The following is a 227,568-nucleotide window of genomic DNA, read 5'->3' as shown; positions in this document are numbered from 1 at the left end:
CCATTTAGGGTCTCAAAGGTAAGAGATAGCACTTTGAACAGAGCCTGGAAACAGATGGGTAGCCAGTGCAGTCCTTTCAGCAGGTTAGTGATATAATCTCTGTATCAATGCAAGATAATAGCCTGGCTGTTACTTTTTGGACCAACTGAAGTTTCTGGACTGTTTTCACATATAGCACATTCATGTGCCTTTGTTTTTTCCAATAGTTTGCTGCCTCTGTTAATGATAAGGAATTACTGCAAACACTCCCTCCCTCTCCATTTTACCCTATATTCTCAATTACTGTTGTTTTCTCAACTTCTTAAACTAGCTTTATTATTGCAAGAAGTTTCCAAGTACCTAAGGGGTTTCTTATGCATTAAAATCATAAGTTAGAAAAGTCATAATATTAAAGTCATAAGTTAGAAAAGAACATTTCAGTAGTTTAATTAAATATTTCGAAGTACTGCATATATGGGCTGTATGCTGCTAAATATCAAGACATTTCTACATTAAATAATTTTTTTATCTTGAAGTCTTTTATTCATAAATAATGTGGTCACTCGTCTCCTTGGAATATTTATATTCTGTTTTAGTGCCTGATAAATACCAGAAATTTTCTGTTTATGAGGATGGAATACAGGTTTACTTTTGTCTTTTAGATATAGTAACATAATCTTCAACGTGTAACATCCCTGATTTCCTTTGGAGAGTTTTTGCTCTCGTATTCCAGGGGTCTCTTGGTAAACTGGATTAGAGGGTATAGTTTATCCAGCTTTACCATTGGGCTTGAAATCACTTCTAAAAATTTGTAGCTGCCATCACCTATTGGGTTAAAGGAACAGTAGGGCTCCTATATATCTGACCATTTTTCAGTTTCTTTATTAACCAACTTGGCCATAAAATTAGCCAGAATTTAATTTGATGAGGATACAGGTAGGTTTACTTAGCTATGACATTGGATATATTTATGCCAACATTAGAAAACTGCACTTCTGGAAACAATCCAGTTTGTTTTAGCTGATCCAGTCACCAGGTAGGTTTTAGATGGCTGTAAAAATTAAATATGTAGCAGGTTGAATTTTAAAAAACCTCCATCTCTTTTTTTCCCATCCCCTTCATAGAAGATACAGTGGGGAATCCAGGGCAACAGCTTCTGCTGACTCTAGGCTGAAGTCTCAGAAAAAGACTTGGCAATATACTAAAAAACAGACTGCAAAATTGACAGAAGGCGGTGTCTTGGCTGAGCCGTGGTTTCACTGGGTATAATGAGGACAAATCTGGGCTTGTCCTAGTCAACACATATTCAAAGTATACAGCGTTTCTTCTTAAAAGTGGAATCAAGTTAGGCTGTTCAAATACAGAGTTCTGTGCAACTCCCTTAATTTTACATTATAGCTAATGAACTATGTGTGATATTTTTATTTTACTGTTCTTTGGGGATTTTAGAAGAAGAGGTCTTTTTGCCTAAAACAATTGGTGTTTTAGCTAGCTTAATTTCAAGTTTAAATTACCAGGGTTTATGGGTAGAAGAGCTCTGTACTACCTAGCCAACCTCAGTCAAATCACCTGATCTGCTCTATAGTTTATATGCAACTTCTGCTGTAAAACCAGTTTTCTTTCTCTAACAAAATAATCTCTACAGCATAATCTGCTGCATACTGCTGTTGTACAACTGAACTTCATTGCAGAAGGATTTTGGCAAGACTCACTCTGTGTAATCCGGCTTAAGTCCCAGTGAGGAAGGTGGTCTGTAAATAACGCAAATAAATATGTTCCTAGCAAAAGTTGTCCCTTTCCATTCACCAAGAGGCAGATTGCAAACACACAACAGTGTGGTAATTACAGTCAACAAAATGAATAAGAGCTACATTTGTCAAAATGGCTAAAATTCCATACACACATTCTGAAAACCTGGTCAAGGACAGCCAGAGAATAGCTTGGATGCATGTTTCTGTAATGTGAGACTGGCCATCTTTGATGGTGTAAATCTGGCAAGCGATTTATTTGATTTCTAGTCTGCCCTTCCTGCAAACTGGCTCAGGGTGGGTTACAAGACAACCATAAAACAATAAGATATTAGTTATATATTACAAAATTAATTAAAAATTAAGTATTAAAAATGTTTTAAACTATCCCAATGTAAAACTACAGTAAAAATGGCATCCAGAAATTAATTACATTATATTCCAAGTGATCCAGTAAGTCATAAATTGTCCCAATAAATTGTCTTTAGCTCTTAAGGGATCAAGTCTGCATAAAGAATACGCATTTCAAGAATATGCTTTTTCTGAGAAGTAACCATATGACAGAAGGGGCCTGATAGATAAAGGACACTCGCTACCTCTTTCAAAAGTCCTCATTCACAGAGGAAGAGCTCATCAGAATGAGGGATTATCTAGAATCCTCGTGTGGATTAGGACTGCATATTGGATTTCTTATGGACTTGATGGATTCCATTTGAGAACTGATTGTGAATTTATAACAGACTTTGTGAATTAATTTCTTTTTTTCCTGGGAATTGATGCACTCTGCTTGTTGCTTTAATGCTCCATGTTAAGTGGTGTTAATACTGTGCAATATAATAAGATTCTGCTATCATTAATGAAAATTGCTCTTTATATTCTTGTGTGCTATTACAGCTAACAGTGTGTTGGATCATTTTGGCCATTCAGGAGCCCAGCAGAAGAGCTCTGTCCTGCAGGGCCCTGATGTCTAGGGGGAGACTCACTGATGGGTTGTTGGGACATCGTTGGTATGGTGCTGGTGACATAATGGTAGTTGTTATGGGAGAATGGAGAAGAGGGGAACAACATTATGAGCTGCATTGAGTTCTGATGGGACAAAGGTGGGGTATAAATAAATAGAAGCATAGTCAAAAATAAATATGCATGAAGGTCAACCATGCATCAGGTCAACCAATGACTTTTGGTTCCGTGGCCAGGCCTAAAACCAAATTAGAAAGGATCCAAGCAATCTGTTTCATCCAGGAATCTTTCAAATAAACATATTACTGGGTAAACATAACATGGCACTTGAAAGTTAGTAGATCAGGAAGCAGGTGGGCCATTGTGGGCATTCCTTAACAGGTGTGCCACCCAGGAAAGTCCCTATTTCTGATTGCAACCCATTTCAGAAAGACATGAGAATGCACAAAGCAGGCTTCTGATCAGAATCTATTTGATACCATTTTCATACCAAATACATGGCCTTACATGTTATTAAATGCACATCAAATTTTATTCAGTAGCAATAGGTCACATTCTATTTCAGTGGTCGCATGAATTGTTCTCAGAGGGTATACTACCCCATATTAAGCTGCCAGGGAATACAGATAAATCTGTAGTAGCGCCCTAGAGTTGGAAGCACACTTCAGAAGGGCACTTACAGCCAGGGATTATGCCTCTGAGGAATGGGAAAGCCTGAATAGTTCACAGGGCTCAGAAGATCCTGGGTATCTGATGATAGTGTCCTACAAACAGCACATTAATATTATGAAACTGAAATCTGAGTCCAGACTATGACCATATGACCTTCCTATTCAAAATGTGGAAGGAAGCCCCTTGCAAATTGTAGCCTGGTTCTTTGCTTAACAGTCAAAGATGTTTCTTTAAAAGTTAATGAACTCTGTGAGGAATGAGTCTGAAGATGGAGATAAAATAACAACAAAGTGTTTTTAATTAACTTAACTGGCATCATTTTTACTTCCTATGGCCGCTCTGCATCCTCTCCCCAGCACTGAACATAAGAACATAAGAGAAGCCATGTTAGATCAGGCCAATGGCCCATCCAGTCCAACATTCTGTGTCACACAGCGGCCAAATATATATATATATATATATATATACACACACACATACACACACACACACACACACACACACTGTGGCTAATAGCCACTGATGGACCTCTGCTCCATATTTTTATCTAACCCCTTCTTGAAGGTGGCTATGCTTGTGGACGCCACCACCTCCTGTGGCAGTGAATTCCACATGTTAATCACCCTTTGGGTGAAGAAGTACTTCCTTTTATCCGTTTTAACCTGTCTGCTCAGCAATTTCATCGAATGCCCACGAGTTCTTGTATTGTGAGAAAGGGAGAAAAGTACTTCTTTCTCTACTTTCTCCATCCCATGCATTATCTTGTAAACTTCTATCATGTCACCCCTCAGTCGACGTTTCTCCAAGCTAAAGAGCCCTAAGCGTTTCAACCTTTCTTCATAGGGAAGGTGTTCCAGCCCTTTAATCATTTTAGTTGCCCTTTTCTGAACTTTCTCCAATGCTATAATATCCTTTTTGAGGTGCGGCGACCAGAACTGCACACAGTACTCCAAATGAGACCGCACCATCGATTTATACAGAGGCATTATGATACTGGCTGATTTGTTTTCAATTCCCTTCCTAATAATTCCCAGCATGGCGTTGGCCTTTTTTATTGCAAACGCACACTGTCTTGACATTTTCAGTGAATTATCTACCATGATCCCAAGATCTCTCTCTTGGTCTGTCTCTGCCAGTTCACACCCCATCAACTTGTATTTGTAGCTGGGATTCTTGGCCCCAATGTGCATTACTTTGCACTTGGCCACATTGAACCGCATCTGCCACGTTGACGCCCACTCACCCAGCCTCAACAGATCCCTTTGGAGTTCCTCACAATCCTCTCTGGTTCTCACCACCCTGAACAATTTAGTGTCATCCGCAAATTTGGCCACTTCACTGCTCACTCCCAACTCTAAATCATTTATGAACAAGTTAAAGAGGATGGGACCCAGTACCGAGCCCTGCGGCACCCCACTGCTTACCGTCCTCCACTGCGAAGACTGCCCATTTATACTCACTCTCTGCTTCCTATTACTCAGCCAGTTTTTGATCCACAAGGGGACCTGTCCTTTTACTCCATGACTCTCAAGCTTTCTAAGGAGCCTTTGATGAGGAACTTTATCAAAAGCTTTCTGGAAGTCAAGGTAAACAACATCTATCGGGTCTCCTTTGTCCACATGTTTGTTCACCCCCTCAAAGAAATGTAACAGGTTAGTGAGGCAAGATCTTCCCTTGCAGAACCCATGCTGAGTCTTCCTCAATAACCCGTGTTCATCAATGTGCCTACTCATTCTGTCCTTGATAATGGTTTCTACCAACTTTCCCGGTATTGAAGTCAGACTGACTGGCCTGTAATTTCCCGGATCTCCTCTGGAACCCTTTTTAAAGATGGGGGTGACATTTGACACACTGAAACCTTTGTGATGAGATGGAAGAACTGGGTCATTTGGCTGAGGTGTGGGAGTATTGTTCTAGGCCAGGCTGCTGGTTGACTTTTAAGTGCACGTCTTGCCATCTTCATTGGCTGGCTGGGACAAGCAAGGAAAGCAAAAACAGACTTCCAAGCCAGGTCCAAGAAAAGTGTGAACATTAAATTTATGTTGACATCAGTGCAGCTCAGCTTACCAGTCTGCAGCCCTTCCCTATAGAGAAGTGATCATTTTTTCAGAGAAGAAAGAGATTGGCTGCAAAGCACTGGTTGCTTGTTTTGTACAATTGTGACAAGGGAAGGTAGTACCCTGCTTCCATTGCTGGGCCATGAGGTCTGAAAATTATAACATTCTTGCCAGGAAAAACTGTTTTACCAGAGTCAAAAGTAATATTGTCAGTTTTGTCCATCCCCCAGACAGTCTCCTATGCTTTAAGAACTGCATGATACCAAGAAGCTCAGTAGCAGACTCGCTCCCTAGCATTCTTTCAAGTGTGATAGTACTGTAGTGAGGGAAAACCTGTAAACTGGATGCGGAATGGGTAAAACCACGTTTTTTGAAGGGAAAAAAAAAACAATTTAAAAGTTTGAAAAGACAGGGCATTGTTAAGGGAAGGCTGAATCTTACACCCATTATATTGGCACTAATGTGCTAAAGGAGGTGAGTTCTGAACCTTTTCCAAGCTAAACAAAATGTTCTTTTAAAAACTATTTTCCAACTCCCAGGTTATGGAGGGATGGTGGTTTGTGGTGGTTCTTGGGTGGGAAGCAGAAGGTTTCCAATTTTAGCAGATACCTCCAGAGATGATGTGAAAAGAAGCTACCATTATTATTCAATTATAGTTATTCTTTAGCCTTAAAAATTGTGTGATCCCTAAAAAGGGCTGCTAAAGTGATTTCCAGACTTACTAATGGTGACCTTAGAGGGTGGACTGGATTCTATAGCATTACATCACTGCTGAGATTCCTCCCCTCTCCAAATGCCACCCTCACCAGGCTCTGGCTCCAGATTACCAGGAATTTCCCAGAGAGACCACAAAAGTATGTGCTTGCTAACTTTATTTTGGCTGCTTTGTGAGAGTGTGTGTATTCACTTTCATTTAGTGGAAGTGTAGCTGCTTGAGGGCAAGGAAATGAAGACTATTCAGGAAAACTGCACGGCTATATTTTTATTTATTTTAGAGAATAGGAAAGTCGTCTGGTTCCACCCCCAAAGTTTCCCAGCTCCACCCCAAAGTCCCCAGATAGGGTTGCCAGGCCCTACCTGGCTCTCAGTGGGGGAATCTTCCTCTCACACACTTTGCGTGTGTGGAACTATGATGACATCATTGTGCTAGGCATGTTGCCAGTGTGGGGGGTGGGTGGAAATGTGTTATCACTTGGGGGGAAACACTATGATAAATAGCTTTTGCTTTATACCTGAAGTGCCTAGTGCGGCAGTGCTCATTGGGGGTTGCCTCCCCCACTGGCCAGTTTCATGGCAGCAGGTTGGGACTCCCAGTGAGGCTGGGAACCCTATCCCCAAGTGTCTTCTGAGCTGGTAGCGGTTAAGTGCGTGTACTCTTATTTGGGAGGACTAGGTTTGAGTCCCCACTTTTTCACATGCACATGCTGATGTGTCCTTGAGTCAGTCACAAGTTCTCATGGAGCTGTTCCACTCGAGCAGTTTCTGTCAGAGCTCTCTCACTCCACCTGCCTTACAGGGCTCTCTCACTCCACCTGCCTTGGAAAGAAGCTGAGGAACTGACAATTAATCATTGGAGGGATAAAATGAATAATATAATAATATTGGAGTATCTAACAATGAAGATATGAAGAATGAACGGATTAAAGGTTAGGGATCAGGAGGAGGGTTGGTTTAGAAAGATGGTGAGGTATTTGGAAAAGTTTAAACAATTTAAGACGATTGGTTGGTTAATAAGAAAATGAATGGATAAGATGTTTAAATAGAGTGATGGAGTTGTATTTGGATGAAATGTTAATAGTTATAAATATATGGAATATTATAATGTATCTATGGCCTGGGACTCTCACAGAGGTGGAGTGGTGTTGGAATAACAATAAAACATTTTTTAAAAAAAAACTCCACCTGCCTTACAGGGTGTCTGTTGTGGGGAAGGGAAGGGAAAGGACTGAGACTCCTTCAAGTAGTGAAGGGCGAACCTCTTCTTTATATTCAGTTATGTTGCACATTTTAATGATTCTGCAACTTGCCCTGAGCCAGCTTGCAGGGAAGGGCAGGCTTAAAATTAAATAATAAATAACCAAATTTTAGCTTGTCAAGCAATACATTTCTAAAAGCTTTCAAGAAAATCATCTTTTTGTTTGTGTCAAACATAACACTGTGAAACCAGACTCTCGACATTCTGTCACGATTCTCTTGGGATATAAAAAGATAATAACACTGTATTAATAAATGCTTTTATCTTTCTCCACCAAATTTTCAAGTGGGAGAAAAGTCCCTTCTATTCATTTGAGCCTCTTAAGTAAAAAAAAAGTCTCTACGGTCTGCTTAAAAGAGAATGCTATTTTTAAAACAGGTGGTCTTTTATTCTTCTGAAAGCAGTACTGCCCTTGATACTGTCTGACAGTAAAAGTCTTTAAACATGCAGGCATTATTATGATACCATTAGCTATATAGATTTTTAGAATAGCACAGGACCTTTTCAAAGTGACATGATGCACTTGGGGAAATAGTGTGATTTTTGCCTAAAGGTGTATTGGTGTAATCTTTAATAGCTTTTGCTTTATGCCTGTCAGCAGTCACGTGGCTGTGTGCCATTACGATCATTTTGCATATGAACCTGGGTAGATAGAAATCAGTGAAACTGCTGCTTAATCTGTACCTCCAGAACAAAACACCATAACATGAACCACTGTGCAAATAAAATCGTATATTCCTTTTTTCTCCCTCCCTCTTTTCTAACCCATGACTGCTGGTAGCCTAATGCAATAGCCTACATTAAGTCAATTAGAGAAATGAAAGACGAGAGAGGCTGATTGCATGGTTTGTCCCTGGAAAAAAATCTCCACTTTCACACCTGTACAATTTTTCCTGCTCTTTCCGTTAAACCTTGCTGCTTGTGGTGAAAATGAACAGGTTTACAATCCAGTCCCAAGCAGAGTAACATATTTCAAAATAGTTGCAATATGATCGTAACTGGCTAACTAGTCAAAATGTGAAGTCAGTGGGCGTAGAAGGGTGTAACTCTCCTTAGAATTGCACTGTTGGTCAGGTCTAAAGTATCAGCATAACCCTCCACTCCAGTGGTGTGATAATATATCATCATAAAACCCTATGCGTTTCCTAAATATTTTCAGACTATGTTCTCAGCATGCTACCCAAGTGGGCAGGTGCTGTGCTTAATTTCCTTTTTCAAAAGCAAAGTGCTGAGCTTTGCATGGAAGCCATTTGCCTGATCTAAAAGCAAGCCCTGCTCTTTAATTGATGTGTTTGTTTACTATTACATTTTTACCCAACATTTCTCTTCTTAAGAAAGCCCAAGGTATCTTACAAATGGAAAATATCCAGCTACTTCTGGGTACGCTCATGCAATGACCAAACAAATCAGAACAGTAAGAAAAATGCTTAAGGCAAAGAACAAAATCAGGCCCGACTCCTAGAAGACTTTGAACGGCTGGAAGAAAAAAGAAGTGGGCTCTTTTTTGATGCTTTCCGAAAGACCATTGCCAGGAATGTGGTGTAAGATGAAAGGCAGATATAAAATTGTGAGAAAGGACACATTTGCCCCACAGATTCATACAGCTGAGTAGGGGACGGGCTCCCGTAGGTACGTAGATCCCAGACACTGAAGTCTTGTAAAAGTAAAAGGAGCTCTTTAACTGAACCTGAAAATGTGCAAGCAACCAATGTACATTTCAAAACTACTGTGGTATGATCATACCAGCTACCAGAGAGCCAGTTTGGTGTAGTGGTTAAGTGTGCGGACTCTTATCTGGGAGAACCGGGTTTGATTCCCCACTCCTCCACTTGCACCTGCTGGCATGGCCTTGGGTCAGCCATAGCTTTGACAGAGGTTGTCCTTGAAAGGGCAGCTGCTGGGAGAGCCCTCTCCAGCCCCACCCACCTCACAGGGTATCTGTTGTGGGGGAGGAAGGTAAAGGAGATTGTGAGCCGCTCTGAGACTCTTCGGAGTGGAGGGCGGGATATGAATCCAATATCTTCTATCTTCTTCTTCTTCTACCTAGTCAAAACTTGACCTGCTATGTTTTGTATCAATTGAAGTATCTAAGGTTGTCTTCAAGGGAAGCTTCACGTAGAGATCATTGTAACAGGATAGCCTTCATGGTACAGTGGTATGGTCAGGTCATCAGAGTTCCAAAAGGGAGAAAATTTCCGTGTCAAATTAACTTGCAAAAAGGCATCTCTAGCATTCATACCAGTACTAGTAGTTTTTTTCTAATAACGCTTATTCTTTCCAAAGGGAGGGCGTAATTTTACTGTCCAGTACCACCTCTTTTTTGCCTGTATTGCTTTTGTTCCTCTTCAGTGACTTGGCCACGGCATTCAGGTAGTGTGCAACAATGGAGACAGTTGTTTCCAAAGCTTTTTCAAAGGCATATTGAGCTGATGAAACACACAGCTCTAAAGCTTCCAGTGATCTCATTAAAAGGCCTGTGATAATATTTTTTTTTTAAATGTGTTAATGTCACTGCATCTGTTTCTCCAGCTCTCCATATCTGGACCCCGCCAATCTAGCCAGCCATGCTGCTGTAACCTCGCAGTTGGATTACTGCAACATGTACTATGCTAGGCTGCTGAGTTCAATTCAAGATGCTGGTTATGACCTTTAAAGCCCTTCACAACCTGGGACCAGTGTTCCCTCTAGGCTGAGTTAGTGTGAGCTAGCTCACAATTTTTTACTCTCTGGCTCACACATTTTTGTCTCAGCTCAGGAAAAATGTTCCTAGAGCAAGTTAATATATGCAGTAGCTCACAACTTTTATGCCAGTAGCTCACAACTTTAATGCCAATAGCTCACAAAGTAGAATTTTTTGCTCACAAGACTCCACAGCTTAGAGGAAACATTGCCTGGGACCCACATATTTGAAGGACCCTCCCATTTTGGTGTAGTGGTTAAGTGTGTGGACTCTTATCTGGGAGAACCGGGTTTGATTCCCCACTCCTCCAGTTGTACCTGCTGGAATGGCCTTGGGTAAGCCATAGCTCTGGCAGAGGTGTCCTTGAAAGGGCAGCTGCTGTGAGAGCCCTCTCCAGCCCCACCCACCTCACAGGGTGTCTGTTGTGGGGGAGGAAGGTAAAGGAGATTGTGAGCCGCTCTGAGACTCTTCGGAGTGGAGGGCAGGATATAAATCCAATATCTTCTTCTTCTTCTTTCCTTATGTCCTCATATATTCCTACACCACCCTGGCTTTTGTTCTGTGGCTGAGGGCTGAACAGTTGCAAACAACCTGTCTTTGGAGAACACATGTCAGGTAGTAGCAAGTCAGCCAGTGATTGCTGCATGGCCTCAGTCCTCCCTCAAAGGCCAAAATAGACCCCCACCTTTTATTGACAGAAGCCAAGGCTTGGAGGCTGGCGTTATTGCTATGGCTGCCTAGCAAGAGACACTGAGGACATCCATTTCTTAAAAGCTACAGGTGCTGCTTCTATTATTGGGAGAGGGTTAACCTCTCAATATTTTTGCTTTTAGGTTTCAGGTTTTTCTGCAAACCTGGGACATTTTTCAGGTTGGTTGGATGAACTGTCTTGTCGTTTCATAACTCCAGTGTCTGGATTTAAGTAACCACAGATCAGTCCATGCTGAGAATTAAATATGTGGAGATACTTATTTATATTTATTATTTTGTTTACAAAATTTGCACGGTGCCTTTCTGTTCTTACAAGGGCTGCCAAAGTGGCTAAAAATTGAAAACGTACATAATGAAGTCACATTCTAAAGCCATTAAAATAAACCCCCAACAGATATTAAAACAAAAGGAGCGTTAACATGCATACAAAACAAAAAGAACTAAAACATTGGTTAGGAAGGGGAGAGCACTGAGAGAATGCTAAACAAAGCAAAAAAAAAGTCTTCGCCTGCTGCCAGAAGATGGCAACAGAAGGGGACTGTCTGATGAACAGTCCCTGCAGAATGATGTCCAGAGCTTTGGAACTATGACCAAGAACGCTGTCTCCTGGGTTGCCACCTGCTTAATCTCAGAAAGTAGGAGCACTTGAAACAGGACTTCCAAAGATTACCATAGTGGTCAGGCAGGTTCAAAAAGGAGTAGGGGGTTCTTCAGGGATGTTTGTCCTAAACCATATATGGCTTTGCATGTCAGGATCAGCATCTTGAATTGCGCCTGGAAACATATTTGGAGCCAGTGTCCATGGGGCTAAGACTGGACTGATGATGGTCCCTATGACCCACTTCAGCACCATTCTGACTGCAGCGTTCTGTGTCAACTAAAGTTTTCAAACTTCCTGGCTGGAGACAATGAAACTGTCACTTCACACCTTTATCTGGGAATCTGACACTTAGAAAGGATGCAGGGGTTTGGAGGTGCTAGGGCAGTGATGGCAAACTTTTTAGAGACCGAGTGCCAAAACTGCAATCCCAAACCTACTTATTTATCACAAAGTGCCAACACGGCAATGTAGCCTGAATACTGAGGTTTTAGTTTAGAAAAAACAACTCATAGTGAAATCAACAAACTGAAAGAACATTTGGTCTGGATAGCATTTGCTTAGGAAACCAACAAAATAGTAATATGTCCGAATGGGAGAATGATGGTGAGAGTGTCATAAGGCAATAAATGGAGGCTGTTCATTGCTTTGTTGCTTGAGGTCTGGGTTAAACTGAGAACATGCCTTTCCCTGGGTTAAACTGAGAACATGTTTTCCTGTCCACCTAATTTACTTTTGAACATGTAACATACACTATAAACATCGTTCTAGTTTGCCATTAGGAAAAAAGAATACATTGAAATATAGTGTGTTTAGCAGAAGCTGCTTGTTAGGGTATCCAAATCAGATCTGGGAGGTCCTGATTCATATGCCCACTCTGTCCTGGCAGCTTGCTGGGAAACCTTGGACCAGAAATATACTCTGAGTTAACCCGCTTCATAAGTTCGTTGTGAGGATAAAGAAGAAGGGGGAGAGTGTGTCAAACCACTTCAGTGTCCTTTTGGGAAGGAAGGCAGGGGATACATGATGTTAATGAATTACGTTGATGAAAGGATTCAACTGATTTATATGGCTAAATCTGAGTCCAGCAGCACCTTAGAGAACAAGATTTTTGAGAGTCAAAGCTCCTTTTATCTAATTGAGGGAGCTCTAATGCTGGAAAACTTATGCTCCCTCTCCCAAATCTTGTTGGTCTTTAAGGTGCTCCTGGGCTTGAATCTAGTTGTTCTGCTATGGACCAGCATGGCTACCCTTGGAAACTTCAGGGATAGTCTGAATTGTATTAATGATTTGAATTGTATTAATGATTTTAAATGATTTGGATGAAGGAATAGAGGGAATGTTTATTAAATTTGCAGATGATACTAAATTGGGAGGGGTTGCAAACACAGAAGAAGACAGAAACAAGATACAGGATGACCCTGACAGGCTGGAAAACTGGACTAAAATCAATAAAATTAATTTTAACAGGAATCAATGTAAAGTTCTGCATTTAGGTAGGAAAAATCCAATGCATGGTTATAGGATGGGGGAGACTTGTCTTAGCAGTAGTATGTGTGAAAAGGATCTTGGCGTCTTAGTGGATAATACACTGAACATGAGTCAACAGTGTGATGCGGTGGCTAAAAAGGCAAATGCAGTTTTGGACTACATCAACAGAAGTATAGTGTCCAGATCACGTGATGTGATGGTATCACTTTATTCTGCTCTGGTAAGACCTCACCTGGAGTATTGTGTTCAGTTTTGGGCACCACATTTTAAGAAGGATATAGACAAGCTGGAATGGGTCCAGAGGAGGGCAACAAAGATGGTGAGGGGTCTGGAGACCAAGTCCTATGAGGAAAGTTTGAAGAAGCTGGGGATGTTTAGCCTGGAGAGGAGGCGGCTGAGAGGTGATATGATCACCATCTTCAAGTACTTGAAGGGCTGTCATATAGAAGATCGTGTGGAATTGTTTTCTGTGGCCCCAGAAAGTAGGACCAGAACGGGTTGAAATTAAATGAAAAGAGTTTCCGGCTCAACATTAAGAAGAACTTCCTGACCGTTAGAGCAATTCCCCAGTGCAGCAGGTGGGCTCTCCTTCCTTGGAGGTTTTTAAAAAGAGGCTAGATGGCCATTTGGCAGCAATGAAGATTCTGTGAATTTAGGGGGAGGTGTTTGTGAGTTTCCTGCACTGTGCAGCAGGTTGGATTAGATGACCCTGGAGGTCCCTTCCAACTCTATGATTCTGTGATTGACTAGAAAGTCTGATGGGAGAAAGGAGGGCCAGTTTGATGTAGAGGTTAAGTGTGTGGACTCTTATCTGGGAGAACTGGGTTTGATTCCCTACTCCTTCACTTTCAGCTGCTGGAATGGCTTTGGTTCAGCCATGGCTATCACAGATCTGTCCTTGAAAGGGCAGCTTCTGGGAAAGCTTCTCTCAGCCCCAACTACCTCACAAGGTGTCTGTTGTGGGGGAGGAAGATAAAGGCGATTGTGAGCTGCTCTGAGACCCTGAGATTCAGAGTGAAGGGCGGGATATAAATCCAGTATCATCTTCTTTCTTTAAACTAAAATGGCAATCCTGTGCATATGTAGAGAGTAGGTGCCACAGTGCTCACTGTAGATTACTTCCGAGAAACCATGGAAAGCAAGCCCAATGAGAAAAGGCTAAGGGACTTGGGGATATTCAGTCTGGAGACGAGGAGGTTGAGAGGAGAGACATTATTGCTCTTTTGAAGTATTAGAAGGGCTGCCACTTAAAGGACGGCAGGGAGCTTTTCCTGCTGGCAGCAGAGGAGAGGTCTGGCATAGGAAAAACTTTTTAACAGTAAGAGTTGTTAAACAGTGCTATTGACCCCCTCACTGGCAGTCGTTAAACAGCGGCTGGACAAACACTTGTCAGGGGTGCTCTGGCAAACCAGAACAGCAGTACAACAGTTCAAAAACAGCTTATCAACAATTTGCCTTATGGTCCCTGTAGCCTGAAAGAGCTCTGCTCAGATACTGCTATCAGAAGCATCGTATTTGAAAGCAAGGAAGCCTGCAGTTCCTCCCTTTCCACTCCTAAACCAGAAGCGATCCTGGCTGCTGTTTCTGCCGGATTATTGAGATCCAACATTTCCTGTAATAAACCCACATCCCTTCAAAAAAACGTGCTTGATTCAGGGTCCTGATCTCTTCTCTCCCCTCCCCCATCCCCACACACCCATGCTCTCTTCTTCCCTTCAGCTTGGACCGTGCCACAACAGTTTTGAAATATGAAACACGACCAGGTCTTGGCCACATGAAAATGTGAAGCTGCCTTATATCCATCTCTAGTGCAGAGGTGGCCAAACTGTGGCTTGGGAGCCACATGTGGCTCTTTCACACACATCGTGTAGCTCTTGAAGCCCCTACCAGAGAAGGCATTTGTCTCTTTAAACCACTTCTTCAAGCCAAGGCCAGCCAGTGGCCTGGAGAATGCATTTAAAGTTCAAGTTGCTTTCTTTCCACCTCTCTCTCCCCCTCCCCACCTATTTTCCTTCCTTCCTTCTCTCAGACATCTGACGTTCATATCTGGTAGCTCTCACACATCTGACATGTATACTATGTGGCTCTTATGTTAAGCAAGTTTGGCCATCTAACCCCCTTCCTAACACTGCAGGAATACCTGCAAGGAATTTTCCTCTGTGTGTTGTGCTTGGGGGCTGAATTGTGGTTGCACCCACACCCCCACATCAGAATTCCAAAGGTGCCCATGAGCTCAAAAAGTTTGGAGTGCCCAGTTAGGGTTGCCAGGGTTGGGTTGGGAATACCAGGTTTGGGAAGATTTGGGGAAAGGAGCCTGAATTTCGGGAGAGGAGGAGCTTCAATGAGATATGACTCCAGAGCCTTGTGCGCGGCCGGGGTGGGTGGGTGAGGGAGTGCGGGTGCCCACAGAGAGGGCTCCGAGTGCTGCCTCTGGCACCCATGCCATACGTTCGCCACCACTGTGTTAGGGGCTAGAATATGTTATTTGACCCACAAGGAGGGTGACAAAATAGAGGAAATGAAATCCCTTGGCATGAAGAAAGAGTGGTTCATTTTGCATGCCCATCTTTACTAATTACATCTGGAAGGAGTGACACTGGAGCTTACTATTGATGTCTACCATTGCCATGTGAAGCAGACTAAGGGTGGACTGGCTAGACAAAGATTTCAAAGCAATGGGAGGCTTTCAGAATTCTGTAATTTCTAAGTTAAAGAACCTGACTTAGAATAAGATCAGTTAGGGCTGGAGTGGCCAACGGTAGCTCTCCAGATGTTTTTTGCCTACAACTCCCATCAGCCCCAGCCATTGGCCATGCTGGCTGGGGCTGATGGGAGTTGTAGGCAAAAAACATCTGGAGAGCTACCGTTGGCCACCCCTGAGTTAGGGCATGTATAGAGTGAGGAGCAGGGGGGATGTCATGTTTACACTTTTCATTTGTATTCCTTGCTCAGTCTGCTGCTCTTCTGAGGGTAAGAATGAATTCTTTTATTATTTCAAGTGCTGGCAGTTGCTCTCCACACAACACAGAACTCCACGGTTTGAACATGGCATTTAAAACAACTGCACAAGGAAGGGAGGCAGTCAGCTGGTAAACTGCTATTTTCATGGAGGTATACAAGTTCAGTAAGCTGTCCCCATGGTAACAAGTTGCTGGGTAGGAAGAGACGCGGGGACTAGGCAGAGCCTTACAATGGCAATTCAGGAAAGGAAGTGGGAAGCACTAGCCCTCTTGGCAGGTAATTCCTAAAAGGACCAGTTGATGGCAGCATTACTGAATGTGAAAAAGAAAACTACTCTGGAGGGTTGTGCAGGCCAGGAGAGCAGTGTGTTGCCAGGTGGAGACGTAGGCAGCCGTTGGTTGAATGGAGCAGCTCTCACAGGACATACTGATGGGGCCTTCAGAACATTGGGAGAGAAAGGAGATTTTTTTTTTTGCAGGTGATTCCTAACTTACTTCTCATCCAACATTCATCAGATGGACATCTTTAGCAATATGTTCTCAGCTGAAGTGTTGTTATTCAGATAGTGGTGCTCATTCCATCCCTGTGAGCTGACAATTTGGTAAATTTAGGGCCGAACTATACAATACAGCCTACAAGAAGTAGGTTACAGGTGCACAACCAGAACTTTGCACTCCTGGAAGGCTCGCTCCCTCCCACTCCTGCTGGCTGGGTAAGTACACCTGGAAACCAATACTCCCTCTAAGCTGTGAAGTCTTGTGAGCAAAAATGCTACTTTGTGAGCTACTGGCATTCAAGTTGTGAGTGCACAATTTGGCTATTGCATAAATCAGTTTGCTCTGGGGCCAGTCTTCCTGAGCTAAAACAAAAATGTGTGAGCTGGAGGCCAAAGAACTGTGAGCTAGCTCACACTAACTCAGCTTAGAGGGAACACTGCTGGCAACCCTATTTGGAGACATTTCTGAGACACTAATCTACAGCATACCTCTTTCAAGAAAAAAATACCAAAACTTTTAAAACATGATCATAACATCTTACATGCTGGAAATCTGTTGGGGAAAGGGTATTGTTCTGAAGGTTGGTAACTGGAGCAGCTCTAATTAAAAGGGAATTGACTCGTGTCCCTTCCTTTTACATCACTATTATCTGTGATGGACTGACCCTCCCCCCCAAGTGTTCAAAATAACAAAGCTCAGCCTTTTCTGCGAGTGTTATTCTGCTGGAAGATTGCATCAGTATATCTAATAGTGAACTGTCTGGCATCCATGTGGATGACAAAAGCAGCAAAACCAGGCCACCTACGAAGGAGGAGAGACTGCATCCATGGGGAACTCTCCAGACGTACAGAAATATGTGACTTGTAAATTAACCAAGAAATCAAACGACTCTCAGAATACTGATGAAGGCAGAAAGTGCTTAAGAAGAAGCTGTTAGTAAAGAGGGTGATGCACCAAAAAAAAAAAAAATTACTTGCTTAAGCCTCTGACAATTAGAAAATTCTAGAGAAGGTTATGTAGAAAAAATGGGACAGCATGGGACCTCCAAATTGCTCCTCTTGAGATCCCTCATAAGCCTCAACTTATTTGGCAAATAATCATTTTTTTTTTCAACCCTTATTTTGCATGTTCAAGACATTGGTTTATTCTTCAATATTGCATCTACAGAAAATACAGCTTTCTAAAAGGAGTAGTAGCAGAAATAAAAACAAAAAGGGTATACAGTGTCTGAACAATTTATTCTAGCTGCTGCTACCCAGAACTGATCTAATCAAAGAGGGACAGCTTCCCTCCCCATCCTTGGCTAGCCTTCAAATAATTTGCGTTGACTATACCATTGCTCTTTGTACAGTCTTTTCCCCACTCTTTCCCACATAAACTTGCTGCAAATTATGTAGTCAGGCAAGGGCAGTGTATCCACACAATGGCTGTGATCACACAAGCTCGATAATGTGCTTTCAATCCACTTTCAGTGCATGTTCCAATTGGATTTTGCCAGTTCACACAGTAAAATCCAGCTGGAAAGTGCATTGAAAGTCCATTATTTAGTGTGTGTGATTGTCACCGCCAATGTTTCTCTGTCAAGCTCCATGCACTTCTCCCTAAGGATAAGGAGTTAGGAAGGAAAATGTCCCATAAGCTTCCACACATCTCAAATTGGGCTGTGTAGAATGAATACCAAAGCCCCTTACTCTGCCATTGTGGTAGCCTTGCACTGGAAGGAGCTTCTACTGTGCCATCTACTGTGCCATCATTACCAGAGAGTAGTACAGCAACCACTAGCTCAGCAGAGGTCACAGGTAGCCCCAGGGGTGGTATTCTAGCAGGAGCTTGTTTGCATATTGGGCCACACACCCCTGATGTAGCCAATCCTCCAAGAGCTTAGAGGGCTCTTAGTACATGGTCTACTGTAAGCTCCAGGAAGACTGGCTACATCAGGGTGTGTGGCCTAATATGCGAAGGAACTCCTGCTAGAATTCCACCCCTGGACAGCCCCATAGTCAGGGTTTTTTTTAGTTGGGGCATTTAAATTCCTTAGGGGCCACCGGCTAATTAAATTAAATTATCTTATATCCGAGTTAATTAACTTAGCTTTCTGCCTCTGCCAGATTTGACTGCCTTTTCTTTCCCCCAGCAACCAGGCAGCCTATCCGGGGAGTGCCCCCTGCCCACCAGTCCCTGTCCAAGATTTGTCCTACTGCTGGATCTTGCCCATCTCATAGCTTTGGCTGGGCAGGTCCCCCACTGAGCATCAAGGGCTGTCTGGCTCTGTGGCTGACCTCTCACCCAGACAGTACAGCTGTGCAGGAAGCCCCTTCCCTGCTCTTGCCACTGCATCCTCTTCCACCTTCTGTTGCTGGCTGGGAAATTGGGGGAGCCTTGGCAGTAAGTTGGGGGCAGGGGGGAGGCACTGAGAGGCCCCACTGTAGCTACAGGCCTGGTCATAGGTCATACATGGGTCTGAGCCAGTTCTATATGACTGCCCTTGGCTCATGTCTTGTTCCGTTTTAACTCAGACAAGAGCTGCTTTTTTCCATATGGGAATGAATCGGAAACCATCGAGCCTCTGTTTTCTCAGCTATTTATGTCACTCTCCATTAATGTACTACATGGGTAAGATGTGTTAAAAATGTATCATGAAGCCCTGGGTATGATGAGCATATGGGGCGTGAGGAATATCTCCTACACAGTTTTTCTCCCATGCAGCATGATCATTCTTCCTCCTGAAAAAGAAAATCCTTTGACAACACTGGGTAGGCAGAATGAGCAATAGTTACTTCCCTCTCATTGGAACACCGTACCCATCAATTGTTGGCGGTACCTAATGTCAGGTGAAAACAAGGTGTCCTAGGGAAAAAGAGGGAAACCAGAAATGAGCATCAAAAGATTTTTTTCTCATTCCAGGCTGAAGGATCCATGTTGCAGTAATGGTTTTTTTTAGACAGCATATGGAGAGGGCTTGGAATTATACTTTTGGCCTCCCTCTATCTCAATCTTCATATGTTCACCAGATCTTCTGAAGTGAAGATAACCCACCCGGGAATATTATAATTCTGGTTTAAAGTATCTCCTTCAAACAAATCTGAAATGGATTTCATGCCTTCCAAAAGTGCAGTTAGGTACAAAGAGACTCCACCAAAAAAAAAAAAAGAGGGCATTTTGATTGACATTAGCTTCAAGTAAAGTACAATATATCATGCTAAAGTTTAGTAATGCTGCCTAAGCATGAATAATCAGCATGGCAACTACCTCACCCAGTAGCAATCACATCCTATGACGCCTGTTAGATCCCCTTTTGGTCCGCTAAAATATTAATATAAACTGAATTAAAACACAAGCATTTCAAGTTTGCCTTTCATTGAATGTGTAACAGAAGCCAAGTACCCAAGTGAGTGGGGATGATGTTTCTAGCTACAGAAAGCAGGATCCCTTTGCAGCACCTGCAGAAAATATGTTTTTCTTATGACTCGTAACTGTAGAATTGGATGCACATTTATGCACCCCTCACTGTTACTGCATTTACAGTATAAATCAGACCGACAACAGACATAATCTGTATCATTGCACTTCTTATCTCACAGAAGAGCCATTAAAAGTCAATTGTGCTTAAACCCAATACAAATCAACTGAAATTTAGTTGGACCAATGTATTTTGTTAGCAGTATTATTATGAATGTTTTACCAGAAGAAGAGTTGGTTTTTATACCCTGCTTTTCTCTACCCTAAGGAGTCTCAGAGCAGCTTACAATCTCCTTCCCTTCCTCTCCCCACAACAGTCATTTTGTGAGGCAGGAGGCGTTAAAAGAATTCTGAGAGAACTGTGACTGGCCAAAGGTCACCCAACATGCTTCATTTGGAAGAGGAGTGGGGAATCAAACCTAGTTCTCCAGGTTAGATTCCTCCATTCTAAGCCTCTAAATCATGCTGGCTCTCAAAAAAATTATTTATTAGATATTTATATATAGCTCGGTCTAGCCTGGGAACTTAGAGCAGATAGTAAAAAGTGCGTTCTTCAAAAATATGAATGCCAAATTTGAAACAAGCATTTATATATGGTCTAGATCCAAAAAACCACAAGACTACTGCATACCCATGGAGAGCTATCTGTATCCCACTAAACCCATTGAAATCAATGGGCTTAAAAGGGGGTAACTCTGTATAGGACTGCTGTGCTAGGTTTGGTTTTCAAGGCAAATTGCTTTTGAAACCTCTAGATTTAAAAAGAAATTTTAAGGTTTAGCCAAGTCATACTCTGTTAGGTATGAATACTAATCTGATGTTACAAGTTAGTCATATGAAGTCAGTCAGAGGTTTTATATGGAATATAAATCTTGTAAATAAATAAGAGAAATATGGATTTTACCAATACATAATAATATACACTAATGTATTTAAAATGTACAGCAATGCTAGTGATGAATATTAGTGATGGTCTTATATTTGACACCAAACCAACAGAGGAAACCGTGCTACTGGAAACTGAATACAAGCACAAAAGCTCACAGTCACAAAGGCTGAAAATGTAAAAATTCTATTTCTAAGTATAAACTTTGGGTTACAATGAAACCTCCATGTACAAATTCGTTGCAGACTCGGCAAATTGCATCAAAGCACCAGTGTCCTTTAAACAAACTTTTTCCTGATTAAGGGAACTCCTGTTCCTTTCTCCAACGATGGAATAAAGATGCTGGAATGAAGCCTTTCAATGATCCCTGCACGCTAGATTGCCACAACGGAAGAGCTAGCAAACCAAGCTGTTTCCCAGATGGCTTCTTCAGGCATGCACGCTTTTGAGATACAAACGCTCAGGCAATTTGCATGACTCAAAGTGATTGTAATTGGAAGAAATGTCACAGGGTGTCAGGCTGAGGTCTTTCATATCACCAGCTACCTGATCCTTTTACGTGGAGATGCCAGGGATTGAACCTGGGACCTTCTGTGTGTGAAGTGGGAGCTCTACCATAGATCCCAAGGCCTTTCCTCAGGTACATACTGGCTCAGAAATGAAGCAGGCCCACCCAGAATCACAGTGTTATCAGCTTTTCTTCCCAGGATGCCCCCACTTAAAAAGCAACTAAATGTTTAAAAAAATTAACCCCCATGGCTGTTTGTTAACCTAATGTTATTATTGTGATTTTAGAAACATAGCTTTGTTTTATAATGCTATATTTTGACAAAACATTTTAAAATTATTTATAGCCCTCAAGAAGAGTGATTCAGCAATTTTAAAATGTGTATAATAAAAAATAAAAACAAGTCTATTCAAATGTTCTCAAGATACTCATAAAAATATATATATTCTTTCTTAATGACTTCTGCTGTCTTATTTATTTCCCCTGATCTGCCCATGATTGTTTTTCATGGAGGAAGCTCTGACTATTGATAAATATGCTAATTATCATTAGAGTCAAGTCCAGTCACACCATAGAGCCCAACGAGATTTGGGGGATAAAAGTTTGACCACTGAAAGTTTAAATACCCAGAATCTTGTTGGTATGTCAGTTGCTACTGGACTGAAATCCAGCTATTCTAATTCAGACCAGCCCTGACCTGATTGACCCAGGCTAGGCTGATCTCATCAGATCTCAGAAGCTAAGCAGGGGTGGACCCTAGTTAGTTTTTGGATGGGAGAGCACCAAGGAAGTCCAGTGTCATTATGCAGAGACAGGCAACGGGAAAGCACCTCTGAATGTCTCTTGCCTTGAAATACCTAAGGAATTGCTATAAGTTGGCTGTGACTTGACGGCATTTCCCACCACCAACTGCAGACCAACTCAGCTACCCTCTGAAACGATCCTTTCACTGCAGGCATCAACATTCTTCACATTATAACCCTGCCAGCATCAAGTTATACACAGGACTTTTTTTTTGTAGAAAAAGCCCAGCAGGAACTTATTTGCATATTTTATTTATTTTATTTATTTATATTTTGATTTATATCCCACCCTTCCCACTGAGGTGGCTCAGGGCGGCTTACAACATATCAAACTTACATAGGTTTGGCTTAAAAACAATTACATGGCAACAGTTAAAACAATAAATTAATAAAACATAGGACATAAAAACCAGCGGTCTGTCAGAATGCACTCTAGCTCCATCCAAAAATTCTCAGTGTCAATTAGTTATAGGCCAGCCGGAAGAGGACTGTCTTGCAGGCCCTGCGGAACTGCCCTAGGTTCCGCAGGGCCCTCACCTCTTCCGGCAGTTGGTTCCACCAGTAAGGCGCCATTACCGAGAAGGCCCGATCCCTGGTGGATTTAGGCCCGATCCCTGGTGGATTTCAGACGGGCCTCCTTTGGCCCGGGGATTACTAGCAGGTTTTGCGAACCCGATCTCAGTACTCTCTGGGGAACGTGTGGGGAGAGATGGTCCCTAAGGTAGGCAGGTCCTAGGCCATATAAGGCTTTAAAGGTAATGACCAGCACCTTGTACCGGACTCGGAATATTATTGGCAGCCAGTGCAGATCCCAAAGCCTCGGCCAAATGTGCTCCCATATTGGGAGCCCTAATAACAGCCGGGCAGCGGCATTCTGCACTAACTGCAATTTCCGGGTTCGGCACAAGGGCAGCCCCATGTAGAGGGCTTTACAGTAGTCCAACCTCGAGGTGACCGTAGCATGAATCACCGTTGCTAGGTCGTTGTGCTCCAGGAAAGGCCACCCCCACCTCACCACTGTTTCACACAGGGCTTTTTTTGTAGAAAAAGCCCAGCATGAACTTATTTGCATAATAGGCCACACTTCCTGACACCACCACTGTTTCACACAGGGCTTTTTTTGTAGGAAAAGCCCAGCAGGAACTCATTTGCATATTAGGCCACACCCCTGACATCACTACTGTTTCTTTTTTCTACAAAAAGTCCAGCAGGAACTCACACCCCCTGACACCACTGTTTCACATAGGGCTTTTTTTGTAGGAAAAGCCTAGCAGGTACTCATTTGCATATTAAGCCACACCCTCTGACCCCAAGCCAGCTGGAACTGCATTCCTGTGTGTTCCTACTCCTGGTTACACACATCAACAATTGGCAGTACAGCTGTTATGCAAACCTGGTTACACACATCACTACAATCTAGCAGTACAGCTCTTATGCAAACCCTTGAACTAGCTTTTCAAGCTCAAGTCCTTGAAAGTAAGTAAGATGATAAAAGCTTTTCAGGTGTGAATCCTTGATTAGGACTTATTATTTATTATGTATTTGATTAGCTTAATTGCCCCATCCTGGCCTTAGGTCAGCCTCTGGGCGATGCACATCAAGTAAAATACAAGTTAAAACACAATGAATACACAATTAAAGCAGCATACCAATACAAGTTAAGCAATGAAGAGAATTCCCTCATGCTGGAAAAGTATGTGGGCAATTATGCTAAAATGTGAAGTATGCGGGCAATTATGTATAAAATATGACTATAAAATAACTCACAGTGGCTATTACTCACAGTGACACCACATCAGAATCAAGTCTGAGTCCAGTAGCACTTTTAAGATATTGTTTTATTCAGTGTTACACTTTTGTATGTAAGCACACTTCATAAGATATATTGGAAAAAAGTGACACCACATGATCTTGAACTAGTAACAATTTAGTTGAACTGACTTAGTTACAAATATCTTAATAACTGCATGATTAGAAATTACTCCGACAAAAAAAAATCAGTAACAAAACTGCATGACAACTTGGAATAGAGTGGGCCTGCTCAAATTTATCTTAGAAATGTGTGCTACCATAACATCTTTAGTCATTCCCTTTACATAATCTGGAACTTGTTTGTAAACTACTCTAATACACTTATTGGATTCGAGGACATATCTTATGAAATCTCCTCCCTGCTCAACTACTTTGATTCCACAATTAATTTTTTTTTTGTTCTTTCATGTTCCATGTCAGGGAACAAATTTACACATAGCATCAACAGATCACACTAAATCCTCTGTTTTTGTTGCATTGTTTTCTACTAATTCAATACCATTTTAATTAAATTGGGTAAGAATTAAATGGAGAGATGGCAGCATGGTATATAGCCCCATCTCATCAGATCTTAGAAGCTAAGCAGGGTCCATAGCTGGACGAAAGACCACCAAGGAAGACTGCAGAGGAAAGTGATGGCAAACCACTCCCGTTTCACACTTGTCTTGAAAGCCTCTTGCTGGAGCCAGTGTAAATCGGCTGAGACTTGATGGCACTTTACGCATATCAATTAAATGAATATTTTTCCTGCTTTACGTCTGCACCCTGGATCAAGTCTATTATGCTATATTCAGATTCCTGTAAACCTAGTCTTAGCATATTGCTTTCTAGATATCACATCATATTGCTTGAACGGATTTCCACTGTGCAATTTGCTCAGAAAGGCAGACTACATAGAAAATATCCAGAGATTTGATGCAAATGCACCCTAACAAATCTCTCTGCCCCTATTCCACAGGTTCCACAAATACCTCTTCATGTCAAACAAATACTCCAATAATGCACAAAAAGTTCTCCAATGATAACAGAGTTTTACTTCTCAGTGTGCCCAAGCACACATGTATTACTTTGAAACAAAATTCCAATTTGCACATTTATAATATTCCACCAAAGGTAGTAATATAAATTCCAAGTGACATCCAAAAATATAAATGAATGTGCAAATTGGAATTTTATTGTTTTGAAGTAATACCTGTGTGCTTGGGCACACTGTGAGAAGTAAAACTCTATTATCATATTGGAGAACTTTTTGTGCGTTATTGGAGTATCTGTTCGACATTGTGAAGAGGTATTTGTACACAGAGCCTTCGTGTTTTTGTTTCCAATCCCACTTTCTGTGTGACTCTTGGTTGCCCCATTCCACAGGTGGCAACTCAGGTATTAAAATAGGATGTTGCCATTCCACCGCCTCCTTCTCCTCCAATTTCGCAGGGCAGCCTTGGCGAAGCCCCAACCGACCAACTGACTAACTTGACTCCTACCAGCCGCCGGCTGTGCTACATCTCGCGGTAGCGCCGCCTTCTGATTCTTACGCGCAAGCGCCGAAGCTGACCCCGCCCCCTTCCGTTTCATTGGCGGCGACGCGGAAGCGCCTGCTCTCCTCGGCTGCAGACTCTGCGCAGCTCAGCTGACTCGGAGAGACCTTCTGCTGCGGCTGCACCGGGGGAGGAGGAGGGGGCCAAGTACGCGGCGCAATAAGCAGAGGCGCCAACCGCTTCTCCCCCCCCCCCACCCTTTCTCCGCCGGCGCGGCCGCGCACGCGCAGCTTCCAGGCGTCGCCAAACCCCCAGCTGCCGCACACGCGCAGAGCCGCACACGGGCGCGCGTCGGCTCCCCACAGCCCCCTTTTCTCGTTCTCGGGCGCGCGCGTGCGTGCTCGGGTCGGTTCTCACAGCCGAGTCGCCGCCTCCTCCGCCCCCCCCCCCGCTCTCTTCCTCCGCCGCCAGTGTTTGCCCCTCTTCTCGCGCTGTCACTCCGGCTCTGGAGAAGGAGCAGGGGAGGCCGCTCGTGTAAACACCCCTCAGTGTTGATACTTCCTCCTTCCCTCCCTCCCTTCAGCTCGCCGTTCATTTCCGACAGCCGACGAGGAGAAGGAAGAGGAGGCCGGCATGTCCGGGCAGCAACAGCCGCCACAACTCCCGGCGACGGCTCCTCAAGCGCCGGGCAACCCCCCGCCACCCGCCTCAGCCGCGCTTCTCCTTCACCCGCCGCCACCGCCGCCTCCTCCGCCGCCGCCACCGGCCACCTCGGCCCCGCCGCCTCCCCCTCCGCCGCCACCGCCCGCCATCGTCGCCACAACAGCCCCCGCCGCCGCCTCTTCCTCAGCGGGGCCCATGTCTGGCGGCGGCGGCAGCGCCCCGGCCCCGTTCCCTCACTGTGGCGACCCGGCCCTCAACGAGCAAGAGAAGGAGCTCAAGCGGCGCCTCAGGCGGCTCTACCCGGCCGTGGACGAGCAGGAAACGCCGCTGCCCCGCTCCTGGAGCCCGAAGGACAAATTCAGTTACATCGGCCTCTCGCAGAACAACCTGCGCGTCCACTACAAAGGTGAGAAGTGGGGCTGAGGGGACCCAGCCCACGGCCCCACCGCCGGGCAGGCGGACAAACTCCCGCGGTTGGGCCGGAGTGGTCAGCTCAGCACCCGGGCTTGGATCTAGGTGGATCGACCCCCTCAATCCAATAATCTCCCGACCCCGATTCACTAGTAAATCCGCCCTTCTTCTCAGGCTGGAAGAGAGTCGCCCTTGCTGTAACCCTTCCCTTCGCCCCATCATTTATTTCCCCGCTGCTCCTGTCCCCTACTCGCTTGCAAACCTGCAAATGGCACCTGCAGAACCAGCAACCCCCCTCCCCTAGTTGATTCCTCCCTCTCCCCTTTCGTTCACCTTTCCGAATCAGAATAGGGACAATCGGGCCTGTTCCTTTTGGAAACTAGGCCTTGGTTTTCTCTTTAGTATGAAACTATGTTCCTTAATCCTTGTGGTTTTGGGGTGGGGAGCATGCATACGTGAAAGGGAAACATTCGTTACGTTACCATCTTTTTCTCTCCCCCCTTCTGCCCTCCCCCTCCCCGAAATATCCCTTGTTTTGTAGGGAGCAGTAGCATCTTGAGAGAGAACCCGTATCGGGGAGGGGGAGTGCAGAAAATAGAACAACAGGAAATAACTCTCATTGGGTCTTCTGAGGAGTTTAGGCAGCAAAGTGAAGGCGATCTGTTTATATCCCTCCCTCTGCTCCTCCCAAATCTGTAAGGAAACTTGAATTCTCTTGCTGTCTGGGAGGGCTGTGTGTGTGAAGAAGGGTCTACTGGCTGGCAGGTTTCTTCAGCTGATCACTTCTCTTGTTGAATAACAGCTTGGGGTCAGGGGAGGAGAAAAGCAAGTCAGTCAGTGTGACGTGTCCAATTAAAAATAACCAGTTAGGGCAAGAAATGTCTGTTTGTTTTAGAAGGAGAGCAAAGGTCAGTAGAAGCTGGGAAAACAACTGGTGTAAAACTATTAAAGATGCATATCAATGGCGTGGTGGGGGGAGGAGGCAGGTTAGAAAGCCATTGTTTATTTTTAAATATAGAGCATGTATGTATAAACAAATCCATAATATAATTAATATGTGACATGCCAGATGGGAGAGTAATAATAGCTGGATATGATTAATTAGTTTAAATAAAACTTAATGTGCTGAGGTTTTTGGAACAGTTTTCTCCTACAGTTTTATCTGGAAATGACATAAAAATAAAAGTATGATTAAGCAAAGCATAATAGTAGGGGAGAGAGTTGGTTAATGCCTCTTGTAGAACCATGCTATTAAAACTAAAAGCATATGAGTTCATGCTGACCTGGAAAAAAGACATCTGTTGTTTTAGCCTCATCTGTTCTGGATTGGTTACAAAGGGCAGGCTTTGGTTAAAATTGTCATAGGAAGAAAAAAAGAGCCTGCTGTGGCTAGCCTTTCCCAGAGTATACATTAAGGAAATTCAAGTGGAATTTTGATAAGCATGTTAACATTGGTTCAATGAGATGAAAGTGGTAGAGCAAATGGGTGACAATATTTGTCTTCTGCAGAAGGTTGAATATAAAGTACTCAAGTTAATTACATTAATGTAAACTGATGATCTGGTAAATGGTGTCTTAATGGACTAGAAAATTTATTTAATATTCCTAAGCTCTAGCAACAAGAAAACCATTTAATTTCCAGAGACTGGGACTGACATAATTTACATCTACATGCCAGTATGAGAATTTAGGTGATCAGGAGTCTAAGATTCCATACTGTTGCTCTTGTGATTTTTAAAAACTGAATATGATTATATGTGTTGTGTGGAGACTTTGTACACTATAGAAGAAAGTGTCCTAGGCATTAAATAGAACTTTCAATATGGGTGGAATTATGGGTTGCTATACCCATAACAGCTTAAACTTATCTTTTTTGCTTGCTTAAATATGCCAGTTTTATGAGTTCTTATACTTTTGAGTGTAACTTACGGTTGATACATAACTGTTTCCACTGAGTTCGCTTGTATTTTGTGTTCCTATTTGGATGCTGTTAATGTGAAAATATAGTCTTGGTTTGGTAGTGCAGCTGCAGTATTGTCATAAGCATAGTTACACCCTTTCAAATCCACTGAAGTCAGTGGGTTTAGATGAGTGTAGCTCTACTTAGGGTTGGACTGTTACTGGACTTTTTTCCAGTGCTGAAAAATAATGTGTTTCTTCAGGCAACTTGCAGTGAGCTGTGACCACACCTGTGGAGAAGAGGAAAAAGCTGCATAATTTATTACGAATGGCAAGTGTGCAGTATTTGGTAATTACTCTCCTTGCAGGGGGAACCTTTTAGTTTCTGGGGTATGAAAGGAAAAGGCTGAAGGCTTGACTGGGCAGGTATCACTTGGAGCAAAACTAATCCAATGAAAAGTTTGTCTGGTGGGGTAGTAGTAAAATAGGGGAAGCTTAGGTTAGAGTTAAATAAAGGCATGAGGTTCTCTTTCTGCAGTGAGGAATGATAATATTCCCCATAGGAAGAGACTGCTTTGTGAAGGCTACTGCCTGACTGATTCTGCAGTCCTATGCACATTTATTTGGGAATAAATGCCATTAATTTGCCAAGAAAACTTGTACCAGTTACTGTTTACAGCACGCAGATCTTATTAGTGCCAGGCATGAAAAAAACCCAAATGATAAAAGTTAATTAGAATAATAGGGTTGGACTCATTGGAAAAGCTAGCAGAAGGAGTTGGTGGAGCAGATCTTTACCTGCCTTCCCTTTCTCCAAACAGCATGCTGCTTGTCCCACTGGTTCAGTGAGGGTTGGGAGATCTTTAAAAAAAATGCACCACAATTTAGTGTGCTGCAGCAAAAAGGGGAATTAGATAAAATTACCTTGATAGAGGTCTGCAGATGCTCTATTTCTAAAAATTCATTGTTCCATAAAATTGCAATGAATGGGTGCTGTTGCCAGTACAACAGTACACAAGCTTGACAGCTTCACAGTTGCCATGAATGTTTTTCAGTTGATTACCCCTAGGAATCATGAAAGTGCCGGTCCTCAGCAGAATTGCACCCTTCTTAATCTGCTGAAATCAGTGAGTATAGATGGGTGTCACTTTGTTTCGGATTGCACTGTACAAGCTAAAATTCTTTGTTTATGTCTCTTCTCACCTGATGGAAAGGATATTATAATCATCAATCTGATATGAACACAGCAGTGGAACTGAGATACCCCAGTGACCCCTCTGGAAGAAAGTTAAAATTATTTTGAAACACATGGGTCTGAGGTGCATAAAGCGTGTTTCTCTGAACTGTGTAGAGCATTTTGAATGTGCTTGTAATTTCTGTGTCAGCAGTTCTCAGTGCTGTATTTTTCTTCTTAAAATGTCAGGAAAGTATTTGCTTATTTGCCTTTACTTTTTTACAGGTGGTAAATCAATAACAATAATTTCCACCTAAAACTTTGAATTTGTTTGGAATACATTTAACCACACTTGATCTTCCTCCTAATCAAATTTTGGTGCATAAAACCAACATGTGATACTTAAAATTTGTCTTTGCTAAATAAAAGTCAAAGTGAATATGCTGAGTCACATCACACTTTATTTAGAGCCCTGGGAAATCTGTATTGGTGGTCTCCTCTTCCTCCATTCATGCAAACAGGTAGCAAGAGGTGATTTTCCCTTATTCCCTCTCGTGTTCTGATGTGTTTTGTTGGTAAGGCTCCATTGATGCTTAAGAATAGGCTGCTTGGAACCAGGAAAAGTGTAGAAAGATCCACTTTGCAAACTGGCCATTGGACCTGGACCATTATGTGTGCAATGAATAGACAGGAAAATAAGCTATTTTCAAACATATTTACTTTTACACACAATGAGATTCCAGATAATTTCAGAATTCAGCTTGTTACTTTAATGTTATCCTTATCAACATAAAAAACACAATTAACTAACCATGATTCTAGGTAGTATTAAAACAAAGTTTTAAAGTGGGAAACACACCAGAAGTTCATAGAAAGTTTGGTAAAGGAGAAGCAGAGTGGAGTTTTGTTTCCCTCAAAATATTTTAATATATTTTGCACAGATTTTGTTAGCATAGGCTCTAGGAATGTAAAAGGTCGGTGATGTGAAGGAACAGTGCAGGAATTAGTCAAGATATATTCACAGGTATAAGTTATGAGACATTTGCCCCCCCCCTTTAAAAGATAGCACGCCAACACAGTTTCCAATTGTGCCTGCCTGGATTGCTAGGTGTTTAGTGTGAACTCTTTGTGGGTTGTCTGCATGTTAAAACCACTCTAACTCAGCACTGACTTTTAATGAACTAGCTAGTGCTACAGATAAGCCTCAGGCTGTTTTAGAAATGATATATAGGTCCATAAATCATATGGCCACGCTAATTTGTTTAGAATATTCATGTTATTTAAAACAGTTTCAATTTTTTAATATTGCTTTCATTTTCAGAGGTGATACATCTTGGAAAGCCGTTTTAAAAATGTCAATCACTTTTGAAAAATGTCCTTGTTCACTCTTTTAAAAAATAGCAATGATCTGACTGCATCCTTCTGTTCTCTGCCTTATCTCTTGCCAGTATTGACTTGGTCCAGATATAACAGCAAACCATATATCTGATGTTAGGTGAAGAAACCTTAACCATGCATGTCTGCTTGCATTAATGCACTAATAGTCAGTTAGTGACTACTGATTTCCCCCCAAAATCAGGACTCCAAGCCACAGTATTGATTTGAAGGACAAGTGCTAGCCGAAGTTTGACAGTTTGGCTGTAGCAACAAGCTATCACTAATTAACTGGAGAGGAAGGATTCAGAGTTTGATTATATAGCACAAATGGCTCAAGACTGCATCTGAACTACCTAGTTTTTCCTCTTTTATTTATTTATTTCCCTTAAATTTCTATCCTGCCCTCTCCGCAAACGGACTCAGGGCGGCTAACAGTCAGTTCTGACATTTACACTTTCAGTTTAAAAACCAATAAAATACAATTACAATTAAAACAGTTTCCCAGCTAGACTGTAAGCTAGGATGTGCACAGGCTTTACTTCTCCTTTCTCCCTCCCCCCCCTTTTTTTTTGCACAGAGAATTGTGGTTAGAGTCTGATTCTGGTCATGTATCATAGGTAAGTGCAGGTATGAGGGTTAAACAGAGTTAACTGTTCATTTGCTTGTCCTTTGCCCCAAGAAATGGGATACTAAATCTGGATTAATGGGGTTTAGAATCCCAGAGGGTTGGGGTTAAATATGTACTCTCTTAATCTTACATGCCTGCATTTGAATGTCACAGGTTACTAGAGTTAGTTTCTAACCAGGGTTTTACATGCCAGAAAGGAGGCGGAAGGAAGGAGGTGCACTTGTGAACACTGCAACAATCTGGTTTTATGTACCGTATTTTTCGGACCATAAGACGCACCCCCCCCCAAAAAAAGTGGGGGGAAAAGTGTGTGCGTCTTATGGTCCGAAGGTATGTACCTTCGGGGGGGGGGATCTGCTGCCTCTTCCTCTGATCCGGCGCTTCCCCCGCGCCTGCCTGCCCTGCTCCATCTTCTTCAGGCAAGCTCTGGGATCACTCCACGTGGCCCCACCGCAAACCCAGCGCTTCGCAAGCGCCGGCTGCGGAGGGGGCAGTGTGCTTCCTCCTTGCCTGTGTGCCTGACTTCAGCTGTGATGTTTAAAGCAAGCGCTGGGATTGGAGGACAGAGGGAGCGATCCCAGTACTTGCTTTAAACATCACAGCTGAAGCCAGGCACACAGGCAAGGAGGAAGCACGCTGCCCCCTCCGCAGCTGGCGCTTGCGAAGCGCTGGGTTTGCGGTGGGGCCACGTGGAGCGATCCCAGCGCTTGCCTGAAGAAGATGGAGCCAGGCAGGCAGGTGCGGGGGAAGCGCCAGATCGGAGGCAGAGGCAGCGGATCGCCCCCCAGGAGGAAGGTGCGTCCTATCCTCCAAAACGCCTTATGGTGCGAAAAATACGGTACATCACAATGTCCACTTCAAGTGTTGTCTGCATGCAGCTAAAAGTCTCGTTCCATTTTAAAAACACATTTATAAATTTACATAGAGCAGGAGTGGCCAAACTGTGGCTCAGGAGCCACTTGTGGCTCTTTCACACATATTGTGTTGTTATTGAAGTCCCCAACACTCCATTGGCCAGTTTAGAGAAGGCACTTGTTGCTTTAAATCACTTCAGCAAGCCAGCTAGCGGCTTGGAGAATGCATTTAAAACTAAATGCGGCTTTCTTTCCACCCCTCCTCCATCTATTTGCTTTCTTTCGTCTCTCCTTCCAACATTTGATGTTCATGTCTTGGCTGATGTTTATTCTATGTGGCTCTTACGATAAGCAAGTTTGGCCACCCCTGACATACAGTATAGCAGCTGATTTCAGCCTTTTCAGACCTGGGACTTGCTGAGCTGCAAAAAACTGATAGGAAGTTACATAACATCAGGAGTACGAGGAAGAGTTATGACTTCGCTGATGTCAAGGTTAGGTCTGTGGGTAGTGGTCTAAGAGAGGAGAGGACAGGAACACAAGCCAAATACAAGGAGGTACACTACAGCAAAACTCAAGCCTGGGATCAAAGCTGTGGATCCTCTCTTACTACCATAATTTCACTTCAGCACGCTCCTGCTCCTGTAAGTGTGCATACAAAGAGGGGCCTAGTACTATTGATTATACAATGGTACTAGCACAAAGTCCTTCCAGAGGGGAACAGAGAATGGTTGTAGATGCTTGCAATTCAGTAGGCTGAGCTCCACAACCCAATTGAGTATCCACTCCCATGTGCTGTAGTCCACTGGATTATGGCATAAAATGTGTAATTAGCAAGCATGTACTCCCTCTTTTTTTATTCTAGGATGGGGGAAGTTTAATTTTAAAAGAAAAAAGCTAAGCTACTTGTGATTCAAAAAGCATGGCAACTAAATTATGCCATTGCTTCTTTGTTCATATCCACATTAAGTAAACTGTACTGTCTTCATATTACATTTGCATTTGCTGCATACATACCTAATGAATTACTGCCTAACTCATCCCTATACAGCACTGAAGTAACTAATCATACTTTTACATTCACAAGGAATACACACTTTATTTATCCCATTTTATAGGTGGGGATCACTGATGATCAAAAAGGTGATTTGCCTGAGGACAGGAAGGACAGGATTCTTAACAATAAAAGACAGTTTGTTACTGTTAGCCTTTGGCACCAGGCTGTGGTGTTTCTATACAATTTTATCTTGACCAGTTAGGAATCCAGGAGGTATTCTGATTATATTGTCTGGGGGTTTATTACAGTTGCTGCTGTGGTTAGGAAAGCACTGTATCTTTTCTTAGCAAAGTTCATTAGGCGTTCATTTGTTAAGCCATGGCTTAACTTATTTCTATACTTTTTGGAACATGGGTTAATTTTGTAAGTGGCTTAACTCTTCTTTTAAAACCAGAGGGTATTTTGATCCTGGAATAAATACAGTATATGTGACCTGCTGTGTCGTTTATAATGCTTGACCTCAAAAATCAAGTATTTCTCCCTTTCAGTCTTTTTGCAATTGAAAAAGATCATGATTCAGTTAAAGTGCAAATAGCTTCTTTGAAAAGCAGGTTGATTTTATGGAACACACAACTGAAACTTTTTTTACATTGACTTTTTCAAATTTTAAAGTTTTTTTTTAAAATATACTGGTTTCATTTAGTCTCATTACAGAGCACATATTAAAACATCTGTTCTTTTTATAGGGCAGATTTTTAGGATCAAGGTGACAGCTGGCTTATTGCAAGAATATTTCCTTTAGGGGATATGCAGTTCTTGGAAAATATAAGAATGCCTCTCAACAGCTCCTACAATGAAAATTTTTACACACACTGTCATGTACAAAAATGTAATTCTGTTATATTATGGCTGTAATGAATCCTCTATAGATTATACAATAAAACACTTAAGAATATATATTTTGAACTAGGGTCCATCCTCTCCCTCTTTTTTGGCATTAGCCTTTCATGCTTGTCACAGGCTAATTAAAAACTAGTATAGGGTCTCATCTGCCATTGTAAGCAGAGTTATACCCTTCTAAGGCCATGAAATCAGTAGGCGTCTTAGAAGGTGCAATTGTGCTTAGAATGGCATTTTAAGTACTTCGTATATCTCAGTTCCCCCCCAGTTTTGTTTTCCCGCTGTGTGACATCAAAATTTCTGGAAATCTTATATCTGTCATTATACTTCCACAAGATTTTCCTCTAAATCATCCCAAAATATTCACTTAAGGACTGTAGAGTAAAAGCTTCAGTTTATAATAATAAACCAAAACGGTAGTCCACTTACTTGGTGTAGTGGTTATGTACGCAGACTCTTATCTGGGAGAACCAGGTTTGATTCCCCACTCCTCCACTTGCAGCTGCTGGAATGGCCTTGGGTTAGTCATAGCTCTTGCAAGAGTTGTCTTTGAAAGGGCAGCTTCTTTGAGAGCTCTCTCAGCCCCACCTACCTCAAAAGGTGTCTGTTGTGGGGGAAGAAGATAAAGGACATAGGACTAGGGGAGGGCCGGTGGCTCAGTGGTAGAGCATCTGCTTGGGAAGCTGAAGGTCCCAGTTTCAATCCCTGGCATCTCCAAAAAAGGGTCCAGGCAAATAAGTGTGAAAAACCTCAGCTTGAGACCCTGGAGAGCCGCTGCCAGTCTGAGAAGACAATACCGTACTGACTTTGATGGACCAAAGGTCTGATTCAGTATAAGGCAACTTCATATGTTCATATGTTGACATTGTAAGCCGCTCTGAGACTCTGATTTAGAGAGAAAGGCGGGGTATAAATCTGTGGTCTTCTCCCTCCTCCACATGCATCTGCTGATGTGACTTTGAGTCAGGCAGAAGTTCTTGCAGAGCTGTTCCTCCCAAGAGCAGTTTCTGTCAGAGCTCTCTCAGCTCTACCTACCTCATAGGGTGTCTGTTGTGGGGAGGGGAAGGCAAAGGAGGTTGCAAGCTGCTCTGAGATTCGTTCAGGCAGTGAAGGGTGGGGTATAAATCCAGTCTTTTCTTCAATTATTGCATGCTTGAACTTTTAAAAATGAAGTTTAATTTATCCTTCATTATGAAACAAGAGTTGCTACATTGATTGGTTGGCTTTTAAACTTCTTGTTTTAGACAAAATTTGATTGTAGATTTTAATCCACTGCTACTATCTAGTTAATTCAGCATTATCATCAGATGCCCCTCAACCAACAGGATTTTTAAGAAGACATACAAACTACATTACAGATTGGGCAGCTTAACCTGTGTAGGTACAGTTATGACATATGCATACAATACATGGAACCAAATATTCAGTGTCATCATGTGCCAGCTCTTTAATGTTGGATTTGATTCCTGTTTCGTTGTGTCACTTTTTTTAAAGTTTGAGGAAGAAATCCTCAAGACAGAGATAAGCAAGTATAAACAGAGCTTCTCCACCTGCCATTGGAAACCATTAAAAGTGGGGAGAAGAAGCTGACAAAAGTCAGTTTTACACCTACCGTTTTACTTCCACAAGATTTGACGACCTCCCCCTCCCTTTCCAATTCTAAGCACCTCATAAGGTTTGCAGATACAGCAGAAAAGGGCTGCATGGCTTCTGTGAAGAATTGCTGTTTTCACCATTAACTTGATGATAATCTTCATGATGATTGAATTATATAAGGGCAGAGTTTTATGAAGTTTTAAAAGTTTCAAAGCAGCTTACAATCATTTTCCCCTTCCTTTCCCCACAAAAGACACCTTGTTGAAGATAGGTGGAGCTGAGAGAGTTCTAAGAGAATTATGACTAGCCCAAGGTCACACATCAGGCTTCATGTGAAGCAACGGGAATAAAACCCAGTTATCTAGATTAGAGTCCACTGCTCTTAACCAGTACTCCACGCTGGCTCTCAGAATCTCATACCCCCAAAATCTTGTCTCTAAGGTGCTACTGGATGGGAATCTAACGTTCTGCTTCAGACCGACATGGCTACCTGTGCAGTGTGTTTTATGTGGCCATGCACCTGCCAAAATAACTCCTACATCTGCAAGTACTTTGGACCCAATCCAGTTAATTTACTAGTTTTGGAAATATAATTATTAACTTTAATGTATAGCAACAGCAGTTTTCTCCCTCTTAAATGGTTTAGATGGTTGTTTTCTGGCATTATAGTAATGTGATCTCAAGTCAATATAGTATAATATTAAAGTACTCGAGCTGCAATTCTGTGATAATTTTAGATGGCCTAAATGCCCTTCAAATTGGTGAGATTTCAGCTTCCTGATTCTGTGGAACATTGTTGCTTCGATTAAGCAAAACATGTCAAATGTGAAGAGATTTGCCAGGATACCTAATAAATAGCCTTATTGACGTGATACCTGACAGAGTATAATGCATTGTCTGTGGCACAAAATGTAGACCATTAAAGAACTGGTATGTGGGTTAGTTGGCAATAACTAAGTACTTAGAGTATTTTCTTTATACTGGTAATTTAAGTGTATGTAATAAGTTAAACTTGGTTATTAAATGCCTCACTTGAGTAGCCAAATAACATGTGATGTGAAATTTTGTCATATGTTAGCAATAAATTAAATTTTGATTTCTAATTGGCTTGTATGTTAGGTTAACACAGTCTTTTGAGCTTCATGTTTGCTAGCTGTTTCATATAAAATTTCACTGCCTTGTTCATTTTACTACGCATTAAATGCTGAACTTCATTTCGATGTCCTTTGCAGGCCATGGTAAAACGCCAAAAGATGCTGCTTCTGTTCGAGCTACCCATCCCATACCTGCTGCTTGTGGAATATACTACTTTGAAGTTAAAATTGTTAGCAAAGGAAGAGATGGGTAAGATTTTAGTGCTTCAGTTTTTCAAGTGTTGCTAATTAATACCATCTGGTGATTTCTGCTGAAAAAATGACTTCATTATTAAATAATTTTTTCATATTTTAATAGGACACCATTGAGCTATATAATTTGTTTTAGTTCACATTGCTTTTAGTTGCTTGTAAAGATATTTTATTTAGTATTCTCTGTTGTAGATCACTCAGAGCCCAGCACCTGCCAGGATGGGGCAATTCATCAAATTGAAATTATGATGATAGAAATTTAGAGCCTCAGACAGCAGCAAGTCAAAGCATATTTACAGGGGTTTTAAACATTTTTGTGTGTATTTGTGCGTGCTTGGAAGTCAGAGTGGCTTCTGGTGACCCCTAGTGGGGCTAGGATATTTCAGAGAGGTGCATTGATATTGCCTGCCTCTGTGTTCTGGCCCTGGTATTCCTTGGAGGTCTCCCAAGTACTTACCAGGATTGGCCCTGCTTAGCTTCCGAGATCTAATGAGATCAGGCTTGCCTGACATGTTGTTTGGCATGCTGGGCTTGTGTTCTACCCAAGCAGTGAAGTCCCTGAGCTACTAGCATCATGGGAGAAAATGTTGGGCATGACTTATGCCCATTATTGCCTTATGGAACTGTACATTCATTATCTGGCTCTGAGGCAAGCTTCTGGGACTTGGCTTGTTTCCTGTGTTACTCCCTAAGTAAAACCCTCATAAATCTTCCTATTTTGGTTTGCAGGTGCTTTGTCTCATAGGTAGATATGTTTTCTCTGGCCAAAGAAGTTACCTTCCTTGATCTAGAATGTCATGTATATATGCTTAATGTTCTACTTATAACAATATGTGTGTTATATGCTGTTAAGTTGCTTCCAACTTACGGCAACCCTATGAATTAATGACCTCCAAAATGTCCTCTCATTAACAGTTTTGCTCAGGTCTTGCAAATTGAAGGCTGTGGCTTCCTTCATTTCTCATGCTGGGTCTTCTTTTACTACTGCCTTCAGCTCTTCCTAGCATTGCCTTTTTAGTGAATCTTGTCTTCCGTTGATGAGACCAAGGTACCATAATTTCAGTTTAGTCATTTTAACTTCTAGAGTGAATTCAGGCTTGATTTGATCTAGAACCTACTTGTCTGCTTCGGCGGGGAGGGCAGGATATAAATCATATCAATAAATAAAAGCCTGAATACTCTTGGAAACTTAAGTTACTTAAGTGAGGCTATTATGCTTTGAACAATGGGGGAAGTTTAATGATGTAACCATGTTGTGGTTAAAAGTTTGACCTAAGTAATTGGGTTGAATACTTTTAGAATTACAGACTGACATTGTAGCTTCACTTTTAGATAGAGGACTTCTTAGGGCTATCTGATCAGTATCCTTTAAAATGATCATATTGCAAATGCATTTTTTGTGGAAAATTATTTTCTAAGTGAAGAATGGGAATCCTGCATTCTATGAACCTTTCATTTGTAAGTTGTACATGTACAATGGGACTGCATGCATTCTGTGCAAATCTTTGCAAACAGGCATAATAGATGAACTAAGTGACCATGTGTTCAATAAATGGAATTTCTTTCTCTTTGATATTACTCTAGTAAAAGTTTGCCACATTCCAGCATTCAAAACATTAATACATTGACAGCTTTCTACCAACAGCTAAGTATGTGAAGTGGAGGATATAATACATGGTGCAACGCAGCCTGCACACATGAAATTTGTGAGAGCTCAATTAATATCCATATTGGGTGGCTAGAATCAAGTTCATATGTCCCCCGTTTTCTTTCTTTAAAATGTGAACCTGCTTCAAAAGTAGCCATGAGGATAAATAAGGATTGCAAAATATATAAATGAATAATGCTTTGTTACAATTTGTGTTGTGCATGGTGTAGGTGGCCAAACTCGCTTAATATAAGAGCCACATAGAATAAATGTCAGATGCGCAAGATATGAACAAACATTATACATGTTTTTTTTTAAACGTAATACTTTCATTGCACAGAAAGATAAAATACACATCTATGCGCTATACAACACGACCAGTGCTCCCCTTAAGGTGTGGAGTCTTGTGAGCAAAAATTGGACTTGTGAACTACTGGCATTGAAGTTGAGAGTGAGCAATTTGGCTGCTGCATAAATTAGTTTGCTCTGGGACCATCCTTCCTCAGCTAAGAAAAAAATGTGTGGAGCCGAAAGCTAAAAACTGTGAGCTAGCTCACACTAACTCAGAGGGAACACTGAACATGACCGTGCTAGATGGAGACTTAAAAAACCAAAAATCTGGGAATAACAGTCGCCATAAGACCTGCATAGAGAAAGGTTAGGGAAGAAGTTCGTGCAGGCTTACTCTCAAGTAATTGTGCATGGCATTGGGAACTCAGTCATCCTCTCAGCACTGACCCATAGGTAGGCAACTGTTTCTACCATGTGTGACGTGCGGAAGGAGGAGGAAATAGGCAGGTTTGCAAGCTCTTCACCACCATGGAGGTAATTCACAGCACAATCCTAAGAAGAGTTACTCCAGTCTAAGCCCATTGTAATGAATGGGCTTAGACTGGAGTAACTCTTCTTAGGATTGTACTGTTAGAGACCTAGAGCAAGGAAAGAAGAGGGCAAGAGCCAAGGGAGAAAAGCGAGCATGTGGCTCCTGTGCCTCAGTTTGGCCACCCCTGACCTAAGTAGTAGTGTTGACATGGAAGACAACACAGTAATGTTTTAAGAGTTCAGCCTTAGAAGCTATGTTTGCCTAGCTTGGGATTCACTAGATAGTCTTGAACCATTTGCTTATCTCCCAGCCTCAGCATGCCAGTTGAAATAACTGACTCATATCAAAATATTATTGGGAGGGTAAACAAAGCAAGGGTATAAAGTACTTTTGAATTGTGTAATTGTGGCAATGAATAATATTTTGGGAGAAAGTGAATAGTTTGCCAGTCTGATTTTTTTTTTTTTGTACGTCTGCCCTGGCAGTAGGCTTGGATGGCAGGGCTTGATCTGTATGGATGTGTGCCAGTTTTCCATAATCGTACTTGGGTCAGAGATAGTAGATTAGGATCTGGTGACAGCTGTCTTAACCAGAGTCCCTGCTTTTTCAACATACCGCATACAAATCTTTCCATCATTATGCTGAGATACTGTAAAAAAGTAGTTTACTGTTGGCTCTTAGTTTTTTCTTTTCATCGGAATTTGAACAGGAATTGGTTTGCCTTTATATTGGAATATGTTACTTAGGGAGAATCTCTCCTTCCATGTATTTTTGCATGCAATAGTTTGTTAATGGCTTGCTTAGCTTAGACTGCTTTCATGAAGAGTTTCATAGATGTACACTTATTTTTGATTCCTGAACTTTCAGGCTTTCTAGACTGAGGAAAATGCAGTATAGGTGGATAACAGATATTGGGGAATTGTATGTACTCCTCTTCAGGCTGCTCTTCTCTTCTTCCAAATTTCATGTTACGTTATAAATTTTGAAATACTAAACCATCAGGTGCGTTTATATAATGCATATATAATATATTGCATTTGGGCTAGTCCCACTTCTTGTGAGCTGCTAACGTTTGTGGAATTATTTCTGAGGCTGCTCTAGAAAATCTTTTAAAATCAACCTTGTTTCAGCTTTCTAGGCATTCAGAAGATTCTACCCAGATTCACCAAGTTTTGTCACAGGCACTGAGGTTTTACGAATAAAATTTAGCCAATTCAGGAGTCCAACAGAATTGATTTTATGTGATGGATTACAACAAACTGAAGATGACATCAGTAACCTTTTCAAAAGTAATTAAGTTATGACTTGTGCTGTCAGTAAATGATTGCAAATTAACTGGGGAGACTGTTAACCAGGGTCCCTCTTTGCAGGTGTGTGCTGTCTGTTGTGGCTAAGTTTACTTTGGCATCCATTTTAGGAGCTAGCAATGCCATGCTTTGTAGAAGGTTAGGTCAAGGCTCTCTTTAGGCTATGGCAATGAGTGGGCAAACCTTGGGTGGGAGATTGATTCACTGATGCAGTATCTGGATGCCTATCCATTGCCATGGGGGCTTGAAAAGCCAGGCACCTACATATATATATATATATATATATATATATATATATATATATATATATATTGTAAAATGTAATTACTATCAAATAGCTTGGTGGGCTGGTTTTTTTTTACTGATCTTTTCTGAATGTCTTTTGCTGATTGTGTCTGAATGTCTCCTGCCACAGACAGGGGTGAAGTCTGTACCCTGCCAGCCCTTGCTTACTCTGTTTGGATGTAATCAGCTTTTGTTACCTTACTGAGAAGGTCCCTCCCCCAACTCAATCAAAATCAGGAAGCCCACAGATTTACATCCTGGATTCAGTGCGAAATCCTGGACTTTACAATTATTTCTTTGATATTCTTTTATGATGGCTCCTATAACTATCTCCATTCTGCCAGCCAAAATTGTGCAGTCTCACAGTCACTCCTCTGCCGGCTCAGTGGCTGCCCCCTCCACCTTTCTCTTTTTGGAATCAGCAAACCTTCCTGCCATTTCCTTTGGACCTTTGGAAGTTCTGCCTAAAGGTCCCCCACACTAAATCCCTGGATCATCTAAATCAAGGGTGTCACTCATTGTTATGAGGGCCATATCGGACATAGATGAGAGACCTTGTTGGGCCAGGCCATGTGTAATAAAATGTAACGTCAGGTGGCAGAGAGATAAACTTTATAAAGGACACAGACAAACACAAAGTTTTTTTAAAAATAAAACATGTTTAAAACATTAGCACTTGTTGGTCTTAAAGGTGCTTTCTTTGTATCTCTTCCGTGTGATCCAGGGAACTGGGCAAAGGAAGCTCTGGCTCTTTCCTTCATTCCCCAGGGGACCAGGAGGAGTAGGAGCAAACATGTCTCTCTGGTTTGTCATGGTTGCCAGCAACGTGTCCTCTGTGGATGAAGCACAGCACAGGAGGAAGTGCCATGACTTGATTTTGGCACCAGATAACTTGCTTTGCCCTTGCTAGGAGCAACAGCCATCTTGAAACCCCCATTTTGGTACAAACGACTCCAGTCAGTGCCATAGTTCCAACTCCTCTCAGGAGAGCCAGTTTGGTGTAGTGGTTAAGTGTGCGGACTCTTATCTGGGAGAACCGGGTTTGATTCCCCACTCCTCCACTTGCACCTGCTGGCATGGCCTTGGGTCAGCCATAGCTCTGGCAGAGGTTGTCCTTGAAAGGGCAGCTGCTGTGAGAGCCCTCTCCAGCCCCACCCACCTCACAGGGTGTTTGTTGTGGGGGAGGAAGGTAAAGGAGATTGTGAGCTGCTCTGAGACTCTTTGGAGTGGAGGGCGGGATATATAGCCAATATATCCAAGATGGCCATGGATCTGTCCAAGACAACTGCAATAAGAAGACTGATCTGGCTCTCAAGGGAGCCCATGAGCCCCTTGCCATGGCTATTAAGGCGTCTTCCACAAACTCAATAGTTTCTAGGGTAGCTATTGTCTGGATCAGGAGACTCATCCAGCTGTTTCCTGATGCCAGCAAAAGACTCTTAGAAGGTACCAATAGACTCATGAAAACCAGAGTTTTCCACAGATGCTTCACTGGATGCGCTCATCTTTTTCTCACATTCATTGTCCTCTGCTGCCGTGGCTAGAAGGGGGATCTGGCTTCGTGCATGGCAGGCAAATCTCTTTTCCAAACACATAATGACATCCTACTGACTCCAGAGAGAGAAGTTATTTGGTGAAGCGCTGGAGAAGATTCTGGTAGAGACTAGAGACAAGGAAAAGGTGATGCACAAGACACTTCGTTGCTATGACAAAAGTTTCAGCAACCATCCCTTTCATACCTCCAGCATGCTGGCCAGATCCAGACAAGACACCAGGAGACCATTGTGGAATCAGACTAGACAGCCCTACAGGGAAAGAGCCCAACTTCAAGTTCTCTGGACAGAACCCTGACAGATTGGACAAGCAGGACCATGAGGCAAAGCCCAACAAGGCATGACTTAGCATTCCAGTGGGGAGACACCTGCTACATTTTCAAACAGCATGGGAAGAGTCCCAAGCAGACTCCTGGACCTTGGAAATTGTATCAAGAGGCTATGTAGTAGAGCTCAAAAAGACTCCTCCAAAACACTTCATGGTATCACCCTTGTGGAAGAATCCTGTCAATAGAAATATCACCTCCAAGGCCATTAGCCACCTGCTTGAGATTCGCACAAGAGAGCCATTTCCTCCTACTCAAAAAGGACAAGGAATTTACTTAATATTTTTCATAGTCCTCAAGAAAAATGGGGACTGGCAAGCAATACTGGAAGTGAAATTTCTAAACAGATTAATAAAACTTTGTCACTTCCATATGGAAACTCTCAAATCTAACACAGAAGCACTGGAAGTACTTGGCATCGTTGGATCTTACCAAAGCCCACCTTTGTATCCCAATACTACCAGCCCATCGAAGGTTTCTTCACTTTTGTGTAGGCCATTTCCAGTTCAGGGCACTCCTGTTTGGATTAGCGATGGCTCTGTGGGTATTTACCAGAGTCATAGTCAATATTATAGCCTACCTAAGGCAAGAGTATCCATGTACACATGTTCTTCGATGTCCTTTTAATTCATTCAGAATCTAGAGAGAAACCTTTATTGGACATCCAAAACACAGTACATTATCTACATTGATGTGATTTCTTAATCAACCTGGACAAAAGCTCTCTAACGCCACTCAGAGGCTGGGATATTTGGGGTTAACAGACACAAAGCTGAACACCTTGTTTCTCTTGGAAAACAAAATCCAGAAGACCAGGCAATTAACAGAGACAATTATCAGGAGCTACTCATCTTCACTCCTGTCCCTGGCCAAACTGATGGGCCTCCTAATATCAAACATGGATGCAGTTCAGTGGGGTTGCCTACATACATGACCTCTCCAATCCTTACTATGTCTCTACTAGCTTCAGATTATGGAAAAGATGGATGTTCTAGTAAAAGTGTTCTTGCCAGTCTGGGAGAGTCTATGGTGGTTGACCAAGATAGCCAACCTACGACAAGGAAAAAGCTACTATATCGCACAGGAGTGTCAACTATTCACAGACACCAGCCTATCAGGGTGGGGAGCCACCCTAAATGGTGTCCCAATGCAAGGTCAGTGGTCCTAGATGGAAGCACAGCTGTCAATCAACATACTGGAGCTGAAAACTGAAGGCCATTTGACTGGTGCTCCTTCACTTCAGCAAACAGGTATCTGGTCACCATGAACTAGCATGCACAGACACTTTAGCAGCCAAGACCTACCTGAACAACCAGGGAGGGTCCTGATCTTGTCCACTACAGAAAAAGGCAAAAAAGCTCAAGGCTTCTTCAGAAGATCATGCACTATCAAGCAGAGGTCAGTCTAGTGACACAAAGGTGGCCTTGATGACCATGGCTCTCCACCATTCATCATTTGACAGTGTCGCATCTCTTTTAGCTATTAGTCTCACCACCTGTCTGGCATCCTCATCCAAAATGACTGCAGCTGACTAGGTGGAGGTTGAGTGGAGCTCCTTCCTGAAGCTGGGGTACTCTCCATAAGTAACAAATCTTATTAGCCTCCAAAAAGGACTCTACAACTCAAATTTACAATGCCTCCTGGAAAGCCTTCCACAGATGGTTTAGGCAGAAGAAAGTCAATCCTTTGAAACCTTCACTCCCATCTATTCTGTTTTGTACAGGATGGTCTTCAGATTGGACTAAAACCATTGGAAGACAGTCTTCGGAAGACAAGTGGTGGCATTGACCCCGGTACTGTAGGTATTGGACAGAATAAATCTATCCAATCACCCTCACATTAGAAGATTCTTAAGAGCAGCCACACTCAGTAATCCTCCTCAGGTTCACAGGTTCCCTATGTGATGCCTTCATACTGTGTTGACAGCTCTAACAAAACCACCTTTCAAACTGCTAAGGAATGGCTCTGCCTCAAAACTATTTTTCTAGTGGCAGTAACCTTGGCAAGGAGAATCTCAGAGCTTCCCAGTATATACCCCAGTGCCCCTGAAAACCATTCCTGGAGCTTGGGGGAGATGTTTGCAAACACCATAGCATGTTGCACAGGGAGATCTAACAAGAAGGGAAACTGCAGAAATTTTTCTCCACATTTTTGTGCAAGCAGAGTATGCTTCACTCATGGAACAAAAGCCACAATGTCCTGAATATCTTTCCAGGCCTCAGGAGTGCCTTTGGGGGCAGGAGCATGGTGGGCTGGGGAAGGCACAGTTTATGTAAGAGCCAGAAAACTATCCCATTGGTAGAAAACGTCTTGAGGGATTAAATTTTGGGGGAGTGAGCAGAATCATGGCAAATGGAGTTTGGTTTGAGTAAGCATAAAGAGATGCTTATTGGGTCAAAAAGCATTTTAAGTGTACATTGGTATCTGAACCACAGTAATTGATTAGTAACATTGAAGCTAAAAATATAATATGGTATTTGGCATTCTTAACATAAATGATACAGTCATTATGCTTGTAAACCAAATATTGGGAAGCTGGTATCTCTTCATCAAGCTTATCCATTGCAATAAGAATTTAATGAACGATAAAGTAATTACTAACTGTGTTGTCTAAGTTTCTTGTTAAATTACTGTCAGACATTGAAAAGCTTGTATCACTGGATCAAGTTCCTAAAGTTTGTTGAATAAATTACGGTAAACTAAAAAGTTTTAATTGGATTTTGAATAAACGTGCAGTTAATTTTTACTGCATTGAATTTTACTGATATCTTCTATAGTGAGTCATGCACAGTACTATTCTGAATTGTGCTTTTTGTAGGCAGGTGCACTTGGAACCGAGGGGGGCAGTGGCCTGAAAATGCTTGGGAACGACTGCTCATCTAAAAGCAACTTTATATATTATGAGGAAGATATTTTCTAACAAAACTTGTTAATATTTTTGTGTTGTCAACCAGAGTGTTCTTTAGTTGGAGTTCTTAATGTAACCACTATGTCTCATTGAGACAGTTGACTGCATGATGAGCATAAAATAGTCTATACCACAGAGATTCTGGGGGAAGAACAGGAAGGTAGATGGAAGTTATGGGTGGTTCATATGGGTATGTTTGGATGTGTCTATACTTTTGTGTAGGCCTGCTGTGTGTGGTTTTTGGGTCACATATTTGTGAGTCCCAAAATATGAGCCATTACCAGTGGATTAGAAACAAAATAAATTTATCTTATGTGGCAAGTAACTATTTGGCAGTAGGAAGTGGGGTAGAGTGTGTGAGAAAGTCCAGAACTGATAGCCAAGGCCATGCCATAATGGTCCCTGTTGTGTAGAACTATGAAACAGTTGAGTAAAGCAAACACTAAGAAAAAACTCTGAAGCAGACTTTAGCTTCCATATCTAAGAATGAGCCTATCCATAAAAGATACAAAATATGGCTTTTTGTTAAGCTTGTTCATATCTGTATTTGAGTAAATCAGTTAGTGAATGAGAGAGATTCAGAACTGTAGAGGCGAAACCTTGAAAACACAGACTATCAGGATGAAACAAAATGTTGAGAAGTGAACTTTGCCTTGTTTAACTACACCATTCAAACTCACTTCCAGTTCTTCTGCCTGTATGACAGACCCTTTCAATTTCAGGCTAATGTCTATTCATTTGCAGTTAGAATTGTATGTAAATGAATACAAATCTGCTTCATTTGCACGTTTCTATTCCAGAATGAGTTTTGGGGTCATAGTGTGTTGGAGGGAGAGTGAAGACTAGGTTTGAAACCAGTTCGTGGAAAGCTGTCTTATCCCAAATCACAAACCATTAGGTTTTTACATTATGAATCTAGATTGCATAAAAAAAAAATTCCACCATGCAGTCTCCGTGTCCTTTACACTGCAAAATGATAATGTTTTCCTGTGAGATTCTGGGAAGCAGTTCAGTCTACTAAATATGATCACAAATATAATTTAGGAATTGCAGAGCTCATCATTGAGCCTGCTTTCGCAGAGATGGCAGGATATAAATAGAATAAAATAAAAAAAATAAATAAAATAATTTGAAAGCATAAAATATGAGTAAAAGTTCATTGTTGTGGATTCGCTGGATGAACCTGCTGAAATATGGGATGCTGTGTTCTGGATTCCAGACATGTGATGACTTGCTAATCTCTGATCCACTAGGAAGTCTACAATAATTTAACAAGCAGCTTAATTTTCATTAATATTTAACTTTTCAGGTCAGGTCTTCCCCATGATATTCGCTGTTATACAGAAAACACTTTTTGATTTGATGTGTCATAGATGGTCAGACAGTTTTTTGAGACAGAAAGTGCTGTTGCTTGCATTGCCATTCCCTTATAGAATGTCCTCCTCCTACACATAGGGCTCAGGATGGTGAACAGTGTTTCAGCAATACATTCAACAAATCCCATTTCAATAAATACGTTTACAGTCAATTAAAAGTTAAATCAATAACAGAATCTAAGACTGTTTCAGACTATTAGATGGCACTTCAAGGACCAGTTTTTGTCTTCACCCCGTGGTGGAGAGTAAAGATGGGGGAGGCCAGGCTCAGTGATAAAAAGTTGTCCTTAACCAGAGGCCCAGCAGAACATCTCTGTCTTAGAGGCCCTGTAGAACAGCATGAGGGCCCTCAGGGCATGGTTGTCATTAAGCAGAGAGTTCCATTAGGCCAGTGGCAGAGCTGAAAATGCCCTGGCTCTTATTGAGAACAGTCAGATATCTTTCAGGCCAGGGATCACCAGGAGATTCTTCTCCTCAGAGCGTAATGCTCTTCTGGGGGTATAGCCAGGAGAGGCAGTCTCATAGAGATGTTGGTCCCAGACTGTTTAGAGCCTTAGAAGTAAGTACCAGTACCTTGAACCTAATCCAGTATTTAACCTGGAGCCAATGCAACAGGCAAAGCACTGGTTGAATGTGTTTTGTCAGTGGAATTCTGGTAAGAACTCAGGCCACTGCGTTCTGAACAGTGGTAATTTCCAGGTCAATCTCAACGGGAGCCCTGCGTACAGATCATTGCATAGATTACTGTGGCTGGGTTAGGGCGAGACAGAAAAGGGGTCAATTGTTTGATCTTGTGCAGTTGGAGAAACACCAGTCTAGCAACATTTGTGATCTGGGCCTCCATCAATAAAGGAGAAATCCAGAAGCACACCCAGGCTCGTGGTTGGCACCGGTGTTAGAGATAAATCATCAAGAGTTGGTAGTTCCTTCTCTCCATTGCTTGGGAGGATGTTGCCAGAAAATTAGTCAGAGTTAAGCCAGAATATTTCAATTTAGGCATCAGATGGTATACTTAATTTTAGCTGGGATAAATACATTGGCTTCAGATCCTGGTTTTAAGGAACCTATCTAACTATAGTTGGTGAAGTGGCTGGCATTCAGTCAGTCTTATGAATCATGGTTTTTGCATCGTGTCTGAACCGAACCTGTGCATATGAGATTCTGCAAGTAAAATAGTCATACAAATTATTGCTTAGCTGGGGACTATTGGTGAGTCAGGGTACATAAGTGCTTGTTATATTGGCCACCTTTTACTGCTACTGCTACTTGTGCTTCTTGCCACCATATTGGTTTACTGTTTTTCTTGTTCCTAAATGAAACAGACTGTATTTCTACCATTCAGGAAATTAATTGATTGTAATGTCACTTAGTGAATTTAGTAAAAACTTGGTGGATTTTCTACTCGAGTTGCTTTGGTTGAAATTATAACTTAATGAAACACAAACTTTTTTTTCACCATTACAGTTATATGGGAATTGGGCTGTCTGCTCAAGGTGTGAATATGAACAGACTACCAGGTATGATGAAAGTCTTCTTTTGATTTTACAACGTTGCTAGTTTCTGTAGTAGATTACCACTTCATTTTAAAAAGTTTTTTTTCCAAATGACAAAGCTCTGTTGATTGTGGTTTCATTGTAATATAGAATGCATAGGGTAGGATCTGAAGCAAAGTGTATCCTTGGGCATAGGGATGTGCAGTCGAATATTGTCGACCTCTTGCAGATCAGCAATATCTGAAACTATGAAAGGCGCTCCTGATATTTCTCAATTCTGATTGTAATAGACAGAAGTATCTGGAATCAGGTTGGAAATCCTTTTACTGTCCACAGCATACAGGCACTTTAAAACTTTAAAGGAACATTATTTTTAATAGGAAAACCTGGCTGCTGGAGTTCCAGAGGCCAGGTCTACCACACTGAAAATAATGGCCTTTTAAATTTTAAAAAACCATTGCACTACTGGCCAGTTGTGGGGGGGAGGAGCAGTAGTCTAAATATAAGTGATGACAGTTCTGGACTGTAGAGGCCAAGACTACTGTCCATTATTTAAAGTTAAACCCCACCCCTCTCAAGCTGGCCTGTAGTACCTCAGCCCTTTAAACATTTAAAGGGCCATTGTTTTCAATGGATAGACCAGGTCTCCTGAGTTCAGAATTCAAAAATTATCTTAATTTCCTTTTCTAGATTCAAGAATTGTTGTTGTCACTAAACTGACAGAATTTTTTACATTTATCAAAGCAGATTTTTTTTCTCAACATGGTTGCTTATTTATTTATTTGGTTACTCCTTATATTTAGTGAAAACATTAATGATACCTTTCTGACATTCCAATATGGAATGGAAACAATTTCTTTTAATTGCATACTGTAACTCCTCACACTGCATCAAAAGCTGTTCTGGAATAGGAATGGCAGCTTTGCATGTGGAAGTGGGAACTAAATTCTCGTGGCTATGAAGAAATTCTGTCTTCTAAATGTTAGTAAATGTAAGAAATACAGCGAAACCAAGAGACGCACACAAATTCTAACTTCTGCAAGCCCTGATGTTGTTAGTAGAACTGTGTACAACTCAGTGAAGTAGAATTTAGAAGCTCATATTTTTGGATATCCATAGTGGATAAGTGTTTTTCCTTTTTAAAAGGCATCAAGTGGGGATCCAAAAAGACTTACAGGGGACCTCTCATTTTCCCCTCCCCCAGTATTTGCTCTTTTGTGTCCCTGAAACTTGTTATAGCCTCTCCCATTTCTAGCTTCCTTCCCTTTTGCTAAGAGCAAAGCTTTCTTCTTAAAACCTTTTTCTCTTCAGTGGAAATGTGCAATATTAAAATGATCTCTGCCCAAAGAGACAGTTTCCCTTGTGGCCAGGCACCTTATAGTAATTGGACTTTTCCTGCTATTGTGAGCTCCTATTATGACAGGCAGCGTAGTACCCATTTATAATGGAAAACTGTCCCATGTTAGAGTTCTCTCACACTTCCATGGTCACCACGATGTTGATCAATGTAGTATCAAGTAGCCAGGCCTATGTGAATCAGGGATGTTTCTTGGTAGCAAGTTACTTGGTGGTTGCTGGCAAGCCTGGCCCTTATGAGTCTGCCCTCAAAGGCCAAAGTAGACCTGGAAGGGGACCTGCCCCCTAGCCTTTTCCTGGCATAAACAAAGGCTTGAGGACTAGCAGTAGAGTTGTGGTTGTATAACAATGACCACTGAGGGCATCAATTTAAAGCTACAGGTGCTGCTTCTGTTTGGGGGTGGGTGGGGAGATGTTTCATCCTGCCAGCATTTCTTTAAAAGTCTTCAGATTTTTCTGCAACATAATGGAAGTTTACAGGAAAATCTGTTATTTCTCTCTGGCCCTCTTCCATAGTTTTAAGTATCTACAGATGGAGCCACAGTTAACTATTAGAATATATGACAGTTCTAGAAATTTTGAAGCCACGGAAGCTGGGTTTCTTCTCTTTTGGGGGGAAATTGAAATGTATGCAGTATTTCCTACACTTATTTTGCTGTTTTAGTTGCAAACAGTCTCATAACGATATTTGTTAAACCTTAGAATATGGTTAAATATTGAACTTCTCAAAGTGTATTATCAGATTGCTAACAAAGCTAGGCATATTTAAGCAGTAAATACCTGTTTTAAAATGGGTTGGATTCAGTGATGTATCAATGGAAGGCACTGATGTTTGTTAATCTTTAACTGCTTTCTTTTTGCAATCAGCCCTTTTCAATCCCAGTAGAGCTGATTTCTAGAATCACAGGACTTGGTGTGGAGGGATAGTGGTGTAGGCTGGGAGTTTGGTGGACTGCAGAAGAGGGGAAAAGGACAATACCACCCTTCCTCCTTCCAACAGTAGAAAAAGTCCATTGTTTTTAATAGGAAAGAAGGTGAACTGAAAAACTGATGGCATCGTAATCCCTGGAACTTTACATCTCTAGGCTTACACAAACAGCTTTTCTGCATTCAGGTTCCTATGAACAGTGGATATTCCTTTTTTCACAGCAGCTTCCTGACTTTTGAGCACATCACATAGGCACTGCCAAGGGTACTCCCATGGGCAGAAAAGCCACATTGCATGGGATCCTGCAGTGGAGTTGGGAATCACATGAAATCTTCCACCAGTGGAGCATCTTGAATTAAAAAAACCCAATCCAAACAAAAAACAACCACCACCATTTGCTGTAGGAATTATATTGCCTGATTCATCCCTCTTTTCCTCAGTGTAGCAGCTCTTCTCCTTGGTTTTTTGTTTCTTGCCTTTGGTGTCAACCTTCCCCTGGCAATGCCTTTTGGGGAGCCACAGGTAGCTGCTGAGGAAAGATCCAATTCCAAGAGCATCCTATGCTGATTCAACCTGTTGTATTTTCTTTACCATAATGATATGGTAAAGTTCTGTATAATATCTAATGTTTGTTTTTAGGTTGGGATAAACATTCATATGGTTATCATGGAGATGATGGACACTCATTTTGTTCTTCCGGCACTGGACAACCCTATGGGCCAACTTTTACTACTGGTGATGTCATTGGTTGTTGCGTAAACCTTATCAACAATACCTGCTTCTACACCAAGAACGGACACAGTTTGGGTACAAAAAAAATCAGTAATAATTGAATTATGTGAATATCTAATAAAATGTGATAGCATTTCTAAGATTTACCTGAGGTTTTTTTTAGGGGGGGGGCAGGGTTAATGACATATTGTTCAGAACTTAGCTCCTAGCTGAAGAGGGATCAGAAGGGCAACAAGCCCTTTACATGAGATCTTGGAAGTACTCATTTTGCAATGGGAATCAAATTTTGTGAAGTCAGTATACAAAATTGTTCACTTAGTGTTGACTCCACTTTTCCTTTTAACCTTAGTTTTGCAAGTTATTCTGTGGTTATCTGTAATCCACTAATTCAGAATAGGTTTTTTCCCCCTACAAGGTTGGCAGTTCCTAAAACAAAAGTAATTTTGGACAACTGTTTGTTTAGGATCTCTGGTTTATTTTAGTTTTCTGAGGAAATTGAAAACTAAATTTATATATCAATAATTACTGAAATACATTGTCACTTTAGTTCCAGGGTCCACTTGAATAGTTTTGCAGTTTAAAATAAATCTGTGCACTGCACAATACAAAAAGGGAACCCACGAGAATCACATCTGTGACCTGTTGGCCTCTCTGTGTTCCCCCTTTTGTTGTCTCCCAGTCACTGTTTTTGCTCCCTTTCCCTTCTAGTTGCCTTCTCCTCCATCACATTTTTGCTGTCTGTTCCCTGCATGCCTACAGTTTAATGTTGGAGGTAGCTTCTAGCTACCCAGCCTTGTATAATGTTTAGATAGTGTGGAATATATAAACCATCAAATGAGGTATCTAAACCATAAACATTTCTCATTGGTTCATGAAATGCTGCTCTTTGTCTACAAGTGCTCTAAAATATGGGTTGTACTGACTGTAAATGCAAATATGACAGCATAAATTTTAATTCATGTCTCTTAATTACAGGTATTGCTTTCACAGATCTGCCGGTAAGATATATAATTTGTATAGCAAACAGTAACATTCCTCTGTAACATACAACCTTTTCCTGCAAGTTTCCCTTTTTTCAGATTGATAGTAGAAAGTTTTGTCAAATTGCAACTGACTTCATGGCAACTCTGTAGGGTTTTCAAAGCAATAGACTAAAAGAGGCGATTTGCTATTACCTGCTTCTGCATAGCAACCCTGGACTTTTTTGGAGGTCTCCCATCTCAACTGTTAACTAGGGCTGACCCTGCTTCGCTTCTAAGATCTGGTGAGATTGGGCTAGCCTGGGCTATCTAGATTGGCTAGCCTGCGCACACATGATCTTTCTTTGTATACAGGCTGAAATCCACTACGGAGAACATTGGTGGGGAAGCAACCAGCATATGGTGGTCATGTAGGGTTTTCAGTGGAAGAGACAAACAGGTGGTTTGTCATTGTCTGTCTTTGTGGAGCAGCCCTGGATTTCCTTGGTGGTCTCCCATCCAAGTACTAACCAGGACTGTTCCTGCTTAGTTTCTTAGATCTGGCAAACTTGGGTTAGCCTGAGCCTTTACTTTGAAATCTTTTTAGATTACTTATTTCTGTTTTCTTTTAAAATAGCAATTAATACCTGGGCTTCTGTTTTAATGATGGAAGCATTTTTCATAATCTTTTGGGTCTGTCTTTGCATAATATCTGTGTGCTTCTCCATACAGCACGCTCATGGTGGCTTACAAAAATTTTCTGATTTTTGACAAGACAGCTAGCAAAGAGTGACAAGTTTTTTCTCTCTTCTGTTTGGTACTAGAGTACTTGTTCACATTTATAAATTCTGAAGCTCCAGTAGTTAGGTTATGTATCTCAAGAACTCACATTCCGTTGTGGCTTTCTTTTGATTCCATGGTGTGTTATACACAGTGTTATATTACTGCCCATAACCTTTAAGAAAACCCTGAAGAGGCATTGATTAAATATATGAAGTTGAGTCAGATTACTGGTCTGTAAAGGTTTGTGTAGTCTGCTGTGAGGGGCTGCAGCTCTCAGGTAGAGGTCTTTCATGTTACTTACTACTTGATCTTTTCAGCTGGAGGTGCCAGGGGTTGACCCTGAGACCTTCTTAATGCAAAGCAGATGCTTTATGACTAAGCTACTGCTCCTCACCATGTTCCTGATAACCTAAATATAGTCTAGACAGTTTTTATTAGTCAGTGAACAAGATGGTGGTTGAACTAAGGATTACTGAGTCCTCGAAGATACTTGATATTTGAACAAAACGTGATGCTGCCATACTATTAGACCATAACTCTGTCTAGCCCAGTTCTCACTGGCGGTGCTTTCCCAAAGGAGCCTTCAGCAGTCCTGCTTGCATGAGGTGGATTGCTCGGGTTCAGATCCAGAGCCTTGCACATCTAAGTTGAATTCTTTACTCATGCACATACTGAAAATATATTAAAAAGCACTCATTTAATCTGATGTGTCTTTGTAAAGTATAGTGTAAACAGGCAACCTTGTATTTATTGTTCCATATATAACCTGAGATTTCTAGAACCTGATTCCCCCCCCCCCAAACTGACGCTTAAATTTGATTTTAAAAAAAAAAAATGTGTGAAGCTTGCAGAAACTGTTTTTCACCTTCAGTAATTGTTGCCTGAATGCTGATTGGAAAAAAAAGAAAAGAAAAATGAGACAATATTAATGTCCCATGGTGATCTCTTGCAGCCAAACCTATACCCAACAGTAGGACTTCAAACACCAGGAGAAGTGGTGGATGCAAATTTTGGGCAGCATCCATTTGTGTTTGATATTGAAGACTATATGCGAGAATGGAGAACCAAAATTCAAGCTCAGATTGACCGATTTCCTATAGGAGACCGGGAAGGAGAATGGCAGACAATGATCCAAAAGTAAGGACTTGAAAGGAATGAATGAATGCTTACTCAAATCCCTATTCAAATTGAAGAGACAGGTTTTCAGAAATTGTCTGGCTACATTTACATACCATGGGGTTGAATCATATAATTCACTTCCACCAAGCCTTCTTCCAAAAGTCAGACAGAGACTTCCACAAGGAAAGATTTTTCTTCATTAGAAAAATTCTTCCGTTGGAGGAAGTCTTTCTCCCTTAAAGGAGGACGTAGCAGAAAAACATTGTAGGATCTAATATAGCTAAAGGGGTCATAGGATTTAACCTCATATTCAGTAGATGCACATTTGTGCCAGCCAAAGTCACCCTACAAGCCCCTATTAAAATTTGCTGTCACTTTCTGGGGAAGGCCAACCTGCTAAATTTTACATATAAAACAGTAAGCTCTCTGTTCATATGAGGAATGTAGAGGATCATATAATTGGTAATTGTTTTTTTGTTTTGTTAAATACTTAAATATGAAAACAGTGGCTTCTTGTAGCTAGAGTAGCTTTTGTCCCAAATGTATTTAGTTTACAAGATTTGTATTATGACATTTGACTGTATTTGCCAGCTTGGACCAAGTAATGTGGAAAGTTGCTGCTGTGTATAGATTTTTTTTTTCACGGCCTGCTTCCCATGTAATGGTTGAAAGACACAGGTACATATTCGAATTGTGTCACTCTCATATTTTAAAACATATACCTGTAACATCGGAGTGATATGCATATTATATGCAGCAAGAGTCCTCTCAGTACCATTGACCTAGGCCTCTTTTTGCTGCCAGCTTTTTGGCAGGGGGAGGGGGCAGAGTGAGGGAAGTGGATCCTGGCAGGGACCTGGTAACCCTAACAAACAATGAAGTTGCTTTCCTCTGCTTGCCTAATTCTGCCCTGGGACTCAGGCTTCATATGCTTTATCACGTGTTTCATTAAAGTTTTGGTTTAGAGCAGTCGTGCTAAGTTCTCACCCTTTTTACTTTGGAATTCAGAATCAGTGGTCCGTGTGTTGTTACCTTAAACCTTTTGTTGGTCCATGTTTTGTGAATTAATCTTGTACTGTGAAGCAAAGCTACATGTAGCCTTATAACAAAACTGGTTACCTTGACAAAATACAAACCTCAGACTGTTGAATCTGTTGGTTGCTTTCCATTGGAGGACTTCACCTGGAGGAAGGCTCCCTGCTTGGTGAAGGAGAACCATTTGATCCAATCCCATAAAACTTTATATGGAAACTGTTCATAATAAAATATTTGCATAAATTACAGGCTGGAGCCTGACTAAATTTTCTGCTAATGCTAGGTATGGGACAGTTTTCACTGATTCCTGTTTTTTGTAGATGAGCTCCGTTTCCAACCTTCATGCTGTTCCCGAGGGTCTCCTGCCTTCAAGATCATTGTTTCACAGATAACAATGGGCAATAATGAGACAGGAGGCAGAAAATTTTCTTTCCTCTGCAGGAAGTACCTTCCATTAGTGGAAGATTTTGTCAAGATCCAATCAGGATTGAGCACATTAAATTATCTCAGCCTATTCTTTGATGTCAACTTGCCTAAGCCATTTATTAAATGAGTTTGAAGAGTTTAAAATTCTGCTTCAGTGCTATATTTTAATGTAGATGTTTTCTATTCTCTGTACAGAATGGTTTCATCTTACTTGGTACATCATGGGTACTGTGCAACAGCAGAGGCCTTTGCGAGATCTACTGATCAGACAGTACTAGAAGAACTAGCCTCCATTAAAAATAGGCAAAGTAAGCTGCATAATGCTGTGTTCCAAAGAATGAAGATAAAAGGGAAATTTTAAATGTAAAAATGGGCCTCATTGTACAATCTGTGAAAGTTCATGTAGATTCCATTTATCGGTTGCTGCTTATTAGGTCCTCTGCAGTAAAACAAGCTCAGAAGATGGTGTAGAGATGCCTTCAGTTTGTAGCAGAGGTGTCATTTTTTACTCCCACCAAAGGCTCTTGCTTTAGAATTCCTTGTTGGTCCAGAGAACAGGATGGCTCAGTTATATACAGTAGAATGACAGAATGGCCAATGTGTAGGGGTGGCTCTGGAGGTAAAAAGGGGATCTTCTATCCTAAATAAATTGTGTTTCTCTTGAACACAGAGAGCCAGTTTGGTATAGTGTAGTGGTTAAAAGTGGAGGACTCTTAATCCAGAGAACTGGGTTTGATTCCCCATTCCTCCACATGCAGCTGCTGGGTGATCTTGGGCAAGCCACAGTTCTCTCAAGGGCAGTTCTCAAAGAGCTCTTTCAGCCCCACCTACCTCACAAGGGTGTCTGTTGCGGGGAGAGGAAGGGAGGGAGATTGTAAGCCTCTCTGAGACTCTGTGTGAAGGACAGGATATAAATCCTATCTCCTCTTCTTCTAAGTAAAATGCATAGTGGTTTCTGTGTAGTTAATAAGCATAATGGTTTCAGATAAATGTATAATTCTTATTTCTCTAAAGTTCCTTAAATAAACAAAGGTTTTTCTCACTTGCCACTTGGGCCAGTGTTCCACAGAGACTTACTTTCCTCATTTCCCTCTCATACACAGTGAACACTCCCTTTCTCTGCAGTCCAGTCAACTCCACCTCCTAGGGGACAGCTACCATCTAACCATAACAAACTTTAATCACCTAGCCAGCCAGACCCCCCCTTCTTACTCTACAGGCCTGCATTTTAAATCATAGCAACATACACATAAAACTTCACGTTAAAAACATAGGGAAAAAACACACAATAGGGATTTTAAAACATCACTTAAGGATTTAAGGGTCAATACCAGCACCTTGAATTTTTTCTGGAAGTAAATTGGAAACCAATGTCTATGGAACAAGATTGGAGTGATATGACCCCTACGACCTACTTCAGTGAGTGTTCTGGCCACAACATTTTGTGCTGACTGTGGCTTCCAGACAGTCTTCAAGGGCCATCCCCACGGAGCCCACTTCAGTGCTAATACTGCCCAAGCAAAGTTGGTAAAATGTGCCCCTGGCTACTGTTGCCACCTGTTTATCTAGTGAGAGGCCCAGCACCACCAACAACCCTGCTCATTTATAGGGAGTGCAACTCCATCCAGAACAGGAGATTCCTTGTTTCCAGGTGAGAGCCACTCCAGCAGTAGCACTTCCATTTTGTTGGGATTAAGTTTAATTGTTAGCTCTCATTCATCCAAAAACTGCTTCTGTTTACTACAGCAGTATGGAACTTACATTTAAAATAAATAGGGTTGCCAGCTCCAGGTTGGGAAAGAACTGGACATTTTAGGGATGGAGCCTGAGGAGGGTGAGGTTTGGGAAGGGGTGGGACTTCAATGGGGCATTAATGCCATAGAGTCCACTTTCCAAAGTGGGCATTTTCTCCAAGTGAATTGATGTTTATCACCTGGAGATCAAATGTAAAAGTGGGAGATTTCCAGCCCACCACCTGTAACCACCATGTGCATTTTAATTTTATCCTCATCACTTAGCATCGGACAGCAGCAGGCCTTGGATTCAGCGGGAGCTCACAGGAGCACAGCTCCTGAACCTTTCTGAGAGTTTCACCTCCTCCTTTCCACCTTGTCCATTGAATAGTAGGTGCAGCTGCATAACAATTCCTGGATGAACTCCACCACCTATTTTTCTACAAAACAACCCCTGGACATCAGTCATATACTAAATACAACATATGTTTAATCTACCAAATAGGCTGATTAGAGTTTGAACCCTCCCCGCCCCCTCTTGGTTTTGCCTCCGGTGAGGGGTTTATTGGTATACTTTGGCAGGCAAAACTGTATATATAAAATACACTGATTTATAGTCACAAAGCATTTACTAATGTTTCCAGGAACATACTACCCTTTTGCATTTGTTTTCTACTCATATATGCCCCTAAAATCTACTCACATTCCATTGAGTCAATGGTATTTAACTGCATACATAAATCTTTCTTGGAATTTGAATGCACACGTACTTAAATGTGATAGGATGTAGTTTTTAAGATGGTGGTTTTTATTTTTGTTTACAGGAATTCAGAAACTGGTTTTAGCTGGAAGAATGGGAGAAGCTATTGAAACGACACAGCAGCTGTACCCAAGTTTATTAGAAAGAAATCCTAATCTTTTATTTGCTTTGAAGTGAGTTTCAAGTAACGTATGTGTCTGATTAAAAAAAAAATAGCCGTTTAATCAGGGGAAGTGTAGAGTGAGTTTCTGAATGTTGTCATGACTTTTAAAGCTTCCATAGTAATAAATTATTTTATTGTCTAGGAATCTTGCATTGTTGTATTTGTACAGTGAATTGTATCAAGGAAGATATTGGCTATGCATCTAAACCTTGATAAAGCTATTTTGTTTTTAAGTTTCGAATCTTGATGCTTCTGTAGAGAAGATATAGAAGGATAAAATAGTATCATTTTAAACCTGGTCTCTGTGAAGCTTTCCATATCTCTTCACACATCTTGGTCATGTCCTTTGCAAGCTTATTGACTACCAGTGTCAAATACTGTTGCAGCTTCCCCTCTCTCTCTTTTAAAATGGAAACATCAAGAATTCATGCAGAATAAAACGCACGCATAGATTACTGGTGTGTGCTCAGTATATACTGAGCCAAATACAGATTAAACAATTTGATTCAACTACTGAAATAGCTGCACCCAAATAAAAAAATATATTATTTGGCATTTATTCGGGCACAGCTACCAGGCATTTAAAGTTTAAATGCCTTTTGAACTTGCTGAGTTCAGAAGGTATTTAAATGGAACAGTTCTCCATTATACCCTATGAAGATGGTCCCTATAGGGTATAATGGAACTGAATAAATTAGGGTTTCCTGAATATTTATATCAATATAGTACTGATACTGGTATTTGGGAATACTGATATTTTTCAGGTTCAGTAAACCCAACTTGGAAACCCCCCTCTTTTTTTTTGCCTTCCCCTAAAATGGATCATACAAATTTGTATTAGATCCTTTTTAACTCACCCCCCCCCCCCCCCAAAAAAAAATTCTGGACTAGTTTATTTTTTAAGCATGATAAAGCACTTGTAATTTAGCTAGTGACATTCTAGCGGTAGGGAAGTACTCCCATTGTATAATATATGTGACACTAGGATGTTTAATTATCTGTAAAATTCAGTAAGGAATTTAAAATGCTTTCTGCGCCATAAGCTAACTCTTTTCTTATGTGTCCTAGGGTGCGCCAGTTCATAGAAATGGTCAATGGTACAGACAGTGAAGTAAGATGTCTAGGAGGGCACAGCCCAAAATCTCAAGATAGTTATCCTGTTAGTCCTCGGTCATTCAGTAGCCCCAGCATGAGCCCAAGCCATGGAATGAATATTCACAGTTTAGCAACAGGCAAAGGAAATAGCACGCATTGTTCTGGTGAGTTGGGAAAGTGGCAGAAATTAACAACTTCCATGTGACATCTCAGATTTTGTAGACGTTTTTGTACTTCTTCATTGTTAGCTGTATGCTGGTTGGTGTCTTGCAAAATTTGTTGGTAGTAGCAATTAACACCTCTGTACTGCTGTGTTACCAGCAGCAGGATATATCTTTGTGAACATCTACATAATGCAGTGCTGGTTAATCCATGGATATATCCAACTTAACACCTGTTCTTGTAGTCTGTGACCATACTGTATATTCATTATGTTGATTTCTGTTAGAATGTACTTAAAACTTACTTATTTAGTGAATTTAAAACCACGTTTCTTGCTTTGAGAATTCAGAGCATCTTCCAAAATGAAATAAACACAGTAGTTGAATTTACAAGAAAATAGATGCCTCAACCTGCTGCTTGTTTGCCAAAGGATATCCAGAGGTGGTGATAATTCTGCTGGCATGATGCACACAGGACCACATGCTGAGACTGAAGTGCCAAGAGAAAGGGAACAGAGGATCAGCCCCAATCTGACTTCGCCCCCTCAGCCTGCCACCTTGTAGAAATTCGTAAAAAGGAAGGGGTGATCTCAGCTTCCCTAAGTTGCACCTCTGTCCTTGGTTTGTTTGAGAAGCAAGCAGGGTTAGGATTCCTTTCCTCATTCAGTGGCTCTGCTTTCAGAATGGCTAATGGGTGGTCTTCGGTGGAACGGCAGCACTTCATGCCACTGTTGATTATGGGCATCATCATGGGAAGGGAAGCTGTGTAAGGAGAGAGCTGCCTCCTTCTAGCTTTGCCTGCTCATAAGGTGTCCTGAGAATGCAACCAGGTTTAGTTTGCTTTCTGTTTTACTTCATAAACAAGCAATTTACATGAGATTTATGAAAATGACCATTAAGCATATTCTGTTTTTGAATAGTATCAAAATCCAAACTGTGACTTGGAAGAAGCAGATTTTTCCCACTTCCCCATCACTCACTAGACCCCTGCACTCCCATAAAGTGGCTGAGGATTTGAGCACAACATGCACATGTGGTCCAGGAGGCTTTAGGAAAGACGGTAGAATCTGATGACCTCCCCCCTCCCGCGCCCCCTCCCCACAGACAGTGAACAGAGCAAAAGGGATGGTTTTGTCCATTCCCCTTCCCTTGCAGCTTTCTGTGTTGAATGGCATATTGTTTGCCTAGCCGTCCACAGCAACTGTACAAGAGACTGGTGGAGAAAGGGAAAAGTGGGAAAGATGTGTTTTTCATAAATTTTGCCTTAGCAGGAACTCTGATGGAACTCAGATTTTTTGAACAATCTGAACTTCTTTGTTCTAGGTTTTGAAAGTAGTTGCAGTAATGGAGTGATATCAAACAAAGCACACCAGTCTTACTGTCACAGTAAACATCAGCCCATCAGTTTGAATGTGCCAGAACTTAATAACATAAATGTAACGAGGTCACAGCAGATTAACAACTACACCAGGTGAGTTAATTCAGTCCAGTCTGATGCTAAACCTGTTCTTCATTGCTACTTTTCTTTTGCATTAGAAAAATAGTTGTAGATGGCTTCAACATTTGCTCCTTTTCACTGTAGTCAGAAAGGAGTAAATATTCCCCCTGCTGCTTATATTAACATTATTGATCTTCTTCGTGGTCTCTGTGCATTCACACATATGGGTAATCCGCAGGATTGGCCCCGACCTCGGAGAGTTCAAAGCAATCTTGATCGTAGATCTGGCGCGCCTCCCGCTTGTCCTGGGAGGAGTCAGCTACTGCGCATGCCTGGAGAAGGGGGAGGTGCTTAGCCACTCAGTTTCTTCCTTACCGCCGACCGGATCGCACCTTCCTCGTTGATCTCCAACCTCTTCATTGCAATCTCTACAACTACCTTCTCTTCAACCTCAACTCTTCATCTTCTACTTCTACCTGGTATCGTATAAAAAAAAAAAAAAAAAAAAAAAAAAAAGGGCCTTTTCTTACTATCTCTTCGGGACTTTTCCCCTCCCCCCCCCCCCTCCCCGGGCGGATGGAAGGAAGGGACAAGATAATCTTTAAACGCTGCACCAGCTGCTCATCCAAAATCCCCTCATCCGACGGTCACTCTCTGTGCTTGTTCTGCCTTGGAGAGGCCCACCGTCCAGACTCCTGCGTGCACTGCAGCCAATTTGGCAAACAGGCCCGCAAGAACCGCGCAGCGAGACTCAGGAGCCACCTCATGGAAACCACACTCCGACCGGCCATGCCGCATGGCGGACAAAAACAACCCGCGCCATCTTCCCCACACCTCGTGGGAGAGACGCAGCCGGCAGCTTCCGTGGCACAGGGTCCCAGTAAGCCTAAGACCGGCAAGCACTCCAAGAAGTCGGACGACCCCAAGAAGCGCCGCCGTTCCGATTCCGCCCACTCGGACCCGACGGGTAGCGTGAGCTCCAAGAAGCACAAGACCCGACCTCTCGACTCGGTCTCGAACCCGACCACCAAGCCGAAGACCCCGAACCCGAGCGCCACTGCCTCCGGATCGCTGCCGAAGACTCCGACATCGAAGTCGACAGCAACACCATCAATCACTCCATTGGAAATCATCCGCATTTCATCCAAGTCACCGTCCATTCCGAATTCCCCACCAGACCAACTGCTGGATACGCACTCTACCGCATCCGTTGGGATCCTCGACCCATCTAAATTCATAGATCTCTCGCACCCTGTAGACGCCCACGCGCTCACCAGAGAACCCTCGACCCCGAGAGTCCTCCCGACCAGACCGCGGTCTCGCAGTCGCAGACGCACCAGATCCCGCAGTCGCCGGCACACCAGGTCGCGCAGTCGCCGTCACACCAGGTCTCGCAGCCGCCGCCGCACCAGGTCCCGCAGTCGCCGCCGCACCAGGTCCCGCAGCCGCCGTCGCTCCCGCAGCCACCGCAGGGGGAGACACTACTACTACTCTCCATCGAGATCCAGGTCTCCATCCCCACGGAACCGAAGACGGCACCGACGATCACCATCCTACGATCGACATTACCACAGCTACCAAGAGTCTCCTCGCGACCGAGATCGCTCACACAGACTCCATTCCGCATCGGTCGAACCGCTTCACCATGACGACCTTACGAATCTCGGCGCCGAACCGAAACTCCCGCCGCCACTCGAGTCCTTACACACGGCTCCCAAGACAACGCCCCAGCCCGACCTGCACCAGGGAACCGACGACGGATCCGAGGAGGAACTCTCCGACTCCGACCACTCTTCGGGTTCGGACCTACAATCCCCAGAATCCGACATAGCCAAGCCAGCAGACCTATCGCCGTCCGAGGGCCCGAAATCCTACCTCGACCTCGTGGCAAACATGGCAAGCTCGCTGAACCTGAAGCTCAATACGGACGCCCCCAGAGTCTCGGACGTCGTATTCGATCTGGTGCATGCGGATCTTCCATCCAGCTCATCTCTTCCCATGCTCCCCGTCCTCCTAGAAACACTCAGAGAAGCATGGGACAAACCGGCATCAGTACCGCCGACATCCAAGAAGGTCGAAGCCCTCTACAAGATACATGCACCTGAATCCAAGTTCCTATTCACTCACCCGGCTCCGAACTCGATCATCGTGCATTCGTCTTCGAAATCGAAGCAGACTAGGCACCCGGTACCACCAGAACGAGAGGGCAAGAAACTCGACACGATCGGGAGAAAGATCTACGCCCTCACTACAGCCACAACCAAAATCCTCAACTACATGGCATGCTTTTCCGCATACACCCACAACCTGACCACTTCCCTCGGCGCACTGGTACCATCCCTACCCGAGGCGTCCCAGAAGTCAGCCGCCACTACCCTGCAAGAGATCGCCAGAGTGAGCAAACAGCAAATCAACACTGCACGGCACGCTGCACAGTGTTCTTCCAAAACCTTGGCCTCAGCCATAGCACTCCGTAGACACGCGTGGCTCAGATCCTCCTCCCTCCAACCAGACATCAAATACAAGGTGGAAGACCTGCCCTTTGATGGCCTCGGCCTGTTCAGCTCATCTACAGATGACATCCTCACGTCAGTAGACGATGGCAGGAAGAGGGCGAAACGTCTGGGAGTTTCCCAACCTCTGACACAATCCAACCGACAAAGGAACTGGAGGTCCAGCCAATACAAAGGGGCCAGATCCCCACGACAACAGGATTCATGGAAGCGCAAACCACCACAGTCCAAGCCTTCCTTTCAGCACAGACGCCAAACAACCAAGAAACCTCCAACCACATCCAAACCATCTCTCTGACCTCCCTGCCCCGAGCCGTCCAGTCCCCCTTCATCAGCCAAACCCATCAACACGACTACAACCGTTCTACACTGCCTGGAGGACCATAACATCAGACGCCTGGGTCCTCACCATCATTCAAAGAGGCTACCTGATAGAGTTTACATCCACTCCAAGGCACCACCGATTCCTCACCACACCCCCGTCCGCACCCCTGCAGACAGAAATTGCGTCTCTGCTGGACAAGGGCGCGATAGAACCAGTCCCACCCCAATACCATCGCACCGGCTTCTACTCCCGGTACTTCCTGGTACCAAAAAGGGACGGAGGACTCCGACCCATCCTCGACCTCCGCAAACTCAACCTACACATAATCTACAAGAAATTCCGTATGGTCACGCTTCAGGCAATCCTTCCGCTCATCCCAGAACGAGCATGGATGGCGTCCATAGACCTCCAGGATGCCTACTTCCACATAACAATCAATCATCATCACAGAAGATTCCTAAGGTTCGCCGTAGGGAGGCAGCACTTCCAGTTCTGCTCCCTCCCCTTCGGCCTCTCCACAGCACCAAGGGTCTTCACCAAGTGCATGGCAGTAGTAGCAGCCACATTACGCCAGCAACAGATATCAATCTTCCCGTACATAGACGACTGGCTGATCGTCGCCCATTCCAGGGAGCAACTACAACTGGACGTCTCGACCACCCTCTCCACCCTGGCCACCCTAGGCCTCCGAGTCAACCTCTCAAAATCCAAACTAATCCCTACCCAGAGGATTCAGTTCATAGGGGCGGACATCTCCACGCTCTCGCAAACGGCTTCCCTACCTCAGGACAGAGCACTCGCCATACTGTCAATGGCCAACACTATCATCGCCCAGCGCTCCCAAACAGCGCTCACCTTCCAAAGAATGCTAGGCCTCATGGCAGCAACCACAGCAGTTCTGCGGTTTGCGAAGCTGCACATGCGCCCCCTTCAAATGTGGTTCGTAAGGACTTTTCGCCCCCACACACAACATCAATCCACACTACTCACCCTCCCACCACACATTGTGCCATCCCTCAAATGGTGGACCAAGCAACATCACCTCTTCAAGGGCATGCCATTCAAACAGACACCGCCCTCGGTGATCGTAACCACAGATGCATCCAAGTGGGGATGGGGAGCCCACTTAGAGGACCTCACGGTGCAGGGCCAATGGACAGACTACGAACGCTCTCTCCACATAAATTGCCTGGAGCTCATCGCAGTGCACAAGGCCCTGCGGTCTTTCCTCCCGTCGATAAAGAACCGGCACGTCCAAGTCACCTCCGACAACATCGCCACAGTCTTTTACATCAACAGGCAGGGCGGCACCGCCTCCGTCAGACTCTGCAGGAGAGCCCTCGCACTGTGGCATTGGAGCATAAGCAGGGCATCTTCCTCACGGCCGTGCACCTACCAGGGACCGACAACACCCAGGCAGACGCCCTGAGTCGCCACTCGACCAACAACCACGAGTGGTCCATCAACAGTCGATACATCCGACAGATCTTCAACGTCTTCGGACAACCGAAGATAGATGTATTTGCTTCACCATCAAATGCCCAATGCACCCGCTTCTACATGAGAGGTCCCCCATCCCACCTCTCCAGGGGGGATGCCTTCCTACAAACTTGGAACGGAACACTGCACTACCTCTTTCCCCCCATCCCACTTATCACCAGAGTTCTACAGAAGATTCAGGTAGACCACACAAACTGCATCCTCATAACTCCATGGTGGCCGCGCCAACCCTGGTTTACGACCGTGCTGCTCCTGTCCAACAATACCTTCGCCCAGCTCCCTCAAACACGGGATCTCCTCTCCCAACAGGACGGCAGGGTCCTTCACCACAACCCGGCGTCACTCAAGCTAACAGCCTGGAGAATCAATTTCTAGATTTCCCCCCAGAGGTCCGTCACGTCCTAGTGAATTCCAGAAAACCATCTACTAGGAAATCCTATCTACTTAAGTGGAAACGCTTCTCACACTATGCCTCACAACACAACTTCGACCCCAACTATGCCACCATACCTCAGGTACTAACTTACACCTTAACGCTCTCTAGAGCGGGTCTCTCGTATTCCTCCCTGAAGGTACATCTGGCAGCCATCTCTGCTTTCCACCCCCGCATCGATGGCACAACGGTTTTTTCTCACCATGCGACTAGAGCCTTCCTCAAGGGCATCATTCGCCTTCACCCACCAATCAAACAAGTTCTACCCACCTGGAGCCTATCTCTGGTCCTGAGCCAACTCATGAAACCGCCCTTCGAACCCATGGCTTCCATTCCACTGCACCTGCTGTCATGGAAGACGGCATTACTTACGGCCCTCACCACAGGTAAGAGGGCCAGTGACATCTGCGCATTCAGAGCAGACCCACCGTATACGACATTTCATAACAGTACGGTGGTCCTCCGACCTGACCCGACCTTTCTTCCCAAGGTCGTCTCTCCCTTCCATCTGGGAAGACAGTCCATTATACCAGCCTTCTTCCAGCACCCCGCGGACGCGGGACAAAGGGCACTCCACAACTTGGATGCACGGAGAGCCCTAGCCTTCTACATAGATAGAACCCGCCAAATCCGTAAAGACCCCAGACTCTTTATCACTTACGCTACCCATAATCAGGGCAGCAGAATATCCACCCAGAGACTCTCCAAATGGATTGTTGCTGCCATCGAACTCTGCTACCAGCTGGCAAAACAACCAATCCCTCAACATATACGAGCCCACTCAACCAGAGCCGTGGCCACCTCGTCCGCCTTCATGAAAGGCATACCTATAGAGGACATCTGCGCCGCAGCCGTCTGGTCCTCTACATCTACCTTCGCCTCGCACTACGCCCTCGACGTTCGTGCCCGGCGAGACGCCTCCTTCGGACAAGCGGTGCTACGATCGATCTTCGACTAACCACCGTGAGTAACACTATCATTATGTTACACTCTAATCCTACCTTTTCTTACAGATCCAGCACCCACCTCCGAAGAAATGGCTCGCTAATCACCCATATGTGTGAATGCACAGAGACCACGAAGAAGATGGACAGGTTTCTTACCTGTAACTGGTGATCTTCGAGTGGTCATCTGTGCAATCACACAGACCCACCCAGCCTTCCCCGCTGCTGGAAGTTAGTTAGCACAGTTATTTCCACCTACCCGGCGGCGGGAAGAAACTGAGTGGCTAAGCACCTCCCCCTTCTCCAGGCATGCGCAGTAGCTGACTCCTCCCAGGACAAGCGGGAGGCGCGCCAGATCTACGATCAAGATTGCTTTGAACTCTCCGAGGTCGGGGCCAATCCTGCGGATTACCCATATGTGTGATTGCACAGATGACCACTCGAAGATCACCAGTTACAGGTAAGAAACCTGTCCTTACCTGCCCTGAACCTGAAATAATGTAGAAGTGAAAAAATGAGACACTGTAGTTCATTTCTCAGTCCCAGTTTTCTGGTATGTAAGAATATTGGCTATTTTCATAATCAGCCAAGAGAAAAGCAGTTAATAACTATCTTGTGTATGTGTAAAAAAGAAAATTACAGGGACTTCTGTGAAATGAATCTAAATCATGATTGTCCAATTTTAACAAAAATCATGTGTAATTCAACATAAATGTGATATAAACCACACTCTGACTCACAGAGGTAATGCTGGTTGGGATAGCAGAGGTCTGGACAGACTGGTTCTCACCTTCAATGGAGTCCGGCTGGTCCTTGCTGACTCAGTTAAGACTTTGGGGGTTATACTGAATCCAGCTGGAGAAGCAGGTTAATGCAGTTGCAAAATGACGATACCAACTTACTTTAGCCTGAAAGATGGTCTCCTACCTTGACATGTCTGATCTGGTTGTCTGGAACTGTGCCACTGTAACATTAAGACTACTGTAATGCACTCTACATGGTCTTCCATCAAGGTCAACTCAGAGACTTGAGTTAGTGCAGATTGCCACAGCTCAGTTGTTATCAGAAGTCGGGTGGAGAATGAGTATTAGCCTCATTCTGCAGTCACTCCATTAGCTGCCCATCAGTTATTAGTACAGTACAAAGTATTGGCTATCGTTCCCATGGCTTTGGACCCTTATGTGTGCAGGAACACATCTCCCCATATGCTCTGCCATGACAACTTCTCACAACTGAGCAGGTCTTCTGCAGGTGTCACCCTACAAATGGGCAAGATCAACAACTGCCCATATGCATGCATTCTCTGTTGTGGCTCCCACCTTATGGAATGGGCTACTTGATGAGGTCAGGAAGGCTTCCACTCTACTGGCATTCTGCAAATTATGCAAAATGAAATTATTCAGGAGGGCATTTTTAAAAAAGGTAATAGTGACTTATAATCAAATAGTTCACAAAAGGGGCTTTAATAAAAGGAAAGTGACTGTGAACTTTATACATACTACATACCATTTGTTTCTTTGTGTATTATCCTATTATGTCATTTCTGGGTAATTTCATATGACATGTTAACAAACAAAGCTATGTTTCAGCTTTGTTTGGATTTTTACTGTTTTAATTTCCTCAGTCCTAACCCTATTATATTGTTTATTAGTGTCCTGTCTTCTGACTGCATTGATTTACATTGTGTAACTGGTTTCCACTTTCAGTGAGAAAGGCAGAGTGTAAATAACATAAATCTGTACTCTTTCTGTCCCATCTCAGAATAATAATAGCTTGAACTCCTTACTTGTCCACAGTTAGGTTGTGTGACATTCAGCAGTGAAACTTTAAAATTGCAAAACAAAGTTTGAGTCCAGTGGCACCTTAAAGGCCAACAACGTTTTATTCTGAGTATAAGCTTTCACATGCATGTGCACTGCACAGATTTCTGAAGGAGCTCATACCCAGAATCAAACTTGGTTGATCTTAAAGGTGTCACTGGACTCAAACTTTGTTTTGCTGCTTCAGACCAGCAAATTTAAAATTGCAACCAACTGGAAATATTTGTAAAGTTAACTATGCATTTTTTTTGTCTTTCATCAGCAACGACGTAGATATGGAAACGGATCACTACTCCAATGGAGTTACAGAGACATCATCCAATGGCTTCCTAAATGGCAGTTCTAAACATGATCATGAAATGGAAGAATGTGACACAGAAATGGGTTTGCAGTTACATTTTTAAAGTTGCTGCCATCCTCTTGTTTGCACTTGCGAAAGATCCCAAATGAAATTGTAACCCTCAAATGCATTTTTGCTTTAAAAGTCCTACAAAATTAGTATGTCATGCAAAGCCATAGAGCTGGATCCTACAGGAAAAATGTGTAGGTTGGGCAGCAGCCCCCTGCTTGGGTTTGATGAATCCTTGTAAACAAAATGCTGCACTGGATGGGGGGAGTGGCCCATCTCCTTCCTCTTCTGCTAGTGCGGAGCTTGCTGGCTGCATTCAGATGAGAGGGAAGTTTCAGAGATTGGTTTGTAACAAACAGGAAACCTCAAGGAACTTGCAGGAGTGCTTTTGCTTCCTCCCCTTTCTCTCATTCTCCCTCCCCAGTGCCTATAAGTCTTTCATTATCTGTCTTTCCAGTCCCTGCAGCCACTCATTCTTTGTTTTTCAGTGGTTCCTCACACACACAAACTGTCTTGTTATCTTCTCTTCCTTTCTGTGGTCCCGAATGCCTCCTTTCTCTCCCTGTCTGCTTGCAGCCTCCACCTGCCTAGCTACAGTGACTCCTGCCAGCCCTCCTCCGGCTGTCAGGTGCAGTCTGCCCTCCATCTGCTACCAGGGGCAGATGAGGCCAGCCAACAGAGTTGTGTTATGTGCACAAGCACAAAACAGTGTCAGTGAGTTAGAAGGGGATTTTTGCAAACCAGGGGAGTCCCCCAAGTTTGCAGAACTATCTGTTTTCTGTTAGTGTGTCCCTGATCCATGGATAGAAGTATCTGCAGATGGGGCCTCTCTTGATTATTAGCATACAAGATAAAGAATGGGAGTGCAAGAAAAAAATAATGGAAACCCCTATCATAAATAACTACCCAGGAACCCAGCCATATATTTTCCATGTAATCCAGTTCTGTTCTCAAGAGGATGGCTGGATCCTGTTATGAAACCTTTTTACAGGTTCTATATCATCCAGAGGGGGGGAAAGAATACATTCTGTGTAGTAGTCCCCGTTCTATGAAACTCTTTCCTGATCGAAAACTACTAGGACTGCATTCATATGTCATTATAAACTCTGGCCACTCTCCCACATGAGCAACATGTTCTGCTTTTTGTATAAACCCTGAATTGTCTGCTTCATGTCTCTTTTCCCAGCAGGGAGAACATACTCCCTATACTGCAGCTGTGAGGGTTGGCACAAGAAACATTGGTGGTCAGCACGCCTGCTGAAATCCCTAGTGTTGTGCCAGTCAACAAACCCTGCTTTGTATCATCACTTTTCAGACATGACGGGATATTATTTATTGTGAACTGAGTGCAGCCTTGATGTATATATACCCTTGACCCTTTTTTTTTGTTTTTTGAAAAGGTAGTAAAACTTTTGTTCTGCCAAGCGTTTTAAGCTTGAGGTGTGTGTACTCTGTTCACTGTTCCTTTGGTTTTATCTGTTCTTGCTGAGAACTGTGTTGCTTGTTCTTCATTTTTCTTGTGTAAAGTGTAACAGATAAACCAAACTCAGAATCACTCCTACCACTGCTATTTTTCTGAGTAATTAAACGAGTCAGTTGTGTATACTGAAAGCACTGTGTGTTCTCATTGTTGTGCTTTATTAGTAATTTGGCCTCATCTGTCTTGTAGAAGTTGATTCCAGTCAGTTAAGACGTCAACTGTGTGGAGGCAGTCAAGCAGCTATTGAAAGAATGATTCACTTTGGCAGAGAGTTGCAAGCAATGAGCGAGCAGTTGAGAAGGGAATGTGGCAAAAACACAGCCAACAAGAAAATGCTGAAAGTAAGTGGAATGCCTTGCCATAAAAATAGAAGCTTGTGTGGCGACGCTTTATACCAGGGGTGGCCAACGATAGCTCTCCAGATTTTTTTTTTTACCTACAACTCCCATCAGCCTCAGCCAGCATGGTCAATGGCTGGGGCTGATGGGAGTTATAGGCAAAAACATCTGGAGAGCTACTGTTGGCCACTCCTGCTTTATACCTTTCCCAGACACCAACTGAATGAAAAATTATGACTTGGAATCTTAATGCAAACATTACCAATTATTCGTGTAGCACTGGCCATTTTGTTCAGGCCAGTTTACTTTTTCATGAGCTAATCTTGCAATTGCGGTGCTTTCTTTAAAATAGTTGATGTAGCAGGAGCTAAGTAGTACAAATGAATCACAGTTTGACTTATCATTTGGAGGTGGGAGCTTAGTGCCAATTGTGCCATCTGCTTTGTGCAAAAGGAAAAATGTAGACTGTGTCCCTATGTAAGACTTTGTAATATATTGCTAGATGAATGTGGCTATATACGCAGTCCCTAATGTGTTGGTGGTGAACATTTGCTTAAATGTTGTATAGTTTCTTAAAAAATGACCCAGAATTGACCTTCTTTTCAGCAATTTTAAAACCCATAATGTGGTTCGTGCAATTGTATGCTTTGGCAAATTGTAAATAACTAGTCTATCTTTGAATAAGAGAAAAATCAGTGCAGAAAATATTTGTAGAAGAATTCTCTACCCTTTGTTACGGATGAAATTAAGCTTGGATATCTCAACAGGATGCCTTCAGTTTACTTGCATATTCAGATCCCTGGTGCAGTCCGGTAGGAAACCAGCTGGACCCCATTCAGAGAGAACCTGTGTGTTCAGTTCTCAATAGTGCAATACTAGGTAAGGCCTGTTTTTTCCCCCTCTCTGGTTGGCACTTTGGTTAAGGGTAAAATAAGCTAAAAGCACTATTAATAGACCATGTAAAAACAGTGAGATGAATGATAATTCCTAAGATGTACTGATGAAACTTCTAAACACCAGGACTCCTAGTACCTTAAGAAATTTCCTGCAAATGTCAACATCCACCAAGTCTTGGCATTTAATATAAGAAATAAATAATTGTAAAGCTACTAACAGAAGTAACAGATGACAGCATTAACAAAAGTTGGCAGCATTAACTGTGTGATCTTTGTACTTTAAAAAATAATGGGTGAAGTTCCCATGGTTATTTGTGGTTGAGATGCTTGAAATGTCTCATACTTCAGGAAGACAGTACTAAAGCATGTCCTTTGTTCTGGGTTTTTTTTTCCAGAGACACACAATCTACCAAAGCAACCTCCACTTGCCCTTGCAATGGGACAGGCTTCGCAGTGTCTAGGACTGATGGCCCGGTCAGGAATCGGATCCTGTGCATTTGCCACAGTGGAAGACTATCTACACTAGCTATGCATATGAAGATGTCCAAGATGTATAATGTGGCATATATTCACCATGAAAGTAGACCAGCTCTGCAGATTGGAGTTTGGATTTTTTTAAATTATGTACTAAGGACAGGTCTGTTGCTTTACATTGCTTCCTAGTTTACAGCATGATGCAAATGATTTTCTAATCTACTGTTAGGAGAATTTTCCATCTTTAACCAGAGTTAAACATCATTGATAACATCAGATTGACAAACCCGTTAAAGAAATCTTCCAGACAAACCAAAAAGGTCTCATCTTTGTGAAAGGTGGGGTAAAAATGGAGCAAATAGAAAATGTTGTGGATGTGTTAGTATGTGGGTGATGTAAACTTCAAGCAGGGAAATTTGCCAACTTCCACCCCATTATTACATAGCTCAATCAGTGTAATTTGCAAAATGCATAAGTACCTGACAGTTTGGCTGTATAGTATTGATGGGAAGAAATATTTTTAATGTGTACTGTAAAACTTGAAATACTCAGGAGCTGAGTGAATATGTTCGTTGCTACTTTCAATCTCAACCTGTTTCCTAGTGGTTTTTGTTTTAACATATGGTCTTTTCAGCTATGTTTCCTGTTTAACTGCAGACAACTTATGTTGTAGACTCACCTGTTTAACTGTTGTATTATAACAGTATTACATGTCAACACAGTGTGGTTATGGCCTATTTATATAAAAACCAAATATTTAGTCAATTTCAGTCTTAATTTAATCTTCGTACACCCTGCATTTTTAAAAGTGCTTAAACAAGTACTCTATTGCAATAAAATGTAGTGATATCATAATTAACCAGCCATTAAATACTTCTACATATGGTAGGGTGGCTGCCTGTCCCTCTTTGCTCGTGTGCTGTGTTGTAGATGTGAGCTGGGAAACTTGTGTTGCCTCAAGCACTTCTGAGGTACTAGTGCTATAATTAAAAAAATACCAGCAAGTGTTGGGCCAGAGTCACATCGCTGCACCTCACTGGGCCCTGATCTGCTTGTGTTAAAAATGGTTCAAAGCTGTGATCAGGTGTATGGAGGCGGCCTTGTTTACATCTTGTACTCTCAATGAAAGTGAGACTTGATGGCCTTTAAACAGTCTGGATGACTATAAAAATGCCTGTTTCCACAATACACAGCCAGAATTCCTTGTAAGGAGAGCAAGTGCTGGATTTGAAAGTCTGTTTACTTCATTACCTTTCTCCTCATTGGGCACCCAAAGCAGCTTATGTGGTTCTCCTCTCCTCCATTTTATCCCCACAACAATCCTGTGAGGTAGGTTAGACTGAGAGTATGTTAGTGGTCCAAGGTCACCCAGCAAGCTTCCATGGCAGATTAAGGATTTGAATCTGGGTCTCTCAGATGGCAGTTCAACACTAAGCACTGTAAACAAAAAAACTGCTAGGGAAGTGAAAACCTGGTATAAATAATGCACTGTGAAATAATATGAAAGTAAATTGGACCAAGGGGTCCAATACTGTGGGCTCCTGAATGAAGTATTCCCAGCCATCTTACTTGTCTGAATCTCCCCCCTCCCCGCCGGAAATAATGGAAAGAAGCTAGTAGCTAAACATACAAGAGCAACCACTGGCAAAAAGCCATCAAATGCAAACAGAATAAATGAGCCCAACAGAAGCAATGTCAAACCAGGAGAATTCAAGCCAAAGTAGCCTTTAAAAAAACAACTCCTCCTAAACAGTTAACTGTTAATAAAACCCAAACAGAATTTTGTTGCAGAATGTGATGCAACAATTACAATTTTAAAAATGGAACAGGAACACCACAGAACTTTACAAAAACACTTTCCTTCAAAATACAAAGCAGAAAGATCTTAAAAGAACTACAAACTGGAATCAGAAGAATGTAAAAAGATGAACTTTTAAAACCAGTAACAATTTGAAAAATCCCTTGCCAGCAAAAATTATTTAAAATGAGCTAAGAGAACATAAAAAGAATGCAAGACAAAACCAAGGAAAGTGATTTTTAAAAGAATGTGAAAGAAAACAAAGACTCCCTGCTCCACCTACAATCCCCTCCCCCCAAAAACCCCCCAGTAAAACTTGAAGATAGATTGGAATATAGGGTAGCTGTGTTGGTCTGAAGCAGCAGAGCAAAGCGAGTCCAGCGGCACCTTTAAGACCAACAAAATTTCATTCAAGGTATAATCGTGTGCATGCATGCTTCAGATACATTGAAACGGAAGTCACTATGATATGTAGGTAAAAGGTGGGGAAGGTGTTGCCAGGAAGGGCTAATTAGAGTCAAGATGCACAGGTAACTCAGTAATAAATGAAAGATTGGATTAAGGCACTTGGTAAGACCTGTGAATAGCAGTAAATTAGCATACAATATAAGGCATGTTTACAAAGAGATGATAGTATGCATAGTGAGATAAGAACCCAATATTTCTGTTAAACTCTGGGAATTCCACTGAATGTCTCAGAAGGTTGAAAAATGAATTAAAATAGCTGTTACCATGCAAACATTTAATTTTTTAACTAGAACATGTAGTCTTTTTTCTGAACAACATAGCAAGATAAACATATGTGTTTGGAACTATTTTAGCTATATTAATTTACAGCTGTTGAACTGGATTATTGCTTTGATAGTTTTGCTGAATGTTAGTTATGGAAAGAAAGAGATGTGAAAGTTTTAAACTCAAGGCAGCTTATAATGCAAAAAGTTGCAGGATGTAAAAATAGGTTTATTAACAGGAAAAATATTTATACAATAAAAACAAAAATTAAAAACACATCCAGAATAAAGCCACAGCCAAATCTACAAAAGTAGTTTATCCTTCAAGTAGAACTGTCTTTACAGGCCTTCTTTGATGTAGCCAATGAATGTGCTTTATGCATTCACTATGGGAGGCCTTTTCCAGAGGGCTGTACCCTTCAACTGAAAAAGCCTCTGACCTAGCCGTTGCCATTTAAACAGTTCTGAAAGAGGACTGGCTGAAGGGTATAACTGCTGCATTTTGTACCAGTTGAAGCTTTTGAGCCATCTTCCAGTAAGAATTGCCTCATTTTCTCCATGAGGACTGATCTTGATTGTCTGGAAATCAGTTGTAAAGTGGGAGAGCTCCAGGTACCACCACACTTCCAATGCTGCAATTACAATAGAACCATCTGTAGGTAGCACAGGCCAGCCTAGCTAGATTGGCAGACTGCAAATAAGGGCCAGTTTACATGCTACGTGAAATTGAAAAAAGGTGATCCTAGCAACAGCATGTTTATTAATGTCTGGGGCAAGCTCCCAAGCTCTTAACTTTATTGAGGAGAGGTGTGAAAAATGCAGAAGTGACCACTTCCACTCATTTGCTGCTGTGACCTTTATTAAAAGTTCATCAGCATATTTCTAGAATGGTTTGCTCTTAACTCGGATGTGTACTGCAGGTTGTAGTTGAGGAATGATTGCAGGATGGCCATGTTATAGATATACACTGTGACGGACAGTAAATGGTTAATGCTGCAACCTGGGCTGAGAACCTTGAGTGACAGGAGATTCTAATGGAATTTTTCAGTTGGGAGTTCAGAGTTAACAGTGGGAGAGCAAAGCAGACCGTGAGAGGATCAAGGAGGGCACTGAGCAAGGCAAGTGGGATGTGTACCCATCCCTAACGAGTCTGAGGGAAATAACTCCAAGGAGATGGGGGTGGGGGTTGATCCCTAGCTGGTACACAAGGAAGGAAACTGGAATTTGTGTGAATGTTCCTGCCTTCACCAATTTGACTGAGATCAAGAAGCTTATATTTTTTATGTAAGCAGAGACTGCCAAGAAATATCTCGCCTCAATATATTTAGTCTGTGGTACCATCAAGCTTGAGCTTGATTTTATATATCTGTAAATTTCTGATCCTAAACTTGCTAGAGGGAGGTTTATCCATAATTCAGCTGTCCAAACTTGAGACTGAGACGATGGCTTTTAAATTAGACATTCCTATCCATTGTCCAAACATTGGTACACAGCCCTAGACCCCCATGTGGACAATACAAATTAATCAATGTTAAGTTTTCTAATCTTTGATTTTAAAGAGCAGACTTTCACATAGCAATCAAGGGTACCTTTCCTAAGGTAATGTAATTGTAATGTCACATATGGTATGTGTAATGAAGGAATCCTTTAACAGAATAAAATGCTATGCACTTTTCATCTGTGCAAGCTTTCCGTTATTTGAACAGTGTTCTCTGCATTTTACAGGACTCAGAAAATCTCAAACCAGATTTTCTTAAAAAGTACAGCAGAAAGACAGGATTCTTGACTATTGAACACAACATTTATACAAAAAGTTCACATCTTAAAGATTTATGAAGCCATCTTCACAATTAACAGTCTTGGGAATAATCTTCAGGCAGTCGAAATGTAGGCAAATTATGTTTTAGGTACCATCTTTGAAGCAATCCAACACTTTGTAAATTGTTTAGCTTTTTGTTTTTTCTTTTTACCTGTTAGGGGAAAAAACAGTGATTATTTGACCCTTTAAGCTGCATTGTACAGAATTAGGCCACTGTGATCTATCAAGGTCATCACTGTCTACTCAGCCTGCCAGTGGTTCCTCAGGTGGAGGTCTCTCTCATCACTTAACTGCTTGACTGTTTTAACTAGAGATGCCAGGGATTCAGCCTGGGACCTTTTGTATGTAATAATAAAACCAAGTCTAAAAAATTAGAAGCCAATAAATAATTAGGACAAAATGAATAAAAGCATACGAAAAAAAAAAGAAATCTAAAATGAAATTGATAAAGCCATTCTCAAGCCAAGGAGCCCCTTAGTTAAAAGCCTGAGTGAAGATAAATGTTTTGGCTTGATACCCAAAAGGAAAGGAAAGTATGGGTCAGGTGAGCCTCAGTGGGAAGGCATTCGAAAGGCAAAGGTGCCACCACCAGGTTCGGTTCTTAAGACAACCAGATTGAAATCCCACTCTGCCATGGATGCTCTCGGGGGCTCTTGGGCTAGCCATTCTTACTCAGCCTAACAGGGTTGTTATGAGGATAAAATGGGAGACAGAACAATGTCAGCTGATCTAGGCTCCCACTGGGGCCAGAAGTAGGAAATAGTAATAACTCCTGTCTCTGGCTGCCACCCGCCTGAGCTCTACAAGTGGGGCACAGAGAACAGCTTGAGAAGAGGATCTTAACTTCAGCATCTTCTGTGTCAAACTGCAGAACACCTCATACAATATGTACAAAACAACCAACCCAATGGCTACTTCAAATGGTATCTGAACAACTTGCAGTATGGATCATGGCAACTTTCTCCCAATAGCCACAAGAAACGTAACTTGAACTTACCCCAAGAATTAACAACAAATTGGATTGCAGCTTTTTTAACTGTAGCCTTCTTGTTTTCCATAGAAAAATACTTGTTTGCTGGGGGGGAAAAAGGACAAAAGATTACTCAAGCAGTGTGTGTAGCTAAGTCAAGTTTTCCCAATACATCAAGAGTTTACCTGTAGTTCGGTTGCTACCACCTCCATAAAGCTGCCTTTGTATGAAGTCTTTGGCTGCTTGCTGCTGCCTGTTAGCTAACTCTTGATCTTGTAGCCGCACTGCCATATAGCTTTGCTGGAGCCTAGTGACCAAAAACAGATTAAAAGCTACAAAGCAGTATGCATCACAGCCAATATTTTGCTGAATTTACTCCTCTTAATTGAACTATCCTGAATTTTTTTCTATTCTTTGTCACGAATGGCTGTAGCAACTACAACTTGCGTTTCTTCCTAGATTACGCAACTTCACTTATGAATGATACTAGCCTCTTCATGATTTACTGTGCTTGCTCATCAATATTTCATGCTATCTATTCTCATGAGCAGCACCTCTTAAAGTTGTCTGGTCTGTACCAATATTTCTTCTTTAATAACTTATTTGGACTTTTGCCACCAGTTAATGCTTATGGGATGACCAGGATACAGTTAGCTAGATGTGTATGCATGCAGAGGCGACCACAGTAGCAGTTGGCCTTCCCTCCACAAAAAAAGTAATGAAATACTAAACAATTACTGAACTTCATACCTAGCTGCCAACGTTTCTTCTTCATTGTCTTCCATCACACTTTCTTCTTTCTCACTTTCAGACTCATCTTCGTTATTCTGATCTATAAAAATAACCATACTCATAAAAATTACATTTCACAACTACCCTGAGCACGTTTTATACAAGCGTAAACAAAACTACACTTAAATAGGATTATTTTATAGACATTTGAACGCTCCTTAAATTCAGGGGGAAGACACTACCAACTCCAGAAATGGCCATTATCAGAAAAAAAACTACATTGGGCTTTGCGGTGAATAGAGATGTGTGCTATAAATAATTCACAATCATAATGTGACAAAAGATGTGAGTGAAATAAGAATTAAACACAGCACCATATTTCACAGGCCAGCATCACATTTCACACTGTCTGATACAGTTAATTCAGTATTGGATGCATGGTAATTCAGCACTGCATAATTTTATACATACCTTGCTCAGCTGTCTCAGATGGCTTGTTACTGTTAAAGAAAGGAAAGCTCTATTTAGAAAGATTCTTTATAACAAAGTATTCTTAAAATCTTTTTTAAATTGCCAGGGTTGGCTCTGCTTAGCTTCTGAGATCTGACAAGATTGGGGTTGCCTGGGCTACCCAGGTCAGGGCAACAATCTTCTTGATGGCCAAATATTCATGCATCTGCCAACAGCACAAACTAGTATGGAATGATTAAAACATTCGATTTTTTTACATACCGACACATCGCAAGTACAGTTAATAGGTGTGCTTGCCTATTGTTATTCAACACAAAATTATTCCATGAAAGTTCCTGCACGTGTCTGAAGACTGAAATACCCACTTCCCTGTCATTTTATTTACGTAGGTTTTCTGCAAAAACTCTTATTTGGCTTCTGCCTTTTCAATAACAGTATCACCCCCCCCCTTTTTCCTGATCACAGCGCAAACTGCTTTTGAGGTTCAAAAGAAGTTTCCCATGCATCTGTGAGAGCAGGCAGCTGAGTGAAGTCAATAAGGGAGAGTCAAAAGCCTCATAGCGTATGTAGCGTTAGTCAACATTTATAGTCTGGCCTTTCACACTGAGACTCAAAGTAGATTACAGAATTAGAACAGTATAAACCACCAAACCAAAACTGGATTACAGCATTGGACAACAAAGTACTAAAAATAGCATTTAAAAAACCCAAAGCAATGAAAACTGCTTAAAAATTTCTCAGACATCAACTACAACCTTATTTCCCACTCTAAAAATGTGCTCTGGGACAACTGTTTTGCTTACCTGTTCTGTGCTGATGATGCCAACTCCTCTAGCACATTTTCAGGAAGTAGTTTTTTTTTCTAGAAAGAATAAACTTTTGCAAGTCAAGATTTTTTAAAAAATAAACCTGATGAAATTGCCAAACTATCAGTCTTTCTTATGGTGCCTTTCTACCTAAGTTATGGTCCCAAAGGTAGCAACATAAATAAGAGCAGCAATTAAGACATGAACAAAAAAAAGGGTCAGTGAGGAACCTGCTGGTGGAAGGCAATGAAAGCTGGGGATAGAAGAATCTCTCCGGGGAGGGAATGCCATAGTTTTGGTGTCACGATTGAGAAGGCCCTTTCTCAGACGATGGGAGCACCTTAATTCTGAAGATGACCAAAGTGATTGGGGTAGAGTAATATAAAAGTAGGCAATAATTAAACTGTGCTGGCCTCAAGCCATACAGTGCTTTAAAGGTCAATACCAACACCCTGAATTGGCCCAGAAGCAAATGGAAGCCAGTGTAGATGAAACAAGATGCAGTCCCTACGACCCACTCCGGTCTGCACCAACTGCAGTTTCTGGACATTCTTCAAGGGCTGCCCCATTGTGCATATTGCAATAATCCAGTTTACATGTTACTAGGACAAGGGAATCTAAAGAAGACAGTAAGCATTCCTTACTGAGTTGACTAGTGATTCCATTGCCTCAGATGTCTTTCCTATCCTGTTTTGCAGCACTAGACTACCCACCCTTTATATGACCCAAAATTTTATTTTGAAATAATTTAAAAACGTAGTCGTTCCAGAGAATATTTAACATCAGCTGATTTTTGGTGACTGCTGAGTTATTGGATCAGGTAATCCTTGCCAGATTTGTTCCTCTGTGTTGATTTATATTTTTAATGAATTTGTTTTTACATAATTTATTACTTATTTATTTAAACATTTATTAGCTGCCTTTTTGCACATAAAAAAGCAAGTCAGAACCCCAATAAATAGAAAAACTAAATCAGATACTTTCCTAAATAAAACAGTCTTCAGCTGCCTCCTAAAGATCAAAAGTCAGGGGGCTAGGCACCCCCCCACCCTGTGGAGGCTGTTCCATAACTGAACAGCTGCCACTGGGAAAACCCTCTCTTGTGTGCCCTGCAAATTCTTTGATTGATGGCAGTAAGGAGGGCCTTTTCCTGAGATCTTTATTTCTGGACAGGAACACATGGGAGAAGACAGCCCTGCAAATGCCCTGGTTCCAAGCTATGTAGAGCTTTAAAGGACAAAGCTAACATCTTGAGCTGGGCTTGGGAGCAGATCAGGGTAATTGTACAGTGTAACTGCTGTAGTCCTGGGGTCACATGCTCCTGGTAGCTGACTCCAACTAGCTGTCTAACTGCAGCATTCTGCACTAGCTGCAGCTTCTGAATGGTCTTCAAAAGAAGCCCCACATGAATGCAGTGCTGTAGTCTAGGCTAGATACAACCAGATCTAGATGTAACTAAGGCATGGATTACTGCGGCTAGATCTGATAGAACCAGGAACGGGTGCAGCTAATGCACCAATTGAGCTACAGCAGCCATCTGGTTTTTTAAGGTGACTGCTGTGTCAAGCAGCACTCCAAAGCTGTGAACCTGGCTTTTCAATTTCATCCAAGACAGAAGAGATCTCAAAACCCTGGCCTGCCTTTCTATTATCCCAGACAGCCTCTGTCTTGTCAGGATTAAGTTTCAGTTTGTTCACCCTCATCCAGCCCATTACTGACTCCCTAGCATCAACTTCCTTGGAATTAGATTGAGAAAGAAAGGTAGAGCTGGGCATCATTATATTGGTGGTGTTGCAGCTGAAGCTGCCTGATGTCTTGTCCCAGTCTTGTTGCAAATGAAGAAAGAAAGGTGGATATTCTTTTAAAACACCCTATTCTTATTTTACTAATGTTTACTTTATCCTTCCTCCAAGGTGCTCAGGGTGGTATAAAAATTCACACACACACCCATGAGGTAGGTTGGGCATTGAAAACTCAAATGTTCTTAGTCCTAATCTGATACTTCAACCACTACAATCTACAGTTTATCATTACCACCACTACTGGCTCTCATAATGCATTGAAACTATTTATCAAATCAGACCAGTAATCCACCTATCAGTACTGCTTGATCAACTGTTGGAGATCTCAAAAGACTCATGCGGAAAATGTCTCTCAACTCTCACTACCTGACACCCTTCATTTAGAAATGAGAGTCAACCTGGAATCTGCATACAGACACATGATCGACTGAGCCCCTTCCTAAAATAATTTTTGTCTATTTGCAAAGCAATCTGAATGAAAATGGATCCAAACTGCACTAAGCAACAGAATATAAAATCATATTTCTATGCATCCTCAGTTAAGGTTTTAGACTATTTTAAGATTGAGGGAATCATAGTCAGTTTACAAATACATTACAAGAGGGAAAACTACAATGTTTCCTCCTACAGAGTGCCTAGAGATAAAATGTCCATGACCAATTTCAATTCTGTGGTGAGCAAATGGGATATTAGTAAACAATAAAAATATAATTGATTAATTTGAGGAGACAGCATTATTACCTTTTGTTCTTTAAATAATTCTTCCCTTTGTCGCCTCTTCTCTTTCAAGGCAGATTTTTCTCTAACAAAGCAAAAAAACAATTGGTTGGGGGAGAAAATCCAAAGTGTGATTGATTGCAGCCAAAAAGGAACATCTGCACTGAGTCTGCAGCCAAAAAGGAACATCTGCACACAGCCAAAAAGGAACATCTGCACACAGCTACTTTACTAAAACTTGGAGGGATGAAAATAGTACCTATTTTTTTCCCAATTTACCAAATTAAGAAGAGATTGGATTTACACCCCAATTTACACGTCTTACAATCTCCTTTCCCTTCCCTTCCCCTCCCCAGAACAGACACCCTGTGAGGTAGGTGGAGTTCAGAGAGCTAACAGAAAGTGTTCTTGAGAGAAACAGCCCTGTGAGAACTTGTGACTGACTCAAGGTCACATCAGCAAGTGTATGTGGAGGAGTGGGGAATCAAAGGTGGTTGGTGTTATCTATAAAGCCATATATGGCTTGGGACCTGCATACTTGACAGCCCATCTTTCCCTCTACAAGACCATCTACGAACTCAAACCTTCCATCCCGGAAGTCCATAAGATATAAAAAGCTCAAGCACAAGCTGTATGAAGCCATAGTTTGAAAAAATGTGTGTGTGGGGGGCATTTTGTAGTTGAAGATATATAAAATGAGCAGCCATGGATTATGAAGAAATCCTTCTGTATGTTTGCAAGTGTTGCATCTGTCTGTGTCAAGCCAAACTGGGACTTTCTATCTACTCTCAACAGCTACACAGAATCCATTGCTTGTTGCCTGCGGCATACAGCAACTGGACCATTACCAAAATAAACAGGGTGCAGGCGATACTGGGCAACCGCCACTCTATGTGCTTAGAAACCTGGCAGGCTTGTGCGTTTCAGCTCCCAGCTGATCAGGAAAGTTACTGGCAGGGCTTTTTTTGTAGTAGGAACTCCTTTCCATATTAGACCACACCCCCTGATGTAGTTAATTCTCCAAGAGCTTAGAGGGCTCTTCATACAGGGCCTACTGTAAGCTCTTGGGAGGACTGGCTACATCAGGGGGTGTGGCCTAATACGCAAAGAAGTTCCTGCTACAAAAAAAAAGCCCTGGTTACACGGTTAGAAGCCAGCCTTAGCAAAGCTGTTGAACAACAAGTTTAACTTTCTTCAGTGACAAACCAGAGCGAAGCAGACAGTCTGCAGAGCTGCCGCGAAGGCTAGGGAACGTCAAACGCGTTTTAAGGTTGACCATCCCTTATGCAGCTTCGCCTTCAGGCTCTCCGCTTCAGCCTTCCCGGGGACGGGGGGGGAGATCTAAACTTGTCCCTGCCGCCCCTCAAGGCAGAAGCGTCGCATCTTGCGCGTCGGTCCTCACCTGCGCGCGCGCTCTCCCGCCAACCGGCGCGCCTCTTCAGCCGCCGCCCGCGCGCTCTCAAAGGTCACCTCCTCCGGCGCGCCATCGCTCTCTTCGTCTTCCGAGGAAAAAGACTCCACGGCTTCTTTTCTCTTCGCCATCGCGCGAGTCCTGCGTCCCGCCATCTTCCTCGGCCAGCTACCGGTTGACCCCATATGTGATCCGGAAATAACAGGAAACGGAGAAAAGAAATAGGAACGTCCGGTGACAACTTCCGGCACTCTTGCCGGAGTAGCGGCTGTCTTCTTGATGCCGGAAGCTGGAGGTTACTCTGATAGGACCCTCTCTATGGTGGACACATCTGTGCAACGTTTAACTGTTGTAGCGCCGGGGTGGTTGTCTGTAGCTTGCCAAGCTGGAGCCACCTTCGATGCCCCCCTCTTAAAGGGCCCCAGCAGTCTCCCTTGCTAAAAGCACGAGGGGGGTTAGCATTGAGGGGGACGGACGTTGTTCAGCCCAGAACTGGCAGGAACTGGTTAGGCGCTAATGGCTTGGTCGTCCCGCCTCATGTTCTCAGATGGCGCTATACTTGCGATCCTGTCCCGTGTAAGGAAGAATATTTTGTAACTGCTGAAAGGCGGTATTGAGTGGAATTTCTATTATCCACCCCCAGCAGATTGCTTTGGGGACATACAGGCCTAGTGCCATTACATTGTTTATGAGGTCTCCACCTCGTCACGCAGTCTGCACCGATTTACGTTATATAATCTGCTCCGCATGTGGATTATGGAAATAACAAATTTTAAAAATGTATCGCCAGTACCTCTGCGCTGTTAAGTTCCAAATGTCAGTGGAACTTATTCCTGCCTATATAGGCATATAATTTCAATTTTGGTAGCAAGATAACCAAGTGTGTAAAATATAGCTTTCCTACCAAGAGGAGACAGGGAGAGATTCTGATTTCAAAAGTGATTCTCCTGCTTACTAGGCAGCCCCTCCCCCCCCAAAAAAAGTTTTATATTAGGTATGGCTTGGTACACCAGCAGGTGACTGGAGCTTTGTAAAATAAAAAACCAGATAAAGTTTCAGCTGAAGTATATGAAAAGGTAATATGGATTTCTTTTGTTTGTTGTTCAGTCGTACAGTCGAGTCCAACTCTTTGTGACCCCATGGACCAAGTCATGCCACTGACACCAGGCTCTACTGTCTTCCACCATCCTCCAAAGTCTGCTTAAATTCATGTTAGTTATATCAGTAACGCAGTCCGGCTGCCTCATCTTTTGCTGTCTTCTTCTTTTGCCTTCTGTCTTTCCCAGCATCAGGATCTTCTCCAGTGAGTGCTCCCTTCTCATTTGGTGGCCAAGTATTTGAGCTTCATCTTCAGCATCTGACCTTCCAGGGAAGTCAGAGTTGATTTCCCTTAGGACTGACTGATTTGAACTTCTTGGAGTCCAAGGGACTCTCAAGATTCTTCTCCAGCACCACAGCTCAAAAGCATCTATTCTTCTGCACTCGGCCTTACTTATGGTCCAACTTATGGATTTCTTACTGTCACATAAAATTACTTGACAATTGATTCTTCACTGTCATATACTTACCAAGATAATAGGTGAAGCACTTTAAACAATAGACATTGCACCAGTTTAGCTTAACATACTGCTTACAAAGGCAGCAGAGAAAAATAATTCAAATATTCTAAAACCTACAGTCCAGAGCAGTGGCAAAACTTGACTCAGGAGCCACATATGGCTCTTTCCCACATATTATGTGGCTCTTGAAGCTCCCACCATCCCATCGGTCAGCTTGGAGAATGCATTTAAAATTGCTTTCTTTCCACCTCTCTCTCCCCCTCCCCCATCTATTTGCATGTTCATGTCTTGCAGTTTTCAAACATCTGACGTTAATTCTGTGTGGTTCTTACGTTAAGCAAGTTTGGCCACCCCTAAACCAGAGTGTGACAGTCACAAGAGCATCTGCACCATACAAGTGAATGATGTTAGCTATACACATCCCATTACTTTCTCATGCTGTTCACAAATTCACACAATATCAAATTTAAATCCTTTTGCAGAAATAAAACTTGTGAAGAATAAGATCTTGTTTTATTGAATTCCTGAAAAAATACTGGAGTGTAAGGTAAAGAAGCTGCAACTCTACCAAATGGCCACTCATCCTTAAATTTTTCAAGAATTTTACAGCTGTTTCACTTTGTGAACCATATAGTCATTAAGAAGTATACAGTAAAGGCGACGTCCCTATTTTTGATTCAGTAAACGTAACAGTCTGATATATGGAAGCACAAACAACCTGCTGTCCCCAATATGACACTATGCTTTGAACTGTTAATATTTTTATGCTTTTGTTTTACATAATTTTGCACAACAAAATATAACAGCTTTTCGCATGCCAGTGTCCACGATAGCTCTATATTTTTATTCATTCTTGTAATTCAACTGAGAATCATGATTTAGTTTCATTGTCAGATCCAGTTTCCAAGGTATACACAAAGCTTTTTCTATACATTCCACGTTGGTCTTGTGTTTGCACTGCTGAATTTAGTAATCAGATTATTTTCCTGTGTGCCCGTGATGAACATTCATGAGATAATCTCAGTTTCATGGCGAGCCAATGCTGGGGGCAATGTGGTACCACAAGCACCTGCAAAATGAAAACTAAACACAGAAAAGGGTATCTGGATATAAACAGTATTTCATCAAAGAACAGTGCCAGCACAGCAAATCTTAAAACCAGTTTAAAACCTAGTTAAAGCTTTTCACCTTTATCCTACTGTTATTCCACTAGCCTCTATGGGTATAAATATGCTTTAAAGTAGCCATTTCAAATTTACCTGCACTGTAGGGAGGGTTCAATAAACAGTGATAGGATTATACTACAAGAAGATACATGAGGACTCAGGGGTGGGGGTGGGAACCTGGAACCATTCAGGGGGGAAAATCCACCTTTTCCCCTCCTAGTTCCTTTTCCTTGCGAGACCCCAAATTGGCTTTTCGTGCTTAAAATACATAGGATGAAAAAGTTTGAGGACTTTTTCAGTTTCTCTAACTGAAAAATTGGGAAATTTTGAGAAACACTGAAAACGCCACCAATGAAGTCCTTTTTCTTTTTGAATGAGAAATACTTTTTCTAGCAAAGCATTTCACTCATTCCAAATGTACAGCATAAAAGGTCTGAGGACTCTTGTCAATTTTTTCCCAATAGAAAATTGGTAAATTTTGAGGTGCATTAGGAAAAAAACCCCCTTACTATTGACAACAATATAGTATCTTTTAAAAAAAAATTTGTTTAAACACAATAATTTTGGTAACAAGAAGCTATAATCTGTTTAATGATAATACATTGTTAAGGAGTTCAATGTATCTAAACATGCTAGTAGTTCTACCTATTGTGACTAGATAAACAATATTTCTGTCCAAATAATATACTTTTTTTTTTACCACAAAATTTCGTTTTCTGCTTTTAACTTCTATTTTTTCAGATACATGTGCTCAGTTGCCCTGAACCTGCTTTAGCGGGTAGGGCAGGATATAAATAAAATAAAATAAATGTGCTGTTGTAGCATAGGATTCAGGACTTAACAACCACTTGTTGGATAAAACTTCAGTTTTTCTCACAGAAAATGTAGATGTTTATATTTTTAAATTTCATAAATATGCTAAATAGTACAGTTTCATACGCTAACTAGGTTATTAAACAGGTAGTCCCCTGTGCAAGCATCAGTCGTTTCCAATTCTGGGGTGACATTGCTTTCACAACATTTTCATGGCAGACTTTTTATGAGGTGGTTTGCGCCATTGCCTTCCCCAGTCATCTACACTTCCCCCCCCCCCCAGCAAGTGGGGTACTCATTTTCCTGACCTCAGAAGGATGGAAGGCTGAGTCAACCTGGAGCTGGCTACCTGAAACCAGCTTCCGATGGGGGTCGAACTCAGGTTGTGAGCAAAGCTCAGGACTGCAGTACTGCAGCTTTACCACTCTGCACAATGGGGCTCTAACTAGGTTATTGGTTGTGCATTTTATGTTATTCAATCGGCAAAAAAAGTTTAGGTTTGATAGGAAAGTAAACATTGTATATATTTCAGTTTTCTAATAATTTCCTTTCCCCCCTCAAAAAATCTTGAAAAAACTCATCAACCCCATGGCTTCAAAATTTGTGGAAGTCTTATACTTCCAACTACAAGCTGTGAGAGATATTAAATCTTCACCTGAACTTATCTGTAGCTGGGGTGCTCTGCATATTGAACTCTGCAACTGGCACTCCTCTGGCAGACACCTGGGGAGCAAACATAGCAGCGGGATATACTATAGAAGAGGTTCCAACCTGAGAGAGGAAACATAATATCAAGTCACATGATGATGTCACATTTCCCAACTGTTCATCATAATTTTAAAAGTTATGGCACCTTAGGCTAATAAACTTATTATGGCAAAAGCTTTTATGAGCCAGACCCCATATAGTCAGGTGCAAGTGTTATGTTCAGTTGGCAGATAACATATCACCAAAGATACAAAGTCAGAAAGGAGGGCAAATTTTCTATTATCAAAATTATGTGTTTTAAAAAATAATGATTACAGGAAGGCCACTGAAAGCCTTCAGCTACACACAGGAAATCTAACAATTTTCTTTGAATATTTACAACTTCAGTGTACAATAAACTTATATGAACAAATGCCAGCAAAAACAATACAATTTATTTTAAAATTACTATTAGTAAGGAGCAATATTCTCTCTAAGCTGCAGAGTCTTGTGAGCAAAAATTCTACTTTATGAGCTACTGGTATAAAAGTTTTGAGCTACTGCATACATTATTGTGCTCTGGGGTCATCCTCTCTGAGCTAAGACAAAAATGTGTGAGCTGGAGATTAAAAATCTGTGAGCTCACGCCAACTCAGCTTTGAGGGAACACTGGTAAGGAGTGGTATCAAACAGTAATAAAATACCTCTTAAATGTTTTCAGTCACAATTCTAATTTTCTATTTTTTTTTTTGCAAAAATACAAAAACATGGATGTTTGAGTTCCCAGCAGTTTTTAGTGACAAAGATCACCAAAAGCAGAACCAGCTATCACAGACTAACCATTCTTAGTCTTTAAGATGCCACAGCAGTCTTGTTTACAACTGTTAGTTACTCAGCATTCAAAGTATCTTCTGAGTAAGACTTACATCTCAGATATGGAGCTGTCTTATGTTACCACAGCATGAATATAACAGAAAGTACCATGCCAAAGAAGCATTAGTATGATGTCTGTACCACACCAGAAAATCAGTTCATTCATGGTTTCTCAGTGTTTTAACAATGCTTCATTGTACAGTTATCCTCAGTCATGTTTCCTATAAGTACATGCAGTCTATTTGTTAACAAAAAGGGATTTTACATGTATTATAATTATGAACCTACACTGGTTTGCAAATTTTAGAAATGTTGTAATCCTGCCTGAGTCCATCTCACCCTCCCCCCCAGCTGTGGACATGTTCCTTTTGACTTCTGTTCCCTTAGCAACTATCTCAATCAGGGGCTGGAGCCCTGATATCAGGGAGTAGTTTTATGGCTTGTTTTGCTTTTTGGAATAGAGAGAATTATGCTTGAGAACAGAATTGATGCACTCTCTTAGAAATTCTAGACCAGGACTGTTTGCCTACTTTACCCTCTAAAGCAGGGGTGTCAAACTCATGCGTTATGAGAGCTGGATCTGACATAAATGAGACCTTGCCAGGCCATATGTGTCATAACATGTGATGCCAGGTAGCGGACACAGACAAACACAATTTTTTTCTAAAAAACCTTAAAATAAAACATGTCTAAAACATTAGCACTTGTTGGTTTTAAAGGTGCTTTCTTTGTATCTCTCCCATGCAATCCAGGCTGAATTGCACAGCAGAGCTACTGAGCCAAGTCTCTCTTCCTTCTATTGTTGAGGCTCTTCCCCCTTTTAGTCCCCTGGGAAAGGAAGGAAAGAGCCAGAGCTTCCTTTGAAACAAGCTATCCCCTTCCTCCCCAAGGGAGGAGTCTCAGCCAATGGAGAAAATAGAGGCTTTGCTCTGTAGCTCCTGTGCAGTTGAGCAAGCCTGACAAAGCAAGCTGTGATACAGAAGGAAGAGAGAGGGAGAAGGAAGCAGATGACAGCCAGTTGCTCGGGGACCTGATAGGAGCCTTCTGGGGGCCTGATTTGGCCTCCAGGCCGCATGTTTGATACCCCTGCTCTAAAGGAAGGACTCAGAATCTTGTCTGGTATGCTTGCATGATCTGCTCTTGCAAGCACCAGGATGATCATCCTTAATAAAGACTGTATGATCTGTTAGCCAAAACCCTTGAGTGTTTTTCCCCTAGAGATGTTCTCCGGGGGGGGGGGGCTGCCTATTCTAGGCCCTCCCATAACACCTACCACCCCCCCATCCCTGACAATGACCAGGGAGGGGGGGAACCTTGCAACCTTAAAACAGTGCAATCCTAGGCAGTTACTTTAATCTCTCTCACATAACCATGCATAGGATTGTACTGTAAATTAGACTCTGAGCCAGGAAACCAAAAGTCACTTACTACCAAACAGAGGTCACAAATTTCAAGTTCTTTTTCAACAGCTGTAAGGATATCAGAATCCAAAGTTTCTCCAAACCATACAACATGAGGACGCAAGAGGCCACTGCAATCTTCACACCTATGCAAAAAGTTTTTGGGGAAGATTATACTTCAAACAGAAGCAAAGCGGGGAAAAAGTACATTAAATCTTTAGTGCATTTATTATAAAGAGTTTAAATTACATTAGGTTTATTAAAAACCTAGACAATGCTGCATGTTGCTGCATTATTTATGTTCTTTTTAAAAACTACAAGGAAAATAACATTAATCATTTATTCATCTCACAAAGAACTCTAACCTCTTCAAAAACATTCACCTGAATCCCAAAATCCGTCACTGACCAAACAAAAGATGAGATTCAGCCAAAGGTTCTGTAGATTACACTGGTTTTAGGGGTTTTTTTTTAAATAGTCTAATGACATCTTAAAGACAAACAACATTTAACATCTTTAGCACATATGTCATTTTCTCCTGGTCACATCCAGATGTTGGTTTATACTTAACTAAGTATGGAGGAAACAACTGATTCAATTATATCACCTTGCCCAGCACAGTTTGGTTATTGGTGTTGGTTCTCACCTTTAAGGCCCTATATGGCCAGGGGCCAGCATATCTTCAGGACTGCCTCTCCCCATATGAGCCCCCGCTGGGTTCATAGATCTGCTACACAACATCTTCTTGTGGTCCGTAGTCCTAAGGACGTCCAACTGGCTTCAACGAGGGCTAGGGCTTCCGGGTCCAGGCTCCTACCTGGTGGAATGAGCTCCCGCTAGAGACCTAGGCCCTACGGGACTTTGCAGGACCTGTAAGATGGAGCTCTTCCGCCAGGCTTTTAACTGACCCAGTGGGCATCCTCTTGTTACCAGCTGGCCTCCCCAGTAGTTTTTACCATTATATATGACTGTGCTATGTCACCAGATATTGGCCTGTTTGTTGATGTTGCACAGCCCTCAGATTTTATGCTGTATGCTTTTATGATGTTTTATACTTTAATTTGTATACATTAAACCTTTGCTGTAAGCTGCCCTGAGCCTGCACGTGGGAAAGGGCAGGATATAAATCTAAAAATTAAATTAAAATTAAATTTGAAGCCCTTCTTCAGCCTAAGGAGACTTCCTCCGGCAGAAGGGCCAGTTCCATCTGAGGAAGACATCAAACTCACTCACTGAAGTCAGTTTTCTGATAAATGCAAGTACTAGCGGGGAACACAGATATGAAAACCTGTGTAGGCGTGTGGTTCCCCCACCACCACCCCAAGGCAAATTTGGGGAAGCACTGGAAGAAACTCATTAATTTTTTTCACTCTTGGAGATAGATGCTTTTTAAGACAAAGTTTATTTACATAAAATGTATGGCATTACATTTTTCCAATAGAAAGACTGGGAAATTTAGTAGAGCACCCCCACAAACAAATCCTATGAAAGAGACTTTCCTATTGGTATGACTGAAATACTTTTAAAGAAAACGTTAGAGTCTTTCTCTCTCTTCCTACTTTTTCTCTCTTCCCATCCCATTTTTTTCTTCCCAGCCCTTTCGCCATCTCTAGTTGAGTCCCCATTTTCTCCCTTAGCTCCTGTTCCCACTTTCTGTTGTTCCTTTATTTTATCATATTTATATCCCACCCTCCCCAAATGGGCTCAGGGCAGCTAACAACAGTTAAAACAACATAACAACTAAAAAAAGTTATACAATAAAAATCATTTCATACAATTTACAGTCCATAAAAATCCAAGATGGGTATTGATATTTCTGGACGTTCCTTCCTTCCCTCCCAGCCTAATTTTCACTCAGCTGCCACTTTCCCTCTTCAGCCTCTCCTGTTCTGCCTCTTTCTCCATCCCTTTATGTCCAAGCCTGTTATGTCCACCATCAGTAAGAGACTTGGACACAAAGTGCCCAGGACAGGATTTCTCCTTCAGTCCAGGGTGCCCCACCTCACTGGTGGCTGCGTGTGGATAGTTGACTTTGTCATTCACCCTCGCCGCTTCCTCCTCCTTTCCTTCTCCCAACACCACTGTGTCCTCCCACCATATCTCTCCTTCCTCAACCTGCTGCCACCGCTTCCTCTGTCTCTTTCTGACTACCGCTTATTTCTGTCTCACATTCCTCCTCATCCCATTGAAAGCTAAAACATTTAAGTAGCTTCACTCATGCCAGTTAATTTTTAACACACTGAAAACCACAGAGACATCCTCATGTTACAGTGGGCTCACCGAGGGAGGTCTTCCACAGGGATCTTAGCATCTTTGATCTCAGGATCTGGAGCACTGAAATTGTTAAAACAAAAAACCCCCGTAAAATTTCAAGTATAAGCACTCATGATACTATAATTTTACCTTGACATTAGCTTTTAATGATAAAAATCTCTAGGTGATCAGCAAAACAGACTTCTTGTTTAAAAGCTATTTGAAAATAAACAATAACAAATTATTGTAGGTTTTATTTTGCCTCAACATTCATATCAGGACAAATATAGACAAATGGCTATAAAGAATGGACAGAGAATTAAAAAAAAGAGAGAAAGAACAGTGAAATCTGATTGAGAGTATGTGAGCTTAGTTTAAAATTATCTGTATGTCTACCGAATCTTATTTAGTAGAAACAATGTTCTTAGTAGGACAGATAACATAGCACAGATGAATTACCCTTTCCCAGCCAAAGAAGGACAAATTGGACTCTTGTAATTTTCTGTCACATTTCCACAACTGGTGCATCGGGTTTTGAATAAGCTGCCTGTAATACAAAGTAAGAACCCTAGGTTTTAAACTCTGACTTTGTGGTTGGTAGTGCTAAATTATTAAAATAGTATTAAATAAATTTGATTACTGTATTAGCTAGTAACAGGAAACCACCAAAATGTTTCATCTATAGAAATACACAAATCCAAATTGAATAGATTATTGTTGTTGTTTTGCAAAAACACCGGACCCAAGAAGACCAGAAATGAATGCAGATAATGTCAGAGTCTCTTTGCCTGATAACAGTTTCTGGTCTTCTTGGGTCTGGTATTTTTGGATATTGTAAATACTAGATTTGGATTTAGCACACCTATGGACTCAATGTGGAAGGCCCCCTTTTGGTCTCTGGAGTTAGCATAAGTATGTTTTAAAACACCGTATGTAATGTGAATTATGATATGAACTTGTAATATATTTTCTTCATGATGATAATACATATTTGCTTCATAGTGTTTAACTCCACCCCCCCATCTGAGTTTGTTTTGGATTTTCCATAACCTATGGGAGCCTATGTTTACTTATTTGTTGTCTAAGACAGTTTTTTATTATTTGCTTGCGTTTCTTTTCCACCTCCTCAAACCTAGTCTATTGCATTGCTTGTTTATTAGATATAGATTGGATTTGATTGTGCTGTTGATAATCTGTTATCCGCCTTGTGTCTCAAGTGAGAAAGGTAGGCTATAAATGAAATTATTATATAATAACAACAATAATTGCTCTGTGAAACAAACAGCACCTCTGCTTGGGGGTGGGGTGATCAAGAAAACTATGAACGTTTTCCCACTCCTGTGATCAAATTGACAACTACCTCCTTTTTCTGCATTACAATGAAAATAAATGTTGGCAGATCCAATCACATCTGTCTCACCTAGCATGACATTTAGCTTACAGTTCTTAGAATACAGCTACACAAGTTCTATTTTTACATGTCTTTGAGTAGACTTAACACAAAAATGGGAAGTGTCCAGTAACAGAAAGTTGCCAGGTCATTATTAATCTGTGTTTATGCAGATTTTTTGGTGTTTGCAAGTACACAACAATAGTAAGTGGAATACTACTAGTAAGACATTTCTATGGATTCTTACCATGAATTTCTAAGAGATGCTTAGTTCCAGCTTTCCTGTGGAGCTCATCTATGTTCTGAGTGATGACCACAATACTTCTGCCTTGCTTGCTTAGCCTGGCTTCACATTCTGCTATGGCAATGTGTGCTGGGTTGGGATTTTTACTCATCATGAGCTCCCTACGGTAATGGTAGAATTCCCACACCCTAGAAGGATTCCTTGCAAAAGCCTCTGGAGTAGCCAGTTCCTATAAAAAATGCAACTTGTTGAGTTGCCAAAAGAAAATAATATCGATATATCAAGTCTCATGTTCATTAGTAATTAGCTATTAGAGCTTTTTTTTGTATTTATGTAGCATATTTCAGAGAGTTCAAATATATTTCCTAATGTAATTCATACATCTATGTCAGCTAGAGTCCAATATTATTGTTTCCCCCATAATTAGGTGGAAGAACTGAAGCTGTGAGATAGTATCTTGCGTAAAAGTCAATCAGAAAATTTGTGGAAGACTCCTCAGGCCCAAATCCTAGTTACTACTCACATTCATGCACTTACTTAATTTCTGTTTGAAATAAGATTACATAACTGGAAACAGTAAACATATTCAGTGTAAGAGTAAAGTGCCCAACACTACAGCCAACCATGGACTTAGAAAGGTGTAACACTGCTTAGGATTGTACTGTAAGGCAATCCTAATTAGCATCCCAACAGTAATTAGCATTCCAAAAATGTGGATCAAAAAGCCTTTCTAAATCTTAGAATTTGTAAGGACAATACATAATATATAAAGCCATACAAGTGCTTAGGATCAGTTCCTAAAGAGAAACAGAGATATTTCCAAACAGCTTGGAGAGAGAACAAGTGAAGAGGCAGGGGAGCCAGCAGCATTTATAAAGTTGTTGACATCCCTTAACAGCTAAGAGTAGCACACACCTGAGCTTGCCATTTCCTCCAAAATCCCCCTGCGCCTCTGAAGGTTGGAACACCACTCTCCGCACTTACGCCAGCCCCTGTAATGATAGCTATGTGCTTTGCTTTAGCAAAGACTTCTCGAAAATCAGCCATATCTTTTTCAAAAAAGAGATAAAGGAAATTCAAATTTGTTTTATTTTAAACAGGCACGTTTTAAAAACATACAAAGCTGTTTTGGCATGGATAGAGAAGATCTAAGTGGACATTCGTTCACAACTACAAAGGACTGTACGGTTCAGAACAATTTATGTGTTCTCGGCCTAATCAACTTTGGCTGCACTCTAATTTTATATCTAAAAATTGGCTACACAATTTTATGTCTCAGGCCTCACGCAGAATTGACAAGACATGAAAGTATGCTTGCATTATGGTTCTACAAATATTTAAGCATTCAGTAAGGGCTAAGATGGTGTTTTAGGAATACTACAATACACGAATAGCAAGTCCAAGTACTGAAGTAGACATACTGTCCTTTGTAAAGGTTATCTGTTGTTGTTTTTGTTGTTAAGTCACAGCTAACTTATGTTTGAAGAAGATGAAGATAGAAGATATTGGATTTATATCCCGCCCTCCACTCCAAAGAGTCTCAGAGCGGCTCACAATCTCCTTTACCTTCCTCCCCCACAACAGACACCCTGTGAAGTGGGTGGGGCTGAGAGGGCTCTCACAGCAGCTGCCCTTTCAAGGACAACCTCTGCCAGAGCTATGGCTGACCCAAGGCCATTCCAGCAGGTGCAAGTGGAGGAGTGGGGAATCAAACCCGGTTCTCCCAGATAAGAGTCTGCACATTTAAACATTACACCAAACTTTGCCATTGCCTGCTTCCGTGTCATGACCCTTGTATTCCATAGTGGTCTCTCATCCAAATACTAGCCAGGGCTGACCCTTCTTAGCTTTCAAGATCTGATAAGATTGGGCTGGCTGGCCTGGGCTACCCAGATCAGGGCTTGTAAAGGTTAGCCAGTTAATTTTAAAAAATGAAATGAAAATTACATAAAACACACTTTGCATTTATTAGGTCTCATTTAGACTCTCCAGTTAATAGCAGATCTCGGAGTAGGGCTAGAAAGTGCTGAGAGTCTACCCTCCTAATAACTTTTTAAAAAAGAGGGATAAATCAAAAGAGCCCATTGTTTGTACGTTCAATTATTTTCATCGTGGTTCTCAAAGCCAAAATGATTCCTTTGTTAGGGGAGGAACAACCATGGCAACATTTCAGATATTACGATCTCAAGGTTTACAAGGAGTAGAAACAAGCGATGTATAGACAACTTATCTTGTGTACACAAAGCAACCAAGTTATGCCACAGGAACAAAGTTGGCTTACTTGAACTGGGCCGAGCCATTTCAAAGCAAATTCTTTGTTTCTTGGAAGACGCAGGTTTAAGTCCACAGTACACTTGAGAAACCAACCTTCTCGTAGAAAAGTGGAAAAGATTCATCAGGATCCCAGAACAATACTAAAGAAAAAGTTATACAGAAAAACATTTTTAAACTAGCAATGAGACTGGTCCACCGTCAGATTAGACAACTTCACCAAGATGTATATATCCAGACGTCCCAAGAGTAAAGAACACCCTGCTGCCCTCACTAGGTTTTTAAAGAATTTATCACTGGCTACCAAATCATATTACAGAGAAACAAGCACAGACTCACTGGTAGAGGAGGGTGTAAAACTTCTGAATTACAGGAGCCACAGTAATTTGGTCTTTAACTATTTCAAGGGCTGACGGATGAAATGATTATTATTATTATTTACCTTAATTCTGCAGCTGGGTTGTCAGTTTCATTGACTGTCCCTGGTATTTGGGTTATTACACAAATGAAATGAATCAGAATCTCATGTTTTGTTGATAAAACAATGAACAGTGATCATATTCTAAATTCTCATGGAAAAACTGACACACAAACCACAATGGATTCACAACCTCTGTCTTCCAAAAGGTTTCTCAGAGTCTTATTTCTACTAGCATATCTACACTTAATGGGAACCGGAATTTTTTCCCCGTGTTATGTACAAACAATCCCCACAATAAAAAGCTTTGTAAATAGAAATTTTGGCCCTAGGTCTAAATCCCAGTCTCATCAAAATTAAACTACGTTAATTCCAAAAGGCGGCAGCAGAAACAGGACTAGAACTAGCAAACTGTACAGATTAAAGAATATGGACTAAAAACTGCCATGCTGTTTCTTTTCTTTTATCTTCCTTTCCAGAAGTTACAGGAAACAAAATGACACAAGCACATGCTGTTGTAAACTTTTACAAGATGCCTGATGTATCAATGATGGAAACAGCCACATGCATTTTATATGTAAAATGTCACTTGTGTTAGTACCTCTTCTCTACCAAGCACAGTATTTAGAAGTAAGCCACTTGGAAAACATTCAAAAATATATTTTTCATTACAATAAAACAAACCTGGAGACACATAGGTATATCAATGTGCTAAGCAAGGTTTCAATTTTGGGCCTTTGAATCCTATGTTAACATCCATTCTTGGATATAAACAACCTACATTTAAATTATTAATAAACTTTGTGTGACTCTTAGTTATCTACTCTGTAGAACAGCAATAACAGCCACAGTTGTTCTGAGACCTCTGAATGCTTATTTAAGAATGGATGACACTGTTTCCCTCTGTTCTAAACTAGACCATCTAGCCCAACATCTGTCTGGGAACTGCTCTACTTCAGTCGCAAACCCTCTCAAAAGCAGAGTCAAGTAGCACCTTTAAAAACAACAAAGTTTTATTCAGGACGTAAGCTTTTGTGTGCTCTAAGCACACTTAATCAGACAATAGGATGGAATGGGAAGCAGTCCTAAATATAGAGAAAGTGGGCAATGGTTCAGCATGCAAAATCATGGAGACGTCCCCCAAAACAGCACAGACACCGATTTAAAAGTAAGAGTTTAGTTCCATCTTTAAAATTACCAGATTTGGGCTGAACCAGAGGGGGTTTTTTGAGCCACAGGCCCCGTGGGCTCTTGGAGCAAAAGTTTATGCTTCAAATCTGGTAGTCTGAAAGGCGTCGCGGGACACTGTTTCTTTTGGCTGCCACAGGCGAAGGAAGCTGGAATGTCCAAGCGGCAGGCAGGCAGCTGAAAGCCAAACACCCCCAGGAGTTCCTTCCTTCGGCCAGCCGACCCGACAGAGAAAGCGTGGCCTTTATTCCTCCGACTTCTGCCAGCGAAGGGGAACGATTTGGCAGCAGAAAGGCCTAGAGAGGGAACCAGCGTCGCACATTTTCCAGCTGGGGTCTCGGGGAATGGGGCTGCGGGTGTTTGCGGGGAGGTCAGGCGACTATTTCCTTCAGGCGCCGCCACCCCTCGTTGGTAAAAGAGACGAAAATGCCTCTGGGGAGGGAAGGGAAGGGAAGGGAAGCAGCGTCCCCTGATCTCGCCGGCTGAGCGAGCCGCCCGCGTCTGAGGGAAGGGAGCAGCAGCTGGGACTGAGGGAGCCCCGGGCGGCTCTCCCTGCCTGCCCTTCCCGCCACCCAGCCTGTACTCACCACCGCCTCAGCTGGGAATATCCCGCCCCGCCAGGCCGAGGAGCAGGAAGAGCGGCGGCAGCAACAACAAGAAAGCTCGGAGGGCGGAACGGGCCCAGCCGCCGAAAGCGGCCTCTAAGCAGGGCGGGAGGCGGCTGTGCGTGAAGCGCCTCACGTCTCGCCTCGCCTCGCTGTGGAGCAGCCGCGCCTGGTTTGAACCGCTGCTGCTCCCGGGACCCCGAGGGGCACGGCGGCTACTACAACGCCCGCAAGCTCCAGGCCTCTGCTTCCCCAAGGACCGCGTTGAGGGGGAAGGTCTGCCCTTTAACAGCGGCTTGGAGCAGGGGTGGCCAACAAACTATGGCTCAGTCAGGAGCCACATGTGGCTCTTTCACATATGGTGTGGCTCCTGAAGCTCCCACAGCCCTGTCAGCTGTCCTGGAGAAGGCATTTCTCTCTTTAAATCGGGAATGCATTTAAAATTGCTTTCTTTCCACCTCTTGTCCTCTCCTCACCCACCCGTCTATTTTCCTTCCTTCTCTCAAACCTCTGACATTCATGTCTCGTGACTCTCAAACATCTATTTATTTTATGCGGCTCTTATGTGAAGTCACGTTGGCCACCCCTGGCTTATAGCGACACGGCTATGCTGGGTAGGGTTGCCAAGAAATATCGGGAGGACTTTGGGGGTGGAGCCAGAAGCAAGCATAATTGAACTCCAAAGGGAGTTGTGGCCATCACATTTAAAGGGACTGCACTTTTAAATGCCTTCCGTCCTTTGGAAATAACGGGCAGGGGCACCTTCTTTTGGGGCTCATACCACTGGAACTCCCCCCACCCCCGTCAAATCGTTTTGAAACTTGGAGGGTGTTTTGAAAAGAGGCACTGGATGCTATGCTGCAAATTTGGTGCCTCTGCCGCAAAAATAGCCCCAGATCGGTGCCATAGAGAATAACAGAGTACCCAGCAGACATTCCCCCCCCCCCCACATGCTTTCTGATTAGCCTTCAGTAGGAGGACCTCCAAACTAGGGGATCCCCTGCCCCCACCTGGGGATTGGCAACCCTAATGCTGGGGCGGGAGGAGGTGGAATAAACACCTTCAACTTTTTTCTAGTAATTAAAAATAATTAGGTTGGAATCAACTCTTAGCTACTGATGTGTGGAAAATAGGAATGGGGAAAGAGGTTGGGAATTGCTTTTTTTTAAGGAGAGCAGACTCCTTAACACCTCTATTCAGAATCCTACTCAATGGGCCTTTTTGCCAGGAAAGTTAATGCTGTTAATGAATGGTGAACTTCTTTTTTTCAGATGTGGCTTTCATTTTTATATTATAAAAGTATAGACACCGTTTATCAAAGCAGTCATTGGCCTAAGTAGCAGTCTCACACAAATTGTAGACTGTTAGAAAGCTAAATACAAAACATGTTAGGAAGACAAACATGCTGAAAAACCTGCCAGAAGTGAGCAACAGCTATATTTGTAGTTCTCTGTCAGGGGTTCAGGTGTGGCTTGATTGCTATCTGAACAGCTTTCATAGGTGTGGGATCCATAGGAGAGCCTCATCTTGAATATGTACACTTATATTTGTGAGGTTTAACCTCCTTTTTTAATATCTCAGATTTTTCTGCAAATCTGGAGTGCTTTTGGGGATTGTAGAAAGCAGTGTCTCTTCATGGCTCAGTGTCTGGATTTAAGTATCCATAAAATTGGCTATGTTGAAAATTATGATAGTTATCAGTTTAAGAATCACTTGTAGGATATTAATGCCAACCATAAGACAGAGGTGATGCTGCATACAGTATGCTGCTAAGGACATTGTACATATGGGGAACAGCATGAAGGAAGGTACTGCTAGATAGCTTTACGCATTTTGAAATTCTAATGAAGTACACTGGGTTGAAATGTTTGTAGTTAAGCAACCAGATAAATTCTGTCCCTTTAATAAAGGCATAATGTGTGAAAATTGGCAGCTGAAGTTTTGATGTCATGGAGGTAAATAACATCCTACTAAGCTTCTCTTACAATAGGCTTAGGGTTTTCCCACCAGGCTCTGACAGTATATGCACAGTTGCTAAAAGTGGCAATGCTCAAGCAACAGAACTTCAAAGGGAGACTTGAAAGTGTTACTGAGAAGATTCTGACTGTATTGTTTTGAGGGCACTTAAGAGGATGGATGCTCTCCAAGGACAGCTTGTCACACACACTGTGAAGGGGGGCTTTCTACAATATGCTCAAAGAGGAAGAGTTCTATGAATTTAAGACAAAATGTGGAGTTGGGATTGCTAGTTTGACAATTGCTGTCCTAAGTAGCAGTCTCACACCATTAACTTCACAGCCAAGCATTTTTAACTGGAAACTATACAACAAGCAGAGGACTTATAAGAGTTAAAATAAGGAGTCACTTTTCTTTCATTTAGGAACCCCGTGGCGCAGAGTGGTAAAGCTGCAGTACTGCAGTCCAAAGCTCTGCTCATGATCTGAGTTTAATCCCAGCGGAAGCTGGTTCAGGTAGTCGGCTCAAGTTGACTCAGCCTTCCATCCTTCCGAGGTCGGTAAAATGAGTACCCAGCTTGCTGGGGGGGGGGGAGAAGTGTAAAAGACTGGGGATGGCAATGGCAAACCATACTGCAAAAAAAGTCTGCCGTGAAAACGTCGTGATGCGACATCACCCTAGAGTCGGAAACAACTGGTGCTTGCATAGGGGACTGACTACCTTTACCTTTACTTTCTTTCGTTTTCCATTGCCCACAATATTTCGTTCTCTCCCCACAACCTCTTCTCTTCCCTCATTACATCTTTATCCCAGTCCTCACCTCTTTATTCCCTCATCCTGCAGCTTCTTCCTTTTTCTTTTCCCTCCCTTCCACGTCAACTTTACCTCATCTCTTCCCCATATTAATGCTTACCTTTCCTTCCTTCCCATTTTGTACCTCTTTCTGTTTTTCTCTTGCCCTTTCCACTCTGTTGACACTAACCAAAATTACAGAAGCCTTGGCAAAGTTGTTTGGAGTTGCCTAGCAACTCCCAAACTGGCCACTAAGACCTCATGGTGCAGTCTTATGAAATCTTGACCAATGTTGTCTCTTTCTTTAAAGGTATAAACATCACTTCTATTGTTTGGGGGATTCTTACTGTTAAGACTTCAGCAAATCTATGGTTGTCTCTATAGAAAAATTATCCCCCAACTGTTATTAGGCCCATTGTGTATATTTTTTAATCTACACACAATGGTGAGGTTCAGAAATAGATGCAGCACAAATTATTTAGAACATAATGTTATAAAATTTGGATACTTCAGCATGCAAAAACTAGATTAGCGTACTTAGAATAAGGTACAAATGCAATTCCAGCTTGAAGCAGCAGATAAACAAAACCACCAAAGAAGTGCCATGGAATACTGAGAGAGGCAGTGTGGGAGTGGTTAAGAGCAGTGGACTCTAATCTGAGGAATCAGGTTTGATTCCCCACTCCTCCACATGAAGCCTGCTGGTGGCGTTGAGCCAGTCAGTTCTCTCAAAGCTCTCTCAGCCCCACCTACCTCACAAGTTGCCTGCTGTGGGGAGAGGAAGGGAAAGTGATTGTAAGTCGTTTTGGGAAACGCTTAGAGAAAGGGAAAGAAAAATGGTGTATAAAAACCAACTCTTCTTCCTCATCTACATATGCTGTTTGATACACTCACACTGGCAGCTTTCAATGATGAAAGCCAAGACAGAAGGAAAACCAAAAGCCAGAGACACTGAGAATTCAGAGTGATCCAGGAAACCCAGATTCATGTCCCTGCTCTGACATGAAGCTCTCTGAGTGATCTGGGCTAGTGACAAAGCCTAACCAGGATCGTTGTGAGAACAAAAAGGGAGGAAATTATGACCTAGTGGAAAGAAGAGTAAAAATACTCTAAATTGTAAGAATACACTACTCTTGGATCCTTGAGTATTTACATCTACATTTTGTTAGTTTTTCCCAATCTTTGCATTTTTATAAAACTTAAATTGTATAAGAAAAAAGTTACTCCCAAAATCATGTTTGAGCATGTTTTATAGGTGACCTATTCCTATAAAATATTTTCTGAATATAAAAATACATTACAGGTAGACAGTATTAGTCAAAATACATATATACATATTCAAATTAATATAAAACAGTAAAAAGAGACAGCTGTACACACAAATCAATTCCGCAGCTTTCATACTATATCCTTAAATGTATGTTCCTAAAATGTTCCTCTTAGTGCTGAGCCCAACCATTATTGGAAGATTTTGTAAAAACAAACAAAAAAAACCCCACCCCAAAGCCTGTAGGGGTTATTTTAATTTATTCCAACAAAAACATGTATATATGAATGGAAAACATTGATGTGATCCGATTTATGTGCTCAGTATTAGAACTGAATATTGCAAATGAAAGTTGTATTCTAGAACCGACATCAGAAATGCATGTCACAAAAATGAATGCCTGCTGCAAATACAGCTTTCATATTTGTGCTCTACTGCATCTACTTATTTCAACACTCTTGTCTTAAGCTTTTTAGAAATTCTACCTTAGGGATTGTCACAATTAGAGGCATTCTTGAAAGCACGAACAACCTTGATTTTAAAACTGCCCTTGCCATATGATTTTATCTATTTATAAAATCATTTGCAGTATTTCCCATCCTGTGACTGTTATCAAAGGTTAGTGTATATTTTTTGTTGTAAGTGTATTTGCACTTACATTCTGAAACAATTTACTGTTGGATTAAAGCAGTTTGTTGCAGTTGGGGCAAAAACCCAAAATGAAGAGCAGTTTATTCTGTACAGCACTCAGCACTCAGTGTGCAGTCAGAAGTACTGAACCTTTACTTTTGAAGCTATTGCAGGCAAAAACAATTAAACATGCAGATACAATGGCACTTTATGTTAGGCTGAGAAAATCTAACAATGCATGGAAGCATTCTTATAGTTCTGTAAACACATCTAAATTCATAAGCTGAAATCAGCAGTCCCCAACCACTGGGACCTGGGTGGATGAAAGAGGCAGTGCAGCCTCAGGTGGGGGTCTTTAAATGAGAGGGGGAGGCAAACTGGCCTGCCACCTGGCCACCTAGTGGACAGGCAGCAGAAACAGCCCCCATCTCCCCCCCCATGGGAAATGGGCGGGGGGCAGCCTGGGGTGGCAAAAACCTCAATGCCATCACCACCTCCCAGTTCGTGGAAAAGTTGTCTTCCATGAAACTGGTCCCTGGTGCCAAAAAGGTTGGGAGCCACTGCTGAAATGTTTCCCACAATAGCATGTATCTTATATTTCCCACAATCTTTGAAGAAAAACTGCTACTTTGGATGGGCTTTTGATCAGTGATGTATACACTCCATTTTAAAATACACTATGCTCTTTTTAGCATGTATTTTAAGAAGTAAATACAACATATGATGAAACACCAAATTAGTAACTAAACCTTTTATCTGATGCAGTCTTATATTACAGAATGTAGTCAAATAGACATAGATTTTATAAATGAAGTAAATCTGTATTCTAACTCAAATGTTCTGTACCAAATTAAATACAGTATAGCTGAAATAGAATATAAATTACACTTTTTACAGTAAATAGCAAAATACTAAGTCAGCTTAATATATATATATGAATCCAAGAACAGCAGCTTTTCTGTAAGGTCCCACTACCTCAATTACTTTCCAAGATATAAAGAACAAATACGGCAGGCCATACATACCTTTCCATTATCATTTGCTACCTTATAAATATCCAAGACAGCATCTGTACATGGAATAGCTTGTCAGCCAAGGACTCAAAAGCATCATGTGAAATCCACAGTTATAAATTGAACCTTCCACATTAAAATCAGCTCCAGATATTTTGTTTCAGTTTGGACTCAAGTCAGCAACAGACAGGGAATGGGTTTATAGCTCCGATCCACCCCTGCTGCTTTGTTCCCCCCCTCCCTGTTTTTAAAAGAAGCCATTTGTTGAAAATGTTGTCCACCTTCTGTACAATAATACTGTTTCTGCATTCAAATCACTTGATTGGCCTGTATTGGCACGTGAAACACCAAACATACAAGCTTTAGGCATTGTTAATATTTTTCAGTACATGTCAAGAAGTCAGCACAGTGGCAGGCCCATAGGAAGACAAAAAGAAAAAAGAAAAAAGAAAAGAAAAACAACCGCAGTCTCTTCAGTGTGCTCACTAAAACACAGGATATAAGGTGGCATGGTGCCTGGTGTTAATGTCTAAAAATATGGCCCCAAACCTAACAGTTTAAACAAACATGTAAAGTAAACACAAGATAAACAGAAAGTGTGTTCTTTGGTAACTAACAGCACATTGTCGGTTTTCTCTCAGACACATATGTACAGCCTTCCCACACAATAAAATATTTAAAATATGATCTAATTTGTGGAGTAACAAACAGTCAAGTACCTCAAAATATCTACAAACTAATTGTGATTTAGTGTACAGTCATGTTTGCCTTTCGGCAGACAAATGATACAGCGATTTTACATATATATTATTTATAAAAAAAGAACTGGAAAATTATGTCCACGATTCAAACATTCAATAAGGACAGATTAAAACTCTACCAGTCACTTCAAAGTAAAAAAAAAGTTTCCACACAGTGACATGTGCAGCAAGTGCAAAAACAAAACTGCAGCTTTAGTGAATCCAAGATTTTCTGTTCTCCTGTTTTCTTGAAAAAGCAGAAGCTGCCGCATCTCCTGACTGACAGAGGGCTGCTGCTCCTGCTTTGGCAGAGTATGGCCCTTGAGCTGAATTCTTCCACATCGCCATGCTGGAGGAGAATACCTGAGACTGTGAAGTGCTGCTATCTACCGTTGTGGAAACTGGTAATTTAGTGAGACACCCAGGACGAACAAATACCCCATGTCGTGGCTTGCAGTGGAAATACTCTCTACCTTTTATAGTGCCATCGTGTTTCCCTGAAGGCAGAAACAAAACAAAACAAGTTATTAGGTGATCACTTTGGAATTATATTCAACCACCGCATGGCCAATTTTAAAAGTTATTTCGGAGACTAATGTTCGGTTACAAGCAGTTTAGAGGAATAATTCTGAAAAATTTCTTCCACACACTTGTGGTAATAAGATTCAGGAAAAAGAACCCTATAAATAATATTGTACCAAGAGTCTTATTCTGATGGCATGAATGTACTGTTTAAGATAAATGTACTCAAACTAATGTAATAAATATATTCAAACGATAATGTAACAACTGTAGTCAAACCAATGTAATACAGCTTTGCTGTGTAAATAAAGCAGTTGCCTTTCTTAAGGGTGATGCAAATGGCTTGCCCCTGATCAGAAGGAACACCAATACATGAATCCCTCTTTCCTCCATCTGCTCAGAGCTAAAACAAAACTGCCAGCCATATAACATAGCTGACTCATAAGGGGGCAAGAAGCGGTGTTGCAGGGCATTTATTGATTACTAATGAACATGGATTTCTGTTGTGTATAGATTTTTTGTCTTATTATTGAATATCTGAGTGTATTCAAATTCAAAGCTTTGAAATACTTCATATCTTGATTTTTTCCCACAGTTTTATACTTTAGCTATAAATTGATGACAACTACTTTCCTAACAAAACTAAATTATACTTAAACAATTAAAAGTAATATATGAAGCAGAAAGATACAGTAAAGAACATTAAGGCAGTATTACTAGTGTTAGCCTGTCCTGGATTATAGGGGCATGCAAATTTTACTAAGCAATTTGTGTCTGCAGAATTGTAAATGGATTAAGGACATGACAATTTCTTACCCATCTGGAAATGTAATTCAATGCCAACCCAAGTACCAGTTGAAAAATCCAATGGCCCAATATATCTCACTATGCCAGATTTATTGTTTCCAATGCACACTTGTTCCCCCACTGCCACCCAGTTAGGGCACTCTTCTGAAGCAGCATCTTCACAAGCAGAGCTATCCAAATTACTTTTTCCAGCAAAGTCATCTGCTAGGAAAGAATCTGTATACGTCTGACAACACAAATCCTTTTTTACTACGGCAGCCAACGCAGGGTTTTCAATACTGCTTGCCTGCTGGTATGCTGCTTGTGTAGGCTCCAGCTGGCTCGCTGGTTTGTCCTCGTTGCAGTTCTTTCTTGAGGAACCTGTGGCACAGTTCGTTTCAGCCGCTGAAAGCTTTTTTTTCCTGTTCGAAGAGCCGCTAGAACAGAACCGTGGCACTCTTGAACATTCAAGTTCCTTTCCATCTTCAGCACCCATGAATTCCGTGAAAGCGTAATCCTCAAAAACATTTGACGTATGCTCTACTGTTACTTCTCGAGTTGTAAATTCAATTCCACGTTCTGAGTTTTTATTATTGGAAAAATCCCCAGCTGAACCTTGTAACTTTGTGGCATCTACGTTGGTGTTACTTTCAGACACTGGAATCTCTCTTGCTAAGGCATTGTTTCCTTTGAGCGGTGACATGGCGCTCTTATCTTTACAGCAGCCTCTTTCTGGCTCCACAGCCTCTTTGTTTGAAGATCTTAAATCATGGGAGAGATGGGCAGCAGAATGGTCACTAGAGTCCAGATCCCTAATCTGATTCACTAATTGGTCTGTGCTATCACTACAGGAAACCAGCATATCAGACAAAGTAGCGTTTGAGGCACTGTGAGAAAAGTAGCCGCTAGTAATGCTGCTAGTGGTGGGGCTACGGGATACCTCTTTCTCAAGGATCCGAGAATTCACTAAGTCTCCTTTAGATGATAACCATTCCCTGCTTTCCAGGCTAGCATTATAAACGCTAAAATCAGCAAACTCCTCAGGCACATAAGGTTTCTTGTTAATGGCCTCCAACTCATCCTCTTCTTCCGAGTCCTGTGAAAATGTTATAGAGAGATAAGTTACTTCTTTATGTTTACAAAAATATTCTTTCCTACTTCATCATAAGGACTATTCACTATTGCCTTCAAAAGAGAGAAAAACAATTAATTAAAAGAGAAGTTATTAAATTTTAAGTATGACCATATTGCTACTGAGGAGCAGTTGTGATGAATTTGAAGCACTGAAAACAGCTTTATAGCACATCCCAAAAAAACTTCTAACGACAGCACCTGCCTCATTGTTTTCTGTTGCTCCTGAAGGTCGGACCAGAACCAACATGTGAAAATTAAATCAAAAAAAGTTTCTGGCTAAACATTAGGAAGCATTTCCTTATCGTTAGAGCAGTTCCTCAGTGGAACAGGCTTCCTTGGAAGGTGGTGGGCTCTCCCTCCTTGGAGGTTTTTAAACAGATGCTAAATAGCCATCTGACAGCAATGCTCATTCTGTGAATTAGGCAGACCATCAGAGGGAGGGCAGGAAGGGTTGCACCAGTGCTTAGTTTCCATGGCCCTTTCTTACATGCCCCAAGGAAATGCTGATTGCCACTTCGGGGTTGGTCAGCAATTTTTTCTCCAGCACAGTTTGGCAAGGGATCCTGGAGGTTTTTGCCATCTTCTGGGCATGGAGCATCACTGGGGATGTATGTCCGTGGGGGAAGGTATTTGTGAAGTTCTTGCACTGTGCAGGGTGTTGGACTAGATGACCCTGGAGGTACCTTCCAACTCAGTAATTCTACGATCTCCTCAGGGAACCATTCCACAAAATGGAAGCCATGACTGAAAACAAACAGGAACTGGTAAATGTCAGGTAGGCGGGGGGGGGGGGGAGGGCTACCAATTGGCAGGTACAGGCCTGTAACTGGGATGCAAAGTGGTATGGGAGGAGATGGTCCTTCAGATATGTGAGTCCTAGGCACTGAAGGGGTTCATAGGTTATATAACCAGCACCTTGAATCAAATTTGGAAACAAACTGGCAGCCAGTGTAGCTGTATTAAAATAGACAAGATGTATTCCTGTTGGCCTGATAAAATACTGAGGCTGCTGCATTGAGAACTAGCTACATATTATGGGTTGTCTTCAAACTACACTACAGATCACCCATCAGTGTACTCAAATCATTGTTTGTCCAAATCTAGGCTTGAATCTAGTCTGAAATCAGTTACGAGCAGACACATCATCAGTTAGGAGCAGACACGGCAAAATGAAGATGACTTATGGTTGGCCACCTCATACTTAGCTAATAGAAGTTTTTAAAGCTGCTATAACTGCTTCCTCTGGGGAAAATCTTTTATCAATAAGACATTAATGATTTTAACCAAAGGATCCAATACCTATTCACAGCATAATGGCAAATGCCTGGATGGACAAGAGCACAAGTGGTAGCTCTTATACTCCCAAGGACCCTGTCAGCATCCACTGGCAGATATGTCCAGCCACAGAAAATGGACAAGAAGGTGCTTCTGACCCCTCAGATGCTGGATTTACACTTAAGCTTGCCCCCCAAATTGGAATAGATGAGGGTGGGGTTTTTTAATCAGCAAAGAAACTCACAAAGACATCACATCTGGTAGACAAATTAACACCATGAAGCAGTCAGACTTAGGTACTCTCACACCATGAACTACCTTGCTAAGTTATTTTCACCTGCAATTCTCAAAGAAATATATAGCCTGCAATCAAGAGATATAAATGGACTGATAATCTTTGACCTAGAAAGGGAATGCTGTGTAGGATTAGTATTTTCATAAAAGCAGCCATGGACAACCTCTGTCCTCCAAATTGTTACATTAGGCAATACAAGTATATTTGAAACAGTGGATTTATAAGAGGTTCACACACCATGTCTCTGTCTAAAAACAGAAGCATATAACTGTTTCCAAACATCTGCAATCAAGACAAAGCAGATATATACAATTTTATTATAGTGGTGTAAACTATTTGTATATGGTTCTACATATCAATGGTAAAACAGAGCAATTAATCAAAATTTCTACAAAGTAGGGCCTGTAGCAATTGATGGAGACCTGTAGTAAGGAAACCTAAATCTCTGTTTAAGCCAGGATGACATGTGATATTTAACTTTTTGAAGCATTCTAATTCCACACTTTCAAGCTGTATAGTCTCTTTGTGTCTTTTTAACAAATAACAGTGCATTTCAAGTCAGTATCAATACCTCCAGAGAGAAAACATTCTCATTTTGCTATGCCCCAGTCCCTAGCAGAATTCAATATCTGCAGTGTTTCAAAAGGTAATATCTAGGCTGTAAAATAGCATCCCATCCCTGCGGTGGATTCAGGGACATGGTAGTGTTTGGCTTTAAGAATGATTGCTGTAACTCATTTAGGCTGGTACAACAGACTCCTGCAGCATCAACTACAGAGGCCAGACCAGGGTTGCCAGATACCTCTTGGCAACTGGTGGGAGGATGGAGGGGATTTAAAGGGAGCAGAAGGCCCAGCAATGTTGCAGCAACTTATCTATATTATTTCTAATGAGACCCAGAAGTGATATCACGCAGCAAAGACAGGGCAATTCTCTGGTATTTAGGCAAAAACTCTATGGTAAATGTGGCTTCTACCAGAGTTTTTGCCCAAATACCAGAGCTTTGCTCTGATGACCTGGAAGTGATGTAGACACGTTGCTGCAATGTCAGCTGGGCCTCACTCTTTTACAGGGTAAACCTTGCTACCAGCCAGCTGGTTAGTGGTGGGGTATTGGGGCCTGCTTTACTGGGGGTCTGGCAACCCTAAGCCAGACACAGTTGACTTTCATTCTGAAATTAAAAAAATATTGGTCATCTTTATACAACTACTTTCTACTTTCCATGAGGCACTTGGCCTGTGGAATATTATTATTTCCTAGTCAGTGGCTACAAAGATGTTAAGTCATATTGCTACCAAATTCTTTGCTGACTAAGGAGCAAAAATGCCAGCTGCTTTCCAACAAGAGCAAGTCTCATGAATCTCATTACAGGGGGCTGGGGGAAAATCAGTGCACAGAGGAATATCTCTAAAAGGACAATGCTGAATCAGCTTACATCTCTCAGACTTCCACCTGCTACTTTCAAAGAAGTAACAGTAACTTACACTGAATTAGTGCTCACAAAGAACTAATGCTAACAGCATTTGCAGAAATAGTATTGTAACTGAATAATTCGAAATAAGTAATCAAACATTTCATGAGTTCTGACATTTACCAGACTGTGCTTGGTAAGAGAACATTTGATCCTTTCCCCCTTGATAGAATGAATTGTATATTAATCAAATCAACTAGGCATTTCATGCAAAAATTAGCATTCAGTTAGGGAACATGCAAGCACACTTTTTATCATTTATTTGATTGGTGCTGTGTTAAATATAAGAAGAAGAAGAAGAAGATATTGGATTTATATCCCGCCCTCCACTCCGAAGAGTCTCAGAGCGGCTTACAATCTCCTTTACCTTCCTCCCCCACAACAGACACCCTGTGAGGTGGGTGGGGCTGGAGAGGGCTCTCACAGCAGCTGCCCTTTCAAGGACAACCTCTGCCAGAGCTATGGCTGACCCAAGGCCATTCCAGCAGGTGCAAGTGGAGGAGTGGGGAATCAAACCCGGTTCTCCCAGATAAGAGTCCGCACACTTAACCACTACACCAAACTGGCTCTCTAACATTTTGTTAGCTCCTCAGAGGCAGGATATGTTTGGCAAAAAACCATATATCCTTCACAATTAAAGTAGCAGGGCCTTAATCCACCACCAGGCAATATAATAGAGAACCAAGGCAAAACTTACAATCTTCTTCATGTGCATGCTATTGTGTTCTACTGGCATGCTACTGGTATTACTTCCTGAGGGCACAACACAGCCAATGTTATATACCTGAGATGACTGCATGCTCTGCAAAGGTTGAGACACACAAATACATCGTACAGTGAACATACTGACAAACCCGTGCAAGCTAATAGCACAGAAGGATTGGCTACTGAAACAAGGTAGGCAAGTATGTAGGTACGTAAGCTGCCAAATCCATGCAATGATATTTGACTAAAAAGCATTACATTGCAGAAAATATGAAACACTCTACATATGATCCTATAATTTAACATAAACCAACTAAAGGATATCGAGATTCACATGCAACACTATGTATTATTCAACAGAGGCCAAAAATACTGCAAGATAGCATTCCAAATGAGAAAGAACAAGATTATCTAAAACTTTATTGTGGGATTCCCAGAGTTCCAAAGGCTCCTTTATTACAATTGCATGCTGCAAGTTATTTGTTAGATATGTACAATAATTATTTGCACCTAAATGTGTCAACATTCAAAAAGCTTATTATTACTTAAATTTCTTCTACCCACCTCTTTGCTAAGTAGAGGCCGAGTTTCAAGAGATGGCTTTTTGTTCTCTTCTCTTACTGGCATTAAAGGTTTGAAAAACTTGGGTGGCTGCGGAGAAAATGCTTTAAATGGACTGATGATTGATGCCTGTGGATTCTCTAGTACGGTACCTTGCAGAATATAGAAATGCCCAATAGATTAGCTATTCTGACACCCAACTGGATCAACAGTAAGAAAAACAATAGACAACAGATCCTCATCAGTACAGATCCCTATAATTATAAAGTTGGAGACTCTGGTCATTTTGTCCTTACTTTTTTTGATGAATCCCAGGACAGAACTTTCACTCATCAGTAGCTCTCTTCTACTCCAAAAGATGAGCAGTCTAGTAGAATGTGAGTAGTTTTAATTTTCTTTGTATTCTATCAGCCACAGAATAAATGTGTAGAGTCTTTTCCCTTTACGTTCTTTCTCCACTTAAATTCTTATATGTGTATTAGTAGGCAGAAACAGAGCCTTTCAGTTCTCAAGTATTTTGTTATTCACAACCTCCCAGCTACAACTAAGTTCTGGAAGTGGAAGTTTAGAATTTTGAAACAAGGAAGAGCATGTAGTTTCCTTTCGTTTTTGTGCTTATTCTAGGTCTGCGAACGATAAAAATCCTGCAGCCAGTGCCATCACACACCTTTGTAGTAAATGTTTAATTTGCATTCTGTGATTGTTGACAGGCTAACCTCTTAGCTTCTAGCTGCAATAGCTGGTAAGATGTCAGTTCATAGGCTGATGGAATTAGACAGAAGAACAGGCCTATTTGAGAGGGCTTGGGCAAACAGGATATATTCAAAGAAGGCGTCAGGAACCTTCTGCAATCTGGCCAGTCATTTTCTACCAGAAAACCAGGAGGGAGGTTTCATATATTATATAGAGAATTTCTGTCCTTTTGTGGTGAGATTAGATTATGTGGTGGGATGAGAAGATAGATTATGGGATTCTTTTGGAGGGCAGAAGTGAGTCAGATCTCAAGAGCTAAGGCCAAAAAGATGCTAGAGAAAGGTAAAGATTACACACTAAGCCTGACAAGAAGCCTATCAACCTCTTGATTTACTATTATGGGAGTGAGTTTTAGACCTGAGTGAGAAGTGTTATCAGAGTGTTATTGCTCAACTGGGTGACATTTTGTCATCAATTCATCAACATTTTGTCATCAGTTGCTTCCTGCAACTGGAGTCAATATGTGGTCAGTCTCTGAATCTAAAAGACTGGAGTTAATATGTGGTCAGTCTCTGCACTCAGCTCCCTGCCTTATCATTGTACTTTCATAGTTGTCTAGATCTGAATTATCCGAACAGTTTTCCAAATTTAATCTCTTTATCTATGCTGAGAGTAGGAAAGTGACTCAATCTGAAGAAAAGACTCTTACATAAGACACGGAAATAGAGCATTTCGGTTTCAAGTTAGAATACAAGTAAAACTGGCAGCAAAACAAATTCCCCAGTGAATGGTACAGATTAATAAAGTTGGAGAGATGAACTCTTCCATGAGATCTAGCAACTTGATTCACGGACTTGCTGGCAATGCACTAATAGTCAATACAGGTTAATACTGACCAAGATGCACAAATGATATAATGTTAGCAGAGTTAAATTCTAAACAGATTTGAATACTTTGCCTATGTGCTAATATAGGTAGAAATGCGAGGAAAGCAAACAAAAAAGAACACAATCCCTTACATTATACATCTCATTTTCTTTAGTTTATTATTTGCATTTATTTATCCAATTAAACAAACACACACATCCTTACCACCAGCATCTTTACTTCTGCGTGGTGAATCCCTGGGTAAAGTGCCGTAGCATGCTATGTCCTGATAACTGGTGGAACAATCTAATATATCTAGCTGACTTTCTGACCAATCCTGAAGTCACAAAAAATGAACAAAATCAAGCCAAGTTTGGAATAACTTGCAAAGCATTTCAAGAATTCAGTTTCTTTCAGGAATCAATTTATTCATTTACAGACTTGAAGGTAACTAGAGCTGAAATTAATTTTTTTTAAGGCCAGTAAATCAAATTCCACATTCTTGTTCTAAACACATTTCCTAAAAACCCATTAATAATGTATGATTAAATGTAATTAAGACTTTCTTGCATTATTAAAAAAATTATACCCTACTACATTTTTAAAACTATGAAAGATTAAGATCCCTAACTGATTTCTAAATCCATACCTTATCTTCATCACAGCCTGAAAGATCTAAACGGCTAGAAGATACCTAAAACATAAACAACAAATAACCATAAGCCAATCTGCAACTGTTTTGGCACCACTGGCAAAACCTCCTATAATCAGCCTTTGTAAACTTAAAATGAAACTTAAGAAGCAACTGTAGTTTTCTTTCTGTTCTGGGTGGGTGAGGGAATGTGATTCTTTTTCTGTTTTTGATCTATGTGGGGACATCAAGTTTGGGTGAGCTTCTGTGGTATTCTTCTGCAGAGTGGCATGTGGAATTCTGCTATGTGTTATTACCTTTGTTTTTTTCCCTGATTTATAGCACACACTTAGTCACATGCAATGGTAGTGGTGGGAAACAGCATTGAGATACTGATGACTCCCAGAAGTTCAATATAAACAAGATGACATTGATAAATGATAAAAGCCATCTTGGGAACTAAAAGGTCAGCCTGTCCTGGAGATTATTATGCTTCCCCTTTACCTGCTTGTAGCTGCTGGAACCTGTTCTATAGTTGAAGATTCAAGATTTTCTATGGCACAGAGCTTTTTCCAGCTTTAGCTGATACTCAGGCATTTCATGAAAGCTGAGATTTTGGTCTCTGTCATTCATGCTCTCAAAACATCCAAGTTTGATTATTATGTATTTTACACAGGGCTACGACAAACTGTCAAATTAGTCATCTAGGTCATTTTTAAGGGATACAGGGACTGTATTACCGGTTTACTGAAAGACCAGAACTGGCTGCTTATTACTGGGAAAAATTCAAAATGCTAGCAATTACTTTTACAGTGATATGGGAACAGGTAACTAAAAAAACAGGTTGCTTACCTGTAACTGATGATCTTCGAGTGGTCATCTGTGCAGTCACACACATGGGTCTTGCCGCAGGCAACGGATCCATACCTCGGAGCTCCAATAGCTCGCCTATAACGTCTTTTGGCGCGCTTTCCTCCCGCTCTGGGGAGCAGGCAGCGACCGCGCATGCCTGGAGCGGGGGGAGAGCGCCCATTCCACTCAGTTTCTTCCAGCCGCCGCCGGCACTGACACTATACAAGGTTAAGGAACAATTACAAGAGGCCAGCAGCGGGGAAGGCTGGGTGGGCGTGTGTGACTGCACAGATGACCACTCGAAGATCATCAGTTACAGGTAAGCAACCTGTTTATCTTCTTCGTGGTCTCTGTGCAGTCCCACACATGGGTGACTAGCCAGCTAGATGACCTGGAGGAGGGTGCTGGTAAAGAAGAAAGTTAGTCACAGGAAGCAATCAGATCATATGTAATCACGCAATCAACCATCATGTGACATGGTATGCAGCGAAAAGATGGAAGCGAATGCACTCACCCCTGGCTTCAGTGGAAGATGGATCTGAGGACCGCTTGACCGAAGGAGGCGTCACGTCTCGCACGAACGTCCAGCGCATAATGGGAGACGAACGTGGATGGAGAGGACCAGGATGCAGCCGCACAAATGTCCTCTAGAGAAACGCCTTGTAGAAAGGCCGAAGACGTCGAGACCGCTCTAGTAGAGTGGGCCTTAAGGCCTTCGGGCAAAGGCTGTTTAGCCAGTTCGTAACACAACCTGATGGCACTGACTACCCACTTCGACAGACGTTGGGTAGAAATTTTAAGACCCTTGTGAGGGTTTCCATAGGCCACAAACAGGTTAGGGTCCTTACGGAAAGGTTGTGTACGGTCAAGGTAGAAGGATAAAGCCCTTCTAACGTCCAAGGAATGCAGGGCTCGTTGACCCTGGTCGGATGGGTTGGAGAAAAAGGTTGGTAGAGAAGTTGAGGTAGATAGGTGGAACTGAGAGACAACCTTCGGCAGGAACGCAGGGTCCGGTCGCAAAACAACTTTGTCCTTGTGGAAAATGGTGTAGGGAGGATCGTGGCGGAAGGCGCATAAGTCACTTGCCCGTTTGCCCGAGGTAAGGGCTACGAGTAATGCTGTCTTCCAGGAAAGAAGGTTGAGGTCTATGGTAGCCATAGGCTCAAAAGGGGGTTTCATCAGGCAGGAAAGGACTAACGATAAACTCCAAGTCGGAACAAAGGGCTTAACAGGTGGGTTGAGGTGCAACATGCCTTTAAGAAAGGACTTTGATAAAGGATGGGAGAACACAGTCTTGCCATCAATCGGATTGTGGAAAGCAGAAACTGCAGAAAGGTGAACCTTCAAGGAGGAATAACAGAGCCCCGATTTCTGTAGAGAAAGCAGGTAGTCCAGGATTAGGTTAAGTGGTGCCGATTCCGGCTGCAGATGGGAAGATGTCGCAAAGGAACAGAAGCGCTTCCATTTACGCTGATAAGAAAGTCTCGTGGAGGGCTTTCTTGCGTTGAGGATGACATTTGCTACCTCTGTTGAGAGGTAGGTGGATGTATTCTCCATGCAGCCAGGGCCAGGACTCGAGGGTTGTGATGGAGAATCTGACCGTTGGCTTGAGAAAGGAGGTCGCCCGCAGGAGGAAGTCGGTAGTAAGTGTGGCGTGACAGTTGGAGCAGCCGCGTGAACCACGGTTGCCGAGGCCACCATGGTGCAATGAGGATGCAATCTGTGCCATCCCGAGCTATCTTCACCAACACACGTGTCAGAAGAGGGGTCGGTGGAAAGAAGTAGTGAAGGGGACCTGTCCAATTGTGCAGAAATGCGTCGTTGCCCCTCCTGCAATAAAACTGAGGACACTTGGCATTGTTCCTGGATGCAAAGGCGTCCACCTTGGGTGTTCCGAAGCAACGGAAGATGCGCCGAAGGTAGATCGGATTGATGGACCATTCGTGGTCGTCTATGCGAATCCTGCTGAGGGAGTCGGCCAGAATATTCTCCACCCCGGGAAGATGAATGGCAGTCATGAATATGTTGTGCTTGACACACCATTCCCAGAGCAGTACGGCTATACGGCAGAGACGGAGGGATCTGGTTCCCCCTTGTTTGTTTATGTAATAAACAGTTGCCATATTGTCCGTTGAGATCTGGACATGTTGGCCCCTTATCAGTGGAAGAAATGATTGAAGAGCTCTGTGCACCGCGATCAGTTCTAAGCAGTTTATATGCATACGGCTCTCGGCGGTCGTCCAAAGTCCTCTGACAGTTTTGTCCTCTAGGTGGGCTCCCCATCCCCCCTTGGAGGCATCTGTTGTTATCGAGGCCGTCGGGGAAGGCGGTAGAAACGGCTTGCCCTCGAGGAGATTGTTGGGTGCAGTCCACCACGTGAGAGATAGAAGCACTCTGTGCGGAATAGTGAGCAGAACAGCTTGAGATTGAGTTTGAGGGTGGTAAGCTCGGACAAACCATGTCTGTAGGTGTCGCATTCGCAGTCTTGCAAAAGGAAGGACAGATGTAGTAGCGGCCATAAGGCCCAGCAGGCGTTGGATGGTGAACGCAGACTGGAGAGGCTGTTGTTGAACTGACTTGGCTAGGGCAATAATAGTGTGTGCCCGGTCCTCGGGAAGGAAAGCTCGATGCAGGGAGGTGCAGAGAAGGGCGCCTATGAACTTGAGGTTCTGGGTAGGTGTTAGGTGCGATTTTGATGCATTTACGCGAAGGCCCAGGGAGCGCAGAAGAGTGAGAGCTGTGTCGAGATTGTGCTCCAATTGCTGTAGTGTCGGGGCCACCAGGAGCCAGTCGTCGATGTATGGGAAGACTGGGATGTTCCGAGTGCGAAGTGCAGCTGCCACAACCGCCATGCATTTGGTGAAAACGCGCGGCGCAGTGGAAAGGCCGAAAGGTAGGGACACATATTGGTAGTGGTCCGGGCCCATGGCAAATCGCAGATACTTCCGATGTTGAGGTCGAATGGTCACATGGAAGTAAGCGTCCTGAAGGTCTAGGGAAGCCATCCAGGAATTCCTGGGAATAAGGGGCAAGATGGACTGCAGGGAGATCATTCTGAACTTCCTGTATGTGATGTACTTGTTGAGCTTCCTTAGATCTAGAATGGGACGCTTTCCTCCATCCCTCTTGGGAACTAGGAAGTATCTTGAGTAGAAGCCTGTCCCCCGATGTAGGGGGGGGAACGGGTTCGATGGCTTCCTTGTTGAGCAAGTCCAGAATCTCCTGACGGAGGAGAGGAGACGGAGGGGTAGCTGTGAAATAGTGGTAGCGAGGTGGAGAAATGAACTCGATTGCGTAACCTAGGCGCACGATGGTCAGCACCCAGGAATCGGTTGTTATCGAGTTCCAAATGGGAAGGAAAGGTGACAGGCGTGTTTGTAAGAATGGTTCGGGAAAGTCAAAGAGACTGTTTAGAAGGAAGGGAGGACTTTTTAGGCTGTTGTGACCGCGGCCTCTGTTGAAACTGAGATTTCTGCTGGCCAGTCTTCCTCTTCCAGAAATCAGGACGCTTAGGTGACCTTTGGCGCCTTTGAAAAGATGGTCTCCAGGGCTTTGCACGGTTGGACTGCTGGGAGAACGGTTGGGAAACTCCCAAGCGCTTAGCGCGCTTACGGCCGTCATCCACCGAGGCGAGGACCTCGTCAGTGGAAGCATGAAAAAGGCCGAGGCCATCGAAGGGAAGGTCCTCGATCTTTTGTTTAATGTCTGGTTGTAAATTTGTGGACCTCAGCCAGGCGTGGCGACGTAAGGCAACAGATGACGCAAAGACTCTAGAAGAGCAGGAGACAGCATGGCGTATGGTGTTAATCTGCTGCTTGGACACTCTAGAGAGTTCTGATACCAAGGCAGAGGCCGTTCTTTGGGAGGGTTCAGGAAGTGCGGGAATAAGAGGTGTAAATTGGTTGGCCAAGTTGAAGACGTAAGCCGAGAAATAGGCTAAGTAATTGTTTAGTTTAGAATTTGTAGAGGCAAGGTTGAACATCTTTCTTGCCAGGGTGTCCAATTTTCTGCCTTCGCGGTCAGGAGGTGTCGGATGTCTGGACGGCTTGGCCTTAGTTGCCGAATGTACGATAATCGAGTTGGGTGCCGGATGAGAGGCAAGAAACTTGGCTTCAGGAGCGTGAACTCTATAAAGAGAGTCAAAGCGTTTTGCGGTTGGTGGGACCGAGGCAGGTTTGTCCCAGGTTTCACGGAGGCCCTCGAGGTGCACCGGAAGCATAGGGAGCAAAGAGCCAGGTGGGAAGTCCGTTTGCACGAGGTCGTGTACAACATCCGAGACTTTAGGTGAGTCCGACGGAAGAGTAATGTTGAGGGCTTCGGCCATGGTGGTTATTAGATGGAGATAGGCCTTGGACGCATCTGACGGAGAAAGTCGAGGTTGTGGCACCGAGTCCGAGGCTACCGAGTCAGGGCGGTCCTCGGAGTCAGACGATGCTGACGATTCATGATCGGAGTGGGAATCGTCACCGGAAGGAGGATGTGAAGGCCGGATCGGGTCCGAAGGAACGGTCTTCGGTTCAACCGTCTGAGCGGGTTGGTCTGTGGGGGTGGAGACCGGCGGGGCAGTCGAGGCCGAGGCTGATGGAGTGCGCGGTCTAGCGTCCTTTGGCTGGTGGTGGTCCCGGGATCGCTGAAGCTCGGAGAGACGAGCGCATTCGCGAAGCCTATCACGGAGTCGAGGAGAATAGCGAGAGTAGTCAAGCTCTCGGATCCGATCCCGAGGATGGTCATGTTCTCGGGTCCGATCTTGATCGCGGGATCGAGAAGAGAGGTCACGGTCGAAGCCACGGCGTGGCTCTCGGATCCGATCTCGAGAGTAATCACGGGGTCGAGGAGAAGAAAAGTCGCGGTCGAAACCTCGAGACCGTGGAGAATCGCGGAGGCGTCTGGAGAAGTCACGGAGTCGATCACGGGGTGCAGGAGAGTCCTCGTAACGGTAAGGGGAATAACCTGAACCTTCCAGAGATGGAGACCGAGAAGGGCGATGGGTACGAGAGTAGTAACGGTCATATCTTGGAGTGGCATAGTAGTCGCGGTAGTAATCCGAGGAATCGGAGTCTCGGCGCCGACGTGGTGATCTGGAGCGGCCCTTGATGAGCGGGGACCGGGATCGGGCTCGACGAGAGGGTGAGCGAGAGTGATCCTTGTTTGAGGCCTGAGCGGCTGAGTCCTTGTACAGGGGAGAAATCCCGATGTCTCGGAAGTCCTTATACAGGGGAGAAATCCCGATGTCTCGGAAGGATCCGATTCGAAGCGGAGGTTTAAGGTAGGTCTGCGTAGACTCGGCTGTGAGATCGGGTTCGAGAAAGTCGGTCGGGACCACGCTGTGCACTGAAGGCGAACGAGAGTGGACTGGAATGACCTCCACTGCTGTGGAAGTGTGAGGCGTCAGTTGGGGCATGTCTGTGATGACGTCCGACGGAACCGACAACTCAGGCGGAAGGGCAGGTCGTGCTGGAGCCGCAGGATCCATAGACGTCGAAGTCGAGGTTGGAGCCTGAGGCTTCTTAGGAGCCGAGTGCGAGTGGAGTTTCCTCGGAGCCGACTCGGCCGATCCGGAAGGACGAGATTTCTTGTGCGCCGGATCCGTAGATTCGAGATGGCGCGATTTTTTCGAAGCCTTATGGCCGGTCTCGGCGTGCTTCGAAGACTTTTTATCGGACTTGTGCCTCTGTTTGGAGAGAGACACGTCCGTAGACGCCGAATCTCCCGCTTGCTGTTGGGGAGGCGGCGAGTCCGATGCGGGCATAGCCCTTAAGGACAATTCAATCAGGAAACTCCGGAGCCTTGCCGCACGGTTTTTCCGGGCCTGCTTTCCGAAGTTCGCACAATGAGGGCAGGAATCAACTCGGTGAGATTCGCCCAAGCAGAAAAGGCAGTGGCTGTGGCCGTCTGTAGTAGGGATTTTGGTCCCACAGCGCGTGCACTTTTTGAAAGTAACCTTCCCTTCCATGCGCTCCGGACAAGGGAGGGGGGGGAAGGGAGAAAAGGGGAAAGATAGCGCAGAAGCGGGTTTTTTTTTTGTTTGTTTTTTTTTAAATTTTCCGGGACGAAGCGAAGATATAAAAGAGAAAAATACGATACCAGTTGAGGAAAGGGTGAAGAGATGTAGGTAAAGGACGAGCTAAGGAGGAACGCAGCGAGGAAGGTGTTGTCCGGGCGGCGGTAGGAAAGAAACTGAGTGGAATGGGCGCTCTCCCCCCGCTCCAGGCATGCGCGGTCGCTGCCTGCTCCCCAGAGCGGGAGGAAAGCGCGCCAAAAGACGTTATAGGCGAGCTATTGGAGCTCCGAGGTATGGATCCGTTGCCTGCGGCAAGACCCATGTGTGGGACTGCACAGAGACCACGAAGAAGATAAATGGCTTTCTCTCATATTGTCCAATGAACCAGTGAAAGCCAATATCCTAAGCCCTGCTATCTGCATCCCTGCCCACAAAACTGAGGTGCACAGTAACCTGAGATAGTGGCTTCTCAGTGGTGGCATCCCAACCTCATCTAACACCTACATATCAGAAAAGTGACCTCTGCAATTTCTGAAAATTTCTGCCTGAAGTCTTAATATGCAAAACTACTTTTAATACTGAAAGAACATCTTACGTTGTGAACATTCGGTGTGCTAACACTCCTCCGTATGTGTCGAGCCTTGGTAGACAAAGCTTCTTTGACTGCGACAGCCTGTATTAAGATACAAGGAACACAGTGAAATACATGGTTATAACTTTAACTACAGCCAATTAAAGCTTATTTTGGAAGAGATGTATCAAGATACATTCGTCTACATAGAGCATAAAAAGATTTTCTGCATAAAAAGATTTTAAATTACATTTCCCATAGGAAATTCACATCATTGTGAACTACCCCATACTAAAGGTGAGGGAAAAAGAAAATAAGAGGTATTCCAAATGGCCACAAGAGCTAAACTAAACAGGTAACACCTCTTTTTTACTTGCCTGTCTTAGTCGTTCAAGACTCAAAATATTTTCTACATGCAATACTCCACGCGTATACTTCTCTATGTAAGTTTCACCATCAGATGTACCCTCATTTTCACTCTTGGCTGCCATCAGAGCCAGGGTCTCTCGGTCCTCAATTTCTTCTGTAGCCTAACATGTAAGTTTAAAACAAAGACACAAACTGATAGTAACATTTGTCAATTTTGGCTGTTTTGCTTCAAGAAGGTTTTATAGTTCCCTTATAGTCTGACCTTCCCACTTATTCCAGCCTCCTGACAGAAATACATTAGAAATGTACCTTTGGTATATTTGACACTATTTCATAGGTCACACCACAAGCATAACATATATTCTTCAATGAAATTCTTCTTTTCAGACTCTGGGTAAAACTCTAAAAAGGGCAAAGAAATTTTGAAAAATTCAGAATTCTCAGAAAAGATAGCTTGATCACATAGGCAGAAACCACAACTCTGAAACACCTTTTTCATATGCAGTCCTATAATATTCAATAACAATTCACAGCTCAGTTCATTACACTGTAGCCCTTCCCTGGCACACTGTATGACAACTTTTTGTCAAATACAGAGTTGTATCTGAAGAACCAAGGAAAAACTGACATTTATCCTACAATTCCTACCCTAGGGAACAGTTCTCCTTTAGAGGAAGAGAAATACCAGCATGCATGATAGGGGAGGCTGGAAATATTTTTTTGCTGTCCTGCCCCAATGCCCAAAAACACGGTCCTGTGTGTCAGGGATTTTCTCATTATTCTTCCCAGCTCAGATGATAAAATAAGCAGGTTTTATTATGATCTTAATCTTAGTTTAGCCTTTTATGCGTTGAACAGACATATCTGATTGTTGTTTGGTTGTCAAGTCTCTGTATATCTCTTTTTGTTATGCCAATAAAGGTGTGATTGGATTGGATTGGATAAAATATTGAAGATACAATCAAAATATGATACAATAAAATAAAAACCAGCCTTAAATTGCAAGAATCTGTTACCTGTTTATTGTAAATATTAGCTGCAATCCTTTTACGTAACACCAATTCCATTGCAGCAGGATGGCTGAGCTGGACTGTGATCTTTACTATTAAGTAGATTCTCTCATTCTGGGGTGTCACCCTATTCAAGTGCGCTGAATCATGCACAGAAGAATCCCAGGCAGCAGTGGCTGAAACCTAAGAGCACAGTTTGAAAGAGGATGAAAAGAAACAATACAAATTGTTTCAACCTAGATCTGAAATGCAAAAAATGCCTAATGAAGCAAAGGCAGAAGCTTCACTGAAAACCTTTGAAACAAATAATTTTTCCAGTATGGTGGAATGACAGTGAGCATTTTATTAACAGAAAGACTGTCTCCAGTCTAGAAGAATGAAGCCACACTCTTCCTGAGAAAATACACACATCTCCGCACAAAGTGCATCTCAAGCTGCTATTTTAAATTCACTGGGGAAAGATATTTGGTAAATAAATAAATAATAACATTTGTCAACAAAGAAAAACCTCAGTTACCCATGAACAAAACCATTAACCCTATTTATGAAGAATCTACTGTTAAGTAGACACAAGTGGTGACCTGCAAGAAATCAGTATTCCACCACCACCCCCGCTTCCTTCCCTCTCCCCTCCTCTGGCTCATCTTCCTTTTCTTTCTCCCCCACCCCTTCTCCATCAATGTTCCTTCACTCCTTCTCTGTCAACATTTTCCCCTTCCATTTCTCCTCCTCCCCTCCTCTGTTAATATCTCCCATCTCTCTTTCTGCTTCACTTTCCTGACAATCTGCTACCCTCTTTCTCTCCCCCTGTTCATCAATGTACCCATTTCTCTTCCCCTTCTCTGTTTTAAATCCTTCTCATCTCTCTTTCTGCCCCTTTCCCCTCCTTACTTTGACCTGTTTTTGGGCCACTGGCCCTGAGACCCACTGCCACATTGGCAGCAGGGCCCCTCACTGGCACTGCAGACAATCATAATAAAGATCCATGAGGCTGATCAGGTTAGTTAACTGTATGTGCATAGACAGCTTTATTGTTTGGGGGGATATAACCCCAGCTGAAGAAATGGGGCTGCACCAAGGCAACTGAAGAAGAAAAGACAAAATGGTGCAAAGGAAAAAGAATCTTTAATAATGATACAACCCTTACCATGTTTTGTGTGCAGCTTCATCAGGGGGAGACTTTCAGATTCTTTCTAGTATTGTTCTCATCCTCTCTGTTCAAGTGCATACATGGGAATGATACTAAAAAGAATCTCAAAGATTCCCCCTGATGAAGCTGCACATAAAATGCATAGCAGTTGTGTAATTATTAAAAATTCTTTTCCCTTTGGGATATAACACCCCATTTGCAAACCAGAGGGGTCCTCCAAGTTTGGAGAAAAATCCCCTTTCTGTCATTGTGGGCCTGATCTGCGAATTTCAGTACCTACAGACTGACCCATATTTGAGTATTAGATATTTAAATATAGTTTTTCATTCTTATGGATCTCAATCATCAGAGGGAGAGTCTCTTTAGCCAATTTTCTGAAATGAAAAAAGTGAAATAAATTCCAGCATATTTTATTCAGGCATCACAATGAAAAAGACATCGAAGCAGCAACCCTATGGAAAACTAAGAAACAGAAGAGATTGTTGTAAAACTTTTTTATTTAGTGATTGTTTAATGCCTCCTATAAAATTACTTTTTCTGTTGTTCTTGGAAACACACAATACAGTCTCTCACCTCATGTAGCAGTTAATCATACTCCACTTTGCTAATGTGGTGTTCTCAAATAAAATACAATCTACATACATCTTTGATCAAAGCAAAGCAGGAGATGGTATTAAAACAAAATAAAATACAATGAAAGACAAATATGGTAGCCATAAATCAACTGGCCAGGACAGTTTGCTAATAATTTACCTCATCATTACTGTGTTTTATGATTGGCAGATAAAAGAATTGACTTCCATGCTCCTTCGGTAGTATTGAATTAACTCCTGATGCATGTGGACCTACAAGCTGTTCATTCGCACTGAGGTCATCAGCTAACAAAAAAGTAACACAATCAAATTACAAGACAGCAAGTTTCAGCATCAAAGAATTCTATCAATGGTTAACTCACAGCAAAGTGCTGGCAGTAATATTGTTCTTAAAGCCAGCAAAGAACAGAAATAACCACTGCTGTGGTCAAATCAAGATCCTAGTTGTTATTTTATCACCAAAGCACCCTTTCTGCTACCAGGAAGGAAAAGGAGAGAAGAAGGAAAAGAGAAGCTGAAACTCTATACAACAGCTCAGTCCTTATCAGGAAGTTTCATTTCTGCTGTGAAGTCTCAATATGTAGGGTTTCTGAGGAGATATGGATATGCCCTCAGGACATCCATGGAACCCTGGAAGAATAGCCACAGTAGTTCAGACAAGAAGACTAGAAAAGATTACCCCATGGAAAGTACGGTTGAGAGCAAAGGCACCACCAAAAAGAGCAAAATATTATTTTAAGTATTGTAAGCAATCTTGGGATACCAATATTGAAAATATCAGGTGGAAGTATTACTTTTGAATGTGTCTTTTCACATCATAAATAAGTGCCTACTGTCCAAGATCTGGATCAATACAATATTTAAATGAGTTAAATTTTTGAACAAGCTCTAGGATTATGTATTCTCTATATATACAATAAGGAAAACTATAATTCTCAATATGCACTCTTATGAAGTCACATGACCAGATAGTGTGGTTTTTTTTAATTTCTCACTCTTACACTTCACTAAAAGCATTAAAATGCCAACATTGTTAGAGTATTTTGCATGCAGCAGAAGAGCTGAAGGAGAGGAACAGGCAAAACACAGGAATTAATAGACAAGAGAAACAGCTGTATTCAATATTTACCAGAATAGTATCCAATATTCAGAGTCGTTGCCAGGCCAAGGTCATACACAGTAATCAGTACACACTCCAGTAGATAACAGTATACAGCAGTAAGTATACACAGCACGATCCAAGCACAAAGCCTAATTACAGGTGAGGTCATCCCACCTTACCTCAGTAACAGGTAACAGCTGGATCATGATGCAGCATGACTCAGCATGACATTGCAGAAACAACATTACTATTACTAAGATGGAGTCAGTCAGCCATTTTAGGACTGAGTTCCAACAAACATTAATTCATGCCCTTCACACCTGCAGCAAGCAGTAACTTACCATTCAAATCAAGGAAAAGGACAGGTATGTGTGTTTCCATTCCAGGAGGTGGGATCCTAACAGTAAAAGAGCATCTCTGTCAATATAGTTAATCATATCTATGCATAAGTACTTTTGGAAAACTCAAGCCTTTTTCTTAAAAAGTCAATAATTCAATTCAATCAGCAGTAGATATTAATACAAACGAAATGTGTAAATAAAAAAACATTACCAGCACTAATAATTATGAATTTACATTTTGATTCAGATTGACATTGTGTGAAGTGGCACATCCCACATATTGTAGGTTTGTGTGGGGAAGGTATTTATGAATTTCCTGCATCATGCAGGGGGTTCAACTAGATGACCCTGGAGGTCCCTTCCAACTCTATGATTCTATGTATGAAGGCAAGTTAAAATGCATCAACTTTTAAGAAACACATACACATACTCCTAGAACATAAAATACGAAAAATACACCGTGTCCCTGATTTTATTTGCTTGCTATTGCTTAGAGTCTATCTTTGGGGGAAAAGGATAGGAGTTTGCAGGGCCGGCCCTCCTGCTAGGCAAACTAGGCGGCTGCCTAGGGCACCGGGAGGGTGGGGGCGCAAAATTGGGTTCCCCACCCCCCCTCCCAGTGCCCCCGGCAAGCACCAAGTTTGCCTTTCTCCCCAGCCCCCCGCCGCTACCGCCACCCGCCCCTCCATTCCCTTCCCTCCCTTTGCCTCCCCCCTGCATCTCCGCCCCACCCAGCTGCACCTCCTCCTTCTCCCTCCCTTCAGACCCTTTCTCACTGCCCTCCCTGTGCCAATTTCAATGCCGGACCCAGCTCTATTGTTGCGTTCTGGCTCTCTAAATCCCCCCCTCCCCTGGTGAACACTGGAATCATGGGTAAAACCACGCAGCAGGGCTGTGCTCACCGTCTCTCAAGAATAGTGTCCTGTTGCCCTGACTCCTCCCCTCCCTACTTCCTGGATGGGAGAGGAGGCAGCGGGGGTCACCCTTTCAGGACGCTATTCTTGAGAGACGGTGAGCACAGCCCGGCCCCGCGGTATGGTTTTACCCATGATTCCAGTGTTCCGCTGGGGAGGGGGGTGCTTTAGAGAGCCGGAATGCAGTGCTAGAGCTGGTTCCCGCGTTGAAATTGGCACGGGGTGGGTGGGAAAGGGCCCGAAGGGAGGGAGGGAGAGAGGAGGAGGTGTGGGGGGGCCCAGAGCTGCGGTGGGGGAGAGGTGTGGGGAGCGCCAAGCAGCAAGTCTGCCTAGGGCGCCATGGGGCGTCGGGCCACCCCTGGGAGTTTGTATGGTTCTGTCTTATGCTGTACATGGAAAGAACCAATACTACAATTTTTCCAGCACTCTGGCTTCAGTTATGAAGGCTGCATTTGTTTTGTTGTATTTTTCATTAGCACATTCTTCCATTAAGAACATAAGAGAAGCCATGTTGGATCAGGCCAATGGCCCATCCAGTCCAAGACTCTGTGTCACACAGTGGCCAATACACACACACACACACACTGTGGCTAATAGCCACTGATGGACCTGTGTTCCATATTTTTATCCAATCCCCTCTTGAAGCTGGCTATGCTTGCAGCCGCCACCACCTCCTGTGGCAGTGAATTCCATGTGTACTTCCTTTTATCCGTTTTAACCTGACTGCTCAGCAATTTCATTGAATGCCCACGAGTTCTTGTATTGTGAGAAAGGGAGAAAAGTACTTATTTCTCTGCTTTCTCCATCCCGTGCATAATCTTGTAAACCTCTATCATGTCACCCCACAGTCAATGTTTCTCCAAGCTAAACAGCCCCAAGCTTTTTAACCTTTCTTTATAAGGAAAGTGTTCAAAACCTTTAATTATTCTAGTTGCCCTTTTTTGCACTTTTTCCAATGCTATAATACCTTTTTTGAGGTGTGGTGACCAGAATTGTACACAGTATTCCAAATGAGACCGCACCATCAATTTATACAGGGGCATTATAATACTGGCTGATTTGTTTTCAGTTCCCTTCCTAATAATTCCCAGCATGGTGTTGGCCTTTTTTATTGCAATCGCACACTGTCTTGACATTTTCAGTGAGTTATCTACCACGACCCCAAGATCTCTCTCTTGGTCAGTCTCTATTACATTTCTATTACAAATGTAAAATGTTATAATTTAATAGGGATGCCAGACCCCCTGGTGGGGCAGGGGTCTCCTGCTGCTACCCCCATCTCTCCTTTTACAAAGTACAATAATTAATTTTGCAAAACCAGATTTTGTTGATACTTTGTATTTTAGAAAAAAAGGATTCACAAGTACAGTTCCTTCAACAGAGTACCTATTAGGGGTGTACATTTGGTTTACCCAAACAAAAAAACACAAGCCCAAAAAATATCTTACCGATATTTTAGGATATTTTAAAAGAAATTAAGAGTTTCTTTTCGGCTACCAATGCAGCTGAGCCTCAATAAAAGCCAATATTATTCCATTTTTATTCAGGTGCAGCTTGGAGGGGGCATTTAAAGAGACTGTGGTCTCTTTGAATGCCTCCCCCCTGCCCCGCACACTGAAAGTAATGGAGGATGGGGCCACCTTCTTCTTTTTAAAACTTGAGGTGGGGTTAGTTGAAGCACCAGCAGCTATGCTGCAAATTTGTTGTGTCTGCCTCAAAAAAAGTTCCCTTGAGACCCAAATCAATTCTTCCATAGGGTATAATGGAGCAAAAAAAAAATTGGGTTTCTTGAATCTGAATACTGTATTGGGATTCAGGAATATTGAGAAATACTGGCATTTTTTGGGTTCAATATACCCAAACCTGAAAAATACTGTTCCTCCCCCCCCCCCCCAATGCCCCTGGGATCTATCTTGTGAGTATACTAAAGATAAAATATTAAGGAATTTGTATACAACACGAAAGACACAGTCCAACTTTGTGTTTTAACATCTGTGACAAGACTCAAGTATTGTTATATTTCATTAGCCACGTCAGGCACACTACTGGAGTATGAGGCAAGAGAATACATGTTGAAATAAATAGAACTTCAAAAAAGTCTAGCAGTTTATCTTTCTCTAAACACCCACTAGATATTAGTTCAAAGATACTGTATATGATTTCTCCACCTACCAATTTGCAGGTGCACCTGGAATCCCACTGTCTGGTGCTGGGACAAGGACAGCATTCCTCTCTTCTGTTAGCCCCACCCACTGTTCTACAAGCCGTGCTTCTCTTTCATCATCATCATCCGTTTTTACTGTAACACAAGGAAGAGGCAGAGAGAAAGAGAGGTACTTTTAGATTTTTGCCCCACCCTCCTCACAAGTGGGATCAGAGCAGGTAACAACATAGCCAAACATTAAAAACCAGTCAGGACATCAAAAGCATTTATACAGGGATGTTACAATAAAAATGTTTTTCAGTGAAGCCAACAGTAATTCTACCAGCGGAGAAGGATTTTCAATTTTCACTTTAAAGCTCAAAACTACCACAACTGTTGTTTACTTAAAAAATTCCTTTCTAGATCAACAGCTTTTGTATAAGAATAGATTTACATAATGTAATGCATTTACATAATGTAATGCATTTCATTTAAAAAGAGGCAAAGTGCTTGTAGAGTAAGTAGAACCACAAGGAGTTCAAACCTTGTTTATTGCTGATTTTCTTAATCTGCTCATCTAAGTATTCCCTCCGTTTTATTAGTGCCTCAGACCACCTCTCTCTCACACAGTTTAAGTCTTCTTCCTATTGAAGATATAAAAGTTGTTTGAACATTCAATATACTAAATGAAACCAAATACTTAATTTTATGTTGTATTGGAGAGGCTATTTAATAGTTTGATTACAGATTCAGAAAATGTAAACAGTTTATGTACTTTAGATTAAACAGCATATCACTGAAGAAAAGTGGCAAAAGATGAAAAGCTGGAATTATTGTATTTTCCATAATCTGAACTATTTGTGTACTTCAGCTTCCATAAATTTGTGATTTAAATTCAAGCAGAAAAGTAATGCAGTGGCCAAGGAACTATTTAATAGCACGTGGAACTGAAGATGATTACAGAAACCCCAATACAAGTACCCTTAAACCTGCATAAGTTTAATTACTAGTAGCTGCCAGCAGTGCAACTAAATATTCCCCATGCAAACAAACCTCCATCATGCAATCATGCTTATAGAAATGCTGGATCCTTCTTCATAAAACATCATCAAGAAGCGCCAAGAACGGCTTGCAGCAAGTTAGTAGGTAATTTAAGCTCAAATTATATGTGATGGCTGCAGATCTGTCCCGAACATGTAGAAAGCAGATGGGAGAGATCTAATTTAAAGAGTTAAGGGGGCATGTGGGTGGGGTATACTATTCTTGCAGTACCACCACCCCATCTGTACCCCCAATATTACTCTTTTCATACTGGAAACAATCCTGACAAATAAAAATGTGGAGTAGGGAGAAGACAGAAACTACAAATAAGTAGGCAGCAGGTATTTAGGAGAGATCACATCCTTTTCATCTGTAAATCATTTTGATCCTTAAATAAGACACCTTCTGTTTTCTATGTGATTGGAGCAGATCTGCTACTAGAATGGGTAGTTTGAGCATTAAGATTCTGAAACAACTGTACAGCTTATCAGGCTATTGGGAAATGTCTGAACTTGTGCTACTGGATAGTTTTGGTTCTTAAAAATTAAATCACTTTCAAAGTTGAAAATATTAAGGCTCCTGTAAATCCAGTCAAATATATAGGATGGACATTTAACAGTTTATGGTTTTTTGCTACACTTCTGTAATTTCATAATACACATTGGGTTGGATGCTGATTAAATTTTCCACTATCAGAAGGGCAGGGGTTTAATAGCTTCCACGTCATGCTGCAGTCTCTCATGCTATTCCTCTCCCAAGAACAGCATTTCAGGTAGATCAGTGCACTGCAGTAGGAGGAAAAAGGCAAATAAGTTCAATTCCAATGAAAGAATTGCCTTCTGACAGTGGAAAAATTAGTGGGATTCAACCCGCTGTAATCTTAATAAAATCAATTACAAGTATGAATACTGAATAATTATTTTACATGCAATTATGGTTTTACATGATGGAGGAAACCATTCTCGCTTTCTGTTGACTCCTCTCAGTTACAAATCTACAGATAACTAACACATTGATAAAAAATAAATAGGAGTCTTTATGGCACCCAAGAATAACAAAATTTTATTCCAGCATATGGGACAACAGTCCACCTACATATGCAACTATGGTTAGGGATGCCACCTGAGAAAACACAGCATACAATCAAATTATACTGGAATGGCTTATTCTGTGATCAAAAGAAGTCTTTGGAGGAAGACAGTAATTCAAAGCTTTCTATGTGTACCAGTAGTCACCTACAGCCCCTTTCAGAATTGAAAACTAATAGCGTTAGCTGTGCCTCATGCTATGTGATTTGACAGCAACAGCAGCAATACCTGATAACTATCCATATCACCATCATCATCATCTCTCTGGTAGAAAAAAATAAACTTTGTGAACATAAAGAACATGCATTTTTCTTGGTAACAAACCACAAATAGAGACCATTTACAAAAGTAAATGTAGACACAAATTAGATTAAAAGCAGTCTGGCAAATTTAAAACCAGTTCAAATGCTACTGCCAGCGGACCACTAAAATGGTGGAAAATCAAATGGGTGCCCCTCCCCTCTATCATGAACTTCAAACAATGTATAAAATGGGGCTTCTGCAACAATACTGATTACGCAAAGCCATCATTCACCAGATTACTTTCCTCATTTCTGGAGATGAAAACACCTTCCAACACAATTTGATGGTGATGCACTGATCACTTAGTTTGAGGGGAGGGGGTATTAGATTTAGCTCCCCCCACAATAGGTCACCAGAACTGTTGAAGTCTTCCTCACTAGCCATCTGCTAGGAAATGTGTACATTAAACTATGCATGTAGCTCTTAAGTACTAGACACAGTTTTAAAAAATCAATGGAACACCATTTCAATCCAGCAAGTAAACCACTGTTGGCTTACCTCATCCCAGATCGCAGAACATTGGTACTTTAATAATATATATATGAATTTGTGTTGGGGCTTTCTAACTTTTCCTTGAGCTCTGGTTAGTTGCTGTTCTTTATATAGTCTGAGTTTAATATCATATATTTTGAGGACTCTTACATTGCTGTATGACACTTTCACAGGTACATTAGAGAAAGACCAGATAAAAAGTACTAAAGTAAGTGCACAATTGGGTTTAAAACAAACTAAAGAATAGTAAGTACAACAAATCTGTTATCAGGTGGGAAGAAGCGAAAAGGAATTATTTTCTTAGAGCTGAATATTAAACATGGTTTCCATAACTGAAGAATCTGACTTTAAGGTACAAAATGAAATTCAAGACCATTAAATTCAAGAGCTATACAGCAATTATTTACAAGCATAAAATGGGACACTGCCAACTGCTTTCTATAAAATGCTGACTTTCTTTAGGCAGGGGCTGACAACTTTTTATCTTGTACAAAGCCTAATATGCCATATTAGGCATTATCTAAATTCTTAGTAATAGTAGTCACCAGCATTTTCTTGCATAATACAGATCCTTTTGATTTTGTTCTCTTTTTCTTTTTAAATTAACAGGTTCTTTCTTCTAACTTCTGTAACTAAAACTGGGCATAGTATTCAATGGCCTGACATTATTAAAGCAATGCAAAATCACATTCCTTTCCCCCCCATTCACCTTATTTGTGCCACACTGTGACTGTGTGATCAGTTGTGTTATGTGATATGGTATATATTTATTATTCAGTTACCAGACAGGAAGCCATAAGAATGATTAAGGAATGTCTATTTAAGTACCATTATAACAGCACAATCTGCAGACCATGATGTGCTCGTTCTACTCAATTTGCTGGTATTCTTCCATCTGGAGAGCTTCCTGATTACTCATATTTGACAGTTCCTTGCTATACACATGCCTTTATGGTGGTGTGCCTTAATACTCTACCATCTAGAGTTCTGCAAGGGAGGTATCCTAAGATACCATACTCTGATAGAGAATGTGTCTGTGGTGAAGGTAGTATAGACACCCTGTATCACGTGATCTTTGAATAATTTTTCTCAGCCTAGAATTTTTTCAAATTCTTCCTTTGCTCCAAAACATAGATCGTATGGAGACATTACCTCTTTTATTAGAAGATAACAGCAGACCTAACCCTCTGAGAACCCAGACCATTCATGCCTATCTACTTGGACACCATAAGTTGTTGAAAATGCCATCTTGTGATTGAGTTGGAATCTGAAACAACTGTTTTTAGGGTTTTTAAACTGTTTTATTTCTTGTTCAGTATATTGTATGTTGTAACCTACTCTGAGCCCACTTGTGGGGAGGGTGGAATAAAAATCAAATAAATAAATACATTTTAGCTGCAAAATTTTATGCCTCTGCGATAGATTTTAGTAGCTGTTTAAATTGTGTCTAGTTTTTTCTATATTTTAGTTAGCTGTTTAAAACTAATACATTAAGAAGCAGTATGAGGTAGAAAGATATTTAAAATTGTTAAATATCAAATAATATATACATTCTAAAAGTTGCATTCTGAAACGAGACCAGAATTTCTGTTGCTAATAGCCAATAATAAATCCATCCTCCACTAACCCCATTATCACCACAGAATAGGAAAACGTCCCTGCCTGTTATGTATAATAACACTTTCTTTTGCATGTCTCAAATCCAATCAGGTTGATTAAATCAACTGGATTCACTTATATAGCATTAGGTAGCTGGCTCAAGGTTGACTCAGTCTTCCATCCATCCTTCTGAGGTCGGTAAAATGAATACCCAGCTTGCTGGGGGGAAAGTGTAGATGGCTGGGAGAGGCAATGGCAAACCACCCCATAAAAAGTCTGCTGTGAAAACGTTGTGGTGCAACGTCACACCAGAGTTGGAAGCGACTGGTGCTTGCACAAGATAGATAGACAGACAGACAGACAGACAGCATGATCTCCAGTTATTATATTATGGGAAAGCAGGAAAAGTTTCTGTCAACTTTGTCTACACTATAAATAATTTTGTAGACCTCTATCATGTCACTTCTCTGTCATCTTTTTTCTAAACTAGAAAAAACCTCAGTTGCTTCAGCCTAGTCCCATCATCATTACCTTTTTCTACATTTTTCCAAATCTTCAATATCCTTTTTTGAGACATAGTGACAATATAGTAGCTATGGCAAAGACTTAAGAAAGGGTAGTTATGGTAGTCTAGACACGTGACTGAAGCAAGGGGAAAATAGTAACAGGCAGAGAGAAAAAATGGCAGATACGGCGCCACCAAGTTAACTTTCATTCAAGAATATTTGTGTGCATTGAATATTAATGCCAGACAGTATTGATATGCTCTTGCACCTTAGCTCGTATCCTTAAAGGGCAAAAAGCACAGTAAGTTTCTCACACTGTAATAATTCAATAGTTATCCTACCTGGTAACTGTCCAAGCCCCTCTGCAATTTGGTTGACCTGGCAGTCACACAGCCAATAGAAATGGAGAGAATGGCTTCCACCATAAGTGGCAGTGTTCCCGAATGCTGCACTGGCTTGACTGTCACCTGAACTCTACGAGAATGGCCCTGGTTGCATAACCAGAATAAAAAAACAGTCAAAGCATAGCAAAGAACTATTGCCGCATTCACACATTTTTCAAAATGGAGAAAAATAAACTGTACCTGTCTAAGCTGGAAAATCCCTCCTGTATTTACATCCTTTGCCTGGTGAAGCTCCACAGCTGCATAATCCCCCATCTCATTCAGTTCTTGAATTGAAACCCACATTTCAATTCTACGTGTTACCTCATTCCACCTAAAGACAATCCAATATGCAGTAAGAACTGTACTAACATTCTGCTTCATACATCAGTAGAACTTTTCTAGAAACATCTTCCCTCTCCTAGCTATATATGCTTTTTCATGTACACCATCCCTACATCCCTCACATATTCATTGCACCCATTATTCTCTTCCCCAATCCAGTTACTCATGGTACACGAGCACTGTCTCTCCTCCTCCCAAAAAGCATTCTGTTTGTGGTGAGGCTTCACCACCAGCAGGATAATATAATCTTAGTATTACCTGTCTCTCAAGGTCCTGGTTTTTGCATGAAGAGAATCCACCTCCCATATGGAACTGCCATTTCCAGCACAGCGGTGACCCCATACTTCAATAGCAAGTGCTCCATCTGCCATGAACTCCAGAAATTCTTCTGTTACATTCACTGTGTAATCCTAAATAGTTGAAATATTTATTACAGTTAATTGATCATATATATGGTAAATGGTTATGATGATGGAAAAAACCCCCTACAGCATATGTTCAGTTTGCATGCTCTAACACAGGGGTGGGGAACCTCCATTCCGAGGGCCATATACGGCCCTTGAGGTCACTTGGTGTGGCCCTCGGGGATTGCTGGACCAAACCGAGCCATGTGCCAGCCTCCTTGGGGCCTGGCTGGCCAGCGAGGATCATGGGGCCCAACCACTCTGTGCAGCAGCCTCCCCAGGGCCAGGCAGGGATCACAGGCCCAGATGTACTGTGCGGCAGCCTCCCTGGGGCCTGGCTGGCCTAATATGCTAATGAGTGTGTGACCCAATATGCTAATATTAGGAGATGTAGTCTAATATGCTACTGAGTTCCTGCTGAGCTTTTTCTACAAAAAAGCCCTGGACCTATGAACTTGCCTAGGGCAGCGGACCATGTGTGTGTGTGTGTGTGTGCGTGACAGATTAGGCTCTCCCCACATTACTTCAAATAGAAAAACAATTATTTGCATTAATTTTGCTGGCCTGAATCATCCTGCCTCGGTGGAGCACTGTTTTTTTAGTTGATAATTTTTATGGCCCACGAATGATGTTATAAATATCCATATGGCCCTTGGCAGAAAAAGGGTTCCCCACCCCTGCTCTAACAGGTCTGTACACTGTGGTAAAAGCTCCTAGTTGGAAGCAATTAATTCCAGAAAGTCATTTGTACATTTCAATATTCACATTAATTTAATTGTGAAACAGCCCAAATCCAACATTTTATGTTGAGGAATACAACAAATTTAATAGTTACTACGCTTCTTATTATTTAAAAGAGACAAAATATCCATGTTCTGTGCATGAGGTCAACAACGACCCATGGTAATAGTAAGCATGGAAGCACAGCATCATTACCCAAATGAAAGGAAACAGGTTTAAACAAGGATGGGAGAACTCTTGAATTGAGATCACTGATCACTTCCCTGGTACTTTCATTATAGAAACCGTTTAGAATACTGTCTGTCTAGGAACCAGGTAGATGACTTCACCTTGAATTCTGATATGAATTTAAGGAAAAACTGCAGATTTTCAAAAGCCCTACTGGGCAGACAAAGAAGAAAGCAAGTTTAAATTATTATTTTGTTTCCTATTTTTCTGATATTCTCACCTTGACTGTTTTAATTATCACCAAGTTACTTTGCAATTTTACACCACGGGTGTTAAAAACTGCACTCTCATTATATGGCAAACTGCTCAGATTGTTTGGGCTTCATGATTTCTTGGAAAAATCTTTGTCCCAAAATCACACAAGGGAATTCCAACCAAGCTGGAACAGACAAGGCTGTTTCAAGAGCAATGGAACACCTTTGCCAGCTGCATAGTCTTGCTGAGGCTTTCCCCCACTACCTGCTGTTCAGGTACTTACAAAACTTGGGCATGGCCAGAGATGCAAGCTGAAGGGCTCTTGGCCCTCTGGCTCTTAAGACCATGGCTTGCATCTGAGGCCTTCAGAGGATCCAGCACCTGATACCAGGACCTGCCCATGACTAAGTTTGCTGTTATTATGCTATTATGGGGAGGGGAAGGTTTGGGAGGGGGGAGTGTTGTGTGTAAAAAGCCTTTTTTGCCATAAGCTATTTTGAATGTCTTAAAGGAGAAGAGTGGGATGCAAATAAATATATTAAATAAAGCAGATCTTTACCATTTGTTTTCTGGATACCACACAGTCACCAACACGTTTCTGTTGACACCTAGTAAAAATCAGTTTTGGATAGGCTACTGCAGTAAGTTAGGACAGTGCTGGTTTAGAAGTGAACAATACAGTCCCTCATACACACCCTTTCCCCAGTGGTCCAGAGTGCGACGATCACAGCTGCCCCTGGAGACAGGCAAGGTTGTCAATCTTTTACAGACTCCTAGTGGGAGGGGCTTCTCTCATAATTTTCTGTTTCAGAACTATCTGGCTGGTAGACAGGTGATAATCTTACTGGGCTCATTAAACAGCACAGTTGCCTTGCTTCCTCTTTCCCTCTCTGACTATCTTGATGAGATCCACCTTTTGTTGCTGAAGGAGCGGGGTTAGGGGTGCCTTTCTGGCCTATGCTTTCCTTCAAAGTTCTTTCCCTGGGAGGGGAGGAATAATGTGGGGCCTCCATGCTTCAGCCAAGAGCTTCCTCTGTTGCTCCCTCCAAGGAAGTGGAGGGGTATTATGGCTGCTGTTGAGGTGTCTGTTCCTAAAGACTGGACTGAGGAATGCTCTGGCCGCCTGATCTGGGTCTGGCTTTGGGGCTTGTAATGCTCTTTCCAAATCATCCCAGTTTCGTGGGAGCCCACAGCTAAACAGATCCTCTCTTGCCAGAGTTATCCAGAGCTGTAAGCAAAAGAGCACTTACTATAGCGGGTGGGACCCAAGAGAGAGGAGGTTCCCCTTCTGTTCTCCTTCAGGGACTTGGCAGTTATAGAGGACAACAAGATGGAGCTGGTGATGCTATCTTCTTTGGGCTGAAGTATTCACCAAAGTGCTGGTTTCCCTGGTCACACTTCCGTGTACACATGGAATCTCAGTCTTCCCTTACCTGGACCATATTCCTCATTGAGACCTCTCTCAATTCTGCAGGGCCTGTAAAACCGAGTTATTCCAACAGGCTTTTGGCACTTAAACCGGGAAAGACTGCCACCTACGCTACTGAGATGTTGGAATTACTACGGGTTTAACTGTTAGAAAAGGACAATACTGCCTAGTTAGTTATTTAACAGCACCGTAAAATGGTTTTAAAAATGTTTTAATAGTGTTTATTGTTTGAAGTTTGATTGTTCAATTTGTATTTATTGTCTGAAATTTGAAACTGATTGTTAGCCGCCCTGAGTCCGATTGCGGAGAGGGCGGGGTATAAATTAAAGGTAATAAATAAAAATAAATAAATAAATCAGGCCCTCCTACTCTCCCAGGCATTGGTGGATGTGGACTGGGCCATTTCCTGCCTTCAGATCCATGGCTTTGTGGTCAACTAGGAGAAGAGCTGCCTCATTCCAGTACAGCAGATCCTCCACCTGTTAGTGGATGCTTCCCTGGACATGATCTTCCTATCCCAGCAGCATCAACTCAAGATCAAGGTGCTGATATAGGAAGTGGTGTGGGAATCTCAAAGAGTCCTTCTTGACTTTGGCAAACCTCCTGGGCATATTAGTGTCAGGATTCCCATGAATCAGGTTCCAACAAGCAAGAGAGCTTCTACCCATGAGTCATGTCTGCCCCACTCCATAACCACTGAGAAGAGAACTTCATGGTAAGTGAACAAACTTTCCTTTATCCGTGCACGTTAATGGCGTTATATACTTAAGTTTAATGCATTCTCTAAAACAACCACAAAATAATTACCTTACAATGGGAGAAAGTGACTGTAAACTGGGCCTCCTTGCTTAGAGGTGAAGGCACATCCGGATCTACAACTGGAGCTGCAACCGTTGGTTCACATTGATCCCAGAAGGTATACTGGCAGAAGACAAAGTTTGACAGATTCAATGGTAGACCTGTTGCCTCTTTAACTTTTACCTAGAAAACAATAAAAGTGAAATTCAGCAAGTTCAATGCTTGATAGTTGCTTCAAAACAAAATAACCAGTTATATAGTGGAGAACTGGGATGTGAATGATCACACAGATACATACAGTATTTTCTGATACTGGCTTTAGCCAAGAAATGTGTACTTCCTTATGGGTCCCCACTCTTATTAAACATATCAAAATAATCTGAACTTATATATGAAAGTAATCCATGTCCACACATGCATATCACCAAGGGCAGCAAATGCTGATTTTATATCCAAATTATCCAACCGTAGATCTGTTACGGAGTTATCACATCTTTTAAATGAAAACTAATTTAGTCAACTGATTATTTTACTCACTATTCAAGCAGAGGGCTCTTCTAAAACTGTAAACTCTACAGCTGTGACAAGGAATTTTTAAAGTATGAATACAGGCCTGTTAATGACTTGAGATGGCTAATGCTATGCACTATACCTCTGGGATTGGTCTAGCAACAGAAGCATCTCCTAGAGCAGTTAAGATTTTTTTTTTTAAAGCCCAAGTATGTTCAACTATATTATATTGCTAAAATATTTGTCCTTTAAAAATGTTAGTGAATAAGTAGTAGCACTCCAACCCTGCAGGTGAGTTTTTTAGGCCTGTGAATAACTTCTCCATTGTTGTCCATGATTTCAAGGCTCCCACTTTCACTGGAATTTTCAGAAGAGTCGTCTTCTGCAACACGTTCAGGAACAGCACCAGTGACACGCATCACTTCAATGTGCAGACGCCCTGCAACCTACAGTGCAAAAACATTGTGGAGCTCTTAACGTACCGTGTAAAATACCAGTCACGCATCTAACAGGCATACACACACACATATATTTGTTTCAGATCTTGTTGAGGCTACAAGTATACATGTAAGCACCAGAGCCGGTGTGGTGCAGTGGTTGGTTACAGTGTTATAGTAGCACCTGGAAGACCCAGGTTTGAATCCCCCCTCTGCCATGGGAGCTTGTCTCAAGCCTAACCCACCTCATACTCTTGTTCTGAGGATAAAATGGAGGAGAGCAGAACAATGGTAAAATGCTTTGGAGCCCCATTGGGAAGAAAGGCGGGATATAAATGAAGAAAATAAGTTCTGATTGGCTTAGTCAATTATCCTCACAATTTACATATTTAGTAGTAAAATGAAAGCTGCTGTTATTTTCAGCAGCAGTTACTCAGCTCTTTTTAGATCCAGGTGGGCAGCCATGTTGGTCTGAAGCAAGAGAACAAAGTACAATAGTATGGGATGGAATTAGCCATCCTACATATAGAGAAAGGAGGCAGTGAATTAGTACGCAAAATGTTAGGATTTTAAGGTTTTTAGGTTTTTAAATGTTCTGACTTTTTAAAATGTTTATATATGTAATAATAATCTAAACTCTGTTTTATTATTTGCTGTGAGCCGCCCTGAGCCATTTTTATGGGAAGGGCGGGATATAAGTCATAGAATAAATAAATAAATAAAATAAAATAAAATAAAATACTGGAAGTGTTTTTAACAGATTAAAAGAAAAACAGGTTGCTTACCTGTAACTGATGATCTTCGAGTGGTCATCTGTGCAGTCACACACATGGGTCTTGCCGCAGGCAACGGATCCATACCTCGGAGCTCCAATAGCTCGTTTATAACGTCTTTTGGCGCGCTTTCCTCCCGCCCTGGGGAGCAGGCAGCGACTGCGCATGCCTGGAGCGGGGGGAGAGCGCCCATTCCACTCAGTTTCTTCCAGCCGCCACTGGCAAGACTAGAAAGGTTAAAGCAAGAAGTACCAGAGGCCAGCAGCGGGGAAGGCTGGGTGGGCGTGTGTGACTGCACAGATGACCACTCGAAGATCATCAGTTACAGGTAAGCAACCTGTTTATCTTCTTCGTGGTCTCTGTGCAGTCCCACACATGGGTGACTAGCCAGCTAAGAGTCCTGGAGGAGGGTGCTGGAAAATAAAAAGTTAGTCACCTGACCCATACCAAAGACTGTGTGGTATAGGAGTATAAGCGGATGCACTCACCTCCATTTCAGTGAAAGATGGATCTGAGGACCGCTTGTCCGAAGGAGGCGTCACGTCTCGCACGAACGTCCAACGCGTAATGGGAGACGAACGTGGAGGGAGAGGACCAGGATGCGGCTGCACAGATGTCCTCCATGGAGACGCCGTGCAAGAAGGCCGAAGACGTCGAGACCGCTCTAGTGGAGTGCGCCTTAAGGCCTTCGGGCAGAGGCTGCTTAGCCAGTTCGTAGCACAGCCTAATAGCACTCACTACCCATTTTGAAAGTCTCTGGGTAGAGATCTTGTGTCCCCTGCAAGGGTTTCCGTATGCCACAAATAAATTAGGGTCCTTACGGAAAGGCCGTGTACGATGGAGGTAGAAGGATAATGCTCTTCTTGCGTCCAAAGAATGCAAGGCCCGTTGTCCCTGGTCAGTTGGGTTGGGAAAAAAAGTCGGCAGAGAGGTTGCAGTCGACAAGTGGAACTGGGAGACAACTTTAGGAAGGAACGCAGGGTCCGGTCTCAGGACAACCTTTTCCTTGTGGAAAATGGTGTAAGGAGGATCGTGGCGGAAAGCGCATAGGTCACTTGCCCGCTTACCAGAGGTGAGGGCAACGAGCAACGCTGTCTTCCAGGAAAGAAGGTTGAGGTCTATGGTGGCCATGGGTTCGAATGGTGCCTTCATAAGCGAGGAAAGAACTAGGGATAAACTCCAAGTTGGAACAAGAGGTTTAACAGGGGGATTGAGGTGCAACATGCCCTTGAGAAAGGACTTGGACAAGGGATGAGAAAAAACTGTCTTGCCGTCTACCGGATTGTGGAACGCGGAGATGGCGGACAGATGAACCTTGAGGGATGAGTAACAGAGTCCTGATTTCTTCAGTGAAAGCAAATAGTCCAGGATCATATTGAGAGGTACCGATTCAGGGAGTAGATGGTTAGTAGCCGCGAACGAGGAGAAGCGTTTCCACTTCCTTCGGTACGAAAGCCTTGTGGAGGGCTTTCTGGCATTAAGAATAACGTGAGCTACCTCTGCGGAGAGGTGGGAGGTCGAATTCTCCATGCCGTAAGGGCCAGAACCTGAGGGTTGTGGTGCAATATCTGACCGTTGGCTTGGGAGAGGAGGTCGATCGCGAACGGGAGACGACGGTAAGTGTGATGAGATAACTGGAGAAGTCTCGTGAACCATGGTTGCCGTGGCCACCAGGGGGCTACCAGGATGCAGTCCGTGCCGTCTCGTGTTATCTTCATCAACACCCGAGTTAGTAGAGGGGTTGGTGGGAAGATATAGTGGAGAGGACCTGTCCATCTGTGTAGGAAGGCGTCGTTCCGCCTCCTGGAAAAGTAGCGTGGACACTTGGCATTGTCCTTGGAAGCAAAAACATCCACCTTGGGTGTTCCGAAGCACCTGAAAATGGCTCGAAGGTAGTTCGGATTGAGGGACCATTCGTGGTCGTCCAGACGAAACCTGCTCAGCGAGTCGGCCAGAACATTGTCGACACCTGGGAGGTGAATCGCGGTCAGGTAAATGTTGTGCTCCAGGCACCATTCCCAGAGTGAGACGGCTATACGGCAGAGCCGGAGCGACCTGGTTCCTCCCTGCTTGTTGATATAGTACACCGTTGCCATGTTGTCCGTTGAAATTTGGACATGGCTCCCGTTGATCAGTGGGAGAAAGGATAAGAGGGCCCTGTGCACGGCAATCAGTTCTAAGCAGTTTATGTGCATGGCCCTCTCGGAAGGGGTCCAAAGGCCTCTGACGGTTTTGTCCTCTAAGTGGGCTCCCCATCCCCACTTTGAGGCGTCCGTTGTCACAACAGCCACTGGGGGTGCCGGTAAAAATGGCATGCCCGCGAGGAGGTTGCTGGGTATCGTCCACCACGTTAGGGACGAAAGTACTCTCTGGGGGACCATAAGTAGGACATTCTGCGGTTGCAACTGAGGATGGTAAGCTCTTACAAACCAAAGCTGTAGTTGTCGCATCCGTAGCTTGGCAAAGTGGATGACGGAAGTCGTGGCAGCCATGAGGCCCAGCAAGCGTTGTATGATGAATGCCGACTGGTAAGGCTGATGCTGAATCGACTTGGCTAAGGTGATAATAGTAAGTGCTCGATCCCCTGGGAGGAAGGCACGGTGGAGAGAAGTGCGGAGGAGAGCCCCTATAAACTTGATGTCTTGGGTGGGCTCGAGATGGGATTTGGATGCATTCACCCGAAGCCCTAAGGAATCGAGAAGAGAGAGTGTTGTGCTGATGTTGGCCTGCAACCGACGCTGGCTTGGTGCTATGAGGAGCCAGTCGTCGATATACGGGAAAACTGTGATGTTTCGAAGTCTGAGAGCCGCTGCCACCACCGCCATGCACTTGGTGAATACCCTTGGCGCAGTGGAGAGGCCGAAGGGCAGGGAGACGTACTGGAAGTGGTCTCTCCCCACAGCGAATCGCAGGTACTTCCGGTGCTGAGGTCGAATTGTCACATGGAAGTAAGCGTCCTGAAGATCTAGGGAAGCCATCCAGGAATCCCTGGGGATAAGAGGCAGGATGCCCTGTAGGGAGATCATTCTGAACTTCCTGTATTCTATGAATTTGTTCAGCTTCCGAAGATCGAGGATAGGGCGCTTCCCTCCATCCCGTTTGGGGACCAGGAAGTATCTTGAGTAGAATCCCGTCCCTCGGTGTTGAGGAGGAACGGGTTCTATGGCATTCTTCTGGAGCAAGTCCAGGATTTCCTGCTGGAGGAGTGCAGATGGAGGGGTGGCTATGAAGTGGTGGTGGTGTGGTGGCGAAACGAACTCTATTGCGTAACCTAAACGCACGATGGTAAGGACCCAAGAGTCGGTGGTGATGGAACTCCAACGAGGGTAAAAGGGGAATAGTCTGGTCTGCCCCTTGGGAGAGTCAAAGAGACTGTTTGCCTGTCTGGGACTGCTTCTTAGAGGGCTGAGTCCGTGGCCTCTGATGAAAGGGCTGTTTAGGCAGGGGTTTCCTTTTCCAGAACTCCTGAGATTTAGGCGATCGTTGACGACGCTGAAAGGATGGCTTCCAGGGTCTCTGCCTGTTAGAGGGCAGGGAGGTAGGTTGTGTGACGCCGAGGCGTTTGGCTCTCTTACGGCCGTCATCGACCGAAGCTAGGACCTCGTCCGTGGACGCATGGAATAGACCCAGGCCATCGAAAGGAAGGTCCTCTATACGCTGCTTGATATCTGGTTGAAGGTTGGTAGAGCGGAGCCAGGCATGGCGACGTAAGGCTACAGATGTCGCAAACACTCGGGAGGAACAGGAGACCGCATGGCGAATGGAGTTGATCTGTTGTTTGGAGACACGGGAAAGCTCAGAGACGAGAGACGAGACCGCTTTCTGAGAGGAGTCAGGCATGGATGTGATATGCGGGGTGATCTGGTTCGCCAGGTTGAAGGTGTAGGCAGCAAAATAGGCCAAGTAATTGTTCAGCTTGGAATTAGTCGAGGAGAAGCTATAGATCTTTTTAGCCAGAGTGTCCAGTTTACGGCCCTCGCGGTCAGGAGGAACAGGGTGGCGAGATTGTTTGTTCTTGGTGGCCGAATGAACAACGATGGAATTGGGCGCCGGGTGGGAGGCGAGGAATTTGCAGTCAGCTGCTTGAACCCTGTAAAGGGAATCCAGGCGTCGGGAAAGCGTAGGGATCGAGGCCGGCTTATCCCAGGCTTCTTGGAGGCCCTCCAAGTGTACAGGGAGCATAGGAAGCGAAGAGCTGTCAGGGAAGTCTGAACGGACTAGGTCATGTACCACATCCGAGATCTTGGGTGAGGCAGAGGACATAGGAATGTTTAGTGCGGAAGCCATAGTTGTTATGAGATTAAGGTAGGCCTTGGAACTGTCAGATGGTGAGAGCCTAGGAGGTTGGTCCGATGCGGGGGAGGCTGGGGCCTCCTCGGAGTGATCAGAAGTGTCTCTGTCAGAAGTCGAGAGTGGATGCTGTGGTGACTTGGGCTCGACAGGTGAAGGGTCCCGAGGGCGTTTGAGAGGCGAAGCAGTCGGTTTAGAAACCGATGCAGATGCGGTTCTAGGAGAAACCCGGTCCCGAGGACGGACAGGAGGCTGCAGAACATCGTGTGGATCGGGTGCAGTCTGGGAGTCGAAAGTGTCTCGGTTCCGAAGGGCTGCCGCATCATCTCGGGTGCGGGGAGTAGGCTCCCGTCGGGGGGAATAGTAATGTTGGTAATCCCCATAGCGATCCGGAGACAGGTGACGGTGCAAAGGAGATCGCTGATCGCGTGCACGATAGTAGTCGCGGGGTCCGGGAGAATAATAGTCCCTGAGTCGAGGCATATAGACATCTCTGTGAAAGGAGTCCGGATCGAAGTCAGAGAGATGCCTGTAGCTGTGGCGCGAAGGCGAACTCTGGTACCGATGGTAACGTGAGTAAAGGCGAGGTGACGGAGACCGGGATGGAGAGCGGTCTTGTCGATAGTCGCGATAGTAGTCGCCGTACCGGGACCGAGAGCGGTCGCGTCGAAAGTCATGGTAGTCCTCCCGATGTGGAGAATTGGGAGGATGTCGGATCGGAGACCTGGGACGGAGCGGAGGATCTCGGATCGGAGACCTAGGACGAAGCGGAGGATCCCGGAGCGGAGACCTTGGGCGAAACGGAGACCGCGAGCGAGAGCGGGGCCGCGGAGATCGAGATCGGAGCCGATGCGAAGAGACCTGAGTAGAAGATTCGACAAGCAGTGGGGTAGTATTGTCCTTAAGCAATGGCGCTGTGGAATCCTTGAGTACCGGAGTTGTAACGTCCTTCAGCACTGGCGTAGTGATGTCGAGGAAGGATTCCGGTCTGAGAGGTGGAGCCTCGGAGTCGAGGATATCGCTGGGAGGAAGGCTGTGCACCGAGGGCGATCTAGAGCCAATCGGGATAACTTCAAGAGAAGTTTGAGTGAGGCTAGGCATTTCCGAGATGACGTCAGAAGGAGCCGAAAGTTCGATAGGTAGAATCGGAGTCGACTGCGCAGAAGCCGCTTGTGCCGCCGAAGCAACTGATTGCGATTGCGCAGCCGCCGAGGCCGATTGCGCAGCCGTAGCAAAAGCGGAAGTACTAGGGCGCGCGGAGGTAGAAGCTGACGGGTCGTGCTTCTTAGGCGCCAAGGTGCTCGGACTGGAGGTTTTCGGAGCCGAGTATTCGCCCTGACGGGCTTGTTTAGGCGCCTTATGCCCCTCAGAGTGTTTAGAGGCCTTTTTGTCGGACTTATGTTTCCTAGGAGCGGTAGGAAGGGCCGACGCTGCCGAATCTCCCGCTCTAAGTGGGGGAGGCGGCGGATCTGAAGTAGACATCCCGCGGAGAGAAGACTCAATGAGGAAGCTACGAAGATGAGCCGCTCTGTTCTTACGCGCCTGCTTACCGAAGCAAGCGCAGTGGTGACAGTTATCGGTTCTATGGGATTCCCCCAAGCAAAAAAGGCAGAGCGAGTGACCGTCGGATGACGGGATTTTAGCAGCACACTGCCTGCACCTTTTGAAGGTGATTTTCCCTTCCATCCGTTCCGGACAGGGGAAGGAGGGAAGGGAGAGACGGGGTTGGGGGGGGGAGGGGTAGAAAGGAAAAAAGGCAAAAGCGCAGAAGTCGGATCTACCTTTTTTTTTTTTTTATATATATATTAAAGGGACGAAGAAAATAGAAAAGGAGAAGTAAGAGAGATAGTACGATACCAAGAGACGAGCCAGAGGAGGAACGCAACGAGGTAGGTGTTGTCCGGGCGGCGGAAGGGAAGAAACTGAGTGGAATGGGCGCTCTCCCCCCGCTCCAGGCATGCGCAGTCGCTGCCTGCTCCCCAGGGCGGGAGGAAAGCGCGCCAAAAGACGTTATAAACGAGCTATTGGAGCTCCGAGGTATGGATCCGTTGCCTGCGGCAAGACCCATGTGTGGGACTGCACAGAGACCACGAAGAAGATTCACAAGTTGGGGTCTGGTAACTGTAAGTTTGTGTCAGCTGGGCAGAAACAACAGCCAAAGCAATAAACATTGGAATGGGACACTGATGTCTATGTCATTAGGTTTCCTAAATGTGAAGAGCAATAAATAAATATCTGTTGTAATGCTCCATTGGTCTCCTCTAAAGCATGGATTAAAATAATAACATTTTCCTGTAGAATGGAGACTGCTAATCCCATCCCATACTATTGTCTGATGAAGTGTGCTTCTAGCACACCAAAACCTACATTGTGAATAAAACTTTGTTGGTGTTAAAGAAGTTACTAGACTCCAACTTTCTTCAGTTCTTTTTATTTAGCTACTAAAGCCTGTGTATAGCCCCATGGTGCAGAGTGGTAAGCTGCAGTACTGCAGTCCAAACTCTGCTCAAGACCTGAGTTTGATCCCAGTGGAAGCTGGGTTCAGGTAGCTGGCTCAAGGTTGACTCAGCCTTCCATCTTTCCAAGGTCGGTAAAATGAGTACCCAGCTTGCTGGGGGTAAAGTGTAGATGACTGGGGAAGACAATGACAAACCATCCTGTAAAAAGTCTGCCATAAAAACATTGTGATGCGATGTCACCCCAGAATTGAAAATGACTGGTGCTTGCACAGGGGACTACCTTTACTTTTAAAGCCTGTGTGGACAGCCAGAGTCCTAGAACCAAAGATCTGGATGGTGAGTTTCATTCAATATACAACATTGATCTCCTTACTTCCCGCCCACCACTTTAGGTTTCCTGGAGCTCCAAAGATCTCCTTGTATGTCCAGTCTGTTCTGTGGATAATGCCACAGGACTGTTCACTGGGATTGTTGTGGTTTTCCATCAGCCTTCTTTTCTCATTGGACATCAACTTACTGCATAATTCCTCCTTCCCTTTAAGCCTCCTTTTGACCCAAGTACTAGGAAAAGGTTGCAACACCAGCAACTATGCACACATCAATAATAATAATAATAATAAACTTTTATTTATACCCCGCCCTCCCCGCCTAGGCAGGCTCAGGGCGGTTAACACGACATGGTAAAACCATGATACAGATAAACAATAAATAATATAATTACCTAATTAATAATTAAACAATAAACAATTTACAATAAAACCAATAAAACAGTAAGACATTAAAATACAATCAAATGGCATATAGGATGGCTCGGTATTCCTGATCTTATCAGGGGTTCTGTCTTAAAAAGCTAGCTGGAAGAGGGCAGTTTTGCAGGCCCTACGGAACTGGTTAAGATCCCGTAGGGCCCGCACCTCTTCCGGCAATTGATTCCACCACTGGGGAGCCTTTATAGAGAACGCCTGTTCTCTGGTAGCTTTCAATTTAGTTTCTTTTGGTCCAGGGATTTCAAGCAGGTTTTTTGAGCTTGATCGCAGTGCTCTCTGGGGAACATATGGAGAGAGGCGGTCTCTAAGGTAGGCAGGTCCTTGACCATATAGGGCTTTAAAGATAATGACCAGCACCTTGTAACGAACCCGGTAAACAATTGGCAGCCAGTGCAACTCTCGCAGCCCAGACTGCACATGTTCCCACCGAGGCAGTCCCAGTAGCAGCCTGGCCGCTGAATTTTGCACTAGCTGCAGTTTCCGGGTTCGGTACAGGGGCAGCCCCATGTAGAGGGCATTACAGTAGTCCAACCTCGAGGTGACCGTTGCGTGGGTCACTGTTGCCAGGTCGCCGTGCTCCAGGAAGGGGGCCAGCTGCCTCGCCTGTCTAAGATGAAAAAAGGCGGACTTGGCAGAAAGCAAGATCTCTTTGGCTCTTTGTGGCAATGCCACAATCACCATCGCAAACAGAACATAGGCAGCACCAATAATTTAACCTTACCTCCCCCTGCTGGCTAATTATTGGCACAGCATATTGAAGTTTAACATCACAGAAAAGGCACTCCAAGAAGACATTTGCAACACCAATTAAATTGTGGTTTTCTTGTGCTTCATAGAAAGGGTCACCTTTTTTGCCAGTGTGTCTCTTCACCTGTTTTTAAAGGCAATATTTGAAAAATGACAAAAGTATAAACAATAATTATAAGCTACCTATAATGTTATACAACTATATGTAGAATAGAGAAACAGATAAAGCCACAGACTTCAAAACCAAAAATGTGTAATTCTACATGTTGTATTACCTGTGTAAGAATCTAATAACTGTGATGACTAAAGCTTATTCAATACAATAAAAATAATCTAGACTTTCAGAAATTCTAGTTATGTATAGAATTTCCAAAGTAAAATTCTACGCGTGTGAAACTGCCACACGTTCTGTTGTAGGAAATACAAATTTTGTACAATGTAGTAATATTTTTACCACTGTGTGCAAGAAAATGAAGCTTAATAGAGAAGCAAACAGCAGAAAACTGAGTCACATGAGCTCTTGCCAATTTGCTTAAAATAGCAGGTTATATTGCTGATACGGTTTTGATACGGCTTATGGAAGAAAACTAAAATTTCTCATAGGATCAGTAATTAATATCATAAAATATTATGACCAAGTATACACTATTCTAAAACTAAAAATTTCTCATAGGGAGGATCGGTAATTAATATCATAAAATATTATGACCAAGTATACACTATTCCTTGTACAAAAGAGAAAGGGTCCAAGAAAGAATTAATTTAAAGTAATAATAAATAAGATATGTGTACCAAAACACAGCTTTATAGAAACAACACATTTTGATTTTTTCCCCTATGTAGTCTATTCGTTTTTGACCTAGATGGCACAGACTAGCTTTCTCAGATCCGGGCTGGCCCTCATTAGTACTTTGAGATCAACGAGAAAGTCCAGAGTTACTACACAAAGGCAGGCAATGGCAAGTCATCTGTTTGCCTCTTGCTTTCAAAACCCTACAGTAAGTCTGTAGGCCTGCTGTTACTTGATGGAACTTTCCACCAGTCTTTTCTTAAAGGCATGCAGAATTTTAAGATGCAATGGTGTTTGAAAAACAGTACAGAATTTTCCTCATAAAATGTGCAACAACTGTACATGTAGTTTATAGACACATTCTTAAACACAATATTGGGGAAAGCATTTTGGCAACGCTGAATATTTACGGTTTATTACCTCATGGACTCTCTCCTTCCATTCTTGATACAGGTCTCTCATGTCAATTAGCTTGTTCTCCAGTTTCTCAATATTCCAGACCTGAGTGCCTTTTCCTTTTCTTCTGACTTGAATAGCAGGTTCACTAACTATTACTCCTCTCTTGGCAGTAGAATAGACATGTTAATAAAATGTTTCAATTTTCATTATATTCTCAAGCATTTCTAGAATATTGTATATTACCAACTCTCAAATTGCTTTTTCTGAACTCATGTAAGAGTGTTAAGCTGATGCCAGTCTTAAAACCATTTTACATAATACATACTTCTATTTTCACAGCATATTTTCACATCAGAAGTTGCTAGGAAAAGTTCAGAATAACTAAATAGGTCGGAAGGCACATGCCTCTTTATTGTAAGGAACTCCATTCTAGACAGGATGGAGTAGAGACAGGATTCTAATCTGGTCTTACTAGCTAGAGATGCAAAAGAGTACTGAGAGAGAAAGATTAGAGAAGCAGTAATCACTGGGTTGGATCCAAAGTTTAGCTTTAAGTAATGGAACATGCTTCCATCAGCAGGATAGAACTTTTCTGTTTCTTCTTCCACACTGCAACTCTCTAACGGTCCCAAAAATGTGGTTTCTGGGATACAGGGGACTCCCAGAAACATTATAACAAATGAGAGGAGGAAATTAGAAAAACTCACTTCCCCTCCAATACAAACTGACCTTGAATCCAATCCAGTCTCTGTGTTTTAGTGCTTATAATTTCTGTTTCCCCACACACATGTACAAAGGAGTGCCACAATTTATTTCTGGACCCAAATGACTTTGCTTCTTTGGAAGGCTAAGAAAATAATGCTTCTTTCAGTTTTCATTTCTTACCTTCCTGTTAGCACTCAGGTTAGCAGCAGGGATTTGCAGTGTCACTTGATAATCTGTTAGTTTGCTCATTTCTTCAGCTAAGAAGTTTGCTTCCCTCACTAGTGTATTGGCTTTAACTATCTGCTCTCTTAATTTTGCCAGGCTCTGTCGAAATAACTCATCCCTGTAGGAGTACAGAAAATGGGGGGATTGGGGGGGGGGAGGAGGAACCTATTATTAGTTTTTTAAAAAAAGTTATTAAGATTTGGGAGGGTCTTTTATTAAGAAATCAGTAAAACAATATTAGTAAATGTAATTATAAACCTACACTCTAGAATGGCTGGTGGGGGACACGGTCTGCCCCCGTGTCTTCTGATAGCAACCAGAAGGTGGTGAGGCAGAGGGAGAGCGCCCCCATCAGGCAGCACCCTGGACTGGAAGCAGCCTGACAAGTTGGCTGGTGAGTACATTCTTTGCCCCATGCACTTCTTGCAGAAAGGAGAGCAGAATTCACCTTGTGTTTAGGATCATCTGTTTTTTACTTTAATCATGTTTTGATGAAGAGAGGGTCATCTTTCTTTCAAGTAAAGATAGTAACATGTATTTCTGTTTGTGGAATCTACATTGTGTAATTGGATAATTAAACTGTGAACAAAGAACAGCTTTTTATGCTGATGAACTGTACTCATTTTAAGAGACTCAATGACATTTGCTCTCCTTTCCCAGTGAAAAAAAGTTGCAAAATACATCCACAAAGTACAGCTCTGAACTACAAAATAACCGAAGAGTTATTTAAGAAAAAATCAGCGAGAGTGTGTTAGGAGGACTAAATACTCTCACCTCTCTTCTGACCAGAGATTCACTTTCTGCCGAGCAGCCTGGGTAGTGTCGGAAAGCCTGTCACTGCAATCTTGAAATCGTCTTTCGGGGGAGAGCTGTTGTCGGAGTTGCTCCAATTCACGTTCATACATCATCCGCTGCTCCTCCAAAGCACTCCTCTTCTCTTCCAAGTACTGTTTCTCCAAGACCTGGACAACATTTTGTACTGGATCTAGGTACACAGGAAATCACATTTATTAGAATTCATTATTATTATATTATATATCAGGGGTGGCCAACAGTAGTTCTCCACATTTTTTTGCCTACAACTCCCATCAGCCCCAGCCAGCATGGCCAATGGCTGGCTGATGGGAGTTGTAGGCAATAAAACATCTGGAGAGCTACCGTTGGCCACCCCTGTTATATATTACTTATTTATTCTATAATAAATAAATATTATTTATTAGACTTTCTTACTGCATTACAGCTACAAATACTGCTGTAACAGCTAAATTAGGCTATTTCAAAAACACAGGAAAGCTAAGTCCAGAGCTGCTATAGTGATCTGGAAAACAAACATACACACGATGGAAGGGGAAAGAGTCAATGCATCATTTTTATATTATAGAGTTTCACGCAGAAATAAAAAAAATAGAACAGACTAAGTTGACACATACTTTGTGGTCTAAATATTTCTGTACTCCTTTTTTGTATTTTTAATGGCTCCAAACAACCATCTTCTTACCATCACTGTTTAGTGTTTTCATTATAACTTCCATCTGTGCAAATTCATAGTTGTAGTCCGGTTCTGAAGAAGCTTCACTAGCAGCATCCAGATCATGTTCTGCTAACAGCATTTCTTTTTCTGATTCTTTCAACCAATCTCGCCGCTTTCGTTTAGGTAAATTGATTCTGTTTTTAAAAGTCAAGAAGGCATTTCCTAGAGGTCAATGTAATTTTTTTTTTTGCAGGAACAGACTAAGTGATTCTATTGAAACAACTTTCATAAGTTGGACAAGGGCTTGTCCCAGAAAAAGGAAGCTATGCAATAAGCTTCAGCTGTGGCTCTTCTGCACCACACAATGTGAGCATATCAGTGCTTGATGAAATACTAATATGTTCTTTTATTAGCTTTTTGTTACTGTTGCTTCTGAAGCTCTTGGAGCAGCATACAACTGCTAGCTGCCAAGGTGCCTGGAAGGAGAGGGATAGTCATCCTTTCATTGACAATGAATCAGGGTTTATATGACAAATGGGGAGGTGGGAGAGAGAAAGAAAAAACCCCAGATAAAGCAAAACGTTCCACACATATAAAAATGTCTCTGGTTGTATATTGCTTGCAAGATTGTTGGTGTCAGTCAGTACACAGGCTGATTACACGTCTGATGCAATCAGTCAGCCTTGAATTTCTAATTGGATCAACCTGATTTTTCAGAGAAACTCATATAAAAATGTCTGAGAAAACTTTGTGCGGCTGGCTTAAGAATCCCAGATGGGCTGAAAACCGTCTACAGGCCATACATAACCCATATCAAACAAGAAGATGTACAGTAATTGTGTGCAAGAATTAAAAAAACACCACAGTCAACTGAAGAGAATTTTAAATTAAGTACATACATTGGTTCTATAACAGAGAGAGACAAAAACCGCTACCTAAAAAAGTGGTTGTTTCCCCATAAGATTCTATCTCCATGCCACAGTTGTGTCGTAGAACATACTAGTGTACCATTAACACAGGATCTGAAAAGAAAATGCAAATCTGATAAAAGAAGATCCAAGTCATCCTCTCCTAGATGCGTTTACCATAAGAACAATTCCAATCCATCACATGTGTATTCATTCTAATCTAACTTGGGAGGGGAATGTAAAATCTGAGTTCATTTCCTCCTAGGAAAAAAGAGGGCTTTGACCCCCTTTTAGAAAGGCAACATTTAAAACATCTGATTTCTTAGTGTTTCAAGTATGATATATATTTTTAAAGAAAGCCACCTGAAATAGCATTCACGTTCATATCATCAAGAAGCCACTTTCAAGCCCCACAAGAGTCAACAATTAGATGACTCGTGTATTGTCAACTGTAGCTCTGGTAACATGGTTTGTACCTACATAAGCATTTTGGATGAAGCCCAAATTAAACAAAACCTATTCAGTTATCCATTTTTTCCAGCATCATGCTGCTTTAATCTTGCCAGTCAAAATGACTAAACCTTAGTAATGCAATCTTATCATGTTGAACACCATCTGTTTTCAAATTCTATGCTTTTAATTCGGAGCATTGCAATACAGAACAACGAGACACTTCTTGCCATTTGGAAAAAATGTGCTCATTGATGTATGTTTATCTTATTTTATGTAGTCCTACAAACTGGCATCATTTTGTTAAGTGGTAAAATAGTGTACCATGCTAAAATCAGGTCAAGATAGATAACTTATATTAGAAATTTTTACTAAAGTTTTACTAAAAATATTTTCCTACCACACTTCTGATTTTTTTTAATATGGAAAAAAAAACTAGAGAAAGGAGTAAAGTACAATTAAAGACAACTGATCAATGAGACTGGCCAAATGCCCATAACGGTCACTAGGTTAAATGAAACGATTGTCTTGTATTCCACTTATATTATTGAAGTAGTATTTGAGTGATGATGAAGAAGAAAAGAAAGGACAAGATAACCTGTTTAGTAGCCACATGCTTAAATACATTCCTATTGCCATGCGACAGGACAAACAAATCAAACTATCATGTCTATAAGGAATAGGGCCATACTTCCCCACTCACATCAAGAGACCTTGGTTATTCATTTCATGGACAACACAAGTCAGGAGGAACTCAGAGGCAGAAGAACATCCATAATATGGTGAGCCTGCTGATGCTGTGTGACAAACCAGAGGTGAACGACTGCTTCCCATGATAATTCTTGGAGGCTACAACATTGCTTTCACCCCCTCAGTTTAAGCACATGCCTAAGACCATTCCTAAGCTAGGAGTCTGAAGCCTCTCTCCTTGATTACTTAGAAGACTAATACACAAAGCAACTAAATCTTATGTTACTTGGGAATCTGAATTGTCAGATTATTTTGAGTGTCAAGATTTTACAGGGTATTAAGCCCATTATGCGCTTACCTTGCATTTTCTTTTGGTGAGAGAGAAACTTCCCCATCTGTTGTTATATCTATCACACAGTGCTCTGGTTGGATACCTATTCCAAACAGCTGTATATCCTGAGATGTATCTGCGCCAACCCTGGTGTGATCCTCGTAAAAGACAGATGCAATGAAAATAAAACTTGCTGCTTTTATAGTTATGCAAAGCCCACAAGAAAGCATTACGATCCAGTGAAATATTATTTGCCTGGCAGATAACAATCTATGCCCTTCTTAAATAGCATTCTACGTGATTTCCCAGAATATGGAAAGTATGACAGAAGTACCAAGACTATGAATGAAATATGAGCTATCACAAAATAAATCTTTCCCATCTTGCTGCAGACCTCCCAAAACTCGTTCCTGAGAGCTGAGAGACATTCAGAAACTGTGTGAGATCTGACACAGCAGCTGAAGATGAAATATATATTCAGCAAAATATATAAAATTTCAAGCAAAAATATATCCAACCCAATGCTTTGTATATAAGGATAGCCAAATAACCTTTGCAAACAAGTAATGTTTTCATTGTTTGGCTCAGTATTTCAAACAGAAAGCACTGGAACATTCTCTTTGGTTTATTATAAATGTTTAAGAAAATATCCTTTCTCTGCACCCATCATAAGCGAGAATTAAAGGGTTAAGCATAACTTTGAAACCGAAGCTTAACTAGTTGCATACAATGGGAGAACTGAATCTATATTGTTTGATACACAATGGAAGGAAAAAATCCCAAATCTCAAAGGCAGAGTTCAGTCAAGAGTTCAAAGCTTGCCAATATGCACATTGACAATTATGCTTACTGATAAGTTGCATAAATATTCTGAGTTAAGCTGGCTATTTGCTTTTTCCTCCTGAGGTACATGAATTTGATACCTAAATCCCCATCTGAGGGAATATAGCCATGCTGTGTGTACACCAATAAGTGCAAGTTTAGAATTTAAGCTTGAATTTCTGGACCTAAAATATTACAAAATGCTAGAGGAAAAAACAGGCTGAGGGGGGCACTTAGTCTTTTGCAACCAACTCTTGTTGTTGTTGCTATTGTTGTTGTTGTTCAGTCACACAGTCAAGTCCGATTCTTTGCGACCCCATGGACAAGTCACGCCAGGCTCTCCTGTCTTCCACCATCCTCCAAAGTCTGCTCAAATTTGTGTTTGTTACATCAGTAACGCTGTTCAGTCATCTCATCTTTTGCCGTCCCCTTCTTCTTTTGCCTTCTGTCTTTCCTAGCATCAGGATCTTCTCCAGGGAGTTCTCCCTTTTCATTTGGTGGCCAAAGTATTTGAGCTTCAGCTTCAGCATCTGACCTTCCAGGGAACAGTCTGGGTTGATTTCCCTTAGGACTGACTGATTTGATCTTCTTGCAGTCCAAGGGACTCTCAAGATTCTTCTCCAGCACAACAGCTCAAAAGCACCTATTCTTCTGTGCTTGGCCTTCCTTATGGTCCAGCTCTCACAGCCATACATTACTACTGGGAATACCATTGCTTGGACTATACGGACTTTTGTTGGCAGGCTGATATCTCTACTTTTTATTATACTGCCCAGGTTCGCCATAGCTGTCCTCCCAAGGAGCAAACGTCTTTTGATGTCATGGCTACAGTGATCTTGGATCCCAGAAATGTGAAGTCTGTCACTACTTCCATGTCTTCCCCTTCTATTTGCCAAGGTATGATGGGGCTGGATGCCATGATCTTAGTTTTTTTATGTTGAGTTTCAAGCCTACTTTTGTGCTCTCCTCTTTCACCCTCAACAAGAGGTTCTTTAAGTCCTCCTCACTTTCTGCCATTAAGAGTCGTGTCATCTGCATATCTCAGGTTGTTGATGTTTTTCCCGGCAGTCTTAATTCCGGCTTGTGCTTCATCCAGGACAGCATTCCACATGATGTACTCTGCATATAAATTAAATAAGCAGGGTGACAATATACATCCTTGTCGAACTCCTTTTCCTGTTCTAAACCAATCAGTTGTTCCATATCCCATTCTGACAGTTGCTTCTTGACCCTTATACAGGTTTCTCAGGAGACATGTGAGGTGGTCTGGTACTCCCATCTCTCTAAGGACTTGCCACAGTTTGTTGTGATCCACACAATCAAAGGCTTTAGCGTAGTCAATGAAACAGAAATAGACGTTTTTCTGATACTCCCGTGCTTTCTCCATAATCCAGCGAATGTTGGCAATTTGATCTCTAGTTCTTCTACCTCTCTGAAACCCAGCTTGAACTTCTGGTAGTTCCCAATCAACATACTGCTGAAGCCTAGTTTGTAGGATCTTTAACATGACCTTCTGAAATGAGTGCAATTGAACATTCCTTGGCATTATCCTTCTTTGGGATTGGAATATAAACTGATCTTTTCCAATCTCGTGGCCACTGTTGCGTTTTCCAGATTTGTTGACATAATGTGTGCATCACTTTAACAGCATCATCCTTTAGGACTTTGAATAGCTCAACTGGGATACTGTCATCTCCACTCGCTTTGTTGTTACCTAACTACAAAGCAACCAACTACAAAGCAGCGCTAATAGAAAAAAAAATCACAATTTGTCAATTCCAAAAACTAAATATTACAAACATGTTTTTATACCAGAACCTGCTTAGCAAAGAACAAATCTTCAACAATTTTAATGTCTATATTTAAACATACAGTGCCAAAAAATTCTAACTTAGTTAGTAAATTAAAAAGCAGCTCCAAAGCATTGGCAATTCACTTTGTGAATTCTTTCTTACCTTTAAATAATAAACCAGTAATTCATTGAGTGCAGGGTCTGCATTTAGATTCACCAGATAGCATTTGTCTTCCCCAACTTTGATGCCAGAAGATTCAAGGGAAATACCCATGCTTTCTAGCTGCCTTTGTCTCTCCTGCAAAGAATACAGCATATTTTAAACTTGCCAGATGCAGTTAGCTTGGGCAGTATCAACTCTGAACATGATGTAAATAAAAGCAAAATACACATTAATCTGTACCAATGCAGGTCATCCCGATGCCTACAGTGGTGCAAGAATCCAGCTGCTCTTCAAGATGTGAGAGAGACTAGCAAAGGGGTCCCCAATGTAGTGCCCATGGGCACCATGTGTACCTGCCAACACCTTTCCTAGCACCTCCAAGTCCTTTTAAGGAAGTGGGTGGGGCTAGGTGGGGCTTTTGCCCAGTTGGGCTTCTCACTGGCTTGCTGTTAAATAGAGCTCTTTCCAGACATGTTGAAGAAGCACCATTAGAGTTACATATAACCTTGCTTTCGGACATTTTGTGGTTGTCTTCACCTCTTGTGATGGCCATTTTATGATTGTGTCAGAATTCCACAGGTGCCCATAGGCTAAAAAAAAATATTGGAGTCTCCTGGACTAACATTCAAAGCCAGCACTGCCAGTTTTCATTTGAAACTATGAGAAAAATACAATTTCACAGTTTACAACATATTCATACATTTTAGTTGACTCATATATTCAGTTATTTTAAATATATATAGTTTTGAATATAAACATGTTTCCTTATCTTTCCTTTCAGAAATAACTGACTGCTAGATGCTACTAGAGGTGCTAATGAAGATGAAGCTGATTAATGGGCTCTGAAGCAGTTATATTATGAAACTGTGCCCCTGTGGGAGGCGAACAACTTGTGGGTGGCGACTGGGTGCCACAACCTCAACCTGAGCCGGAGGAACCAGTGGCGGTGCCTGGGGGCCCCCGAGTAAGTTAAGCGAGATTTGATGGGGATCCATCGGAACTAGCCTACTTCATTGTGACTGTACGAGGGCACCTCAGTGTCTGGGCCCGTACTTTCCCGATGGAGCAGTTGTGAGTAGTGCACATTGGCAGCTGCCTTCGAGGCCCGGCAGCCTGGTGGTATGTCACCCTATTCGAGAAGCGATCCCCTGCGCTGAATTCGGCCATGGACCTCCTGAGGGCTCTATGATGCCACTTCGAAGACCCTCTACAGGAGACCAACACGATAGCGGCACTACAAGACCTGAAGCAGGGCACTGGATCGGTCCAAGAGTACCTCAGCGAGTTCAGGGCACTGAATTCCAAAGTCCAGCAATGGGACGACGAGGCCAGGATCGAGCAATTCAAGAGGGGCCTCAACTCTCACATATATGGAGAAGCCCTGAAACTGGGGGAGCCATGAGACCTGGTTGGGTGGCCTCAGCTAGCTTGCGAAATAGAGGATTGCCCTCCATAAGAAACAACAAGGGGCCCTCCCAAAAGAAGCGCGGGAGAAGACACCCTGACCCAATCTACCCAAGTGTGCCCCTGAACAGCTGTTACGTTAGGAGCGCGACCGGAGAGCCAAAGCAAGTTGTGCTTCAAGTGCGGGGGGGGGGGGAATCACATCACCAGCGAATGCTCCAGCAAGCCAAAGGAGCCGTGGACCTCCACACCTCTGAAGGCGGAGGCTAAGAAGAAAACCGGCAACGGCAGAGCCCCAACGGCCAAGGCCAAGTTGGTGGTGCTGCAGTTTTGCGAGCCAGTCCCCAAGGAGTCCGAGGAAGAGAGTCCCAGCTGCCGGTAAATGACCCAGACCTGCTGTGAGGAGCGCGCGACAGCAGGTCAGAGCCACGGCCGCACCACTACGGGTGAGATTATCTGGGACTTTGTATTATGTACCCATAACACTAGTAAACCCTGTTACAAAACGATTTTTTGCATCAGGGCCCTACTGGACTCAGGATGCTCCAAAGGCTTACTATCCCTGAGCTTGGTGGAAGCACTAGGATTAAAGATGGTGTCCCTGCAAGAATTCTATGTATATGAGCAAATGGATGGAAGCCCAATGAAGGGGGAGCCATGTAGGACGGGGACCAAAGTGTGTGCTTTAAGGATGGGGGAGCATTGGGAAACTTGCACGTTCATTATCACCCTGGCCGCCAAGTTCCAAGCCGTCCTCAGCCTGGAGTGGCTGGCCGACCATGACTCGCTGGTCCAGTGGAGCGGGAGCACCATTTATTTCTTCGATCGGTGTGCGAGAGTCACCAGTGGAATAAAAAATGGGGCCCACACCCCCCTCCCCAGCTTGAGAAACTTTCCGTCACCAGAGTTGAAGTGCCCAGTCTGTCCCTTGAGTATTGAGACTTGCAAAAGTGTTTGACACCCAAAAGGCAGATGAGCTTCCCCCCCACAGATCCACTGACTGTGCTATTGAACTGGTGGAGGGGGAGCCACTTCCCAAAGCCAAGCTATACTCAATGAGTCAGGGGGAGAGGGAGGAATTACAGAGATTCCTGGAACTCAACCTGTGTGGGGGATTCATACGACCTGCCAAGTTTTCACATGTCACTCCAGTGCTATTTAGAAAGAAAAAAGATGGCAGTTTATGGCTTTGCACTGACTTTCACGGCTTGAATGCGATTTCTATGAGTAATGCCCCTCCCCCTCATACGGGATCTCTTAGGGGAGGTGGCCAAGGGAAAATCTTCACTAAACTTGACCTCAGAGATGCATACTTCCGGGTGCACATCAAGGAGGGGGACGAGTGGAAAACAGCCTTCAACACACCCCTGGGCCAATACGAGTACTTGGCCATGCCGTTCGGCCTTAAGGGATTCATGAACTTAATCAATGAAGTATTGCATAAATACCTATATAAGGGCATGGTCTGTTACCTGGATGACGTTTTGATATACTCGCAAGACCTGCCCTCACACATCCAGTTGGTAAGAGAGGTACTACAAAGTTATTTGCCAAACTGTCCAAGTGTGAGTTCCACAAGACAGAGCTCGACTTTTTGGGATACCGCATTTCCACGGGGGGCCTGGGAATGGATCCTACCGAAGTACAAGCCGTGGCTGAGTGGGAGTCCCCTTGAACCCATAAACAACTCCAGAGTTTCCTTGGGTTCGCAAATTTTTATAGGGAGTTCATCAATAACTTTGCTGCGATCACCCTACCCCTCACAGAACTGTTGAAAACCAAGGGGAAGGGGCCGTAAGCCACTAAGGGCAGCTCTAGCCTCCTGTGGACGGGGGAGTACCAAAAGGCGTTTCATGAACTTAAGGCCCGGTTCACCTCTGAGCCTAATACACCCCGATGAAAACAAAAGGTTTGTGGTCCAATGTGACGCGAGCAACGTTGCCCACGCAGCTGTTTTACTCCAGGAGGGGTCAGATGGCCAATTCCACCCCTGTACATACTTGTCCCAAAAGTTCAGCCCGGCTGAATGCAACTGGTCAGTGTGGGACAAAGAAGCCTCTGCCATCGAACTGGCCCTAGAAAAGTGGAGGCACTACCTAGAAGGAGCGCGGGAACCATTTGAACTCTGGACAGATCATAAAAACCTGGCCGCCCTCACTGCCACCCACGACCTCAACAATAAGCAAGTAAGGTGGGCGGGGCTATTTCGGCAGTTCAATTTTAAGCTGGGGCACATCCCTGGGAAACTGAACTTTTTGGCGGATGCGTTGTCCTGCCACCCTCAACATGATAGCAAGAGGAAGGAGGGTATCGACTCATTGTTCACACCCTCCCAACTAAGCGCATTGGTAACCATGCATGTGCAGAACCGGAAGGAAAAGGAGCCCCCTGATGAGCTCCTAACCGAACTGAAACAAGCTTTCCTTGACAGTCCCCTGGAGGAGGATTTACAATTAACAAAAGCAATGGATGGGTTTTGGTGCTGAGGGGAGAAACTCTACGTCCCCTCCTCTTTACGTGAACGAGTGATCCAGAGGATGCACGACTCCAAAATGGGGGGGCATTTTGGGTTTGTAAAGACTGTCCATTTGATTCAGCGACAATTCTGGTGGCCAGGTTTGCGTAAGGATGTGGGAGAATATACAACAGGGTGCTCCACCTGTATCATTGCTAAAAAAGGGAGGGTTGCCTCCAGGGCACTTGCAACCTCTTTCCCCCGCCTTGTGCCCCTGGGAATGCATATCCATGGACTTCATAACCGACTTGCCCCCCTCGATGGGGAAGACAGTGATCTGGGTGGTAGTGGACACTTTTTCTAAGCAGGCTCATTTCGTGCCATGTAAGAAACTCCCCATGGCCAAGCAGCTGGCTCAGTTATTAATCCAGCACGTCTTTAGGCCACATGCCTTCCCCACTAAGGTAATCTCCAACCGCTGCCCACAATTCGCACCTCTGTGAACTAGTGGGAATGGAGCAAGGGCTCAGCTCACCCTACCACCCACAGACGGACGGGCTGACGGAACGCACCAACGCGGTGCTTGAACAGTTCTTACGTTGCTATACGTCCTTCCATCAGGACAATTGGGTGACTCTACTACCCTTTGCAGAGTATGCTTACAACAACAGTGTACATAGCACCACTATAGTGAGCCTCTTCCAAGCGGTGAATGGATATGAAAGCAAACCATTCCATGATCTTGCCCCCCCCCCCCCCCGTCAGCCCCCGCAGACTTTACGGAATGGTGGCAAGGGATAGCAGGAGGTTGGGAAATTATTAATAAGCAACTACAAAGGACACAAGAAGCCTACAAAACCCAATATGACAAAAAACACTCTGAACTTTAACTGTTGAACTGGAATTGCCAAAAAACCTTAAACATGTCCACCCTTGTTTCCATGCTAGCTACTTGAAGAAGAACCCTGAACCCTTGCGTTGGTACCCCCAGATGAACCACCACCCCCGACTCGAGTCAGGCCGAGTGGGTCAGTTCCAAAAATACCAACTGCAAGGCTTTAACTAAAGACTTTTACAACAAAAATCCTAATAAACCCGGGGGAAAGGAGTCTTAGGGGGGGCAAAATCTCAAGAGTCATTCCATCTTGTTCCTCTGGTCATGTGTATTCAATTGTACAATGCTAAGCTGTGCTTCAATGCTATGCTACGCTTGCTATGCCTTTGATATAACTGTAACTTGTTGCTTATCTGGAGGGAGGATGGCATGTCTGGGAACTGGCTAGTTGCTAGGTAACCAAGGGCAAGAGCTAAAGGAGATGCGAACCATGAACTGATAGCGAATACCTGTGGTGATGAGAGCTTTGCAAAAACCCCGCACAAAACCCCCACTTTTGCTTGGCGCATTTGGCTTGAATTAAACAGTCAGGGCAAAGGTTTATAAATTGGGGGAACTGACAGAGAGGTCAGTTCCGACAACGCATGTGTATGCCCATGAAGCTGGAATAAAGATCTTGAACTTCAACTGTCTTTTCCTTGACTCTGGGTGTGTCAATTGGGGGTACAGAACACTGCCAAAATGTATCATCTTGCTAACTGCCTCATACTGAAGGGACAACAGTAATGAGGGTCAAACCAGGGATTTCTTACTTTGTATTTCAGTTATAGCCAGTATGCTATGCCAGCAGTGAGCTCAAGTATCCAAAACAGTTCATTCAGAGCTTTTGAACTTATTTGCCATATTGGAGATCTTTTGCAGACTGTAGTAGAGTGCTTCAAGTCAACTGTTATTTTGGTGCATAGTATACCAGAGCACTGCTTCATTTAAACGCTGGACAAAGTCTGTGCTAGCAACCTAGCATAGTGTTTATATTATACAACAATATTAAAAACAACCAAACAAATTTGGAAAGTACTAGCAAAGACCTACATTAAAAATGTAAAGTGCATTCATATATTTTGTATAATATCACCTAGTATAATTCTGAAGAAAACTTATACCCAGAATTAAACTTTGTTGGTCTTAAAGGTGCCCCTGGACTCAAACTTTGTTCCGTCACTTAATTTTAAGTTATTCCAATCAAATATTTAATATACAGACAGAAATAGTTAAATACCTGTGCAATTTCTTCTGTTTTCCTAAGCTTCTCCTCCCAAGTGACAGTCAGTTCTTTTATCAGTTTCTCAGATTCCTCCAATTTTTCTTTTAGCTCTGGTGCCTTCATAGCCTTAACAGTCAGAAAATGACATTATTAACATTTTTTTCTTAAGAAGGGGAGGCCTGTCAGCCTGTATATCTCTCCTGGGTATCCTTCCATTCCCATGAGAATGTCAAAGAAAAATTTATCTTCAAACAATTATGTAAGAAGCAATTCTTATAGCCAACTCAAATCCATTACAGAACTTATTTTAAACTTATTTTAAGAATCAAGATTAAGCACCTCTTTCTACCTGTTGTTGTAAGAGCTATACAATCAAAAGCAGTATGCCACTGACAATTATCTAGTGAGTAAAATTTTGACAATGTTTACCTCTGCTTGAGAAAGTTGTTCTTTAAGCTTTTCTACTTCTTCACGCAGTTCTCTGATGACTCTGGCGTTTGGATCTTCATTTACTATAGCATGATTAACTATCCTTTTGGCTCTGTCTGCATATCTTAGAGTAGAGAGTGTCTCTTCATAATTATCAGCAGCAGGACTGATTGTAGCTATCATGGCTGTTTGGCTATTTCCTCCCAAGTTATCCTATGTGGTATATTGACAGAAAGCATCAAATAATCAGAACAGATTAAAAAAAGCTACCCTTAAAGGTACTATTTTATCACATTTAACACATTTTAGTTCAAAAATTATTATGCACTTCTCTATTGCATTTATTTTTTAAAAGCTTCTTAAAAGATATGCAGGGCCACGTAAAAAAAACAGTCACTCCCTGTTTGGTGGGTAACTTAAAGTCAAAGGGCTCTTGGCCTTTGATTCTTAGATCATGGCCTGCGATCTGTGGACATCTCTGTGTGGTCTATGCCTGTGCTAGGGTTGCCAATCCCTAGTTGGGGACAGGGGATCCTCCAGTTTGGAGGTCCTCCCCCTGCTTCACAGTTATCAGAAAATGTGTGGGGGGGAATGTCTGCTGGGCACTCCATTGTAGTCTTTGGAGACCAATTCCCACAGAGTATAATGGAGAACTGATCTGTGGGTATTTGGGGCTGAGGTGTGTGTGTTTTTTTCAGGTAAGGGCACCAAATTTTCAGCATAACATCTGGTCCCTGCCCTCAAAAGACACCCCCCCCCAAGTTTCAAACAGATTGGATCAGGGGGTCTAATTCTATGAGCCCCAAGAGAACGTGCCCCTATCCTCCATTATTTACCAATGGAGGGAAGGCATTTAAAAGGTGTGCGGTCCCTTTTAATGTGATTGCCAGAACTCCCTTTGTGGTTCATTCATGCTTGTCACATCCTTGCTCCTGGCTCCACCCCCAAAGTCTCCTGGCTCCACCCTCAAAGTCCCCAGATATTTCTTGAGTCGGACCTGGCAGCCCTAGGTGGAATGAGCCTCAGTTCAGGACTACCTCATGGTTCATCACTGTTTTAAGATTGTACAGTGGGCCCCTTTGGTTGTATATATTTGTTTAAATTTGTATTGCTGATATGTATTTTACTTTATAAGCCAATCTGAGAACCGATGTGGGACTACTTGCCTTACTACTCAAGGCAACAAAATGGCCTCTTATCCACAAGAATTCATCAGACAAAATTTTTTCTCCTGTTGCATATAGGTAATCATTCTGTATAACAATCCTCAGAAGCTACAGATCCTATGGACAGAAATAAGATGTCTCCCACTTCCAAATACTGCAGTAGAGGCTAATGCCATCATGGAATGAGCAGTCTTTGAAGGACCCCTGTACTCAAAAAGCAACTTCACCTGTGGTGAAGATATCAATATTGCAATATCTTGTGGTAGTGAGGACAGAGGACCAAAGAATGGCTCTACAAATTTCCTCTGCAGGGACCTTTCCACATATGGCAGCCCTCCTCTATGGGCCAAGATATCATCAAGAATAGAGAACATGGAAAAGAAGGCCAAGGCTGTGCCTGCCCTAAGCTATGATGAAGTGGAGACCTTATTCCTTAAGGATGGCATATGAAAACAGGCTTGTGTATTCTTTAGTGGCCATGGTATGGTCTACATGGAAAACAGAAGTCCTACAGATATCTGAAGAGTACAAATCTCTTTCCTTCACAGCAGAAGGAATGCTTTTAGGTGCCAGGAAGGAATTCTTTAACTGAAGCAAGGATCATAACCTGAGAAATTTCCTCATTAAATGGAAGACAGGACACAGACAACCCACACTATGAAAAGATCCAAAAAGACAACCAGGGAAGGTCCTACCTTTTGCCTCACCTTCTGGTCCCAGGAGGCAGGATTTAACCTTATGTACTTATGCAACAGGGGAGATTATTGGCATAACGGGAGGGGGGGAGGAGGAATATATCCTGTCATTCAAAGCACTTCTGATATTTCAGTCTTCATTAAAAAAATATCAGATGCTTGTACACTGGTTACAATGGAGTGACATATCCTTTAAGAGGAGAAGAGAGCTGTATTTTACCTTGAGAAGCCAGGTGAGCACAGAGTCTCTGTAAGGCACAAACTTGTTTTTCCCCTTTCCTGCTGCTTGGTCTGCAAGTGATGAGATAACCAAACCTAGTGTTGAGAGTGACCTAGGGAAGCAGCAAATTGCCATCAGCTTGAACATGTAACACAGATATATGATTTGGCAAAATATACAATAAAAGGTAATTCTGAAAATAAAAAAACCAGATTGTATAGTAAAATAAATTTGTGAAATTAATTCCAAGCGTAACATGAATCACAGACCTTTCTTATGAAGCCTGCAGCTTCTGGAACTTAGGAGCATTATCAAGTGGCAACACACTTCACGGTCAGAAGAAACACCAACAGGAGGTTGCAATAGGATTACTATGTAGTACCACACACAATCAAAGGACAGACCTCCCAGAAACAGGATAGATGCAAGACACAGAAGGAGCAAAGAGTAGGATTTCACAAGGAATGCACTCGTAAAGAAATAACCAGTTTAAACCTTAATTGTTCCACAATAGAGAGCTTCACCCCAAACCAGCAATAAACAAACTTTAGAAAGTAGTAAACTTTTAATTCTACTTGGCCTTTAAACAATCAGTGTGTTTAAGCATACTTTAACACAGAAAATAAACCATTATCTTTAAAGGTGCTGCACTGCAATAAAAAGGGTTTTGTTTTAATTTGAAAGCATGTAACTAGTCCAGGCATATTCCATATTATGAAGAATTGCAGATTTATACCCAGATTTATGCATAATATGTTTACTGTAATATAATAAATGTTTACTGTAATATAATAAAGCAATCATTCAAACAGCTAAGAAACAGCACAGCAGCTGAAGTCAGATGTTATAACAAACTACTGATTCTGATGGGCACAAATGCTGCTTGTTCTTGTGTGCTTCCCTTCCTTCTTTGCTTACATGCAGAGCAGAACTGAAGGCTTTTTGGCTTAAGAAGCTGCAAATCAAGCACCAACTTGCCATGACATCCAAATACAGGTACCCAGGCAAACTGGAATTTGTTTCCTCCCCAATGTGGATTGTAAAATTGGTCTAATCCCCAGTTTAGAATCCTACTGTGTGGGATAAAAGAAAAACTTATTCACACTAGCATCTAAAATTGGCTGACATGGAAAACTGGTTTGATTTAAGGCTTCTAAAATGACGAGACCTTCAGTTGCACAGCATGCGTGAGGGGAAGAGAGAGAATAGTACAAGCATGAGAACTGACAGACAGATGTTTGCTCTGATCTTTGAATGTCTTTCCTTAACAGCCTAATATGAAACATATCCATAAGTCTTCATATTTTATCTATCCTTTATGTTACAGAGAATGCTTGGCTACATGCTACTGGCCTACGTGCAAACAAAATCCTGAATCAAAGTAGAATGGAGGAAATGTTTAACAGAAGATACAGATATCTTCAATAAGCACCATTCAGTACACAAATGATTAAATACTCTTCCAAACGGCCAGAATGATTCATTCACCCTTTCTTTCACACAAGGTGACTGTGAGAGGCCCTTTTTGTGAACTGAGGGGACCACACAGCCTCTTATGATTTTTGGGAACCAGGTTTGTTTTGAACTCTAAACCTTCACTTCAGTTAACAAGATATTCTAGGGTAGCAAGTATAAAGGCCTTGGGTTCATTGTCATAAAGCAAGTTTTGTGATGAGCAAAACAAACATGGAGATCACCGAGGCAAAAGTTGTATGCAAATAACAAAGATGATTTATTTATTTACAGGTGGGTTTTAAATAACAGATCAGCAGCTCAATTATCCAGACAGTCAAAGGAGAAACCTGGCTAAGGCATATTCATTTATCTAGCTGTGGTTTCAGGGGGTGGTATGAATTCTCATTAATGCATTCAGGTACAAACAGACATTCAAATACAAACTGACTAGCTCCTAGGTTGGATCCTCTCACACACAAAGGATTCCACCTATACCAGCCTGCCCTTCCAAGAGTCAGACTAAATGTACAAAGTACCAGGCCTCTTAACAATGCTGTCCTCTCCCAGAGGTTGAGCTAAACCACTCTGCCACACTACCAGGCAGAGCTACCCATCAAACTGCTCTCTTGCTGAGACAGACTCAAACCATCACTTCACTCTCTCCAAGGCAGACCTAAACTACTGCTGTGCTTCCCCCCGCCCCCCCAAAGGTGCCTGGATGCTGGAGCAGCACTCCTAAAAACTCAGGGATGGAACAGCTGAGTGGCTGTTTTTCCTCTCAGGAGCAGGACAGCCTCCTGTCCATCACAGTAACTTATTTCCTATTTTCATGAGTTTTTCTGTTTTTGTTATCTACAGAAACAGGATTCTAAAGCACTCCCAGGGTTCTTTCATACTTTATTAGCACCCTCAACTAAAGTTAATTCAAGAACTGACTCATTTTGACCTGCGGGGGGCAGGGGGGGAGGTGGACTGCTCAGTGGCCTATTGTGACTAATTTGTTCAACACTATGTGTATAAAATCATTCATATCCACATTGATTTGGACTCCACGTTAGCAATGATATGATAAGATGATGTCAGGGTACTAGCATGTCAAGTTGCATGTAATATATTTCAATATATTCCATCTGAGAATGCAGAAAGGATTACTGGAAGTCTGAGACCTACCACCTTATTGTGTGACCCCACCCAACTTCTTAAATCTGCACAGGGAGTCTGGCTGATGGGGTCCAGGAGAATATAAAAGTCTCCTTGAGAGAAGGGGTGGTCATCTGTGCTTTGAAACCAGTGTTGGTGCATCCACTCCTAAAGGAATCTACTTTGGACCCAGAAGTTTTGAATAGTTAGCATCAAGAGAGGTGACCGAATAAGTGGTTGCTGGACAACTCCTGGATAGAGCAGATTGTTTGGATCCCTTCCAGTCTGGTTTCAGGCCTAATTATGGGACTAAAATTGCCTCGGTTGCCCAGGCAGATGACATGTGATGAAAGATGGATAGGGTGAGTATAAGCCTGTTGATTCTCCTGGATCACCTGCCGTCTTTCAATACCACTGATTAGGGTATCCTTCTGGACCACATTTTGGGGTTTAGGACTAGGAGGCACTGCTCTACGATGGTTTTGGTCCAACCTGAAAAGTAGCTTTCAGAAGGTGGTGCTGGGGGACTGCTGCTCAGCCCCTAGGTCTTTGATGCCACACAAGGTTCCATCTTATCCCCCCCTTCTGTTGAATAAGCAAGTGATGGTGGTGGCCAGGAAGTGTCCTCCATCATCTTCCACTGCTAAGCCAGCTACGGCTTTTTCTGGGCAGAAAAATATCTTGCTACTGTGGTGCATGTCCTGGTAACATTCTGATTAGACCACTGCAATGCACTCTACATGCATTTAACTATGTTTGGAATCTACAATTGGTACACAACGCTGAAGTGAAAATGTTGGTTGCAATGAGTCATAGGTGTCATATAATAAACAAACAAAGAAACAAACAAATATATCACTCCAGTCTTGTCCTACCTACACCGACTCCAGTTTGCTTCCAGACTACATTCAAACTGTTGGCACTGACATTTAAGGCACAATACAGTTTGGTGACAACATGCATTAAAGTCTACCTACCCCCATAAGAACCTACCCAATCATTAAGGTTATCTTCTGGGGCTCTGCTCTGAATGCCCCCATCATCTGAGGTCAGGTGGGTAGCAACCTGAGAGCCCCTTTCTTGGCTGTTCTACAAAAATCATGGAATTCCCTCCTCTGGAAGAATTTTCTGTCTCCTATTATCATTGTCTTTTGCCAGTATGTGAAGACTTCTGTTCAGCATTCCCTCACTATATAAACTTTTAAAAATGTTTTTGAGAGTTTACTGCCTTGGAGACCCCAAGTTTCATGCAAAGGAGACATAGAAATATTTTCAACAAATAAATAAAACTTTCAGGCCAGCAAGACTCGGTGAAATAAATTCAACACAGAAGGTTAACTGGTTTGAAAAATGCAGCAATCCTAAAACTCTTTATACGATGGTAACACACAGTATCATTGTACAAGTTGCAATAGGTCTTTTGAATGGCTGACCTAAGTCTAACCTAAGTTGGGGCAAAGCATAATTTGGTACAAAGAATTTTCTGACTTCCCCAGATAAGTTCAACTTGAGATGGGTAATTCATACAGAAAATATCAAAGCATCTTATCACACAATACATTTTCTGTTCTTACAAGCAACTGTTTTGTCATAAGTGAAAGAGGAGAGGGAGGGGCAATAGTCTTCTTGCATGTTCACAGAGATCATTCTGGCCACTATCGGAAACACAGCGCTGTACTAGATGGACCTTAAGCTTAGTTAAGAAAGTGGCATGCGCTGGCAAGGTGTCAAAATATACCCTTCTCTCCCCTATTAAACATTTTTAGTAGATTGTGGGGAGGCTCCCTATTATCAAGCTATTTAACTAGGATCTTACAGAAAGCAACTGCTTTACAGGAAGCAAATCAGGCAACTTTCATACATTTTGAGTTAGCACTGTATAGTGTTGTTGCTCTCCTTGTTTCTGTGAAAGAAAACAATAGTTATTTTATTAAAAAGTATCATGTAACTACTTGTTGCTTCAGTGAGAGGGCCAGGCTCCTTCAAAGGCGACACACCCTTAAACTTTAGCCTGCTGCCTGTTAGCTACTCTTCTGTTTTTATAACACAATGCAGTAAGACTTCTAAGGACACTGCAAGATTCACATTCTCTCAATGATGCAAGCTGACACAACACCCACAGGTGCCTGGGCAAATGGGTGTATAAAGATACTTGTAATTTGGCAACACCTTTTAATTAAAAGGACTGCTGCTGTCATTCCACATTAAAAGGTGCTACTGTAGTCGTATTTTAGTCATCACCGGGGAAAAAGGACTATTTTATTTAACACCTGAAGACATAACTAGAATGCAGCCTATTGATCAGAATCTTTATGCAAAAAAACCTTCTGATAAGTACAACAAAAAGGAATGTCTCTTTGGAAAGTTAATTTTGCCAATACCCTTACTTGTTTATATTGCTGCCTTCTTTCAGACGTTCTCCTGCTGCTCCTGTTTTAGATACTCTTTCGCTTCCAGCCAAATCGACCAGACTGACTTTACTCACTTTCTCCCCTGAGTTCTAAAGAGAAAAAATTAAGAACAGAGAGAAATGTTAATAAGACTTCTAAAAACTTTACACAATGCAACAACAACAAAAAAAGTACTGGAAATATTCTGATGTTCTTCAGCTATCTCAAACAGTTACTTATTAGTCCTACTGTAGAGTTACTTTTGCATTATTTTACAGTAAAGCAGGAGTGGCCAACAGTAGCTCTCCGAATGCTTTTTGCCTACAACTCTCATCAGCCCCAGCCATTGGCCATGCTGGCTGGGGCTGATGGGAGTTGTAGGCAAAAAACATCTGGAGAACTACCATTGGCCACCCCTGCAGTAAAGAATTACTGTAACAAATACCCATCATTCTTTTTCACTCACTATATTTAAACAGATAAGTACTTTCATTTTACTTACTAAATGATTAATAAGCAATCTGTTTAATAACTAAGCCTATTTCTCATTTGATGATACAGAATCAGAATCAGTTCTTTGCATAGTCAAAAGTACTTTTGTCATCAGGCATAAACGAAGACACCTAGACAGCTGTAGAAAAAGATGCATGTTTGAAATAATCTTTTTACCCAGGTCCCAAGAAAACGGGATTCCACATGACTATAGTTGATGTTCTTTGTGTGATCCAACTGCGCATTCACACAAAATGTGCAGGCATAGAACAGCCCACCAAAACCTTTTGGGAAATTTGAATCTACAGAATGCTGTCTCTCACTTATACTATGGTTTTAGCCTAGTAGTGGACCCTAACATTTTAGCCACCCATGTGAACCAGAGATTTCCACAAGGAAATATTAAAACAAACAATCCCCATATGCATTCTGAGAGCATATACTTTAAAAGGACAGTCCCACATACCCACCTGAAAGTTTGAGTAAACAACTCTGGCTATATGTTTCTTTTAAGTAATCAGTAAATATTTCACTCAGACACAAGCTGTCAAATTATCTGCCTGTCCTGGAACCAAACCAAGATACTCAGTCTTGAATGTAGAAACTGGCATCTGGTACAGTTTTCCACTCCTTTGTCTTTACAAACAACCTCACTGCATCTTTTTTTCACAACGTATAAGGTGGAACTATCCAATGGGTACTGGTCAGCATATCTTGATTTTACTGCTCTCAAAAGTTTCCTGAAGTCTACCTGTTTCTGTCCATTTCTACTGGCATATGGGCAGTGATTAAGAAATACTAAACAAAAACAATTATAGACACCCCAAATTAGTTAAAAAGTACATTTTAAAATTTGTAATAGCAAAATAGTACCTGATAGATAATATATCTATCAATGATAACATGATTTCATGAACTCTTACGCTCAAATCTCATGCATGCAGTTTAAAATGTCAGGTCACCTGCCGCTACATTAGAAATTCATCCAAGATTAATTATGCTTATACATCTACAACATTACAAATACAAGTTCCAGATTTAGCTGCTTTCTGTATATTTAATTCCTTTAACATTCTTTCTGTAATATGCATCTTAGACCAAAATCAGATGCCATGACAATTCTCAGTTGACAACAATAGGTGCAAAGTCGTTTTCTCTCACTCTCCATTTGCCATGTGTGACATAAAGTTTCAAGTTCTGAAAGGCCTTCAATCAATCTTCAGTTTCCTATTTCAAAATCCCAATTTGGCAGGAGGAAAAAAACTCTAATTCGCCCTGGTGACTTTATTTTGACATAATGGCAAACTGGAATTTGATTGAAAGCTTCTTAAGCTTTGAGGTTGGCACAATTCTTTTGGACATTTACCTGGAAATGCATACACTGAAATGGACTTACAATTTATTAGGTTTGAGGATAACCAATTTGGCTGAATCTACTTACACCAGACTGCAGGTCATAAAGTGTCTGAGTTACTATAATATTAAATACAGCATGGGAGCGGCTGCTTTCCTCATTCATGTTGGTTGCTGCTACTGTTCGGGACTTGTTCCCTTCTGACATAAGTGACTCAATATCCTGGAGCAAATAAAAGAAACAATGAATATGACAATGAACTTGTTCTTCCCATTAAGCTATATTTCCAACTTACTCTAAATGCCATGTCAGCATAGCATTACAAAATGTGAAACCATTCTGAGGTGCATATTAAAACAGGGATAATCAAAAGTATTACCTAGTATATTTTTGGCCTCCGTTGCCATGGAACTCCCTTCTACTATGAATTCAACAAAACCCTGGCATAAATTTCAGAAAAATTACAAGTCCTATCTACTCAGATTCAGGCCTTTAGAGCTAACCCCAGAAAAGGAGAAAAGAATTCCAGAAAATTGGGTAATAGTTTAGTCTATTATCTTTAAGCACAATTCCTTATCTTTTGTTTCACCTAAGCATGTTCTCAGGGCCATATTGCATAAGATATTCATTAGACAGGTCAACTCAAATGTATCTGGCCAACAGAGTGTTAAGTCTAGTTTTGCTAACGCTATCTTCACTAACTGGCTTAATAAATTATTAAGTTTAGAATAACTAACTTTTCAGTGTTATAAAACAAAAATCTGATACCAGACCAGTTTTACTTCAATATGCTTAATGCTGAAACTCCATATGTAAGACACCTCCCCCTACAAGAAAGGCTTAGAATAATGAAATTGTTTGATATAACAGTCCTCAATATTTGAAATATCTGTCAGAGGCCAGAAAAATGATAATATTTATTTATTATTTTATTTTATTTATATCCCGCCTTGCCCGCTGAGGCAGGCTCAGGGTGGGATATAAATCAAATAATATTATTCACTAAGAACTCTTGATAAGCCACTTCTTATTTTGAATATTATAATCAGAAATTTACAGTTATGTTGTTACCTTTCTTCCTTCAAAAATGCACACTAATATTGATTTTCCTATGATTGAAGAAAAATATATTTAATCAAGAAGCTATACTTATACTGTTCTTTCACTCTGGAGAAAGGCTTCTAATACCTTACATTCTGCAGAATTCATATGTACACTTTCTCTCAAATGAAAACACAGACATTGGTGAGTACTCATATTAACTCAACAAATAATGATGCACCATGGCTTCTACGCAGTCTTCACTTACTTCAAAGCTTGTAACAGCTAGCTGAGACAAACCATCTACATATGGACCCAATACTTTGTGCTCACGAACTTTGAGGGACTGTCGACTCCTTTGAAACAAAAAGAAACAAAAGGCCTAAAACATACAAGTAATCACAATGCTTCGCCAAAAAAATTAATTTGAACCGCAAAGGATCAATTATAATGGCGATATGATTTACCTAGTCATTCCCATTCAACAAAGCATGAAACCTTCCTGCAGTTTCAGAAGACTTTCTCCAACTTTAAGGGATTCTGAAGTGCCCTTTAAGTTGGAGGAAGGCTCCCTAAAGCTTGAAGATGTTTCCACACTTTGCTGATTGGAGTGGCTAGATATACCTCAACTACTTTAAACAATATTTTTGATATTACAAACTGTTTTCCAGTATTTTTCTTCTGATTCATTTAACCTGTAATTGTCTTTCATGTTTAGAACCAGAAGGTAACAACAGTGAAACAGCTGCAGTTTAAAAAAGGGCAACTGTGCGAACTGATGCCCTTCCACCTGACACAAGGTTTCTCCATTAGTCCAATTTTATAATGTTATCAAGATACCTACATGGATCAGGATGCCAAAATACAATGTCATAATAACAACTAGATGGAAATAATTCTTATTGGCCTCCAGTAATACCACCAGTACTGAAGCTATTAGAAACTATGTAAGCCTCAATGACTGGCATCTATTTTTTTTTCCAAAACAATTTTTATTTAAATATAATGTTTGTATACAGAGAATAACATTGATACAGTAATGCCTTAATTTTCATTACACATACATACTGTTATATAAAATAAAGTTGTACAGCTATAGAGTGATCACAAGAAAAGAATACTCTTGTGGATAACCTGTTGGTTAAGTGAAGAAGAAAGAGTGGTGTCAACCTCTATCCTATCCAGAATTGGATACCACTTTGCATAGAAATCATTAGCTGCCTTTATCGGGTCTATGGTGTCAATATCAGCTGTGATTTTCTCCATCGTGATGAAGTCCCAAATTTTGAGGATCCAATTATCTATGGACAAATTGAGCTTAGATTTCCAATTCAGGGCTATTATATTCTTGGCTGCTGTTATAAGTGAGATAATAAGGGATAGTTGAGATCTTGTAACCTTTACAGAATGCCAATCATTTAGAATAATGATCTCTACTTGTCTTGGGATAGTAGTTCCGGATATGTTTTCTACATGGGTAATAATCTTTTGCCAAAAAGAGTTGATAATCGGGCAGTCCCACCAACAGTGTAGTGATGAAGCTTCCATGCCACAATTTTGCCAACAAAGTGGGGAATAGCTAGTATCGATGCTGGCGAAGTGAGAGGGAGTGCGGTACCATCTTGACATAATTTTGTAGTTCTGTTGAAAAATTGCTATTGATTTGGTCTTGCAGACTTCTGATTCCCATATGGCTTCCCATTGTGTGTTAGTAAGTGTGAGTTTGCATTCTTTGTGCCATTTTTCACAGTAGGATGGTAGACTGTTACAGACCTGCTGTAGTAGAATACGATAGATTTTAGAAATAAGGCCCTTGGAATTTAAAGAGGAATGAGAAATCAAATATTCAAAATCTGTTTTGGGCCTAGTAGTAGCCAATTTTGAGAAAGAGCTATTAAGGAAGTGGCAGATTTGTAGTATTCAAACCAGGGGATCTTAATAGTTGCGGATTCCTCCGAGCCTTCGTTTTAATTCTGTTATTGCTGAAGAGTTGAAAGAGAAAGACCACTGAAGCAGATTCCCAAGAGCAGAATGAGGGAAACTGGAGAGCTGGAGGGAACCAGGGCTGTTTTAGAAATGGGGAAAGAATAGATAAGTTTGGGACCAGATCCTTCCGGACCTGGTCCCAAACAGTGATTAAAGCCTGACTAAAAGTATTGATTATAGTCCAAGAAGGGCGATCTTTTTTCTTTAGCCATAAAAATTCATGGTATTTGTAAGGGGATATGTGAGTCTCCTCTATGTAGAACCATGCTGGGCCCGGTCTTATGTATAGTATGTTGACCATGGAAGATACTACAGAGGCTTTATAGTAAAGGTACAGATCAGGGAAAGCTAATCCTCCTTTATTTTTGGGCCTTCTGAATGACAGGCATCTATAGTTGCCATTTTAACTCCCACAAAAACTTCTTTGAAAAATACAATATCTGTGTGTATGTGTGTGTGCATGTTTAAACTTTATGTGCCAAATGTGACTTTAAGTGTGCATTTGCTCTCTTTAGTGTAAAACTGTGGGTTGGGGCTACCATTTAAAAAAGTGAAGGGAAGTGCACACAAGGGATGCTGAGTCTTCTGTGGCCTGCAGCTCTTGTACCTGCATCTTTTTCTGCTTCCACTTGCACTCCAATACCAGCAGAGAGCCCAGATGGGACAGAGGAAGCACTTGGAGGCAGGGGGAGAGGGTGGACAGGCTTGGGTAGGAGGAGAATTCATTCATCTTTGTCCTACCTAACTACACAACAAATGGGACAAAACCTCATTTAAAGATATAACTCTGCCATTACTACAAGTAGTTTGGACTTCACAATGTGCAGTAGCTACTGTGCTTGTTCCTAACCGGCTATGTTAGAACAGTAACAAAATTACTCACCCTTTAGGATCCAGTAAATCTCTGACTTTCTCATTATAAATTTCCATATAAGACACTTCAACTTTAAAAGTGTGAGAGTCATTTTCTTCTAAAACAATTCTCTGAAATAAAGCACAGCAGAGTCGTGGAATCAGACCTAGCTGTTCCGTGTTGCCCATCATTGAGAAGGATTTTCCTGAGCCTAAAAGGGAACAAATATGGAAAAGAAATGTACACCTTTTAAAACAATGTTGACATTTTTGAAGACATTCCCATACTATGCTCTCCCAGCAGAAAAGAGTAAGAGGGACTGAAGAAGTAAGCAGTGACTCATGAAAGCTCATACCCTACCTTACCACAAATTCTATTAATCTTTAAGGTGCTATTAGACTCTTTCTCTTTTCTACTGCTATAGACAGACTAATACAGCTGTCCATCTTGACCTATACTCTCTCTATTTGAATAAAACCCATGTATACACCTTAATATTGTGACAGTTGTTAACTGATCAGCATGCTCTTATGATCAGAAATTATATGCAAGTACATGGACAAAAGACAGTATTAGCAGACATACCAGGTAATAACTAACATACAGGGTAAATTGCGAAACTCATAATTACACGAGAACAACGTTTGAGTCCAGTGGTACCTTTAAGGCCAACAAAGTTATATTCAAGATATAAACTTTCCTGTGCCAAGGACACTTCTTCAGATACAGTGAAACAGAATTTGCAGAAGTGTGCTTGCACATGAAAGCTTATACCTTGAATAAAACTTTGTTGATTTTAAAGGTGCCACTGGACTAAATTTGATCTGCTGCTTCAGACCAACACAACTACACACCTGAATCTATCATAATTTCAAGAAGAGTCATGCAAGTAAGTAGCTATCCATACTATAATTTTAATATGATTTAGTTGGAACTATACTGCTGTACAAGCATATCTTAACTCAATTTATGGGAAACATGTACAAAATTCTATCTTTACAGAAAAATGCAAGTTAGAAGAACCTGTACATATTTATTCATGACTAATATAATCCAAGTAAACTGGATTTAGCAACAGCTGATTACAGTTTTTGGTTAAGAACATTTCTGCAGGAAAATTCTGGTATTCCCTTATATGAATTTGGTTCAATATGTATTTAACAAGTTTTAAAAGTTTACACCGCTAAGCAAATAGTTTAACTGTTGATGTGTAGCCTGAAATTTCAGCCAGTATCCACAACCAGGTAATTTATGAATTGCTACTTCCAGATTTCATTTCTCATTTCATAACTGGTATCACCCCAAAGACGTACCCACAGAGATTACACATTTTGCATGCGAAAAATATGCAAAAGCCACGACACTCCAACTCACTTGATTCTTGGTGCTGAACATATTTGCTCATAATTTAGATTCAGTTTGGAAAGATATTATATCTCTAACCCCCATCTGTGGCTAATTCAAGCCATTTATGCTATGATGTGACAATGGTAACACTTTTTATTTAATTACTTTGGAGAGCTGAAAGGGCTTCACTTATATTATCAGTAACTCTTAAAACAATCCAGCAAAACATAGAGGAGTGGGTTCACAACCACCCTGGGCTCTTCCTTTTTTAGGCTAAGATGCTGGTGGAGGGTGGACTACCTTCCCCATCAAACTGATATTGTTGAAAGGAAGAAGAAATTAAATACAGTAACTCTGCCTAGGATAGCTCACTGTGTCCATACAACAGCTGGCATTTGAACCAGGAACTTCCTACTCCATTGCACTACAGCTGCCAAGCATATTTTGGTCTTGTCTATACCACTGATAGAGCTAACTCAGTCTGGCCTTCATGTCCATGATTAAGCAATTGGCTCTGAAATGGACAATAAAAAACTGAAGCCACTTACTGGAAATGTAAGATACATGCATTTCAATATGACTATAGTTAAGCATTTATTTTGTTTCACTGACTTTTCTGAAAGATAATAAAACTCTGCCAGACTCTTACAAGATGTGTGGCATTACATTTTTACGTTTAACTCCAAATATAAATACAGTAAAAGCTTTGTTATCCTGTAGCTATGGGGAATGGGTATTAAATATGGTTAATCAAATATGCCAATTAATAGAGCTTTTCACTGCTTTTCTTTTGTCTTTTGCTTGTTTATTGTGTGTAACACTAGGCATATTGTTTGAGGCTGCACAGAGAGGAGGGAGTTCACAACCACCCTGGTCTCTTCTGCCTTTCCTTTTTAGGCTGAAGATGTTGGTGGAGGGTGGATTACTTCCCCATCAAACCATGCTTTCAGTATGGCTTGGCTTGGCTTGGCTAAAGGGCATCAGTTTTACACATACCCCCTTCACTGTGATGCTTATTATAGCCCATCTACTTGGGGAAAAGTTATACTTTTGTTGGGGATTAGTTGGTAACTCTGTTCCAACCACACACCCTGATTATTCATAATTACTGAACACTTTAAATTAATTGAGAACTCTAACCATTTCTGCTATAATATGGTAACTTTCATTTAATTTATATGCTAATTTATATAACATAGTGAAACGACTTCCATCTCTTGCTTATTGCAACTATGTTGTCTCTTCTTGGGCATACAACTTCCTTACAGAAAGAAAAAAATGTAAGACATGAGAATATTTAAAACTGGTGTCTTTCCGTTACTATTAATTCTTCTGCTATCTCCAATAATTTCCACACTTCTATTACAGCGTTAAAACAAAAACACTGCAATTAATCTAATACCTGTGGGTATAGACTGGAACTCAGGCTATATATATATCACACTGTGCAATGAAATAAGTCCTACCCTATACAAATAATACAGCTGGATTAAGGAAAGGAGTAACAGAGGAAAGAAGAAGACAGAGCATGACCAACCGGACTCCTGACCAGCCCCGACTGGAAAGGGAAAGATATCAGTATGAGATGCCAGGCAGCAAATCTCGAGGGCCATGACAATATAGTTTAAAATACATTTCCCATATTTAACCACAAAAGATAACATTCTCACCTGTTTGTCCATAGGCAAAAATGCAAGCATTATATCCCTGAAAGGCCTTCTCAAGGATTCCTTCTCCAAGGCACCTGAATACTACTTCTTGACCTATAAAATATATATTGCATTGCTTAAAATTGAGACAAACTCTCAAACTAAGCAAATTCTTTATTTTTAAAACACATGACCAAAACACATCGTTTTCCAAAAACATGACTAATGGTAGCATACTCATTCCAGGGTATGGTTGGAGAGTAGATGATAGAGCAATTCTGCTGAAGTTAAGCAAAGCCAGATCTATTCAGTTTTGTGCTACTGCCTTGATGACAACAAAGCAGCGGTACAGGATGCATTTGTCTTGGAGAGTTTAAGCCGTGCTTAATTTATGAGTCTATAATTTACAACATATGCAAGTATTCACAATCACTGCGTTATTTGTTACAAACTTAATTTCGTTCGCTCATGATGAGAATGAGATTAGGTTAACTGTTGGGTTCACACACTCATTCTTCCTTCTAGGGCTGCCAATCCCCAGTTGGACAAATAAATATAGAACATTCTGTGGGGGTTTTTACTAATGCATGTAATACCAAAACAATTTTTATACTAAACAATATTCAATAGTATTCCAAAAATTCTTTTTTACAAAAAATTGTACAATATTCTCTCTTTGTTTGCAGAGCTACACAAAGTCCAAGAAATTCCAAAATAGATATGACTGCTTCTCAAAACAGGTGTGGCTGCAAATAGACTGTGCTTCTGTCCTCTTTTCGGAGTTTCCTTTTTCAGGCAGCTCACCAAAGGGGCTGGCATGTCATAAAAAATTAAACAGTATTTTAAACAATATTTAAATTCATATTTTCTTGAGTCTTATTCAAGATACTCCCATGTATACTCACTAAATTATTTCAATTGGCTGTGCTCTTGTCTCCAATGGATCTGGCTCAATGCGCCAATTTGCCCTGGTTCCCATAGGGTATAAAGGAGAATAGATCTGTGGGTATCTGGAGCTCTGAGGGAAGCTGTTTTTTGAGATATTTTCAGCACAGCATCTGGCGCCCTCCTCAAAAAACAACAACAACAAACACCTAAAGTTTCAAAGAGATTGGACCAGGGGGTCCAATTCTATGAGCCCCAAAAGAAGGTGCCCCCATCCTCCATTATTTCCAATGGGAGGGAAAGCATTTAAAAGGAGCACAGTCCCTTTAAATGCAACAGACACTCACCTAGAACTCACTTTGAAGTTCCCTCTCCCAGAGCCTCCCTCCCCTGTTCCAGAGCCTCCCACCTGCTTGTTGGCCTCACCTGGCAACCTTACGTCCTCCACCCTTCACCCATGGAACAACTATTAAAGACTTCATAGTTTGAAAGAAACTACAGTTTATTGCATTGTCTACACTAAAGACTTTTAACAGCAATTTGTTCTTATCTATTAATTAGGAGTTAACAAACTGGAATTTGTTTGTGACTCCTGTGTGTAAAAAAATGCCTTCATTAAGGTAACATTTGCAATGCAGTAAGCATAAGGGATTGGGTCATGGCTCAGCAGTAAGACAGTCTGCCAGGATTGGATCTACATTTTGGGGGGGGGGGCAAAATTAAAAAATGGCACCCCCTTTTGGGCCATTCTATCTTATGGTCCCATAGAATACAATGGTCTCCATACCCAATTTGGTGCCCCCCTCCATCAGCGCCCGGGGCAAGCACCCCCCTCTGCCCTCCCTAGACCCGGTCCTTCAGTCTGCTTATCTACAGGTCCCAGGGTCAGTAACAGGCATCTCTAGCTGAACCAAGAATCAGGTAGTAAGATCTCTACCACAGACTCTGGAGAGCCACTGGCAGCTAAAGTAGACAATAATGACCTTGTGAGAACAAAGGGCTGACTCAGCATAAGGCAGCTTCATGTGTGTGTTCAACTCTTCTCTTGGCCTAGATTTTAGAAAAACAGACAGTGTAATGCACGGCTGAGTAAAACATGTTCTCTTTATCCTCTTTTTAATTGTTTGGTAACATCTAGTTAAAGGAGCAGTTATTCATAATTTAAAATTTTATATACTGTATTGTGAACATTGACTGGTTCTCATAAAGGCTTTCTTTTGTTACCTCAGAATTTTGTTGTAGCAGTAAAAACTAAACAAAATCCAAAGTAATCTTAATAATGGGTAGTTAAGAAATAGTCCGGGTTCCGTTGCCTTAGCTCAGTGGGGGTCCGTGGAGCTTGTCTCTTGTGGCCCCCCTAAATTGGGCTGTTGGAGAGGTGCCACAGACATGGCACCACTAGGGGAGACTCTGGAGGGGTTTCCTTTCGGCATGCGGCTTTTGCAGGGAGGCAGGGATACAGCGGTGGCTGTTCCTGTCCTTCTTGTGTGCTCCAGTGCTCCACGGCCATGATCGCCATTATGGCAGAAAGAGGTGAACACCTGACCGCTTGCTTTCTTTTCTGCTAACAAGCCTTTGATGCATTGCAAGTAAGTTTGCTTTTCATACCATCAGCTAAAGGGTCATTTTACATAACAACAAACAGGTCAGTTCAAAGGAAAGGAGAGAGGTGAATTCCCCCCCACACACACACTTTCCCGTGAATCTGACTTCCAAAAGATAAAAAAGAACAACTTTGAATGCCAGCAACAGTCTGAATTTGACTGAATATAGATATTTAAATTGACCCAGATTATGACTGAATAAGTGATAAAGAGACTATTATTTGGTTATAATTTAGTCTGAACAAATGAAATATATACCAAAGAGATTGGTATCTGTCGTCTGAGTGCAACTGAAATGGTAACAATCAAGATATACAGCTGGTGGAGATTTGGAAGGATAGACTAACTGGATCTCCGAGTTACTTTTCAACTTTGATTATTAGACTGAGTTATTCTGTGGAGTAAAATGGCATCACAAAGCAAAATGTTTCATAAAAAAAGATACAATGGATATATTTTCTCTAAAGCAGGACCTTGGCTTATTAACAGAGTTGATAAAAAAGCAAATGGGAGCTTTAATGTTGAAAACTAGCGAAAACTTGAATCTACATGGGCAGAGTGACAGAGAGATCTTGGTGATGTCTGTAGAGTTGGAAATGGAAAAAGATCCATCAGGAAATGAAAAGAAGAAAACTTAAATGGAACCTTATGGTGCAGTTACTAAGAAGAACCGGAAGTTAAGGCTGTTAAGTTTTTTTGAGAGGATCTAATGGCGTGGGATTTTTACTATCATTACTGAGAGGGGTGCTTGCATTAAGGAGAGAGGATGCACATTTCATCAAAAAAATCAAAACGTGGAAAACTTTCAGGAAGAAGGGATTTTAAATTGTTTTCCCTCTCTGTAGGTAACTGGATAATATAGAACTCTCAGCAAGATATGCGATTTTAAAAGGCAAAGTGAGATCTTTGGGACATAATAAGTTTGTTCCTCTCTGATTAATATGGACATAAGAGCTAAAGGATTTAAAAGCTCTGAAAAGAAATTTAGATAAATACATAGTTAACTTGGATTAATTTTTAAGAAGACAGACAACACAATTATTTTGTAATCTGGTAGATATGCTCTTAATATGTTTGGAGAAATTGCTTATATTGAGATAGATAAACTAATATGCTCCTTGTTTACCATTTTTCTTTCTTATCTCTCCACTTTTTACGTTATTTTAAATTTGATCTTTTTCTCTATCCGTTTGAAATATGTAAGTTAGAAGGATAAAGAAATATTTGTTTTTTATGCCTATCTAAATGATGGCATTGTTAAAATAACAAGCCAATTTGTATTTTTAATATGGTTAAGCTTATCCAGATAGTTCTGTGTTGAGACCTTGGTGATTTGATTTTTTTTATATCTATGTTTGCTGAAGAATAGTTCAGACTTGTATTTTAAGTAATAGTTTAGTAAAAAGTGTACAATGGAAAATGAATATGGTAGAATATAAAGGGTAGAATACTTGCAGGTAGAAAGGATTAGGTATTTTGTTTTGAGGTAAAAATGTAACTGATATATTTGCAGCTTTCTTTGTTTCTGATCTCCCACTTTGTATTTCCCCCTTCCTCTTGATGTTTCTGTACTTGTGCTTATGCTTTTTCTTTTTGTAGTTAAAATTAATAAAAATTATAAAATAAAAAATAATAATGGGTAATTAGTGCCTTAAGACAGGATTATTGTGTTTGCATTAGGACAAATTTATAGTCTTTTTGTACACTGGATGTGTGATGATTCATACTGCAACCAATTCAGGTACAATCACAACATTATTTTCCACACTGTCTCCTAGGAGATTATAGTACTGGGTATTCTTGTTCCATATTTCGTCATGATTGCTCCAAATGACCACACCTTACAATATTTATCAGTTTATCAGAGAAACAAGAAAGAAAAAAGATCTGCAACAAGATATATTAATTGTGCTGTTTCAAAAACTGGCTGTTGATCTAAACTAGCAACTCATTTTTCTTATTAGAGATGTGATTATAAGATCAATTTAACATACACAAGATTTTTGAACTGATTGCTTTCTATAAGTAGTGATGCAAGCTGCCTCTTAGGGCTCATTTTAATCATTCTGAAGCAGTAACATTTTATCTTAGAACATTTCCAAAGCAGTTTATTAGACCAAAACTTTCTCATTAGGCGCACTTAAAAGCTGATTTCTTCCTGCATTTTATAATAATGAGTCATGAAAACAAGAGAGATGTCATTTTATTTGCTATAAAGCACAGCTGTAAGGCCCTCTCATGGACTGCTGCCTTGACGTGGCGAGAGGGCTTGTGCAGTTCAATGAGGCTGTGAGCTATGCCATGCAGGGCCACTCAAGATGGACAGGCCACAGCTGAGAACCCAGACAAAATATAATCCACAGGAGAAGGAAATGGCAAACCACTCCAGTATCCTTGCCAAGAAAACCCCATGGACAGTAACAAAAGGCTAAAAGATATGGCGCTGGAGGATGAGCCCCTCAGGTCTGAAGGTGCCCAATATGCAACTGGGGAAGAGAGGAGGGCAAGTCCAAGTAACCGCAGAAAGACTGAAGCAGCTGGGCCAAAGCCGAAAGGACGCTCAGTTGTGGATGTGTCTGATGGTGAAAGAACAGTCTGATACTGCAAAGAACAATAATGCATTGGAACGTGGAATGTAAGATCTATGAATCAAGGTAAGCTGGATGTAGTCAAACAAGAGATGACAAGACTGAATATCGACATCCTAGGAATCAGTGAACTAAAATGGATGGGAATGGGTGAATTTAACTTAGAGGATCACTACATCTATTATTGTGGCCAAGAGTCCTGTAGAATAAATGGTGTGGCCTTTATAGTTAACAAGAGAGTGAGGAAGGCAGTAATGGGATACAATCTCAAAAATGATAGAATGATCTTGGTCTGTATCCAAGGCAAACCATTCAATATCACATTAATTCAAGTCTATGCCCCAACCACTGATGCAGAAGAGGCTGAAGTGGACCAGTTCTATGAAGATCTACAACACCTTCTAGAATTAACACCAAAAAAAGATGTCCTCCTCATCGTAGGGGACTGGAATGCCAAAGTAGGAAGTCAAAAGGTAACCGGAACAACTGATAAGTTTGGCCTTGGAGAACAAAATGAAGCCGGGCAAAGGCTAGCAGAGTTTTGTCAAAAGAACTGGTCATAGTGAACACCCTCTTCCAACAACCTAAAAGGCGACTCTACACATGGACATCACCTGATGGGCAACACAGAAATCAGATTGATTATATACTCTGCAGTCAAAGATTGAGAAGCACCTAACAGTCAGCAAAAACAAGACCTGGAGCTGACTGCGGCTCAGATCATGAGCTACTCATTGCAAAATTCAGGCTTAAACTGAAGAAAACTGGGGAAGCCATCAGGCCATTCAGGTTTGACCTCGATCACATCCCTTATGAATATACAGTGGAGGTGAAGAATAGGTTTAAGGAACTAGAGTTAATAGAGTGCCGGAAGAACTATGGACAGAGGTTCGTGACATTGTACAGAAGGCAGCAATCAGTACCATCCCAAAGAAAAAGAAATGTAAGAAAGCATTACACATCCTGGAGTGTGAAGTCAAATGGGCCTTAGAAAGCATTACTAACAACAAAGCGAGCGGAGATGACAGTATCCAAGTTGAGCTATTCAATGTCCTAAAAGATGATGCTGTTAAAGTGGCATTAATTTGGAAAACGGAACACTGGCCACAGGATTGGAAAAGGTCAGTTTATATCCCAATTCCAAAGAAGGGTAATGCCAAGGAATGTTCAAACTATCGCACCATTGCACTCATTTCACATGCCAGCAAGGTCATGTTAAAGATCCTACAAACTAGGCTTCAGCAGTATGTTGATTGGGAACTACCAGAAGTTCAAGCTGGGTTTCGGAGAGGTAGAAGAACTAGAGATCAAATTGCCAACATTCGCTGGATTATGGAGAAAGCACGGGAGTATCAGAAAAACGTCTATTTCTGTTTCATTGACTACGCTAAAGCCTTTGATTGTGTGGATCACAACAAACTGTGGCAAGTCCTTAAAGAGATGGGAGTACCAGACCACCTCACATGTCTCCTGAGAAACCTGTATAAGGGTCAAGAAGCAACGGTCAGAACGGGAGATGGAACAAGTGATTGGTTTAGAATTTGAAAAGGAGTTCAACAAGCATGCATACTGTCACCCTGCTTATTTAATTTATATGCAGAGTACATCATGCGGAATGCTGGTCTGGATGAAGCAGAAGCAGGAATTAAGATTGCCGGGAAAAACATCAACAACCTGAGATATGCAGATGATACCACTCTAGTGGCAGAAAGTGAGGAGGACCTAAAGAACCTCTTGTTGAAAGAGGAGAGCACAAAAGTAGGCTTGAAATTCAAAATTAAAAAAAAAACTAAGATCATGGCATCCGGCCCCATCACACCTTGGCAAATAGAAGGGGAAGACATGGGAGTAGTGACAGACTTCACATTTCTGGGATCCAAGATCACTGCAGATGGTGACTGTAGCCATGAAATTAAAAGACGTTTGCTCCTTGGGAGGACAGCTATGGCGAACCTGGGCAGTATAATAAAAAGTAGAGATATCAGCCTGCCAACAAAAGTCCATATAGTCCAAGCGATGGTATTCTCAGTAGTAATGTATGGCTGCGAGAGCTGTACCATAAGGAAGGCCGAGTGCAGAAGAATAGATGCTTTTGTGCTGTGGTGCTGGAGAAGAATCTTGAGAGTCCCTTGGACTCCCAAGAAGATCAAATCAGTCAGTCCTAAGGGAAATCAACCCTGACTGTTCCCTGGAAGGTCAGATGCTGAAGCTGAAGCTCAAATACTCTGGCCACCAAATGAGAAGGGAGCACTCACTGGAGAAGATCCTGATGCTGGGAAAGACAGAATGCAAAAGAAGAAGAGGACGGAAAAAGATGAGATGGCTGGACAACGTTACTGATGTAACAAACACGAATTTGAGCAGACTTTGGAGGATGGTGGAAGACAGGAGGGCCTGGCGTAACTTTGTCCATGGGGTCACAAAGAGTCGGACTTGACTGTGCGACTGGACAACAACAAAACAGCTGTAAGGAACATCTGAGAAGATTAAACTATATATCCTAAAACATATAGGCATAGGGTCAAAAATGGCAAGTAAGCCACAATATACTGGGCTATATTTTATATTGGGCATGTACTTAGATTAATTTGCAATAATGCAATTCAAGTTTGAGTATATTAATTACTGCTCTTATACACAATTGCCAATAGGTGAATAAATGAACAACTATCAAAATGGATCAAATTAGACTTTTTTTCTTTTGTTAGCAAACTGAAGCAAGAACTTCCACATTGCTATATATGTAACAAAGATGGGTGCTGCTGCTGAGCAGATCAAAAAGTCTGGAGACCCAAAGCTAGGGTATATGTTACTAGGAATGTGGGGTAATCCCAGATTTGGAGAAAAACATTTAAGAAATTACACAACTACAGATGGTTATTTATCTACCCCCAGTAACTTGCCATCTATTCACAAACACTGTATTAACAAACTGCACAAAAACAAAAGGTAGGGATCAGCCACAGTGGGGGAAACACAACTGTCTGATTGGGCAGGTAGTGGTGAGGAAAATGTAAGGTTAGGCACACGGGGGAAGGTAACAGAATGGGTAATCAGATGGGCTAGGGGAGAAAACAGGCAATTGGGTTCAGAAGGCTGGAAAACGAGATGAATAGGCAGGGCAAAAATACAGGAAAGGTAATGGGATTTTTATCTCCCCCACAAATCTTGTGGGTCCCCAGCTTAGAATGCTGTCCAACAAATTTGACAAGTAAAAAGCTCCAATAAGTCTTCTGGTGCTTTAACCAGATATTTATGTTACTATGCAGTCTTTTCTTCCTATTTTCTATTGCTAAGGAAATACAAATACATAACCTATGTGGCTGAAGTGTTGCTTCAGCCTACACTTACTTTCTTGCATAAAATTATAATTAATTCAAAGGACAAGAAGGTAGATATAAATCAAGCAGAATATTAAGATGACTCGCACTAGAAGACAAGCTGTAGGTTTCTATGTGGAAGACTGGACCAATGTGCTCCCATCAACACTACAGGGTTCCATGTAGAAACATGTTTACATCCACTTTACATGGAAACACTAGGTCTTCTGCCAAGAACAAACCCAGGTCTGTTTCATGGAAGTTTGATGATGCTTCTAAGGTTCCAAGAGTGGTGGGAAATGTTGGCTGCATTGATAAGATGTCTTTTCAGCACGTTTACAACCACTGTCGACAGATTTCAATGTGTTGTCGATGGTCAAATGAAAGAGGTCCTCACCATCAAATGGAAGGCCCTCAGTCTTCAACTTGACATCAGGTTGGAGAGATGCTGAACATAACCACACATGATGGTATGGGAGAAACAGATAACTTTGTGTCTCACAGTGGTGATTTGTTACTCAGAAGACCAACAAGCCTTCTGAGTCAAGGATGTAGCCTCAGATTGAACTTCAGCAGGAAGGTGATGGATCAAAGCTGCCAGTTTTGTAGATATATTGAAATTGTATGCTGCCAGGTAGGATAAATATATTTGCATCCTAGAGGCCAATGATGTAAGAGAATAGACCCTTTTTGATAGGACATCAATTTTTCTTCCCTCACGGTCTGGTGGGGCAAAATGCCAAGCTTGTTTAGCTTTCAAAGATGAATGTATAATGACCAAATTTGGCTCAGGATTAGAGTACAGAAATATGGCATCTCCCACTTGGACTTCATACATAACATTTGGCTAAACATTTGGCTTCATACATAACATTTGGCTAATGGTGCGTGGAGGTAGGCTTGGACCACACTTCTTTCAGTGCAGCAATGTGGACTGCGTGGGCAGGACTGACATGGTTGGAAGGTTGGACTGTAGTATGTCATGGACAATATCAGTCACTACAGGGGTATCTGTAACAAACTGTATGCCCAGAGCCATTGCCATAATGTTGCTGGAGGTCCAAAAATCCATTGGCACTTTCTGACAGGGAGAGGATGGATTGTCAATCCGTCTGAACCTCAGAGAGGGAATCCGCAGGGTCTTCAACATCAGTGCCAGTGACACTGAATTCGACATCAGAGGGGTCCAGAGAGTCGAATCCGAGGTTGTCTGGACCAGGGTGCTTGTAGAAGCAGGAGTGAGAATGGTGACAAGAATGAGAGCGGTCTCAAAAGTAGGCTCGGTGATGGCTTGGGGAGCATGACCTTGATCTAGGGCAATAATATTGCTCATGTTGAGAGTAGGTTCAGATCAGATTACAGGATCAGGGAGCCTTCCATGGTGAAGAACATAGGTTGTGACCAGTCACACCCTGGTAGTAGGATTAGTTACCTGCAGAACACCTGGAGGGTATCAGTTTTGATAATGGGAATTTGGTTGGTTTGGTCCCACTTGGTTTCTGCATTGGGTCCGATGTCAAACATGGGGGAGCTGAATCTCTCCCTGAAACAAGTGGGAGTTGTGGCATCAGTTGGGAGCCTGAGGATTGTGCCATTGCTGGTCAGAGTGAGGACTCAATGAGATGGGTATGGAGACGAGTGGCCCTGTTTTTTCTAGCCTGTCTTGTAAACTTGGTATAATGCGTGCCAATCAATCAATATTTATTTCAGTCAAAGACCAGAACAGCAATAAATGAAGACAAGAAGACAACTCATAAGAGTACAATCGATGAAATCAAGGCTCTTCCAAATATTTCCTCTTATAATGTAACAAAATTTTGCTACTGCCCGAGTTATTAAGCTCTGTGTATCTTCCAATAAAAATTTCTGAAGTACCTCAGTTCTAAAATTTATATAAAACTCAAAGGGTTTGAATTTAGATAAAAGTGGAGTAATTAGACGCAATCTTTCCTCTTGATAAAGTTCATAGTGAAGAAGGATATGCGAGACTGTTTCAACTACTTTTTCTCTAACAAAGACAACATCATTTCTGCATTGGTACAATGCATGCAAGTATCGTATCAGTATGATTGTCCTCCCCAAGCCAGAAAAGACAGTGGTCGTGGCCATCTGTTGGGGGGACTTTAGTGCTGCAGTCATGGCACCTCTTGTAAAAGGGAGTCCCTTTCATACGCTACTCCTCAGTAGGAGAAAGGAGTGCAGGGAAGAAATGACAAAGTGAAAATATGAGGGGGAAAACTGAAGACACAAATACTCAAGAGGCTGAAGTGGAGCAAAAGAGATTGGTCGAAGAGAGAGAGTTGAAAGAACGCCAGCTGGTGTGGTGGTAAAGAAGGAACTGAGCAGGAGGAGAGGTTTCCCTCAGTTCCAGGCATGTGCAGTTGATGCCTGCTCCCCAAAGGACAGCTCTAGAAGTATCCCAACAAGGTCCAGCACTGGTGCATAACCCAGTGTGTGGCCTACACAGAGACCATGAAGAAGATCACAGTAGTACCACTTTTTCCTCAACAGATCTAAAACAATTAATCAGAGAAAAAACTGGGGAGGGGAATCAAGCTCCTTCCCAACTTTTATTGAAGGGGAAAGAGGGGACTGCACTTGCAAATAAAGGGGACTGTGCAAGTTCCATGATCTTTTAAAAAGATTAAATAGCAACTACAAGGAGGCATGTTAAGCAGTACAGTTTTCCCATTTAAACCTCACTCTCATGTTCATTTTCTCAAAAAGGAGAAAATTGCTAGGTAGGTACCTACACAGCACAAAGAAAATATTCAAACACAAACAACCCAAGCACCATACTCTGGTACAAGTAATAGGAATACTGCCCCATGTGCAGCTACAGTGAACTTTTAATTTTTGAGTGAGAGGTCAGATCACAGTTCTCCTGCTCTCACAGCCAGCTGGCCTTCAGCAGAAGCTTCACAGTTTGTGGACATTTCCACCACAATCATCCACAATTTAAGGATTAAGAAAGCTACAGAGTCATCCCTATTGGTGATATGGAATTCAGTATTCTGGAGGTGCTGATAATAAGAATTCGCCAGTTTATTAGCTACCATATGTCTACACATCAAAACAGTCAAAAAGTACACTCAGCAGAATTCATCAGACTGCAAAGATTACATGGTTGACATGATAAGCTGAACACAACTGAAGCTGACAGAGCTGTACAGAGGATAATGCTGCATCTAATCATACTGACAGCCATGTTAAATGTATTTATAGTGCTGTTCTGTTCTCAAAGAAAAGTTTGGGGAGGTAGCAGAATTAACACTTTTATCTCAAAGAAATACTCCAACGCTGGACTGTATTATGAGCATCACATCAATATAGTTTTTTTGCTTCCTAGTCTCAGGGATCATCTGGCTATCATAGTAAATATAATAGCAGATATAATAATTCCCTTTCTAACAAACAGTTAAATTTTGGGTGTCGATGTACTGTAATTTGCAAGGAATTACAAGGGAGGGGGAATCCCAATAGGCGCTAAAAGAACTTGTTGTAGAGGAAAAATGAGATTATATCCCCAAATTTATACTGTAACAAAATAATCATAGAGAAGTTTCTTTCACTCTTGTCTTGCTTACATGAACCAAAAGTATTCCATACTTACTAACCAACGCTATCAATAAGAAATGCTTCAGAATTGGGCCAAATTTCAGACACTGTGTAGCTCAACCAAGTTTGGGGAAATGTTGCTCTAGAATCATTCATCAAAAGAAGACATACTCAGAAAGAAGCCAGTATTTAAACCAAATGTGGGCGGGGGGGGGGGGGGAGGAGAGGAAGCAGAATCCTGGAAATTAGCTAAGCTAAGATCAAAAAATATACCTGCATATTTTGCGGTGTTTGTTTCATCCATAGACCAAAAGCAGTAATCAAAGGCAAATACCTGTATAAGAACATAAACATTAAATTAAGATTTTACATAAGACATCTTGACTCATTCTAGTTTGAAGAGCAATATCTATTTTACAGGCCTGAAAGGGAATTAAAGCAATTTAATCCCCCCCTCCCATAATTTGCAGCTATTTTCTTATCTGGACCACCTTCTAAATAATATTCTAAACACATATGGCACTCTTAAAAATGAACATCAATAGTAATGTAAAAGTTGTACTTTCCTTCACCTGCAGTTGCCCATTTCCATTATTTAGATCTGAGAAAGTATTGCAAAATTATACACTTGAGGAAAACTACTTTCTTACAGATAAAACTTCAGCAGAAAGGTATTTTTTCATAAAGTGGATGAAGTAGGGGTGAGCAGTGTTGAGCCAAAATGTGAGGAGCTCCATGAGATCTCTCTAAATAGGATGAATGCCCAACAATGTGGTAAACGAGGCTCAATACAGGTAAGTGTGAGGTGATGTACACTGGAACAAAAAAAATCCAAATTAAGTATATGTTAATGAGATCTGAACTGGCCATGATTGATCAGGGAAAATCTGGGCTCTATAGTATTGTACCTCAATGAAGATGTTGATTCAGTGTTTGGTAGTGGTCAAAAACGCAAATTCAATATTGGGGAATATTAGGAATGAAATGGAAATAAGATGGCCAACTAAGGATGAGCATGAACCAAACCATGCATCATGGTTCAAGCAAAACCGGACCAATTAATGGCTCCTGTACCAGGGGTTCAGGCGAATGTGGCTCCCATGAACCTCCCATGGAGGTTTGGGGATGGTTCATTTCTTCCCTCCAAGCCTTGGCTTCCCCAGGAGTCCTGTGGCCATGGGGTGCCTGTGGAAGCCATGGAAAGGCAGCTTGAACTGCCTTCCCTCCCAGGTTTGGCTTCCCTAGAGATCCTGTGGCTGTGGCGCTCCTGAGGAAGACAATCCTGGGAGGGAAGGCAATTAAAATTGCCTTTCCTCAGAGCTCCAGCTAAGCCTCTAGGAAGACCTCTCTCCACAGGATCAGCTATTTTTTGGGCTCCGCTGGGGCAAGTCCAGCAGAGCCCCAGCTAAGTCCATGGAGAGACACATGGCTCCACAGGGTACAATGGAGAGATGGAGGGCTGGAGAAAGGACAGGTAGTGTTTAAATGCCTCCCCCTCCCTCCCCCAACCATGAGGCTGCTGCAGGCTGGCTAGAGAAGAGAGGGGGTTGCAATTCAATGCCCTCCCCTTCCCCCTCCCCGCCATGCTTGCTGCTGCAGGCCAGCCGGAGAAGGAAATGGGTGTCAGTTTCACTCCCCTCTGCTTCCAAATGGAGGGGAGTGAAACTGACCTGCTCTCCCTCCCCTTCCTTTCCCCAGCAACTGCGGAAGTGAAGACAAACTGGGGAGAATTTTAAGATGCCTAACCTTCACTTCACTGCTGCAGAACACTGCAAGGATGTTGCAGAGCAGGAAAAAGTGCAGAAGAGGGCAACCAATATGATTAAGGGGCTATAACATTTTTCTTATAAGGCAAGTCAAAATATTATAGGGTTTTTCAGTTGAGAAAAAAGACAACTAAGGAGGGAACAACATGATAGAAGTTTACAGAATTCTATGTCTGGCGAAGAAATGGGTAGAAATAGAATTACCTTCTTTTATAACAATAGAACTCATAGGCCCTCAATGAAGTTGACAAGTAATAGATTTAGGACATACAAAGGAAGTACTACTTTAATGAAACAAGTAATTATGTTGTAGAATTCACTACCAGAGGACACGGTGATGGCCACAAAGATAGTAAGATAAGTCCTAATTTAATGGAACTAGTACTACTTTAATGAAACAATTACATTGTAGAATTCACTACCAGAGGACACAGTGATGGCCACAAATACAGATAGGTTCAAAGGGGGATTAGATAGATTCATGGAGGAGAGGTCTATCAATGGCAAGTAGCCTGATGGGAACATGCACATTCAGAGTCAGTGAGCCTCTGAACACCAGTATGATGAGGAAACCATAAGTAAAGCCACTATGCCCTGTTTGTTGGTCCTCCTAGATGACTGGCTGTCCACTGTGTGAAAAAGGATGCTGGACTAGAAGGACCACTGGTCAAATTTGGCAGGGCTCTTCTGATGTTTTTAGGTAAATTTTGTATATGCAACAATTATGGTCACATTGTTCATAACACTGGAACACAGACTGACCGTTTTGTTCATGATGGATTTAAGCCTGCTTTATTTTCATTCTTGTGCATGCCCCTCCCTCAATGCATGGAACCATTAATCTGAAGACTTATTTATTAAGAAATTTGTATTAATGCACTACAACAAAACTGAATTTGTTTCTTGCACACAAACTGGGATTATAAAACAGGATTAAACAGATAAGACTCCCAAAAAGTGGAAATCTTCCATCTCAGCTTGACATGTTAAGGAAGAAAAGGGAGTACAGAAGCATGAGAATAAATCAGACTCAATTCTAGGAAATTAACATAATGTCTGAGCACAAATGCACATCTAATCTCAGATGCAGATATAGGCAACTGGCCATCCTGGCTAGTTAAAATAAATCCATCAACAAAGGCCTCTTCCAACTTGGCAGGAACTGAAGTAAGTAAGACTCTATATATAGAGTCACTTCTTCCTCAGGTGTGAATTTAGCTGTTGGAATATGGAGTTATATGGCACGTGAGCTCCACAGTATAACAACATGTAGACCTCTTGAAACAGAGGACAGCTGATTAATCAGTTAGGTTTTTTTTATCACCTGGACAAGACTCCAAATAGCTCTGCTTAAATGACCAATGAAAACAAACCATTTCAGAAAACAACAATCTTTAACTCAACTGTCTCCATTTTTCCCAGTTGCAAGGACAGAAGCGATAACATTTTTTGCTGGCTAAGCCTTTTGCTTGGCATGATGAACTTCCTTCTAATTATTAAATCCAAAGCCATTTCAAGGTGGACAAAAATTACCCTTAATTATTTATTTATTTTGATTTATATCCTGCCCTCCCCACAAGCGGGCTCAAGGAGGGTAACAACAAAAATTAATAAACATTAAAAACCAGTTAACATATAGATCTTAAAACCAATTGACATATAGATCTTAAAACCAATTAAACAATTCAAAACAGCTAAAAGATGGTGAAGCATGAATAACATTATAGTAAAACCCCATGAGCTGGAACAGATGGTGATGGAGTCACAGTAAGACTTATATAATATCAGGACTCCACATGGGCAGATGGCTGGGTGGTTTACAGCAGGGAGGCAAGATAGTTGAGTGTCCACTGCTTTAACCAAAAGCTTGGTGGAACAGCTCCATTTTACAGGCCCTGCAGAACTACAACTATTTGAAAAATAATGTATTTTTATTCTACCCTTTCTCAAAGGTGTTCAAAGTGGTATACATGTTCTCCCTTCCTAAGCAGATGAGGGTGACAGGATCTCCCTTCCTCTGTTTCCATTGCAGTTGGATAACTGAATGTGTAAACAGCTCTACAGTCAGTGATGAAATATTAAATGAGTTTCTGCCTGTTTGGTAGGAAAAGAAAGACTGGCTCACTCTTTGCAACCCCCCCTCCAGAGAATATTGTACCACCAATGTTTGTGGTGCTTTTTATAAGCAATGTTGCTACAGTGTGTTCTGAATCACGTTTGAACAAAAGCAATACATGAAATTATTCATCTCTTGGTATCAGAATTCTAGGAACTGTGGTCGTTAATCTAACATTTTATGTATCTCGTAAGTAATGTAAGAGTGACTGCCCAGATTTTCTTCTTCATTTAGAGGCTCAAAGTAAGAACCACTTGCTCCCATATGAACTTGTCTGGAAGTTAAGATCTTCAGTGTAGGCCAAACCATGGCCTCTCCACTTTCTGAGGTAAGAAGGAAGGCTAAGAGAGCTCTATCTGCTGGCACTTCATAATGGAACTCCCTTCCCACGCTTGCTTACCTTGAGTTAACCCATATCCTTTATAGCAGGTAAAACTGTTATTCACACAGGTATACTTTAAACTTAAGAACGTTTTTCATGGACAAGATATACATGTTTTTAGACAAATAACATTTGGAAAAGTAGCCAAAAACTGCTGGTTATTCAAGTCTACAGCTCGTTCAGTGGCTGCTGATCTTAAAAACCCTACTAAATCCAAACCCAATTCTATTTATGATGAAAACTCTTCTGGTGGGGCACAGACATGGGTCTTGATCATATGTGCTTGCTATCACCTGTAGAAAGCATGCAAGCCTCATGTACAGATGCACAATTTCTCTAAACCTTCCACATCTCAAAAAACTGGAAGTGACAGAATTATAATAAGTCTCTCATACATTTGTGTAAGTACACAGCAGGAACACATTATCCAGTTTACTGGAAAGGAAGGCTAGTTTTTCTTCCTACAGGTGACACCAAAAAAAAGAGGGAGTCTTAACTTCACATACAAGTCACACTTTTGTACAGTAACTTCAAAAACTTCTTATGCATAATCTTTTCTCCAAATAGGTTTAGCTTTATCTGAATGCAAACACCTTTTAAAAGACGTTCTAGGTATCTTATCACTGTAGACAATATAATCTGCATTTCAACAAACTATATATACAAACAGCTTTTAAAAAACTCACCTTCGGAGGTTTCCTGCAGGATGCGAATTCAACAGCGGTAATAATAACATCAGCATAAGCAAAAGGGATTTAAAAGAAAGAATATATTGTTAGTACTTGAAACCATTAAAATACTGTTCATTCAAGTTTTGAGAAAGATTGTTGGATTTAATAGGCTAAGATACCAGAGGCTGTATTTTTTCTAGGAACAATTCATATTGTTTGCTGACAGTAAGTAAAGCATCCAGCAAGAATTGGCAAACAGGTAATCTGAGCTAAATCCAAATTAAAGGGTGATAACTAGAGTATTTTAACAGCATACTAAATAGGGGCTTATTTCTTTATCACATTTTTATCCCACCCTCCCTTTGAGAAGCTGAAGGCAGCATGGCATGGCTTGGATCCAATGGCAATTTCCACTGATAGAAGACATTTCCAACAACAGAACAATGTTCAAGAATAGCAGTAAATCTCCACTCTTTCACACACTATTAATTTCAAGGTTTTCATTTTGTCTTACTAAATAAGTGCCATTAAAGAAAGCTTTTCTTTTAGAGTTTTCATGGGTTGCATCAGTACATATGAAAAATATTTGTCTTCTGATGCTGCTTGTCAATCTCAGAGCCATCTTACTATAACTTCAAATGGAAATAAACTACAATAGTCTGTAAGAAAGTTAATTTTCAAGAAATAACTTTACATAAGTCCAGATCATTTTGTCCACAGTATTTTTTATTTACATATGAACATGTTCATTTCCCTACTACCTCCTGTTCAAACCACAACCATCCATCAAGACCCAATTTTTATTACATATTCTATTACATGGCAGAGGTGGGGTTGATTCATCTTTCAGATTTCATCCAGGTTATGTTACTGTTTCCAAGTAAATGGCTAAAAATGCTACACTCCTTTCAACATGGTAATATATGTTTTACAGACTCTAATTTATTCAGCAACATGCTATGTGCATTTGTGTCATAGCAAGCATGTATGGCAAAGGTTAACTCTCCAAAGCCTTTCCCAACTTTTTGTGGAAATATGTCCTGCTCCTCAATACACATGCAAGTAACCTTTTTGTTACAGAAGTAAGCATGCTATGGACTATGAGTTACAGGGAGGGAAACTGTCATAAATAATATTAAACTATATCTACAACACCTGATACTATTTGTAAACCAGAAGAACAGTAGAATTTAGGCTATTACTGTAATTTATATGAATATATTATCTGTGAAATGTATTACATTTTCCCAAGTACAAAACTGTATTGCCATTACAAATGACTGTTAGCACTTTGAATCCAGGAGCAGCCCAGCAGTGCATCATCATTATTAACTTAATTTATAAGTTAATAATCAACTGCTTTTCTCATTGAGACTGAAGACAGATTACAAAATATGACAAAAACAACTGCAAACAAAGGGGAGTGCTATGTACTAACACTGCAATCCAGGGGTGGCCAACGGTAGCTCTCCATTTGTTTTTTGCCTACAACTCCCATCAACCCCAACCAGCATGGCCAATGGCTGGGGCTGATGGGAGTTGCAGGCAAAAAACATCTGGTGAGCTACCATTGGCTACCCCTGCTTGAATATGTTATAATATTAGCCCTGATAGAAGCAATTTCCTGAGCTGATTTCCATTGTGTTATAGTTTATAAGAATGCACTCGTGAGCATTTCTGTTTTGAATATTCCATGCGATGTGGAAGCCACTATTGAGAATGCACATGAACTGGCAGTTGACAATTTTACAGGTTTGCAGGATGCCACCATAAGAAGGCTTTGGCAGAACACAGCAAGAGGGGTAGTCCTACAGGTATCTTGAATTGAATCTGATAACTGATCAGTAACCAGTGAAGAGCCTACAGAATGAGTGATATGCTGATTTCACTTAACACCCAATGGTGGCAGGAACACGGCATTTTATACCAACAGGAGTTTCCAAGTTGTCTTTAGTGCAGACCCATGTACAATGCATTACAATAACATAGAAGTGACCCATGTGGCCAGATCAGCTAAAACAAGGCCATTTTCCAAACTAAGTAAAGTTGGCAGAATGCTTGTGGAAGGGCACAAAGAATTGCCCTACATTTATAAAAGTTACTTTGGGCTAGCTACTCTTCCTCTACTTTTCCACTGTAATAGAACAAAGCAGGAATTAAGTTGCACTTTTAAGACCAACTAATTTTTATTCAAAACGTAAGCTTTCGTGCGCTCTCTTAAGCACACTTCATCAGATGAGGGGATCAGGTATTGTGAGCTGAAATACAAGCAGTATGGCAAATTAACTGGTCATATGGTCACACAAAATAGTGTGGCTAGGCCATTTGGTCTGGATAGCCATAAAAGGTAATAAAATTCTCTGCCAAATGGTGTTTTTGCAAATCTAAGTGAATCACAAAAGGATATGTATATCCAACTTGTAGTCCACCCAATCAACTTATCTACATCAATCTATACATATTAAACATCATTCTAGTCATTGGAAAACAAGAATACATAAAATGAAAATGGGTTGAGTATATGTCATGAGATAAATAGCCAATATCCCTTATTTGAGTATGTCAATATAAAACATTATTCTGATACACTGTTATAAAAGAGAAATACATTGGAATACTATGGATGTATAACTATACTCACTGAGAGTGGGTTTAGCACATATGTAATGAGATAAAAAACCAATGTCCCTGTTCAGTCCTGGAGAGGTGTTTGTTCCAAGTTTCATAATAATTTGTAATTCAGCAATTTCTTTCTCCATTCTGTTCTTGAAGTTCCTTTGCTGTAAAACAGCTACCTTGAGGTCACCCACTGAACCTTCCAAAGCATTCAATGGGTGACCTCAAGATAGCTGTTTTACTGCAAAGGAACTTCAAGAACAGAATGGAGAAATTGCTGAATTACAAATTATTATGAAACTTGGAACAAACACCTCTCCAGGACTGAACAGGGACACTGGTTTTTTATCTCATTACATATGTGCTAAACCCACTCGCAGTGAGTATAGCTATACATCCACAGTATTCCAATGTATTTCTCTTTTATAACAGTGTATCAGGATAATGTTTTATATTGACATACTCAAATAAGGGATAGTGGCTATTTATCTCATTACATATACTCAACCCATTTTCATTTTATGTATTCTTGTTTTCTAATGGCAGACTAGAATGATGTTTAATATGTATAGATTGATTGGGTGGACTACAAGTTGGATATACATGTCCTTTTGTGATTCACCTAGATTTGCAAAAATACCATTTGGCAGATAACGTTATTACCTTTTATGACTAACAGACCAAATGGCCTAGCCACACTGTTTTATGCGACCAGTTAGTTTGCCAGACTGCCTGTATTTCAGCTCAAAATACCTGATCCCCTCATATGATGAAGTGTGCTTAAAAGAGTGCATGAAAGCTTACGTTCTGCATAAAAGTTGGTTGGTCTTAAGGGGCAACTTAATTTCTGCTCTGTTCTACTGCTTCAGACCAACACGGCTGCTCACTTGGATCTATTTTTCCACTGTAAGATTAGGCTAGCGTTGCAAAAACTATTTGCCACCTTCACTAAAGAGAAGATGTTGTGAGGACAAAGATTACCAAGTGCTTAGTTTTACTCATACAAACTAAAGATCCATGAGAAGTCACAATAAATCAAGGAATCAGAGTTGTATTTACACACATGCAGGACAAGTCCACTCATTCCCATTAAATCAGGAGGTTGTGTTGTTTCCACTGAGTGCGTGGGCAAGGAGGTATGTGTGTCAAACCCTGCCCCTCCTTCAAATCAACTCTGGTGCTTTTGGCATTACACTTCCAACCCAGTTCCAATACAGGAAGAGGGCTAGGCTGGAAGAAATGTACCAAAAGCAATGGAGTGCCAAGGAAGGATTTAGCTCCCCTCACCTGAGTGCTTTATTTTGAACAAACCAACATGTGCCCCCATTATGTCTACTTTTGGCCCTAACTTCACATGCCTAGAGCTGGAATAGGATGGAAAACTGCACTAAGTAATCGGTTGCATGTGCAAAACCACCATCACAGAACACGCATTGGAGACAGATTTCATATCACCTCAACATACAATATTTCTCAGTTAAGGCAGTTCAGAGAGTCAAATGAACCACTGGAACAGCTGTTAATTATATTTCCAGAAATAGTAACCTGAAAGCCATTACGGTCACAGCACAGACATTCCACAGATAAGAATTCTCATATGTATACACACACACACACCAAGACTCAAGTTTCCACAAAGTCTCAGTTTCCTGAGCGATCATGGAAACACCACTTCATGAGTTTCTCCGGATAGATACAATTACCAGGAATTTTGCTTTGCCAAACAGAATGATGTGAGACAACCCAGGGAGAAGAATAGCAAGGCAAATTTTTTAAACTAAATGAACATGAACAAGATTAATTAGACTCTCAAGGTGTCTTCACAGTGGAAAGGAACAACAAATGCTACCTCTAAAACATGTTTATATTAGATTGTACAATACAACAGAACACGAATTGGAACTTATCCTTGGCAGATATTATTAACTTTTGCAGGGGCTATTCTCATGTAAATACAACTAGATTACTATGAAAGAGAAAGACCACATCTCAACGGTAGTGCACATGATCGGCACGTAGCTAAATAAGAATGTGTGAATATTTCCTATGTTGATGCTTTTATATTTGTTTCCATTGTTTCATTCAGTTTTTCCACTATTGGTTTTAAGACCTGTCTGAGTACAAATGTTGTAAAGATTCACATACAATTCAGACAGTACTTCAGACCTTGACAAGTTTTGACTGCAGGAGCCAAACCAAAGATTTAGGAGCCAGCCCCGACTTGGATAGCTAAGGCAAGACTAATCTCAGAAGCTAAGCAGGCCCAACTCTGGCAAATACCTGGACAAGAGACCTCCTTGGAATACCAGCAGTCAGGAAGTGAGGCAAGCTTTATTCAGCTACCTCTCTGAATATCCTCCATTCCCTCAGTTGGGGTCAGTCAGTAGAAGTCGCCATGACTTCCAGGTGTGCACAAACACACTCACACGTGATAAAAATGCAAAAATACAAAAACAACAACAAAGATTTAGGAGCCAGACTCATTTTTTCATCCTTCAGGGTTCTGTATTTTAATGACCATATTTTAAACATTGCTGGAAATAAATATTTCTGAATGAATATGAAACCATGGGAAAAACAAAAGAAAAATATTGAAATGGGGGGAACAATTGCATGATATGCAGCACTTACTTTCCTATCAAGAGTAAACTAATTTTACTGCTTTAACATAAGTGCATAATTTATAATATAGAATATAAAACCGAACAATTTAGCATATATATTGAACTAAACACTTTGGTTTTCTAAAAGCAAAACTGAAAATATACCCACTGCAAAGACAGAGCCGCAATCTTCTGCACCTTATGCTATCTTAGCGCATGTAACAACTTTCACCATCTGAGATGCAGGAAAAAAGAAACGTTGAAGAATAGAAAACAAATTCTGCAGTAAACAAAAATAAATGCATTACTACAACGACAAAACTAAAAACCCTTTCCAACAGAAATAATGCTAACCCTTAATGGGGAGCAGACAATCTTTTTTTTGCCCAAGTGCCCCCCCCCCCAAAACAAAAGCTACTGAGAAGGTGTTACAGTGCTAGCAAGGGGTGGGGGAGAATTGTTGTGCTTCATCAGACATCTTGGAAGCAAACTAAATTCTTAACAGCACTATCAGTGTTTCAGTGGATAACTCTCTGGTGAAGACTGAAATATCAAGAGCTAAGCATCACCTACATTTAGAACGTTTTTAGAACGTTTTTATATTGGCTGTTCAAAATGTATGTAATACTTACCTTCTATCAAACTTAAACTTATTATGAGGCTTTAGCAACACAAAATGCTTCATTTATTATTTTGCTACCTACAAATTTGTACTGTTTGGTATATTCATGGAACTGAAAAATATAAATGCTTCAGTTTTCTATGAGCAAAGTTGCAAATTATGTTTGATAGAGCACTGCAAATTGTTGTACAATCTTACTTTTTGCCATCTTGCTTAGATGTTTATAGGCAGAAGAGTACCAAAGGCTGTTGCTTTGCACTTATTTGAATCTTACATTATGGACTGGACTGACAGGTTTGTTGTCAGAGATCAATTGTCATGAGTGTGGGATGCGTATTGTCCAGATCCTCAAGATTGTTTTATTCTTAATGCAGTTTAATCTTTATATGAAATCCATGGGAGACATCATTCATGGATTTGGGCTTGTGTACCATCCATTTGTTTGTCCAGACCCCCTGCTACTGTTGTAGCAGCTCTGTGCAAAGTGCTTGGATGCTGTGGTGAAGCGGCTAAGAGTAAACATGTTCAAACCAAAGCCTGACAAGGCCAAAGGTGATGATCATTGCAAAGGGCTGAAGTTTCTGCTGACTCATTGAGTCAAGGGGCCACACTGGATCCAGCACTATTGCTATAGAAGCAATTGTTATTCAGCTGCAAAAAAATGCTTTCTTCCACCTTTATTAAGTACAGAGGATAACTTCCTACCTTATCCCAGATGATCTGGCTATGTAGATCCATGCCATGGTAACCCTGAGGCTGTAGTTAACATCTGATTTTAGGCAAGCTTTCATAACTTTTGTTCCTTGTATGCATGTAAAGGTGTCCCCTGCACAAGCACCAGTTGTTTCTGACTCTGGGGTGACGTTGCATCATGACGTTTTCATGGCAGACTTTTTATGGGGTAGTTTGCCATTGCCTTCCCCAGTCATCTACACTTTCCCCCCAGCAAACTGGGTACTCATTTTACTGACCTCGGACGAATGGAAGGCTGAGTCAACCTTGAGCCAGCTCCCTGAACCCAGCTTCCACCGGGATCAAACTCAGGTTGTGAGCAGAGAGTTCAGACTGCAGTACTGCAACTTTACCACTCTGCGCCATGGGACTACTTATATGCATATACACCAGCATAACATAATGCTTCATGTTGGATGAAAATCTACAACACCCAGGTTCTGCCACAGAACCTTGCTCAGTAGGGGAGACTGATGTAAGCCACTTTAGATACCCAACAAGGAGAAAATGGGGGTATAAATGAAGTAAATATATTAAACTGTTTTGCATTGTTCTGTTGTTTTTTAAGTGATCTAGCTGTATTGCACTGTTTGAGGTATGCATTATACTATTTTACTGCATGATAAAAGGGGTTTATCAAGGCAAATCTGCAGATAACAGAAACTCTCTACATTTACCAAAAATAGTAAGTGGCTGAGCAATCCCAAAATCTCCCAACACTGCCCCTTGTTAACACAATACGTACAAGCATGCATTAAGACAAGGAGCTGAATAAATCGAACAGTTGAGAAAGTGGGCCACCTATGCCTTTCTGACCTTAAGATTACCCTGTGATGATCTTCTCCTTGGAGAAAGGAATAGGATTAGTGCAATTTTAAAATTTAATAGTATTTGAAACAACACAATAAACACCAACTTTAATACATTTCATTTCTCAACATGTACTCAGCAACTTTGCCTTCAGAGTGCAACATAAATCTTGCTGAGTTGCTTACAAAAAGATAATTGTAACTCATCAGGCTGATAACAAGGAAACTTCAGCATTTTCACAGTTCAGATTTTTCTTTATAGAGAGAGCTTTTCATCACTCCATGTACTTTGTGATTGTGGGTGGTTTTCAGTTTTTCTATTGTTCTTCTATTTCTCCATCATTTCTTGTGTCCCTGCACTTGTGCAGAGGCTTGTGGACCCCCTTCTTTCTCAGCATGCATTGTGGCTCTCTGCTTTTGGCCATGGAAGAGTCCACTATGAAATAAGCTAGCAAACTTGGGCTTAGCACCCCTTTTTAGCCAGTAGACATCAGCGAAGACTCTTCCGTCTTCCCTCAGTAGTTTTCCTGAATACATATGTAGATTTCTTCTATGCTCATGCACATTCAAGGTTTCTTCAGACAGAAGTTGCAGTCTCTACAGAGATCTTAATCCTCTTCTTGGTCCCTCAGTTTGTTAGCCGGTCTAGAAAGTTTTATTTTTTTCTTGAACGGGCCAACTACAGAGCTGGGTTGGAACAGCATTTTTTGTATCTTCCAAAATACTTGCTGGCCATCCTGTCAGTAGAGACCATATTTGGCAGGGGCTGAAGTTCCATTGGGAGCAACTCCTTGGATCAAGTACTATTCTTCCTTCTCCTCCTCTCCTTCATCCTCTGGTTCTTTCACCCAGTATTCTTCAAACTCTTAGAAGCTTTTTTTCTTAAGAGAACAGAGCTTCTTTCTACTGGAAGACCAAGGCAGAGTACCCAACTTTCTACTTTGACTAGAAAGCTCTTTAATCTTGATTCTTGAACTGCTCTTCAATTCTTGCCCTCACTAGCACCAAGCTGCTCTCCTTCCACCTTGTCTCTGTTATCCTTGTCTTCATTGAGGATACCTCCCTTTCAAGGAACATCTCATTATTTTCCTGCAGTTTCTCAAGGAAATCAGCATCATTTGTTTTCTCTCTACCAGACAGAAGTGGTTCATTTTGTTGAATTGGGTTTGACACTTCTTGATGAGTTTTTGAACTAGTGGACCTTTTTGAGCCAGAAGATTTTTGGGACATCACAGTTTCTTGCTTCACTGCTATCAAGTCAGGTCCAGTTGGTTCAGCCATCCACACTGCTTTGATTTCATCTGCTGGAGATCTTGTCCAATGGCTCACAGTTCTTTGCTTTCTCAAGGAAATCAGCATCATTCATTTTCTTTCTACCAGACAGAAGTGGTTCATTTTGTTGAATTGGGTCTGACACTTCTTGATGAGTTTTTGAACTACTGGACCTTTTTGAGCCAGAAGATTTTTGGGACATCACGGTTTCTTGCTTCACTGCTATCAAGTCAGGTCCAGTTGGTTCAGCCATCTGCACTGCTTTGGTTTCATCTGATGGAGAGCTTGTCCTATGGCTCACAGTTCCTTGTTTTTCTACATCTAGTTCTCCTTTAGGTTGAGGCTCTTTCTCTTATATATCCTCAAGAGCCTTTTGCTCTGGGTAAGTAATATTGGCACCAACTCCCCTTGGTCAAGGAGCCCACAAATAACTCCTTCACAAGAAGCAAGGGCAAACATATCCCTGCATTACATTCTCTGGGGCTGACTTTTCTGCCACATCATATAGAGGAATTGTTTCTTTGAAGGACTTCCATAACTGAATGGCAGGGGCACCATTATTATCATATTCTATCTTGACCTCTTCTTTCTTATAGGCATACCCTGGTGGAGGGAGGCTTCAGAATTGTACAGACTCTGAAAAGCTCTTGGTAAAATCTCTCTCTTGAAACAGCAGAAAATACATTCCTGTCCTGTTTTTCCAAGGGGCTTTCATCTTCTTTACCAGTATATAAAGAGGTGTAGGCTGTACTTCCAGAATCACAGCCTTGTGTTTCCATGTGATCCTGATGCTTTTTCAGTTTGCTTTTAGACTGCTTCAGATCTGACTGTGTTTCTTTAGTCTTCTTTTGTTTCTCTGGGTTGTAGTGCCTGAATTGTGTCACTTGATAAAACATAGGGAAGGGTAGGTGGCCATTAAAATAAGGTCTTCTGTTAACTCTCATATGCATGGGATGGTGTGGGACAAGATATCCAGGGTAGCCATGCAGAGGTATAGAATAGAGTATGTAATATGGATATCCACTTCTAAAGCCTGTGGTAGGTATACATATGAATTGTATGTAGGGCCAAGGAACGATGGATTCTGGAACATTTGCTGTGCAGTCAGTTGTGCGTAAAAAGGGGGGATTTGGAATAGGGTGTGATTTCTGAGGCAGAAGCAGTGTTTGTTTTCTAGCATAGGGTTGCCAATTTTTTGGTCCTAGTGCCTCTCCCCTTGAGAAAAAACTGTCCTGCCCCTTTGAGAGGCTTAAGGGGATGTTGCCTGGTGACCTTCATGCCATGAAAAGTAGTAGTGGTTAGAACCTCCTGAAGCCAAGCAGTACCAGCAAATGATGGTTCCTTCTACTACACAGCAATACTGAGATAGCTAGTGGAAAGTATGGTTGACATAAGGCACTTTTTATTTTCAGCCTTTAGTTGTAGAAGTGGAAAGAGAAGGAAACTGATCCATCCCTCTGCTCCCCTTTCCCCAACAAGTCTCCTACCAGAATGAGCACTGCAATGATTCTAATGGGAAGTAGAGAAAAGGGACAAAGCGCCTGCAACCCATACCCACCATCAATTAAAGTATATCCCCACTTGTTCCATATTGACATTTTAAAAAATATAAAAGTGATAGGAAGACATAAGTCAACCAGTCAGTTGAGAAGAATTCTGAAATATACATATTAGAAATATATGACTGATTTAAATTTATTAACACTATTCCCATAAGATTTGTGTAAAATTGCCCTTGGTAGTCCCTTGAACTAGATTATTCCAAAAACATCTGCTATGCCACATGCTATGGTAGGAGAATTTTACTCCAAAGTTCACTCTTTTAAAAAGCAAACAAACCCAAACCCAGCAAATTAATTATTCATGACATTTTCTCTACATGTTGAAATTATCAAGTTGGCATAGCTCAACCCTGTAAAATAACAGATCTTAAGTGAACATATGAAAAACTTATCAGCCACAGCAAACATTTCCTTATTGGCCTTGACTCCTTCTACACATGGAAACACAATCTCTATTAATTCAGTAAACAATCTCAATGGGGGAACTATAAGACAAGTATGAAGCTATGTACTACTACTGAGAAAATTTAAAAAAACCAGCTTTCAAGAAATAGTTTTTTCCCTGATTTTTAGCAGAGAAAAAACAAAACAACCTATCAGAAGAATTATCAATGCGGCTAGTATATTCAACAACGAAAGTATAAGAACCATCTCTAATTTTCAAGGAAAACAGCAGACAGTAAGGGATTAATTCCTTTTCCTAATAGAGCCAGGGACATACAATCCCTTTGAGAGAGAAAGACCCCTTCAGTTCTAGAGCTGGAAAAATATAAAAGGATAGTAACACTACTTTGTATCCCTTGGGGGAAAAAACTTGTAAAATATAGGACAGAAAGGATATCCTGGAACTCAAGTACCCACCTGATGAAGTCAGGAAACAGATTAACAAAGCCAGAAGGATATCCAGGGAAAACCTGTTACAAGACAAGCCCCCAAAAGAAAACAACAGAACACCACTAGTCATAACACACATCTCTCAACTCAAAACAGTTCAACACATCATCGACGACTTACAACCTCTACTGGACAGTGACAGCTCTCTTTCAAAAGTACTGGGGGGCAAATATTTTCTTGCACACAGACAGCCACCCAATGTCAAACAACTCCTGACCCACAACAATACAACATCTCATTTGAGCATGGACACTAGTACGAGGGCTTGCAATAAACTGAACACCAACTTTGCTGCCACATACGCCCAGACAACACAATCACTGGATGTAACAGCATTAACTACACCATCTCAGACTCATTCACTTGCTCATCTTCCAACATTATATATGCCATTAAATGCCAACAATGCCCCTCAATTCTCTACATAGGGCAAACAGGACAAACCTTATGCCAAAGGCTAAATGGACACAAATCTGACATCAGAAATTACAGAACTGAGAAACCTGTAGGAGAACACTTCAACCTTCCAGTAAGTAGGTGACCTCAGAGTAGCTATTTTACTGCAAAGGAACTTCAAGAACAGAATGGAAAGGGAAATTGTTGAATTATAAATCATTATGAAACTTGGAACACATCCCCAAGACTGAGCAGGGATATTGGTTTCTTATCTCATTACATATGCTAAACCCATTCTCACCAAGTAGAGCTATCTATCCACTTTATTCCCATGTATTTCTTTAAGAATAGTGTAACAGAATAACAGAACAAAATAGGAGTCAAGTTGCACCTTTAAGACCAACTTAGTTTTATTCAGAACGTAAGCTTTCGTGTGCTCTCTAAGCACACTTCATCAGATGAGGAATCCAGTACAGACCAACACGGCAGACTTCTTGGATGTAACAGAATAATGTCTTTCTTGTACTGACAAACTGGAATAAGGGATGTTGATTGTTTCTCTCCTTATATATGCTAAACCTATCTTCCACTGTATTCTAATGTACTCTTTTTTATATTGGCAAACTGGAATTATATTTACAGTGCTATGCTACATGCTAAGTAGTAAATTAGGTGGACAGAAATACCTCTGAGAAAAAGATGTTCTCAATTAACAGACTCCACATGTACTGCCTTGTGATGGATTCTCACCATCATTCTCCAATTCATGTTTATTGCCTTTGCTGTTTTGCCAACAACTAATACTATCCAGAGCAAACTTGTTAGTCTTTCAATTTGTTAATTTCACTATTTTCCCACTGAATTCTAACTTTGTACTACGTTGCATGCTTAACCACAACCCACAAGCTAAATGTAGCACTGTTAACTATACCCCATTTCACTGTCTGACAAAGCGTGCATGCACATGAAAGCTTACAATTTTCAATAAAACTTTGTTGGTCTTAAAGGTGCTACTGGACTCCAACTTTGTTCTATTGCTTCAGACCAACATGGCTACCCACCTGGATTTACTGTGCAAACATGCTACCACAATGCTCACATTATCATTCAAACATCTTTAATCACTAGGACAAAGAAATATGAAGTTAAATTTGGATGTATGGAATTTACTTATTTTTTCAAACTTTTCTTCCACCCCTCTTGCGAAATGGTTGACTGGTATAATATGGGAAAGGGTGACTTGTATTTAAAATGTGGTAAATGAGGGCTGTTGCTTCCTTGACTGAGTCAACCTGTCTCATATTGGGTCTTCCTCTTTTCTGCCACCTTCATCTTTTCCTAACATTACCATCTGTATAAATTTCAAATCCATAGCTGACATTTTCTCCTGATAATCCCTGTTGACAGATTTTTATACGTAACATCTGTTCATGCAGATTGATGTAAATTATTATGGATAGTGAACAGTATGCAGTGACTTATCAGTAGAAAGCACTGATAATTAAGAAACTTTCCCCAATTTTCCCTCCCACAGAAGTCATTTCCAATCCTGGGAAAGCGGACTTTTGAAGTCTTTAAACAGCCACACAAGTTTTGGGCTGCAGTTAGTGTTGTCAACAGGTAGCGTAGTAAAATTTCCAGAAATTTTGATGCCAAGGTGAAAGGACAGGTTTTTCCTCAGGGTCTTCCAGAAAAACCCTGGGAAAAACTGAATATAAGGAATATTTACATTCCTATCAAACCTAAACTTATTTTTACTGATCTAACAACATAAAATGCATTATTCATAGCATATACAACTGAACTATTTAGCACAGTTATGGAATTTTCCACTGGAAAAACTGTTCTTAGATATTTTTTCCTTAGTCCTTAGATATTTTTTTCAAGCTATACATTTGTAGTGAGTAAAGCCTTGTCTTAAAAAGCATTTGACTAGGTTTTTTTTAAAGGAAAATATTTCATGGGGGTTTTTTAGTGCTCCCCAAAATGTTCCTTTTTTTGGAAAAATTAAGGAATGAATTTGAATAAGAAAAACTTTATCATATGAAGCATTTCTTCCATTCAGAAAGGGAATAGTTCACAGGAATTTTTTTCCAGTGCTCCTAGATTCCCTATGTTTACACTGGAGGGAAAAATGGAGCAGTGGACACAGGGGGGAAAATCCTGGTTCTCACAACTCTATCAGGACACCTGGAGAAAAATGTCTTGACCTGTTAAACAGAGGATTAAACAAACTATTTACCTGGTGGTATTCATTCCATTAAAATCTTCAGATGCCATTAGCACACATTAAGGCTCTATTAAAGGGACAAGATATATTTCTCCAGGCCTGTTGGCAAGCCCAGCTACAGTGAAGTGGGGAAAAAGGGATCAAAACTAGCTTTCTAGCCTTTTCTGTCAGCACTTCACATTCCCCCTTCCAACATTCATCTACAGAAGCAGCTGCCCTTTCTTGGTGTTTGACTGCAATAGCTGCCTTTTATTATTTCTGTATATGTAGAATAATTATTTTTTTTAAAATACTGTACAATCCACCTGGATCCAAGTCAGTCTTGGCTGCTGTTATGACATGTTAAAAGAATAACAGATGAACTGTTGAAAACTTAACATTAAAATATATTGTTTAGGATTTATTTTTTGTTCATAATTTTGAAATTGTGTTAATCAATTTTTAGAACTATAGTTAAGAATTCCAGGATAATGAAAAGCCTTTATTGTGTTTTTGCAACAACATGTGAGCCCTGCAAGCCTCTTTAGCTGCTAGTTATCTCATTTTCTGGAACACCAAATTTTAGCACATAATTATGGGTTAACGAAGTAAATGACTGTGTATTCTGTACTACAATAGTGATCTCAAGGCATAGCAATTAATCCAATGAGAATGCAAAAAAAAGTCTGATTTTGAGTCTACCGTATACAATTTAGGTAAAACCAAGCCTTAAAAAAACTTCATTTATTTCAAAGAGAAGAAAAATTTTTCCAGGGCTCCCCAAAGTTTCTCAATTATTCTATCAGAAGAACTGAAAAATAGCTTTGGGGAAAAAACAGATTTATTTTTTTCTCATGATTTTTCCCTCAACCCCCTCCCCCCCAGTAATTCTAAAGAACAGTATGAGGGGTGAACAGTGATGATGTGGGTGTATCTGCAATGTGGGTAGACCCAATGAAAACCAACTTTCTTTTTTTCAAGCAAAAAGTTTCCTTTGGATCCATCCCTCTCAGTTATATTGTACCAATATACTTGCTTTGTGCAATAAAAGGCAACAAAAAGATGCCTATCCAAACTACTCATACCAATAAAATGATGGAGATTTTGCAAGGAAGTGTTACTTATACATCTCATTTTATTTTATTTTTCATTTTAGGCATTATTTCGCTGTTACTTTGTGCATGTATACATTATAAATAATTTGATCACTTCCCAACCACATGTGCTATATTCTTAATCCAATCAACTTTAAGTTCAGGTATCAAAGATTTTAACGGCCCACATATTTTTTAATCTGGAATTAATTTTGTCTCTGTTCAAGAACAAATGAGCCAGACAATGGTAAAATGTAGAAATTATTTTATGACACTTTTCTTAACATTAATTGTAAGCAACTCCTAGCCAGACAAAAGTTTCAGTGGACATCATACCATTTACTTAAAACACAATTATTTACAAGATAGTTTTAAACCCAGATATAAAAGAACATAAAAAGTCTTGCTTACGACTGCACTAATAGTATGGTAGGCAAATAAATTAGATTTATAGTCTATTGCCATAGAATGCTTAGAACAAGGGGCTGAGTGGTAGACCAAGCTCTGCCCCTCACATTGCCTACTAGTAAGTTCCACTAACCTGATTGAGTATCAACCCCAGAGTGGCAAAGAAATAGAGATATTGAAGGGCATATCAGAAAAGGGCAGTGATTAATGACCTCTATCCTGGAACATTGCTTTTCAAGCTTCTCTGGTTCTTCTCCCCCTCCTCCAATTCAATCAGATCCTTACATACATATGGTTGTAATATATCTGGCAAAGCCTGTACTCACCATTACAACCTTGCCAACACTGAACTATGACAGGATCGCGTATTAACCAACAGCTAGTTCAAAATAGTCTAACAAACCCAATTTGTCTATATTTCCCATGTTTCTCCTTTCCTGAGTATTCAAGGGAGCTTACTATAAAGAATCTTAATAAAATACTACTATTGTAATGTTAATGATCAATAACAACTGAAATATTAAATCACAGAAGAGATGAGATAGTCATCATAACTGTTCACGGAACTACTTTTCACTTCTAGATATCTGCCTACTGAGCACATCAGGAAAACCTTCTAAAAGGCTGAGTTACTTTGTACATCACTTGCACTAGGAACATTAAGGTCACATTATTAGAATCCTTTCTTGTCTAAAAGCCTATTCAATCCCCCTTCTTCATAAAGAACTTTATACATACACAAACCACAACAGGTCCAAAGCCACCAGCAATGAAGACTGCACTGTAACTGTGTGAACAGGGATGGTTCATTATAAATGTTTATACACTGGGTCTGATAAGCAACTAATACCAGAGGTATAAGCAACAGATACTAACGCTATAAATTTCAATACATGCTTTAATATACTAAAGTAATAGTTACACTCGTATATAAATTACATTGTCTAACTGATTAAACAAGAAAACTAAACAGTTTAAAATTAAACTAATGATCTCTCCAAGCTACAAGGATAACAATCAGGTAAAAAAAGCATTATGATACCTTCAATATCCTTAGAAGCCAACTATATTTAAAAATTATGCTAATCTCTCACAAACTACAACATTTTACACATTGCATTGGAGAAATGAATGTTTGCTTGTTAAGCAATCTTATTTAACAATATTTCTATGATAAAAAGTGAAGGGCCTACACAGAATTCGGGGGGGGGGGAGAGAATTTGGAAATCCCACACCAAAATCTTAACCCCCAGGCCTCTTGAAGCTCCCAGAGAAGCTCCGATTGTTTCCTTTAACTTACACTCATCAACTGTCAACAGTCTGTGCTCCAGCAACCTATTTAGCTTTTATCAGGGGATGGAGGCGAGAACAGTCTTGTTCATTTTGGTCAACTTACAAAGTTACATTAGTCTGCCTACTTGGAAAGCCCCAAGTACTATCTGTGAGTGGCTCAGCTTTCATGGTGGTGTTATCATAACTGTGGCCAACTATTTCACTATAAGATATGGTGACAGGCTAGAATCCTGAAGGGCATCATGGGGAGTTACCTGGAAATTCCACCACTCCAAAATCTCCCCTTTAAGGAACCTGAGCTGCCCATTCCACCCCTGCCCCAACAATCAGTCACTCTCAGCATTCCATCCCTTCTAGAACCAATGTTGTTCTGATCAGGCCATTTACAAAATCGTACTTTTCTGCATACCAGGGAAGTTCTCCATGTAAATAGATATCCATGTCCATGGGTGATCTTTACTTTGCTGTTTTTTGTCATCCACATGGGGGCAAACTAGCTTAATATTAAATATAACAATATCTTTAGTGTATCAAGTTCTGTATGATCAAATGTTTACTTGCATAGAAATAATCAAAAACAAAGTATGTGCACATCAAGAACTTGCAGATTCTATACTTAAAGAAGTTGCTCTAACTTTTAATATGCCTTATTGAAACAGACATTATTCATTCTATAACACAGCAGGAGTTCCTCTAGGTCTTCTATAAGAAGAGATCATCTGGAAGTCAAGCACTGATATTTACAAACTTATTAAGAAGCGCATATGGAATCTAAAGTCTCATGAGCACAAATATGTGCATATTCCTTCTACTTCAATCTATCATAGATCTATAATCTGAATTCTACTATTATAATTACGGACAGTTTGAAATTGCTACTCCAGAGGAATAGTATCTAGGTCACAGTGATACTAAAATGATGCTGGAGCTCAGAAAAGGCTTTTTCTCCCATTAAAAGAGAAAACACCAGCCAATTCAAAGCTAGCACTTCAAAACTGAACAATAACTTAACAGCAATTTAAGAGAGGTCAAAATCAGATTTATTTTCTTACACTTTCCCACAAAGTGAAAGACTACTATCAGCTGTTATTCTATCCGCTACCTTAGGCAGGTGATATTAGAGCGCCTGCACAGCACAGCCTTTCTGGCTGATAATTCCTGCAGATACAAGACAGTCAGTAGCTGTCTCATTTCACTTGACACTCTGTGGAGATAAGTTTCAGTTGACGCTTTTGGAACAAACACCAATTCCCCAGAGAGCTATAACCTCTTCCTTCTAACTGCAAAGCTTGGAACAGAAATAAATAAAACCACAAACCACATCAACCATCACACTTTTGCCTCTATCATCTGCCTTGATTTAAGGAAAAAATGGAGAAATATTATGGGGTTTTTTAAAGTATAAACATTAGCAGAGAATCTTGGAACTTTAAAATTTATATGGATTGCAATCTTTTCCTTGATATCTCCCAGTTTCCCCCCCCCCCCAAAAGACAGCACACTATAGTGGCTTGGACCCGCAAGAATAGGATTTAGAAGGATATGTTGGGCTGCTGTAGGAAGTGGGGGTGGGGGAGAGATGGGAAAATTGGGCACCACAGATGAAAAGCCTTGCATTAACAGAATCATTAGTCTGGGTCCAGCCCTATGTCTTTACTTATCTCCCTCTGAAAACTGAGTTTTTAAAAAACCCAGTTGGCCTTTAAATAACAAAATACTTTAATTTTTACAAGGCAGATTATCAAATAAAATATAACAAGTCTCTTCAATTCACTGTTAGAGAATGTGGTTACAGCCATCAAGTTTTTGAGCAACTTTGTTTCCATGACAAACTGATTCACAGAGATTCTGTAATAGCTGTACACACAAAGGCGGAGAACCAGAATATCATCACAATGGATTCTGTCTGATCAAATATGATACATCAAGCATCCATGATACTAACTGGATGCAGATGATACTAAATTGGGAGGGTAGCAAAGACAGCAGAAAACCCAATCAGGATACAGGATGATTTTGACAGGCTGGGAAACTGGGCTAAAACAAGTAAAATGGATTTTAACAGGGAAAAATATAAAGTTCTGCATTTACATAGGAAAAAAAATCAAATGCATAATTATAGGATGGGGGAGACTTGTCTCAGCAGTAGAATGTGTGAAAAGGATCTAGGGATCTTAGTGAACCATACACTGAACATAAGTCAGCAATGTGATGCGGTAACTAAAAAGGCAAATGTGATTTTAGGTTCTATCAAAAGAAGTATAGTGCCCACATCACACAATTTGATCTGCTCTGGTTAGACCTCATCTAGAGTATTGTTAAGAAGGATATAGACAAGCTGGAACATGTCCAGAGGAGGGCAACAAAGATGGTGAGAGGCCTGGAGACCACATCCTGTGAGGAAAGGCTGAAAGAGCTGGGTATGGTTATCCTGGAGAGGAGATGACTGAGAGGTGATATGATCTCCATCTTCAAGTACCTGAAGGGCTGTCATATGGAGGATGGTGCAGAGTTGTTTTCTGTTGCCCCAGAAGGTTGGACCAGAATCAGCGGGTTGAAGTTAAATCAAAAGAGTTTCCTGCTAAACATCAGGAAGAACTTCCTGACAGAGTGGTTCCTCAGTAGGTTGCGGGGTCTCCTTTTTTGGAGGTTTTTAAACAGAGGCTAAATGGCCATCTGACAGCAATGCTGATTCTGTGAACTTAAGCAGATCATGAGAAGGAAGACAGAAGTGCTTAGTTCTCATGGTCCTTTCTTACATGCCCAGGGAAATGCTGTTCACCATTTTGGAGCAATTTTTCTCCTGGCCAGTTCTACCAGGGATTCTGGAGGGGTTTTTTTGCCCTCTTCTGGGTGTGGAGCAGGTGTCACTGGGAGTGTTGGGGGGAAGATATTTCTGAATTTCCTACATTGTGCAGGAGGTTGGACTAGATGATCCTGGGGGTCCCTTACAACTAAATGGAATTTAAAAAACCCCATCAAATAAGCGATAAAAGGAGACTTTCAGGGATATAACCTAGTTCATGGCAATAAAGCCACCTGTATAAGCAATGGGCTCTGTCAAGCAAAGAAGCAAACTCACAGAATGTCATCTGTATAAGTTATTCAACTGTGATTGCATTTAAATCAAAAATTCTATTAACTGACTAGCTTGGAAGCAACTTTGTAATAGAACGTGCTGCACTACTTGTGTAGCCAAAACCAGTACCTAATTCTGCAGCCCACTATGTTATATTCTACTAGTCTAAAACGGACTCTGTACTTTGTAGTTATTACATTTTTATCCTGCCTGCCACCCTCAAACACAAAGCTTGGCTCTCTTCTTCCCCAGCTCAGAACAGGGCTAGGGCCAAGTTCAGGAAGAAAAAAAAAGTCAAATCTGATTACAACTTTAGTTCAACAAACTGTGCGCATGCACCAGGAGGACTTTACTTATGTTCAACATCTATATTCATACCTTGAGTGTTTTAAAGCACCTCTTTGACTATAGAACCAAATATTTTGAGATAATTTTGCAATTTCTCCTTCCTTGCATAATATAAAAAACTTATATTAAAACTTCACAAATCTACTGTATTTATTAGAATGATAATTCTGAGCATACAAATGGACAATCTGGGATCCTAGTGCAAAGTTTTTTACATTGTCACAGCAAACATTCCATCCTGTTCTGACAACAGGAACATAGGATTGTGTCTCACTTGTTCAAAGTGACACAGAAAATGCATTAGACATGTTCTTTCACACTTTTCAGTCCTTAAACCAAACACTACCTTCAGATGATAAAATTCACAGATGTCATTGAAATAATGGAATCTGAGTAGCACAGGAAAAGCCCTCCAAATCACCTTGTACATTACCAAGACATTCTGCCATTCTCCTTCCCTCCCTGGTAATCAATTCTGTTCTTTTTTTTAAAAAAGCACTTTTTGATAGAATAGTTTGGAATTTGTGCTGTTCTTTGTGAAACAGTATTTTCTAGCACAAAGCACTCTTATCTGGAACCCATCTTATACCAAACACAGCAGAAAAGAACAAGAGTCCAGTAGCACTAACAAAATTTGTGGCAGGGTATGATCTCTCATGAGTCACTGCTCACTTCTTCACAGAACAAAGTCATAGAAAACAAGTGCTTACAACAAACCAGTAACAAAACTTAGACACAAATATAACTTTTCCTTCTACATCTCTTCTGCACAGCCTCAGGAAAGAAAGACAGAATCTATTTTTATAATCCAGCACATTGGTATTTTGGATTGTTTCCAAGGAGGTTTTTTAGGGCCCTACAAATGAATGTCAGTTAGTTAAATTATTTCTAGTAACTCTTATTTCTACTATCTAGTAATTAGATTAACTCAGAATAAAAAATCAAAAAGATATACTAATATGATTGGCACACATATGAGAATTAAGTAAACAGCTCTGACAGCCTCCAAACCACCTAAAAACCAAGAGTATTTCCCCCCTCAAAAATCATGACTGAATGCCACATGATCAACAATGCTATGATTCACTTACAGGGTAACACTATCCAAACAATAAAAAGCTCTAATTTCACATGTTCTAATTTAGCATTTTATAAAAATATGCCTGCATCTTCAGTCGACTATTGCAGACTCACTGACTTAATTGTCAATATTCTTCATTTACACTCCTGTGAATGAGATAAGGATCAAGTCCTGGAACTTTCCCCCCAACAGTTGAGCCACATTACAGAAACTGCAGTTGCTTCCTTAACAAAAAGCAATCATTTCTACATATGCAGATTGACAACATAGATTTTTGATTTGTCCTTTTATACCTGTTTTCTCCCTGCTTGTTTGAAGGCGGAGGATGTAGCACTGTTTGATTCCCTTCCATCTCCACAATGCATTTGGTATTCAAGTCCAGCTCTGGAATATAATGCAACAGAACAGAGAACTTCAGGAAATTCCCTTACATTTCACTCCTATCCAACAGCACTTTACTTTGTTTGTTTGTTTGTTTCTTCTTGTGTCTAGAAAACAATTCCCATTTGCTGCTAGGAGCATTGCAAGTAATATGGCTGTTGCTCTCTAAAATACAGACAGCCAAAAATTGGATATATACGTATTATCAGACATCCCCCACTGTTTGTGAAACAAATGTTTCTGAAGCAGGGGGAATACATAAGCATCTTTCAGAACTGAGCTCAGTATAACTGCAAGGATTGCACGCCATACATGTGTGATCATACCTCTGAATTCTGGCTGAATTAATTCAGAATAAACTACCACTAAATCCTTGATTCACAATGCAAATTATAAAACCACACTGCACACAAAACTGTTCATGGAAAAAGTTGGGAAGGAACAGCTCTCACTATTTCTTTAATCACCATTATTGTGACTGATGGGTTAAAGAAGCCATCTGAACACTGAACTTCAAGGAGTGACTGAACCCTTCTGATCTTGAATATTAATCTTATATTGCCAGTTTCTTCCATGGGGCAAAGCAAAAGGGGAGAGCCACAGGCTGGGAGGTTATCTAAGGAGAACCCATCCAAAGAGACATGGTGAAGAACCTTCCCTACCCACCAAGCGAGAAAACGACTTGTTAACGGGTAGCTTTCTGGCTGCATTTAGTCTGAACTCCACATCAATCATATTAGAAAACGAAACAGATTAAGTCGCACCTTAAGAGACCAACAAGTTTTTCGGACTATAGAGACTTTGGAGAGTCAATGCTGTCTTCATCAGATACCAAGGGAAAGGAACTTTGACCCTGGAAAGCTCATACCTCGAAAACCTAGTTGGAGGTCTAAAGGTGCTAACAGACTTGCATCTAATGGCTCTGCTTGCAGACCACCACAACTACCCTCTCTGAAATTAGAAAAGGGAGAGTCTGCCCTCCATTGGAAACCTCCAGATTCTTAAGAGCTAAATCAGAGACACTCGTTTCATGATTCACGCCCAATTGTTCCTGAATGTTTCACTGTTCAGGAACAGAAGGCGTTCTTGTTGTTCTTTTTTTTTTTTAAATGCCAACCAAAAAAAAAAAGTTTTCAAGAGCCCTACGACCCTTTCAGTATTTCACACTAGACTTTTCATCTTGGTTTAGCTGTCCCCAAGCTGACATTCTACCCTAAAACCATAGAATCATAGAGTCACAGAGTTGGTTTCTATGATTCTAGTGCAGAATGCAAGTTTGGGGACAGAATTAAACTAGGATTAAAGGTCTAGTGTGAAATTGGTCCAGGCTCTCTCCCATCCCCGACTACTTTGCAAACAGTTCACTGCTGAGAGGAAAAAAAGAGGAGGAAGAGGGAGGGAGGGTAAAAGGTGTGTCTAAGAAGGGGTTGAGACGGGGTCAGCCTAAGAAAACGGCTGCTGGGAGGGGGGGGGGGGTGCTGCAGCACGCAATTTTAAAATTTTGCATTTCTTTTACCTCTCTTGTTCATGGGCCGGACTCTGACGGCCACTTTCACCTTGGTATCCGACATCTTCCCCGGAGACGGCAGCGCGGGGTGCCCAGCAGCGAACGAGAGAGTGCCCTCCTCCAGCAGACAGCACGGGGGTGGAGGAGAGGAGGAGGAAGGGGAGCCACCCAGCCAGCCCTCCTCCCTTGGGAAGCGGCGGGCTCCAGTCAGCAGCACTTCGGGACCGCAGCAGCAGCAGGAGCCCCACCGACGAGCGCTCTCGAGGTCTCTCCCTCAACCGCGCTGCTGCCTCGCAGAGAAAGCCCAGCGCCCGGGTCCATCTCGGGCTGGTGGAAGAAGACGGGAGTCGACGGAGATTCCAACAGGCTGCCGCAAGCAGGAGGCGGCGGCTGAGGGAGACGGCGGCCCTTCCCTTCCTCAGCCTCGCCTACACCGCGAGCCCCGTTGCCCGCTTCCCCAGCCCCGGGGCGGCTCTTGCCGCCGCCTCCTCCCCAGCCCAACCGCCATCTTCCGGCGGTTTGTGCCTCGTCTAAACTGCTCAATTCCTGCTGAGATTCCAGGCTCGGGCAGACAGGGGGCCGTCGGAAAAGGCCGGGGAAAGCCGAGCGGCTTCGGCCCTCGCGGGGGCGGGAGGAGGAAGAGAGTCAACGGTTTACAGGCGCCATTGGGGGAAAAGTTCTCCTCAGGGCCGTGCGCGAGCTCCAGCTCCTCCGGGCGAGGATTAAGCAACGCGCAAGCGCGGAATAACAACGTGAGGAGGGTGAGGGGAATGTTCGGGCGGGTAGGAGCGAGGGCTCCCACGGGGAGCCGAGGAAGAGGCGTGTGGTGTCAAGTTGAGGGGAGGACGGGTGGGAGGTGCAAGGCGCAAGGCGAAGTTTAAGGCAGGGGGAAAGGACTGACGCTCTTGGGATGCAGCGTGGCCTCGGCGAACGGTTAGGAACGATGAAGACCGAAGAATGTTGCGTGTTTTGCAGTAAGAATGCAAAATTCTGAACTAGAACATAATAGGAATCCCAAAATCCTCGGTTCCAATGAAGGCTATGCCACGATCATTAGTCGAATGAGGGAAAGAATTGTCTTCCACGTTTTTTGCACCATCTTAAGGCTCAGCCTGCAGCGTAGAGCCCGCAGTCGCGCCATCCAATATTTTACCAATGAAACGTACTTGTAACGCCCTTATTTCTACACGAAGGGATTATTTGATCGCTTTCTCCCAAAATGTGACTGGCTAGCAGGTTTAAGATTTACGTCCTCTGTGCCCAGACTCTTTGCCGCAGATTAGGCCAAATTCTGATCCAGTAAAGATTGTGGTGTGGCAAATTTTAATTCAGAAAATGACTTATTACAGTTCAGACAAGTCAGTGGTATCGTGTTATGCAGTAAGATGAAAATCCTATATTTAGCAACATAATTTGTGAATAGTGCAGGTAGCTGCTTTTGCCAGCAAAATTCATGAACAGGGAGCACTAAAAACTGAGCTCTAGCTTAGTGGAAGAGAACGTGTTTTCTGTTTATAATCGGATGTGTGCTTTCAAGTCACAGCTGATTTATAGCGAATCCTTAGGGTTTTCCAAGCAAGAGACATTTAGAGATGGTTTGCCATTGTCTGCCTCTGCGTCACAACCCCTGGTATTCCTTGGAGGTCTTCCATCCAAATACTTGCCAGGACCGACCCTGCTTCTTTTCCAAGATCTGCCAGGAACGGGCTGTCTGGGTCAGGGAAGCAGACTTTACTTCCAGATACACATCCTTTCATTCCAGTTTATATGCAAAATATGTACCGGCCAACATTACTGAGTTATTTAATAAAAATGTACAAAATACAAACATCAAGTAACAAATCTGGAAAAAAGCTCGCTCTCAGTCCTCAGAATCACTGTGATCGGTGGTACTCATTCTGTGGCTCAGAGAGAGCTGCATTTACCATCAACCAAAAAAGCCCCATGGCTACTATGCACTCTGTGCGCCACCCCACCTAAATAATGTCAAGCTATGAATACAAAATATGGCTATTTAAAATTACCATATTCTGTCTCTCCCTACTGCCGTTGAACCTTAGCCCTTGTTTATCAACTTCCGATTATAGAAGAAGAATTGTAGATTTATACCCCGCCCTTCTCCCTGAATCAGAGTCACAGAGCGGCTCAATTTCCTATATCTTCTCCCCCCACAACAGACACCCTGTGAGGTGGGTGGGGGGTGAGAGGGCTCTCACAGCAGCTGCCCTTGCAAGGACAACCTCTGCCAGAGCTATGGCTGACCCATAGCTGCCATGCTAGCAGCTGCAAATGGAGGTGTGGGGAATCAAACCCAGTTCTCCCAGATAAGAGTCCACACACTTCACCACTACACCAAACTGGCTCTCCTTACAGCTTCTTGTTTTCTTCTCAGCATGAGGCATAAAAGTGGATGAGAGAGTGAGATTGCCAAAGCATCAGGAGAAGAACAGTTGGCTGTAGAGAAAGAAGTAAAATCACCACCCCACTGTGGGCAACTTGATTTTTTCCTGGGTGGCTGCTGTCTCTTTTCCGTGACTATCTTGTCTCTTCTCCGTGACTATCTTGCTGTCTTCCTGGCAGCTGCTTGGATACTCAGATGAAAGTGCAGAGGCTGCAAACAGTATGAATGCTTGTTGTAGAAGATGGGCCTCCCCTGCTCACCCACATGAGGCTTGCAACTCAGAGTGGCTTGCAATTTACCCCTTCTCCACCCCCAGCAGTGGCAGCTGTATCAATGTGGGAACCACTGGCCAATCAAAATAACCTTGCTCATTTTCCTGAAGCATGGGGCAGGTGTGAGGTTGCCAGTTCCCCCCTGGCCACCAGTATAGGGTCACCAAATCCAGGTTGGGAAACTGGAGATTTGGGGATGGAGCCTAGGGAGGACAGGGACCTCAGTGGGGTGCAATACCATAGAATCTACCCTCCAAAGCAGCCATTTTCTTCAGATTAACTGATCTCTCTAGTTTGGATGTCAGATATTAAGAGAGCAATCCTATGCAGATTTGTTCAGAATCCTGTGTGTGTGGGTAAAGCTCTGTCAAGTTGCAGACAACTTAGAGCAACCCTAGCAAAGAGCTTTCAAAGGAAGTAAGAAGCAGAGGTGGCTTGCCAGAGCCTTCCTCTGCAGAGTCTTCATTGTGGTCTCTCATCCTTGCTTAGCTTCCAAGATCTGACAAGATCCTGTACCACCTTGTCTCCCATGCTTAGAATCCTACTCAGGTATATTAAATGGGGATTTACTTCAAGGAAAGTATTGTTAGGAATTGCACTGTTTATATCCCCTGATCACAGAAAAGTTATACGGTAACTCAGTACACAACATAGATTTGAATGCAGGGTCAAATATCTGCTTGGTCTTGCTGTTGAATGACCGCAACTCATTTCCATATCCAGTAAGAATGGAAAATAATCTGACTGAAAGATTTCATGTATATACACTCACTAAACCACCATTTGAACAGTAAGAAATTTCTTCTACATAAAAATCATCAGAGCAGTGTTGCTTCATTGCCGCATCATCACCCTTCCTAGTTCTCAAATGGCACAAGAATGCCATTCCAAAATCAAAATACAGATATAGCGATGGACAAATATTACATATATTGTAGTATTGTTAAATGTCCCCATTCTATAAGTTCCAGAAGAAGTTTAGTTTCTCCTACTGAAAGAGCACTGAAAACTTAGCGTATTTGCAGTTTTTGTTTAATTTGCAAGCATACAAACACAGTATATTAGAAGCAAATCCAAGGTAGTGAATCCGCTAAACCTGTATCAGATTTACAAAGAAAACCTGTGAACATCCCTTCTGCCTGTTTGCCAGCCTATTGTAAATTCAAGCCATAAAACTGCTAACAAATGTTTCTAGTTGTCTCTCTATCCAAAACTCTTGATAGATTCAGACGTCAAGGCAAACAGGCTTATCCACGATCGACATGAACCTAGCTTGTTGTCATGCCTGTATTCTTGTTGCACTCCTTCCACAGAAAGCAGAATCAAGGTCTTCCTAGTTTGGGAGTTGGTTTAGGAAGCCTTGCATCATGCGCTGCGCCCCATGACATCCGAAAGCAGGCCATGGCAAATTAGAATTTGTTTCTTTCCTGCAAGCCGGGATTCTAAACCTGTTTAATTCTGTTTTTGAACCCCAGTGAAAATTCAATTCAGAGTTTCCCAAGCTCTTTTGACAGTTGTCTCCTATAATTAAGTTTGCATTCATCATCACTGAATCAGGGTTTATCTATATATTCTGGAATGCTAAAACAGCCTTTTCAGGTGAGCAGTTTGACTAAAGAATTACCAAAACAGGATCAGTCATGCCTACCAGTACAGTAGTCTACTGTTTCCTACATCATGGAGCAAGCAGCTATAATAATTTTCAGATGATTTCTGGATTATTTGGTTTTTACTATTACCCCAAAATAATATTTTAGTGTAACACATATTTTTTTGTTTCTGCTAGCTACCCCACTACAGTTAATTTGCAGCATAACTGAAAAAGGACATGAAATATCTGGGACAATTTAGTGACATTAATTTTTAACTACGTAACATTCTGAACAGGATTCAGAGGTTTAGTGACTCTGAATGTGGAGGTTCCGCTTAGTCACCATGGCTAGTAGCCATTGCTAGACTTCTGCTCCATGGAGCTATCTAATCCTCTTTTAAAGCAGTTTATTTCTGTGTCTATCACTATATCATCTGGCAGCAAATTCCACATTTTAATCACTCTCTGTGTAAAGCAGTATTTTCTTTTGTCTGTCCTGAACCTAATGCCCATCAGCTTCATTGGAAAAGTTCTCTCTGTCAACTTCACCCCATGCATAATTTTATAAGCCTCTGTATGTCCCTTGTTAGTCATCCATTTTCTAAACTGAAAAGTCCCAGACTCTTCAGCCTTTTCTCATAGGGAAGGTGCTCCAACTCCCTAAACATCTTGGTTGCCCTCCTCTGTACTTTTACAAGCTCCGCAATGTCCTTTTGGAGATATGGTGATGACCAAAACTGTAGAGTATTCCAAATGAGACCACACCATAGATCTATACATGGGTATTACAGTATTGGCCATCTTATTATCAATTCCTTTCTTAACATCTCTTTTCACTGCTGCAGCACACTGGGTTGACACTTTCATTGACCTATCTGGTACAACACCGAGATCTTTTTCCCTCTCAGTCACAGCAAGTTCAGACCCCATTAGCCTATACCTGAAATTGGGATTGTTTTGTCTCTGTGTGTATCACTTTACACTTACTAACACTGAACTTCATATGCCATATCATTGCCCATTTTGCCAGTTCACACAGTAAAATCCAGTTGGAAAGTGCATTATTTAGTGTGTGTGTGATTGCAGCCACAGTTTGTGGAGGTCCTCTTGGAGCTCTTTACAGTCAGCCTTGGTTTTTACCATCCCAAATTTGGTGTCATCTGCAAACTTGGCGACCACACTACTCACCCCAGTTCCGGATCATTTATGAATAAATTAAATAGTACTGCCTCAATATCGATCCATGTGGGACCCCCCTGCTTTCTTCCCTCCATTGTGAGAACTGTCCATTGATTCCTACTCTTTGCTTCCTGTCATTTAACCAGTTTTTAATCGATAAGAGAACCCATCCTCTTATCCCACGACTACTAAATTTACTCAGGAGTCTGGTGAGGTACCTTGTCAAAAGCCTGTAATATTGATATTACATATTAATATGTCATATTAAGACATTTGCTGCAACACTGAAAACAGCAGGAAATGTGTTGCCAGCAGCTGTACAGCTCAAGGGATGGGCTGCCTCAATGAAGGCAGAGGAAGAAGGTAGCACATCTGTGCTAAATGTATAATAAAAATTGTTGCAATATTGAGCCCAGAGATTTACTGAAGACAAAATTAAAGGGAAATTAGCCATTTTCACTGGTGCTGTGCTCTGTTGAAATTATTTCGTAAGTCACTGATGCAGATTCTCAGATTTTGCCACTAAGCCTGGTGAAATTCATTACAGCTCAACCATCCATTAACTGAGTTGAGTTGGACTGTGATTGGAATGCAGTTAGATTGAAGTTCACGAGTACTTTAGTACAAGAGTTTCAAGGTATAACAAGCTTTCAAGAGTCAAAGCTCCTGGTTTGTGTGGAAGGGAGAATGGGGATGATGCTTGTAAATTCCAGCTCAGAGCTTTTTTTGTAGAAAAATCCCAGCAGGATCTAATTTGCATATTAGGTCACACCCCCTGACATCACCATTGTTTCACACAGGGCTTTTTTGCAGAAAAAGCCCAGCAGGAATTCATTTGCATATTAAACCACATCCCCTGACACCAAGCCAGCCAGAACTGCGTTCCTGCTAAAAAAGAAAAAAGAAAAAAAAAAAGCCCTGTTCCAGCTTATTGAAACTGTAATATATTTGTCAACCAACCAACCAAAATATCTATGGTACCATTATCAGAAAGGTAAGGAGGAAATTTTGGTGGGGACTCAAGTCCCTTCTCCCACCAAGTTTATACCATGATGCAACACAGAAGACTAATGAAAAGAAATGCATTCTATTATACAATTTGTATACTGAACATATTATACTTTAAAAAGTCTTATTAATGAAAGATTGAAACTACGCATAATGTTGCTACTTCCACACTTTCTCTCAGGTTTCTGTGCATCCCATCTCTTTGCCTTCCTCTTTTTCTCTGTATAACCATATAACATTCCAGTGCTACTGCTCTGAATTTTCACTCTCATTTCCGTCTGGTTCACCATTCCACAAGCATCTCAGCACAATATGTTACTCCCCCCCCCACACGCCTCACCATATAGCTTGAGTGCTGAGACCCATTTTCTTCTGGCTTTTAAGGCTCTGCCACTCCATTTCTGTTTTCTTTTTTGTTTCCTTCTGTCTCTTACCGGCCATTCTGACCAGAGTCACACCTTTTGAAATCCATTGACTTCCACAGGCTTAAAAGGGTACAACCCCCAACTCTATTCCTTCCCTGTCTGTGCTGCTTCTTGCTTAGTTCAGCAGCACATCAAACGTTAAGGCCTGGTCTACTCATGAAAAAGAATGATGTGATAGCAGTATATTAAGTTGGCAGAAGAAGCCGTGCCACTTCAGACTGCAGTTGAAAGAATTTTTTAAGATGATCCTTTCAAAAACTTCCTGCAAATAAAAGAAAACCACATAATGGGGAAAATTTCTAGCCTGGCCCTTTGCATATTATGGTCATTTTCCGCTCACAGAGTGCTATTCATTTAAAAGGACATTGAAACCTGGAGTTTTGAAGTGGGACAGAATATTCTGCCACCCCATTCTGTTGCGTATGTAAACCAGGCCTAACTCCCTTAGGCAGAGGCCAGAGTACCCTCCTCACCTACAGTTCCCGAATATGTGGAAGTTGGTGCAAAGTATTCTCTTTGTTGCTGGTGGGGGAAGGGGAGGCTTCCTTGAAAGAGATCTATATTATGCGCTGGTACCTATTTGATTAGATTACTTCTTGATACAGCAGGAAAACAGTTATTTGGGAAATACTACTAGTATGTATAATATATCAGATAGTACTTTAATGATTAAAATAATTTATTCAGTATGTTTACAAAGCCATGGAAGTGTGTTGACCAGAAACAGTTTTGCGATTTATGATACATGATGGCTCAGCATCAGTCTTTTAGGAAATCCAATGATAATCTCTTTTAGAATTATTAAAACAAACATACATACAGATTACTGGCACAAACGGAAAGAATGAAAGGTACAGTTCTTTCATCCTATCAATAGTTAAATCTGTTCCACAAATGCACCTGTGCCAGTTTTACAATAAACAAAGCAGAATAAGAATGTAAATATTGTGTGTGAAAAATTTCCTGCTAATGGAAAACAAAGATTAATTTTGAAAATGTTAGCTAGTTTGTGTTATTATAGGTAAGGCCCTGGATCTACCGCATTTACTTTATTTATTTGCATCGGTTCAGTGGGAAATGAATTGCTTATCCCTAAAAAGCAATTAACTGCTACAGACAGTTGTGACTTGTTCAACATAAATGAGCGTAAGCTGTGGAAAGGACAAGACTCCCATTATTCGCCCCTCCCTAAAAAGCATTCACTCTCTTCATCATTACAATAAAGAATGTCTGGTATGCAAGTATGGCTGAAACAGATCCCTGCAGTTCTATTGTGATTATGTTTCCTGAATTGAGACTAGGGGCTTCTAGTACAACAAAAGAAGGGGGAGATTTA

General features: G+C 41.8%; 4 protein-coding genes across 4 annotated transcripts; 1 reads left to right on the top strand and 3 right to left on the bottom strand.

Annotated features, from left to right (window-relative positions):
• Positions 1 to 25,900: 25,900 nt before the first annotated feature.
• RANBP9 (RAN binding protein 9) lies at positions 25,901 to 73,484 on the top strand. Its single transcript, XM_060244160.1, has 14 exons — positions 25,901 to 26,341; positions 37,004 to 37,115; positions 48,808 to 48,860; positions 51,760 to 51,927; positions 52,828 to 52,850; positions 54,547 to 54,731; positions 56,370 to 56,482; positions 58,732 to 58,840; positions 59,899 to 60,089; positions 61,410 to 61,557; positions 69,322 to 69,443; positions 71,078 to 71,229; positions 71,994 to 72,105; positions 72,518 to 73,484. The coding sequence occupies exons 1-14, from the start codon at positions 25,906 to 25,908 to the stop codon at positions 72,646 to 72,648; spliced, it is 2,055 nt and encodes a 684-aa protein (XP_060100143.1). The 5' UTR covers positions 25,901 to 25,905; the 3' UTR covers positions 72,649 to 73,484.
• Positions 73,485 to 75,333: 1,849 nt separating this feature from the next.
• On the bottom strand, positions 75,334 to 84,050 carry NOL7 (nucleolar protein 7). The gene is made up of 8 exons (XM_060244183.1): positions 83,845 to 84,050; positions 82,467 to 82,527; positions 79,921 to 79,979; positions 79,118 to 79,146; positions 78,665 to 78,746; positions 78,100 to 78,221; positions 77,942 to 78,019; positions 75,334 to 77,095 (listed from the first exon to the last, which is right to left on the bottom strand). Exons 1-8 carry the CDS (start codon positions 84,036 to 84,038, stop codon positions 77,022 to 77,024), a joined length of 699 nt encoding a protein of 232 aa, XP_060100166.1. The 5' UTR covers positions 84,039 to 84,050; the 3' UTR covers positions 75,334 to 77,021.
• A 1,853-nt stretch (positions 84,051 to 85,903) lies between these two features.
• Positions 85,904 to 96,679, bottom strand: SIRT5 (sirtuin 5). Its single transcript, XM_060244179.1, has 8 exons — positions 96,520 to 96,679; positions 95,154 to 95,287; positions 94,242 to 94,467; positions 93,064 to 93,151; positions 92,632 to 92,685; positions 90,380 to 90,497; positions 88,047 to 88,162; positions 85,904 to 86,495 (listed from the first exon to the last, which is right to left on the bottom strand). The coding sequence occupies exons 1-8, from the start codon at positions 96,632 to 96,634 to the stop codon at positions 86,420 to 86,422; spliced, it is 927 nt and encodes a 308-aa protein (XP_060100162.1). The 5' UTR covers positions 96,635 to 96,679; the 3' UTR covers positions 85,904 to 86,419.
• Positions 96,680 to 102,700: 6,021 nt separating this feature from the next.
• Positions 102,701 to 219,458, bottom strand: KIF13A (kinesin family member 13A). Its single transcript, XM_060244177.1, has 40 exons — positions 219,366 to 219,458; positions 217,762 to 217,852; positions 196,466 to 196,478; positions 191,789 to 191,849; positions 179,582 to 179,674; positions 176,595 to 176,775; positions 173,994 to 174,081; positions 172,772 to 172,906; positions 170,836 to 170,948; positions 165,854 to 165,965; positions 163,773 to 163,985; positions 163,359 to 163,469; positions 157,386 to 157,520; positions 154,636 to 154,766; positions 153,165 to 153,251; positions 152,257 to 152,423; positions 151,533 to 151,743; positions 150,714 to 150,876; positions 149,850 to 149,990; positions 148,614 to 148,763; positions 139,451 to 139,612; positions 138,666 to 138,839; positions 135,120 to 135,271; positions 134,718 to 134,850; positions 134,475 to 134,621; positions 131,462 to 131,497; positions 129,649 to 129,748; positions 129,134 to 129,260; positions 126,048 to 126,103; positions 124,765 to 124,889; positions 122,868 to 123,044; positions 122,161 to 122,253; positions 121,860 to 122,012; positions 121,507 to 121,584; positions 114,077 to 114,121; positions 113,653 to 113,764; positions 111,871 to 112,019; positions 111,299 to 111,403; positions 106,457 to 107,522; positions 102,701 to 105,615 (listed from the first exon to the last, which is right to left on the bottom strand). The coding sequence occupies exons 1-40, from the start codon at positions 219,418 to 219,420 to the stop codon at positions 105,332 to 105,334; spliced, it is 5,925 nt and encodes a 1,974-aa protein (XP_060100160.1). The 5' UTR covers positions 219,421 to 219,458; the 3' UTR covers positions 102,701 to 105,331.
• Between the last annotated feature and the right edge of the window lie 8,110 nt (positions 219,459 to 227,568).

The sequence above is a fragment of the Heteronotia binoei genome, chromosome 7 (genome assembly GCF_032191835.1).
Source record: "Heteronotia binoei isolate CCM8104 ecotype False Entrance Well chromosome 7, APGP_CSIRO_Hbin_v1, whole genome shotgun sequence".
In the NCBI taxonomy this organism is placed as follows: domain Eukaryota; kingdom Metazoa; phylum Chordata; class Lepidosauria; order Squamata; family Gekkonidae; genus Heteronotia; species Heteronotia binoei.
Note: the sequence above shows the minus strand (reverse complement) of the source record. Positions and strands in the feature narration are given on the sequence as shown.

Coding starts and splice junctions, on each gene's coding strand:
- RANBP9 (XM_060244160.1), top strand. CDS start 25,906: ATGTCCGGGCAGCAACAGCCGCCACAACTCCCGGCGACGGCTCCTCAA. Junction 48,861..51,759: donor GAATATGAACAGACTACCAG/GTATGATGAAAG, acceptor GTTTGTTTTTAG/GTTGGGATAAACATTCATAT. Junction 58,841..59,898: donor AATCTTTTATTTGCTTTGAA/GTGAGTTTCAAG, acceptor TATGTGTCCTAG/GGTGCGCCAGTTCATAGAAA.
- NOL7 (XM_060244183.1), bottom strand. CDS start 84,038: ATGGGGTCAACCGGTAGCTGGCCGAGGAAGATGGCGGGACGCAGGACT. Junction 79,147..79,920: donor GCATCATCAGCACAGAACAG/GTAAGCAAAACA, acceptor TTTCTTTAACAG/TAACAAGCCATCTGAGACAG. Junction 78,747..79,117: donor ATCTGAGACAGCTGAGCAAG/GTATGTATAAAA, acceptor TTATTTTTATAG/ATCAGAATAACGAAGATGAG.
- SIRT5 (XM_060244179.1), bottom strand. CDS start 96,634: ATGAATCTTTTCCACTTTTCTACGAGAAGGTTGGTTTCTCAAGTGTAC. Junction 93,152..94,241: donor GCATCTCTTAGAAATTCATG/GTAAGAATCCAT, acceptor TTTGTATTACAG/GCAGCTTATTCAAAACCCGA. Junction 86,496..88,046: donor CCAGCTACAGATAAGTTCAG/GTGAAGATTTAA, acceptor TTCTGTGTTTAG/TTTTCATTTTGCAGGTGCTT.
- KIF13A (XM_060244177.1), bottom strand. CDS start 219,420: ATGTCGGATACCAAGGTGAAAGTGGCCGTCAGAGTCCGGCCCATGAAC. Junction 153,252..154,635: donor TCACCAAAAGAAAATGCAAG/GTAAGCGCATAA, acceptor TTTTCTTTTCAG/ATCCTGTGTTAATGGTACAC. Junction 149,991..150,713: donor ACCTGAGTGCTAACAGGAAG/GTAAGAAATGAA, acceptor TCTACTGCCAAG/AGAGGAGTAATAGTTAGTGA.